The sequence below is a fragment of the Cladophialophora immunda genome, assembly GCF_000835495.1.
Source record: "Cladophialophora immunda strain CBS 83496 unplaced genomic scaffold supercont1.2, whole genome shotgun sequence".
Classification (NCBI taxonomy): domain Eukaryota; kingdom Fungi; phylum Ascomycota; class Eurotiomycetes; order Chaetothyriales; family Herpotrichiellaceae; genus Cladophialophora; species Cladophialophora immunda.
In genome coordinates this window covers 5,232,739-5,496,988 of record NW_015622542.1, presented here as the reverse complement: position 1 = coordinate 5,496,988, position 264,250 = coordinate 5,232,739, and the positions used below count along the sequence as shown (strand labels likewise).

General features: G+C 52.1%; 63 protein-coding genes across 67 annotated transcripts in view; 36 read left to right on the top strand and 27 right to left on the bottom strand.

The window, feature by feature from the left end:
* The first annotated feature begins 633 nt into the window (after window positions 1-633).
* On the top strand, window positions 634-1,759 carry PV07_04124 (uncharacterized protein). Its single transcript, XM_016390908.1, has 2 exons — window positions 634-870; window positions 922-1,759. The coding sequence occupies exons 1-2, from the start codon at window positions 768-770 to the stop codon at window positions 1,695-1,697; spliced, it is 879 nt and encodes a 292-aa protein (XP_016252810.1). The 5' UTR covers window positions 634-767; the 3' UTR covers window positions 1,698-1,759.
* A 650-nt stretch (window positions 1,760-2,409) lies between these two features.
* PV07_04123 (uncharacterized protein) lies at window positions 2,410-2,928 on the bottom strand (the record flags this gene model as incomplete). The annotated part of the gene is made up of 1 exon (XM_016390907.1): window positions 2,410-2,928. One exon carries the CDS (start codon window positions 2,926-2,928, stop codon window positions 2,410-2,412), a length of 519 nt encoding a protein of 172 aa, XP_016252809.1.
* Window positions 2,929-12,303: 9,375 nt separating this feature from the next.
* On the bottom strand, window positions 12,304-14,850 carry PV07_04122 (uncharacterized protein; the record flags this gene model as incomplete). Its single annotated transcript, XM_016390906.1, has 1 exon — window positions 12,304-14,850. One exon carries the CDS (start codon window positions 14,848-14,850, stop codon window positions 12,304-12,306), a length of 2,547 nt encoding a protein of 848 aa, XP_016252808.1.
* Window positions 14,851-22,980: 8,130 nt separating this feature from the next.
* PV07_04121 (uncharacterized protein) lies at window positions 22,981-24,746 on the top strand (the record flags this gene model as incomplete). The annotated part of the gene is made up of 2 exons (XM_016390905.1): window positions 22,981-23,911; window positions 24,133-24,746. 2 exons carry the CDS (start codon window positions 22,981-22,983, stop codon window positions 24,744-24,746), a joined length of 1,545 nt encoding a protein of 514 aa, XP_016252807.1.
* Window positions 24,747-36,425: 11,679 nt separating this feature from the next.
* On the top strand, window positions 36,426-39,125 carry PV07_04120 (uncharacterized protein; the record flags this gene model as incomplete). The annotated part of the gene is made up of 5 exons (XM_016390904.1): window positions 36,426-36,437; window positions 36,579-37,024; window positions 37,811-37,887; window positions 37,986-38,538; window positions 38,660-39,125. 5 exons carry the CDS (start codon window positions 36,426-36,428, stop codon window positions 39,123-39,125), a joined length of 1,554 nt encoding a protein of 517 aa, XP_016252806.1.
* A 193-nt stretch (window positions 39,126-39,318) lies between these two features.
* PV07_04119 (uncharacterized protein) lies at window positions 39,319-41,853 on the bottom strand (the record flags this gene model as incomplete). The annotated part of the gene is made up of 1 exon (XM_016390903.1): window positions 39,319-41,853. The coding sequence occupies one exon, from the start codon at window positions 41,851-41,853 to the stop codon at window positions 39,319-39,321; it is 2,535 nt and encodes an 844-aa protein (XP_016252805.1).
* A 6,111-nt stretch (window positions 41,854-47,964) lies between these two features.
* On the top strand, window positions 47,965-50,076 carry PV07_04118 (uncharacterized protein; the record flags this gene model as incomplete). The annotated part of the gene is made up of 1 exon (XM_016390902.1): window positions 47,965-50,076. The coding sequence occupies one exon, from the start codon at window positions 47,965-47,967 to the stop codon at window positions 50,074-50,076; it is 2,112 nt and encodes a 703-aa protein (XP_016252804.1).
* Window positions 50,077-51,818: 1,742 nt separating this feature from the next.
* On the bottom strand, window positions 51,819-53,326 carry PV07_04117 (uncharacterized protein). Its single transcript, XM_016390901.1, has 5 exons — window positions 53,244-53,326; window positions 53,116-53,189; window positions 52,846-52,977; window positions 52,469-52,783; window positions 51,819-52,387 (listed from the first exon to the last, which is right to left on the bottom strand). Exons 1-5 carry the CDS (start codon window positions 53,261-53,263, stop codon window positions 51,885-51,887), a joined length of 1,044 nt encoding a protein of 347 aa, XP_016252803.1. The 5' UTR covers window positions 53,264-53,326; the 3' UTR covers window positions 51,819-51,884.
* Window positions 53,327-57,193: 3,867 nt separating this feature from the next.
* Window positions 57,194-59,452, bottom strand: PV07_04116 (uncharacterized protein). The gene is made up of 3 exons (XM_016390900.1): window positions 59,120-59,452; window positions 57,566-59,007; window positions 57,194-57,504 (listed from the first exon to the last, which is right to left on the bottom strand). The coding sequence occupies exons 1-3, from the start codon at window positions 59,177-59,179 to the stop codon at window positions 57,480-57,482; spliced, it is 1,527 nt and encodes a 508-aa protein (XP_016252802.1). The 5' UTR covers window positions 59,180-59,452; the 3' UTR covers window positions 57,194-57,479.
* Window positions 59,453-59,824: 372 nt separating this feature from the next.
* Window positions 59,825-60,912, top strand: PV07_04115 (uncharacterized protein). Its single transcript, XM_016390899.1, has 2 exons — window positions 59,825-60,137; window positions 60,203-60,912. The coding sequence occupies exons 1-2, from the start codon at window positions 59,854-59,856 to the stop codon at window positions 60,699-60,701; spliced, it is 783 nt and encodes a 260-aa protein (XP_016252801.1). The 5' UTR covers window positions 59,825-59,853; the 3' UTR covers window positions 60,702-60,912.
* A 5,301-nt stretch (window positions 60,913-66,213) lies between these two features.
* Window positions 66,214-66,711, bottom strand: PV07_04114 (uncharacterized protein; the record flags this gene model as incomplete). Its single annotated transcript, XM_016390898.1, has 1 exon — window positions 66,214-66,711. One exon carries the CDS (start codon window positions 66,709-66,711, stop codon window positions 66,214-66,216), a length of 498 nt encoding a protein of 165 aa, XP_016252800.1.
* A 326-nt stretch (window positions 66,712-67,037) lies between these two features.
* On the top strand, window positions 67,038-68,356 carry PV07_04113 (uncharacterized protein; the record flags this gene model as incomplete). Its single annotated transcript, XM_016390897.1, has 2 exons — window positions 67,038-67,249; window positions 67,309-68,356. 2 exons carry the CDS (start codon window positions 67,038-67,040, stop codon window positions 68,354-68,356), a joined length of 1,260 nt encoding a protein of 419 aa, XP_016252799.1.
* Window positions 68,357-69,002: 646 nt separating this feature from the next.
* Window positions 69,003-69,961, top strand: PV07_04112 (uncharacterized protein; the record flags this gene model as incomplete). The annotated part of the gene is made up of 3 exons (XM_016390896.1): window positions 69,003-69,109; window positions 69,193-69,828; window positions 69,907-69,961. The coding sequence occupies 3 exons, from the start codon at window positions 69,003-69,005 to the stop codon at window positions 69,959-69,961; spliced, it is 798 nt and encodes a 265-aa protein (XP_016252798.1).
* Window positions 69,962-71,552: 1,591 nt separating this feature from the next.
* Window positions 71,553-73,653, bottom strand: PV07_04111 (uncharacterized protein; the record flags this gene model as incomplete). The annotated part of the gene is made up of 6 exons (XM_016390895.1): window positions 71,553-71,747; window positions 71,801-72,004; window positions 72,104-72,122; window positions 72,179-72,253; window positions 72,315-72,397; window positions 72,454-73,653. 6 exons carry the CDS (start codon window positions 73,651-73,653, stop codon window positions 71,553-71,555), a joined length of 1,776 nt encoding a protein of 591 aa, XP_016252797.1.
* An 840-nt stretch (window positions 73,654-74,493) lies between these two features.
* PV07_04110 (uncharacterized protein) lies at window positions 74,494-75,753 on the top strand (the record flags this gene model as incomplete). The annotated part of the gene is made up of 1 exon (XM_016390894.1): window positions 74,494-75,753. One exon carries the CDS (start codon window positions 74,494-74,496, stop codon window positions 75,751-75,753), a length of 1,260 nt encoding a protein of 419 aa, XP_016252796.1.
* A 252-nt stretch (window positions 75,754-76,005) lies between these two features.
* PV07_04109 (uncharacterized protein) lies at window positions 76,006-76,707 on the top strand (the record flags this gene model as incomplete). Its single annotated transcript, XM_016390893.1, has 1 exon — window positions 76,006-76,707. The coding sequence occupies one exon, from the start codon at window positions 76,006-76,008 to the stop codon at window positions 76,705-76,707; it is 702 nt and encodes a 233-aa protein (XP_016252795.1).
* Window positions 76,708-83,170: 6,463 nt separating this feature from the next.
* On the top strand, window positions 83,171-90,704 carry PV07_04108 (uncharacterized protein; the record flags this gene model as incomplete). The annotated part of the gene is made up of 12 exons (XM_016390892.1): window positions 83,171-83,643; window positions 83,691-84,048; window positions 84,107-84,728; window positions 84,791-85,078; window positions 86,023-86,539; window positions 86,699-87,214; window positions 87,308-87,692; window positions 87,747-87,909; window positions 89,381-89,482; window positions 89,529-89,596; window positions 89,644-90,385; window positions 90,439-90,704. 12 exons carry the CDS (start codon window positions 83,171-83,173, stop codon window positions 90,702-90,704), a joined length of 4,500 nt encoding a protein of 1,499 aa, XP_016252794.1.
* A 2,270-nt stretch (window positions 90,705-92,974) lies between these two features.
* PV07_04107 (uncharacterized protein) lies at window positions 92,975-95,288 on the top strand. Its single transcript, XM_016390891.1, has 6 exons — window positions 92,975-93,420; window positions 93,518-94,289; window positions 94,346-94,395; window positions 94,458-94,595; window positions 94,674-94,968; window positions 95,069-95,288. The coding sequence occupies exons 1-6, from the start codon at window positions 93,151-93,153 to the stop codon at window positions 95,182-95,184; spliced, it is 1,641 nt and encodes a 546-aa protein (XP_016252793.1). The 5' UTR covers window positions 92,975-93,150; the 3' UTR covers window positions 95,185-95,288.
* A 3,066-nt stretch (window positions 95,289-98,354) lies between these two features.
* On the top strand, window positions 98,355-99,627 carry PV07_04106 (uncharacterized protein). Its single transcript, XM_016390890.1, has 2 exons — window positions 98,355-98,605; window positions 98,724-99,627. Exons 1-2 carry the CDS (start codon window positions 98,532-98,534, stop codon window positions 99,268-99,270), a joined length of 621 nt encoding a protein of 206 aa, XP_016252792.1. The 5' UTR covers window positions 98,355-98,531; the 3' UTR covers window positions 99,271-99,627.
* A 54-nt stretch (window positions 99,628-99,681) lies between these two features.
* PV07_04105 (uncharacterized protein) lies at window positions 99,682-101,222 on the top strand. Its single transcript, XM_016390889.1, has one exon. The coding sequence runs from the start codon at window positions 99,995-99,997 to the stop codon at window positions 100,979-100,981; it is 987 nt and encodes a 328-aa protein (XP_016252791.1). The 5' UTR covers window positions 99,682-99,994; the 3' UTR covers window positions 100,982-101,222.
* PV07_04104 (uncharacterized protein) lies at window positions 100,356-102,111 on the bottom strand. The gene is made up of 3 exons (XM_016390888.1): window positions 101,840-102,111; window positions 101,184-101,781; window positions 100,356-101,136 (listed from the first exon to the last, which is right to left on the bottom strand). Exons 1-3 carry the CDS (start codon window positions 101,889-101,891, stop codon window positions 101,022-101,024), a joined length of 765 nt encoding a protein of 254 aa, XP_016252790.1. The 5' UTR covers window positions 101,892-102,111; the 3' UTR covers window positions 100,356-101,021.
* A 552-nt stretch (window positions 102,112-102,663) lies between these two features.
* Window positions 102,664-106,950, top strand: PV07_04103 (uncharacterized protein; the record flags this gene model as incomplete). The annotated part of the gene is made up of 11 exons (XM_016390887.1): window positions 102,664-103,021; window positions 103,072-103,233; window positions 103,286-103,399; window positions 103,455-103,627; window positions 103,684-103,796; window positions 103,842-104,111; window positions 104,161-104,665; window positions 104,715-104,970; window positions 105,020-105,286; window positions 105,333-106,494; window positions 106,545-106,950. The coding sequence occupies 11 exons, from the start codon at window positions 102,664-102,666 to the stop codon at window positions 106,948-106,950; spliced, it is 3,786 nt and encodes a 1,261-aa protein (XP_016252789.1).
* Window positions 106,951-107,425: 475 nt separating this feature from the next.
* Window positions 107,426-109,910, top strand: PV07_04102 (uncharacterized protein). The gene is made up of 3 exons (XM_016390886.1): window positions 107,426-108,329; window positions 108,420-108,497; window positions 108,594-109,910. Exons 1-3 carry the CDS (start codon window positions 107,881-107,883, stop codon window positions 109,528-109,530), a joined length of 1,464 nt encoding a protein of 487 aa, XP_016252788.1. The 5' UTR covers window positions 107,426-107,880; the 3' UTR covers window positions 109,531-109,910.
* Window positions 109,911-113,148: 3,238 nt separating this feature from the next.
* Window positions 113,149-115,086, bottom strand: PV07_04101 (uncharacterized protein; the record flags this gene model as incomplete). Its single annotated transcript, XM_016390885.1, has 5 exons — window positions 113,149-113,553; window positions 113,607-113,710; window positions 113,767-114,347; window positions 114,399-114,929; window positions 114,992-115,086. 5 exons carry the CDS (start codon window positions 115,084-115,086, stop codon window positions 113,149-113,151), a joined length of 1,716 nt encoding a protein of 571 aa, XP_016252787.1.
* A 778-nt stretch (window positions 115,087-115,864) lies between these two features.
* Window positions 115,865-118,311, bottom strand: PV07_04100 (uncharacterized protein). The gene is made up of 2 exons (XM_016390884.1): window positions 117,775-118,311; window positions 115,865-117,715 (listed from the first exon to the last, which is right to left on the bottom strand). The coding sequence occupies exons 1-2, from the start codon at window positions 117,809-117,811 to the stop codon at window positions 116,331-116,333; spliced, it is 1,422 nt and encodes a 473-aa protein (XP_016252786.1). The 5' UTR covers window positions 117,812-118,311; the 3' UTR covers window positions 115,865-116,330.
* A 745-nt stretch (window positions 118,312-119,056) lies between these two features.
* Window positions 119,057-121,654, bottom strand: PV07_04099 (uncharacterized protein). The gene is made up of 5 exons (XM_016390883.1): window positions 121,409-121,654; window positions 120,987-121,047; window positions 120,083-120,940; window positions 119,896-120,027; window positions 119,057-119,718 (listed from the first exon to the last, which is right to left on the bottom strand). The coding sequence occupies exons 1-5, from the start codon at window positions 121,489-121,491 to the stop codon at window positions 119,569-119,571; spliced, it is 1,284 nt and encodes a 427-aa protein (XP_016252785.1). The 5' UTR covers window positions 121,492-121,654; the 3' UTR covers window positions 119,057-119,568.
* A 175-nt stretch (window positions 121,655-121,829) lies between these two features.
* On the top strand, window positions 121,830-122,770 carry PV07_04098 (40S ribosomal protein S14). Its single transcript, XM_016390882.1, has 3 exons — window positions 121,830-121,994; window positions 122,053-122,125; window positions 122,217-122,770. The coding sequence occupies exons 1-3, from the start codon at window positions 121,925-121,927 to the stop codon at window positions 122,527-122,529; spliced, it is 456 nt and encodes a 151-aa protein (XP_016252784.1). The 5' UTR covers window positions 121,830-121,924; the 3' UTR covers window positions 122,530-122,770.
* PV07_04097 (uncharacterized protein) lies at window positions 122,747-124,185 on the top strand. Its single transcript, XM_016390881.1, has one exon. It carries the CDS (start codon window positions 122,850-122,852, stop codon window positions 124,092-124,094), a length of 1,245 nt encoding a protein of 414 aa, XP_016252783.1. The 5' UTR covers window positions 122,747-122,849; the 3' UTR covers window positions 124,095-124,185.
* Window positions 124,170-125,182, bottom strand: PV07_04096 (40S ribosomal protein S16). Its single transcript, XM_016390880.1, has 3 exons — window positions 125,041-125,182; window positions 124,901-124,972; window positions 124,170-124,793 (listed from the first exon to the last, which is right to left on the bottom strand). The coding sequence occupies exons 1-3, from the start codon at window positions 125,107-125,109 to the stop codon at window positions 124,503-124,505; spliced, it is 432 nt and encodes a 143-aa protein (XP_016252782.1). The 5' UTR covers window positions 125,110-125,182; the 3' UTR covers window positions 124,170-124,502.
* Window positions 125,183-125,319: 137 nt separating this feature from the next.
* PV07_04095 (ribosomal protein L13) lies at window positions 125,320-126,494 on the top strand. Its single transcript, XM_016390879.1, has 2 exons — window positions 125,320-125,463; window positions 125,539-126,494. The coding sequence occupies exons 1-2, from the start codon at window positions 125,443-125,445 to the stop codon at window positions 126,028-126,030; spliced, it is 513 nt and encodes a 170-aa protein (XP_016252781.1). The 5' UTR covers window positions 125,320-125,442; the 3' UTR covers window positions 126,031-126,494.
* Window positions 126,031-127,544, bottom strand: PV07_04094 (uricase). Its single transcript, XM_016390878.1, has 2 exons — window positions 127,048-127,544; window positions 126,031-126,993 (listed from the first exon to the last, which is right to left on the bottom strand). The coding sequence occupies exons 1-2, from the start codon at window positions 127,182-127,184 to the stop codon at window positions 126,216-126,218; spliced, it is 915 nt and encodes a 304-aa protein (XP_016252780.1). The 5' UTR covers window positions 127,185-127,544; the 3' UTR covers window positions 126,031-126,215.
* Window positions 127,545-128,155: 611 nt separating this feature from the next.
* On the top strand, window positions 128,156-133,139 carry PV07_04093 (uncharacterized protein). The gene is made up of 2 exons (XM_016390877.1): window positions 128,156-132,130; window positions 132,176-133,139. The coding sequence occupies exons 1-2, from the start codon at window positions 128,582-128,584 to the stop codon at window positions 132,530-132,532; spliced, it is 3,906 nt and encodes a 1,301-aa protein (XP_016252779.1). The 5' UTR covers window positions 128,156-128,581; the 3' UTR covers window positions 132,533-133,139.
* Window positions 133,140-133,412: 273 nt separating this feature from the next.
* PV07_04092 lies at window positions 133,413-136,613 on the top strand. 2 transcript variants are annotated; one of them, XM_016390876.1, is made up of 2 exons: window positions 133,413-135,710; window positions 136,149-136,613. In XM_016390876.1, the coding sequence occupies exons 1-2, from the start codon at window positions 134,173-134,175 to the stop codon at window positions 136,177-136,179; spliced, it is 1,569 nt and encodes a 522-aa protein (XP_016252778.1). In that variant the 5' UTR covers window positions 133,413-134,172; the 3' UTR covers window positions 136,180-136,613. The 2 variants fall into 2 exon arrangements, with proteins under 2 accessions (XP_016252778.1, XP_016252777.1); XM_016390875.1 differs by having other exon boundaries at window positions 135,776-136,613.
* A 4,917-nt stretch (window positions 136,614-141,530) lies between these two features.
* On the top strand, window positions 141,531-142,368 carry PV07_04091 (uncharacterized protein). The gene has a single exon (XM_016390874.1). It carries the CDS (start codon window positions 141,631-141,633, stop codon window positions 142,315-142,317), a length of 687 nt encoding a protein of 228 aa, XP_016252776.1. The 5' UTR covers window positions 141,531-141,630; the 3' UTR covers window positions 142,318-142,368.
* A 6,477-nt stretch (window positions 142,369-148,845) lies between these two features.
* PV07_04090 (uncharacterized protein) lies at window positions 148,846-151,434 on the top strand. The gene is made up of 4 exons (XM_016390873.1): window positions 148,846-149,222; window positions 149,273-150,283; window positions 150,338-150,436; window positions 150,533-151,434. The coding sequence occupies exons 1-4, from the start codon at window positions 148,985-148,987 to the stop codon at window positions 151,327-151,329; spliced, it is 2,145 nt and encodes a 714-aa protein (XP_016252775.1). The 5' UTR covers window positions 148,846-148,984; the 3' UTR covers window positions 151,330-151,434.
* Window positions 151,435-151,922: 488 nt separating this feature from the next.
* Window positions 151,923-154,032, top strand: PV07_04089 (uncharacterized protein; the record flags this gene model as incomplete). Its single annotated transcript, XM_016390872.1, has 9 exons — window positions 151,923-152,456; window positions 152,511-152,555; window positions 152,603-152,619; window positions 152,672-152,774; window positions 152,828-153,217; window positions 153,273-153,399; window positions 153,454-153,573; window positions 153,623-153,814; window positions 153,863-154,032. 9 exons carry the CDS (start codon window positions 151,923-151,925, stop codon window positions 154,030-154,032), a joined length of 1,698 nt encoding a protein of 565 aa, XP_016252774.1.
* A 699-nt stretch (window positions 154,033-154,731) lies between these two features.
* Window positions 154,732-156,326, bottom strand: PV07_04088 (uncharacterized protein; the record flags this gene model as incomplete). Its single annotated transcript, XM_016390871.1, has 2 exons — window positions 154,732-156,113; window positions 156,182-156,326. The coding sequence occupies 2 exons, from the start codon at window positions 156,324-156,326 to the stop codon at window positions 154,732-154,734; spliced, it is 1,527 nt and encodes a 508-aa protein (XP_016252773.1).
* Window positions 156,327-161,689: 5,363 nt separating this feature from the next.
* Window positions 161,690-166,010, top strand: PV07_04087 (uncharacterized protein; the record flags this gene model as incomplete). The annotated part of the gene is made up of 8 exons (XM_016390870.1): window positions 161,690-161,755; window positions 161,820-161,914; window positions 161,979-162,828; window positions 162,885-163,502; window positions 163,557-164,020; window positions 164,329-165,162; window positions 165,230-165,281; window positions 165,339-166,010. 8 exons carry the CDS (start codon window positions 161,690-161,692, stop codon window positions 166,008-166,010), a joined length of 3,651 nt encoding a protein of 1,216 aa, XP_016252772.1.
* A 252-nt stretch (window positions 166,011-166,262) lies between these two features.
* PV07_04086 (uncharacterized protein) lies at window positions 166,263-167,646 on the bottom strand (the record flags this gene model as incomplete). The annotated part of the gene is made up of 4 exons (XM_016390869.1): window positions 166,263-166,385; window positions 166,441-166,745; window positions 166,837-167,166; window positions 167,247-167,646. The coding sequence occupies 4 exons, from the start codon at window positions 167,644-167,646 to the stop codon at window positions 166,263-166,265; spliced, it is 1,158 nt and encodes a 385-aa protein (XP_016252771.1).
* A 1,002-nt stretch (window positions 167,647-168,648) lies between these two features.
* On the bottom strand, window positions 168,649-170,242 carry PV07_04085 (uncharacterized protein; the record flags this gene model as incomplete). The annotated part of the gene is made up of 4 exons (XM_016390868.1): window positions 168,649-168,967; window positions 169,025-169,668; window positions 169,728-170,056; window positions 170,116-170,242. The coding sequence occupies 4 exons, from the start codon at window positions 170,240-170,242 to the stop codon at window positions 168,649-168,651; spliced, it is 1,419 nt and encodes a 472-aa protein (XP_016252770.1).
* A 700-nt stretch (window positions 170,243-170,942) lies between these two features.
* On the top strand, window positions 170,943-171,740 carry PV07_04084 (uncharacterized protein; the record flags this gene model as incomplete). Its single annotated transcript, XM_016390867.1, has 1 exon — window positions 170,943-171,740. The coding sequence occupies one exon, from the start codon at window positions 170,943-170,945 to the stop codon at window positions 171,738-171,740; it is 798 nt and encodes a 265-aa protein (XP_016252769.1).
* Window positions 171,741-171,891: 151 nt separating this feature from the next.
* PV07_04083 (uncharacterized protein) lies at window positions 171,892-173,019 on the bottom strand (the record flags this gene model as incomplete). Its single annotated transcript, XM_016390866.1, has 2 exons — window positions 171,892-172,002; window positions 172,057-173,019. The coding sequence occupies 2 exons, from the start codon at window positions 173,017-173,019 to the stop codon at window positions 171,892-171,894; spliced, it is 1,074 nt and encodes a 357-aa protein (XP_016252768.1).
* Window positions 173,020-186,742: 13,723 nt separating this feature from the next.
* On the bottom strand, window positions 186,743-186,964 carry PV07_04082 (uncharacterized protein; the record flags this gene model as incomplete). The annotated part of the gene is made up of 1 exon (XM_016390865.1): window positions 186,743-186,964. One exon carries the CDS (start codon window positions 186,962-186,964, stop codon window positions 186,743-186,745), a length of 222 nt encoding a protein of 73 aa, XP_016252767.1.
* Window positions 186,965-195,154: 8,190 nt separating this feature from the next.
* PV07_04081 (uncharacterized protein) lies at window positions 195,155-196,919 on the bottom strand (the record flags this gene model as incomplete). The annotated part of the gene is made up of 4 exons (XM_016390864.1): window positions 195,155-195,259; window positions 195,319-196,389; window positions 196,439-196,740; window positions 196,805-196,919. The coding sequence occupies 4 exons, from the start codon at window positions 196,917-196,919 to the stop codon at window positions 195,155-195,157; spliced, it is 1,593 nt and encodes a 530-aa protein (XP_016252766.1).
* A 3,611-nt stretch (window positions 196,920-200,530) lies between these two features.
* On the bottom strand, window positions 200,531-201,106 carry PV07_04080 (uncharacterized protein; the record flags this gene model as incomplete). Its single annotated transcript, XM_016390863.1, has 2 exons — window positions 200,531-200,799; window positions 200,890-201,106. 2 exons carry the CDS (start codon window positions 201,104-201,106, stop codon window positions 200,531-200,533), a joined length of 486 nt encoding a protein of 161 aa, XP_016252765.1.
* An 8,492-nt stretch (window positions 201,107-209,598) lies between these two features.
* Window positions 209,599-211,874, top strand: PV07_04079 (uncharacterized protein). The gene is made up of 6 exons (XM_016390862.1): window positions 209,599-209,737; window positions 209,792-209,871; window positions 209,921-210,231; window positions 210,285-210,429; window positions 210,482-210,779; window positions 210,923-211,874. The coding sequence occupies exon 6, from the start codon at window positions 210,956-210,958 to the stop codon at window positions 211,799-211,801; it is 846 nt and encodes a 281-aa protein (XP_016252764.1). The 5' UTR covers window positions 209,599-209,737; window positions 209,792-209,871; window positions 209,921-210,231; window positions 210,285-210,429; window positions 210,482-210,779; window positions 210,923-210,955; the 3' UTR covers window positions 211,802-211,874.
* Window positions 211,875-213,686: 1,812 nt separating this feature from the next.
* On the top strand, window positions 213,687-213,929 carry PV07_04078 (uncharacterized protein; the record flags this gene model as incomplete). The annotated part of the gene is made up of 1 exon (XM_016390861.1): window positions 213,687-213,929. The coding sequence occupies one exon, from the start codon at window positions 213,687-213,689 to the stop codon at window positions 213,927-213,929; it is 243 nt and encodes an 80-aa protein (XP_016252763.1).
* Window positions 213,930-215,154: 1,225 nt separating this feature from the next.
* PV07_04077 (uncharacterized protein) lies at window positions 215,155-216,497 on the top strand (the record flags this gene model as incomplete). Its single annotated transcript, XM_016390860.1, has 3 exons — window positions 215,155-215,280; window positions 215,603-215,853; window positions 216,017-216,497. The coding sequence occupies 3 exons, from the start codon at window positions 215,155-215,157 to the stop codon at window positions 216,495-216,497; spliced, it is 858 nt and encodes a 285-aa protein (XP_016252762.1).
* A 152-nt stretch (window positions 216,498-216,649) lies between these two features.
* On the bottom strand, window positions 216,650-219,856 carry PV07_04076. 3 transcript variants are annotated; one of them, XM_016390859.1, is made up of 6 exons: window positions 219,657-219,856; window positions 219,543-219,605; window positions 219,023-219,482; window positions 218,893-218,967; window positions 217,306-218,841; window positions 216,650-217,236 (listed from the first exon to the last, which is right to left on the bottom strand). In XM_016390859.1, the coding sequence occupies exons 3-6, from the start codon at window positions 219,074-219,076 to the stop codon at window positions 217,144-217,146; spliced, it is 1,758 nt and encodes a 585-aa protein (XP_016252761.1). In that variant the 5' UTR covers window positions 219,077-219,482; window positions 219,543-219,605; window positions 219,657-219,856; the 3' UTR covers window positions 216,650-217,143. The 3 variants fall into 3 exon arrangements, with proteins under 3 accessions (XP_016252761.1, XP_016252760.1, XP_016252759.1); XM_016390858.1 differs by having other exon boundaries at window positions 218,893-219,482; XM_016390857.1 differs by having other exon boundaries at window positions 218,893-219,605.
* Window positions 219,857-223,099: 3,243 nt separating this feature from the next.
* PV07_04075 (uncharacterized protein) lies at window positions 223,100-227,373 on the top strand. The gene has a single exon (XM_016390856.1). The coding sequence runs from the start codon at window positions 223,301-223,303 to the stop codon at window positions 226,259-226,261; it is 2,961 nt and encodes a 986-aa protein (XP_016252758.1). The 5' UTR covers window positions 223,100-223,300; the 3' UTR covers window positions 226,262-227,373.
* On the bottom strand, window positions 227,093-229,733 carry PV07_04074 (uncharacterized protein). Its single transcript, XM_016390855.1, has 3 exons — window positions 229,489-229,733; window positions 227,770-229,431; window positions 227,093-227,672 (listed from the first exon to the last, which is right to left on the bottom strand). The coding sequence occupies exons 1-3, from the start codon at window positions 229,503-229,505 to the stop codon at window positions 227,423-227,425; spliced, it is 1,929 nt and encodes a 642-aa protein (XP_016252757.1). The 5' UTR covers window positions 229,506-229,733; the 3' UTR covers window positions 227,093-227,422.
* A 542-nt stretch (window positions 229,734-230,275) lies between these two features.
* PV07_04073 (GTP-binding protein ypt2) lies at window positions 230,276-232,201 on the top strand. The gene is made up of 3 exons (XM_016390854.1): window positions 230,276-230,706; window positions 230,795-231,062; window positions 231,124-232,201. Exons 1-3 carry the CDS (start codon window positions 230,677-230,679, stop codon window positions 231,459-231,461), a joined length of 636 nt encoding a protein of 211 aa, XP_016252756.1. The 5' UTR covers window positions 230,276-230,676; the 3' UTR covers window positions 231,462-232,201.
* On the bottom strand, window positions 231,921-233,355 carry PV07_04072 (uncharacterized protein). The gene is made up of 4 exons (XM_016390853.1): window positions 233,107-233,355; window positions 233,015-233,030; window positions 232,701-232,929; window positions 231,921-232,567 (listed from the first exon to the last, which is right to left on the bottom strand). The coding sequence occupies exons 1-4, from the start codon at window positions 233,117-233,119 to the stop codon at window positions 232,433-232,435; spliced, it is 393 nt and encodes a 130-aa protein (XP_016252755.1). The 5' UTR covers window positions 233,120-233,355; the 3' UTR covers window positions 231,921-232,432.
* An 876-nt stretch (window positions 233,356-234,231) lies between these two features.
* PV07_04071 (uncharacterized protein) lies at window positions 234,232-235,894 on the bottom strand (the record flags this gene model as incomplete). The annotated part of the gene is made up of 2 exons (XM_016390852.1): window positions 234,232-234,943; window positions 235,038-235,894. 2 exons carry the CDS (start codon window positions 235,892-235,894, stop codon window positions 234,253-234,255), a joined length of 1,548 nt encoding a protein of 515 aa, XP_016252754.1. The 3' UTR covers window positions 234,232-234,252.
* A 738-nt stretch (window positions 235,895-236,632) lies between these two features.
* PV07_04070 (uncharacterized protein) lies at window positions 236,633-237,713 on the top strand (the record flags this gene model as incomplete). Its single annotated transcript, XM_016390851.1, has 5 exons — window positions 236,633-237,100; window positions 237,154-237,189; window positions 237,244-237,326; window positions 237,386-237,591; window positions 237,644-237,713. The coding sequence occupies 5 exons, from the start codon at window positions 236,633-236,635 to the stop codon at window positions 237,652-237,654; spliced, it is 804 nt and encodes a 267-aa protein (XP_016252753.1). The 3' UTR covers window positions 237,655-237,713.
* A 1,009-nt stretch (window positions 237,714-238,722) lies between these two features.
* On the top strand, window positions 238,723-239,789 carry PV07_04069 (uncharacterized protein; the record flags this gene model as incomplete). The annotated part of the gene is made up of 1 exon (XM_016390850.1): window positions 238,723-239,789. One exon carries the CDS (start codon window positions 238,723-238,725, stop codon window positions 239,545-239,547), a length of 825 nt encoding a protein of 274 aa, XP_016252752.1. The 3' UTR covers window positions 239,548-239,789.
* A 2,032-nt stretch (window positions 239,790-241,821) lies between these two features.
* Window positions 241,822-243,191, top strand: PV07_04068 (uncharacterized protein; the record flags this gene model as incomplete). The annotated part of the gene is made up of 1 exon (XM_016390849.1): window positions 241,822-243,191. Exon 1 carries the CDS (start codon window positions 241,992-241,994, stop codon window positions 243,189-243,191), a length of 1,200 nt encoding a protein of 399 aa, XP_016252751.1. The 5' UTR covers window positions 241,822-241,991.
* Window positions 243,192-243,819: 628 nt separating this feature from the next.
* On the top strand, window positions 243,820-247,511 carry PV07_04067 (uncharacterized protein). The gene is made up of 3 exons (XM_016390848.1): window positions 243,820-244,575; window positions 244,641-246,355; window positions 246,472-247,511. The coding sequence occupies exons 1-3, from the start codon at window positions 244,519-244,521 to the stop codon at window positions 246,554-246,556; spliced, it is 1,857 nt and encodes a 618-aa protein (XP_016252750.1). The 5' UTR covers window positions 243,820-244,518; the 3' UTR covers window positions 246,557-247,511.
* Window positions 247,453-250,851, bottom strand: PV07_04066 (uncharacterized protein). Its single transcript, XM_016390847.1, has 2 exons — window positions 250,647-250,851; window positions 247,453-250,578 (listed from the first exon to the last, which is right to left on the bottom strand). The coding sequence occupies exons 1-2, from the start codon at window positions 250,749-250,751 to the stop codon at window positions 247,621-247,623; spliced, it is 3,063 nt and encodes a 1,020-aa protein (XP_016252749.1). The 5' UTR covers window positions 250,752-250,851; the 3' UTR covers window positions 247,453-247,620.
* A 343-nt stretch (window positions 250,852-251,194) lies between these two features.
* On the top strand, window positions 251,195-256,608 carry PV07_04065. Of its 2 annotated transcripts, XM_016390846.1 has the most exons (4): window positions 251,195-252,035; window positions 252,096-252,467; window positions 252,519-252,540; window positions 252,605-256,608. In XM_016390846.1, exons 1-4 carry the CDS (start codon window positions 251,558-251,560, stop codon window positions 256,254-256,256), a joined length of 4,524 nt encoding a protein of 1,507 aa, XP_016252748.1. In that variant the 5' UTR covers window positions 251,195-251,557; the 3' UTR covers window positions 256,257-256,608. The 2 variants fall into 2 exon arrangements, with proteins under 2 accessions (XP_016252748.1, XP_016252747.1); XM_016390845.1 differs by having other exon boundaries at window positions 251,195-252,467.
* Window positions 256,316-258,282, bottom strand: PV07_04064 (uncharacterized protein; the record flags this gene model as incomplete). Its single annotated transcript, XM_016390844.1, has 3 exons — window positions 256,316-257,742; window positions 257,807-258,006; window positions 258,066-258,282. The coding sequence occupies 3 exons, from the start codon at window positions 258,280-258,282 to the stop codon at window positions 256,822-256,824; spliced, it is 1,338 nt and encodes a 445-aa protein (XP_016252746.1). The 3' UTR covers window positions 256,316-256,821.
* Window positions 258,283-259,301: 1,019 nt separating this feature from the next.
* PV07_04063 (glucose-6-phosphate isomerase) lies at window positions 259,302-261,016 on the bottom strand (the record flags this gene model as incomplete). The annotated part of the gene is made up of 2 exons (XM_016390843.1): window positions 259,302-260,460; window positions 260,517-261,016. The coding sequence occupies 2 exons, from the start codon at window positions 261,014-261,016 to the stop codon at window positions 259,302-259,304; spliced, it is 1,659 nt and encodes a 552-aa protein (XP_016252745.1).
* A 2,429-nt stretch (window positions 261,017-263,445) lies between these two features.
* The window catches only part of PV07_04062 (uncharacterized protein), a gene marked incomplete at its 3' end in the record, with an annotated part of 1,685 nt that continues 880 nt past the window's right edge, over window positions 263,446-264,250 (top strand). The window contains exon 1 of the mRNA XM_016390842.1: window positions 263,446-264,250. This exon is cut by the window's right edge and continues 880 nt beyond it. Coding sequence (XP_016252744.1) covers window positions 263,886-264,250 — 365 coding nt within the window. The 5' untranslated portion in view covers window positions 263,446-263,885.

Genomic DNA, 264,250 nt, shown 5'->3' with positions numbered 1-264,250 from the left:
TAGCCTAGGCCTGTATCATTCAACCCTTAGTACTTTGTTGCAGCGCTGGTATACCATATCATGGCCCGCATCCGAAGGCAAAATGGACCTCATTTACAGTTTTGCGGTGTCTCACGTGTTCTAAAGAGGCCAATTCCGTACTCCCACTCGGTTATCCTTGCTGGTGCACCTGCCTTGAAGCATCTTTCAAATTCCTCGTCGTAATCCAAGCCATTAAGCTAATTCAGCAAAGAGCTTAAACCCACCGGCGGCGAAAGAGTACGGCTATCTCAGTGTATGTTCAAGACAGTCCAGATACACTGTACCAGCACGCCAGAAAATCAAGAATGAAATAAATCCTATTGGTGGCGGAGATAATTCCGGTATATCCAAGGTGCAGTGCCGCGCCGCGTTTTCTACCCCCGGGGGCCTTCTCAGTCGCCCATACGCAGGTTAACCCAGGGGAGAGAACAACTGATCCCTCCGGAGACCAGTAGAGTCAGCAGAGAGGGTTCAAAAGACATGCCACTCATCTCTCCTCATGTATCAGAGGAACAGTAACCGCCAGCCTTTTCCAGACCTGCCGGCGGCTAACAAGTGGCGTCGATAGCTTGGCAAAGACTGTCTCAGAATCTCGGGTATAAGTTGATGATAGTATTGCTTTCTAATCTTGACACACCACCACCTCAACATTCTTCAGTATTGTGCACCCCAACTCTTGGATTTTTGACAGCTACCTGGCTTCGCCTATCTCCAACCTTGCATCATCGCAGGGTCTCAACAATAAGATGAATCTCATGGATATGCCAAGCGAAATCATTCTCGCCATAATAGATCGGACTGTTCACACCTGTGAATTATATGAAGGGCTTCAATTACGCCTCCTTAACCGTGAGTGCCTCGATTTGCTATATGCAAAACCAATCGTTTAACGTGTCAAAGGTTTCTTCAACACCGAGATCCTCCGATCTTATTTCGTTACCAGAGTGGTGGACTTTCATTCAGAGGCAGTAGTCACCAAAGCCAACGCAATGGGGGACGTAAATGCTGCAAGGCTTTTACAAGGACACCTCAGTGCCGTTGAGAGCTACGCCGCAAAATTGCCCTGGCTTCTCACCGTCAAATCTGCCCTTCAGCTTGCACCAAAATCTAGAGACTACGAGGATGACGTCGTCCATGAAACCATTCCTGAAGAAGAGATCATGCAACGAAAGATTTGGATCATGTCGTTAGCTGTTACAGCATACCTGGGAGTTCCAGAGGTTTTGTCTTGTCTCGATCCCAACAAGCAACTCCAATGCCGATACAATCACCCAACCCCAGCAGAATTTCCATACCTCAAATGCAAGCCATGGTGTGTCCCATTTCGAGGCAAGCCTAGACGATACGAGTCGGCCTTCGACTGGGCACTTTTGATGGTAGTGTACCTCGACGACGTCCTAGCTGTACAAAATATGCTCAGCGACCACTCCGACAAATTCAAATCAAGCCCAGAAATACCCCCGTCTTTTCAGTTAGCTGCGAGACGCAAATCTGTTCCCACACTTCGGCTTCTTTTTGACGGACTTGGTGATGCAGCCGACCCTGATAGAATTCCAAGTTTAGACTATGGTTATCCAGAAGGCACGACGGATAATTACGCAAAATCTCACCGCCACAAACGTTGGCAGTATTTGAAACTTGCACGCGATGTTTTAGCTCAAGCGGTGAGCAATTGAATGCGCACTGCTATTCGTCTTCCTGGAGAACTCTGCACAATTATCAGATGAGTCGAGTAATAGACTTTTGTTGTTTTCAACGAGCCGATCTTGGTGTATAACGCGACAATAGAATTACTTTTTAGCCCATTCAAAACTAAACATGATGATAAGGCAGTGCTGGATGCATCGCCGCATGATTCTGCACAACCCTTTTGGCAAGTTCAATGCGATTGCTTCTAGCAGTGGCATCGCTTCGGGCATGAACGCTTCAAGATAGAGATCAGGAGTTCGGTACTAACAGCGGAGGCGAACCATGCTTTTCTACTGTGTACCGGAGAAACAGTTTTGAAAAAGAGCTCAAGCGTGAGAATATCAGTACCATTTTAGGCACGTGAATGATCTATCAGAACAGATACCTCGAGGATACCCATGTGCTGGAGAGAAGATCCAAAAGTGAGGGTAAGGTTTAAACTGCTAACCTAGTCCGGGCGTCGGATATGAGAGACCAAATCGATACAACAGATAAAGACCAAAGAACACCACGCACTGTCCAAGACCCAACGAGATGCAAGTGGAAGGGTTCCCACCACTATAGCCACCTACAAAGTGCCACCTTGCAACTGGCGCCAGGCCAGTGATGGCGTAATCGCCATGATGGAGTCGACAATGGGATTGAAGAGTTCTGTGGCGAGGAATGTCTCCAAACGGACTTTGACTTCACTCCTGTGTTCTACCCGATCGAAATCAGCATAAAGGTGTCGAGTGCTTCATCAGGCCAAACAGTCACACTGATAATTTGCTTTTTGCCGAAAGCATTGTGGTGGTCCGCGAGCATCCAATTCACGCCGCGAACATTGTCAGTGCGAAGGATCGCATCGAAGGCTTGTTGTTCTGCTGAGCCTGCAGGTGCATTTGCATGAAAGATGATCTTCTCGCCATCCGTCTCGTAAGGCTTGCCCATATCCTGAAAAGCTTTCTTGAGAGTGTTGATTGTTCCTGGGTTGCTCACACTGCATCTTACCACGGATTCAAGCTTATTGACGTCCGGCCCCGCCAGCTCACTGTATCGCTGGAAGACAAGCTCTGACCACGTCAAACGTCCTTCGTCAACGGCTGTGGCATCGGCGCGCGCGTTGCTGTAAAACGCCACCATGGTTTTATGGTCGCTCGAGACTCCGGAGATGTTGATTTCAGCTCCCTTGGCTTTCACTGTCGTACGAACAAATTTAAGCTTGAGGAGTGGACGCATCCTTGCTATTTGTTGCGGAAGGCTCGTCTTTGGTCGCAGTATCTTCGGTGGGCGTCGGAGTGGGTGAAGGCGTTTGGGCTGGCTTGGTAGGTGTAGGTGTAACTTCTGGAGCAGCGTCGGTTGGACTTGGTGGTGGGACCTTTGCCGTGGGTGCTGCAGGTTCCGGTGTCGCTGGTTCTAGAAATCCGTCTCCATCCCCAGTTTCTGGTGGATCAGAATCACCAGGTTCCAAGAAGCCTGGAGAATTTGCATCTGGCTCGTCGGGCTCAGTCTATGGGCCGACCACCGGTTCCGGGGTAAGAGAGTCTGGCTCAATAGGGTCGACTATATCAACGCGAGGTATCTTTAGACTTCTGCTCTCGATTCCACCGAGAGCCACTGAGAGACTAAGCTTCAGCGTATCCTTTGCCAGCAAAGTATACGAACGGCCTTTCAGTTTGGGTCAGCACCTGTCAGTCTATGTGTGTGTATAGTCGTACCTGGAAGGGTGTCGATATCATGATCTTCTGCTCTTCGAGCCAGAAGGGCGCGAGCCGCTGCATCATGGTGAAGACATGACACTGCAATGCCGAGTATGATTGTTTGTAGGGAGAGCTTCATGGCTTTCTACAGCAGGCGGGATTGAGATGGAAAACGCTATTGTCGACTTGATACTACTTATTCAGCCCGTCGTCGTGGGGTTTGAGGCAACTGTAGTATCTTTGAATGAAAGATTATGGCCGGAGACGTTAGGAGAGAAGGCTTACCTGTTTATATGCAGCTCTTGGAGCAAACTTCTTCTATCAGCTCGCCTCGGCGTCAATGAAGCTTGCGCAGGTATCGAAATAACCAAATATGCATGGATCTTTGAGACTCAATTAGAAGTAAAGTGTAGCCTGCTTGGCCATCAAAAACAAGCGCTTCATGAAGCGTATTGTTGATTCCATTTTGCTTTAATTGTGGTCTGACGTGGGCCGATGATGTGTAGACACCAGTCCGGTGTGCCATGATGAGAGCAAAAAAGATTTTGAGAATAGATCATCCCGTACTGACTAGGAGCCAATTTGCAGTATGGGTATAAGCCACAATGCATTGTTAATATGTGCCTGTCGCGCGCTTATTCGAACAAAGTAGTATGGATATCAATGCTAGTCCGTAGCAGCAACAGCACCGAAATGTCGGGGATTTGTACTGTATGACGAGCCGCGCTGTTCCACAGGTGCTGGGTATCTGAAGCAGTTCATTTCCCGCCGACGCCAGGAGCATTGCACTTGGTCTGCCGGCCATGTCGATGACCGTGAGGCTTACCGATGTATGATCGTGCTCTCTCAAGAGGCGCCGGCCCCTTCTAGCAGAACCTGAGGAACCAACATCGCGCTTGGAGCTTGGGCTAGGTAACTCGATTTGCTCATTATCATACTTGGCATTGAGTCGCATATACAATTGCGACTTCAGCATCGTGAAGCTGTGGCTAAATCTCTAATTCAGGCTGTGAAAGCAGTTACATTGCCACATTCAATTTTTGTCTTCGCAGACCGACACTAAACGCTTCAGCGCTTCAGGAAGCCTAGATCTTGGCACTACGAGAAAATGCTTGTCAGACCTTTGTATTTGAGTAGATCGTAAATTGTTGCATTCACAACGATACATCAACCAATGAATATCGCAAAAGCCGGCTCGAGACTACCTAGCTACCTGATACAGTACAGAATGGATAAAAGCAAACGACAGAACCAAAACACCACAATTTAGTACAAAATCCAGAATGCTGTGTCATTTGCAACGACTTCAATGACCGCTTTTAGAAGAACATCGACATTGTCGCATAGACGATCAAAAGTGAAACTGCCAGCTTCGAAGGCGTTTGAGGAAAGCCCCGTGCCAAATTTGCTGTCACGGAGGGATCTGTTGCTGGCTGAGCGTCATTGACAATCTTCAAACAACTGAGGTGCACGTCTAAGCCCTGGAGGGATCTCTTCAACGAAGCAGGGAGGCCGTCGTCGCTGGAATTGTTGGAACTAGGTTTGAAAACCGTCAGAATTGGTGTCACACCTCCAAGGAAAGGCTCCGTGATTTGGACTTCGCCAGGGGCCGTGAGGTTTTGACTCTCCACATGAGTCAGTGAATAGCCTTTGCCGGTGGTCGGAGAGCAGTCATCCAAGACGACGGGTAGGGGTGCGGAAGGTCCAGTGATCGCTGTTCACCAAAGGTATGTTAGCCCTCGTCAAAACGAGATTTTATGCAGTTGATCATGTTCTTCACGTACCTTTGGCATTAATGGTTGCCCATGAACCGCTCTGAGCAACACCACAGCTTGGAGGGGCTTTGTTTACCAATTCTGACGCAAGGACATCACAAACGTCCCCCGAGGCCGAGTCGAGTGTTGCCAGGGTCGAGGTTGCCTGATTTAGGAGATCGGTGACGCACCCAGCAGACAATGCATCACTGCAAGTCCCAATACTGGTTTCGATGTATCCTGGAAACTTAAGCTGGCTAGTGATACCGTCAAAGAAGAGCGCACATCCAGTGGTGTTGCTAAGTTTCTCCAAGTCGAGCCCAGGCGGACTTCCGAGATAGAAATTCCTGAAGTATATGGACTCGGTGTCATTCGTAGGGTCGGAGGTGGAGGAGATTCCAACTGTCCAAGTGAGTGGCTGAGGGGTGATCGTTGAAGTCACATTCGCGATTCCGACAAGTGTGTTCACTGCCCCATCAACAGGACAATCAAACTGGAACGGGGAATTCTGGCTTTTCGGGCAATTTATCGCATTGCACCCAATGAGTTGCGCATTGACGACGTTGCCACTTAGATGCAAGGCGATGAGGCAGACAGACAGAGCAAAGGCCGGGTTATAAAGAATGCTCAAGCTCGATTTCATGATGGAAAATTGGATTGGCATGTGCGAAACAGACAGTAATTGATCAAATAGAGAAAGCTTTCAAAGTACATTTGACAAGAGGAAGATTGTGTGAATTCGTTGGGCAGACCACGATTTGCAAGAGTTCAGCTGCTGAGAGGGAAAACATATAAGATAGCAGGGGTGTGGACGCAGCTCCCCCTCGGCGGCGCAGTCAATCCGTCAGCGCCTAAGTCAGACATACTTAGCCTGTCGCTTCAAAGTCGCACCCTGTCAGCCACGGCGTATATCGAAGAGTTCTAAGATTGCGAAACCTGGTCTACGTGGTCGAAGAAATACTAGAAAGGTCAAGGGTGTCTCAACAGCCGCTCGAGAAAGCTTGCTTTTAAGCCAAGCAAATGCAAACGCTTAGTTGTACACTAGCACATCTCTAGCCTAAAGTAGCTACTAACACAGTAAAAGCTAGGCGCCCCCCTAGATAGTACCTGAGCCGAGGTTCGTCTGCCAGGGTGTCATACCTGAGGCAACCTGCAAGTAGCAGACCTGACGGCCAGGTGCTGTTTTGATTCTGCAGCGCAAGGCAGAATACCCACGCGATCTCTTCTGATTATTCCAAGTACACAGTCCGTGCTAAGTGCCGATGCCAGTCATTATACCATCAGACTCACCAGGAGGAAGTGCAGTAAGCTACCCCCTTCACGCTTATTCCTTGTCCAGAAAGTCCATGCCCTACATCATCAGGCTCGTTTTACAGGTCTCAGGCATATCCACAAGGGTGGCTTTTCCCACAACGTATAAACTTTTTGAGCATGCACCCATCCTCCTGGGGTGTGATCGTACAGCTCCAAGTCGAAATTCCAGACAATTTTCGTCATGATCATGCGCATCTCCATGTATGCGAGGCTACTGAGTGATAAGCTTCATGCATACCGAAAGGGAAGACAAGAAGAGGCATGAAAGCACAAAGATGGGCTTACTTTTTCCCAAGGCAATTCCGAGGGCCGTAAGAGAAGGGGTTGAATGCGTTGTGATTATCCTGTTTGAACCTCTCGTTACCGAGCCAGCGTTCAGGGAGGAATTTTTCCGGGTCGACAAAGTAGTCCGGGGAATGGTTGATTGCATATTGTGATATGTACACTCCACACTGTGCCCTGGTTAGCTTGTACCTCCATATTGACCTGAAAACGGCAAGGGAACATTGGGGTCAAGGATAGTTTTCGGGACTTACTCCTTCTGGGAAGTAATAACCAGCAATCGTATCACCCCCTGGTGGAACGATTCGACCAAATCTAGAAATGTTTTTGAGTTAGTTGGATTTGTTGCCGCAGACTGCAAACTCCTGAGGTCAGACATACCCAGTGGGAACTGGAGGATAGAGCCTCAGCGTCTCATTAAACACTGCGAGAAGAAAGGGAAGTTCACTGTTGACTTTTTCGGCAGTGATGTCTTCCTCGTTGGCGAATGTGTCTCGGACTTCCTTTACCAGGCGTTGCCAAGTATGTGGGTTTGACAGCGTGAAGTAGGTCGCCGCCGACAGGGTTGTCGCGGTTGTTTCGCTGCCAGCATTGAGGAGCATCTGGGCTGTCGTTTGGATCTCTGGCAGACTCAGCCCTTGCAACTTCTCAGATCCGGCCGTCGGAGTCAAGAAATCGGACCGCGCGACTTTTATCGAAAGCCTCTTGTCCACGCTTGCCACGACGAAAGACGCGAGATCTTTTCGCCTCTCCAGCGTAGTTTGCGGGACGTAGTGTTTGATAAAATACTTGAGAAGGGGAAAGCGTTGCTGTGCGTTGAGAAACGTCCACGCTTTGAGATTCGCCAGCATCAACTCCACAATGGGGTGGTAATGCGAACTCTCCAGGCAATGGAATAATTGGCCAAATGTCAATTCTGCAATGATATCGAATGTCGTGAAGTTATACCAGGCGACCGCATCGAGCTTCGTCCCTGAGACGGCGTGTTCATGAAGTCGTGAGATCAGCAGATCTACGTATTTCATCATCAAGGGGAGTTGTTGACGCAGGGCATTCTCTGAAAACGCATGCGAGAACACCCTCCGCTGTCGGCTGTGGTCCGGTCCATAAGCGTCGATGATTCCTGGAGTTCCGTTGACCGGTGGTGGGAAGAAATGCCGGTCTTTCTCATACCCTTCTCTCTGTCCGGTCCTGAAGCCATAGATGGACTTCCACGCATCGGCTGTCGAGAAAGACACTTCGTTCGGAGCCAGACGTACGACAGGGCCATATTTCTGATGCAAGCGATGGACTTCTTCCACCGAGAGACCCCGCAGAAGTGTCCTCACATGGTTCAAGTTGCTCGCGGCTGACCATTTGGGTCCTGGAATGTGCCGCAGAGGGTGAAAGAATATATTGTACACGCCTGCTAGAACGAAGCGGAGGATGGCCTGAAAGGTTTCTATTAGAAAAGTGGTCGCGAAGAACGCAGTGCAAGTCCTTACAGATACCCCTATAATCACTGGGATCCACCACAGAGTACCGTGGGAGCTAGTCCCCTCTTGTATAGGGGAATGAATGTACGCCATCAGACAACACGTTCCCGGGACGTTTTCTTTCTGAACTCAACGGTCTGGCTAATGATAGATTCGAGACATTTTTATCCTTCGATATCGGGGTATTAGCATAAAATACATTGTCGGACTCCTCATGTGGAGCTAATATGCGCTCCGACAGCTCTCGGAATCTGGGCACGTTCCAAGATACAGATTCAGTCCCCAAAGATTTGGAAGACCGGGCTTTGTGCAGGTTATGAAAGGGGATGCGAAGTTGTGTGTTTGCCAAGTTTATGCCTCTTGATGGTTACAACTGCTAGTGTCTCCGAGATAACGGCGATGAATCGATTCTTGAAAACGCTGTACTTGACAATTTAAGAGAAACCACGAGAAGATGTAAAAGAGCGTGGGTTAGGCCCGTGCGAATAAGAGACGATGAATTTACCGAAGTTGCGGCAAACTATGGCCTGGGGTCTATCCGATGAGTAATGCTAAAGAGTTCTAGGTGATAATCGAGATTTCTGTATGTTCGGGTGCCGGGAATAGCGTCGGGTACGGGGTTCAACTCTCAGACTCAAACTTCCGCCATGTATTCCAAACCGCGGGACGATTTACCATGGGTAATTCAGTTCAGGACGAATGTCCTAAGGGTGCCAGTTTTGAAAGCTCAAGATGGTGGCAGCTCGTCATTTATATTGAAAATTCCAATCATTACACACTGAGAAGCTTTGTTTGAACACCTACCTACTTCGGTGCCAATATCGAATGAGATTCACCCGCAATCTAGAACATGTCGCCTTTCAAAGTCATCATTGTGGGAGGTGGCCTGGCAGGCTCTCTATTAGCAAATGGACTTGTGAATAACAACGTTGATGTAAAGGTATACGAGAGGGACAGCGAAAACACTGAAAGAGAAGGCTACCAGATTCGACTCGGTCACTACAGCTTAAGTGGATTTCGAGCTTGTTTGGATCCCGAGCATATTGCCCTGATTGAAGAGAAATATGGCTTATCGTCTGGTTCCAATGGAGATTCACGGTACACTGCACCATCCGTCTATTCTCCCAAATCCAAGCGCATCATTGACCTTGGAAAACTCCCCGGCTACACCATCTCCACCACCATCAATCGTGTCGTTCTGCGCAATTTTCTTCTCGGACCACTTAGACAGAAGAGCAAGGTCGTATTCAATACGTCCTTTTCCCATTTTGAAATCATCGAGAGCACGCAGTCCAGGGAGAAGGTCCGTGTTCATTTTGCAGACGGGACTAGTGACACGTGCGATGTGCTGATAGGAGCGGACGGGAGCAGCTCGAAGGTATTGTCAATTTGCACTCGTCGAGAGACATTATTTCTGATATTCAAAGATCAATCGTCAACTCGGCCTCCAAAACATTGTTGACATTACAAGTCACTTTGTATTCAATGTCAAAGGAGACTTACCGCCTGAGCGGATTCGAAAACTCCCTAAAAGACTCCGAGATGGTCCCATTTTGGTCTTCCATAAGGGAGCCATTCTGTTCTACGGGCGTAAGCTTACTCTTCTCAAGATTTTCATCTAATACTAAATACTACGCTAACCAAAATCCTAGTGTACCTGCCAAAAAAGAAGGGGACTGACGGCAAGGTCAATGAACTTTTCAATTATGACTACGCTGAAGCTTCTTTCTATTGGTCTTTTCTCATTCCAAAGAAGGATTCTGTATATGAGAACGAGTCTCAGATACCCGACCGCCTTCAATTCTGCTTAGACTATGTCAAGGACTGGGCCCCTGAATTGTATGTAATCGTGCTGATTCAAATGAAAATCTTCTGACTTGTGGAAAGCCAAGTCATGTTATCAGTCGGAATGGAAGATGGTAGTCACCGCGGAGTGTCCATGATTTCGGCGCGGGCGAGTACGAAGCCATTGTTACAGTGGCGAGATGACCTCCAAGGAAGCATGACTGAAAAAAGTAAAGAAGCTGGCCATCCGCGCGTGTGGTTAATTGGAGATGCTGTACATGCTATGCAACCTCACAGGTATGTCTTTTGTCATTGCGGTCGAGCAAGGCGTGTTGACCGTCGTCAGAGGGATGGGAGGCAACCAAGCTATGTACGACTGCGTGGACATGCTGCCCGAGCTTCTAAAGTTGAATTCACTCTACCACTCTCAACATTCAATCTCCACGGAGCAAATTCGCGCGGCTGTTACGAGATACGAAGACAAAATGCTGGATCGGGCCTTTCAATGGGTTCAAAAAAGCGGCGGCATCATTCCACCTGTAAGGCCCTTTGACGTATTCGCGTGATTGACGCCAGTTAACGCCTTAAGTAGGATATAGATCTGAATGGTCTGCTAGGATACATCATATCTCTAATCAACCTTTTAGTCCTGCCAATTGTATTTGCGATCTCCAATTCTTTCTAGTTGTCGAGAACAGATGTTACTGAGCCTCCTGCTGAGCCTCGTGGAGCACAACTCCTCCAGCCTCACTGAGGCATCTGGTTTCGTGCGGAGATATGCCACTATACTCAGCGGTGAATCTTGACCTCTCCAAAGTCCATTTCCGTTTCTAGACCTGAGCATCCCGCCATTTAACTGGAGTCATGACTAAGCCATTCTGAGCTGTGGCTGTGCAATCCTGAGCGCGGCTTGGCGATCCCTGAGGCGTGCCCTGAGTAGCGTGAGAACTGCATAGGTTCCCACAACTTGGCCCCTGGAGTTACCAGTTTTTGGTGTTTCACATATTCGGAGCGCCCAAGTTCCGGGCTTCCTCTCGGTTATTGTTGCCAGTTGGCGCAGGAGTCACTTTTCTGGCTGCCGGGGATGGGCAGCCTTCAATCAATGTGCGGCCTGGGCACCTGCTGGTCTTGATGGTTACGACGTAATTATCCATTGCACGAATTTCCGGGGATGGGCCTCCTGGCTTTGAAATGGCTACTAAGCCGAAATCCTCCCGACTCGTATGTCAACTTGTTTACTCCTGATTCGTCGCTGGCATGGTCCCTCACGTGAGGTAAATTCTATTGGTTTTCACTGGCAGACTCCAGCATTCCCAAATACCTGTGGAGTATTGTATTGAGAAACACGCAACATAGACTGTAGACAATAGCCTCCTTCTTGCTTGATCCGTCTCCCATGCTCAGCAGGACGTTACGACTCCGAACGCTATATGCTCGAGGCACATCTATCTCATCCGCGCAAGGGTCGAAATCCAGAGGGGTTCCCATCACCGGTGGAAACACAGCGCGTTTCTACAGTTCAACACAAGTTGCAGGGAAAATTTCCCCGGATTTGACGATTGCCGCCGCCGCTTTTGGAGGTGGGTTTCCCTGACTTCCCACTCATACGGCCTTCAGTAGGACCAGAAATAGTCCCATTCAGAACCAACAAGAGAATCGTCCACTCTTTGGAAGGATGGGTGCCTTTGACCGTATTGCCCCAACCTTAGCGCCTCAAGGACGCGCAGGGACGATCTTGATGGATCTTCTCACTCTCCCAGAGAGAGAGCCTTTTCTATCCCTCACGAAATCATGTTGAACAGCGTCCCATCTCCCATCTCCTTTCATGCATTCAACCGACTCTATCCAAGTTTCACGTTTGAACCGGTCACCGCGAGCCTTGTCTCTCTCTTTCCGGTGCGGAATCCCTCCACCAACCTTACGTATATGTAACCGCTCCGCACTATCCACCATTGCAAGGGGGAACGAGTTGGACAGAAGAAGGGTTTTTGTGGAGGCTGAGCGGCCGTCATTGTCACGGAACGCGGTGATAGACCGCAGGATACGGCACGTGTAGGACTGGTTGCGCCTGTACGTTACCGTATAGGCCTTAGCAATATCTCTTGGCGGACTCGGGCATAGTGATATCTCACACGTCTTCGCGCCGTGCACTGCGTCCTTTCTCTTTCTTTCCTCAGCTTAGTCTCTTCGTATCTAGGACAATACATACATTCAGAGCTCTCTCTGTTTCCCTGTACTGTACCATCACAGGAACCGTCCATTCATCTATCGTCACGTTCTGCCTATCTCCTAGAGGTATTCCTACTAAATACGACCTGACTGTAGCAGCTTCATTATCACCGTCTTATGGCCGTGCCTTGCCGCCCGTGGCCGCGATGTCCGCCTAAGCCCTGTGCCTTTAGACTCCTGCCTGTTCCTTGCCGCCCGCGACAGCTGTGTCTGGCCAACGTCGGCGCCCGCCTCGAGTAGTAACTTCACCACCGTCTCGTGCCCGTTCTCTGCAGCCCACGACAGCGGTGTCCGGCTATACTTAGTGTCTTTAGACTCCAGGTCGGCGCCCTTCTCGAGTAGCAGCTTTACCACTGCCTCTTGCCCGTTCTCTGCCGCCCGCGATAGCGGTGTCTTACCAAGCCTAATGTCTTTAGACTCCAGATCGACGCCCGCCTCAAGTAGTAGCTTCACTACTACCCCGTGCCCGTTCCCTGCCGCGTGTAATAGCGGTGTCTGGCCAAGCCATATGTCTTTAGACTCCGGGTCGGCGCCCTTCTCGAGTAGCAGCTTTACCACTACCTCGTGCCCGTTCTCTGCCGCCCGCGATAGCGGTGTCTGGCCGAGCTTAGTGTCTTTAGACTCTAGGTCGGCACCCTTCTCGAGCAGCAGCTTCACCACCACCTCGTGCCCGTTCCCTGCAGCCTGCGATAGCGATGTCCGGCCAAGCCTAGTATCTTTAGACTCCAGATCGGCACCCTTCTCGAGTAGCAGCTCCACCACTACCTCGTGCCCGTTCCCTGCAGCCCATAATAGCGGTATCTGGCCAAGCCTAGTATCTTTAGACTCCGGGTCAGCACCATTCTCAAGTAGCAGCTTCACCACTGCCTCGTGCCCGTCCTCTGCCGCCCACGATAGCGGTGTCCGGCCAAACTCAGTGTCTTTAGACTCTGGATCGGCGCCCACCTCGAGCAGTAGCTTCACCACTACCTCGTGTCCGTTCCCTACAGCCCACGACAGCGGTGTCCGGCCATACTTAATATCTTTAGACTCTAGGTCGGCACCCTTCTCGAGTAGTAGCTTTGCCACCGCCTCGTGCCCGTTCCCTGCAGCCCACGACAGCGGTGTCCGGCTATACTTAGTGTCTTTAGACTCTAGGTCGGCACCCTTCTCGAGTAGTTGTTTAACCATCGCCTCGTGCCCATTCTCAGCGGCCCATGATAATGTCGTCCGATCACTAAGTCTCTCCATAGAATTCAGATCAGCGCCCTTCTCACGCAGCAGCTTCACCACCGCCTCGTGCCTATTCTCCACCGCCCATGACAGCGGCGTTCGACCAATTTGGTCCTTGGACTCCAGATCAGCGCCCTTCTCAAGTAGTAGCTTCACCACCATCTCGTGCCCATTCTCTGCAGCTCTCGATAGCGGCGTCTGACCATATCTATCCTTTGACTCTAACTCAATACTCTTCCTCAGTAGCAGCTTCACGACTGTTTCGTTCCCGTGCGCAGCCGCCTCCGGTAGTGGCGACAGATTCTTACGTGTCGGATGCTCCTGCCTAAGGCATATACTTCTCTCGCGATGTCCTAGTTGACTGTAATCATCCGGATCGAATAGTTGGAGTTCACTATTCTCTGTCCTCATAAAATATTCCCCTGTCTCCGACATCGCTCTCATGGAGATTCCGATTTGTTTCCCCTTCTTTGTACATGGAAGGATGGCAAGTATATTTCCTTGATCATCCGTTGTATCCGTAATCCGGAGTATTAAATGAATTCCTTTGTTGTTCACGGCTATGGCACCGCTTAAAGGGTTGGCTGGGATGATTTCGCTGGACTTGGAGAACGCCGCTGGGGAAGTTGCAAGAAGACCGCCAGAATCCCAGGATGATTCCCACGCAAAGAGGCTATGGTCATCCGAAACCTTCATAATTTCTTCTTGAAGCCTTATAAATGCTCTCTTTCCCTCCCCGTAGAGTAGAGGCATATTAATGCCAAATATGCCCATTAAGCAATACGCAAGGTCCTCAACTCTCGTTGTCTCCCTCTTCGAAGCCCATGACATTTTTTGGGCGACACTAGCACATTCGAGGTCCCCCCTAAGGAGAATATTGGCAGGTATACCGGTGATCGCCAATATCGACTCTTGTAGGCTTGACTTGGTTCCAATTTCTTTCCATTCCTGGTTAAGGAATATCACCACTGGAGGAGCGATAAGCTCCTGAAGGGTCCATCCTCTAGTAAACCATTTACTTCTTGAGAATTCAGATTCTTTGCCAGAGCGGTGATTGAGGGTGTTCGATGATGATACATCGGCAAGATAGGCGTAGCACACGACTGATTCCTGGTACCAACGGTACATAGAGTTGATTGCTTCAGAGAGCTCAGCGCTACTTGTTTTGTCAATGCAGCAAGTGTCGATCCAAACATAATCGAACCCATCGGCCGCAGCCATAGTGCAAGTCCTCCTCACCTTTTCATAACCCCTTTTCTTATAGCCCAGCCGTTTCATTACGTTAGCGCCTTTGATATCCTGAAATGTAATTTCATTTTGTCCCCATGTATGTGAAAGGATCGCGTATAGCGGGATCTTGCTACCTCCGAATTCCTCGAGCTTATGCGTAGTAGTGTTAAGAAGACGCATGGTTTAGATATGAGAGTTTTCGGCCCCTTTGACGTGCTTGAAGTATATGTAGCAATTCTCTAGGTTCGCATCGAAGGCTTGGGTCGCTTGGTAATAGATATCAAGGTGTGAAATTTGGGCCTGTTCATGAAGAGTGTTAGCCGGAGGTTTGAAGGTGTCACGGCCCGCCAAGCCCTCCTGGATCCGCTAAGCCAATCCAGGGGGTTGTCACGGAACGCGGCAACAGGCAGTGCACGTGCGAGGCGGGTTGCAGCTGTACACGCACACACCTCGATGCGGACTAACCGTGTTCGGCTAGCCCTTGGTGTGTGAAGTTGCAACTAATCAGAGGCTCTCAAACCGGCTGGACAATGTCCTGCTGGTTTCGTGAAGTGCGCGACTAATCACAGGCACGGTGGTGCAGTGCAGCCGTCAAGGCAACTGCGCAACAAACCGCAAGACCCTCGCTCCGTGCACTGCACACTCTCTCTTTCCTTTCCCCAGCTTAGTCCCTTCGTATCTAGGACAATACATTTTAGAGCTGTCTCTGTTTCCCTGTGCTGTGCCATCACACTTAAGAGGCCTATTGTTCTAGTGCAGATCTTATTTATATAGTTACGCATATCAGAGATTTAACTGTCTTTTATAGTTCTTCTTCGTTCCTGTCAGGGAACGGTCTGGACGGGCAGGTAACAGGGCTGGGCAGGTAGGCAATCAGTGGTTCCAAGAGAGTTTTGACACTGTATCAGGTCTATCCAAAGCTATGGGACTATTGAGTACAAGACGAAAGACGAGGAGCCTCAAGAAGGGTTCTAGTCTTAAGGCGAGCTATATGTGTCACGGTTCAACCCCGCGCGGCCGCGGTCTTGACCCACGACGACCAGAGCTGGTCATATCTAACCCGATATGATGTCAGGGGCGGCGTCGAGGGTGGTGTCGGAGGTGAGGACAGCTACACAATAGTGTGATGGAGGAGACGACGGTCACACAATTGTGTAGTCGTGCCCTGGCGGAGAGAGCGTCAGAGGGGTCTGACAAGGTAAGGTTGACTATTCAAGGCTATGGGTGCTATTGAATACAAGACGAAAGACAAAGAGCCTTCTAAGCCTTGGTCCCTCGAGGGAGTTCATATACCCTCGAGGATCCTCCGTGCCCATTCCTTCTTCCGAGACGTTGCTGTGACAGCCCGTGCATGGAATGCTCCTTCCGAGATGAATTCCATACCTCGGGAGTGCTCGCCCGGGCCTTTGGAACAGACCTTGGGCCCTTGCTGAGACATATTGCCTATTCCGGGCACGACTGGTATGCTGCGGTCCTTGCTGGTCGTATCCGGTCGCGTCTGGCCATATCTGGTCATATCGGGTTAGGTATGACCAGTTCTGGTAGTCATGGGTCAAGACCGCGGTCGTGCGGGGTTGAACCGTGACAACCCGATTGGGTCATGGCGTAAGGCTGCGTCAGCAAGGCTACGCGGGCTTGTGCAGTGACAGTTCCCTTCTTAAAGCTTCCAGAAACTCGGTTTACTATTAATGATACCGGTATCTCATCCAGTACCCTTCTCCATGGCTTTACGAATAGTTTCGTTAGGGCTTTACTTTCTCCTCATTGTGGAGAACTAGAATGGACCGTTAAGACGGGATCGTAGAAAATAGAGACCGAAGAAGAAGGGGAAGAATCTGTGGGCTTAAGTGAAAAGGAAATGAAAAGGAGGAGTATGGTGATGGGTAGACGGGAGAAGGCTCGACCGAGATGAAGGGAAGACTGAAAAGTAGGAAAGACGCGACGTGTACAACGTGCGGGTCGTTCTTAGGAGAGAGAGTCACCTAGGCGAAGCCAACATCGGAAGCGCGATCTATCTTGCGCGCGAAGGGCACAGGGTGCGAGATTGCATCCACTATCTTTGCAAGGTGTCCTAGTTTCGAAGCTTGGGTCCTAAAACTATACTCTCGTGGATAGTCGTGTAAAATTTCCACGTCCTTGACGAGAGACACCCACGAAGATGGCATGAGCATCCAATAACAGCCGGGCCCAGAAACGGGACTGAGCACGGCTGAGAAGGATGAGCAGAGTGAGCACCGACCTGAGCAGGCTGAGCAGCTCGTGCTGAGGCTGAGCCGAAGTTGAGCCAGGTCACCTGATACCTGAGTAAAGCGGCAAGGCACGGTCCCAAACGGGTGCCAAGGCCAGGTGCAGATTCGCCACTGAATACCAGAGGGAATGGAGAACTATGGGGGTCTGCATGTTTAGAAGAGGGTTGTTTGAAAGAATACAGGTCATGTCTATGTTAATTCAGGATCTTCTGGGCGGTTTGGTGACCTCCGAAGGACAGCCAGAGACGCGGACGGCAAATCCCACGCTCGGTCTTCAATCAAATTGCGCCTTCCCAGAATCCTATATGAAGATTACGTTTGATTTTCTCGTGCCAATCAATAGATAGCCCTAATCTGTTCGACCAGCCTTTCGAAAATTAGCGCCCAGCCTGAAGCTGTGTATGATTTGCTTTTCCAAACTTTGGGAACCGAGCGTGTAATGCAAGGGTAAATGAGCAGGGCTGTAGAATACCTACTGCTCAAATGTCAGAATTACGACAATTGAATCACCGCATTGATTAACTGAGAACCATATGTACCATTCATCATAAAAAGGAAAACATCGATGTGGTCATGGTGCTCAGTCTTTGCAGCTATGTAGGTCTAGCTAGATTAAGATTCATTGGTGCCTACTAGGTAACAACGCTGTTGCCTGGTCAAGACGATGTATATAGACAGGTGGGCCGAAGGACACAGGCAGAAGAACATAGACAGCTTGATAAATGCCCAATTGCAACAAGTGAGCAATCCAACACTAGCCTTTCACCCGTATTCGTCCTCCCCCTCTCCTCCCCCTATGGATCTTTCCAACCTCCCATCTATAAGTTGATGATGTGGAAACCGGCTGCTGTAAATCAAAAAAGGATGTATGCTGTTGCAGGCTCTGTAACAACCACTTTTGTGGATGTCTCCCGTTCCAACGCTCCCACAGCGGCTGTGGTATCTGTGCGATAAGGCCGGATAGTACTACGCTTCGTCAGCTAAAGAGTTGAAGCAAAAGTCGATCATACAACCTTTCATCATGTAAGCAGAAGAAGGTTTTCTCTGGCTCTGCCAACCACTTGACTTCTTGAGTTAGAAATTCAGCCGCTGAGCCTTCAAAAGGTCGTCCATTGAGATTTGCTCGACCGCCAGCGCCCAAAATCGCTACATTAGGTTTGGGATCCAGATAACGAAGAATACCCTCGAATGCTCCCAAGTGCGTGTTGAATAGTACCGCTTTGTCGCCTATGATGAAATTATACATCATTTGGCCTCCATCGCAATGAGACATGACGTTTCGTATGCGGTCTTCTACGTAGGTGGCGAAAGAGCGAGTTCCCGCGTCCATCTGATCTTCCAACAGCATTTTCCTCATAGAGAATAAGCCGTACTGCATCAGCCTTGTGATGTCTAGTGTGCAGTCGAAGTCGGTGTTTGATCCTGAATAGCATTTTCCCGTGTCAAAAGTCTCAGGGATGTCGTGAGGAGTCACACCGGGCATTAGAGCATGTAAAGAAGGCCATACATGCACCGCCATCGAGGCAAATTTAGAATCCGGTCTAGGTGGCGCTAAGGGTGGTCCTGGAGCAAGTTCGATGCTCCCAGCAGCTGCTTTTTCCAATATGTCCCTCGTAAATAGTGGAATTCGCTCTCCGCCAGCCACTTGGACCAGTTGAGTTTCTGGAACTCCAGCTCGTCGAAGGCAGTTGATCGCCTCGCCATTACCGATCACTGTGGCTCCAGTTTTGATTGCGAGCCGATCAGCACCTGGTAGACTGGTATCTGCTGAGTCTCAAGGAAAAGACAGCTCAGCTATTGTTGACTTACTGATCGAAATGGGCGTGCGAGATGACGATGTAGTCCAGCTCTGACACATCATCTAGCCCTAGATATCTCTTCATCAAATCCGGCTTTTCCAGCCAGGTGTCATGGAATATGGTGATGCCCTGAGACTTCAGCTTGAACGTTGTAGTACCTGGTATCACTTGTTCAGTGTGGGTCCCTTTTCATGCAAGTGGACGAAAAGTGCTTCGCAGTCAAATTCCAGCAGTGTCTTGGACTTAGAGTTTCCGACATAAACCGTTTGAATTAAGCACGTCACTTCGGCATATAAGGGTGCGTGGGGAGTTACCAAAGAATTCCAAAACAGTACTTGTATCCATTGTGACCACAGTCTCAGGCTGCCGGGTTTTCTGAGATCTGCTTGAGTATCAGTATCTGGCTACATTCGCTTGAAATTTTGGAGAGGAAAAAAAAATTACTTACAAGGCACGAATACGGAGGGATTGTTGCTTCTTCGGCCTGTTGACTCAGGTGCTGGGAGAACAAAGTATTCGAAATGAGCTAGAAACAAGGGAGCCAAAGTCATCGCAACAGCAATCTTACTATCCCCAAGTTTGGACAATTCTATGCTATGTAACCCGGGGAAGCGGCTTCGTCTCTGTAGGTATTGCAAATCCCAGAGATCCGAAAGCTGCACAGACCCGAATTCCTAATAAAAGGCTCGTTATGCCTGGTGAGAACTAGCCTTATACTGATTAAGCCTGGACCCGGGTAACGGGAGCTGGAAGGACGGTCAACAGCAAGCAAGGTAGATCCAGTCCTAGGACCCTGATGAGCACCCCTATAATCACCCATATACGACTCCTATTAGAGCCCTAATAATAGACTTGATCTACACTATCTAAATCTTATACCAGGAACATCTTTAGGTATGCCTATAGGTAGAAACCATTTCTGGGATCATTATAAGGGTCCTTATAGGCACCCTCATAGGCACGTTTGTAGGCATCCCCATAGGTAATTCATCCTTTATTACTTGGTGGTCTCCTGCTGGGTCCGCGTGCCAGCCATTCATGAGCATCTGCCGATTCTATTCCTGAATCTCCAAATCCCCACTTACTTCGCGCCTAAGCCGATCATTTCGGAAAGACATGGCACTAATTTTCGGATGCAGGTTGGCACGGACCTCGTCGGTTGAAGGGCTGGCCAATTACTGAGCCCTACTTTGTCTGTGCTCACTCTGGGTTGGGAGTTGGCTTTCAGAAGGCTGAACCACTTCTTAGGTGGGCTTCTCAAGGCAAGCCTTCGGAAGCAGGGACAACATGAGTTACTGGTCCCCAGCCATTGGACACAATGTACGACTTTCTCTGCGTCTTTATCATGGCGTGAAGCGCACCTTCATATCGCCTGCTAGTGGTCTCTTACGACAAATAGTACTTACGTACCATTTCTTTGCTCCTACACGGTGCGATGGATCTCGCAGAAACTCGCATAATTGCTGGACACGACGTCGAATTTCGTCCATCTCGACGCCTGTTCGACTATGTGTGGACTGAGTTTGAACCCGATGCTCCTACGGTCACCCTTCCTGCTAGGTGGAAGCGTCCTGGTAGACTTCCCCTGCGTGAAGCCTTGATATGGAACAAGGACATTCCAGTCAAATTAAGAGATGGCGTCACAATCTATGTGGATGTATTCCGGCCAGCTTCGAAGGAAAACGAGCCCCTTCCTGCTTTGGTGCCATGGAGTCCCTACGGCAAGACAGGAACAGGTCTTCAACAAACTCACAACTTTCCCTATGTCGCTGTCCCTCAAACCCATACCAGTGGTCTCGAAAAGTTTGAAGGTCCAGACCCGGCAGAATGGTGCCCACGTGGGTATGCCATAGTGCAGCCAGACGCTCGTGGCGCCTTCAATAGCGAAGGTGACGTCTACCATTACGGCACTCAGGTAACCTACTACTGCCCTTGATGGATTTCACAGCGTTCGATGCTGAGTTGGATTCCTTAGGAAGCTCAAGATGGCTATGACACCATTGAATGGATCGCGGAACAGAGCTGGAGTAACGGGAACGTCGGCTTGGTGGGCAACTCGCATCTTGGGACGATGCAGTGGTGAACTGCAAACATCTGCAAGCGGCGGCTTACCTTGAGTCTGATAAATTTTAGGTTTATTGCAGCCCAGAGACCGCCACATCTGAAGGCTATTGCCCCGTGGGAAGGGGTCGGCGATTTCTATCGACAGTCACTTTGTCGTGGAGGAATACCGAATACTGCATTTTGGAGAAAACTATCAGAGGGCATGCATGGTGAGAAAGACATGGTCCCGATCCTCCATCTGAGCAGCTTCGATTTATGTTGTGATAGGGAAAAATCTACGGGAGGATTTCGCTACCATGATCGAAAAGCATCCACATATGAACGAGTACTGGGAGGATAAAAATCCAAAACTTTGCAACATTGACATTCCGATGTACGTCCTGATGAGCTATTCCACCGGCCTTCACACAGAAGGCTCTTACCGGGGCTGGAAATATTCCAAGACTAGTTCAGAGCATAAATGGTAAGAATGGCACTTCCGATGGCATCGCTGTTTCGCTCACACTCAGACCAGGCTCCGCATTCACCCAACTCAAGAATGGCATGACCTGTACCAACCCGAAAGTACAGATGACCTTCAAAGGTTCTTCGACAAATACCTCCTGGGCAAGGATAATGGTTGGGAGTTGACGCCAAAGGTTCGAGTCTCATTGCTGCGGTTCAATCGACCCGCGATTGTACATCGTATTGAGGACAATTACCCACCAACTCGAACACGGTATCGGACCTTCCATCTTGATGCAAGAAATGGATCTTTGTCCCCAATACCCATCGTTGGTGCTGGCTCGGTCTCCTATGAAAGCGATCGGTTGGAAGACGACGGTGCTCATTTTGTGTACACTTTCAAACGTTACACCGAGATTCTTGGGCCGTCAAAATTGAAGCTGTTTGTATCAACAAAAGATCTTGATGATATGGACATTTATACCATCATCCGCAAGCTCGATCAGAGGGGAAACCCCCTCATAAACATCAACATCCCTCTCAACAAGCAACCTCCAGGCGCTCAGATAGAAGACATTGACGACTCGAACCTCTACAAGCATCTCGGCCCAACGGGGAGGTTAAGAGCATCGAAGCGTGCACTTGGTCAGGACCCCCAGTTGACTGGAGCGCAGCGTGAGAGCCAAACGCCGACAGAGCTATGGTTTCCCTACGATCGGGAGGAGAAGGTGTTGCCTGGCGATATCGTGGAGTTGGATATTGCCATATGGCCTGCAGGGATGGCTTTGGAGGCCGGTGAATCAATACGTTTGGAGATAAAAGGGCACGATCATCATTTGCACGAGTTTGAAGGTGTCTGGGAGGCCCTCACAAACTTGAATAAGGGAGTGCATACCGTCCACACAGGTCCAAAAACACCCTCTCAGATCCTCCTGCCGTTGATAGAATCATGACCTTATTATTCTACGAGAGCTTTTAGAGTCAATGAGGCCGTTTACTATAAGGATGCTAAGCTCTACAGTGAATGAGTCGGCTAGAGACCTTCAGAAATGCTCGTGTTTATTTATTTTAGCATCGCCATTCGAGATAGCGTGGCAACAACTTTTGGTGCGCAACCTCCGTGCTGAGGTCCTCACAGGCGGGGCCAGATCAACCATTCCCGGGGCGATTATGTGGGGTTGTCATTTGCAGCTCTTTTTCCCCACAGCTTAAGTACATAAACCCTTTCCCCCCCTCCCCCCCGGGTCGGCGGTTGGTGTACGGTTCCTCGAGTTGTGCACTGCCTTTCGACTAATGGAGATTTCGCCTAACATTCAATTATCGCCCACTTGTTCCTTTATCCTTGATTCTCATTGACCCAGATGCCTACGAAGCGGGTCAGCAGCTGGGAAAGGCGCCGATGTGTCAAAGCGTGTACAAATTGTCGCAGAAGAAAGGAACGGTGCAACGGGGCAGAGCCCTGCAGTCGTTGTATATGCAGGAGAGTTAGTGAACAATGTTATCTCACAGATCAAGATCCTCGAACGAGCGCTCAAGCTGCTTCTGTGCACAGCCAAACCGACAGCTGCAACAATAACGTCAGGACAGCCAGCGAGGATAATAATGACAACCGTGGCTGCCGTACGGATAGCGGGACCATTGCTACTCACGATAATGCTCAGTACCAATCCTCGACAACGGAAGATTATGATCCTCCATCATCACTTGCTCATCCATTTTCCTTCTCTACAGGATCGCGACCTCTCTTGCCAACCATGACAGCGACTCAGCAATGGAGCCTCATCCGGGATGGCCCTGCCAGCCATACCCTCCTCTATAGCTTAGCTAATATGTCATTTCTAGAGGATGTCCAAAAGCTGGTACAAGGTATTCAGGGCAACAACGCTTATGTCAGTGACACCTGGTCCTGTTACCATCAACACCTTCCGATAGAACCAATCATTACCGTTGAAAAACTTGGGCTCGAAGACGCAACACATCTCGCTCATTGGTATTCATGGACTACTCAAGGTATCCTGGACATTTTTGATGGATCTGAGCTGCTTGAGCAACTGCCCAAGTGGCTCGAAGAGCAGCCTTTGTCCCAACATCCACTCGATGCCATCTTCCACATGGTCATGGCCATCGGGCTCCAAACCTCGCCGCAAGACAGAGACGACGCGGCGGAGAAATTTTTTCGCTGTGCCTATTGGAAAACGTTCAGTTCGATGGAAGAATCCAGTATCACAGCGTTGCAAGCCTCTACGCTGATCACCTGGTACTTGCTCTGTTCCGGACGAAGAAATGCCGCGTTCCTGCATATAGGTCTTTGCGTCCAAGCTGCTCATGCTCTAAATCTTCACCGTGAAGAGGTCTCTGCGTTGCTTTCTCCCAGCGAGTCGAGAAAAAGAGAAAGAATTTGGAAAACAATTCGAATTCTGGACGGCTACATGGGCACTACCCTCGGCAGACCTCCCTTGACCTACTACCAACTACTGGATGACAGACATCCAACGACATATTCCGCAAGTTACAGCCTCATTGACGTGTTTTCGGTGATCCTACGAGAAGTGATCAATCGGCGCCATGTTTCGGAAAATGCACTTAATCGAGTCAGTCACCTTCTGCGCATGTGGACTAGTTGTCTTCCTGAGGGTCTAGCGAACGACCAAATCCAATCCGTACCTGAAATTGATACGAAAATGGGTAAGCGCCCCAAATAGGATTGCTTCATCTGAAACAATCGTATTACTTTACGATTATTCTCGCGACCCGCCATTATCTTCTTGAGAGGGTGTGTTCTCGTGCCTTATTGTACGAGAATGCTTTCAACCATCCGGCAACGCAGCCAGAAAGAGATACGTTGGTCGACGCATGTTTATATTCGGCAATGTGTACTGTTAAGATGTTTGAAATATTCCTGACAGCTGAGGATCGACCGAAAAGGCTACACATGATCATACACGGCATTTTTGTCTCGGCCCTTGTCCTTGGCGTTGGTCACTTTGGCGATCTCGACTTGCGATTCCCGATTGATCAAAGCCTTGCAAAGGCTTGCGAATTGCTTGACTTGTTCGGGAGGCGGGACTCGCTTGCTCAGACGAGCAAAATCATCGTCGACGGACTCCAAATAGCATGCAAAACCTACGTGAGGACAAGAAATGATCGAAGTTGCAAAGACCAGCTCCAGCAGGTCAAGCGGCTGTTTGGCGATGTTGAGAGTCAAACTTCTCTAGTTGAGAAGGCAGAATCTCCAGCCACCCAACCACAGCCACCACCCAATTTCGAGGAGCCCGTTCAGTGTGCAGCTCCGGAATATCGGTCCTATCCAATGGTTGAGTCAGAGAATCAGGTCTCCGATTTCTCGCTTAATCCTCTGCCAGCGGGATTTGACGACCAGGTCGAAGAATATCGACTTGACTCAGCCATACTTGGCAATCCTGGCTTGATGTGGGATGAATCTTCCACAGATTTCAGCGTTAACGCATACGAGGACACAAATTCATTCTTCACGCCACATGCTTCAGCGACAGCAGTGTGATGTGCAACCCAGACTTTCGCCGCAAGGAACTAAAAAGATTCCGTGGCACTTAGTTGATCGAAGCCTCTTGAGTTCAATTAATCAGCAATTCAACGAGGCGAGCGTTCTAAGATTCGGTTGGGGCCATTCCAATGAGGAAGTTGTCCTGATTTTCCACCAAGAAGATGACAACATCTTGAGCCAGCCTATGTTCAGCCTCGTCAATTCTTTGTGGCCTTTGGGACAAGACTGCGGGATGGAAGACGCTGACCAGGCGCGGGCACTCCATTTTATTGACGTCACCCTTCGATGCGAACACAGCTAGGATATCGAGCAAGTAAAGGAGAAGTTGCCGACTAAGCGGTGGTAGCTCCTTGATCTTTCGCTGGAATTCTTTGATCAGAGAGTCGTTTGTGTTCTGGTCAAACATTCGACTGTTCGGTTGTATTCGCAGCTGCTCTCGGAATTTTCGAGTGAATGGGTCGTAATACTCGTACGGAATCACAGGTTCTGGAAGACATTTTAGGTACCTCAGGAGAACCGCTGCGCAGTCGTGAATCGTGAAACCGTCCCAGGAAACGCCCTTTCCGTACCGGGGGGGACTATCAAATGCCCTTTCCAAAGCTTGTACTCTTTTCGGATGCCCACTTGTTGCGAATATATGCTCGACATCCGTTCCTAAGATCCAAAATTAGTATGCAGAAGACTCCAGTGGCAACAACGTACCTTTCTCTTTGAGAAATACCCCACATTTAGCTACTACTATAGGGATATAGCCATAAATAAATGATTCCCCTTCCTCATTTTGTAGGCTGATTGCGACATTGGCATAATAAATGCTGGTCATTAATTCAACACCAAAGATCCCCCGAGCATTTGGGGATGGAGCATCTTCGTGGCGTTCCCCGTCTGATCTCCTCCGCCATTTTGAGAATAGGCGCCTTCCGGGTGATGGAGAGTCTTTTAGGGCATTGTCGGCGGAAGGATCAACGGGAACAGCCGGTTCCTCGGTGATCGCCTCAAAGTCATACCTTTCCTTATTATCCAAATCGGATGCGTATATGGGTAGCGCCAAAATTGCAATGTTGGACATCTGTGATAAGCTCAATCCTGAGAGCATAGACCATGTTGCGGTTCTGCCAGCAGAGCTGAGGATCGAAAACGTGTCACTCTCGTCGGAAGCCATGTTTCGGTAGACTCTGGAGTTCATTAACAATTCCTCGAAGGCAAATTTCCGGGGCCCTTGTTCAGCGGCTGACTCGAAAGCCTGTTCTACTGGGAGTGATTCATCTGCGTTGGCGCGGATTTGCCCTGTTCCAGGAAGCGGCTCCGTCGCTGTTAATACCTGAGTGCTGTCGGGCACCACCGTGGAGCCTGTCTGGAAAGAGGAGAGTCTCTCCGCAAGCATCACGTTTTGTTTCAGCGTCTGCTCAACAAGATCACAGAGCTTGTCGACCTTTTCTTCCGCGTCCATAGTACTCTGGCTACCCCATTCAGATCAGCCAAAGCGCAATACTTGCCGACAAAGCACAACTCACCATGTCAGGATTGTGAGCATTAGTCCCATCGAATTTTTATGCAGCTCCAGCTTCTGAATTAGTTCCTTGAGATCTTTCTCCTTCGTCAGCCAGCGCACTCGGTCCATCAAACCCATTCTCTCATCCGAGTCCAAGGTTTCCACAAAGACATCGAGCTCCGAGAAGGTTGTGACTGTCGCGGCGAGAGTCGCGACCACCTGTTCCACCAGAATGAGAGAAGTTCTAGATCTAGAAGCCTTGGACGCCCCAAGTACGAAAAGCTGCAGCTGCCTCAGAATATTGCGAATATCGTCGACTTCGTTGCGCGCATCCTTGACCTCCTTTGGTGCCTTCTTCACCCGTTTTGTGAAGGTGTAAAGGGTCTGCGAAATCTGTGCTGCTGCCGTGAGCAGGCCGACTACACTTGCGGCAACTGATAATGGGTCGGCCATGCCTTCGAGGTGCGATAATAACGATAGGGCACCTGTCCCACTTCGATTTGGATAAGAAAGAAGCTCACATCAGTCTTTCAGCCTCACCGCAATCGCTTTGAGCTGCCCTTATTTCCCAGCAAGAAATGCACGTGAAATTTGTTTCTGGCCCGTTACTGCCCTTGCCCAGCTAGGCCCGATCCGAGGCTGTAGAAGGCGTCCCCGCAGTATGCCCCGCCACACGAGTGTGCACCTCAGCTACAACAACCCTTTTCATCTGTTCATATTGGAACCGATCCTGAACCGTTTTGATTGCAACTTGAGGTGGCAGCGCAAGTCGGAAAAATAGTCCTGAGGGAACTCTTGGCAGCAATAACCGAGCTGGGAGCCTGGAACTTGGCCCATCCGAACAAGTGAAACACCAAACGCTGAGAATCTGGAGGCCCATTTTACGGTGCCTGCACAGGCTCACTGCAGTGCTCCCGCTACTGAGGGCACTACTCAGGGCCCACTAAGCCACGCCCGGGATCGCACAGCCACAGCTCAGTGTAGATTAGTCATGGCGCAGGGCTTTGGAGAGGTCAAGATTCGCCGCCGAGTATATTGGGATTTACTTGATCGCTAGTCTTGATCTGGGGTGTAATTTCACCTGGTCCCGGTTCTCGAGTATTCGTTGCAATATGAGCTCCTTGGAAGTTCGAAGGGAGGGACAATCGAGCCATTCCGATTCCGCAATACTGGCTGTTAAGAGCCGGTGACCACGCGCACAGAGGGCATTCCCCCAGTAATTGGGCGAGTAGAAGAGCCTGCATCATCGTCGATATGGGACTTCGACGAAGTATCTTGTACCTACACTTACCTCAGGTTGAATAACACATACCACAGGCGGAGGAGGCGATTCTTCAACGCGGAGCATTGGCGAGAGTATGGGGTATGTTTAGCCAAGAGCAAAAGAACCTTTGGTGCGTATAGCCGATCAATGACAGAGGTGCGGGCTTGCTCGGGGGAAATGCCGAATACCACGGCTTGCTCCGTGCGAACTATCTTGCTCTATCCTTCCACCGGCAGTGACGGTTACCTAGCTCGCTGCTCGAACATGAATACTGCGACCCAATGCTGAAACCTTGTTGTCAAAGTATTGATGGCGATGGTCTCGGTAACCCGCAGTCCGCCCAACGACACGATCTCAAGGTGTTGTATGTACCTTGCAGAGCAATCGCGTGCGTGTTGTCTGTGTCAGTAGCCGACGAAACTATTTTTCCATACTTCGCACGCGTAAGCACCCGGAGTAAACCTGAACACAACACACAGGTCAGAGACTTTGCATCACCATTCGGCAATTTTGCATGTCGACTTACGAGGCACCCAATTTACAGATGGGAAGAAACACTGTGGACTCCTTTCTCCAAGGTTGACAGCACGCGGGAACGTTATCCACCGTACTTAAGAATGGCCCGGCTGTCTGAAACACCAAGCCTGGTGAGCCGAAGGCCTTATAGCCTTCTTTCTCCCTGAAAGCCGAATCTCTTTTTCAGTGATGTTGCAGAGCATTACCAGACTCAGACATGATCCACATGCAACTCCAATATTGATCTGCCCACACAATCACCGTCGGCATGAGCTCTGGGGCAGGTACAAATACTCGGGGCGAAACCCCGCGTTTCGATGTACTCCAGGTTTGCGATTCCACAGATAGAACTCGTGTTCTTGCTTAGACTGCAGTCAGGTACGATATAGACGGTTTTTTTCAGGACACACCACACCATGGCCAGAGATTGGTTCAAGCCAGGTCGGTCTATCCAACTTGCCATTACTTATACGTGTTTGTCGGCCTTTGTACTGTAAGTCTGGGAGCCCTTGCAGTTGGCTTGTCCGATCGTCTTCTCGCAAACCACTGACGAGACCTGTGCAGTTTTGGTTGGGACCAGGGCGTTTTTGGCGGCTTGATCACGAACCCCGATTTCCTCGACATTTTCCACCATCCTGACCCTGGGTTTCTCGGCATCATTGTCTCCATTTACAATGTCGGCTGCTTTCTCGGATGTGCCATCAACTTCTTCATCGGGGCTCGATTTGGCCGCCGGCATGCGATTTGGGCAGCAATGTTCTGCATTGCTCTTGGAGCAGTCATTCAAGATTCTGCCTATTCGGTACCTCAACTGATGGTCGGACGAATCATTACCGGTCTCGGTGTGGGCATCGATACATCCACAGTTCCGATGTATCAGTCCGAGTTGTGCAAAAGAGAACATCGGGGCCGGCTTGTCACCTCGGAGGTGCTCTTTACGGCCGTCGGGGTATCCATAGCCTACTTTTTCGACTACGGAATGAGCTTCGCTACTGGACCGATCGCGTGGCGGCTTCCCATCGCTCTCCAGATCCCCATGGCAGCCAGTGTTGCTCTTTTGGTGGTGGGGCTGCCAGAAACGCCCAGGTGGCTGATTCAGCAAGGCCGAACTGAAGAAGGGGTGGCTGTTCTGTGTAAAGTCTGGAATACCGTTCCTGAGGATCCCGTCGTCGAGACCGAGAAGAGAGACATTCTCCAGGCTATTGCGTTGGAGGAGGCAGAGCCTTTCAAATGGGCTCGCATCTTCAAGCGCGATCCTGTTCAGACCGGATGGCGCGTATTTCTCGCCTGTTTGGTGTTGTTCATGAATCAGGTTAGTCTTCTGGGACGGGTTGCTTGGTAACCATAACAATGCTAATCGGACATGCAGTGGGCGGGGATCAACGTCATCGTCTTCTACTCAGCAACTGTGCTCGAGGTCAACGTCGGGCTCAACCGTAATACTGCCATTGTGGTGGGCGGCTGCTTGAATCTAGCATTCGCGGTCGGATCACTGGTCCCAGCCCTTGGAGCTGATCGTCTAGGCCGGAAGAAGCCCATGATGTTTGGAGCGATCGGTATGGGCCTTTCTATGATGGTGGTAGCCATCTTGCTCTCTTATAGCGGAACGGACAAGGGAAAAGCCACAGCTAATGTTTCCATTGCATTTTTCATCACTGTGAGTTCGGGCTCAGGTCATTTGCACCTACTAGACTAACTACTATCTCACAGTACATGCTCTCGTTCGGGGCCAGTTTGAACGCCATTCCTTGGTGCTACAGCACCGAGATCCTGCCGTTGCGCCTTCGTGCCCAAGGAACGGCATTGGCTGTCTTCAACAACTGGATCTGGGTGCGTTTATTCCCCAAAGACAGTTCACGCCTTCGGAAGAATATACTAATATAGTCCAGGTTTTTGTCATTGTCCAAATCACGCCCACCTTGGTCCACAACATCACCTGGAAGACCTACCTAGTCTTCATGGCGTTCGTAAGTGCTACTTCCTTTCCAAGCTGCCCCGCTCGCAACGGCTGAATATCAAAATCAGAACTTTGCATTCGTGCCTATGATCTACTTCTGGTTCCCCGAAACCAAAGGCCTCGGCCTGGAGGAAATCGACTACATCTTTCTGAAGTCGGATCGACTTCCAGAGGAACAACGCGAGCAGGTTACAGAACAGGTTGCTGTCTCTGAGTCACACGGCAAACCTCACTCCACCGAGTTCGAGACTCGAGAGAAGACCGATGTCTAGGCTGATGAGGCTGCAACTATTTGGCAGAGCGGTGAGAAAGACAGCACGGCAAAATGTGCAAGATGCGGAGCTGCCGTGATATCCGTGCACACGCACCTGAGCTTCTGGGGTTCGATGAAATCCCCGCTTGAGTGCCCAGTGCGACGGATAGTGAGAGTTGCATATGCGGAGAACTCGCATAAGCCTATGTGGAGCACAAAGGTATTTCCATGACCCGACGCGTATCGCGGCCCAAAAAGGGGTGGGATGGGGTGTACCTTGCAGGCTAACCCCTTTTCATTCGCTGTATATCGGCTATATAGCGGAATTATGCCTTAGGGCTTGATTTTCTGGAGACGTCCTAGCTTCCGGTCTATAGTTCGCCGTGAAGTAGCCGGGGTTCTTAAGTTCCATTTCTGTATTCAAAACATGTCAAACAAGCTTTCTAAAGTTCGCTGGTAACGTTGCACTGTCATCTTGCAACCTACCGTCGCCGACTAGGTCACGGAGCAAGCGTGCGCAAGCTATGGTCAAATCATAGATGAAGTGTAGCATACTTATTGTACAGCCTTCTTGACCAGAATGGATCTCTGGAGTGGCAGCTAGGTTCAAACCCACCAAGAGAGCTGTAGCTTCATGTGAGAACAGCGAATAACCGAAGAAGGCAGACAATGCATAAGGCCAGTTGGCAATCTTGAGCCGTCACAAACTTGCTACGATACCTACTAAGCTGGATAAACCGTGCCGACTTTGCTACCCCTGTTGATCCTTTCCCTCGAATTGTGCCGCATTGGCCTTGATTGTTCCGGTCCAAAATCAACCATTCTGCTCTACCTTGGAGACACGATGGCGGGTGCTGCCATTAACGCTCAAGACAAGACTTCCACAGACGCCTACCTACACAGCGATGTGACCAATCTCTTCAGTCTCAAGGATCGGGTTGTGGTCATCACCGGGGGTGCCAGGGGAATTGGCCTGACACTGGCATTTGCCGTCGCTGAGGCCGGTGGCTCGGTCGCGGTGATCGATGCGTCGCCAGCGCCACATGAGCATTTTGAGATCCTAAAGCAGAGAGCCCCCAAGGCGGGATATTACCAGTGCGTTCTCCAACATCTCTTACCCCTAATCTGCACTAAGCCAGATCGACACCCTTTGCCAGTTCCCAATATATTGAGGACCCGAAAACTATCAGATTTGGATCTCCTCGTCGTGAGTGAACGGCAAGATGCCTAGAGGGGGGAAAAAAGGCTAAGGAGCATAACGAGGAGACTGATTTGCGCGTCTTCTTTCTCTAGATCAGACGTCACCGACTACGAGCGTCTTAAGAACACCTTCGACTTGGTCGTTCAAGACTTCCACCGCATTGATGGAATGTAAGGGGAATCCGCTCCTACTCTTACACCCAACCTGAGCTCTTCAAGCATATTCTCACGCTGTCCTTTCTTCGATCCTGTCAAGAGAACCATTCTCACGCCGTGTGCTGAATAGTATAACCGCGGCGGGCATCTGCCCGGACCAGCCGTTCCTCGAGCGTGCCCCGACCAGCGTCAAGCACACGTTCGAAATCAACGTCCTGGGCACGTACTACGCCGCACAACTGGCCGTGCGGCAGATGACCACGCAAACGCCCCTGACCACAACCTCTCCGACCTCGGCGCATCCTCACGCAGCCGGCTCCGTCGTTATGATCGCCAGCATCGCCGCCCACCAGGCGTCCAAGCTGCAGTACACGTCCGACTACTGTGCCTCCAAGGGGGCGGTGCTGGCGCTGTGCCGCCAACTTGGCGTCGAGCTGGCCACCGCCGGCGTGCGCGTCAACTGCATCTCCCCCGGCTACGTCATGACCGACATGACTCTGGACATCAGCGCCACGAGGCCCGGGTTGGCCGAGGTGTTCGTCTCGGAGCCGCCCATGAAGAGGATGGCCGACCGCGCCGAGCTCAAAGGCGCGGCGGTTTACTTGCTCAGCGCCGCCAGCAGCTACATGACTGGGGGAGAGCTTTTGATTACCGGCGGAATGCACGCCGGGAGGAACTGAGCCTGGGTTTTGAACAGAGATGATGTCCTTGACAATCAGTCTTGGGGTATATTTGACAAGGTTGTTGTGAGGCGCAGCGCACTACAGAAGAGGCTAGATAAAAAGGACAGCTGTTTCCTTCCCTTTCTGCCAGCAGCTGGAATGCGAATATCCAGGATAAGTTCGCGGAATACAGGGACAAAAAAGGGAATTTGATTCTTTGGGCAAAGATTTACATGCTTCTGTCCTTTGCCGTGGAAACCCATCTTACCACCCTGTTCAAACCTTCTCCCCTCACACGCCCAGATTTCCCAAAGTAATATTCTTCATAACCTGGAACTCGGCCAGGCCATACATGCTACCCTCCTTGCCCAGGCCGCTCTCCTTGATACCTCCAAAGGGCGCCTCCGCGGCGCTGATCTTACCGGTGTTGACGCCCACCATGCCAACCTCGAGCGCGAGGGCAACCTTCCATACTTTGCGCAGGTCGTTGGCAAAGAAGTACCCGGCCAGGCCGAACTCAGTGTCGTTGGCCATCGCGATGACCTCGTCCACCGTATCGAACATGATAACGGGCGCTAGCGGGCCGAACGTCTCGTCCTTGGCCACCAGCATCGACTGTGTGACGCCAGTCAGCAGCGCCGGTTCGATAAAATAGCCCTTCCCGTTGGTGCTGGTCGCCTCCGGTACCCGGCCGCCCACGACTAGCTTGGCGCCCTTACTGACGGCGTCGTCGATGTGTGCGCGGACCTTGGCCACGCCGGCGCGGTTGACGAGGGGCCCGTGGGTGACCGACGGATCGAGACCCGACCCTATCTTGAAGCCGCGCATGCGTTCGAGCAGCGCCTCCACGAACCGATCGTGGATCCCTCGTTGCACATAGATCCTGTTCGCGCAGACGCAGGTCTGCCCGGAGCAGCGGAACTTGCACACCAGCACGCCGTCAACGGCTTGGGCCAGGTCGGCGTCGTCGAAGACAATATACGGCGCGTTCCCGCCGAGCTCCATCGACACCTTCTTCATCGTCCCTGCTGCGGCTGCTGTGATAAGTTTACCGACCGGGGTAGAGCCGGTGAAGGAGACCTTCTTCACGATCGGGTTGGTGTAGAGTTCGGCGGTGGCAGTGCGGTCTCTAGTAGGCACCACTTGGATGACATTGGGCGGGATGCCGGCTTGCTGAGCGAGGTATGTCAAGGCCAGGGTGCAGAGAGGGGTCTCGGAAGGCGGCTTGATGACCACAGTGCAGCCTGCCGCCAGGGCAGGGCCGAGTTTGCGCGTGATCATGGCTATGGGGAAATTCCAGGGAGCAACAATGCCACAGACACCAATTGGTTGGCGGACGACCAGGTTGGTACTTTGAGCATGCTGCGAAGGGATCACGTCACCGTAGGAGCGAATAGCTTCCTCCGCGAACCAGCTGATGAAAGAGGCGCCATATTCAACCTCCCCAGCAGCCTCGGGTAGGGTCTTGCCGTTCTCCATCGTTAGGATGACGGCGAGGTCGTCGGCGTGGCGGCGTATCAGGGCCGCCCACTTGTGTAGCATCTTGGAGCGAGCATGTTCGCTCGTATGTCGAAACTCTTTGAAAGCTGCCTCAGCATGGTTTATTGCTGCTTTGAAGTCTTCGGCTCCTAGATCAGCGATGTTGGCAATCACTTTGTCCGTGGCAGGGTCGTAGACAGGGAAGGTCTTGACGCCGCTGACCCATTCGCCTCCGATGAAGCCCTGTTCGTGGATGAGGGAATGATCAGAAATGGCTTCCTTGATGGTCGCTGGGTGCGAGAATGGCGACCTGTAGTCACCCATCTTGTAATTGCTAGAATGATGCTGGTTCTGATGCAAATTCTATAAGGAATCCCGGTGCTCGTTGGCCTGCCACTTCAGTATCCTTTGTTATACCTTCGCAGTCTTGAGCCCTGAGCCCCAATTTCCAGCTTATCAGATGACCGGAACATTTGTTCGATGGCTGCTAGCAGCAGAAAGTCAGCTGGAGGCACCAATCCCAGCGACAGCCGTGGCCATCTGTCAACTCCCCGCCGTCAGAGAAGCCCCGGTCAGAGTAGTGTCCAGACACCTCCCTTCCAGGAGGCCCGAAGCCATAGTGACTGGCAAGGGATTACCGATCAAAATCCCCGTTCAATGATGGAGTATTTTCCACCCTCAAAGGTATTCTATTGGGTAGTCAAGTTGCATGTGTATCGGTGACGATGTCTCGAAGCTGATGTCATTTGCGGGAACCCTTTCCCGTACCTACTGGCGAGCTTGGCGAATTCGCCCGAGTTTCATAGTAATGCCCGTCGGCTATGTACCTCGTAACAGGGCGATCGAAAGAAATTGAAGCACGCTGATTATTCGGTAGCATCTACCCATTACCGGAGGCCCGGCACTGTGACGGGTACGGTCGAACGCGTAGAAATGCTCATCTCACGACGACTCTCCATGTCAAGGAGGACGGTGAACGTGGTCACGGCTCATGCGGAGTCGTATCTTCTAAAGTCATGACTTCGGAACAAACATACGCGTTTCCAGAATTTGCAGAGTTACCAACAGTCCCCGGCACTCCGCAGGGATGTGTTTGGGGCATGTATGACAGATACGGCGAGAAAGATGAAGTCGGCGGTGAGCAGATCGGACGGGCCGCCAGAAGAGGAAGAAATCAGGCTAACGAGATTACAGCAATCAATCTGCTCACGCCAGCGGTGGTTCGTGCCGCGAGCCTAGAGATCAAGACTGGCCGCCACGTCCAATTGGACTGGCCCTTGAACAATCTCGAGTTCCCAGGCTTCCACCGCAAAGCGTTTGAGCAGAAGGTCATTGATCTTTCCAAGAATCTGGGGGCCTACGGATTCGACGACGAAATCCACATAAACACCCAGAGCGGCTCGCAGTGGGACAGCTTGAAACATGTATGTGCTTTGACGAAGGGGAAATTGATGGCGATGTGCTTATCCTAAGAATGGTGAATTTACTGACCTCCATTTCCAGCACGCATATCAACCAGGAAAAGTCTTTTATAATGGGTTAACCTTCGACAACGCTCTTGTATCCACCACAAACGGCATTCACAGTGAGCCTTGAACTTTGAGAAACTATAAACCTCAGAACTCTGACCCTGGAAACAGACTGGTGCGAGCGTGGCGGCATCGTTGGCCGCGGCGTCCTCATTGACATGGTTGGTAAAGCTGCTTCACAACGCACTTGTCGCCCTGAGGCTGATCCGTGTAGGTTCGGTTCTACGAGAAGCGAGATGGCAAAGCCCCAAATGCATGGGAACGATTTGAAATCCCCGTGGCCGATCTCAAAGCGGCTTTGACAGACCAAGGGACGACGCCGAAACAGGGAGATTTGCTCATGATCCGATCAGGCTATGTTCGCCAGCACGATCGCGCTTCCTCCGAAGAGCGCAGACTGGGGACTTTCGGCACCGACAAGAAGGCGATCGGAGTGGCCAGCAACGAAGAGATGGTAAAGTGGCTGTACAGCCAGCATTTTGCCGCACACATTGGAGACACGGTCGCGTTTGAGGCCTGGCCACCACCACATCTGGGCCAATGGATCATCCACGAATGGTCCCTGGTCTGGTGGGGAGCCCCTATCGGTGAGCTGTGGAATCTGGAGGGGTTGGCTGCTGAGTGCGAGAGACAGCAGCGTTGGACATTCTTCGTGACCAGCGCGCCCTTGAACGTCAAGGGTGGTGTTGGAAGTCCACCAGGAGCGATAGCTATCTTTTAACGCCTGTCACTCTCACGGATTGCAAGAATCGCAAACAGCCAACACCTCTTCGATGCCCTCAAAAGGAGTCCCCCCTTATTTTTTACCGCCCACTGAGGCTCTGCCAGCCTGCATTTGGAAGATTCTCCAGAGCACGTGAGGCTCCTTGACTCGGAAAATGAAGAGAGAAACCCGAATGAAGCCGGAGCCCGGGAGACGTAGAGTCCGGTAAATAGCAGGGCATATGTCGTCCGTTCGGTCGAATGGGAACCCTAGGTCATATAGCCGGGTATGCTGAAACCTTAGCTTCAGATCCGCTCGCGGTGTTGCTGCTTCACCTATTTAAGAGTCTATGCATATTGAAGAGACTGGGTCTTGTGCACAGCCACCGCCAAACAGTACAGGTACTCGGTACACGGTGAGGACAGCCACAGAAGAAGTGCCCACCACTCGTTCCAAACACCCCACATGTCTGCACCTGTAAGTTGAGTTCCCGCAGACCCTGGTCTCTTCTCCTCTTCAAACGGCTCCAGAGGCCGGGAAGGACAACGGACCCAGGGGTCAAACTGCACTCCAAGTAGGTGGTGCAGTCACTGTCTAACGACCTTTCCGTCTATTTAGCCTACGTGGAACCGTCCGCTCAACCATGTGGCCGTGTCGGTGCCCGACGTCGAAGCCGTGGTGGACTGGTACAGCACACACCTGGGGTTCCGCCTCCTGGGCAAGATCGCACACATCAAGCGATCGACGGATCCCAACGCCGCCATCTTCGCCATCTACCCGCCGAGCCTGAACGAAGTCAAGCTGGCGTACATGGCGACCGGGAATGGCGTCGGCTTCGAGGTGTTTGAGTTCGTCGACCCCAAGCCGGTGGCGGCGGAGCGCGAATTCCACTACGAGCGCGCCGGCTTCTTCCACGTCTGTGTCACCGATCCCGACCCAGACGCTCTGGCGGACAGGGTCGTCAGTGCTGGCGGCAAGAAGGTCGGCCAGACCGTCGACCCCGGCAACGTTGGTGTCAAGTGTCTCTACTTGGCAGACCCGTGGGGAAATATCGTCGAGGCCCTGTCGGTCAGCTTTGAGTGGTTGGCCTGCAGAACGGCGTTTTAGATAGAAATCCGACCGGATGGTTCGGCGACGTAAAATATGTTGACAGGGGGGAATTTCAAGTATCATTGATTGGCTGAGATTTGAAGGTGTACTTGGCCATAATGTTCCTCCTCAAAGAAGGGACACTTAACACGTTTGCTATAGCCGATTAGCCTGCATCGCATGTTGTATGTTAATCATGAGGACATAGTCTCTCGTGTGTCCCAGGTTACCAGTGGCTAAGTGACCCAAGGACCAAAGACGCGGCTTTGTAAGTGGAATAGGTGTCTCGGTTTTGAGATTCCGGCGGACCGTATCTACAACAGATATACTGTGCCGTATGTAAACTTTATTAGTCTCTGCTCCGGATCGCTAGCTCTGTTGTCATTTATGAAAAATATCGATACAGAAATCCTGCAACTGGTTTCTTTTGGTTTTGCTTCATAAGACCAGGACGTGCCGTGGATATTGATGTGTATTGTCCCATTCCTAAAGAAAGATTGTCTGGTCTGTCCGATCTGGCAGAAACGCAGTGGGAATTCGAGAAGATTATATAGAAGGAAGAGAGGTTGAAGCCAAAAGATGCTGCAGCAAAACGGAGAGGCTCCTGCTTCCATCGACCGCCCAATTTGCAAGAAGACCGTCAAGCTGAACAATGGTATAGTGTCCCAGCCCTCCCCGTTGCTGTCTGCATCGCCCTTGAGGGCATTATATCCTCAATTCGACTGTGGCATACCATTTTTCAGGTACTGAGTATGATCAAGAACGTATCTGCTGACCTCGGGGGCCGTCCTCGCTACAGGAACTGAATGTCCATTGGTCGGCCTGGGCACATGGCAGGGTAAGCGAGTCAAACACATCTCCTGGACCAGCACGTCTGGCATCCGCTTTACTATACGGACGATAGTCTGACTTGGCTGCTCATTTCCCTTGGTCCAGGCCAGTATGGCACCTTGGCCGCGCAGCAACTCGAGGACAGCATCATACACGCGCTACACCACGGGTACCGGCTGATAGACACTGCACAATACTATGGCGTGGAAAAGGTCGTGGGTTCCGCAATCCGCAAATCCGGGGTGCCCCGATCTTCGATCATAGTTATCACCAAGTTCTGGTCGCACTGGCACCACGACCCGGCTGCTGCGCTGCGTCAGTCCCTTGCCGATCTCGACATCGACTACATCGACATCTTCATGATGCACTGGCCTAACCTCATGCTCAAAGAGGGTGTCCCGGAGCCATGGGGCGCGAAGCCTGATTTCATCGATACTTGGACAGTTATGGAGGATCTTGTCTTGGATGAGTCCCTAGGCTTGAAGGACAAGGTCAGAGGCTTGGGAGTCAGCAATTTCACCAGAAAGCTACTCGAGCCACTGTTGGAGCGATGCAGGCTCAAACCGCTGGTCAATGAGGTCGAGCTGCATGCCATGAATCCGAATCTAAAGCTTGTGCCGTGGTGTCAACAGAACGGAATTCAGGTCATCAGTTGGAGGTGAGTTCTTTTGTAGGCGTGTCGGCCATTTTTTTTCTTGGTTTCAGTGAGCAGAGATGGTATCCCCCCTGACGGAGGTGGTCGATTTCTCGGCTCTCTGGATGTACTTGCCAACATCAAGCATTCCATACACCGTCACCTTTGTTCCATCTTCTGCTATCTTGTCTCATCGTCAAATGATGATGAAGAAGAAAAAGATTGACCAAGAAACTTTTCACAGCACCCTTGGATCCGAACGAACCAATGAACGAAATCAGATTCTAACCCACCCGCTCTTTACCAATATCGCGGCCAAACATTCCTGCTCCGTCGGCGTTGTCTCCCTTTCCTGGGCAGTACAACGGGGTATCATTGTCATTCCGAAATCGTCATCGCTCAAGCGTATCGAGGACAACATCAAGCTGGTGGAGCTAAGCGAGGAAGAAATGGAGAAACTCAACGCCGCAGAGAAACTGGTGGGCCGTATGAGGCTAAGCGATACAATTCCGGGAATTCAGTACAAGATGCCGGATGGGAGGGATACAATCCTGGGGTGGACAAAAGTAGATTTTGGATGGGAGGATGAAGAGGGCGAGTGGCTGTGCTGAGGCGAAGAAAGGAAACGGCGGAAGATTTCAGAAGAGGCGCAAAGGAAACGGAAAGAGTGGATAAAGAGCGAAACCATCGTTGGGCTTCCAAAATTTGGAGGCTGACCTTGTTCCTAGAGCCGCTGGGCGTTCAGGGTAATGGACGAAAAACCGGAAAGCTACCAAGATACGTTTCGTGTGTGTCACTGGCTTATCAAGATAGAAACGATATTGGCTCTGCCGTCCCGAAGTAGTTTGGGAACATGGCATAATCTGTCGACGACGGAAACGTCTCCTCGCCCTGGGACATGTCGAAGAAGCCCAGAGTCGGGTGGTTTTGCCAGTTGACGTAGCCGTTGATTCCGTCCAGGTCCACGCCGTTGCCCACGGAAGTGCCCCCGTTGGCAGACACATTATTAATCCGGAGATCTACTTCGTCCGACTCCATGTCTTGATTCCGGTTCCCGATCAAGTTGTCAAATAGTTTGGAGATCCAGGGCGCGGGGTCCCATGCTTCATAGATGTCGTGCCATACCATTTGACAGCTATTCAGGGCCTGGAACCCTAGCTGAGATACTAGTGGTAGCGGGCTCTTCATTTGGGTGTAAAAGACGGCCTGTGCGAGAAAGAGGCCTTGGAAGACTTCGTGCGGCATGACAAGAGATTCGTTCTTACGTGTGAAAGTGCAAGCAAGAGAAGAAATGCGCTGTGCGGCCACCTCGGTAATGGGGCGCGAGGTTGAGTTTCCTCTAAGAGATCCACTTTCGCTAGCTGTGGAAGTCACCCCGGTTGAGGGCCGGCTCAAGTGACTCAAGATTAGATGGTGGTCATAGAGTATGGCGAGGCATGTAGCAAACGGGTTCGAATTCTTATCGCTCTCCGAGCAGCGTAAACTAGGAGGAAGTGCGTTTCGCCATTCTTGTAACGTGTCGTGGAGGTTGGCCATTCGAGCCTGGGCGCGGTTCGGATCGAATCTCGTCGAGATGATCTCTCTCAAGAGTAGAGATAGCTTGGACATATGAATCTGATAGAGACCGCAGACGTCGCGGAGAGGATGGTTGACAAAATCCGGGCTTTGAATGTCATACTCGAAGTCTTCGACCGTCAGCATCTCGGTGTCGGAATGATTGGTGTTGATGCGGAAGGGGCGTCCCACGAGAGTACCACATGAAGCATCTCGGATGACCAGAATCCACCAGAGCCTTTTCAGCAGACTCCGGTCGTGAGGATGCATATTTGCTCCCGCGATGGATCGGTGAATACCCAGGCCTTCCGCAATCGTGACCCCGGTAGAGATCCAACTGTAAAAGTTCCAGTAATTGTTGGGTCCTCCTCCCCAGCACGTCAGAACGATAACGCTCTGTAGGATAGTGATCTTGTTAGATTCGTAGCCGGTGTCAAACAACGCTTTGGCCTTGCGATAATACGAGACTCTAGCTTGCTTCCGTCCAGTAAATCCAGCACGGTGCAGGATGGCAAGGGGGCAAAAGGTGGCCGAGATGAAACAAAGCGCATGTAGTAGAATCCACGGAACCTTCTTGGCTTTGTACTGCTGAAGAAACTCTTGTCGGTTAACCACGGGATAGATAGGCCATACTCGGTCCAGGAAATTTGCAATTAAGGCGTCGAGGATTTCCTGCGAGGGGGCGACAAAAGCATCCTTGGCTTGAAGAAAAGCGATATCCTCGGGCAGCATATGCGAAGGGTGATTTTCACTCGTAGGTTCAGCCCTTGCCTGATCCTCTGTGAGCGGCGGACCAGCATGATGGAGGCGCGGTCTTCCTCCTTCTTTGAATTCTTCGAGCACCATGGCCAGTGGAAATGACTCCCCTAGGTAGGTGATGGAGCATTTGTCTATCGTGTCCTTCTGGTCCCGTCGTCGCCCGTCGAGGAAATGGTCGAACATGGCCGCCCAGGAAATTTCACGATATGACTTTGCACTGGCCTCCGAGAATGCTCCTTCTGGAGAGGCCAGATCCGTGCTGGAAGTAGTCGATGCCGACACTGGAATACCATTTGGGGCAGCGGCGGGAGGCGCTTGACTGCCGACACCGATGCTGTGAGTTGCTTCATGGGGGAGGGGCGATCCGTTTGCAGGAGTCGGATCACGAAGGGGCCGATGTGCTGTCGCTTCTGACACAGCGGGCGTGGAGATGGCGTCGGCGCTCGTGTCAGCTTCGACTCCAGCAGAGGCTTCCATGGGCTCTGGTACAGGGGGATTGGGCTTGGACCTTTTGCGAGGATGTGTGCCTCGCCTGGACTGTATCAGAACGCATTCCTCGCTGTTGCTCTGTCGACACTTGGAGCAAGGAGTTCCACATTCGAACGCGTCACACTTGATTCTTTTCTGGTTACAGCGTTTGCATGCTTTGACCGCACGTGTCCGGTTCGAGGGCGCATGTTCTGAGCTGCCAGGGCGCATCTTAAATTGTACTGCGATGAATGGCTTTGAGACCGTCCAATCGCTCAGAGGGCGAGGACGAAGGAGTGAATAGCTGACGACGACGGTATCTCTCTTCTCGGCGTCTGGAGCGTGATAAGTGGGAGTGGGCAAATTGAGGAGTAGACTCAAGTGGGATTTTGCAACTTGGACGGAAGAACGAGGGCCCGAGTTTTTCCTCGCCTCCGCCTGGGGTTGTTCTCTAGCCTCGACTTTGGGTGCAACTAAGCCCCCACCCGCCCATCCTGTGAGTTCGCAGTGCCTAGCATGTCTACCGCGGGGATGATGGGGGTCCACTGGGGGGTCCATAGGGTAGCATGTCCCCCGTAGCTCCCACCTGCCCCCCTGGGATAAGCACCTACGCACCAAGGTAGCGAGGGGACACGTGCCAAGTATTCCCTGGTGGAGGTTCAAAAGGTTCAATGTTGTTCTTCCTGCGCCGCATCCGTCCCCATGTAGCCGGTCTGGAACTTGAATCCCGGCCACAGCAACTTCCCTCGGGCTTTGATCGCGCCTCTAACATGGCCACTGTTAATACTCTTCCGTTCCAGTATATACTGTTCTGCGACCTGTTTGGAAAATCTACAGGTAAGCGATGTCGACCGCCACCATGACCACCAAAACGCATCCTGCGCTACGTATACATGCCCGCGAGAAGCTCCAGCTCGATCAGATTCCTCCCTTGTATGTTACAATCGACACTCCTCCTGGATATCTCAGCTTGGGCTCGAGTTAATGACTATCTAGGCCTTGCGGACCCAATGAAGTTCGACTCAAGATTGCCTATTGTGGTATTTGCGGCTCAGACATTCATGAATATCAGGCACTCCCTATCTTTGCACCGCCACCAGGTGGCAAGCATCATGCCACAGGCGTTGAGCTGCCGGTGGTTATGGGCCATGAAATGTCGGGCACTGTGACCGAGGTTGGATCCGCGGTCAAAGATCTGGAAATCGGCCAGAACGTGGCAGTCTGTCCGTCCTTGGACGATCGCTCCTACAATGAGCCGCCGTGCTCATCCTGTCGCAGGGGCAAGGTCAATATCTGCAAGCGCTTTGCCACCTATGGACTCAGTGCCTGGGGAGGAGGATTCTCGACCGAGATTGTGGTCAAAGACTTCAATTGCTTCCCTCTTCCAAGCTCAGTGTCCCTCAAAGTGGGCGCCCTGACTGAACCTCTCGCTGTAGCCTGGCACAGCATTCGCACATCCGGGTTCCAAAAGGGCCAGTCCGCTCTTATTCTCGGCGCCGGTCCTATAGGCCTGGCCATTTTGCTCTTGCTCAAAGTTTGGGATGCTAGTAAGGTAGTCGTGACCGAAGTTACAGAGGCGAGACAGCTACAAGCACAGAAATTCGGCGCCGACTTGGTTATCAACCCTCTACAAAAGATCGCGGCCAGCTCAGGCGAGGCGCCTACAGACCCAGTGGTGGACGCCATTCGGACCTTCTCTGAAGACGGCGTTGATGTTGCTTTCGACGCCACGGGCCTCCAATCGACCTTGGACACGGCGCTAGCGGCTACGCGACCTGGAGGGACTATTTTCAATGTTGCAATCCACGAGAAACCGCTGTCCTTGAACCTAAACGATATTGGTTTTCTCGAGAAACGCCTTCTGGGTGGTATTTGCTACACCAAGGAAGACTATGAACAGGTGATCAAAGCCATGGCATCGGGGAAGATTCCATTTGAGCAGATGATTACTTCGGTCGTACCCCTAACCAACGCCATCGAGGGCGGGTTCATGGAGCTTATCCGAAACAAAGCAAAACATGTCAAGATATTGATCCAGCCCCAGCAAGATTAGAAATATCAGTCGTCATCGACAATCACTCAGTATAAAGATGCCCGTTAGCCCGACTAGCACGCAATATGACAACCATTTGATTAGGCATTCCAGGTTCTTGTGGGGGAAAACACCTCCAGTTTGACCCCGAATCCCGCGTGGGTTTGCAACACACCCAAACCATATAACCGAAGGCCAAACTCATAAAGGCGAGGCGGCTTTTTGCCGGGCCAGCATATAGCCGCGATTCTCATGCATTGTGAGCAGCGTTAAGCGGATACGAGGCCGAGAGATGTAGGGACGGACCTTAACGCACTGATGTTATGTGTTCGGTCGCAGGAGCTAATGCGGAATACGGAGAGAGCTTTCGCGGCCCAGGGCGAGGACGAGAAGACTCAATGGTTCGACGTTATGATACACTTGATGAGATCCTTGGGCTTGTCGACGACCAGCTGCAGGGCGTCGGCGGCCTTCTCCAAGTCGAACGTGTGGGTAATCAGGGGCTTGACATCCAGCTGCCCGGACGCGATCATATCAATGGCGGTACGAAATGTGTTCGCGTACCTCCATAGCGACAAAAGATCGACCTCTCTCACCGCCGCGGCGCCGACGTTGATGTTCTGAACCGGCTGTCCCATTCCCACAACCACCACCTTGCCGCCTGGTGCAGCACAATGGATGCCAATATTCACACAGGTGTCCACGCCGGTACACTCGAACACGACGTCGGCCAACCCCCATCCCTGGCCCGTCTGCTCGAGCATCTGTCCAGCCACCCTCCTGGCCATATCGGGCTTTGATTCCCCCTCATTGCCACGGATTGGAATTTCAAACACGGCGTCAGCGAATCCATGTCGCTTGGAGAATTCCAATCTGGCGCCATCAACGTCCACCATACCAATCCATCTGGCTCCATTTACCCGTGCCACCGCGGCACAAAATAAGCCAATGGCACCGGCCCCGAGAACCACCACTCTCATGCCGCCTCTCACTTCCGCCCTCTGGACCGCATGAACCGCTACACTCAAAGGCTCAACCATGGCGGCCTCTTCCCAACTCATGGCCTGGGGCAGCGAGTACACCCACGACGCCGGATGCGTATACCTTGCCTGCAGCGTCCCCTGGACTGGTGGGTTCGCACTGGCGCTCCCGCTGAACTTGAGCCGGGGACAAAGGTTGTACTTGCCGCTGCGACAGACGTCGCACCGCTCGCACGGCCGCTGCGGCTCGATCGCTACACGGTCCCCGACCTTCAAACCCAGCCCCAGCGACTCTACGGCATTGCCGAGTGCAACAATCGTCCCTGCAGCCTCGTGCCCGAGCACCAGCGGCGTCGTGACGACAAACATGCCGTTCCGCCCTGCCGAATAGTAGTGCATGTCCGTACCGCAAATACCTGTGGCGCGCGGAGCAATGAGGACTTCGTGTGCAAGGGGAGTGGGCGTCGCGACTTGCGTCAAGCGCAGGTCTCGTGCCCCGTGGAGGAGGGCGGCGAGATGAGTCGAGCTCGTCGACATAGTTGAAGGTTGGAGGTCGACGGCAACGGTTGAAGGAATCAAAGCGGTGGTAATAGCGGTGGTAATTGAGGCGACCAAATGAGCTGTTACTATGAAACCTAGGTAAATACTGGAGGAAACGAGAGACTGCAGCTAAAGGGAGGAAAATGGCTGTTTGCCTCCTTCCGAATATAACAGGGTGTATTAACCGGGCTGTTTTTCCTCTCCGTAAGCTTTGCTGCGTCGAAATGGTTCTTTTAGCTATGTCACTGGCTGATGAGCTGGTCTGCTTACTGGGTCTCTATGGCAGATTCTTTTATTATATCTTCTGGTGAATGAAATGTAATAAATAAAGAGAAGGGACCAATAGTATGGTATCGGCGGAAAAAAGTCGTAAATGACCAACTCCAAGTCTACGGATTTATGACAAGCCCCGTCTTTGCATAGAGGGGACTTCCCAGGATTGGATAGGCCTGCCCGTGTAGCATTGTGGCCGAAGATATGGGGATATCCAATGTTTCAGCACGGGCCGTTCACGGAACGACGAGCAAACGGAAAGGCGAAGGGCTGGAATGGGATACACAGACATAGACGGGTATGATCATGCTTGTTTACACCCGACTTGCAGAGCCGGAGGCTGGAGGCAAAAAACAGCGTCATATAGCCGTAGACCCCGGAAGGAATCAAGAGACTTAAAAATTGAGTACAGCGGAACGGAAAGCTTTGCCCACAGGTGGCCGCCAACGGGTATAGCTACCTGTGAGGCAACGCACCCGCAGGTCGGGAAAGGGAAGATTTAGCGAGGAAGAGAGGACAAGGCATTGCATCCCGATTCGAACGGTTTACCATTAGCGTTTATGTAGCGAGCCGTCTATAGAAAGCACGCGGACTCATTTGTGCGCATGGCATGATCGAGGGGACGGATCGTGAAGCCAGCGACATCGACCCGTCTGCAGCTCGAAGCTCCCAAGTTGATCTCAATAATCCGTCTAGGAATCTATGCGCTGGATAACACTGAGCCACTAGGCCCATGCGTCTTACAGTATCTTCTGCTTCAATGTGTCCATCACGGGGCCAAGGATGTGGAAACTTCTCTTGAGCAGGACCGGCACAAAAACTCCAAAACTGGCCAACGTTGCAGCAATCTTCCATGCCGGGTGCACGGGGTGTGTGCCTTTGCCGCCGTAGAGATTAAAGTCCTTCCACACCGGCCAGTAGAGCTGATACCAGAACTTCCAGGTCTCGTCAGGGTAGTTGGTGGTATTGCGTCCAGCGGCGTCCAGGTTCCAATTACTGCAGCCGGCGTTCCAGACCATGGATTTCAGCCGGGCCTGGACGACATTGGCGTCGCGGTGCTCGGCGGCTTCCTTGACGTCGATGACTTGGAAGTCCCCGCGCAAGATCGGCTTCACCATGGTTTTGATGATGTACTCCACTTGCACCTCGTTGGTGTAGATGACCGAGTTGTGCGCAGGGAAGGCATTGGGACCGAACACGATCCCGAAGTTGGGGAAGCCTGTGACGAACGTCGCCTTGTATGCCTGTGCGCCCCGCGTGTCTTTCCAGTGTTCGTTTAGGCTGACACCGCCGACGCCTTTGACCGTGATGGGAGACAAGAATTCCTGGATTTTGAAGCCCGTGCTCAGGATGATGGTGTCGACGTCGATGCTCTGTTGGGGCGTTCGCAGACCAGTCTCGGTGATTTCCAGAATCGGCTCCGCTAGCAGCTCAATGTTCGGACTGTGGAGACTCTCGAGGTAGCCAGGGTCGAAGATTCGTCTCTTACACCCCAACGGGAATTGGGGGATGAGCAGGTCATGGTACTTCTTCGGTGCAGTCGCCACCATGTAAGCCTTGGCTTGTTCGGTGGCTGCCGCGCGGTTACGTACCGACCGGGCTGTTTCGGATTGGTATAGATTGTGAAGGGCGTCGGTGTTCTTCCACAGGTAGAAGCGGTAGATCCGGTTCCAGAGGGGCACGTATCGGAAGCACCATTTCTGCAAATCGGTGAAGTTGCGATTAGGTCTTTCGTTGATCCATTGGGGTGATCGTTGGAACTGATAGACCTGCGCGGCTTCCTTGACGACGTACGGGACCAGTTGAGCGGCCGAGCAGCCATTGCCAACGACAGCGACACGCTTACCCTGGAGAGAGACATTGTGATTCCAGCGAGCCGAATGCCAGATGTCGCCTTTGAACCTCTCATGACCGGGGATGTTGCAGTCTTTGGGTATGGATATTGTGCCCACGCAGGATACCAGCATTTCCGCTTCTTTGTGGAAGACATGGTTGTCGTCGAGGTCGCGGAGAGCCACGCGCCAGACTGACCTCTCTTCGATCCAAGCCGCCTCCACAACCTCCACGCCGAGACGCACATGGGGCCTGATGCCAAACTTATCAACTGTGTCTTGCAGGTATTGAAGGATCTCGGTTTGCTCGGCGAACCGCTTCGACCAGTCGGGGTTCAAATTGAAGGAGAAGGAGTAGAGGTGAGAGTCGACATCACAGCCAACACCAGGGTATGTATTGAGGTACCATGTCCCACCGATGGACCTCTCCCTTTCGTAAATAACGAAGTTATCATATCCTAGCTGGGATCTGAGCCGCGCAGAGAGGGCAATGCCAGCCACCCCGCATCCGATGACGATAAGGCGTGGTTCTGCTGTCCGTCCTGAGGGCATGGCGCCTGCTTGTAGACTCAGGTCCTCGCGCTCGACGCAAGTTATCTCAACAGATTCTGAATTCCAGAGCGACTTTTCTAGACTTCGAATTCTCACAATATATCAAATCCGACCAGCAAAGGGCTTGCCACTCGTCCATGTAGCCTCTAGTGTCAGCTCCTAGCCGATGGCTCGAACCCAAGGCGACACCCGGTTATATGAGGGTGGACTGAGAATCCCGGGCCATAACCACATACAGCTTCCCGGCGGCATGCTGTGGACCTCTGTACGGAACGGGCGCCCATAATCCATTTCGGGAGGCCAAATAAACGAGGAGTGAGTCCCGACAGACGCAGGACTGCTGTCTCCGTCCGCCGCTTGAAGGACTGTTCCGAAGCATTGCAGATATAATGGCGTGCAATACCCAGGCGGGCGGCGGATCGGTCGTCGGTCGTTGTCTGCGGAGGCATAGACGAGAAACATGCCAAGCATCGCGAACGGACATTCCGGCGCAGCCAACGGCGTCACTGCCACCCCCGTCTTGACTGACGACGATCAAGCAGTGCGAGACCTGAGAAAGTTCATCATCGATGTTTGTCGACAGAATGGCGGTGGCCATGGAGGCTCGGCGATTGGCATGGCGCCGCTGGGAGTGGCGCTGTGGCGCCATACAATGAGATACAACCCAAAGAACGCCGAATGGTTCGACCGCGATCGATTCGTGCTGTCCAATGGCCACGCTGCCATGTTCATCTACACTATGTTACATGTCACCGGATATCCAAGTATGACGTTGGATGAGGTGAAGTTGTACGGCTCTGCCAAACCAGTTGACCCAGACACAGGCAAATGGAAGGCCACCCTCTGCCATGGCCATCCAGAACTCGATGTTCCAGGCATCGAAGTCACTACTGGCCCGCTCGGTCAAGGAGTTGCGAATGCAGTGGGCCTCGCCATTGCTTCGAAACACCTAGCAGCGACCTTTAACAAGCCAGGCTATGAGGTCGTTCGTTCTCGGATCTACTGCACTACAGGCGATGGATGCATTCAGGAAGGAGTGGCCCAAGAGGCTATGGCCCTTGCAGGTCATCTTAAACTTGACAACCTCGTCCTTTGCTACGACAACAATCAGGTCACCTGTGATGGCCCCCTGGATTGGATTGTGTCCGAAGATACCAACGCCAAAATGCGCGCAATTGGCTGGAATGTCATCGATGTTTTCACTGGCGATAGCTCGGTAGACGATATTGTCTCAGCGTTGAAGCTTGCCCGATCTACAAAGGGTAAACCTACCTTCATCAATATCCGCACCACTATCGGCTACGGAACGTCCACCGCCGGCACTTTCAAATCGCATCACGGTACTTATTCTGATGAGGACGCTGCTCTCTACGCTTCTCCCAGCGTTTCAGCCACACATACTCTCTCAGAACAGACAAAAGCGTACCTTTCTCGGTGTGTCACCAGGGGCCAAGCTATTGAAGACGATTGGAACGCTCTCCTCTCGTCCTACAGGAAGGCTTACCCAACTGAAGCCCAGCGCCTATCCGACCGGATAAATGGCAAAGTCGACTATGAAACTATCCTCTCCACTCTTCAAATTCCCGATGTCATCCAAGCCACCCGACAGTTCAACGGTACCGTCTTTAACGCCCTCATGTCACATGTTCCTCACCTCGTCGCTGGCGGAGCCGACCTTTGGAATAGCAATCAAATGGGCGACCAGACCTCTCGGATCTTCTCGGGTGTCCACCCAGAGGGCCGTGTCATTCGGTACGGCATCCGCGAACATGCCATGGCATCCATATCGAATGGACTAGCAGCCTACAATCCTGGCACCATAATCCCCATAACCGCGACTTTCTTTATGTTCTACCTGTACGCAGCGCCTGGTGTGCGTATGGGTGCACTCAGCCACCTCAAAGTCATCCATGTGGCCACTCACGACTCGATCGGCGAAGGCCAAAACGGCCCGACCCATCAGCCTGTCGAGCTCGACTCCTTGTACCGAGCAATGCCACACCTGGCGTATATACGACCCTCGGATGCAGAGGAAGTGGTTGGTGCTTGGCTGGCCGCTTTGGGGCCAGCGACCAAAAATATGTCGGTTATCATCTCGCTGGCCAGGGACCCAGCGATCATCAAGGTGCCAAATACAGATCGAACCAAAGTCGCTCGGGGCGGGTACGTGGTTGTCGAGAATCACGATGCCAATGTCACACTCGTTTCTTGCGGCTCGGAATTGCCATTCGCCGTGGCGGCGGCGAAGCAGCTGACAGAGCAGCATGGCATTTCGACACGGGTGGTCAGCATGCCGTGCATCAGCCTGTTCGAAGACCAAACGGAGACATACCAAAACGAAGTGCTCGGGGTCACAGAACACGTGGTCAGCGTCGAAGCCTATATTAGTAGCATGTGGGCAAGATTCTGCACCGCGAGCGTGGCGATGGACGACTTTGGGTATTCTAGCGCGGGCATTGAAAACTTTCGAAGGTTTGGCATTGACGATGCCGGCATTGTCAGAAAGGTGAAGAAGATGCTGGACACGAGCATATTAGGCAAGGGCAAAGGAAGATGGAGGTTGTTAAAGTAGTTGGCAGACAGCCAGACGTGGATATGTTCTAGGCATGTTTTCGTCAATGGCATTTCGTGATCGGAGTATATGACCTGTTTTGCTTCTTCTCCCCAGATGATGATCACTGTCTGCTGGCCTGGCCTCGAAGTTTGAGTCCTAGGAGTGATTAAACCCAAGAGCTCGCAGACTCTGAATGACCAAGCACTTGCAGTGATGTTGAAGATAGCCCGACTGGTAAGTACGGTCGAAGCTAGAGGCCGGAAAGACTTGCTATAACCGAAATACTCTCGCCTTTATGCTTCCCACCCGTAGTCTAGCCCGCAACTCGGGTGGAGAAACGGCCTTGCTGGTGTAAGTCAGGAAAAGCGATCTGTGCTGTCACCTCGAAACACGGACGGCCAATCGCCATGGTGTCTAGAGTATACTTCAATGCGAAGCCCTCCAGGAGCCTGGGGATTACAACTCTACCAGTGCTGACCTTTCCGAGGCACAATCTCTTTGCCTCGTATCAAAAGTGGTCAATACAGCCCACCCACCAGGATGGCCGGAATCTTGCGCAACAAGGTCATTGCTATCACGGGGGCGTCGCAGGGTATCGGACGAGCCACGGCAATAGCATGTGCTCGACAAGGCGCCGGTCTTGTGTTGCACCACTTGGGGACCGAGCAGACGACCTCTGACATCAGCGCGCTGCAGGCTGAACTACGAGCAATCGATCCAACGGTTCGACACACCTCTTTCAGCGGCGACGTGGTCCTGCCCGAGACTCCAGCGAACCTGGTGGCCGAGGCGGTGGGCAGTTTCGGCCGGCTTGACGTCCTGATCAACAACGCGGGCATCTGCACGTTCTCCGACTTCCACGACGTGACGCAGGCCCTCCTAGAGCGGCACATGGCGGTCAACTTCACGGCGGCGTACATGCTCACGCAGGCGGCGACGAGGCAGATGGTGGCCCAAGGGACGGGGGGCAGTGTCGTGTCCATCGCCTCCATCACCGCGGTCCAGGGCTCGTCGGCTTTGACGCACTACGCGCCCACTAAGGCGGCTATCCTGGGCATGACCGTCGCCTGTGCGAGTGCCCTGGGTAGACACGGCATTCGCTTCAACAGCATCTGTCCCGGTACCATCGAGACCACAATGAACAAGGCGCACCTAGACCACAACAACCAGCGGGAGGTAATGGCGAGCAAGGCCGCGTTGGGCCGCCTCGGCACTCCCGAGGATATCGCCGGAGCAGCCGTCTTTTTCGCCAGTGACCTGAGTTCATATGTCACTGGACAATATCTGTTGGTGGATGGCGGTGCATCCACCCATTATGAGTGACGATGAGCCGGTTTTTGCACCGCTGCTGCCGACAAGGAGAGAACACCACTCGAGCGAAGGCCATTTCCCTCTCACTCCCTGTCTAACCACCGAGATTCAGAGCGCGCGTTTGATGTGGAATGCAGAGCCTGAGGCCCTTCCCTGGCTCGTTTCTCGCGCCCTACTGGCTTATTGAACGGGCACTGCCGGCTTTCCGTGGACGGGTTGTGTTACTTGGCGGGTAAAGAGTATTTATCACACTGTTTTACCAAGCATTGATCAAGAACGGCCAACGAGGACAGCAAAGCTCTGGCTGTTGCTGGAAGGACACGTCTATCTTAGTCCTGACGCATAAAGGGACCTTGAATTGTCCTAGTACTCACACACAGGTCCTGAGCATGGGGAAATGACGGATAAGTTGGAAAGACATGTTGGGAATAGCCGTATCCTATAGATGGCACCAATGTATAAGTCACTTGCCTTCTCTAATGGACATTTCCCTCTGGTTCCGCTTGTTGCTGGGGCTATGACATCTTGCCCTGCAGTCTTGCCCTCTCCACCTCCAGTATACCGCCGGCCTCCTCCTCAATACTCTTCTCCTTGGGCTCCCAGGCCAGAAACTTCCTCAATCGCTCCGCCTTCCCCCTTGAATTCAAGCCCCAACTTACAGCTTCGAAGCCTGCAACCGCGAGAGCCTCGTCTTTAGAAAGTCGCTTCTCCGACGGGTTGGCGGGGATGTAGCCCTTGTCCGCGGCCATGGCCGAGATCTTCCTGGCCAGGTCGGCCCAGAGATGTTCGCCGTTCTCGCACAGATGGTAGCCCTTGGCGCCCCAGATCTCGTCGGACAGGTTCTTGGCCACCGCCGCTTCGGCCAGGAGGACAAAGGCAGTGGCCAGATCGTAGACGTGGACGTGATTCCACCGCGCCTTTCCCGCGCCCACGATCGGCGTGTACCCCTTTTGTAAGATGAGCTTGGTCAGCTCGTAGACCTGGCGAGAGCGCCCGGATATGGGGCCACGGCCGTCACCTGGGTGGAAAACAAGAAGGACCGAGTTAGTTCACTCTGTCCCAGTCGGAACTCAGATATAACGGCCGGGTAGAGACTCACCGTAAATGGTGGGCGGGCAGACCAGCGCCGTTTTGACCCTGTCGGCATACTTGGTTCCCGCTTCGAGTACGATCTTGTCGACATTGCGATGGAACGCATCATCGGGAAGGTGAGTCAGCTCATCCACCCCGCTGAGATCGTTGTATTCCTTGGCCGACCACTCTCCCAAGCGATCGTTTTTGGAGTCTTCATGAGTCAAGATACCGGTACCGCCGGTATGCAGCCAGAATCCAGGACTAGATGGCGTGTGGCCTTCGGAGAGACCGGCTGCAATGGCTCTCGCCGCGCCCTCGTGATCCGATGCATCTGCAGTGTCTGTTGAATGCGAAACCCGGATCAGAACACCATCCGATTTGGTGAACGTGTACAGAACTTACGCAGGACGATGTCGGCCTTTGCACTCTCCTCCTGGATCACGACCGAGTCCTCCAGATCACCCAGCACGATGCGAAGCTTTGGGTACTGCTGTTTGACTTGGTTTGCCTTCTCCTGCGTCCTGATCAGAGCACCTATCAGATGATGTCAGCATTTTCGATTTCCCACCCAACTTCAAAAAGTAACCGGAACTCCTAGATCGTTGCAAGAAGATACAGATAGAATTGAGTGTGCGATGGAGAATACAGGCCTTGTGAAATCTGACAACTCACAGTATTCCCAGTCTGGGTGTTTCTGGTTGAGCGCATAAAGCGTGTCGCCACCGATGTAGCCCGTGGCGCCCGTGCTGGGTCACAGTCAGCGTTTGCAGTTTCCGTTATTCAACTCGCCGGCCTCCTACATAAACACTTTGACTGTCATACTGATTTCAGCGGGTTAAGCTATGTTGTTGGACGGCTCAGTTTTTCTTGTAACTTGCTGAGATGGTTGGATCAAAAGTCTGTTTGCATCACGATTAAAAACCCCTCGAAGCTTGAATTTCTTGGGGTCCGAGCCGAGACCATACGGTGATGTTCTTGACACTGGGCGTCACTGTATACCCACTTTGACACTGCCTGTTAATGAAGATACATGAACATAAAGTCCAGACGCCGAGAGGTTTCAATCCCAATGCGGTCAGATCATAATAGTCCTGGTATCACGGGTCGGCAGGTATTGAACTCGGAGTCTTCAGCTTCAGCCAGGCTAAATGTGTCTCACTACCTGCCAGAGTCCAAACCGCCGAACCAATCCCCGTTATAGGTACAATGTGACGGGATCCAGATCAGAGGCACCGCAGTGGTTATGTTATCATATTCAATTCGTTTCCCACTGCTTGCCCTTCCCTTTGATCTTTCTCTTCTACACTACTGACGGTTCATATATACAAATAGTGCCTTGCACAGAGGAATATCTCCTAAACTCCTGCCACGGAAACCAGCTTCTAACACTACCAGAATGAACGTTCGGATCGGCTCGATCGACGCCCCTGGACCAAGAGAACGACTGTAACGCCGGAATAGCAGACTGCCGGGGGCGGAGCGTGGGAGATCCAGAAGCTTGGATTCTCTTTTCACGTTCCAGAAAGACACCGGGTTTTTTCTGGCAATCTACTTCGAACAATAGATTTCACACGCAGGGCTCTAGCTAGCAACAGCAATATTCAGGCGAGTCGGGCCCCTGCGAGCCACGAAGATGCTTCAACTGTAGGCGGTTTAGCGGCGTCTGGAACAGAGCAACACTTGCGGAGAATTTCCGGGGTATGAGATTGGCGGGGTCCGGGAATCAAATCCCATTGCACCTTGTCCGGGAGTCGAATCCCTCGGTCCCCAGTGTCTTCGGATGTGGCATTGATCGGCTTTATCCAGCCTGCCAGCTCCTAGTAGCCTAATAGTCGGGCTGATGACCGTCCTCCGGTTATAAGGATCGTCGACCCAGCTGCTACCATATGTTGACACAACAACACTACGCGGTTGAAGCAAAATCAAACACGTTTGTACTTTTTCACAGCTGGAGAATCCGCGATCGGTTACTTGAGTTACCATCGCATTACTGCACGGAAAGTCTCCGTTACCCTACCTATTATCGACTGGGGTGCATGGCCGTTCAAGCAATGTGAATGATTCCTACCAACCACTTCTCTAGCTTTGCTGCTGGGGAAGGATGGAGACCCTTTGCGCGGCATTGCCCACATGCCATCAAGGATCGTTGTGTCCCCGATCAACCGAAGTGGAAGCTGAAAGATACAACCGGGTTTCTTGAGGGTCTGAACAAACGGTGGATTCTTATGGGGCTCCCCATGGGGAGAGAGCGGTGGGTGCCTTATCAGCACGGTACAGTACCACCATGGTGATACGCGTGAGTATATGGGCAGAGCGTTTGTCCTGTCTAGTTGAGACCGTGGACTCAAGTCAGCCTTTCTTGCGTGTCTCGCTACAACTCTCGTCTTCCTCACCTTTGAAGCTTCCTCATACCAAGGTCAACTCGGTGGTCCAAACGAGTCTGAAAGATGGCCCTATTCCCCCTCCAGGGTCGCGCCCTTACGATTGCCATCACCATGACCTGCGGCTTCTCATTTATGCTCTTCGGCTGGGATCAGGGTGTCTTTGGCGGCATCTTGAACGATCCGACGTTCGCCCACCAGTTCCAAAACCCCAACGCCACGATCCAAGGCCAGATTGTGTCGACCTATGATATTGGGTGCATTATCGGCGCCATCATCTCCATCTACTTGGGCGACAAATTGGGCCGTCGCAAGTCTATTGCCATGTCGTGCGTCTTTGTCATTGTCGGAGGCCTGTTGCAGGCCTCTTCCTTCTCCCTGCCGCACATGATTGTCGGCCGCGTTGTTGCCGGCCTGGGGATCGGGCAAAGCACGGCCGTCGTGCCTATGTGGCAGGCGGAGACCAGCAAGGCAGAGCACCGCGGCAAACTGGTCGCCCTTCAAATGGTCATGGTGATCTTCGGGATTGACCTGACCAGCTGGATCAATCTGGGAATGACTTATATCTACGCGAACGAAGTCAGCTGGCGCTTTCCCATCGCTATGCAGTGCTTCTGGGCCTTCGTCACGCTCGGGCTGCTCGCCTGCACCGTGGAATCTCCACGCTGGCTTTGCTACAAGGAGAGACATGCCGAAGCCCAGACTGTACTCGCTCGCCTTGCAGCTCAAGACCGAGAAGAAACGTCGGTCAAGATCGAGTTGAAGATCATCAGTGATGCTATTGCTGCTGAGAAAGCCGGTGGAGCTATTGGATGGCGTGAAGTCTTTTCAGGCGGAGAGCAACAGAACTTTCGCCGCCTTGTCTTGGGCGCCGGTACGTCCGTCTTTCAGCAGATGGGCGGCATCAACGTGGTAAGCTTCCAAATCCAACTCGCCTCCGGCTATCTCTCAAAGTCGGCAGGCTCTCCAGTCACAATACTAACAGTAGAGCGCCACCAGGTTGTATACTATTTCCCCGTGATCCTGACCAAATCCTTTGGGTTCAGCAACAGGTTAGCCTTAATCTTGTCGGCTATCGACTTCATCTCTCTCTGTGTTTGGGGCTCCGTGATCATGCTCCTGATTGATCGCTTCGGACGTGTCCCTCTTATGCTATTTGGGTCTATTGGGTGCGGCACCTGTTTTACCCTTACCACCATCGGTCTCGGCATCGGAACAAAAGCCAGCTACGCCATGGCCGTGTCGTTCATGTTTGGATACCATCTCTTCTACGTAAGACACGTCTTTCTATTCCAACCCGCTCTCAAAGTGCGAACGCTGACATTCCTGATTGATCGCAGGGGCTGTCATATCTGGCCATTCCGTTCTTGTATCCCTCCGAGATCAACTCGTCGCGGATGCGCAGCATTGGCAACAGTGCTGCCATGGTCACGAACTGGGTTTTCGTGTACGTGGTGGTGATCATGACCCCGAGCGCCATCGCCAACATCTCCTGGAGGTTTTACATCATCTTTGCCGTGCTCAACTTTGCCTGGTTCCCGCTCGTCTGGTTCTTTTACGTCGAGACTAAAGGTCTGTCCCTGGAAGAGGTCGACCGAATGTTCAAGATCAAGTACCACGCGGGCAAGGGTATGAGCTACAAGGAGGCAGCACGCTTGGCCAAGGAAGAGACAGAGGAGCTTAAGAAACAAGAGGCTGATGGTGGTGACAAGGTCGTGGTGGTCCAGGTTGAGGAGAAGTAGCTGGCAGCTGGCAGCTGGGCGGCAATGATTCATTCGCGGTCGGTATTGTCTTTCATTGTCCTGCCCGACGTGGTTATGGAGACAACGGTTCCTCTGATCAAAAAAGGGGCCGGCCAATACATGCGCTTTGTGGCGATTGAGCAAAGCTCGTGGAAACATGATGCTGAGAAGATTAGAACACACACGTTGGTTTGTGCATAAACAATTTAACAAAGGGAGGTGCGGATATGCAGCAATAGATCACCTCTTCATAATGTACATTGCACAAGACTCAACTCTTTGCCACGGGTGTACTTGTGGCATATTTCAACAACCCTGCTCTACTGTAATTCTCTGATGTACCCTGTGGTAAGAAATATTTTGTGGAGGTCTGAACGTTCTGTAATCTCTTGTATGGTGGTCATCTGTGCCTAAGAGGTGCGACAATGCGAATTCGTGCTTCTAGAGGACTATTTCGAGAGCCAACGGCAAAAATCGATGCCTAGGTTACTCGAAACCGAAAAATATGCCCACCATCTACAATGTTTGAATCTAGAGGGTGAGAGAAGATCAAGTCGAACCTAAGCTTAAGCTGAGCCTTGAGATGATCGTCAGGGCGTGCTATGGGACCCCGAAAGACTTCGCGGCCCCAGCTACGAAATACCCACCGTACAAGGTTTAGTATATCGTCCATCCCCAACACCCTGTACGAAGAAACCCTTCGACTTATCCACCGAAAATCGTTACTCTTCGGGGCCGTCTATAGATCAGTTACATTGGAATTCCCCTGGTAGAGAGTTGTGACAGTATACGTCATTGCAGATCCTTTTCTCGTCAACTGATCAACAGCCACCTGGACGACCCATCTAGAGGGAAGTATAATAATCACATATTTTACGTGATTTCGGGCGCGGCCACCCAGCCGAAGCGAGCTTCAATCTAGGTGATATAGATGCAGCCTGGAGATTGGTTAGATCAGTTGTGTCGGTGCATCAGCCAAGTCAAGCACTTGTAACTCACCAGTCTTCCGCACTCTCTGCGTCAGTAATGAATTTCCTAGCGTCCACAAGCTGCAGCCTATCCAGGTCTTTCACAAACTCATCCGCCATAGACCTTGCATACTCCCTGGCCTGTGGAGGGCATATGCGGTTCTTGTAAATTACACTCAGCGGCCAGACCAATGTCCTGGAGGACGGTGAGAATCTTGGCCCTGTAGGACTCGGCTCGAGGAAATCAGGCAAGCAGCCCAGGACTTCCGTAGTAATCTCGTCCGCGAGCCTACGCGCATCTTCCTTGAATGCGGTAAAGTCGTATGAATCTCGAAATCCCTTGCTAGGAGTTTCCTTGTCGGCTTGGTTCTGCATGCTCTCTATTGCCAGGGATGCTCCGGCGGACATCACCTCCAAGAGGAACAAGCGGGCCATGCGTAGCGTGTTCCGGATTTTGATTGCTCGATGACTCTTGTAGCGGTATGCGATACCGCGATATGCCCAAGAGGGTGTGTCTTCTTTTGATCGAACCGTGTACCCCAGTATTGGGTCATCGTCTTTGATAAGCTCAACAATTTCCTGCTCGAGAACCGCAGCGTCGTCGAATACCTCATACAAGACACCCCTGTCCTTGGAATAGTTGGAGATCCTTGCCTTGATACGGACAACGCGCTCCAACACGGGACTCATTCTGTTGCCAGGATCATTCGGATCGAGAAAGGGGTTTGCCACGTCTTTCAAGCTCTGAACCTCAGCCGGCATGTTGACGAATCGCTGCATGCTACTGGCGAAAATGTTGCTTGTTGTGTGGCTGAACAGCTGAGCCCCAAATTCAGATCCAAACTGCTTCAATCCTCTCAGCTGTAGCAGTTTGGCAGCGCCGAAGAGATGCGCCGTCCATTCTTCAGGGGACCTCGCGCCCGGAAAAACGATGCTCTCAAATGTTCCCAACAGCAGAATCGAGGCAAGTGTCTGGTCGAGCACTGCCGTTGCGGGGTCGGTAAGGGCAAGATTAATTCGACTCAAAGCCAAGGTGTAGCTTCTCCGGCCTCTATCCATGCATCCTCGATGGCCGGTTTGCCGGGCGTACGCTGCGAAAGAAGCGGCGTCGATGGCTGCCGATAGCGCGTCCTCGCCAAACCTGCATCCGACATACATGCTAGGCAAGTATTCTTGAAAAGGACCACAGGTAATGTAAGACGACATGAAATAGGATACGGCACTATCGTCGGTAGTGGAGTCCAGGATACTTGATGACCCTGGATGAGGTGTTTGTGTTTCTGTGAGATCGGGGCCGGCAGCAGTGAGTTGGGGCGCTTGAGCGAAGTTGTACGTGACTTCTGTAGCGCCCAGTGATTTGCGAGTCACTCTGTCCGTCTCGTCCCTGATTCGCAGCTCTGACGACGGCCTGTACCCGGGACAGGCAATTCGTTTCCGAGCACATTGCGTGCAGCCGGGGCGGACTCGGTCGCACTAGACAGACCCTCAGAGTTAGCTATGATCGGCCGTGATATATCCATGATATGGCACCAATGAGAAAGAAGTCGCAATCCTTCTGTAGCGACACAGGGGGCAGTAATCCTACCTTGAGTCGTTTTGTTCGGCATGCGTGACAAGCACTCGATGGACGTCCACTGAAGACCATGGCATTGGTCGGTTGCCACGCGCGGTTACCAGATAGTTACGGCATGCAGTCGCCCCGATTCTCGTATATGCTCCTCACTGGGACAGAGAGAGACAGGTTAAGCTTTGTAGTGGATGAGCTTCGCATGCGCTTGTGTGGTCTGGCGAAGAGTGAGTTTCTCGACCGATTCCAAATTGATGCATGGAGATCCTGTCTGAATCTCTCCGGCGTACGAGTCAATACGAATACCGTTGGTATGTTTAGAGATGTCCAGAGATGAATTGCCAATCCACGCTGTCTTGAGATGATTGTAAAGACCGGCTAGCTACTCGCACGCGAGACCAATAAATACTCGGTGGTCCGTGCCACTTGATCGGCGACACCGCCCCATGCTTCTCAAGTTCTACTCAAGGCCTCCCACTCTTATTCCGCCCTCAGCCCCAAACCCCACCGGCTACGAAATGCCCCCTGCATTGGGGTTAGCTCAACTCCTTATTGTGTAGAACATGATACGCCAGCCGACGTATGCTTGCCTCCACGAACACTTTTCGACAGCATCAAGAACAAGGCTGTGCCCCTACAACTATTACCGTAGAGGATATGTCTACGAAGATAAAAGGGGGCTTGTTGTCCTCTTTCCGAGTAGGTCACAGGCCTCCTTTCCATCCTCACACCTCTTCTTGCATTACATTACAATGGGCACCGTGACCTATCGCGATGGCATCGCTATTCTCCAGCTCATCATATTCCCATGCATCCTCACTGCTGCTCTCTTCATATGGAGTCGGACTGGCTGGCGGGTTGGGAGCAAGATATGGCGATTCCCTGTCACACTCTCACTCATCCGCATCGCTGGCAGTATTTGTTCATTGTTGACTATCAGTCATGATTCATACAACGTTGAGGTGGCGGTGGCAGTCTGCGAGCTTATTGGTATCGCACCTCTGTTGTTGACCTATATTGGACTGCTGAGACAAATGTGAGTTGATCCCGTTGAACTGGTTGAGGTTGATAAGCGTACACTAATCCAGGTGTCTGTACTAGCGATGCGCGACAAACAATGAATCCTAAATTTCTCAATCTGGTCGCCATCATATGCGTCATTGGCCTTATCCTCGGGATCGCTGGAGTCAGCACCGCCGACGACAACGAGAGCACCTATCACGCAAATACCATCGTCAAAGTGTCCATGGCCCTCTTCCTCGCCGTATTTGTCGTCGTGCTCCTGATGGCTGTTTGGCTATACTTTCAACTGCGTCACACATTGAGGGCCTTTCAGAAAAAGCTGTTCCTCGCCGCTGCTCTTTCTTGTCCTTTCCTATTAACTCGATTGATCTACTCGGCAGTTGCCGACTACACCGACAGTTCACGTTTTGCTATCCTCACAGGCAATCCCACCATCTACTTGTGTATGGATGTCCTGGAGGAGATCATTGCCATGGTCATAGTTATGATTCTTGGAATGTCAGCGGTGCTGGAGAGAGATTACATCAAGCCCACCCCAGTTAGGATGAGCTCCGACCCGGAGGTTGATGATGCATGATCTCGTGGTTTGCAGCTGGACGAGAAATCTCATTGGGTTCGGCACGCTTTACAATGGATTGTGACGGTTTATGTCTATTTCTGCATACTTATGAGCTGAGAAGGAACTTTCCTTCTATATACACATTTGGATACGGATTCAACAGGGAGTTTGTGGTGTCCAACCGCGCCAGGGTCGATCAGGTCGGACAGATTTTGGACTCTGATACAAGCGTATTTACATACAGTACCGGCTCCTTGTGCGAGAAGCTTTTGCTGAATCTATTCCGCCCATGTTTTCTACGCGCAAAAATTTGTAATAACTCCTCAGGGATCACTCAGAGATCGCGCTGGGAGCTTTCAGGAAGCAAGATTTGAGCCGACAGTGAACAAAGCGGCGAGCTGCTAATCATAATGCGACGGATGAAGTATAGATTTTTCGTCCTCGACTGCCTAATTCTATGAACGTCCTTCCACAACAGAGTATAAATACTTGTGTTGACAGTTTTCATCCTGTTGTATATTGGAATTTGCCAACAACATAGAAGATATCTCACTGCAGGCAGTGCTGCACAACACTTGACTCGACGGAATCAGGATATTGGAGTCCACCTTGCCTGCGTACCTCGTCCATGACCTCCATGACGAGGACGCTTTCGTCCCAAGGCATGGTCTCGCTCTCGAGCTTACCATCTCTGATGCATCGCGCTGCGTCATCGGCCTCATAGAACATGCCATGGCCATTCGCTGGAAAGCTAAACTCGACGTCGCGGATGGTCACTGGCAAGTCCTCTTGCTTCGAGGGAATCACCCGGTATCGTGTCGGCTGGAATGCCGGCCCATAGACCTGAATCTCGCCTTGTGTGCCCTGGATACGGATCGCAGGTCCGGCGCTATTCTTCTGGTCAGGGTCGCTGGCCACGGCGAAAGCCGTCATTGCTATTCCGTGAGAAGAGCTGTTTGGAAGATTGGAGGGCGTCGATGTAGGGAACGATAACAACATGGTAGTAGTTTGGTCCACGCCAGTGGGTTCATATTTGGCCATATATGACAAGATGCTCGACGGAGGCCTGCGCTGATCTCGTGGTAGAGTGTGGTAAAGCGTCTGGAATACCCATGTAAGGGAATAAATGCCAACTGGGTCCAGCGCTCAAGGTCAGGATCCGAGACTCTGAACTTGCAGCAAGGGGGGGTATTTGAACATACTTTCGAGGAGAGCTCCACCCGCGAGATCATAAGTGAGTTTTCGAGGAGTTTCCCTGAGAGCGATATCAGGATGAATGCCAAATGATGTATCGGCTATGACGCGGAGGACTTCGCCGATTTCACCTCTCTGGATCGACTCGCGGATCTGAATGCTCAATGGGAAGAACCGTGTCCAAACGGCATCCAGCAAGAAGAGCTTCCTTTCCCTGGCAGTCTCGTACAGAATCTTTGTTTGGGCTGCGTTGACGGTCAAAGGTTTCTCGCAGACGACGTGCTTGCCGGCAGCGAGAGCCAACATTGTATGGCGGAAGTGATGCGAATGTGGACTTGCGACGTAGACAATGTCGACGTTCGGGTCCTTTACAAGGTCCGTATACGAGCCATAAGTAGCACAAGCTTCTGGGATTCCAAGATCGCGACAGAAGCGCTCAGCGCGGTCTTTGCCTGAGGATGATGCGACAGCTGCTACAACATGGGCTACATCTCTGGTGTTGCGCGTACTCGGATCTATGAGAAGATCACCAGTGAATTCTGCGATTCCAGCCGTTAGGACGAACACTTTCAACATATGCGACGTTTTGCGAGACCGTACTGACTTTCAGCAATCCAACCAGTGGCTAGATATTGATAAATCCAAGTCAGCACCTTCCACCGATAGACATTGCACATGACTCAAAGCTTCTTTGAAGCCATGAAAAGTCCTTGCAATTTAATCTTACCTAGGATTCCCCACCGAACTGTGTAGACCATGATTGTGCCCTTTTTACTGATTTCCTCAAGCTCTGGACCTAGAGAAATGAGACGAATTGACACAGAGTTGATGTGGTTTCAAGGTTGCTTATCGACGAAGAGGCCACCGCATAGGGTACACTGACTGGAGGCCCAGTTGTACTGTTGATTGTGCCTGAAGTTTTTGAGCCTTTCCTGAGGAGTCTGTACGCTTCTCCACGGCAAGAGTATATAGAGTCATTAGTCTGTATCTTCCCTTCTATGCTAATAATCTAGCTCTGAACTTGAACGTCACGGCACGTTCGCATTGCCCGGCCCGAACGATGCCAAGTGGGAGCCTGGCATATAGCCGGCCCACACCCACGCGCGATCAATCCCGGATGGCGGAAGTGTCTGCCAGGGACCTGCAATGACTTCGGCTTCCAACCGCTGATTGGAATGATTTGTGGGCAATATCCTCGCTTCACCACAAGGATGTTCCTGAGAATAGGTGTACCCGTGTTAGCGGTTGCTTTGGCTGGAAGCTCCAAATTGTTACGTCCATGACTCACTATCCTGCTAACAGTCTCTTTAGTATGAAGAGTTGGAGCTTGATGCAACAATAACAGCCCAGGCAGCGTATCGCGTGATCTGGAAAAGGAAATACAAGTGACTGTCTTTCAGTCAGCCACCAAGTCAGCCCTCGCGATATTGCCCGCCACTATTAGAGTTAGCTGGACGAAGGAATCTAGAGCACTAAAGGGGGGTAATCATTCTTTACACGCGCATAAACTTAGCTTCCAGCTTCTGGTTCCTGATCGGCTAAAAGAAGTTCTTTCATCCTACACTTCGAGTCAAGCCAGCTGCGACACATCTGCCAGTGGTTTGCACTTCCGGATCACAAGGCTGACACCCCTATTATGTAGTCGATCGGGGCGCCATCCCTGCGTCCCTGTGGGTCACCCATATCAACAAACGTCCAAAAGTCGTCGGGACGGCAATTTCTGATTCCACTGAGCAGTTAATCACACAGACAGCACTGTGATATCTAATCTCACTCTCCAATCAGCAGGCCAGCTCGCAAATAGTTCTCTACAGAATCCCAGAGTAACTTTTGCATTGAACGGTAGACTCTGATTGTTCCCCTGGCCAATACGATAGAGCTAAGTTCAAGTTCAAGTTCAAGGTCGGGGTAAGCATTTAATGACAGTAGCCTTGATTCCTCGCAATCAGGAAAAGTAGGTAGTGCTGAAAGTGGCCAGCCAACCTCAATGACAATCATTAGCCTAGCCACCTAGGCAGTCTTGAGAAGCAAGAGGTACAGGCAACACAAGGACTGTACCAAGAGGATAGAACAACATAGGGGACTATATATGAATGAATTTCAACACCACGACTATGGCGCATGGAATTATGGGATGTAATACACTCGATGCTTCGTTTTACCCTCTTCTCTGCTCAGCGTGCACCTCACAGTCCACCACCAATACAAATAGCGGTCGCCTAAAACAAAGAGATTGCCCCTAGCTACAGCTTGCTGGAGAAATGGCCTCCCTTGAAGACCTTGTCCTCTAACCACTGTCCGAGAATGTGATTAGCTTCGGCGGGTTTCTGCCAGAGAATCCAATGTCCAGCCTCGATCTCGCGATGTGTCAGCTTATCAGCCTTTGGAAGCATACGAGAGACCATGTAGTCCGTGATGGCCGGGTCGCGTGTGGCTCGGACGTATAGAATCTCATGCTCCGGACCGAATCGTAGATTCGATGGCCGGGGATTATTACCGTTATCAAAAAAGTGGGCGTTCTCGTCGGACCAGTTGACTTCGCGAGTACGGTACCAGTTCACGGGGCCAGTGAGGCCGTTGCGGTAGAATTCCGTGGCGTAGAAGTCGAGCTCGTCGCTGCTGAGCAGGTCGTTGGCCGGAATGGAGCCGGAGAGAACCAGGTCTAGATTGACTCCTGAATGGACGTCGAAGCCAGCGAGACGGTCGGGTCGGGCATCGTTAAGTGCCCCGAAGACGGCGCTCAGGAACATGCGGATCTCGGAACGAGATTGTACTCTGTCTTCAATTTCGCCGGAGACAAGTTGTGCTTGGTACGCCAGGTTCGGCATGTAATTACGAATGATGTTGGCGAGAGGCTCGAAGCGGGATGATGGTGGAAAATAGGGAGCACCGAAGATGAAGAGTGCCTTGACGAGCTTGGGGTAGTACTGGGTCATGCGCCATGCGACGGCAGCGCCCCAGTCATGGCCGCCCAGCACGATCTCTGCTTGACCAAGTTGCTCACACAACGTGGCCAGGTCGTCCGCCGCGCGTTTATATCCGTAATTGGACAAGGCGTGTCGAGGGGAGTCCGTCCGGCCGTATCCCACACAGTCCGGTGCAATGACAGCAAGACCGAGCGAGGTCAAGAACGGAATTTGATACCTCCATCCAAATGAGAGATCGGGGAATCCGTGCACAAGCAGGACAGTTCCTCGCCGAACTACAGACGGAAGAGGTTCGGAATAGAGATAGCCGTAAGTGAGGCCATTAAGAACCGTTGAACGCAGCTGCACTCGAGGATCATTGAAGGGTTTGATCTTCTGAGTAGCCATAGCAAGTTTTGCAGATAGAATAACTTCCTTGATCAACAGGACAGAAAAATGAGGACGTTGGCGTCTTCCACCAGCGCAGATGCCGTACTTTATCAACCTGCGCAATTGAGGTCTCGATTTCTATTTCGTCCTGCCTTCGGATGTTTACTATTCAGAGCCGAGCTCTTTATTTCCTATTCTATCCTTTTGCCGTCCAACAGCTAGATCAAGCCGAGTCTACGGAAATTCACACGTGTTACCATAATTCTTTGTGATTTGGCGTTAAAGGTGCGAATATGCGGGGACGGCAATGCTCGTATTCGTGTTGTGCACACCCTTGCAAGTCAAGGTCTTATGCCAAGATGGGTACAGTCTGAAGATGGGATTAGCCCTCCTCCAGGAACGTGAGGCCCAAAGTCGACCGCGGGGTCCCCGCATCCGAAAGAGCATACTGCAGACTGGACAAAGCCTCGGAAATGTAGTTGACAAACACCCTTCATCGAGCCTACTCTGAGGGTCTAGCGTGGCAGTCATTATATCACCTTTGCAATCTGATCAGACACACTCGCAGATTGCGTCTAACCTCACCATTTGTGGCTGCTGCCATGGCCATTAGGTCGCTTCCTGGCTCGCAGAGAAGACGGTTAAAGCTCTTTGAACACTCTAATTTTATTTTGACACACAGGGTTGAAGGCATTGCGAAGTTTTCAGGTATTCTCTATCTCATTCTGGGTGCGTCTCACTTTCGGAACAGATCCGGTTATTGATAGTTAACCCCAATGCCACCATCCACAATAAGAGACTGTCCAGTAATGTAGCTGGACAGACTACTTGCGAGGAACAGGACAGCACTCGCAACCTCTTCCGGCTGACCGAGACGACCAAGAGGAACCCTGCCGCTTAATTCAGCTCTTTTGTTGTCTTTGCCCAAATCTTCTTGATTCATCGAGGTCTCGATCGTCCCTGGGCAGATGCAATTGAATCGAATGCCATGACTTCCAAGCTCTACGGCCAGGGTTGCGGACATACCGATGATAGCCGCTTTACTTGCTGCGTTGACTCAGGTTTCTTGCACCCAATGTGGCAGCCAATGATGCAATCGAAACAATGCTCCCACCTTTTCCTTGGGCTTTCATCTGCTCACTCGTTGCCTGTGTCAGGGCATACAGAGCCTTAAAGTTGACTGCCAGATGTGTTTCCAATAGCGCCATTGATACTTTGTCATAGCTCTGGAAGACACAAATTCCAGCATTGTTGACCAAGACATTGATTTCACCAAACGACTCAACGGCTTTGCTGACGATCTTGTGAGCAGCGCCGTCGCTGAGGAGATCCTCGCCTATGGCGACAGCCTTCGAACCGTTACCCAGCTCATTGATTTCTTCTTGGAGAGTTTGGACGTCCGTCTGTGTTTGAGTGGTGCCGAGGTGATGAAGGACCAAATCAGCGCCTTGAGAGGCACAGGTGAAGGCAATCAAGCGCCCTATCCCTGAGGAACTGCCTGTGATTACCACAACTTTCCCTTGCAGGAGTCCGACCATTTTCTCGTCGTCGTGAAGTCAGGCTATTATTGCCTGGATTTCGGCACACGGTCATCAGATGCAACACACCTTTCTTGACCAGCGGAAGGATAGGACACTGATTATCTTGCCCGCTCTGCCAAGAATGACGGCTATTTGGCCTAAGAAGTGGTCGAGCCATGGATCCGCAACCTTCTTGAAGTCTTATAGCCTGTAGGCTATAAAGATTATTTCAATCTTGGATATAGGCAACACTTAGCTCTGAGGAGCCTTGCCTCAGACCTCAATAACCTGCCACCATTGGAGAGTTCTTCCTATTCCTCCATTACAGTCTCATCATTTCCACCATGTCTACGAGAGCAGCAATGCTCGCCCAGCATTTCGGAAAGCACCCTCGACTAGCGCTACCGACCTCGCAAATATTGAGTTCGGACACGATGGAGAGCCAGTCGTGTAAGCCTCGAGACCAATCCAGCTCCCAGGACAAACAACAAGCCCAAGTCATTGCACTGAGGTTCTATGATAAAGAAACTGTCAAAGTGGATCGAATATCAGCATTGTAAGTGATTTTCACGTCAGCAGATGAGAGCGCATGGACAGTAGCCTTACGAGTGGCAGAACATGTCAAGCCGATGAAGTTCGCATCCAAATAGCATACTGCGGAATTTGCGGCTCTGATATACATGAGTACCAGCATGGGCCTCATGTGGCCCCTGCTCAAGGCTCCAAGCACCCATACTCCGGCGTCCAACTTCCGGTGATCCTTGGGCACGAAATGTCGGGCACTATCGTGGAAATAGGTTCAAAAGTTTCCGGTCTTCAAGTCGGACAGAGAGTCGCTGTCAACCCGTCACTGGATGACCGGTCGTACGACGGAAATCTGTGTCCGTCTTGCCAGCGTGGCCAGATCAACATCTGCAAACGATGGGGCACATACGGCTACAATGCTCCGAGCGGAGGGTTTGCCACTGAAGCTGTGGTCAAGTCGTTCAACTGCTTTCCCATACCCGATAATGTCCCGTTGAGTGTTGGCGCTTTGGCGGAACCTCTTGCTGTCGCCTGGCACATGATAAGAGTGTCGGAGTTCAAGAGAGGCCAGACAGCACTTATACTAGGGGCTGGACCAATTGGGATAGCCATTTTGCTTGGTTTGAAGAGTATGGGAGCGAGCGTGGTGATTGTAACTGAAATAGCCGACGGCAGGGCTCGACAGGCTGCTACGTTCGGAGCCGATATTGTCATCAACCCTTTGAAGCCGCAATCAGGCGACAGCAAAAGAGGAGACGCGGTGACAGAGGCTGTGTCGTCGCTGACAAAAGACGGGGTTGATGTCGCTTTCGATGCCAGTGGCCTACAATCCACTCTAGATGCTGCATTGGCGTCGACAAGGCCCGGGGGGACCATTTGCAATGTGGCAATCCGTCATGGGCCGGTGAAAGTGGATCTGAATGAGTTGATCTATCGAGAAAAACGCATTGTTGGCGGAATTTGTTATACCACACAAGATTTCAAGGATGTCATCGCTGCAATGGGACAAGGTGAGATTCCGTTTGAAGCAATGATAACTTCAATCGTTCCATTAGAGGATGCTCATGTCGGAGGAATTCTCGAACTGATCAAGAACAAGTCCAACCACCTCAAGATTTTGATATCGCCACAGTCCTAATCATTATGCATGACTTCTAGACACATGTTCCTATAGAACTACATGAATACTTGTCATGACAACTTTCTTGAATCTTGAGTAGTAATATTAATTTGACGTGTTCCTACCTGCGCATTTCTAAGCCGCTCTGTCCTCTTGTTTGATATCAATAAGCTTCTATGTTGATTGGAGCAAAGCTCGCTCTAGTAACTCCACTCAATTACCTATGATGGCACCAGGTCTCACCTGCACTAGAAGGCGGCGCTGTCAGAAAGAGGCTATAAAAAGTTCCCTTGACCCTTAATCTCCACCCAGACTACTATCCAAGGTAGGACGAGCTAATGCCCTTCAAAACGCCGTAGCTTAAACGTACGAAACTGCTAGAGACCATTGCATTTAGCTCAAACTCATTTCATCTAGCACGCGAGCCCTGGGGCATCGGCCATGAATGGACCCTTTCCACATATATATTTCTTACTTTGACCGCCTGAAGACCATTCGCGCGTAAAGTTGCTGTAATCATTTTCTCCAGAAGAACGAACAAGGTACCACGTCGGACCTACTACATTTGCCGCCTCAAATAAAAAGAGAATCGTTTCAGTGTGCTGTTCTTCTTGCTATCTACTGTGAGATCGGGCTATCTAGAAGCAGTTGCCCTCTGAGAGACATGGAACAGTCCAATATGTACCTTCAAACACTTTTCGGCCTGCGTGGAAAGACCGCACTGGTAACTGGGGGTACACGAGGTATCGGAGCGGCGTTGGCGGTTGGACTGTAAGTCAAATAGGATGAGCACACTCTCTGGGCCTGAGTTATACCGTGGCGGCCTTACTGACGGTAATGATATATTGGAACAGTGCTTCGGCCGGTGCCGATATCATCCTCTTGCAACGCGATGTTGATAAGGGAAGGGCTGTGTGCGATGAAATCGCGGCCCTTGGTCGGAAATGCACAGTCTACCGCTGTGACCTTGGCAAGCGCGAGGACGTGCTCAGCATTATTCCTCTGGTGACCAGAGACAACCCCGAGGTAGACATTCTGGTGAACTGTGCAGCTATCTCATGCCGCTCGAGCAGCCACGAGATGCCCGATGATAAATGGGACGATATCCTCCAAGTGAATGTAACGACCATTTTCCAGCTATGTCGTGCCATGGCTCGGCACTGGCTCCAGGCCAATGCTCAGGGCGCTCATTCGGACAAGAAGAAGATCATTAATCTTGCATCCATTCTCACGTTCTCCGGAGGTGTCAATGTTGCCGCGTACACTACCTCGAAGGGCGCTGTCGGCCAGCTCACCAAAGCGTTGAATAACGAATGGATGGGCAGCGGTATTTGCGTCAATGCCATCGCCCCAGGGTACATCCAGACGGACATGACGCAAGGATATACGAGTGAACGAATACGCATGCTGCTAGAACGGACCCCAGCAGGCCGATGGGGTTTGCCGGCCGACATTGTCGGTGGCGTCATTTACCTAGCAAGCAAGGCAAGGTTAGGCAGATCCCGCACAAATATTTCAATCATTTCAGCAACCCCAATGAGACTCACAAATCGCTAACGTGTGTATAGTGACTTTGTCGGTGGAGAGATTCACCTCGTAGATGGTGGCTTCACAGCGCGGTGAAGATCCAGCCCGTGTCCATGCAGAGAATGAGAGCTCTTATATGATGGATATGGGTAGCGAATGCATGGATACGGTGCAAATGAGAAAATGGAGGCCTTAGGTAGAAGGTTCAAGGACATTGCAGAGGAATGAGGGAATGTAAATATAGAGGTAGTGCTGTTTTGTTGATCACCAGTGCAGCATCTCATGCAACGCACCTTCTAAATCAGTACTCCCAGTCTCGTGGCATTTCAGATTACTCCTTTGGTCGAAATCGTTAGAGCTGATGATCTAGGATATGAGTACAACTATATAAACTATGTGAGTAGAAGCCTTGATACTCGGAGGCTAACAGTTTCTTCGGCGATTGTATGTATACAAAACATCACTCAGTCTCAGTGACAGTAAGTCGAGTCTGCTCTTCGAGCGACGCTACCTTTGTCGAGAAGACATTCATGAAACCTTCATACCTTCACGATATAGGCAGGCACATAGCAACCGAGTCGTTTTCAATGCCAGTCCTTGTCGCATTTTGGCATATGTGCCATTACTTTATTGGCCGAAGTGAAGACCTGTAGTTCAGGCGTTGTCAAGCGAGTAGCACACCAAGCCGTCAAAGCAGCTTTCATGTAAGTTAGCATAATCTCACCGGCTATTCCAGCCATCACAATAGGATGTGACGGGCTGTTGCAAACTGTTGAAACGAAAACGCTTGTATCTTCGAAGGATACGACTTAGGTTGCCCATAAGAATTACATAAGAACTCTTCTTGTCATGCAGAACCTTAATTCATCAGGTTATCAGCAGCTTCAGACTGTCCGTGGGGACGTTCTCTCATTCCTCGCCTATATGCTAATGTAAGGCTTTATCCGAGGGAGATTCTTGTTGCCTCTTTTCCGCAAGGCCGAATGCGGCAACGACTAGGGCGTCTTCTCTTAAAATCCGCAAAGTGAAAACTTTGACAGACGCAACAGGCACAGTCAGGTCTCCCTTGCACCATAGTACGCACTGTGCTGCCACTCTACACAACCTTGAGGACACACGTATTCCTTTCCCATAAGAGATCAAATTGTTACGGACCAAGGCATCGAAGATCCTCTGGGATAAGGGCCTTGTGATGAACCATTCCAGGGCTCTGTCACTTTCTAGTGTCCTCAACTAGATATAATGTAAGTATTGGGGATTAAAAATAGTCCAGACTCCCGAGGAGAACAATGCGGACGGCCCTCGGTTTTAGTAAAGCCTTCTGCTCTCACCTGTGTAGGTGACTACTTGAAATCATCATAAGATCCGTCAAGCTGAAATAAAATACCAAGAGAGCACTAGAGCACAAGGCTGGCCGGGAGCTATCGAAGGTCGAATCTCTTGCTATATTCTTGAGAGAAATGAGCTCCTAGACGTCTGCTCAGAGTGTTCGACAATCTTATGAGATCCATAAGAATTTTTAGGATGTCACGCCGCACGATCAACAGGAGCCCACTAAAAATCTATGTGTATAGAAATCAGAGCCTGAAAGTTGGGTTGAAACGCCCAAAAGAAAAACGATCCGATTAGCATTTAGAACACTCTGAAGTATATTACCTAAAGAACCCTCTGAATTGGGAAATCAGGCTTAATCGTCGACACTCCAAGGGGTGTCAGCAGTTCTGATGTAAGGTGCCAATGCGAAGGTGTCTTTAGGCTCTTGATGCTGGGCTCTGACAGTTCCATCACCGAGATAGGCAAATCGGCGGCGACCGGCCCAGTAAGTATACTCGAAATCTTCCCATCGAGGGTCTTCATTCAGGACTTTGATATAGTGAATCGTCTGTTGGCTTAGCGTATGCTAATCAATGGAACACGAACAAGGGCGTAACTCACTGGTCCTGGCCAGACCCACACTTTCCCATTGTTCTTGAACCATGAGTTGCAAGAATCGGTCCAAGCTGTCTTTCCGTTACTGTGAAATAGGTCCATGTGGTACAGATAGTCATCGCAGGCTTCCTGTTTCACCGTCATAGACTTGATGCCGTGTTTCTGCATTTTGATGAAGCATTTGATGAAGTGTTCGCATGCCGTTTCAAGCTGGTTGCAACCCCGGCACGGTCAGTATCTTGGTTCACCCAGGGATTCATAGACCGCGATAGCCGTTGATCGTGAGACAGATAAAATAGGACGACTTACTGATGGTAGAATGGAACCACTGGATTTTCACGGTCAGCGATCCATGCAAGTGTCTCACAAATAGGACAAACTTACTTCGAGTATGTGCCTCCAGGGCCAATGCACATGAAGTAATTAGGGAACTCGGGTGCAAAAAGACCCATATACAGACTGTACACATAGGTTACTCGAGGTCTTGTACAAGCTCACTGAGGGAGTCATATCATCGTACTTTGGCTGAACAGACCACAGTTCCTGAGCATTTTCACCTCGGTCGTTGATAAGAGCGAATGCTGGCTTATACGGGACGTCAAACTGCAAATGTATAAGGTAAGGATTAACTATCCCCAAAGAAAGAGCAAGAAACTTACCCCAGTCGCACACACCAGGATGTCGATTTTGTGGCTCACGCCGGAATCGTCCACAATGGCATCCGACGTTATATGTGAGCATCCTTGGAAGATGCATTCGACATTTGGCTGCGTCAAAGCTTCCAGATATCCATCCCCAGGCGTCAGTCGGCGACACCCCGGCAGCCATTTTGGTATCAGTCGCTCTTTCAGTGACTCATGGCCAGGTCCAATGCGTCGAATCATCTCTTCTCGCATATTCTGCAGTGCTTCTTCTTGAAGTTTAGATCCTCGGGTGTACAATTCGAAACCAAGGTTGATCTCCGACTCAATTCGGCGCCGCAGGAAAAGTAAAGAGTCAGGATCGTGCTTGAAGTTAGCTTTCTCTTCTTCGGAGAAGTAGTATTGTCGGTGGGCCTTGTCGCTATCTCCATGTTTGACGTCCTTCAGAACACTGTTCGCGAATGGAGGACTGATCCACGTGGGTGATCGCATGATAAGCTTGAGCTGCTTCGCCACTTTTTGCAGGACCGGGACAATTTGTATTGCTGTGGAGCCGGTGCCGATAATGCCTACGACCTTGTTAGAGAAGTCGACAGATTCGTCCCATCGGGCTGAATGCATGAGTGGCCCTTGGAATGCATGAAGACCTTCGATCTTGGGCCGCTTCCATTTGTTCAAGTTCCCAGTCGCATTTACCAGGGCATGCGCCCACTCTGTTCGTTCTTCCCCTGTCTCCGGATTTCGAACTCGGATAGTATAAGTGCCGTCTTTTGCGTTCCAAGTTGCAGACTTGACTTCGCTATTTAACGCCATGTAACCTTTAAGGTTGTGCTTCTCGACGAAAGTTCTGAAATACTGCAAGATTGGGCCGGCATATGCGAAATAAGAATCCCATTCCGGATTTTGGTCCCAGCTATAGGTATAGATATGCGCAGGAATGTCGCAGGCGCATCCTGGGTACTTGTTCTCGTACCAAGTCCCTCCGAAGTCGTCGTTTTTCTCGTAGAGTGTCAAGTCCCAGGTTCCCGGTTGCATCTGTCTCTCCATTTTATAGGCAAGGGCAATGCCTGATGCACCTGCCCCAATACATGCTATTCGCAATCTTTTTCTCTGAGAGTGCCATTGCTGTGGGAGACTGTAGTCGTCTGATGGACTCCAAGTGGTTGGATAAGGCACATTCTGAGCCTTCTCCTGCTCGCTGGGGGTACGGGCTGGCATCGGCGTACTGATAGATCCCATATCTCCAAACGTGGTAAGGCCAGAACGTTGGGTCGAGCTGAATATGTGAGAAGCAATCTGACCACCCGGTTTGATGGATTATTCTACTGCAAGAGAAATTTTGGTAGTGTAGCGCAGCTTTATGCAGTGAAAGGGAAGCCTCCGGACCAACGTTATACCCTTTCGTCTTCTATACTATGGTTACGCAGTAAATGGTTCCCATATAAGCGGAAACTTCAGAAAAACAGACTGTATATGCCTGACGATCTCTGTGTTTGGCCCCATACACTTTGCAGGGGAAAGGATTCAGGACCATAGCGACTACGACGAGCGAGACAGAGAAATTCTTACATCACCTGAGACGAGACCTTCCGAGGGCCTATTTGGTAGTGGCTGTTATGATTAAGCTAAGCAAAGCAGGTGAAGTTTGGTGGCCGGTTTGCTCTACTGGTCCGTCCCATGTATTCTTCGCAAGACTGGGATAGAAAATTATCCCCAAGAACACCCGCGATCTACCCGACACTTTTCCGGCTTGGTTGCTAATTTAATGCTTATAGCCGTAAGGGCTGACTTCCCTGTAGATCAATGAGCCTTCAAGATCCGTCTTCGTTCGCCCTTAGCTTTGGCAATTTACTTTTCAAAGTCTTCAATCCAAGACTGCGGGCCTCCAGGAAAACTTTAACCCCGCATGCGAGACCCTGGGGGCCCGCAGAGGTTGGGCCTAGGTTGGGAGCTTTGATGGTTATAAAGCCCACCTCCGCAGCGTATTATAGCCGCCACCCAGACGGTATTGCCTCCCACAACAGATTCAGGTTGTCCACCCCAAGAAACGAAAGCACCATGAACAGAGTTCGAGCAGGGAAAGCATGCATTCACTGCCACCAGAGAAGGGTGAAGTGTGACGCGTGGCAAAATGGAGTTCCATGTAGCCGCTGCCAGCTCAAGGGCTTTCCAGATTGTGCCCTGATCAAAACTCGTCGAGGGACTTGGGATCGGCGCCAGCGTCAGGATTTGGCCGCTGTGCCAACTTCTGAAACTCTAGAAGGACAGACTAGCACGCAGACAGAGTGTGCCCTTCCGCCTGAGGGCGAAGGACCGGCCGTCGATTCTCACTCACAATCAAATCTGGAAAGCAACCAAACCTTCTCATCGAATGGAAATCAACCCCTGCAGGAAGGTTGGAGCCCGAGTATTCCTACTGAGCCTCAGGAACAAAGAGACGGAACCCCTAGTGTTGCATCAGCTGACTCGACCAAACCGCCATGTGATGACGGACCAGAACATATCTCCTGGGCTCGGGTGTTCGACCAGTTCGAAGCGTCGAAAATATCAACTCATCCAATTCTAAGCGGCTCCGAAATCACCTACCTAGGTGAAGCTTTCCCCTTAATTCAAATCCTCGACTCAGCCCTGAAGACCGGCAGAGTCCCAGTCCATTATGCCATCCCGAACGATGGAAGCACGCAGCGCCCGGGAAGGGGCCTGCAGCCAGAAGAATTGTCCTTCTGCCAAGCCAAAACAGCACTTGATACACCAGAACGTGCGCCGCTTGATGCGTTGGTGTCTTCGTTCATGGAGCTTGTCTACCCCATGTATCCCGTCGTCCTTGGTGGCGATTTCATGCGGCGATATCGGGAGGGTACAATATCACTGCTCCTTCTGCACGCGGTCTGTTTTGCGTCGGCTACGTACTGTCCGATGGTCACCATTTTTCAAGCCGGGTATTCTGACAGGAAATCCGCGCGCATGGCTTACTACAAGAAGGCAGAAGTGCTATACAACATTGGATATGAAAGAAACAGGGTGGTCCTCGTCCAGGCTACTATCTTGCTAACATTCGTTACTGGAGAACCCAACTCTCAGCACATGTATTACGATTGGTTGAGTGCTGCAGTCACCAATGCTGAGATGCTTGGCCTTCATCGATCGACAGCAGCTTCCAAGATATCTCCTAGAGAGCGGAGCCTTCTAAAACGTCTGTGGTGGGTTCTTGTGGTACGCGATGCCTTTTGTGCCGCGTGTATGGGCCGTACACTCCGAGCAGATCTTACGCAGTCTGACGTGGAGATGCTCAGCCACGAGGACTTTGGCAGCGATTGAGATCCCGGTTCTGATGATACCCATGATCTTGGGGAAGAGGCTATTCTGTATCAACTCCAGGTATCCAGATATGCTATAATTCTAGCTGCGGTTGTGAGAGCACGGTTCCCGACGGCAACGGGAAGTGTTGTCTCAACTCCAACGTGGTCGACCTTTCAACAAAGGCAGAAAGAATGGCGGCGAGGAATTCCCGTATTGCTTGACTGGTCTCTTCAGCAACCGATCAAGAATCGCTTTTCGGCAGCTCTTTCCATGTACTACGATCAACTTACGATCCTCATTCACCTGCAACGGACGGGCAGCCCCGGGCTCGATGAATTAGATCTGGAAACCGACGCTCTACCCGACACGTTAGAATCGCCCCGGCACGACGATTGCGTCTTATACACCGCCGCGCAACAGCTTACTACGATGATAACAGCCCTTGTGCCCAATCAACTCCTCTTTGTGCTACCTCATGATACGTACATGTCCATTTTTGCCGCCCAGGTGGTGTTTCTGCTTCGAATCATCCGAATCCGTCGACATCACCGGTATCCAGCTGCAAAGGACGCGGAAATTGCAGCCCGTGCTCAGCTTATGACTTGTCAAACTATCATGCACTTGATACTGGATATATGGGATTCTGCAGCGTGGACAACGCGTCTGTTCAACCGTCTACTGGCAAATATCTCAGCTGCTTCAGCGGCAACTCCAGCACGACATCTCCAAGCTGCAAACAATCACGAGGAATCCTGTTCTGCAGATACACTTGAGAATTCACATACTATGCATCAGGGCGGCGACCTTAACACTACTCATACGAACCTGGACTTCAGCACGATCACAGACGTGCAATGTGTGGACCTTCCGCAAGGAGACGTTGGATTGGAACACCCCTCGTACCTATTTCAAGACTCTTTCTATGATATGTGGTTTAAGGAGGACGACTTTCCCGGCTTGTTTACAGGCTGAGATTCTCTTTACTGGATTTCGATCAGTTCTTAGAATCCCCCAATAAACTGCGCTCGAGCACAACTTTTGGTGCTTGGGTCACCATAGTCCTGGGAAGGACCTGCTATTTATCGTGCTCCAAATATCTCGTCCCGCCTTGCCTCCGAACCTCGTCCATGAGCTCCATAACCCTCAAGGTTTCTGAATGAGGCATAATTTGGCTCTCTTTCCTTCCCTCCAATATATCCAGGGCTGTATTATCGGCTTCGAAGACGAATCCCCGACCGTAAGCGGGAAATTCATACCTTTTCTCAGGTATCTTTCTCAGAGGGGCTTCATTAGGATCACCATCGACTCGTTCGTAGACGGTAAAGGATAGAGGGAGAGGCGGGATAGGTCCTTCGACTTCAATGTAACCGTTCGTCCCGTGTATGCGGACTATCACCTCAGTATCGCCACCATTATTTCCCAACGCGTTGGAGCTGACAACACCTTGCCGACCAGTCGATGGATAGAGGACGATCGCTGTAGTTAATACATCAACACCCCACTTTTGAGTTTGTGCGGCCACTATCTTTGGTGTCTCAGGTGCTTCGGGCAGCCCTGCATCGAGGGTCAACATAGCCCACGTTAGAGAATACACGCCTTGATCAAGCCAGGTCCCGGCCCCTAGACTGGGATTTCTGTGGCGAGAAGATTCAGGCAGGTTCGGAATGTTCAAGTCCAAGCTGAAGTCGCAGGAGCTCCGGTAAACGTCGCCAATGACTTTCTCTTCAAAGAGCAGCTTTCTCAATGTTGCCACCAAAGGGCGGTGTCTCGTCCACATTGCTTCTGCAACATAAATCCCTTTCTCTCGAGCGGCGTCGAAGACCTCTTTTGCCTCCGGTGCATTTATAGCAAAGGGTTTCTCGCACAGGACGTTCTTTCCTGCTGCAATAGCATCGAGGCATTGTTGCCTGTGAAAGGAATGAGGAGTCCCAATATACACCACATCAACCTCCTTATCCTCGTACACCTTCGTGTACGAGTCGTAAAGTGTCGGTTTCTCTTTCGGGCAATACTTCTCAATGAATGCATTGCCTTTTTCGAGAGAAGAAGATCCGATGGCGTGAACGATATGCTTGACCTTTGCATCTGGGCGCTCAAGGAGAATGTCTTCAACGAACCAAGAAGATATCAACCCAGTGGCTACCTCTTCTTAGTAATGGTTCAAATGGAGACATGGATTACCTACCAATGATGCCCCAGCGAATAGTTGGCAAGTCCCCCATTGAAAATACTTTGATCACGAGGACACCGCAGGATCTCCAGGAGAGTCTCTCTTTATGACAGATTTTATATCGGTTCACTGGGCATTGCACCTCACATACCTCGGGGGCCGTCACCAAGGGCACTCAAGGTCAAGATCATGCAGAGCCAGATAAATCCTTGTATTTGGGTTGGCTTAGCCATTTCCCCCTAATCCACGCTTATAGCCGCTCTGGGGCTCATGTACCCTTCACCGCATGAGTTGATCTTGGATGGACCATAAAAAGACCTAGAGGAGAGAAGGTTCCTTGCGAATACCTTCAGGTCGACTTGAATATCTGCAATATTTCACCGGGCTCGAGCCGGCTCGCAACACATTTCTTCTAAAACTATGAAGGCTATCGTAGTCAGTTCCTATGTAGAGGTACTTCAGGAGAATCCCAGACGCTGATTTTGAAGAATCAAGGGCTGATCTGGCGTTCGCAGGGTCCCTCCGACCTCACCGTCAGCGATGTATCAGATCCTGTGCCAGCAGAGAATCAATACCTCATCCGAATCTATTCGACGGCTACAAACTTCTTTGACGTCCTTCAGGCACGTGGAAAATACCAAACGCAACCACCATTCCCTTGGGTAGCCGGGTTCGAATTCGCTGGTGTCATAGAAAAAGCCCCTTCAGCATTGCCAGCCCCCAGGTTTCAAATCGGAGACAGAGTGTTTGGCGGTCGACAGGGTGCTTATGCCACCAAGATCGCCGTGAGTGAAGAGTCTCTGAGCTTGATACCAGATGGGTGGAGTTTCTCCCAAGCTGCCAGTCTTTTCACGACTGCACCAACCAGTTATGCAGCCTTGGTCAATCGAGCTGGATGCCAGGCGGGCGACTGGGTCTTGATTCACGCAGCGGCCGGGGGAGTTGGACTCGCCGCTGTGCAGATTGCCAAAGGCCTGGGCACAAATGTCATCGCGTTAGCTGATACCTCTCGGAAGTTGGAGATTGTCAAAGAATTCGGTGCCGACTTTGCCGTCAGGTACGAAGACGACTGGCCAAGTGTTGTGAAGAAGATTACTCCGAACGAGCGTGGAGTGGACATCGTGTTCGACCCTATTGGGCTAATTGACAAAAGCACCAAGTGCATTGCATGGAAGGGCAGATTGATAGTCATCGGCTTCGCTGGCGGGACCATCGAGAAGGTGGCCATGAACAAGGTGCTATTGAAGAATATCGCCATCATGGGTCTCTGGTGGGGTAGATACGCCGTTGAGGAGCCAGAAACAGTTCGATCTGTTTGGGACAGCCTATATGGTTTGATCATGCAAGGCAAATACAGAGGCATTGCTTGCACAGACAGGCGCTTTGTTGGGCTCGAAGAAGTACCCAAGGCCCTGCTCTCGCTTGGGGGAGATCAGATCTGGGGCAAACTCGTTGTCGACTTGCCTCAACTTGAACTTGCTAAAATATAGATCGACTGACCGTTAATCCGAAGAGACGGAATTAGTAGATAGTCTCGATTCCATGCACTGCACATTACGCAGGACCTACACAAGTCGAATCTTGCTCCCCAAAGCAATTTTACAAAAACAACAACGGTTCACATGGTCAGCGGAGGACGATACTGGACTTGTGTCTACAACAGAGCTCCAGTCTGCGACAGAAGATGGCTAGACTCTCTCTTACTCAGTTCTAGACTGCTCGATTGTTAGCTACGCGTGATGTTAGATGTCAATGCCAAGGGTGCAAGACTACGCTAATTCAGTGAGTATCATATTAGCTTTCGGATGTACAATGGGTGCTTATCGTTTATAAGCGCATCTTTATAGCCTCTAGGTGGAGACATCTACTTCCCTACGCTACTCTTACCAATCCAACGAAGTGGTGATAAGGTTAACCGCGGGGCGTTAGCCAGCTATCATTGAAACAGCCTATATGCCAGAGTGGTCGATCTGAATGGCCCACAGATATGTAAGTATTGCTCTTCCCCACGATGTCTCCCCAGTCTTCTCCCCCAGGCTTCTTTCCAGGCTCCTTCCCCCACACTTCTTGGCATCGAATATTCACAATCCGAGTATTGTACTTCACCCTTTGGCTAAAGCGTTGGTGCGCTTACTGAAAGTTGTCCCCCGAGGTTGGTGATTGGAAGACGTGGCGACAATGAGATCCTATGACTGGTTTCGGGCTGGTCGTCCATCGCAGCTAGCAATCACCTATACCTGTTTGACTGCTTTCATTCTGTAAGATCGACTGCTGATTCCTTTATGGCCTTTCCTAACTGTTGATAGTTTCGGATACGATCAAGGAGTTTTCGGCAGCCTTGTCACCAATCCCGACTTCCTTGACGTTATCGGCAATCCCAGCTCGGGCTATCTTGGCATCATAGTGTCCTGCTACAACATCGGCTGCTTCCTCGGCTGCGCACTGAACTTCTACATTGGCCCTAAATGGGGAAGACGCGATGTTATTCTGCTCGCCATGATGCTCATTTCTGCAGGCGCGGTGCTTCAATGCTCCAAATATGGCGTAAAGCGGAGTATCCCAATACATCGTTTGTACGGAGACTAACACATGCTGAATAGGTACCGCAACTTATGGTTGGCCGGATCATAACAGGGTTTGGTGTTGGCATCGACACATCGACAATACCGATGTAGTAAGTGGCATATATACCTGGTCTCCTTAACATATATTGAGACATATATTAGTCAGTCTGAGCTGTGCAAGCGAGAATATCGGGGTCGTCTTGTTACAACTGAAGTGGGTCGTCCCTTTCAACGATGAGGTATATTACATTCATTAATAAAGCACTGTTACAATAGGTCGTATTCGTCGCCATCGGGATTATTATCGCATACTTCTTCGATTATGGCCTGACCTTCGCCGGAGGTCCCTTGGCCTGGCGCCTACCAATAGCTTGTCAAATTGTCATTGCACTCAGCGTGTCGATACTCGTATTCGGCCTGCCCGAAACCCCTCGATATCTCATTCAAAAGGATCGAACCGACGAAGCCATTGCTGTGATGGCAAAGGTCTGGGGTTTGTCTCCTCAAGAACCGCGGATCGCGGCCGAGATAGAAGACATTGTGAAAATTAGGCAATTGCAACACTCGCAACCGTTCCGATGGTCGAAGATTTTGCATAAAGACCCCCTTCAGACAAGATGGCGACTATTCCTTGCAGTACTACTGCTTTTCATGAACCAGGTCAGTACTCCAAATCCGGACCCTTCACATAATTTAATGGTAGCTGACCGTGGACTAGTGGACGGGCGTCAATGTTATCGTTTTCTATGCTCCTACAGTCCTCCAAACAAATGTTGGCCTTTCAAGGGCCGCGGCGAACGTTGCTGGGGGCTGCATCAACATTGGCAACCTCCTTGGTGCTATGATTCCAGCCACATCCCTAGACCGCATTGGCCGCCGCAAACCAATGTTGATAGGCCTCTTTGGTCAAGGCATCTTTATGATGCTATTTGCGGTCATGTTATCATTTCAGGGCACAGATAAGCAGGCCCCCACCTCCAAGGCTGCGATTGCCTTTCTCCTCCTGGTATGGACTATCTCTGATCTCTGAGGATAAGACTGACCCCATTCGTGATAGTACATGATCTTCTTTGGGGCAAGCTTGTCAAGCATTCCATGGTGCTATGCCACTGAACTCCTACCTCTAAGCGTCCGTGCTCAAGGCACAGCGATTGCAGTCTTTGGAAACTGGGCTTGGGTATTTTTCCTTGACGATCGGCTGCGTGATTGTAACTTATGAAGTGCACAGGTGTTCATTATTGTGATGGTAACCCCCACAATGGTACAAAACCTCAACTGGAAGTGCTACTTTATCTTCATGGCCTTTGTGAGTAACCCCCTTGTTTGGCAAAATCTATATCCCCATTGCTGAGTCTGGGCAGAGCTTTGCTTTCATTCCTATGATATACTTCTGGTATCCCGAAACTAAGGGCCTCAGCCTTGAGGAAATCGACTTTCTATTCTTGAAGGAGAGCGAAGTTCCACTTCCAACCACACTTCAAGAAATACAGCTATCCCAAAAAGGTACGGATGCCGAGATCGCTCACGAGCATTTAGAAGGCATAGACCAGGATCAAAGCAAGAAAACGGCTGTTTGAACCTGCTCCTCTAGCCTCACTGCCTGTTGTCTGTCTGGACGTGATGATGTGGAAAGGAGACAGCTTTGTTTATCCGATACTGGCTATGGCAGGGACAGAACAATCGGTCTTCAGCCACCTCGGATAATTTGGGTTGGAGGCAATGGGAGGTTACGAGCGCAGGACTTCAAAATCTGACAGCTCCGATGTAAAAGTGAAAGGTGATCAAAACTTGGCAGGTGAGATCTAAACGTGTGTGCGATAGAGTCAGATGGTTTGACACAAACCGCCCACGTGGAGAGGAAAATAGACAGAAGGCTGCCTCACCATACGAGGTTGATATTTTTAACGAACGAGCTTCTCAGAAGACCGCCTTGCTCCCGCTGCACCATGTATACAGCGTTGCATGCGACTGATTGACGTGCTGTGCTCTAAGTGGATGATTGTCTGTCAGCCTGACTATATGTCTACCCTGGAAAGCGATGCTGTTGAGATCTGTAATTGTCAATTGCCGGACGCTGCGTTGCCAAATGCCTGCCCTGGGATGAGTTAAGCCAACCACGTGCAGAGAGGCGAAATCGAAGTCAGCCTTGGCCATGGAGGTGGGCTGGTACGCCAATTATGTATGGAGAAAGATAACTAGGCCTGCAAGAAGTTAGCTTTCAGCTCTAAGCAAAGACCGGGAGACGTCTCCCCCGCGTGTGGGAATGGAGCTTTGCGCTTTTAGGCTCATTCTGCGAATAGTCGACGGATGAACTTTCTTTCCTGATGGGTTGTCTAGCAGCATTTGACAGAGCTAAGGGAGGCTTACAGGGTGCTGAGAGGTTCCCACTGTGTCCAGGCACAATAGTGTAGCCTATAGTCAATCGTCCAACCATGGCACTTTTGAGTGCCTCTCGACACCCATGTTGATTCGCCTCGCGAGGCAGAATTCCATCACGTATTCGGGTTTGCGATAGGAAGCAATTACAATTGGTCAATTTTTGAAGATGTCAACAGTTGACCTTTCTACACACGAAGCGAACTTCTGTTGAACACATAAACGGGAGCGCCGACGAACTTCCCACCTCCGCCACAGTCAAAGTTTTCTATCAAAATACTGGCCACCACAGACTCATACGGCTGCTAGCACCGACCTTTTCACCATGGATCGTCTGACGTCTTGGGCCTCCTCGATGATTGTCTTGTTCTTCATTGTCTCTCTGAAGCAAGTCCGTGCTGGTCCGGCCACATATTGCAAACCAATTCCATCTTCGTCGAATTGGCCTGCTCAGTCGGCATGGCAAGAGTTGAACATGACTGTGTCTGGCAAACTTTTTGTGGATATTCCTCCTGGATCAGTCTGCCATCCAGAAAACATATTATTCGACAATACCACTTGCGCATTGGTCCTTTCTCAATGGACGAACTCGAGCTTCCATGCTAACAACCCCATCTCGATTGACTACAATGACGATGGATGTCTGCCGTCGCCTTTGGCACCTTGCACACTGTCTGCTTATCCATCGTTTGTGGTGCATGCCACCAAAGCCTCCGATGTACAGGCAGCGGTGGATTTTGCCGCCAATACAGGAGTAAGGTTGATAGTCAAAGGGACTGGCCATGATCTCCTCTCGAGGTAAGAGCAGAGACCATGCACAAACATCACAATCCTGACTGGATTAGATCCTCTGGTGGACAGTCCTTGTCGATATGGACACACAACATTGTGGGAATCTCAGTGAACACTAGTGACACTCGGGCTCTCCCGTATGGTGGAGTTGGTTCAGTCAAAATCGCGGCTGGATCAAGGATGGCAGAAGTTTACCAGGCGGTCGCAAAATATAATCTCACAGTTATTGCAGGTGGTGACATGTCAGTCGGTATTGGTGGATGGGTCCTAGGGGGTGGCCATTCTCCCATAAGCTCTACATATGGACTCGGAGCCGATCAAGTCCTCGAGATGGAGGTGGTGACTCCGGACGGCAAATTTCTCACTATCAACGAGAAATCATACCCCGATTTGTTCTGGGCTATGCGAGGGGTGAGCTAGTGCACTTATCAACAGATCTACAGAGAAGGTATACTGACCAGACTATCAGGGCGGGGGCTCGACCTTTGGCGTTCTCATCAGCGTGACCATGAAGGTCTACCCAACCCTTCCTGGCAGCCTTACGATATTTACTGCCAACACCACTTCCAACAGCGACACGTTTTGGTCGATTTCGACATATTTTACATCGCAAGTGCCCAGCCTCTCGGACCAAGGTGCTAACGGCTACCACTATTTTATCCCATATGCTCCGCCAAACCCTCCGGACCAAGCAGGCATTATTATCGGAGGTTACTTCTTCCCTAACAAAACTCCTGCCCAGGTCAACGCCATCATGGATCCTGTCATCACCAAGATCAATACAACGAACTGGGGCGACAAAGTGTTCGTTGCGAATGAAACCATCCCAGTTCCGGATTTTAATAAATTTTGGATGACGAATCAGCCTGAGGCTGTTGGGCCATCAGAGCGGCTAGGTTCTCGCCTCCTGACACGTGGTGCTCTTACTGGTAACCAAACAGAGCTGGAGAATGCACTGCGTACAGCCTCAAATGGTACCTGGACCCTCCTCAACCATCTGGTTGCGGGCAAAGGAGTGCGAGATGCCAAAATCCCCGGTGGGAACAACTCAGTATGTCCCGCGTGGCGAAACAATACCTACATTCATTTCGGTAAGTACACAATGGTCTTTCACCCCTCTTGGATACAGTGTTGACTCCAGTCCTCCTTCAAGTTACCTACCGAACTTGGACACCCTTGAACCAAACCGAAAAGACATCTGTAACAAACGAGCTACGCAACAGCGCCGTTGAAGCCCTGCGCATCCTCGATCCTTACACGGGTGCTTATGTTAATGAAGCCGACCCAACTGAGCCTAACTGGCAAACCACCTTCTGGGGCTCGAACTACCCGCGGCTCTTGGCTCTCAAGAAAAAGTACGACCCCGAAGGCATATTCTGGTGTAAACCCTGTGTGGGCAATGAGCTCTGGAACGTCACAGGCAGTTCTGCGACCCAAGATGGTATTGGCGAGGATGGCGGCATCATCTGTAAAGCCCAATGAAGTAAAAGAGTGAACAGGCATCCGAAGCCCAACACTCTTCTGCATGGTTCTCTCCGAAACGACCGGGATGCCTTGGCGATTCTAGCTAGCACTTTATCGGGCAAAAGTCCCTGTCGCCTCTGACCACTTCTCCCAGAAAATAACGCCCAATTCACCCACGAGAATCGGATCAGGAGTACTCAGATCTGAGGTGCCGCCTATCAATGACGACGGTAATGAGTAATTGTGCAGATCCGACGAGTGCCCAAGCACCCAAGCAAAGCGTTTGGGCGGCCATCAAAGGTGATGTCGTCGGTGGCTGGCCTTCACCCCGCTTCGCGCCTCGTCGAAGAACTATCGTTTAGGTAAAAGTATTGGCAAGCTTGCGGGGTTGGAGCCCTGCCAATCGCTCATCGGCGCTGCGTATAAGAAACTAGTTTAGGTAGGACTTCTCCCACCGGCGCAGAGATATCAGGACGCGACTAGTTAGCAATGCATTGTTGCTACCGTGTTCCACAAGCTGGAGCAGTGTCTCACGATGAACAAGAGAACCCGCGTTACACGTGCGTGTGACAACTGTCGGCGAAGGAAATCCAAATGTGACGGCAGTCAACCCTGTGCCCACTGTAGTGTGGAGGGCCATGGTAAGAATGTTGAACTCCACTTGCAGTATTTGACTTGTTTAACGGAGGGAATTGATAGAGTGCACGTATGAGGAACCATCGAGCAGATGGAAACGACCGCCAGGATCTCGTTTCGAAGACCTTCAAATAAGGTCTCAGAGACTAGAGAATCTTTTCCGATTTCTGTTTCCCAATCTTGATATAGATGATCCAAACATCTATCTCACAACACACAGTCGACTCCTGGACGGTAGCAGTCGTGCTCAGCTCATACAAGGCAGTGCGCGACTGACTCCGTCAGAACCACCGATGCGGAGTACCGACTTCGAGGATGATGATTTGCTCGAGACAATCCTCACCGCCGCAGGGCGGTTGTGCCTCGATGACCAAGGGGGATGGGACTATCATGGCCATTCTTCAGGCCCGGCCTTTCTGCAAGGTCTCAGAAAGCGGTTTTTGGACAAAGGTGCCACGAATGGGGACGATGCCACAATATTAAGTCCTCTCCAGAGCGTCCCGTGGTCCCCCAGAAGCCCTCCCCCGCCTCCTGAACCAAGAATCGCTCCACCACTGCCGCCAAAGGAGCTGGCACAGAAGCTCGTGGAGTGTGCGCTTGGCTCTGGATGTGCGGTACTATCCTTCATCCACCGGCCGACCTTCAGCCAGCTTCTCGACACATTCTATGAAACGGATCCCGAAAACTATGGCATCCAAGAAGCCCGGGTTCGTGCTTTTTTATACTCGGTTTTCGCTTTAGGCTGGCTCTTTCTGAGAACCAAGTCCGTGGACTTGAGATCTAACATTTCAATGCGCGAAGGGTATGTTCCTTGACAGAGACCCTCATGTCGATCTTGCTACTTACCTGTAAAGGACAAAATATTTTGTGGCTGCCCGAAGTTTGATTGATATCTCTGACTGCCGCGAGCTCATGTCAATTCAAGCACTTTTGTGTATGATATATTTCTTACACTGTACAGGAAATATGTCTGTGTGTCATTCTTATATCGCGGCGACGGTAGCAGCTTCGCTTCAAATAGGCCTACACAGGTCTTTACCCGGCGCGTTTTCGATGCGGTCGAGCAGGAGACCCGCAAGCGTGTCTTTTGGACCGTGCGAAACATGGAAGCGTACATCTGTGCCATTCTGGGCCTGCCAACAGCGATTAAGGAAGATGATGTCGACCAGGAGCTGCCTCTAGAGGTTGATGACGCATGCATTGCTAGGTATGGGATTTCGGTATGCCCAGCAAAACACCTCCCACCTACAGTTGCCATAAATGCACATACCAGACTCATGCAGATCTTCGCGAAGATCCTACGATACGTCTATCCTGTGCATCATAGTGGCCATGGCCATGGCCTTGCCGACCAACCCGGTGAATACCGAGTGAAGTACAAAAGAATGTGTGAGGTAGAACATGAATTGCAGCTCTGGTCGGCAAATCTGCCCTTGGAGCTCTCGAACGACAACGACAATACACCGAATCCTCTGAGGTAAGCCCGTGAATTTACCACCTCTTACACATTGCCCTCTGGCTGGTTACCCATTTAATAGTCAGTACTAAACTATCGGATGCTGGCATTTAGATTCCAGAGAGCCCTACTTTTCATCGCCTATGCACACACACGACTGATCCTCTACCGGCCATTTTTGCTGAGTGTCTCTCACTACACAATGAAAAATCAATCCGATACACGCGCCCACACCTATGTAATGGCGTGCTTAGATGCCAGCCGCGACGTAATCATCGGTATGAGGAATATGAGGGAGAGGGATATTCTCAGCGGCCCTTTCTTCTTTACATCATATTCGACATTCTTTGCGGCCATTTCCTTGATCTCTTATGCTTGGGAACGAACCCAAGGCGAAGACATCCAAGCGGTCCTTAGATATGCTGAGATTGGCCGGGATATTTTGTCTCTATTGGGTCAGCGAAGTGTAGCTGCCGCAAGATGCAGCAAAGCGCTAGAGGTAGGAATAACTCAGACTCTCATGTGCATTCTTCTTGTGACTAAATCGCAGCAGGCACTATTCGGCCTCCTCAATAAGAGGCTGAGCGAGACCAATGAAGTCGCAGTAACTGCAAGACCACACGCAGAGCCGACACTCATGCACAGGGGTCCAGAATCGGTGACGGGAACATTTACCCACAACCCTTCTTTCACGCCCGGGCTCAAGGACGTCTCTGGTATGGGACAATCAGGATCTGAACACCGCCCAAAGACTCTCAGCGATAAGCAATGTGTACCAAGCACGAGTTTCCATTCGCACGAAGCGGGTCCAGTAATCCCTGAAACACACTTTCCGCTCGGGAAAAGATCCAATTGTGAGGCCCCTGAAGTATTGCCCCCCTCTTACATGGACTCTGGCATACTCACCGCCCCCGAGAGCAATTTCCAACACCATCCGTCTCGGATGCCGCCAACATCCTCCTTTATGAGGGAACAAACGAAGCCACACTTCTGCCCTCGCCCGGCTTCCCACTTGGAGGACGGCAACGAGGTCCCTGAGGAATGCGAGTTCACCGTCGGGGCAGGACCCTCTCTAAATCCGGCTACTTGGCCCTCTTTCGACCTCAGTAGAGTCGAAACGCGTAACTGGGGGCAGGTACCATTCAACGGTCTTCCCGGACATCCGCCCACGGATTCATTTCTGGCGCAAATTGGACCAAACTCGGCAATGCAAGAAAGCGTTGTCGACCAGGCGCAAGGATTCGGCGACATGGGAGCGCCATGGTAAGGAAGACATCGACTCCGGCCGAATTTTAAGGCAAAGCCAACAGGTTACCGATCCACCTTGCATTAAAAGGGTTGTGTATGAACTTTCAGTGTATGGGCGCAGCAACGGTATGAAATGGGAACGGCGCAGGAGGCTACGATTCCCAGAACCTTTGGTGAGTAGCTCGCACAAGTCAGCCATCCACCAAGTAGATCGCCCATACCAGCTAACCGTAGAGCAGGTTCGCTTCTCCGTTCAAGCGCAAATAATGCAAGAGAACCGGATACCCTTAAAATCCAGGTTTGCTATCGTTTCCGGAGGATATCAGGTTGAATGCAGTGACTCTCGGCGGATGCACTAAGGCTCCACTGAGTAGACAAAAGCAAAGCCATGCAATACGAGGTCATCACGCGCTCGGGGGAATATTCAGCTGTCGTCTGATACAACGTAAGTCCTGGACTCTAGACAAGGCTTCTTGGTATTCCAGAATGACGACTTCCGTTTGTTCCGTGAACAGGTGCCCTGCAGATAGCCAGGCGGGGGAGTCTCCTTCTCCACAGCCATATTAGAGCCACCAGCCCTTTCAACCTAACCCAAAGCATTGCATCTGGAGCTCGAGGAGAGGATGTGCCGCGGAAAGCCTGTGCCGATCTAGTTGGTGCTTATTTGTGAACATCCTCGAAAATATGGGCTGTCGAATCAAAGCGCGACGAGACGCCAGACCCCAAATGGCTTGCAGCGCAGAACTAACATGTATATCACCAGCCCATTCTGTCCGAAACTTCCATGCAATGTCCCAAACGCAGCCGGTGCAGCTCCATGCCTGCACTTGTCAGGGGAATTCTCGAAAATTCCACAAGCCTGTGAGAGCTGATTTTGCCGTCTGGGATTCCTCGTAGGCATGGAGGTAATCTTTATCAATGGACTCACCCTTCCTACAGGCAAGGAAGCCTACTTCCTCGGTGATGCGGGTGTTGATGGCTATATCTCTGTGGCTGACTCAACAAATCCCGAATTCGACACAGTCAAGCTCACTCTGGAGGGTCGGTTGAGCTCCTTCGCGCTGCTTTGCGCTACTTACAGAGCCAGGTCTTTTGGTTACTACCATTCGATGCCTAGATTGGTATGCGGATACCCTCATCCAGCGAGCACAAAAGGTATTTTACATCTACTCATGAGACTTCCGCGCTAATCTCCATCATAGCTCCTACAGTTGCACGACGTCAAGAGAGCGACGGACTTCATTGGATTTGAAGATCAAAGAAAGAGCACCGCAAAGTGCTTCTTCCACTTCGACGTACCCAAGTGCCTACAGTCCGAACTCCTGGGGCAGAATCGTGGGTTTCTTCGCGATCTTCCCCCTTCTCTCCCTCAGTTTGAGGTTGGACAAAGGCATCCTGTGCTGCAGCCACGGCGCCAGGGGCAATGCGACGTCACTTACACTCTCCGTGTTCAGGCTCTCATGCAAGACAAAGTGGTGACAAGCTGGAGCCGCTCCATTCAGATCATCCCTGCCCTGGATGTTTCACCGCCCTTTTGCGTCACAGACTTTGCCGGCGAGTATTTACTGGAAAGGTCCCGACGCCGGAGACGATGGCTTCCAGGAGGACGTACCACTGGAGACTTGCGAATTGAAGCCTGTCAACCTCCGCCCGTAATTCTGAGTCAACTCACAGGCGATACGGTCCTTTCAACCACATTAAGTTTGACGCAGGGAGATCGGTCGACAGGGAATGTCCGCGAAGAGTCCAGAACCCCGGCCCAAGGTCGGTGCAGGGCATCTTTGATGTTCTCGACGTTTATATCCAGCGACCCGAGAGAGAGTGCTCCGACACTGAAAGACCTCTCGTCTCCCGGCGCACTATGTCGAAACTTCGGAGTCTACGCCACGGTCGAGGTCCCGGTGCAGTTCTCAAAATGGACCAAAACCTCTGCCACCCTCCAGGGTAAGCACGTCGCAGCACAACTTTGACCCTCATTTTTCTACTAACCCTCACAGGAGACAATCATAACCTAGAGTTGGAGCACCAGTGGAAAGCAGATGCCCATGTGACCCTCAACTTTGGAAAGCTGAAGTATCCAGTCCCAAGCTTCGAGTCCTCCTTGGTTTCGCGCCGGTACAGAGTTGATCTTCGCGTCCGAATAGCGGCACCATACCGCTGCACGCTCCGCCTGGCTCTACCGATTCAGATCCTCTACCGCACAGACAGCGGTCAGAGTCCCAGAAGGTTCCGCGAAATCGATTGCCCTCCATACGTCGCATAGGTGGTCGTTACGTATTCATGATGTCTGCAGCAGTTGGCATGGGAATCTTAAACTTCCCCGCGGACGAGCGATTTTTCTCTCGGTTTGAGGCCAAGGTCGTAATTGACTTGTGATCTGGGGGCGTTCTGGCAGTGGCTGCGATTTCTAGTCTAGCATGGGTCCACTCAACTCTCCTCGAAGAAAGGTAGAAAATGAGCATGAGTACTAGCCAACGCCAGTGAAAAGCCGGGGTAGAGATACCGCGGAAATGGGGCACATTTCGAGACGTAAAAAGAGAGTTCCCAAGTCTCGTGTAAGTCGCAGGTTTCAGGACCATTTGGCGCGAAATTACATAACGCCTACACAACCTTTGAAATCTATTTGGTAAACGATACGCTTCGGGCGCGTTGGCTAATCTACCAGCATTTGTCAACCCTGATAAATGCGCCTCCATTACGATCAGCCAGCATGGTCTGGTATACTCATACTTCCTCGGAAGTCCGGAGATGTAAGAGCTCGTTGGTCGAGGGGGCTACTTCCGCGGACGTTCTTCGGCATGTCCTCGACTGCAGGGATCGAGGAGTGAAGACTTCTGAGCATGCACTGAACTTGTTGGCAACAGACAGGGCGGCAAGCGACGCTCCTATGTGTACAAAGAGTGAGAAGTGACAGGGCCGCCCTTGATGTCGTGTGTGCCGTGCCAGTGGAGCAGATCACTACAGGCTTCTGCGACACTAGTAAGACCTCTGGAACGAGGAGTGATTCCCATCCTCGCCGAAGCACATTTAGCATAGGACTGCTGTCAGTGACGATTCCCAGCACTTTCACTCAAAGTGGATTGAACCAAGACTGGTCGAGCCCCTGGCCTAGGCCAAATGGCTCTTGCTTACCTGTGCCTCCAATATCGCTTTCGAGTGCTGGCAACTTACTTGACCTGGCGGAGTAGCAAGTAGAAGATCAAATGTATATGTTTGATGGCACCCTGATGACTTTCTGGACCACATCGAATCGATCTGCCCTCCACTTCCCGATGGACCTTCTTTGGCGTCGCTGATGTGGCACTGGCGCGACAGTCTTCGGACTGACAAGACTCTTTCATGGAAGTCCTTGCTTTCTTGGTTATCTTCCAGCTGATGGGCAGCGCACCAAGGCGTGTGTCCCACAGCTCTCTGCGTCAGTGCTTGCAGGAACAAAGCAAAAAGGTCGACCCCGAAATTGTTGAAACGTTAAGGCATTTCGAGCAAAGGCCTCGCCGCTTTTATTTGATGCCCTTCCCGATGCCAAGACTACTATTCTAACCCCTGAGAGATCTCGCTGCTTGGAAAAACTAGAACTCGTTCAGAACCGCGCCGGCTGAACCAGTAACACCCTCAACCACCCTCCTTATGAAAGGTAATCGAGATAAGTATCGGCGTGAAGAGGCTCTATATTGGAGCTACAATGAGCCCAAGACCTCCAGGCTCTTGGTGACGTTGGGTGCATAGGGACGGAGTAACCGCAGAGCAACCTCCTCCAGCGGCCTGGAGTCCGACGAGAATACCCTAGACGAGTACGGGCAGACCCCTTTTGTCACGGGCAGCAGGAATGGGGCATGAATCAACGGTAAAAGCGCTGATGGACGGGCTCGATGTGGATGTGAACTGAGAAGACAGGTAAGGCAAGAGTCCCCTCTGGTGGATCGAGAAAAAGGCCCTCGGGCAATTTGTAAGGCTATTCTATTGGGGGCTAGAGAAGGCGGAGGTGAAAGGACAAGCTCAGGAGGTAGGCCGGAGCTACAAGAGTGATTTGTGCGAGCGGAGGGGCAGGATGGAGGTATCCTACCAAGGAGAGACATCAACAATGCCCGGGCCCTATCTATCGCTACGGAGGGGGCAAGACAGATGAGCTGGCTCTGGACTTTCGATACCGCTCTGGTGTAATGTCTGAGGCCGTGAGGGTTTGGGTATCTCGCATGTCCTTCCTGGCCTTCCATCCTTAACTACCTCTCGCCGACGCATCTCCTACAGGTCCTCTGGCCGCTGTGGCTGACCTCTTTTCGCAATAGCTTTGCAAAAACAGAGCCCCTCCTCCAGCAAGACATGAAAGAACAGAGGCGGGCATTCGACGTACGACGATCCAGAGAGTGAGATACGAGATTCCGATCCCTTTCCAGCCCACTTCGAGAAGACGATGGGTCACAGATGCTTCTAAACGCCCATTCGCGCATGAAGATCCTCCGGCATCCGCGCTTGCAGAGGCGGACATCCACGATCGTCGACATCCGGCGGCTTGACTAGAGGGAATTCCCCCCCGCACCGAACTAATCGTGCTCCTTGTCGTTATCTACTGCTCAATTGAAGAAGACGCAGGATTCCAAGAAAGATGGGCAGTAGTATAAGGCCAACACCTCAGCGCTTCTCCCCAACAGGACTGAACCTCGTTCACCCACGAGCCAGCATTTCGTCCCCTCCCCCGTTCGCAGCACGCAATGGCTGAAAACTGGCAAGTCGTCGCGTCACAGGCACAAGCAGATCTACTGAGCTCGATCCCCTCCAAATGGCGTCTTCCCGAGCCTGTGGACCCTTCTATAACAGACGTTCGTGCCATCCCGCAGACGTGTGGACTGCTTACGGAGAAACAGCTCTTGATCACGGAGCAGACGGCCAGCGAGCTGATAGCCCAGCTGAGAGATGGCGGGTTGTCTTCCGTGGAAGTGACCGAAGCCTTCTGCGCAAGGGCCGCGATTGCACACCAGTGTGTAAGTGTTTTGGATGCCTGCTTCATACTCCATCCGCGCACTGCCCACCGTGATGCTGGGAGTGGAGATTGAGGTCCGTTGTTGACGGCTTCTTCAGGTAAACTGCCTGACGGCGTTCTTTCCGGACGAGGCTCTGGCGCGAGCAAAGGAACTGGATGATATGCTGGCAAAGACGGGCACCCCAGTCGGGCCCCTGCACGGGTTGCCCGTGGGCATCAAGGATATCTTTCACATGAAGGATAAGAACTTGACAATGGGCTACGTGGCGTGGTATAACAATCGGTGCACGACGGACGCGTCGATTGTGCAAATGCTGAGAAATGCGGGCGCTGTCTTCTTTGTTCGCACGACGATGCCGCAGACCGGAATGTTCCTCGAAACCTGGAGCAACCTCTGGAGTCGCACGCTGAACCCTTTCAACAGAGGCTTCTCTGCCGGCGGTTCCTCAGGTGGGGACGGAAGTCTCGTGGCCATGAGGGGAGCACCGTTCTGCCCATCAACCGACATCGGTGGCAGCATTCGTGCACCGGGCACCTTCAATGGGCTTTACGCCATGAGGCCGACCGCTGACAGAACGGCGAAGAGGGGCATGGGAACGGCTGCGCCCGGGCAAATCTCCATCAAAGTCTCCTCGGGACCGAACTGCCACAGCATGGCTGATGTGAAACTCATGGCCGAGATCCTCCTCACTCACCACGGCCTGCCATTTGAACCTACTGCGGTGCGGATGCCTTGGAAGCAACTGCCCGCAAAGACAGAGAAATTGTGCATTGGCTTGCTGGCCACGGACGGGTGTGTGACCCCACAACCACCTATTGCGAGGGCGTTGCAGGAGACTGCAGCAAGTTTGCGAGAGGCCGGTCACGAAGGTATGCAATCTCGAAAGTGTGCCCTGGCAAATCGCCCCCTCTGACTCTAGGGGCAGTGATCGAATTCAAACCACCATTTGACTGTTGGGAAGTCGCACAAGCCACCGTACGTGTATTGCCGCATCGGCCCTCCTGGCGCCATAAAGCAGTCTACTGACTTGCCGACAGTGGCGATTATGGTTCCAGACCGGGGCGAAGGAGACTGTGGACCTAGTCGCTTCGTCAGGTGAACCGCTCTACCCGACCTTCAAGTGGTACCTGGAGACATTTGATATCAAGCCCCTGACCGTGCCAGAGTTGTTCAAGGTAACGTATACTGATGGCTCTCTACCTCATTGCCCTCTGTCCCAGCATTTTGAAACATCAGAGCTGACTCCGGCTCAGCTCAACACGAAGCAAGCGGAATGGAAATACCAGTTCGCAGAGGCATGGTACAACACAAAATCCAGGACGAGTTCTGGACGCCCTATCGACTGCCTGATCTGCCCGTGTGCCCCGTCCGCAAGCTTCCCACACGGCTTCCCGGTCTGGTGGGGATACTTCAGTCTGTGGAACCTGCTCGACTACCCCAGCATTGTGCTGCCATTGAAGAAGATGCGCGTCGACCTCGACAAGGACAAGAAGGATGCCGACTACGTCCCCAAGGATAACGTGTTTGACAAGATGAACTGGGAAATCTGTAAGTGTCTCTCAAAGATATCCACAAGACTGAGACGGTGGGATGGATTTTGAAAGCATCGATCCGTCGCACGAGACTGACTGCTTGTGATTATGAATAGATGACCCCGAACTGTGGAAGAATCAACCCATCACGATCCAGCTCGTGCGGCCGCAATTCAGCGATGAAGAACTTATAGCAGTGGCGGAAGAGATAGACCAAGTCTGCAACGGGTGACGCGAAGACTGTGTTGCTGTGGTTTGTCTTCGACGGGATTTGGCCCATTAAAGTGGCAGATAGAATCTTGCAGCATCGCCATCCGTGTAGCCTAGACATTCACCCACATCGTTCTACACCTGGAAGTTTTTGTGCCATTCTGAAGAGCGTCCGCGTACAGGAGCCAGAGTATGCACCTTTCTGGGCGTCTCGACCTGCCTTGGGAGTTAATTGACTCACTTCAGCCGCGACTGTGCCCTTCCAGAAACGGCAGGCTTTTGTCGTTCTCCAACATCCATCACCGCGCTTCTGAATCTCTGAATGCGGAAGGTCGGGGTAGTGAAAATATCCAATCAACGATGCTCAACTCTCTTGCCCGATCAGGGGCGCGGTTACCAGGCGCTTTTCCACCGGAGTCTGAAGGTTAGACTGAGATGCACATCTCCGCACGCGGCCGTACCCCGTACCTCGTATGGTGATGATTGATCGATCGGTGAAGGTCTCGAGAGGGGCTGATGCGCTGCTCTCGATTCTGGACACATATATACATAGCTGCTGCAGGCAAAGTAGCACGTAAGACCTTGCACCGGCCGTCGAAATCCGAGGATCGACGACATATACATATCTCAGGTCCGTTGTGAGCGAAGAGCCGAGTTGTATTGAAACAAGCAAGGGAGGAGAGATCAAAGAAGGTCCAGGTCAAGAACAGTGAACAAAAGGTATCCTGCAAACCATGTCGCCTGATCCGAAGACGTCGCCCAGCGTGCATACACTCGATCCGCACAAGACGTTCGATTCTCGCCCAATATTCTCGCACGTCGCCACGTCCAGCGGACCATGCCGCATCGTCGCGACGGCAGGGCAAGTTGGTGCCGACCACAACCGGGTCGTGCCCAAGGACATTGACGAGCAGATCGCCCTGGCTATGACGAACCTGGGCCGCTGTCTCGAGGCCGCCGGCGCCAAAGTCACGGACGTGTTCAAGTTGGTGTACTACATCGTCGACTACGACCCGGCGCATCGTCGGCATACCAAGCATCTCAAGGCATTCCTGAATGGCCATCGGCCTGCTACGACGCTGGTGCCCGTTCCCGCACTGGCGGATCCGGACTTTAAATTTGAGATTGAGGCGTATGCCGCTGTGAGACAGGCACCTCTCACAACTGTGGAAGTGGTGGTAGTCGGAGCTGGTCTGAGCGGTCTACAGGCAGCCTATGACTTGCAAAAGGCTGGCGTGTCGTGCGCGGTTGTTGAGGCTCGTGATCGCGTGGGTGGGAAGACCTGGTCCGTTGATCCGTTGGGGCAGGAGAAATTTATCGATGTTGGTGCCGCTTGGATCAACGACACGAATCAAGCAAAGGCGTATGCTCTAGCCAAGTTCCTCGGTCTCGAGCTTGTGGTTCAAAACACCGTGGGTCACATCATCCAGGAGGATCTCGGCGGCAGCACAGGATTGTTTCCCTATGGCGGAACACCCAGTAACGCACCCGAGTCGAACGGGATCCAACACATGGTGTATATCCGCGAACTGTTTGAGAAACTGTGCCAACAAGTGGATATCCGGGACCCTGTCGGCTCAAGCGGGCAATTTGACCAAATAACCCTGGAAGAATGGTGCAAGTCGGAGACTCAATCCGAGACAGCGCTTGCAACTGTGAAGCTGTGGACGAGGGCAATGCTCGGCCTAGAGCCATCCGAGATAAGTGCGCTCTATTTCTTGGATTACTGCAAGAGTGGTGGAGGTCTGCTGCAGATGAGATCCGATTTCAAGGATGGTGGGCAGTATCTCAGATTTACCAGAGGTGAGCAGAGCAGACGTGTATAAACCAAGCGGGCAATGGACTTACATTATGGGCCACAGGAACCCAGTCGTTATCACTCGGTCTGGCGAGTCTGATGAAGCCAGGTTCAATCGTCCTGAACTCGCCTGTTCGGCACATATCACAAACTCCAGACGGAATCTATGTGTCGGCAGGTAGGGGAGACTTCAAGTGTCAACGGGTCATCATCTCTGTGCCGACAGTCCTGTATAAAGAGATCGCTTTCGATCCACCTTTGCCTGCCGCTAAAGTCGAACTTGGGAAGAACAACGTGCACGGGTATACCCTAAAGGTCCTGGTCATGTACTCTGAGCCCTGGTGGCGCAAGAAAGGATTGTCCGGGGCTATCATGTCCTTCTTGGGCCCCATCACCACATGCCGGGACTCCAGTAACGACGAGAAAGGTCAATTCTCCCTGACTTGCTTTACCAATGGCGATTTCGGTCGGAAGGGATCTCTCCTCCCGCAACAGGAGAGATACAATGCGATTTTGGCCCACATTAAGCGCGTATTCGGGCCATATGTTGACGTTCCGGAGCCTCTGGCGGTCACAGAACATGAATGGGCAAGCGACCAGTGGGCACAAGGCTGTCCGTGTCCTGCTGCGCCACCGGGAATCATGACAAAGTACAACCACGCGCTGAGGTCGACCCATGGAAAAGTGCATTTCGTGGGCACGGAGACTGCCTATGAATGGAAAGGGTATATGGATGGTGCGCTGCGATCTGGCGAGAGGGGAGCAAAGGAAGTGATTGAGGCTCTGAGGAGGGCGAAGTTGTGAGCTGGGCCGGGACACTGGTGGATGCCCATGGCGAACATGTCATCATCTCGTATTGAGGGCCTTCAGAGTCGGTCACTGGTCACCCTGCTCTTGTCCCTGGAGGTACAGTTTCACCTCTTCGGTCACCTTTGCCTTTCTCCCATCTGTCTCTTTCTTCGTCCCGCCTGGGATGGGAAGCAGCAATGACTCGGGATTCTGGTGCTGCGAATCTTGTTCTGGTCTTTGCTTCGCTGTACGAGGTACGGAGGATCGAGTAACACCCTCTTTGACCCAAGTCCAGGATTAGCCCCCATGTGCTTGCGATGATGCCAGGTGTTCACTGCTTACCTCTTGGCGGCCTCCTATTGGCGGCACCCGGATTCAGGGGCCCTAAGCCGCTATGGCTTGCAGCCTTGGCCCTGAACGACCGGGGCTATTAGGGGCGCTCGGGGCCTAGAGATCGATCCATTGGGCACCCGTTGGGTGAGGGCGCCTTAACCGGACTCCGCCATTAGCTTGGTGGAGTGGAAGGTTGGCACTCTGCCCGCCATGTCCTGCGCGCTCTGTGTTGCTCCTTTGCCCAATGCGGCCTCTTGTATTTTCTGACGCCCACTCGCACTCCCTATTTTTGTCCAATGCTCTCCTGACCGCATACGACAGACATTCGTTTTTGTGCTTCTTCCTTTTAATCTCTTAATTTTCTACGGTGCTCAGGCCATTCTTCCTCCTGGAACGCAACAAGACTCCTGTGACCTTGGCTTCTGTTTCGCAGCGAACATCACGACAAGATGAGTTACTATACCAATCTCCAAGGCAAATTTGCCCACAAGGTCGGCGAGCCCGTCCCCGAATTCAACACTGAGTATGTTCTTTTCTTCAGTTTCTTGTGAAACCCAGAGTGAGGAGATGGTCGAGGACTGTTGCTAGCTTGGACCACCACCTCCGTTGCATATCTTCGGCACTGACCGTCTTTTTCTCAGATTCCCCGTCCACCCAGGCATTGTTCACTTTCCCATCGCCTTTAACGTCCTCGCCTGGGGCCTTGACATTTTGTATGCTCTTACTGCCGTCTATGTCAAGCCGGACTTCCTCACCACGCGGTTCGGCTCCCCTTCGACCCTCCTGGACATCACTCGCCTGTCCTACTTCCTCCTGTGTGCCGGCCTGATTACCACCGTGCCTGCAATCATGTCTGGCAACATCCAACTGGTCGGCATGATCAAGAAGAACGGCGGCCCATGGGAGAAGGACGCGGCAGGAAAGCAAAAGAGCACAATGGTGCCGCGTATCAAGGCCTGCATCACCCACGCCATCATGAACGATTTGGTGTTTGTGGTCAACCTGTACAGCTGGTACTTGAGGAAAGATAAGGAAGGGGCTGTCAACCTGGGCAAGATCCCGACTCAGACGAACCTCATCATCAGCATGGTCTTGCTGCCGGCTCTGATGGCTTCATCAAAGATCGGCGGCACTCTCGTGTTCAATCACGGTGTCGGCTTGAACCTAGGCCGGAAGAAGTTCGAGTAGTTACCTCAAAACAAGATAGGCGGAGAAGTTGAGGCAGAGGCGCTTTGATCATGGAGCAAAAGCTGGGAAGCAAGATACAAGTGACGAAGGCGGAAGAGAGGAATTTTCAGATGGTCAAGGAAGCAGCACACGTAGGGCGAACAAAAACCGGGCGAGTGACGGCAAATGTGTTTATGAATCTGGGGGTACATTCTTGTTGCGGGAAAGGGGACCATTTACTTGTGGCAGGGGGGGAATGTAGATTTCTAGAGGTGTTTCGACTACGTTGTGTTTTAATCATTAGTACAACAGATCATTAATTATTCGGGACCTACAGGCTTCGACAAAGCTTCGCCTGTTTAATGTCCTTGGCGTGCATCACCTTGAAGCCACTTCACCATTTCCAGTTCGTCTACAACACTACTGGTGTGATCCAGGTAGGCAGATACTTACAAGTCGGTGCCTTTACTTCTTCGAGTCAGTGAAAGGACTGAATCATTGTTTCAACCAATCAATTCTCTGACGAGCGGGCTGATTTCACGATCCTCTTCTGCTTCCTCATTAGACTTCGCCGGATCTGACACCGGGGCATCCTTTTGTAATCATCACCTGAGGAGAATCTAAATATCGACACATAGACCCAACCTACAAAGCAATACAGAGGAAGGACGCATAATTTTATCTTGTTGCCTTGAACTTCTTGGTGTATGCAATTGATCCTTTCCAGTAAAGGTTCTCGTGCGCCATGGGCGAAGAGGACGACGACTTCATATGTCAGCCGCCCCCAGGACCCCCTCCGCTGCTATCGAAAGAGCAACTGCTCCATCTTGCGCGGCAAGGCTGGCTCAGCATTCCGCTGCCAGAAACGCTGTCGGAGATAACGGACAACCTATTCAAAACCTCGACGCGCTTCTTTGAGCTACCGGACCAGGAAAAGGAGACGCTTTATCCCTCCAAGGCTGGGACTGAGTTTGGCCTCTACACTGTTCCCAACGAGAAGGAATACATCACGCTTCGCTGTCGCATTCATTCAACCAACGGCTCAAAATTATCGTCATCGCAGTTGCCTCTCGTACAGGCCCTCGAAGACAATGCAGCTAGAGAGTGGCAAGAAGGTGCACTTCTGTTGTGGCGCATTCTATGTGATATTACCCGCTGGTCTGATCTTGACATATCCATATGGAACGACATCCTCGACGGCACCCTGGCAATGCCAGAGTCGGAGGAACAAATGACATATACGCTCCTGCGTCTCTTTCGATACCAGCCTGCTTCTGGATTTGCTGAAAGGCACACCGACCTGGGGTTATTGACCATCTGCATAGGTGACCGTGGCGGTCTCGAAGTCCTTGATCGGCTCAAATCCACGGATGAGAACCCCGTGTGGATTGACAGCGGGGCCAGACCGCGCATGGCGACGATTCTGGTCGGGCAGACACTCAAGGCGTTGTCCAACGGAATGCTAAACCCCGGTATCCATCGGGTCGTGGAAACTCCAAGCGGCAGGAACAGCGTTGTTTTTGCGCTACGACACTCATCAAAGCATGCCGTTGACTTCGGCTTGTTTGGCGGACAAGGGCTTGTCAGCGCAAGTGACTTGTGGAAGTTCGTCCAGGTCGGCAAGGTCAACATAAACTCCATCAAGGAAAGGAGAGACGCCCAAAGGGCGAAGTTCAAAGCCGAGAGGTTGGCGGCAGGGGATCATCGGGGATGGGATCTAGGTCGAGGCTGAGACCAACCGATCACTTGGATAAAGTCTCGTCATTGACGGGTCATGCCGATTGAGTAACCTCTTTTACTAGGCTCACGACCCGCTTTGCAAGTGCTTCTGAGTCGGGCGGAAACCTCGCTGACAAGTAGTTATAACTCGGGTCCTCGACAACAAAGCTGTCCAAGTCAGCACCAAGAAGCTAGGAGTCTTCAACTAGACTTACGGACTAGGGCTCTTGCTGTTCTTGAATTGCGCCCTGTCTCCCAGCCTCTTCTTCACAACTTCCTCCACAGCGTCAGTGCCAGCTCCGTAGGTTTTGTAGTAGTCGCCAAGGAAAAGCTTGGTGACGTGATAAATGCTCTCTTCCATGTAGGCCGGCAAAGCGGTGGTGACGGCATCATGCATCACGCTTTTGCCATCACTCGTGGAAGACATGGCCAATACCTGGACTCCGTGACAGATGGCCGCCAGAGACTTTGGAGATGGCTTTCTCGTCTTGGGAAAATAACTAGCGAGCACCTCGTGAACACGTGCCGAATCCATGATCTGCCGGACGCTCTTCTCATGGCCACCAGGCAGGAAGACAAGATCGTAATCCTCCAAGGTGAACGCGTGGTCCTTCCAGGCCAGAGGCTTTTTGAACGCTTCACACGTGCTCGACAAATCTTCATACGCCCTTTTCGCGGCCTTGTTTGCCCCGAGCAGGGTTCCGGTCCAGCCAGAGAGCATTTTCTCATCGCATTTCGGTGTATTGCCATCCTCGGTAGCGAAATAGACATCAAATCCCGCATCCTTAAAGACCTTCCACGGAATGGCAGTTTCTAGGTCGTGGCAGTGAGCTCAAAGAATGCCTGTACTTGTGCGGAGAGCCGACCATACCTGTGGGGTCATGGCCATCATCCGCCATGAGGAATATGACCTTGACTGCCATGGTTGACTTTTCCTTGTCACGGTAATCCTGGCACTCCGATATTCGTGGGGGCTAAAGTGCGCAAGTAAGGACTGCGGAGAGGTGACAAAGGATGAGAACTGGTCTGGACCTTCAGCAAACAACAAGAAGCTTCTGAGTGAAATTGCACATGTCAGTAAGCAGGCATCACGGGCATCAGAGATTGGTCTCGACCCAGCTGAAGCAGATCACCCGCAGTTCGTATTCGAGCGTCACACGGCATGACGCAGACGCAGCTGGTGCATTTGATTGTTCGTATTTGCACTCTCACACGGCGGCCAATGGGAGGGGGACAATGCTGATTTCGGCGATGTATTTTTCCGATCCGAACCAACCTCATCGCTTCGGCTCTTCGAGAAACTCAGGCTTTGTCCCTGGTTCCTCGTATGGCACGCGTCAAACCAGGACCATCGCCTTTCTTGGTGGTTCAGCTGCGCCTCTTTGTGCCGTGAGGCACGTCCTTTCTCTTGCATGACTTTCACATGCCGCCGAGTCCCTGGTGCAATGCAATGTTGTACTGACTTTGGCGCTATGGACGACTGTTGTGACACCGCACTCCGTCTCCCCATGCAAGACACCGTTCACCTATCTACTTACAGGTTGCTGATATGTCTAGCCCTCGGATGCAAGACAAGCTCCCTAGTCCTGTGTACCATATATCTCCAGTGTCTCCAAGGTGAAGACACATCTGTGGTGCCTCCTCTAATTCCTTTTCTTCTGGCTCGTATTTCTGCTTGCACTGTACCGCGTCGCCATGGATCAGGAACATCAAAAGGTCTCTGACACAGGCATCGAACACAAAACTACCAATGAATCAAGCGCAAGTGCTACCTCGTCCACAGTACCCCATTCTCCTTCTTATCAGGTGCCCCCATATCGAGTTGGTGTGACCGAGCCCGGTGGGCCATTGTCAAGATCCCAGTCCAAACTCGAGGCGAGGGACTACCATGAGGGCAATCGATTTCCTCGGATCTCACGCCCTGTAGAACTACTGCGCCATACATACGATGTCGTCGTGATCGGATCAGGGTACGGTGGCGGTGTTGCAGCATCGAGAATGGCCCGTGCAGGCCAATCTGTGTGCATTCTCGAGCGTGGAAAAGAAAGGTGGCGTAAGTTCGGGCATCTTCGAACGCTTTGGACTACTACTGACTATCTGCAGCCGGAGAGTACCCTTCAAACCTTGCCGAAGCTGCACCCGAAATCAGTGTCTCCGGGCTATTTGCGCCAGGAGACAACCCAGGCATGCCGGTGCAGATAGGGGACCCGACGAAGCTGTACCAGCTAGTCATGGGCGCCGGCCAAAATGCATTCGTCGCGAGCGGTCTGTTTTCTCTGGATACCGTTGATCTCCTGTGGCTGACTGCTCCTCCAAGGCCTCGGAGGAACAAGCCTTTTGAACGCAAACGTCTTCCTGAAAGCTGATCCAGGAGCTATGAGCCTACCAGATTGGCCGAAGAATCTTAGACAGGAGGGTGCTTTGGACGAATGTTCGTTCTCGTGGTTCGGACATTTAAAGACATCTGCACTGACTGCACATGACAGATTACGAACGTGCGGCTCACATGCTGCAGCCCGAACAATACCCCGAGGACTTCCCTCCTTTATTGAAGCTTGAGCTCTTGAAGCAACAGGCGGAGCTCTTAGGACTGTCAAAACACTTCTATCGAGTTCCGCAAACAACAAGATTCGAGAACGGCCCAAATAACGCTGGAGTTGTAAGTTGCACCACGCTCGATGTTTTATGAAGCCGATTTAACCAAAGCACATCCAGCAAATGCAAGCCAGCGCGCTCACAGGCATGGACAGTACCGGTGTCAATGATGGGAGCAAGTCATCGACCCTTGTCACATACTTAAGCGACGCTTGGAATTGGGGCGCCGAGATGTAGTGCTCTCATTCATTCGTTATTGCCTGTGCTGACCTACAAAGCTTTTGTGAATGCGAAGCTCGATACATCAAGAAACATCCTACTCAAGACGGCTACATCGTCTTTTTCGCCTGGCACGGGAGCAAGCGGGGTCTCTTCAAGAACAACATCTACAATGATCTTATGTGGGTACATGCGAAGAAGTTTGTTTTCATGGGTGCTGGAGCCCTGGGAACTACTGAGATCCTTCTCCGAAGCAAAGCCCTTGGATTGAAAATGAGCTCGCGAGTCGGCAAAGACATGAGCGGGAACGGAGATATCCTCGCCTTTGGGTTTGCAACATCGCTCAATTTGCCCTTGCGGAGATACTGACACTAACAGATACAATACAAATTGCGAGGCGAACGGCCTCGGGAGAGACTCTCCTAGTCCGGACAAACCTATCGGTCCCACAATTACCGGGGTGATCGACTGCCGTGAGCAGCAGAATCCCCTCGATGGCTTTGTCATCGAAGAAGGAGCCATTACGCAAGCACTGGTCCCTGTGCTACAGGCAATGTTGGAGTCGCTGCCTGGGAAGATCATCCCGAAGCCATACTCTTTGAAAGATCAGGTGATGCACTTCCTCGCTCGTCAGCAAAGTCGGATCTACCCATATGCCCCAATGGGAAGTTTGGAGAAGACTCAAACCTATCTCATCATGTCCCATGACAGTAACCAAGCAGTAATGAAACTGGGAGAGAATGACAGACCAACCTTGACCTTCCTTGGAGTAGGACGGAGCGACCACGTGCAGTATCTCAACGGGATTCTCGCAAAGGCTACCAACGCTGTAGGAGGAACGTATGTCAACTCCCCCTTCTTCGCAGCGCTGGGCGAACAAGAGGTACGACATTCCCCCAACGTCTCTCAAGCTTACACTGACGCTACTCAAGATCACTGTCCACATCATGGGCGGAGCGACAATGTCTAATGACGGTACTGGTGTCAATGGCGCAGTTGATCAATTTGGTCAGCTGCTCAAAGGAACAGGAAAAGACGTCCACAACGGAATTGTAGTCATGGACGCAGCCATCCTCCCCACCGCTCTTGGCGTCAACCCGTTTGCGACTATTACTGCTCTTGCAGAACGATCGGTTGAGGCAGCAGCCAAACGCGAGAATTTGACGATCGACCTTGTGACCCAAAATGGTAAAGGTTGCGCTATTGACAACACTTGATTATGCTGACACGTCCACAGGGACTTTGGACTTGTTTGACAGACCAGCACATTCGAAGCCATTTAGCAAAGACCTTTACAAGGCAGAGAGAATTGTTCACATGGCTGTGGAGTCAGAAGCTGAAGGTATCGAGTTCACGGAAGTCATGGCTGGCTACATCAACACTGAAGACCAGGTGGACACCGGGAATGCGACGTCCGATTTCGTGGTGGCTACGGACGCCGCTCGAGCCGCCGGTAGCACTGCAAGGTTCTTTCTCAGCTGTCATGCCTGGGATACGGACGAGTGTAAGAGTTTGCCCTTATTCTAGGAGAGAATGACTAACCTCTCCAGTGATCGGGAGATCCGACCATCCTGCAATGCTTACAGGCACTTTCACTTGTGCTGGTCTTCCAGGATCGCCCTTCATGGTACTACGCGGCGATTTCAATCTATTCAATCAGGATAAGCGAACGCCAGACACCACAAACTTGACTTACGACTTTGACATGATCTCCACGAGGGGTGAAGTGATCCATTTCCATGGCTACAAAGTGGTCGATCGGTCCATTGCCTTTCATCCTTGGCAGACATGGAAGGCCACTTCTACACTGTACGTCACACTCACAAAGGAAGATCAAGTCATTGGCAAAGGGACTCTGCATATTGAGCCACAAGACTTCATATCTGAGCTGTCGACATTCACACCGCATGGCCCGACGATGCTGTCAAAGGCATTTTCAACTGGCAAGTTCTTGACCTTCTTTACCAAACAGGTCTTGGCCAATTTCTTGGGGCCCTTGGGTATCATGCAATTTCCCACAACAACATACCGCGGTTACGAAGTGAACAAGAAGCCGCCAATCGAGACCAGGAAAATCACATCGGTGGACAGGGTCGTGTCGACTCTTCAGCGATGGGCTCCCAAAGATCCATCGTCAGGTGACCGCAAGGTGCTTTTCATTCCCGGTGCCTCTGTGGACCACCAGATCTTTGCTCTTCCTACAATTGATGTGAATGCAGTAGAGTACTTTCAAGCAGCAGGCTACGAAGTGTTCTGCGTTACTCATCGCACCGGCAAAACGCCCAATGCTCAGAGAGGATTCACCACGTACGACGCGAGACTTGACATCCAAGCGGCTTTTGAAGAAATACACCGCATCCAGGGCTCCAAAGATCCCATCTATACCGTGGCTCACTGTGCTGGTTCCGTCGCATTATCGGCCGGGCTGCTCGATGGTACGATCAAGGCAAGCTGGATTAGAGGTTTAACCGCTTCCCAGGTTTTCTTCAACCCGATCTTCGGAACCGTCAACAAGCTCAAGGCATCTATGCCCATCTCGTTGACTCGGGTCTACAAGTTGCTAGCAGGAAGTTGGTTCTCCTGCATTTCCACAGAGCATGATTCCTTGATCCAACGTCTGCTGAACCAAGTAGTCCGACTTTATCCAGTCGGGTCACCTCGAGAGCTGTGCAATAGCGTCGTCTGCCACAGGTCTGAGCTCGTTTTCGGAAGGTGAGTTCTCGAGTCTCTTTTAGAATCTATCGTGTACTGAACTAGAGCAGGCTGTGGTCTCATAAGCGTTTGAACGCTGCAACGCACGACAATCTCTCCAAATTCCTCGGTGGCACCAGTATGAACGCACTCAACCAACTCATGTACCAGGGGACTCACGGTTATGTGACCAACAATATCCTGGAATCGCTCGTCACGCCGGCAAATCTTCAGCGGCTCAGAGGTCTTCCGATTCTGTTCATCTCAGGTGCTGATAACGTGGTCTATACTCCGGAGAATACTGATAGGTCCTACACCACCATGACGACGACATTCGGACAGAAGGGCTATGAACGGGAAGTATTCCCCGGATATGGGCATCTGGACTGTTGGATGGGCTCAGACGCTGTAAAAGACGTCTACCCTACCGTGCTTGCCCATGCCGAAAGGATCTATAATGGTGATGTGGATGGCTAGGTGACTTCCAATCAGGGTCTAAACTGCGTTGGCTTCCACGGGCTCCAAAAAGTTCAGAGTCAATCTTCAATGCAAAAGTACCATACTATGTGATCAGTGTGGAACGTGCCCATCACTCTTCTGCCTCTATTCTGTTACATAGTTTGGTGGAAACGACTAGCCGGCGCCTTCCTCCCGATGCCTTTGACGATGGCTGCTCAGCTGCGCCTGCACGGCGTTCGTGTCTGCAAGAACTACAGAGACCACCACCCTCAGCTTGCCTTGAACACGGTCTGCCGGAGTCCAGATTCTCTGCCATCCTCTGTTGGCAGAACCTCAGACTCAACGAAGTATATTTCAGGAGCAGAAGCACCAAAGCATCGCAGCTTGCTGACGTTATACATACTTTCTAACCTAATCCGGGTTAGCGTCTCTTTAAACCTGGCTTCATACAGAATTCTTCCTTTGTTCCATCTTCCTTGCATGTGTTATTGAAAGGTAGTCTTCGCTTTGGGCTGACGGACTATCGAGACCCCTTGGCAAGAGCACATTTGCGCTCTTCGGGACACGGACCTCACATTTGGTGATTCGACGAGCATGTTACACTGGTTGCCTGACCAGAGCGTTTCCTGTCGCCCAGCCTCGTATCCAGCAGCGCCACACTCTCGCTTGGACAAAAGCTGAACTTCTGCTCGAACTCTCGCCGTCGTGAAACTGAGGTCCTCGTAGCCTCTTCCATCTGCCTGACATGTGAAAGTCCAGAAACCGACGCCTTGGACTTGAGTCATTTGCATGTGCAAGCAGGGAACTTACGGTCAGCCTTACGTTCTCAGCCCCTGTTAGGCTTCCGACTCTGAAATAGGCCAGCGTTGCCTTCATATTCCCTCGAACGCCAGCAGCCTCAATCTTCCTTCTCTCGCCGTCGTCCACCATACAATTTCAACCGCAAAAATGGCGGCACCGGCATCGAAGCCAATACCTTACACCGCCAACCCTCTTCTTCTCATGGTCAATGACTTGATGCTCTTTGCCGAAATTACATTCACATGGCCTATTACAGCCGGTCTACCCAGCATTGTCCTACCGCTGTTTCCGACGAGATCAGGCTCTCTCGATGAATTGGCGGTCACCAGGGCCAATCTGTGGGCTGCTTTCTTACATGTCGTTCTCATCATCGCTCAAACAATCTTTCTAGGGTCTTTGGTGCCGCTGGCATTCATTGGCTTACCATCCTTCTATCTCTTGTACATTGTTGGCTTTGTCATGGGAAACCAGTGGTTTACGGTCTTATTGAACGGCCCGAGGCGACGAGGACTTTTCGAGTCGAATCCAGCGTGCGTTAGAGGAAAGCCGGCACACGACCACGAGAAATGGGTCTTCATCAACGGTGTGGCAGTAGGGTATGTCAATTCTCTTCCACATGGTTTTATCTGGACCAAGACGGACTTTACACCCTGCCATTTGATTTGCACAAGTTGACAGCCTTGCAGGCGCCACTGGTTGCAGTCAAACCTCGACCGGCTCGCAATGACCTTTAGAAGGCCGGTATTCGGAATACATAATCAGACGTAAGTCCCTCGCTGCTTCTTGCTACAACAGCACAATCCGAATCTCAGTCAATCTTCACATGTGTCGTCTTGGCTGACAATGTCTGTAACCTCTAGCCGGGGTATTATCTTTGATGTTCTCGAATGCATCATTCAGCGCGACTTGAACTACGCCACTTTGGACATTCGGACCGCATATGCAGCGATGGTTGAAATCCTGTCCGACGACAATATTCAGAAGGTGGTCTTGATCCTCCATAGTCAAGGTGCCATTGAGGGTGGCTTGGTCCTTGACTGGCTCTATGACACGGTACCGGCGGATCAGCTTAGCAAGCTGGAGGTATATACCTTCGGAAATGCCGCGAATCACTGGAATGCGCCTGTCATATCTTCATCGGCCTCTTCCAGGGCAAATGGAGACAGCGTGACGGAACAGAGAATCGTGCCGCATATCGAGCACTATGCCAATGAGGGTGACTACGTGTCGAGGTTCGGCATCTTACATTTTCGGCCGGATCAGCCATTGCCGCCGGCATCAGTCCCCAATAACACACCTTTTGCTCCCAGTTCGAGGACATCACATCCGGAAAAGCCCAAAGCATCGGACAACGAGGCCTCACGTACCACACGACCTACTCCTCCAAAGGTCGACACTCGGGAGAAGGTAGTCGCAGCGTCCTCGAGGTCGTTGCTGTCTCCCAAGACGCCCATCGAAATGATGGATCTTCGAGAGGAGGAGACAAACCTGTTCTTCGGCCGTCTCTTCAAACGGATCGGCTCCGGCCACCAGCTGAATCAGCATTACTTGGACAATGTCTTCGAGATGGAGGGCCTTGACAGCAACGACCTCTCCAGAGGACGCGTGCGAGATGGCAACGCCTTCATGGACGCCGATGTCGACGAGAACGTCTTTCGAGACTGGGATACCGTGCAAGCTGTTGGAAGACCCGCTGGCACACGCCCCGCTAACGGCAGACCCGTCGCACCGAGAAGACAGATTAAGGAGCTCAGTCGTCTGTGGGCTTATCGGAACGGACGGAGTCCAGAAGATTGAGAATCGTGGAAGTGATCGGTGGTGTGGGCCCGTAGGCGCCGGCCTCTGCTCCAGCCCAGCTCATACATGATACACGAGGAACGAAACGAAGCTCATGTCCATGCAACGTCTGCTCCCGGACGACGAAGCGGGGATCGCACAGGAGCAGGCGGCGTGGTAGGGTGGAACAGACCGTCTAAGTATCGCCTTCCAGATATCTTGGAAGGGAAGGAGAGAAGGGGAACTATGGGACTATGGTGATATGGCGTATGGAGGACTTCACGAGGCAGTGTCATTTGTATCGTCGCATCACATGGGTTAGGACCTGCGGAGACAGGACACGCAACCTTGACTGTAATGAGTCTCACTAACGAGGTATTTCTTACGATTCCATCCCTACAACGCTTTTCTCCCTTTTTCAGTCCGACCCTTCCTCCCGCCTGGTACGCACTGTGTAGTAGGTAGCATTCATTATTAGAAGATCATCTATGTACCCTTTGTCCTTTTCCAAAGTCCATCATCGTCCTCGTGGAGTCGTCCACTGCGAAGGTCATTTTCATGTTCCTTGCATTCATCGTATTTATCCTTCTTCCGCTGCAGTGGTGCCCACAGACCTATCCGGATGAAAAAATCTCTGCGAGACCTCATTGATTCGCCCCTCTCTCTTCTGATCTTTGGGCGCATTATCTGGGAAGTCTGCTGTCCTCTTCACTTTTTTCCTTTCGACAGTCGTCTTTGATATCCATTCAGGAAGCGAGGGCCGGGCTGAGGAGAATCTCTTCCTCAATCCCACTTTTTTTCTCTTCTCTCACGTACAGCTCTTCTCAACGAGTTCACTGTGCAATCCTCTCGATTCCCCATATGACCCTACCTGGTGGGCTTGCTAGGCTAAGCAGGTAGCTAGCTCACCAGCTGACCAGCAACCAGCAAGCTTAGACAAATCCAGCCACGCCGGCGTCGAACCTCTCGAACACGCTCAGATCGAAACTCTTGGCCAGGAGCTGGTACCCGGCGTCGTTGGGATGCAAGTAGTCGCCGGACTGCAGCGCGTCGGCCAGCTGGCTGGGGACGGACTGGTTGCGGAGGATCGCGTCGAAGTCGAAGACGGCGTCGAAGGCGCCCCCCGAGGCGCGGATGAAGGCGTTGACCTTCTGGCGGGTCTGCTCGCGCAGGGGGCTGGTGTAGGGCTGGAGGGTGGTGTTGGCGTCGGGCGCCGAGAAGGGCGTGATGGTGGCCGCGAACAGCGGGATGCCGGCGGCGTGGACCCGCGCAGCGATCTGCCGGTACGCCGACACCAGCCGGTCGTATGTCTCCGTCTGGTTGGCCGGCGTGGTGGCGGCGACGCCAATGTCGTTGACCCCTTCCCAGATCATCGCGTAGCGCACCCCGGCGTGCGCGAGCACGTCGCGGTCGAGCCGCGCCAGCACGTTCGGCCCCAGCCCATCGTACAGGATCCGGTTGCCCCCCGCGGCCTGGTTGATCAGGGAGATGGACTTGAGGAGCGGCGAGTTGCTCGACTGCATGCGCGCGTAGACGAGGTCGGGCCATCTGGCGTGTTCCACCGGTTAGATTTCGCTTCGTTGAGCTCGAAAGAAGACGGAAGAGGGCAAACAGGTAGATATGAGGGGAAGAGAAACAATAAAAAAAATACGAGAAGGCAAAGGACTCTGACATGGAGCACAGCATATCAGAACACAGTACACACCTGTCGTTTTCGTCCGTGTCGCTTCCTCTGCCATCCGTGATGCTGTCTCCTATTATCGCCCACGTGCGGTAATTAGGGGGCGACCACGCCTCGACGGCGGACAAAAAGTACCTATATTTGATCGTCGGATTCAGTAAATGCCTCCACAGTTTTACAGAGATGGAGGAGTCGATGGCCCCTTCCAGAATAGGAGGTGGCGAACTCCGACCTACCAATGCTGCGTGCTGTTCAAAAAGGGCCCAGTCAGATTCGTCGCGCCCACCTGGTTGCCCAGAGTAAACCACGACGTCGCCCGACTGCCCGGGTGACTCGTGATGTATGTCCCGTTCTGGCCCGTGGCGAGGTACATGGTCACGGTGATGGTCGACAGCGGCTGGACCGGGAAGTCCAGGGGATCCGAGACCGCGAGAGCGCCGTCCGGGATGGTGATGGACGGCTCTCCGCCGCTGAAAGTCACCTTCTGGAGCGTCGAGGGTTGGATCGCACTGACCCCCGACGAGCCGTTGAAGGGGAGCGCGACCGTCATGGCCGTGATCGGCAGGTCGGTGAGGCCAAAGGCGTTGGAGATCCGGATCCGGATCTGTGATGCGCCAGTTGACATGTGCAGGGTTTGGCGGATCGTGCTGTTGGAGAAGATCACCGAGGTGGTGTTCTGGCATGCCAATGATTTAGTTTGTTCAATTCTGACTTTTTGAACTGTTGGGTTTCACAGCGGCTCAAGGGGAAAGACGGGTTGCTTACATATGGAGGGGGAGGCAAGTTTGTATATTCGGTCAGCTGTGGCATTGCCGCCAAGGTGTCGATCCAGTGGCCATTTGGAATGCTTGGTGTAGTAACAAGAGCTTGTCGTTTGGGCAATGCATTGCATGTTGCGGTCAGGTACGCGACAAGGAGCAGAAGAACCGAACTGCAAAGATGCTGCATCCCCATGATGGCTGTTACGAGGCAGCAAGGGATAGCACCTCGACCTACAGTTGTTTTTCTTGTTTTTGGTATGCAACCACCAGAACCTCCTGGAGCTTGAGCACCTCTGCTTAATATAGCTCCATCATGTCCCCAGCCCGCTCAGTCAACCGCCGCATGGAAAATCCGGGGTATGATATTGTGTTGGGCGAGTTTAGGCTAAATCTCGTCCACGGCAACGTAGTTGACCTGCCTCGTTTCCACTTGCAGTCCTCGCGTAGGTCTTCGACATGATCTCTCAGGCGGTGCGACCTCGGAGACATGGAGCTATGCTGCGTCGTCATCACCACTTGGAGTGCTCCCATAGGGACTCTTTGGACCTTCCACAATGGGCCTGAGAGGTCCGGTCGGCTCAATGTCGTGGGACGTCGCGAGCAACTTCCAAAGGGCAATGATCTTCATTGAGAGCTTGCAAATAGCCGGCGACATACTCGAGCTGCCGATGTTCGAGCATCTAACTTCATTGGAACAGTCCGATGCCTCCGCATCCAGAGAGACGCTGCCGGGGATTTGAGGGGAAAACAGGGAATAGAAATATTAAGCCTCGAAGGTATCGATTATGTGCGTCAAAAGGTGGAGGACCCGTAAAAAAGATTGTCCGGCATTCCCCGTGGGGTGGTGGGAGCCTCGCTTGGAGCCTTGATTCGCAGCCTTATCCTGGACATAGAACAGCAGCAACAGAGATGACAGCACGGTAGAATAGACCAGTTGAAGATCTTGAACTTAATGAGAAAGTCACCTCTTGACTGAATCCGTCATATATCACTTTGCAAGTATAGACACAAGTAATAGTCCGAATGTCAAGCTTTTGACAGCTATCAATTATTAGGCAGATAAGGGCCATATTAAGCAGTTTGTGTCTTGCTCTCGTTCTCCTCTTTTGTTCATATCCGTGGTTAATATACAACGTCTTAAATCGTACCTGTCACAAATAGCCGCCAACAGCAAACCCTATGACTGCTCGCGTCAGATCACACATCCTCCTTGTGATAGACCTTCTCCTGTTCATAGTCTCCGTGCTCAGTCTTTCCTTCATATTCTTCCTCATGATAAGCTTCCCTTGCAGCAGCTAGTTGGGCTTCCCTCGCACTGGCGTAGCTGAGGCGGCTTCCTCGTCGGAAAGCCGAGGGATCTGCCGATGAGGCTCTTCGAATTTCCTCCTGTTCCTTGATCTTGTATTTGTCAGGTCGCTTGCTTGAGATAACGTCTTTGTCTCTGAACACCAGCAGAGGCGGGTTAGTCCGGTAATAGTCGTCTATATCTTCCAGAGATCGATCTGCCGTTTCGGGATAGAACAAGTACATCAGCGGAACGAATGAAGCGTTGAGAATTGTCCAGATAATATAAAACTTCCACTGAAGGTTTTGGATGCCAATCTATAGTGATGGTGAGCAGTCGTCTTTCACCGCATAGTCAGTGTAATACATACAGGAGTGATTTCTACCACCATGAAATTGAAAATCCAGTTCGTCGCCGTTCCAAGGGCCGCGCCTTTGGTACGCATTGGTAGCGAGTTAATCTCTGTTGGATACACTTGAAGGCACTAGTTAGTATTGCAACTTCAGCCAAGCATTCCTGAGTCGACTTACACCAAGGTACGCCTTGCATTCCAATCCCGAAGAACACATAGTAAAGGAAAAAGAATGCCACCGAGGCCGATGCCACTTCATGTGCGTGTGCATACCCGGGCTTCTCGTTATATCGAATAAGAACAGTGATGATAAGGTAGCAGAAGGATTGGCCGGCCGCGGCGAAAATCATCATGTTTCTTCGGCCCCATCTTTCGACATTCGGAATCCCAATCAACGAAAACAGGAGGTACGAGACACTGTTGCAGGCCGCAAGCAACCTCGCCATCGTCTCGCCCAGCCCAACAGACTTGATCAGCACCGTCGGCAGATAATAAGAGGTAACATTGATGCCAGACAGCTGTTGCATAGCCTGCGTTCCTGCACCGAGGATCAGACGTCGAATAGTCTTGGTTCCAGCTTCGTTGCCAGTTCGCCCACGGAGCAGGTCGACCCACCGTACCGCGTTCTCGCGCTCGTACTGGACCGTGTAGACGATTTCTTTGTGCTGCGCGAGGATGAAGGGATCATCCTCAGACTTATTCTCAAGGTCGGCCAATATTTTGAACGCCTCGTCTTCATAGTCGTGTGCGATAAGCCATCTGAGACAGCGTCAATCGGTGGAGTCGAGCTGAAACGGAGGTGTCTCTTACCTTGGTGATTCTGGCAGCCAGGGCACAGTTGAAAAGAGGATGACGATGAAGAGAAACTGAAAAGCGAGGGGGAGTCGCCAGGAAACCGGGCCCCCGACAAAAGAGAAGCCAAACGTGACCCAGTTCGACAGCGAAAACCCAGCAATGTTCAAGATGAGCTCGATAACGACCAGCTTCCCTCGCCATTTGATTGCCGATGTCTCCGTCTGCCAGACGGGCGCAGTAGCCGTGTTGATTCCATTGCCGATGCCGGCAATGATGCGGCCCACGATCATTTGAGCAGTACTGTAGGAGCAAATCTGGAGAATAGCCCCAGCACTCATGATAGTTGTACCGACCAGGACCGATCTCCGTCGGCCTAGCTTTTCCCCCAGCCAAACAGCGATGATGGCGCCAAAGAAGCAGCCAACATCATAAATCGCAGTCACTGTACCCAAAAGCGATGTCTTCGCGGGGCCGGCCAGGTTATGAACTTGGAGAAAGTCCTGTGTGACCACGACTCCGCCAAAGACACCCTGATCGTAGCCAAACCTTCGAGGAATAACGTGTCAGAAGTAACAGAAAGAAGGAGTTGTGCGTATGGTCTAACTCACAGCGTCATGTCGGTTGCACAAGCAACAGAGATCCAGAAGGTCAGCCATCCTCCCTTGAGGCCAAAGTACGGCTGCTTAGGACTCAGGAAACCCATCTTTCCTTCTCAGTCGACGGGTGGATAATGGAGGCAGAGACTCGTTACAATGTAAACACTTGGGCATCACAAACTCGCACCGCCATGGAGAACGTGTCATATATGAGCTCGTGACGATCACCGTCTTTGTTCTGCGGCCACTCGATACATGCCTGCCCTGCAACGTCATTGCTATAGATGCCCGTTATTGAAGACCTGGAAGCTTTTGAGCAGCAAAAAGTTAAATCTGGCTCTCTTCCAGTAGATGATGATCTGGGGGCAGCGCTATGGCGGGCTTGTAGGATGGGGCTTTTGTGTGCGCTGGGAAAACGCGATGCCATACTACAGATGCCGACGATCTGCTCGCCACTGACGGGTTTCCCATGCCTTAGCGGGTCAAATCAACGGAGACTGCCCGCCAAAGATGTCAGGGGGGGAGACTTGCGGGGTTTCACAGAAATACGCGGAGAGGTGGAATCCGCCGCTGCACGATAGCGTCACAGGGTCGCTTTGGAACATGGCGAGCATTGCCGGCAGCTTCTGTCATTGGCTTTGGAGGGATGTCCAGGTGTAAAGGGTGCCTTTTCCATCAGATTAAGGTTGGCTCACGGTGCTGGTTAGTGAGAGGGAAGATATGGGCATCGATCTTCTCTACTGAAGATCTGGAATCGACTTGCCATGTTCAAATCGAAACGGGCACGCGACATTACACAGGGCAGCAAAGCTTAGCGATTGTCTCACCATGGCTGCCATAGGCGTGGTCGACCGGATTTGCCTGCTGTATTGGACAATGGACTCGTCTCAGGGGAACATGTTGTCATACTCGGGTTAAGTCTAGCCTAGGCTTTGGAGAACACCGTGAAGCTCCCTTTTCTCAGGTGGCAGGATCAGCTAACACTCTGCTGCCGGGTTGCCTTGTTCTTGATCACCGAGCATGTTGTAGTAGCTACATTGTTCTATGCTTAATTCGTGGCCATAAAATTCTTCAGAAACTCCTCCAAAAGCCCCGACCTAGAGGGGATCCAATCCCTCTTTTCCGACTCCTGCGCCGTTTGCCTCTAAGAAAGGGGTCGTACATTTCCGTTGCATTTCAATCGTTTGAGCCCGACCGCTCCATTCGTCCGATCAACCAAATCTTGTAACTCCCAGTCGTTCCATTGCGCTCATCCGGGATCCGTTCTTGAGAATCGTAAGAAAAGAGAAATTTATCTAATCTGGAGGCTTAATTCTCCCCAGTCGAAAGTTGTCGGGGTGAAGAGGGGCAATCAACCACGCCGTGCGCGACCGCCATCGTAAGAGCGACCGTGCATCTCGTAGCCCTCGCTTCTTGGTCGAGGCTTCTCGCCTGGGAGGCTCTGCGATCCCTCGACTCCATTGGTGTATCGCGGGAAGAAGAGGACCACGAGGTAGACGATGAAGACGACAGCAGCGAACACGCTGTAGACGACGACTGAATAGGTGGGGACGTCGTCGCTGCCAATCATTCCTGCAGTCTTGAATCCCAATCCGCCGTTGACGACACCGAGCAGGATCATGGCTCGACCGAGCCAACGGTGGGTTTGGCCGTAAGCGCTCCGGCTGCCGTACTTTCGGAAATGTATATGCTGGAGCAGGCCAAGGGTAGGCTGGAAAACGCCCATCCATGCGACGAGAATGTACCCGATAACCATATGGTAACCATCCAGATTGTCGACTTGTTTGCCCAGTTGGACACCCAGACCCAGGCCGACAATCATCAATATCAAGCTGAGGACTTGCAACGGCGCATGGATATGTCGGACCTTGTTGCTGTAGGGGAGGTAGAGCGTCAACGCCGCCAAGGGGAACATGACCACAAAGACCAAGGGCATAATGACGGCATGGGCGGTTCGGATGGTGTCGTCAGGCCCATCGCTGACCTCTGTTGCACTCGACGAGGACGGGTTGGAGCTCACGATGGGATTGGACACACCACCAGTAGGCGTGACCACGCTGCTCACAGTCGCCGTTCCTGAGTCTGTCGCGGTGGCTGGCGAGCCACTCGTGGATTGAGATCCAGAGCCAGATGAGGCAGATGCGGTCTCTGACGGGGCTGCAGAAGCCGAGGCCGAGGCCGAGGACGACGAATCGCTAGACGCAGCCACAAAGGGGTTCGATGAGCTACCGCCGACACCTTGGGTCAAGTCGAGGTTGAAGCCGCCGGTGGAGTCGTGCTGTTTAATGTTGGCAGACGTGTCTGTCGAGTCAAGAGGGTCTCCTGATTTGTAGGCAAAGATCCAACTGCTCGACGAATCCGTGGGGCTCATGCTCCCTCCGCTCCAGCTCAGACACGTATCGCAGCGAATGTTGGCGACCAACGAGCCGTCCGAGGCAATACCACTTCCTTCTAACAGTGAGACTGAGGCATCTGAGTTAAACTGTGGTTGAACGTGGCCGGTGCCCAGTCTGGGGGACACAGTGACATTGTTGCTGTCGGCGGCATATACAACGAGCATGTTGGCCCCCGCCATGCCAGAGCCCTGGCCAAAGCCAACCCATTGGGTGCCACTGGGGGCACTGATTTGCAGAAATAGTGAGCCGCTCCCGGATGAGGCAGTGTCTGAGGGGACATTGACTGCTAATGCGTAGCTGCTGGAAGAAAACGATGCAAACTGTGCTGCCGAGCCAGCCACTGCACATGGGTCAGTATCAATGCAAGCGTTTGTGATAGGGGAAATGAAAAAGGCGTACCCAAGGCGGCCGTAGCCAAGACGCTTTTCTGCACCATGGTGCTCCAACAAGGGCGATAAGATCAGAAGTCGATAGACGATGTGGTGACAGAGAGCAAACCGAGTCTTGTCGAGTCCTGCTGGGTAGTGTCTTGGGGTCAGGGGAGATATAAGCCTTTTCTCCGTCTGCTCTCGACGCGTTGGTTGCAAATTCCTGGGGACGAAGCACGCGACGGGAGTGAAGAAGGGTTTTAATTAATTTTTTCCCACCTTGGCTCGCGTCCAGGAGTCTCAGCCATGTTCAAACCTTGGGCAGATTGCACGTCAGATAGTGGACGGCTGGATTGCGTGTCAAGTGGCTTGCCAAGGGGCTTCAGGAGAGCCACAGGGCCTGGCTAAAACACCAGCCCCTGTTTGAAAGGATTCTCCATTCGGCCCGCCATGGCAATTACGCGGCGCGGCGCAACAGAGTTATCTTTTCCATACCGAGGAATTGGCTGTCGATAGAGCCAAACGCAGTACTTGCATCACCTCGATGTGGACCTGAGGGCGCACAAACCGACCCCAGAGGTCTGCACGGAGTGACTCCGGAGCGGCAAACGCACAAGGCTGGATGACGGACAATAAATAGAAATCATCCACAGGGGTCGAAGGGCTGGAGGGACGGAGTCGGTCGGGAAAAGGGATCGACGACCCACAGGTCTAACTGTATAAGGCCTTACTCCCAACTTAGTCCGTTCTAGCGCTCCGTTTACCTGACTAGCGCAAGGCTTGGCGTCCGCCTCCTCTACAAAGCAGCTCCATGACAATGGTAATCTGATAAAGACCGATTGGCTGGGGCCGTCATGATATATTTGTATTGGAGAGGAGTATCTGGCAAGCACATGCAAGCATTTACACTGGTCAATCCCGTTCTGGGTCTGAGGAGTGTTGGGTCACACTACTGGCGCGAGAACACAACTTTGCCTTATACCACTCTGTTGGATTCGGGCATTGAGCCTGATCGGCGGACCTACCCCTTCACAGGTACAAGCCTTGCACCGGTGAAAGGTTTCCCGCCGGTCATGTCGTGCAGTACAGAGCAAGAGGCGCAGCAGGTATACATGCGCAATGAGGCCCAGTTCCTATATACAGCGGCTGGGAACGACCATGAGGTCAGGAAGGATTTATGTGTGGCGACTGTCCATCCAGCTCCCCGATTTTCTTCGGGATTGTACGGTCCGCGGCGGCTCTCCAGCCTCGATCCTCACGTTGCCAGCGATCGCATACAGTCATTGCCGGGTGATTGGAAGTCTGCAAACCATCTCACCCTCTGCCTCGATGATGCTATCTAGATACGGGGAGACGTCTATCCTACTCGAATGGGCGATATCAGTGCAGCAATGGTCTGACCTCTTCTGGAACTTTTTGAATTCTTCCCCAACCAATCGCCTTGCCAGAGATCATAGAGACTAATGCAATTCATGCAGCTGGTGTGGCCAACTAAAGAGGTTATATCCCCTCTCTCATCCCGTGTCTGAATGTCAAGTCCATTATTTTTGGCATCAAGGATCAGGTCTTTTGCTTGATTTGTCTGGCATCTGCGTGAAAGTCCTTCCCTTTTCATCAAGGCAAGGTTTGGTCCTTCCTGACCACCATTCCCCTGCCGGCCCTTGCCCGGGCAACAGCAAACAATGCGGCTTGACTATTGGCGTCATTGTTGGCCTTGTGTTGCAGGAGTTGCACTGGATCGACCACGGATGAGTTCTGTGATCCTGACTGCCTCGAAAATCCCCACACCACTCTCTCATTCGCCGCCCGCCCATCCACCCACGAGTCAGTTCTTCGTCTTGACCATGATCTCTTTGATCATTTCATTCCCGAGTCTCACAGCGTCCGGAAATCTCGGGGCAAAGTACTGCTGGATTCTCTCAAATCGGCTCCGATATGCTTCGAATGCGCCGAACGAAACGCATTCAGACCATGCCTACAATCAAGTGAACCAGCGTCAGCCAACAGTTTGATTGATGAGACTCTGCCAGCTTCCCGATCCGATCAAGTGCGGAGGCAACATTTGGAATACAAGTATGCTGAAACGCACGCTGGAGACGCTGGACGACATGCAGATTGACATGTTGGGTCATGCCACATTGGGGAGACTTACTCTTGCCGCGAAAGTGAACTCCAGATCGTCTGAACGAAAAGTGTTATCTTCGATTGCCGTGTTAATGACCTCATCCAATAAAGTCTCGTTGCGAAAGAGATACTCAGTGACGCCCAGCCATATTCGGAAGAGCTAGGGATTGGCACTGTCAGAAATAGCAACAAAACCAGGCCAAGGATCAACTCACAGGTGTGGAACAAATCATATGGTCGTATGGGACGATGCCGAGCTTCCACCAACAATCGACAATGCCCAACAGACTCAGATGGTTGTTCGGCATTCTCTCTTTCGGTCTTCTCGAGAGCGAGAACTTGTCCAGCACATCGTCCCCAAGTAACAGATCCTGGTCAACAGCATCCTTGGAAAAGACTGCCGCACCAGCCGTCTTGATCCGGTGGGCCAGCTCTTCTCGATGGCCACCCAGCATGAGCTTGAAAAGTTCAGTCACTGACTCGGCATACTGTCGAATTTGCTCTTTGGCCGCAGGGTTGAGAATGGCGAGTCCGGCATAGACATGCCACTTGTTGGCATATATACGCAGTGTGATGTTGATCTTGACGTTCTCAATGCCACCGATGTACCGATTGATTTCCCACGGAAACTGCTTGTTCGCTGCCCAAGCAGTTCCCATGCTCAAAAAAGCTGCATGCGTGACAGCCTGCGTGTCCGCTGTAATACGGTCATGCTTTTCGCCAGACAGGAAGACAAATTTTGAATTCAAGCAAGAGAGGATTCGGACACAGAGATCAACACTTTTCTGAGAAGCTCGGTGTTGGATGACGACAAGGGGCTGGCCTGTTGGGTCTACAGCGGGGCCATGCAGGGAATGGCAAGAAACAATCTCGACGTCGGCGGGCAGATACTTGTCAAAGGCAGCCAGCTCGGGGGCTTTGCAGGAGGTCTGCCCGCCGACGATGGCGCCGACTTTGGTGGACGGGCCATATTCAGCAACAATCTTGTCAATGAGCTCGGCCTCCACACTGTATATGATCCAGTCGCTTGCTCGGGAAACAAGATGACCATTAGGCAAGATATTTATTCCTCTCTAATCTTGGTCAATCATGTTCATCAACTCTGCTGACGACACAAACCTCATTCTCGTACTCGTGGTGTAGAGTTTGGAATTTGTCTGGTCGATCGCAAGCGTTGACTCTGCATGACTAACCATCAGTTCTAGTGACTATGATGGACAACAGCAAGTGTTCATATCTGTCGAGACAAGAGGTCAGCCACGAGTTGTGTCATGATTTTGATGCGGATTGGAGCATTAAACAGCATAACCATCAGACAAGGAAAAAGTAAGGTAGCGAGGGTTTTACATCAGTGACAGCCATCGGGATAGGATGCAACATCAGAATGATGAAAGCAATATCACAATGACCATGCTCGAGCCAAATGCACTCAGAGTCATCCTTCGATAATAGGGAAAAAGAGGAAATATATCGACATACCTTAGCAACAGCAATTCAGAGACCGTTCTTCTTTGCGAAAAGCACGCGCTGCAAGTTCATACCTCCATCCAGCTTGACTAAACCTTCTTGCGTACATACGGCCCATGTCGCCCATACCAATGATTCCAACCGCGATGTCCTCCATGACTCACGGTGAAGAGGACAGGGCCAAGCAGGGTGTTTGTGGTCCGCTCTATTTCGAGTCGTGTCTGCTCGATAGAACACTAGAGAATTAGTAGAGATATCAATATAGTCGACTATCGACAGGACGATCATCAATTTGACAGAGGCAGGCGGCGATAAATTTGAGCTGTGGAACAGAAAGTCGCGTTGAAGATGAGTCTCTGAGGAAGTTTTCTCAACTTGCCAAGCCACTAATCTTAAAACTTCGCTCAAGTTTCCTCTTTCGATGCCAAGAGATGATGACAGATTTGAACTAGTGCAAACCTTGCCGGAGGACGCTCCGTCCCCGCTCCCACGCACCAAGCGGTTTCCCCTTCGAAATCACAAAATCATCGAAAATATTTCTTTTCTACCTCTTGCCAGTCCAGTCCTACAGTCAACGACAAAATCCCAAAATGCCTCCCAAGAAGAAGGTCGAGCGCGCCGCCACGGAGAACATCTCTCTGGGCCCTCAGGTTCGAGAAGGTGAGTGAAAGGAGCGACTTTGCACAATGAAGTTTTGTCCTAATTGTTGCGCGTGCAGGTGAACTCGTCTTTGGTGTCGCTCGTATCTTCGCTTCCTTCAACGATACCTTCGTCCATGTCACCGATCTCTCGTAAGTGAAAGACAAAACCCAACAAGAAATAATGCCATAAAGTTGGGAAGGCGCAGATGGTTCAAAAGGCTAACATTCTGGGTGATTCCAGCGGCCGCGAAACCATTTGCCGTGTCACAGGAGGCATGAAAGTCAAGGCCGACCGTGACGAGTCCTCTCCCTACGCTGCCATGTTGGCGGCCCAAGATGTCGCTCAGCGCTGCAAAGAACTCGGTATCACCGCGCTGCACATCAAGATCCGGGCTACTGGTGGAAACGGCACCAAGACCCCAGGTCCTGGTGCTCAATCGGCTCTGCGTGCGTTGGCTCGCTCGGGAATGAGAATTGGGAGAATCGAGGATGTTACGCCTACACCATCCGATAGCACGAGACGCAAGGGTGGTCGCCGTGGTCGTCGTCTCTGAGCGTATTCGTCAGGCGCTGGTGTATGGTATTTGCTTCTACTACATCCAGTACCTTGCCACTATGGGAAAACAGGTCAAACGCTGCTGGATGGGAGGAAAGATAGGATGGACTCAAATACGCGAAGAACGGCTCTTTATGCCTGGTCTTCAAAGCTGCTACTTCTCAGCAGTCAGATGATTGCAACGAGAAAACCGTACGCATGATGAAATTCATCAATCAAACACAAAAACTTGATCAGAACTTTCGAATTTGCGTAGCGTTTCCTCTCGTAGCCACCCCGCTTCATTTCTGACACAACCAAAGTGTCAACTACCTGGTCATGGATTCACACAATTCCTCAACGTTGATCATCCTCTCCCTCCCACCCAAGACTTTTGTCGGCTTGGACCTAGTGTCATTCGATTCCTCGCCCAACTTTCAAGGCATCGCCAAAATCCCTGTGGGCATTCATTTTCTGTATACCGGCACTGACGCCTCTTTATCGATCCGCCACGGACGATGGCTGAACCTGACTTCCACCCACCCGATCCAGGTCTTGAGGTGGAATAGTGACGGAGAGACCCTGCAGCCCGTAGATCAGAATGACCAGACAGCGCGAAATGCGATCGCTGCAATCTCAAACGGGCGCGGACTAGTCGACTACGGCGCGCTGCAGAGTGCAACGTCGGAACTATCTACACGAGAGTCACAGAGCCACGACGCATCATCACTCGCAGCAGCAGCAGCAGCAGCCGCCGCTGACGAGGACCGCGCAGAAAGCACAGATTGGCCCGCCCTGACGGCGCACATCTCGTCTCCGCTTCTCACGCGCATCCTCTCTCCGGACTGGATCGTCTCCTCGATCTCCTCCGCGCCTACCGACACCGAGACCATCCCGGGTCTCTCGCACCTCGAGGCCTCGAATGCGCTCCATCAACTGCCCCTGGACCTACTGCCGGTCAACCTCAAGCAGACCTGGGCGGGCGGAGACATCGGCCGGGCCAGGACCGAGAGAGCACGGGACCGGAGCTGGTATCTAGGCCAGTTGATCGAGCAAGCCGCTCGGCCGCAAGGCGGGGACAAAACGGCTGGGGCGCGTGAGGTTCTCGGTGAACTACAGTTCTGCTTCCTGATGGTCCTCACGCTCGCCAACTACAGCTGCCTCGAGCAGTGGAAGCGGCTGCTCAGTGTCTTCTTCACCTGCCGCACCGCACTGGACGAAGTGGAGGGATATTTCGTGCAAGTGATCAGGGTGCTGCGGCTGCAGATCAAGCACGTCGACGACGTCGAAGGCGGCCTTTTCGAGCTGAGGGACGAGTCCGGGAGTGCTTGGCTGAGGACGTTGTGGGCTCGGTTCAGGAGCGTGGTGGACGACGCGGACAAGGGCGAAAGGGTGTCGCTGAAGAAAGAAGTGGATGCTTTGGAGAAACTGTTCGAAGGAAAGTATGGATGGCAGAGCGAAAGGGACATATTGAGGAGAGGTATGCTGGAGTTGGAAGACGGCGAGCGCGTAGAGGTCACAATGCACGGAGTCGACGAAGATGAAGAGACCGGTGAATATGCGCCTGTCATCGTCGAGACTTGAGTGTCAGAGGGAAACGATAAGAAAGACATTTGAGTCGCCTTCTAGTCGAGTTTTTCCAAACGTAGCAACGTGAGATCTTTTGAACGAGAAATTGATTTCTTGGTTTGCACTTTGGCTGCATACCCCGATCACAAGCCGTTGCGCCCCGATGAGTGACCCGTGGCAGGCGGAATCGAAATCTCATCAGCTTCTCCAGCCGGATGACGCTCCTTTCCTATGTGTGTCGGAACAGGTTCAATGCCTTCCATCTTCGCACCATTCTTCCTCCCTGGCAACTGGCCGCCATGTTCTCTTCACGGTTCCACAAGTAGCACAACCGCAAGCATTCCATGCACGTTCCAAACAACAGCACAGATGCCACCACGACGACCACCGCCAACAAGTCTCTCCCCAAAGCCAGGACCCCATTCAACGATACGACTTTTGGTACCGCGCTCTTGCGCCTGGCCCACCAAACTTCTTGGGCTCACACCGTCTGTTATCGGCCACCAGGAGCGTGCGGTCGTATTGCACCAAGGCCTGCTTCAATTGGTTTTTCGTGTACTCATCGACGAATTTCTGGTAGTAAGCGACGATTGATTTTGCGATGGCCTGGCGGATGGCGTAGATCTGGGAGGTGTGACCACCACCGGTGACACGGACACGGATGTCAACATCGGCGAATTTGTCGAGACCGACAATCAGGAGCGGCTCGTAGACCTGCGAGTAGACAAGAACGATATGAGCCGCTGTGGATTTCTGAATTCTCGTCGATGGTTTCGCATGGACTGGGAAGGGAGTGTAGGGAATCAGAGGCTGAGCCATACCTTGTAGCGCAGGATTTCCGGTTGGACGAGAGAGAGAGGTCGACCGTTGACTTTGATGAGGCCCTTGCCTTTCTGTATATTCCCAAAATGACCCGTCAGTTTTCCGTTTCAGTGTTTGTCCTTCATCGGGATTTTCTGACCTTGCAATGGGCGACCGCTGTAGCGGTCTTCTTCTTGCCGAAGCACTGTACACTCTGAGGGGCCGACATCTTGAGGACTGGCGGCGATTGCACAGAGTTGATACAGCTGGGTAGATTGCTCGGTTGTGAAATGTTCGTTGCAAGTGTCGCTGTTGGTTTGAATTTCGCAGGGAAAGTGCGGGCGTACGCCAAGAATTATTGCACTAGTCCGAATGAGGCGCTAGTGCAATTTTCCAACTCGAAGCTCAATGCGGACTCTTTTCTACAACTTCATATAGTGAAAGACGTTTATCCATCTGCCTCGAATATTCTGAAGGCTCAGTGGATCCATTGCCGGAATTTCGAGACAAGCTCTACGCGACCCTTTCCATTCTCCCATGTCAAGATAGCATTAAGCCCGCCATGTCGCAAACAATAGGCAAGGTGTGTTCTGATGTCTCTTTTGTCCCTCCACAGCATGCCATGGATCTCATCCTAACATCACTGACGTGATACCAGACCCGTCTTGCCTACTCCCGCACATGGCACTACATCGATGTGGGCTCGGATTCTCGTTCCCTTGGTCGGATAGCCTCATCAATCGCAGTCTTCCTGATGGGCAAGCATAAGCCCATTTACGACCCATCGACCGACTGCGGCGACTACGTGGTTGCTTGCGGCTGCCACGACATCCACGTTACCGGCAAGAAACGCCAACAAAAGCAATATTACACTCACAATACGCGCCCGGGTTCGTTAAAACAAATGAGCATGGAGAGGATGATCGAGAAGTGGGGTGGCGGAGAGGTCTTGAAGAAAGCCGTAAGGGGGATGTTACCCAAGAACAGGTTGAGGGATAAGCGACTGGCAAGGTTGAAAGTTTTCGAAGGCACCAGCCACCCGTATAAGGCCAACATCGTGAGGTTCGCAGGGAAGCCGTTCACCGGCGACAAGCCCGGGCCCGTCATGCAAGCCATCGAAGCGACCAAAGAGACGAAAGCGAGTTCTTAAATGGATAATGTGGCTGCATTTTTGAGGTGTTTCTCAGCAAAGGCATGCCAGAGTTTGCAAGGGCGCCAATGTATACGTGTATCATTGTGGGTATATGTACAGACTATTTATTGTTATCCAGCGATACCCCTCGAATGACTCCAACACCAGAACTCCGATGCCGAAAAAGCTCTAGCAAGGGTTGTCTACAGTTTGGAGGACAACGCGGTGTCGTCCCGGGTCACAGTGCACTTGATGAGACCATTGGGGTCTGATTGAGGCGCGTAGACTTCGGCATCCTTGCCGGTGTTCCTCAAGCCGTGATGCCAACTGAGATCGATTTCGAAATAGTGCTTGTTGGGGAGCGAATAGTCGACCGCTTGGACCAATGGCTGAGCAGCCAGGATCTGTTCGCACATCTTGTACATAGTGTTTTGCACGCTAGGGCTCTCCTCGAGCGCGAAGAGGCGGAAAGTGATCTCTCGAGCCTTGGTCCAGGTTTCGTCAAATTTGGCGACATGCTTCTTTACGGCATCCAGGCCAGCGAATGTGGACCACTTCCAGTTAGCATCGACTGATGTGCTGAGAATACGATCCCAGACCTCGGGCAGGGTGGTGAAATCGTCACGGACAAAGTGGTGAAACTCGGAGCCAGTACTCTTGAGCACCAAGAGGTCAGAGATGCCCGACTTGATCTCAATGCCCTTGCCCTCAATAATGTCTGCTTGTACCAGTCTCTTCTCATTCCCATCACGAAAGAAGGAGTGCGGATGAGGCTTTCCGTCAATGGTCATGCGGGTCCATCTGTGTTGGACGATGGTAATGTGAGCAGTGTGAATGTGCTTGTAGGTGTTGACGAAGTGAGTGCCGAGAGTGGATGCGAAGAGTTCTGGAGGGTGAACCGGATTCTGCTTCGCCATGATGTAGGTGGTGTTCTTCATTGAGTCGGTTGCAACGACGACACTGTTGTCAGCTTTGGTGTATCTAGGACCATGTCAGTATGGAAGACTTGGTGGAAGTTGGGGAGCAACCACTTACGAAACATCGATCTCTCCTTCCAGCAAAACGCAGACGGTCATCTCGTAGACGGTGTGCGTCTTGGTAGCTTCGTCCCTCTCGACCTTGTACAGGCGAATGTTGTCTTTGCCATAGCGAGCTGCGGAGAGTTTGGCCATCTTGAGTAGGGATGCTTGAGTCGTCGATGTGGAAGGTCTGGAGGGTTGAGCTGCTACCTGAGCTTGGTTCGCCTGCTGTGAGTTCAATGGTACGTGCTAGGTACGAGGGAAGGAGAAGAAGGGAACACAGTTTCTTTATATCAGTACTTCTACAGGTCTCTTATCGGAGGGGCCGGCGAAGCAGAGTAATATTCCACGACCAGTATCACCAATTGCACGCATGGCCATGAGCAAAGATCTTGTAAAATTGCTGATCATAGATTCATCGAGCACAGGCGATTGGTGTGCTCAGCCAGCAATTTGGTCAGGGATGGGCTGTTGTACGAAGTCGTAGATGACGGAGCTCGCCGAGACGCGCACCCGCAAAATGGCAGCAGGAAATGCTTTATCGGTGGCTAGTATCTGCGTAGTGATGACGACCTCACCTGATAGATCTGCTTGTGAATGTCGATGCTTTGCTTTTCCTGGAGATCCAAAGAAGCCGTCTGTTTTGTGGGAGCGCTACCCGCTAGCCAGGTGGCTGGGCCAATGCAGGACACCGCAGGCACAGATGGTCGTTGAGAAGCCAATATGATGTCAATTTGAAGGTGTGCGACCAGGTGGCTATGGCTGCTGCGTGAACAACGAAGGGGCCAGCATCAGTGGGTTTCAGCGGGCTTGAAGAGGAGAGAATCACTCGCAGAGGGGGAAGGAAGTCGCTGAGACGGTGTTGTTGTATCCAGGTGTCTAGCCTGCATTGTCTTGCGTGAGTACCTTCGTGAGGCTTGGCTGGACGACTCCTCGTACTGGGTCGAGGGGCTCACCCATAATGGCTTAACGGTGATTAACGAGATACTCGCCTGGGCAGCTCGGTAGGTAGGACGGCCCTGCGAGTCCTGATGCGTCCAAGCATTGCGGGGTCAAGCTTTGGGGGGAGAGGCGCTCCCTGATTACAAGGTGCAGGTCTTGGAATTCGATCGCGCTCGACTTAGTGATTGGATCAACTGAAACCAACAACTACTGTACATCCACGACTCGCTTCATGTCAACTGTCGACAAATTGGTTTGATCTTCGCTCTTTTCGTATATCGGATATCAACACGATATTGCCCGTCGCTGACCGACTCACTTCCTCTCCCTCCAGCCGAATTGTATCGCGACCGCGTCCCCATCTCCCGCCCCCCGGGCCATCGAAAACGAACGCTGTGAAATTCATCTAAGAGCGAAAGTCCTATGAACAATCCAAGCAGAACTCCAGCGGCCGATAGATCCCTCCCTCCTTAAATCCAGATTATTGGCTTCTGCGACGCTCCATCATACTGTTCCGGCTGAACCGAACAAGCATCCCTATGGGTGTCTGCTGCGCCGTCCCAAGTCACCCAACCGCCTAGTAGAGGGTTGATACCCTCCATGGCTCGATGGCCTCGTCAGACCAAGCGTCGGGATACTCGGTGACACCTACTCAGGGCCGCTTCAATATCCGCCATGCATCCAGGAAAAGTGATGACCTCTCTACCTCTCAACGACCCTTTATGAAAGATGGCCGCTCCCTGTCCGGCGGAAGCGCTCAGTATGGCCAAAAGGCTTTCATGCCTGCCTTCACTCCTGCCAATCCTCCTGGAAGTTTCAGTACGGATATGAGAAATACTACGCATTCGGGAAGGACTACTCCGCAGACGGAAGTGGCAGGCGTCACCTTTGCCCGCCTGCCACCGCAATACAAGGATGCCGATGTTCTTACTACCTCGGAGCAGCGGCAAGCTGCGGTTCGTGATAAAATTGCAAAGGAGATGAAAATCAAGCTGGGGACCGAGAACATGCTGGAAGCACTGCTGAGCAAGAACAATAAACAGACCAAGGAACAGAGGCAGAAGGTCGAGATGGAGTTGGGGTCTTCCAACAGAAAACTGGCTGAACTGAAGCAAGAACTTGACCAGGAGATCATGCGTTCTCAGACGCCGACCACCCCGCCGAACAACCGGCTGACCAGTTATTTTCGAGGTAGCCCCCTGAAGTCCCCTGCGCTGGGACAAAACCAGGGCCCTGATCTCACCGAGTCGATCGACAGCGAGTCACCTACGGTGGTGCTCACAGAGACCCTTCAACAGCTCGAGGCGGACGGAATGCCCCCGGATTATTACATCGAACGCGCAAATACTCTAGTCGACCTGTTGAAGCGAAACCCTGGTCTGAAGTATGACCTGGCCTGGAAAGTCTTCAGCGAGAGGGTTCAGATGATGTTGCTCAGCGAAAGCTCTGATGTCGTGGCCGCGGGCTACAGACTGACTCGACACGCAATTGCTGATCGGAAATCCCTGCAGACAATCCGGACGCTCCATACGGACGAATTGGTCATCCTATCTCTGGTCAAGAAAGCCAACGCTATGCTGGAACGCGAGCAGGCAATCAAATTTGTGCGTGCATTCTTGGATGTCAAAGACGGTGTCTACGAGATTTCGCGTGCCGTTGTCCGCAGTCTAGTCGCGGTCGCCGAAACATATGACGACCGATTGAGAGATATCTGCTTGGTGACGCTAGCTGAACTCCTGATGAAACACACAGAACTAGTCGTCGCAGCAAATGGCATGAGCACCCTTACCGAGGCCCTTGCGGATGGCTCCTTCCCGGCTCCCGAAGGACTTGTTGCGAGCTTTCTTCACATACTGGACCATCCACAGCTGCGCAAGTACTTACATACAGGCCGAGAATTTGAAGCAATGTTTGCTCCGTTTACGGACCCCCTGCTGTTGAACGGCAACGAGGAGAAATTGAAGACCTGTGCTCAGGCGATTGCGGCAATGCTCAAGACTTGGCCTGGCTTCCTCCTGCTGTCGATGAACGGGGCCTCTCCTCTTCGGTCTCTGATTGATTCGCTGGTCTACCCCATAACGCAATCTCGAGATATTGTACTGGAGCTCTTTTTCGACATCCTCCGCATCAAGCCACCTTCCTGGTCGACATCGTTCCTGGCCGGTAGAAGGTTGACAACCTACGGCAGAGTCAATACCTCGCAAGTGGAGCAACCATCCCAGAGACAACTGGCAGAGTACAATGCAGAGGGGAGATTTGATCTAACATACCACTTCTCGGCGTTCGTGCTGGCGGCACTAGTAAAGGCTGGTCTCATTCCTGCACTGGTGGATCTGATCAAAATCGAGGAGGACCTGGCACTGAAGAGGAAGGCGACTCTTTTGTTGACCGAGGTTTTGAAACTTGCACATCACACTCTACCCGAAACGATCAGTTCAGGTATCCAGGTACTTGGAGATCTTGTGCCCAGCAGCCTCGACTACGGCTCCGAAACAACAGCTATCAACATGGGTATGATCTACCAGATCGAAAGCATCAACCGAGCACTTAATAGAGCTTCTGCCTCCGCACTAGGAAGAATTGAACAGGTCGACGAACTAGCGGTCGGTCCTCAGACTGTTGAAAGAACCAAATACACGGCCATGATGGACGGGGATCAGTTCCGACAGGCCATGGCCGACAGCCAGGTCACCAGTCATTCACAATACATCAAATGGAAATGGGAACTGATCCAAGGCTTGGTCGAAGGGCCGCTGACCAATCCTAAAAGGTTGGAGGAGGCTATCAGGTCTCCCAAATTCATGAAGAGGCTTGTGGGGTTCTTCCGGCCATTCAAATACCGATTTTCTACCATAAGAAACACACGACCCAACCAGCGATACATTCGTACTGGCTGTGCTTTGATGCGGACACTTACTCAAACCTCGTTAGGTGTACAATACCTTGCAGAGAACAAATTGCTGCGGCAGATCGGTGAATGCCTCGCCCAGGTCGATCCGCATAGCGGCATCACTTCGTCCAACCCATTGTTCGAACGGCACAATATGGCGGAGACACTCAGCGGAGGCTATTTTGCCATGCTGGGCGCCCTCAGCCGTTCTGCTGAGGGGATGCGTCTAATGGAACAGTGGCATATGATGGACATTTTCTACCACCTTGTTGAACTCAAAGACCGGGACGACTTGATTCGGGCACTCCTGGGTAATATGGATTACACCTTGGACACCCATCTTCGCGTTATCCTGTCAAAAGCACTGACCTCCGGCGTCAAGGACATCCGACTCTTTGCGACCAAGCTGCTTCGGCGATATGCGGTAGGTCGCGTGCAGTATTCATCAGGACTACAAGATCGCTCAAGTTCGCATTGGGCTCTTCGACTAGTTCTCACGCAATTATACGACCCGGACGTCGAAGTCGGCGAAGTAGCGGTCAAAATTCTCGAAGAGGCGTGTAACCAAAGAAGCCACTTGGAGTACGTTGTCAAATGCAGACCATCTCTAGATCACCTCGGTGAGATCGGCGCTCCGCTCCTATTGCGCTTCCTTTCGACCTCTGTCGGCTACCGATATCTCAGCGGGCTTGACTACATCACGCAGGAAATGGACGACTGGTTCCTAGGGCGCAATGATGCGTATGTGGCTCTGGTGGAAGCATCGATTCTTCGAGCATACATGGATGGCAGTACTGGTAAGGTGCATTTCAATGAAGATGCTACCGTGGATCTGCACGAGGTTGGAATTGCCCCTCCCCATTTCTACCGAGAACTGGCCCGGACGCATGAGGGTTGCAAACTTCTGAAGCAGTCGGGACACTTCTACGAGTTCTCGTCCACGATCCGAGATTTCCACCTTGACGAAGAAGACCCAGAAATCCTGACCAAGGTGAAAGGCTGCATGTGGGCTGTTGGCAATATTGGGTCGATGGACCTCGGTGCACCATTCCTGGAAGAGGCGGATGTGGTTACCACCATCGTGAGGATTGCAGAAGGTGCTCAAGTTCTGTCGATGCGAGGCACCGCGTGTTTTGTTCTAGGCTTGATATCACGTACTCTTCATGGGTTTGAATTGCTTGCTGAAAATGGGTGGGATACGACGGTGGACCCCCGAGGGCGTTCGCTTGGTCTCTGCCTGCCCCGTCATTTGGAGGCCTTGTGCTTGGTAAGTTTTCGTCCGGGATTCTGGGACACGCTGCTAACAATGCAGAAATCGGTCGGATCTGCCACTGTACCGCAATCACCATCACCCGAGAACGATGCCAAGTACAAAGCCGCCACGACGGACGAAAACCCAGTGAGAGCCAAGATACTCAAGTCCGTTGTCGAGATGGGGAACTCTGTCATGTACAAGAAGGCTGCGGCGGACCTGCACGCGCTCAAAACGAGACAACCCAGCCACTTCGGCGACACGGAGATGTTTCGGAAAACGCTGGTCATCTTGGAGAGTCATCATTATCGCCTGCAGGCGCGGCACTACATCCTCAACCTCTTCAACAAGGGTCTGATGCGAAAGATTATTTTTGACGAAGAGATGGGAGACTCCACCGAGTCCGATACGGGATAGTTGTGTCACGTTGACACATGGAGGACCACTGAATACGGACTGATGATTGATTCGGAATGCACGATAGTGATGCTTCGCTTGTAACTTTCCGAAACTCGAGACCTCGGGGAAGCAAAGTCCACAGGGCGGATCTTGTTAAACATATAGGGTCTAGGAGGGCCTGGAACGCATGGAGAAGGGGACATGTGGCGGTAGGACCAGTTCGAAATAGCGTGGCGTATTACGGTTATGTCGCCAACAGTTGTGGGCGGATGTATTGGGTATGGTTTTCGGCAGGATACTTTGTGGAACAGAACGGGAGGCAAGGCATGGCGTTCTTCTGCATTTGGTAGCCGGTTATGCCATGCTTTCAAGTGGGTTATCTCGCGTCGCTGTGCGCATGCTTTCTGGCTAGAGGAAGCTAGCATGGGATCGTTATAGATTATGCGGCACTGGAGAGAAGGAGGAAGAGCACCAATGAGGCATGAGGCTCGATATGGGCCAGAGGTCTCAGAAGTTGAGTCCATGACATGTACATTTTGGAGGTGGAACTATCAAAAGTTGTTGATATCACGTGTCGGAGGTCACGTGAACTGAAAATCACGTGCGAATACAGGGACTTGGTGATGACGATGATCGTGGGGGAGAAAGACTCAAATCACCAATCAGCGAGGGTCAGTAGAAGCCCTTGCTGCTGGTCGGCGTCCACCGGCCGCGCACCTTTCGCTCTGGGCACTTTTCCCACCTGCGCCCACACACATTCCTTCGTCCTCCTCGCGCCACCCCCAGTAGCCGGCACTCATCCATCCAGTCCGCGGTCCGCCGTGGTGTCTCAATGTTGCTGGCCGTTTTCTCGATCCCGACACCAAATCCAGATCTCGATATCCCTTGACATCGCTCACGCATCGCGCGCTACTGTGGCGAACAAAGTCTTACTGCTTGACGAGTTCCCCTCTGACCACCAATCACTCGCCCTGGTTCGTGCCATCAGCAAGATGGGGGCTTTCCTTCGCTTTCACTCGCTCGCCGTTGCTGCTGCCCCAGGCCCATGGTTTCCTGTTCCCACAAGCCTGGCTCTCGCTGAAGCCCTCCTCGATGTTCCCTGGTCTCCTCTTTCGCTGCCGCGCCTGACATGTCCTTTCGGTTCCTGACAACTGTGCGGGTCATCACTTTGGATCTCGACTGGGGATGCATGGCGGTCCTGTCCTACCACATCTCGGGTTGAAATCTGCTCAAGTCAACGACGTCGTTGACTCCTCGACTCGATTGTTGGGTCGAATCTCCTGTTACCTCTGATCATATCGTGCTATCTACGCTGAAACGTCCTGCATTGGGAGAGTCCTATTCAACTTCCTCCATTCCACGATATAAAGCCAGACTCTCACCTATCTGCGCGACTTTTTGGAACCACCTTTCAAACCCAACCCTCAATTCCTTCGCGTAACACTCCTAGCGTTAGTCTATCTACAGACACCAAAACACCAGTTACTAGCCCTCGCAGACAGAGGCGGCTACCTAGACGCCAAACTCTGGATGTTGAGCCAAGAGGCGCAGATGCGACCAGACTCTACATATGGATCATATCTATAGACTGTCTTGACTGGCTCACAAGCATACAGAAGAGCAGGGATACTCAGGACATATTTTGATTCCTTGCGCAGATGAGTGATGGATCACAGTCGGCGACGACACCCCTGGATGGGTTCGACGCACACAGCAATGCCCGGGACATTGTCAAGTTGTTCCAGTGCTCACGGTGCTCCTTACCCCTCCGAGAGCCTATGACCTTGCCATGTGGCAATGCCCTCTGCCGACCATGCCTTCCACCTCTATATAAACGGGAGAACATCACGTATCCTATTGTCGAGGGTCGATCCGAAGGTTTCTTATGTCCGTTCGATGGCTGTGGCTCGGAACATTCAATCGGCGATTGCGGGTTCGATGTGACCTTGAACAAGATCGGACATAGTGTGAAGGCCTTCATATCAAGCTACAACACGAAAACCCCCCAAATTCGGCTTTTGCTGGAAGAAAAGTTGAACAACACCGTCCCTGACGACAGTTCCCCCGAAGTTATCCCTCGCTCGCGTGTGCTTTCAGGGGGTCGAATCGCAGCGACGTTTGTTTTGGCCGATATGGGCGAGCTGAACTACCACTCCGACGTTGCCTATACATCTGTCGATGCTAGCGACCCTGATTCTGTACGAACTGCCGACGTGGCCGTTCTGGAAAATCTGAGGGAAGCGATCCGGGCCGAACTAGAATGTCAGGTCTGCTACCAGATCATGCTGGACCCCTTGACAACCTCCTGCGGTCATACTTTCTGTAGAAGGTGCTTTTGCCGGGCCATGGATCATACCAATCACTGTCCAATGTGTCGTCGCTTACTACCCCTGGTCCACACCCAGCAGATGACACCCAGCAACAAGAGAGTCACGCGTTTGATACTACACCTGTTGCCTGATCTTCTAGTGGCTAGAAAGGCCCTTGCCGCACAGGAAGACATGGTTGATGAAGAGACACAGTTACCGCTCTTTCCTTGTACATTGGTATATCCCCAGATGCCGACATTTTTGCATATTTTCGAACCCCGCTACCGATTAATGGTCCGGCGAGTCCTGGAAAACGGCACACGCAAATTTGGCATGTTGTCATACAAGCCACACAGCGATTACCAGCACGGCGGGTCTCATTGGCAGGAATATGGAACCGTCTTGTTTATTGAACGAGTAGAAATGCTGGCCGACGGTCGGAGCCTTTTGGAGACGAGAGGATTGTACAAATTCCGAGTCGTTGAGACCGGGATGGTTGATGGCTATCTCACTGGTCGAATACAACGCTTTGATGACATCAGTGTACACGAGGAGGAGGTGATAGAGGCCCGGGAGACGAGTATACCTGCCCAACCCGACGACGAGGATAGCCTTGTCCGACTCTACCACTCGTCCACGCAGCAACTTCTGGAATACGGACTGGAGTTTGTTCGCCAAGCTCAAGCGCGATCAGCACGATGGCTGCACCAACGGGTCCTTGCCGCATACGGACAACCACCAGAGGATGCAGCAACATTCCCCTACTGGCTCGCGAGCGTCTTACCAATTGCGGAGACGGAAAAGTATGCCCTGCTACCGGCCTCGAGCGTGAGGGAACGATTGAAAATTACGGCCGGATGGATCCACCGACTTGAGCAAGCACGCTGGTAGGTCCTGCATTTCTTCTCCCCTTTGTGCTTAGCCCGCCTTGCCTGACGTGGTATGCCTGAAGTGAGTACGAAGCGGAGCTAGCCGCCAAAGCGCGAGAGCAACAGGATCGACGTGAACCAGAGCCTGTCGAAGCCATCGCAACTAATCAAACCGCGCGGCTCGAACCTCGCCCAGTGACAGCACGCGAGGCCGAGGTTGTCGAGGCTGAAGCGCATGATTTTGAGAGTTCAGAGACTGAAGCTGGGACAACTGAATCCCGTGAGAGTTGAGGTGGTAGACTTGTTGTGCACGAGTAGTGGCTTCAGGCTGGCAAGAGTGCCTGGGGGGAGCCAATCTCCGGCATTAGCTAACATGCGCTGCTCGGGCACTCTCGCTGACACGCTCGTTTATACCAGAACAAGACTTTGAAAACTAACTTCTTCCAATTTGGACAGGCATCAATCATCCTCCTGTATCGTCTTATGACTAGCTGTTTCTGCAGGCGTTATGACGGTAGCCCTGTTCTTGTGCATACTTTTTGCCCACGGACCACATGTTATGTCTGCATCGATCATGGACGAAGGCGTTCACTTGGTTGGCCATGTGGGTAGCATCTCCAAGGCGTTAATACTTACTGGTTGCATGGTTCTTGTCGGCCTGAGGGTCATGATACCCCTTTTCTTTCTCCAAGATGTGCGCCCTGGGGAGGAATTGCTATAGTTACATGCGCGAGCATAGCGAATGTCACGAAAATAGATGAAGAGAAGAAAAGAGAAGCCCTAGCAAGCGCGATTATATGTGGCAGAGAGTGCTAGAACTAATCGGAGGTTGGATTCATATTACACTATATGAGATCCATTTACAAAGAAACTATCCGGGGACCCTTCTGGAATTCGACCAGGCGTTCGGGAGGCTGAGCCAGCAGACATATCCTGCCTGGCATTGCCATAATGCTTTTGAAGGTGTCTGCTCCCTTCTGCTGACTGGTGGAGGGTGTCCTAGAGCAATGGAACACATTGCTACGGAAGACATTTCAATGTCATTGGAATTATGCTGGAGGCAGAGCCTGAATTAACAGTCCAAACAGTCGAACGACCAGAGCATCAACCGAATCCGACTTCTACCAGTTTGCCAAAGAATCTCAATCCACAGCCTGGAGCTCAAAGATCACAAACGCCAACAGGAGAGCCAGGCCCGTGAGCTGATGAACGGGTAAGTCCTTCGCTGTGGTGCGATCCGCGCTATGCTCTTCCAAAAAGAGGACGAACAAGGGGAAAAGAGGGAAGAAAATGTCTAGCTCTAGGTCAATGCATACATGGCATGATCATTTCAGCAACCACGGACACTTCGGTGTCTCTCCATCTTCTGGTGCATGAATGGTGTCGCGACCGAACAACCGAAGATGAAGAACGACAGCTCAACTACCACCGAACACTGACACCGTTGGCCAGCTCTGTAGACTGGATGTTTGCGACTGAGGACTACAATCCAAGATCTGCCCCGAAAAAAGAAAAGAAAAAGAAAACCGAAAACTCTCCAGTCGCAGTGAATTATCCTGCTTCCAACCGACCCATCTGAGCCTCAAGCTTCTCGATCTGCGTTCTAGTCCAGATTGTGTCACGGTGGGAGACGCCGAGAAGGAGAGTCTGGCCAACCAATGCCTGCTGGTGCAGTTGTCTGGCTTCAACTTTGTCAAATTCCGCCACGACAAAGGCCAGGTCATTGATCGCCCATAGGGTATCAAGATGGTCCATGCCCAGGACTCTTTTCCGGCCCTCAAGGCAAATCCGGTGGTGCTGTGCACTTTCGACAAATCTGCCTTGGTCGCGGTAGCATCGGCCTATATCAGCCGTGGCCCAGAGGACGTGGGGATGGTCGTCACCGAGCAGCTTCTTCTGAATAGCAATAGCCTCTCTGTGGCGTGATATTGCAGTCACAGGGTCTCCCAGTTGCCGATATGCTCGTGCCAGTGTGTTCAAGGTCCATGCCACTTGCAAATCGTCTCCAGACGTCTCCAAGACGGCAAGTGCTCGTAAATGCATCGAGATGGAGTCTGGAGTGCGCTTCAAGTGTCTATACATGCGGCCAAGCTCGTTGACCGTCCAAATTGTTTCTGGATGGGTAGTTCCCAGATGCTTCTCCTGGATCATGAGCGCCTTCTCTTGCGTAGATGCAGCAAGCTCGACTTTCTGCTGTTGGTCGTATATGATTCCTAAGCTGTTCAACAGCCAAACGGTCGACAGCTCGTCCTGCTTGAGAGATTCCTGTTTCCTCCGCAGAGCCTGGGTCATCCAACTCTCACCTTGATCGAGTCTGTTGCTCATGGTATATTCTCGGGAGAGGTCTCTGATGACCATCAGCTTTTCAAAGTACGTTATTTTGGCTCTGCCGGTGCTGTCTGACTCTGAGCCGAAATCTTGCTGCTCTTCGACGTTCTCTACATCCAACAAGATCTGCTCAACATCTCGAATCCAATCCAGGCGATCATCGCGCTCCCGCTGCCCCGCGGATGCCCATTTGCAGAGCTGTTTTTGGAGTTTGACCAGGTGTTGCAAAGGGAAGACTGATGCTTCACCAAATAGTTGCCGCTCGATCCAGCTTAAGCGTCGCCGACGGCATGACAAGTAGCTGTGCATCATCTCATCGAGCTCGGGTTCATATCCGGATCGTACCAGATGGTACGCCCAGAAGGACATCGCGTATTCAGACAAAGGGAATAAGGGGTCGGTTGCGAGGTTGGTCCCCGTCTCGGTAGCCTGGAGGAGGTACCTGAGACATACATTTGCAATGTGAGCGTGGCCATCTGCCTCTTGAAAGGGCAAGCTCGATTCATCGTCGCTTTCTTCCACAGAATGATTTTCAGTCACAGCCAACAGAAATTCCCGAACGGAAATGTGCACAAATCTGAAGATATCCAGGTCTGGGAGGTATTCGACCAGAGGACTGCAAATTTCCAGCATCGCCCCCTTAAACGGTATCTCTTCGACCTTGCCAACAGCCAAGGCTGCTGTTAACTCATTCCAACCGACTGGGCGGGCGGCGCAACACATCCAAGTCAAGAATCTCTTGGTGAGCCTTTGACTTTGGCGGGACCTTGTTTTGAATCTTTCCAAGATGGCATTGTAGGTCAGACTCAAGCCCACCGGGTGGTTGGAGATTATATCCATCGCATCGTAGGTGCTCGTCGCCGACGTCAAAGACTGTAAAAGAAGGCTGGCCCAGAGGAACATGCCATCTGCTCCTTGGGAGAGTTTAGCGAACATTCTGTCATGCAATTCTGCGTCAACAAAGTCGAGCTTGGACAATTGACTTGTGACGAACATGTCAATGTCAGCTCTTGTGTCTCTAGACTTTATTCTCAAGATAGAGTGTGGATGAGAACCAAGTTGCTTGGTTAATCGAGGTAGGTCTCTGCTCAATATCAAGGTGCGAGTAGTCACTGTAGACCTGGTGATGGCGAGGATGTTCCGCAGTACCTCGTCCGGACTCTCGGCCTCGTCTAATCCATCTATCAAGATATAGAGTTCATCAAGGAGGCCACAGAGAGACCCGATGAGGAGGAGAGGTTGGTCCGCCATTGAAAGTCGAGGCCTCGCGCATTTCGTCGACCTGTTGTAAGATTCGAGCACCACCTCTGGAAGGTCTTCAAACTGGGCTATTATTTGTGCGATTAAGGTGGCAAGGATGGAAATGGTGGTCCGGTTCTGCTGAGAGTTTTGGGAACAGTAAAAGAAGGCCACAGGTTTGAGCACATCTGCATTTCCCGCGTTTTGGATGTGCTCGATTATTGAAGTACTTAGGACCGTCTTGCCCGAGCCTGGTGGTCCGACAATCCACAAGATGCGGTTGTCGATGGATTGGCACCACTCTCGGAAGAGCTCGTGATCAAGGAGCCATTGGCCGCACGGCGAGGTGCGACGATTCGATTCTCTGAGGAAGTCATCTTGTGCATCGGCAGGAGATAGCCACCTCGAAATGTTCTGCCGCGCCTGGGGATACCCTTTCCAGACGGCAACGGCTTTAGTGTTGTTAGATAGCGCGATCTCATTTTCTAAAATGACAGTGTGTCGAGAAAGAGCCCTGAGAGTATCACGGAAATCGAGGTCGAACGTTCGCCAGATGTTTCTCCAAAGCAAGCTGAGGCCTACCACCTGTAAGCGTTGAGACCGATTTTCAAGAAAACAGAGCCAACTGACCGCGCTTGGAAAATACCGTCTTTGCTTTGTGCAGAAATACCAGGGTATCATAGTATACCTCTGCCAGTGCGGCCTGGAAACGAAGATCGCCCTTGAGAAGATTCTCGTATTCAGCATAGAGTGAGACTTTATCGCTGATATCTTCGATTGCATGGATCAACCTCTCCAGATACTGGGAATGGGATGAAGCGACCTAAGACTGTGTCAACACCACCCACCGGTGTTCCTTTGCAGAGGATGAACGAACCTCCAGCACTACTCTCACCAGCCCCCACACGAGTGAGAAAGGTACAGGTCGCGCCTGCGTCGCCGAGTCCAGTGCTCGCCCATACCGCTCGAGAAAGACCAGGAACGGTTCAATCCGGGACTGGATCTTGCGGGTGCGACTGGAAGCCGCCTGCTTCCGTTCCAGCCGTTGGACCTCGGAAACGACGTCTTGGAACTGTGTGTATCGAAACTGCTCTTGCTCGTCAACGCGTAGGGTGGCGCGAAAACGTTCAAACGAAATCTGCAGAGGCTGAGGGAGCGGTTCGTGAGGCTGAACTGCTTGGGACCCGTGCACCATCTGCGCCATCGCCAAAGCCATTTCGACGATCCCAAGCTCGCAGATACCTCGACCTTCGTCAGGAGAAGAGCGACACGAATATGGACTGGCATCGCAAAAGGTCCAAACCTTCCCAAAGTGAGGCACGAGCTTCCAGGCGGTTGGTGTCGACTACCGCTTCACTGTTCTGACATGTGTAGATCATTCACGGACTGCTAGTAGCCACCGAGAACTACCGATGAGCAAGCAGCCTGATCCTTCCACACCTTGGTTTTTACTTTTGATAAGGGGCAGTGCAATAGTTTCTCGAGGATAGGAAGCTCATGGGAGAAATTCCTGTCTCGTCGTGCATTGAATCCGTCAAACCGGTGAGCCCAATGTGATGAGTTGGGCGAGCAACTCGCGCCCAAATATTCTATACTATCACCGTTGAAGAAGTTCGCGGTAGAAGCTAACCACCACCCCCTCGTGTGAGGTGGCACTGCAGCTCGGTACTTGACCAGTTATTGCTCCCCAATGAAAAGCGACCACACTCCTCCCGCATGAACACATACTGCGGCCTTAGGCAGCAATCCCGCAGGGGCCGCCGCCTAGGATATGCAGCTTTTGGATCCCATGCGAGTGCTCTGACAGCGCACTGCAACGACTCAAGAGAACCACTACCTTGAAGGAAGCGTGTCAGATTCCGAATGCACGTATCATCCTTAAGCGATGGCTTTGCAAGTAACCGAAATTGAGTCGATTTTCAGCCTCACCACTTTTGCGCCCGCACACCTCTTTCGATGGCGAGCTCAGGGTAGAGGCCGCTGCTAAGCTTCGCAGAGAGATTGCGTCGTCACCAAACACGGGGTCGAGGGATGAGCTGTCCAAATACTCTGTGCTGGTAAATTTCCTTAGCCCGCGCCTGCGCAAGGACCTGAAAAAGACGTGGTCCCGTATGGGCTATGGATGAGCCTCAGCAGAATGGGTTGCTTCGCTGACGTCGCAAGCATCATTTGCACGAGGTCACCCTTCTCTTCCTGGTTCAAGTTTAGAGTATTCATGTTGGTACGTACCCCGGACATATAAATCCATGTCGATATTGTAATATCACGCCTCATTCCTTCGGCATCAATCTCCTCCTCTTTGAATGATAGCTGCTTCGAAAATCATCATCGTACATCTATATACTTCAACTCGGCCACGACTCCATTAAACATGGCGCACGCAATCTCCCCCCAAGATCTGACAGAGAAATTCATTGGTCAATTTACCAGCAAGTTGAAAAGCACTGACTTGGTCACTCTGCTCAATAGCCATCTTCAACAGAAAGATGCGGACTCACACATTCTGCACATCGACCCTTCCGTCCTGGAGTTGCACCTCGAGCTCCTGGCCTACGAGAATGCAATCAAAGTCGCGTGCTCCTTCCCGACAAAGCTTGCAGAGAGACTGGCCCAGCGACCGGGAAATGTTCTAAATACTAGAACTCAAAACTACTCTTCCGTAGCGGGTCACACGACTGATCAATACGCCAACGGCGGCATACCGAAGACAGAGCCTTACTACCCACAGGCTCCGGTTCCTGTTCAGACAGCCAAACCACCCGTCAACGGCAACTCTACGAAGGCAGAGCCTTATTACCCACCGGCTCCGGTTCCTGTTCAGACAGCCAAACCATCCGTCAACAGCAGCTCCACGAAGACCGAGCCAGATCAGACATATTATTTCCCGGTCAAGGAGGCAACAAAGCATTCCGGGAGCGAAGCAGCCAAGAAATCCACACCTAGACAAGACAGCAACAGCCGCAATTCACTCACCCATGAAGCCTCACGGTCAAGTATAACCACAGCAACAAGTACAGGCACAACCAACGGCTCCAAGACCGGCCCCCCGAGCTACTAGCTAGGCAGAATGTGGTAGAGTCTCTGTTGGACACCGGCTGGGACGTGTCGGACGGCCAGATGACTGGCCGCTGTGACACCCAGACCGACCAATCAAGCGACTATCACCGCGAACAACCAGCTACGAATTACGAATACTTACGACTCAGAGGGCAAGAGCAGATGGATTGGAGGAAGGGACCACACAAAGAGCTTCAGATGAAGAGATAGGCTTCGGGACGGAGGACACTACTGGTGCCCTGATTCATTGTGGAGGATTTTGCAAGCGTGACACCGGCTTTTTGCCATCACTACTGTTTTTCCAGTAGATAGTTTCCATACGAGTAGATAGTTTCCTTGTGAGTAGATAGTTTCCATGCGAGTAGATAGTTTCCATGCGAGTAGAAAATTTCATATGGGCATATAGGCCAATTGAATCATGACGATCCCAAATACAGCTCAATCCACACCCTATTCTTTGCACTCACAGAGTTACTATGACTCCTTTCTGATCCTCATCATGAGCAACTTCCCTTTGGCTTGCACCTTTGTTTCAGTGACACCTGACAGTTATGCAACTTTGTAAGGCTTTTACAGATTTTGTGGGAAGTTGCTACATTTGATATAGTTCCAACATTTCCCCTTGCAGCGTCCGATCGTTCCAAAAGTGTCGCACTTTGAGCGATTTCGTCGTGTCCCTGTCATGATTGTCCCGCGAACTTTGTACCCTAGCCTGTCTGATTGTCCAATGCAGCCACAAACAATTCAATCAACTATTCCCACCAATGTGCGAAAAGTCAGCGAGCGAATCTTTTCGGCCTTGCAGTTGGAACAAAGGAAAAACGTAACTGAACTCACATATTTTGTATACTTGGTGTTCCCAGCGGCTGGCTGCAAAATTGCCATCTTCTCGTCTAATCGATCTGGGGAACAATAGACCATCTGCTCCAATCCTGGACTATTTTCAAGCTCCCCAATAAACCCCAAGGCCTGGGGACTGCTTCCAACTCGTGAGATAATGAAGACAACCGAACCGTCTCCGAAATTTGTGCCCGATAAGTTCTGTTTGCATTGTCGAATCTTATCTCGTAGCGTTTCGCGACCCTCACCGTAGGGCTGTGATAGCGATGATCAGTCTCAGATTTGGAACCGTCTATAGCTTCTCGGGCCCCTACAACAAAAGAGCAAGGGAAGGAAAGGGAGAGCGGAAACCACAACTAAGAGCCCCGAGGAGTTTGGAACGGTATTTCTTTCTTACCTCGCCGTCAGTGATGATCACCACAATCAAAGGCGTCTCAAAAGTCCCCCGTTTTACCTTATCAATGATCATAGGCTGTATGATCTTGTCATGTAACTTGATTCCGAGTTGGGTGATTCCTCTCCATTGGACACATGCGACTTTCTGCACGATATCATCTGGCTGTCTCAGGTCGTCAAGCCGCGAATCCCGCCTATAATTGAGAAAGCGGATAGAAATGCCGGTGTCTTCGAATAATGTCGCTATTTCCACGACACGCTTAAGAGTAGCTTGCAATGCTGGTATCCGATTTTCTTCTTTCATTGAACCGCTATCATCTGGGGAAGCACGATTAACCAGAGAAGCAAACCAGATGAGCCTTCCGGAGTAGAGTACAAACTTACCACAAAGGATCACAAAGTTGTACAGAGCGAGTTTAATCGCTCCAAGGGTGGTCTTCGGTGTTAGTTCATATCTGGCTGAGACATCGGCCGCCCTGGCAGCAGCGTTCGCGGCGATGGTCTGCACCCTGGGGTGATCCTTGCCGTAGAACTCTGTGAGTCCAGTATTCTCTATGGTGTTTGACAGGTACTCCTGACTTTTCTGCAGAGAACTGGTCACTTCCGCATATATTTGTTCTGAATTATCGGAAAGACTAGTGAGTGGTTGTTCCTCGATATCGGACTCGGATGTTTCACTGTCTGGGGTGAGCGGTCTTTCCTCAAATTGGGACCCATATCGGCTGCTGAGAGGAGGCTCTTCGCGCGTTCTTGAATGTTTGGTCTCCGAAGAAGATGCTCCATTATTACTTCCCCAAGCCGGCGTTGAAGAACTTATATGGTTAGATGAAGGCTGCCCAAGGCTCCTGTATGTTGTGGGTAACTCCCTTTGGGTCCCCGTTGCATTTGCATCCAGTCCTCTAAGATATGATGTGGCTGGGTCTACGGTAGTGGAGCCGGGCTCTGTCATCTGGGCTGCCTTGTTGCGGTTGCTTTCCGGGTTCCGTTTGTCCAATTCTGAAATGGGACGGAGTTTTGAGTTTTCTGGCGGTGGTATCCTAGAAGTAGAAAGTAGATTGGAAGACTCGACACCTCCGGTTGGTTGAGATGTTGGTGATCTCCCTGAAATGAACGGGGGGTTAGAAGACCTGACACCTCGGGGTGATTGAGTATGTGTTGGTCCCCCAGAAATAAACGGTGAGTTAGATATTTCAACGCCTCGGTGTGGTAGAGTAGGCGGTGGTCTCTCAGGAATGAAAGCTGATTTGGAAAACCCGACACCTCGCTTTGGTTCATTGTCCGAGGGATAGCGACTTCCGTGATCTTGATATGGCTCCTGGCGTTCAGGGACCAAGGTTGAGGCTTGAGATCCTTCGAATGAGGATTTTGTTCCCAAGCCCCAATCGGCGCTTCTGCTATTGAAGTACCCCGGGTCATTCCCTCCAAGGGGTTGTCCATAGGTGGGCTTTGATACTGGACGCCAAGCTATATTTGTCCAGGGAAGAGGATTAGGTATCAGCTGAAGGCATACTCAAGGGATTACGGGAGTTTCGACTTACAATCATCCATCTTTGGTGCATTCCGAATTGCCGGGCTCTGTATCCGTTCCTGGAGCAAACTTGGGAACTTCTTTATCATTTCAATGGCCGATCGTTCGGACAGTGCTCCTATGTGTCCGTCGAGAGAGTCCGGATTGACGTTGTCGATGCTGTCCATAGATCTGTTGACATGGCTCTCTATGAGATTACGCACATCAGGCTCTCCAAGAATAGAAGTTAGGATCTGGGTGTATTTCTCCGCAAGTTGGCTTGCGCGTATGGTCATTTTGGAGAGATCGTGGTTCTACTGCGGGTAATGATCGTACAGTAATGTGATCTTGTCTTTATGTATTTGTAGGTGCCGCGGTGGTGTATCCATCTACTCAGCCTCATGACTAGTTGCATACGTGGGCTCAAGTCAACAAGACACGTCACTTGGCAAATTAGAGAGATGCATGGTGGTGTCGAGGGGTTTCAGGCGGATGGGCAGCAAATGGTCAGTCAACGACCAGTTAGAAGCTGCAGTTTGCGATTGCTCCTCAAAAGTGATGCGGCCAACCAGGTTGCCCAAGGCAATCGAATACGAGCTCCGCATTTCTGCCCCTGATTTGCATGACTGCCGAAGGATAATGAAGTGAGATATTCCCGAAGCACTCGACTTGGTTCTGGTCATACTCCTTTACGCGGCGATCGAGTCTACCAAACATGGCCACCAACAAGAACAGGAACACAGTTAGGGCCCGCAATGTGCCCTTGGGATTTACCGCCGAGAGTGTAAAGAATATCATCTATCTTCGGTTCGAGGCCTCAGAGAAGTCCACGATAACATCCAAAATAACTCTTGCGCCGACATGCACAGACAATGGAGAGACTCAAACAGCAATAATCAAGTTTCGTCCATCCATGCCTAGATTTCTCAGCCGTCTTAGCGAGAAGAGAGAACAGATCGAGGTGGAAGGCACCAGGGACATAGACATCGACCAGGATTTCTTTGGTCTTACTCAACTGTATCCAACCCGCGGGATCAGAATTCCTCTTGAGTAGGTACTAAAAATATTCTCCTTGGACGCATCAAATCGCTGACGGAGGAATCTCCTCAGCATTATTGCGGTCACAGGACTCAACGGCCATGCCTTCGGTTCGTGGACGGGAGGGAATGACAGGATGTGGCTTCGCGATTTTCTCTGTGAGGATGAATATTTGAAAGCTTGTAGGACCATGATTTTCGGGTACAACACTAAATTGAAAGAGAAAGCTGTCCACACCACCAGAGATTACGTCCGAATCTTTCTAGAGGAACTCAGGAAAGCGAGAAAATCCCGCGAGGTGTGTTTCTTTGCGCTCCCGTGTGACATCAATTTGCGCTTTCGTTGGCCGACACAAGATGATGTAGGAGAGAAATCGGCCGATAGTCTTTTTGGGTCACAGCTTCGGAGGGATTCTTATCGCTCATGTGCGTATACATTGATCGCCACTGGGCAGCTGAGTCTGATTTCGAGACTGAAAATATAGGCACTGGTCGCGGCCAGAGAGAAGGATGATGGGTCTTTAGTCAAATCAACTCATGCATTCCTTTTCTTTGGGGTACCACATCGTGGTATCAGCCTTGAAGATGTTGCTAAAATGGTCGACGAAGATTCTCAGCCTCAGAGGGCATTGCTGGTGCGGGAAATTATCCAATCTTCCTCAGGAATTGACCCCATCATGGAGAGCTTTATCAACATGACCATGGGCAAGAAGATCGTTTCATTTTATGAGACACGAATGACCAGGGCAGTTACAAGGGCAAGTTTCCGGGTCGGTCCAGGTATCAGCCAATGCGTGTCTTACATTTCCGCAGGATGAGAACGGCATGTATGGGCGCTCCGGAGAGCATATACAGGTTGTGAAAGAACCCTCTGCCAGATTTTATCTGCCGGCTCAGATCGAAGAAGCAATCCCTGTTGATGGCGATCATTCGACCATGGTCAAATTTACGAGTTCTGCCGACGACACGTACCAATCCGTCCGCAACTATTTGAGGGGTTATCTCAACTCATTCGGATTCACCAATGGTTGGTTGGTCCGTAGGCATTTATGGATCTTTGGTCTAATCTGCAAGCAGGCTCTTCTCTTGCGAGTCAAAATGTCGATCGTCCGTACGATAGTCATCACGCAGTCGCCGAAGGTCTTGTCAGACACTTTGCTGACACACCAGAACCTATAGACCAGGCGTTAAGACTAGCAGCTGATCTAGGTTTGATCGTGGAAGCGCTTTATCTGCTAAGAATGGGAGCCCACCCGAACTTTAGGGACAACAAGCCCCGGTGCGGCCACCCAATGAAGAAGAGCTAGAAGAAAAGAAACTGACATTTTCCGATTCAGACCACTGGGCGCTTTGTCGTCTCATTCGGCCACACTATCTGCCCCTCGATTGAAAATCAAGTCCAATGGAGACATAATGGGACCAGGAGAGACGGCGATTTTTCGAGCAGCCATCCGCAACAACAAGGATGTCGTTGAACTTCTACTCGAGTGGGGGTCAGATCCCAACCTACCAGCTGAGAATGGAAAGACTCCTTTACACGAAGCTTCAAGCCGTGGTCATCTAGCCCTGGTACAGCTGTTGTTGGAGCATAGGGCAGATCCGAACGCACGAGACCCCATGTGGGAAAGCACACCTCTTCACGACGCAGCGAGAGCGGGCACAGCAGCTGTGGCACTGCTTCACCGATATGGTGCCGATCTGAACGCACAATTGAGAATCAACCGGGACACGCCGCTCCATCTCGCCGTCCGCGAAGGCCACGAAGAGGTTGTCTACTTCCTGCTTGAAAATAACGCCAATCCTGTCCCCACGAATAAAAGCGGATGCCGACCCGTCCACGATGCAGCGCGAGCTGGCAACATTGGCTTGGTAGGCTGGCTGTTGGAACGGGATCCCAAAAGAGAGACAGATCCACGCGATAACCGGGGTTGGACGCCTTTGCACGAGGCAGCCTACGGAGGCCACGACGACGTCGTATGGTTGTTACTGAGACGAGGTGCGGATAGGGATGTTGCCCTACGGGATGGGAGACGAGCTGCCGACTTGGCGAAGGAGCGCGGGCATTATGAAACTCAAAAGCTCATACTGGCATCGTTGAGACAAGGTTGACTGGAAAGATCGATTATTCTCGGCACAAAACTGTATAGTCAATAGAATCATGTACAACTACAGATAATCACGATGGCTTTTAGGATTGAATAACACCAACAACTGTGGCAATATACCTCATAGTTGGACTCACACTCATCCTCCGGGCCAACATGGCCAACCCCTGCCTCTATCTATGCCTCCTCCCGGGCTGGTCATTCCAAGAAATCAGGAGACGAATTCTGTACGTGGGGAGAGCTCGACCGCCACTTTCGGAAAAATTGTTTTAGGTATTCAGATAGGATAGCTGGTATCGCATGTGCACGAGCTTCTGCAACTCGGGGATCAGCTAGATGATCTGTGCGAGGGAGGAAAAATGCAGCGGTGGCCGAACTTGGCTCTCATCCTGGCAGAGAACGGATGGACGGAAGATGCTGTGCCTCTGTCGGAAGAGGTGCTGGAGCTGCAGAAGAGGGACCACTTCAGCCTTCCGCTCTTGGCATCATACCACGGCATTCTTGGCCTCAACTGCTCTACCTCTGGTCTACAAACAAGTTTTTCCACGTTTGGAGGAATGGAGTGATGCGCCCAAGCATGTCGGGTCAACATGGCAAGACTATTTCATCAAATACGAGGGTGGTTGTCTTCACACAAACAATGGCCCAGCGCCAGCGCTGCAGGCTTGGAGCTCTAAAAGCAATAAAAGCTACTGGGAATACCCCTGCAAAGTGCTCCTTCATTCCTTTGATTCCCTCGTATTTTCCATCCGAAGCATTGACCTTGCTACCAGCTTTGTCAAAATGCATTCGTCTCGTATCATACTAGTCCTGGTTACCTTGTATACAGCCGTTGCGTCGGCCACGACCCAGCTCGTGCCACTCGACCGCCATCTTTGGGACGGTTGGCGTGTGAACGTCAAGCGCGCCACGGAAGATTGTTGTCCATATTATCCCAATAGCCCGACCAGGACCACTAATTCGTCGTTATTCGACGTTACGCTTGGTCACGATGAGGATTTGATCTGGACTTCACCGAACAGTACGTCGATCAAAGCAATCGTGCGACCCTTTTTACCAACAGAAGTTTAGATACTCAGTTGACCACCGTGCTGTTCAATGTCGTGCCAGCTCCAGGACAGAGAATCATTGACATGGAGAAATTCTCTTCGGCACTTGTCATGGCGGACTGCTCTGAGCATTTCAGTCTCCGGTTCTCGACACAACAGACCTTCAAGGCCGCCAAAGCATCATTTGACTGGGTGAATGGCGGGACAAACCGCACATTCATTCTCGTGGGCGACTCTGCCGTTTGTCAAACCAGCAACAGACGTATTCCGTGGGCAATCAATCATGCTACATTCAACTCGACCCAGAGAATAGTCCACTTCACTGCCGCAAAGAAGCTGTGGGTGGAGGCAGCATCTGCATTCACCATTGATTTCGGCGTCGCCAGTCCGGGTCTCCAGAGGCGGCGAGTAGGCTTCGATAAGGCCGGGGAAGCTCTGTTCGATCTGAGCAGCTCATGGCCGACCACCGTGCTTTGGTTCCTCAATCCCAACCCGTTGATTTCCATCAACGTGGATTGCGAGAATTGCGGGACCAAGGGAACACTCGCCGCCCACGGCCATGTCAAGTGGAGCATCCTTGACGGTTTCGAGATCTTTGAGCTGAGGGCAGAGCCTCGCGGCGTCGAAGCCGATGTGCATCTGAAATTGGATATGTCGGGCAAAGCCGATTCAGCCGTCTCTGACCTGCCCGGGAAAAAGATCAAGTTGGCCGAGATACCTCTGCCCGGAGAGTTCGAGATTCCGGATATCCTCAAGCTTGGTCCGAGCATGGAGGTGGGCTTTGGCTTCGAGCTCGACTCTATCGAGGGCGAGGCGACCATCACCACGGGGGCAACGGCCAGCATACCCGACACGGCACTGGCGAAGGTCGACTTTGCCGTGGACAGCCCAGAAGAGTTTTTGGATAAGAGTGAATTCTATGGCTGGTTCCCCGAGTTCGAGGTGGAGCCACTGGGTATTGGTGCCCAGCTGGGCATGGGTCTGAAGGTGTTCTTTGAATTCAACGTGTCCCTGGGCGTGTCACTCTTCCCCGGTATGCGTGTCCTCATCCAGTGACTGGAATTGTATCCTGCTAACAGATCCTTAGAGTTCGAACTACCCTGGGTCAAGGTTCCTGAAGAGGGCTTCGAGATGATGCTCGTTTTCAAGCATCCAATCTTCTCTTTTGAGGGCAAGGCTGGGCACGGTAGGTCTTCCCACAACGCACACTCATTGAATCGCGAACATAAATCCTTGGAGGCGAAGGTAAACATTAACAGGAAGGATGCTGACTTTGCCTTAGCTGACAACGGCTATTGCCCTCCTGACCCTCGACCCAATGGGGTGAAACTTGATGTAAATGTAGGCTCCGCGATGACTGTCGACGGCGTCATGGAGTTCTGGACGGGCAGGAAAGACCTATTCGACATCGATCTGTGGGAGGACAGCGAAGATCAACAGATTGTGCTCGTCAAGCATTATTGTAAAGCGTTTGGCTCATTCCCTACCTCGACAACGACGTCAAAGAAGACAACCACGACCACTCCTGTAACAACCAAGCGCACATCCACAAGCACACTGAAAATATCGACAACTACATCCAAAGTCGTGACGACTCCACAAACGACAACCACAGCGATACCTACGACGACAACGACGACGTCAAAATCTTCCTCTACGTCCTCCAACCCCTTCCCCCTCCGCTCCCCTGTTCCAGGTGAGATGAACGGCTGGGTTCTCAACGTGCAACAGTATCAATATTGGGAGAACGACCAGTCACTCGAGCGGTCGTCGTATCTGCTGTATGGAGATCAACTCACCCGCAACACGAAGTGTATCACTGTCACAAGTACCAGCGAGATGAGCACTCTGAGCGACCTGAGCACCATCCCCGCCGATGCCGAAATCACCTTTGACACCAGCTCCGGCACGAGCACGAACATCGACTCTTGCTGTATAGCCATGTTCGAAACGTCAAATTGTGATACAGCTCGAAGCTGGAATAAGACATGCCAGGAGGGAGGGGGTGAGTTGGATGTGTCGTTTGGGGTCAAGGCTTGGTTGGTGTACAATTGTGTGGGATTGAATACAGAGGTGTAGCAGTCATGTTGAATTAGGTTCCATAGAGTGGCGCTCGTGGAAACTTCACTCTTCCAAATGCTCAATGTTCCTAATGTTGAAAGAGACAGCGTGCAATGGTATTCGGCTCATTAACACGACGGTGGGAACACCACAAGCACGAGGCTGATGCGGCGCGCATTGATTCGTCACCGCCAGGTCAAACTTGATGTAAGAGCTTTGAACTTCGGACACAGTCTATCCGCTTTTGCCACCCACAAGGCTTGACAGGACGTGGATCTGCTCAGCAGCACCGGGAATAGTTGTGTCAACCTCCACTTTTTGTGAGTACACGAATGTGGGTAGAGTATTGAGGCAAGCCCATACCGCGCATCATAAGAGTTGACGTTAATATTTTGGGGGAGCGTTGATATGTTTGTCAGATTTACGTCTTATCTTAGACGGAGTAGATCGCTTGGAGGAATGCCGGCGAGCGGCCTGCGGGGTTCTGTACGGAGGAAATACTACGGACTACACCCGCTGCCGCCCAAAAATTTCTTGAAGCTGAACGAAACCTCGCGGCAAAGAAGCCGCAACCGAAGTCCATCTGTCCAGAGCCTGAAGAACCTGGCTCCATGGATTCTCGCGCCAGGCGCCCAGACCGATCTATCACCTTCAGCCTCGCTGCCCTCTTTGTGGCAGTCATTTTAGCCACACGATGGTATTCGTCGGCCAGCTCGCAAGTTCCAGCGGCCGTGGAGACAAATGCCGTGGTCATCAATCCTCTGACAGCCGGCTTGAGGGAGCTTCAGAGCGCACTTGGCAGTGGAACAGTGCGGAGTGTTGATCTTGTACAGTTGTACACAGATCAGATCCAGAAATATGACGACTCCTTGAAGGCCATGATCAATTTCAAACCATTGCCGGGTGTCTTCGAGGCCGCGGAGATCCTCGACAAAGAGAGATCTCAAGGGAAAACCAGAGGGCCTTTGCATGGCATCCCAATTGTCATCAAGGGAGGTTTCGTGCCACTCTTCAATGACGCTGGACTAATATTTGCTCGCCAGGACAACATTGACACCCACCCTGACCTTGGCTTTCAGACGACTGCCGGGAGCTACGCGCTCGTGGGTTCCTGGCCGCAGAGGAATGCCAAAATAGTCGACCTGGTATAATTCTGTTTCGGTCATACACAAGGAAAAGCACCTACTGACGGCCTTTAGCTGATTGCAGCTGGAGTCATCATCATCGGCAAGACAAACCTGAGCGTACGTGAGCCTACATAGTGATGTTACCAGTCACTGACTTAAGCTAGGAACTGTCAAACTACAAGTCTGTATGGTCGAAGGTGCTTGTGATACCTAAGACACTAACCTCGGCATAGAGGCACCAATATAACGAGTGGTTACTCTGCTGTCGGTGGCCAAGTCCAGTCTGCATACGTACGCGACAAGGTTGACCCAGCAGATGGCAAAGACAGTCACAGTGTGAGTTTGTTTGCGGAAAGCGATCTAAGTGGCTTTACATGACACCTAATCAGAACCCCTCTGGATCCTCCTCCGGCTCAGCTGTTGCAGTTTCGGCAGGCTACAGTCCTTTCTCCATCGGAACCGAGACTGACGGCTCGCTCATTCTGCCAGCGGGCAGGGCCGCGCTGTACACCATCAAGCCGACAATCGGCCTTGTCCCGCAAGCTGGCATTGTCCCTATTTCGTCCAATTTCGACTCAGCCGGTCCCATGGCTAAAAGTTCCTATGACTTGGCTGTGCTCCTCGATGCAATTGTTGACCCTGACCGAAAGCTACCGCAAAGCTATACTTCTGCATTGACAGAGAGCTGGAGCGACATTTCTGTTGCAACACTGGATCCGGAAGTGTGGAACCTACCGGACAGCTGGTTAAGGCATGTCGAAAATGCTACACAGCAAATGGTCCGCATTCTCCCACGGTGACTCTGAGTATGTGCATAAGCTGATTATGAGACAGAACAGGGAGATCCGCCAGGCGTACGCCAAGATCGAGACATTGGCCAAGTCGTATGCAGGCAATGTACCTTTGACTCGCCACGGCGCCTTGACTCTAAACGGTCAAAATAGTGAGACTGTGGTTGCAGGTAGAGAGTCTGACGTGAACACTATTAGCATCCCAGACTGACAAAAACTCACAGCTGCCGACTTCGTTAAAGATATCAATGCTTATCTCGACACCCGAATCAATTCGACTATTCGAGACTTAAAGGGGCTCATTAAATTCAACGAACAACACGCCGCGCTGGAGCTTTCTCCTTGTAAGACACGCGCACAGGTCCACCTCGACCCTCAATAACATTCTAGCAGACTCTCCGAACCAAGAACGGCTCACACGAGCATATCGGCAATCAATCACCACAGAAGAATACAACGCGCACTTCGGCCACCTCCGACGTGTGGCCAGAGAAGAAGGCATAGATTTTATCCTCGACACGTATAAGGTCGACGTGATCATGGCACCAGCAGACAGTCTGCTGATATCGTACGCGGCGTGCAGTGGTACGTATCATCCGCACTCTGACATGCGCCTAAGCTAAAAGCGTCCAGGATATCCGATTGCCACCCTGCCATTGTCATATCTAGAGTATAATGGCAGGCCGTTTGGGCTTTCGGTAGTTGCCCGTGCCAACCAGGAAGCCATGTTGATCAAAGTACAAAGCGCGTGGGACGCTACCTTTGGACCCCGGAAACCGCCATCAGGCAAGATTGGCACATGATCAAGATTCTGGGTGAACAAAGCTGTATCCCGCCCTTGATATGGCTGACGAAGCATGTGCTCTGTCCAGCCACAATCAGCCAATGCAGGCAGTCTGGTGCATATTTCTTCTGCTGCTGCTGTACCGGAGGCATGCAGACTCGCCGGGGGGTGGTGCATAGAATTAGACAGACTAGACCACTAGATAGACTCTAACTTCTGGTTAACCTTACCTTCCCCAACAGACGGCATCCTTTTTGATAAGGAGTAGCTTTTTCAATGGGTCGAGCTGTAAATTAGATGCTTCTCGAGAGGGTTTTGAGGTTTCAAAGTAGCTAGCCGCCATAATTGAGTTAAATACCGAGATACCCTCCTCGTCCGTACCTTTACTCTAGTCTCGTCAATCTGAGTCGAGCGAAGCAGAACCGGTTCCTCCATCTCAAAGATCAGGCTCCCATACATTCTGTATTTACAAATGATTCCCAAAACCCAAATCCTTTGTGAAAGAGTTCATCATATTGCCAAAGCCCTGTCGGCAGACCCATGTTCTAAATCGACCACCTGTAGCAATGCCGCAAGAGTTGCAGGGCCAAATGTCTTAGAGAGGAGCGAGAAAACAGTACTTAGGCAATAGGCACCAGCTGCACACACAAAGATCCATATTTGAGCAAGGTGAGCTCGGAAATGTATCTGAGATCAGTATCTAATGTGTAGGAATCACTCACTCCACCCTCAAATCGCGAAAGATGATGCTAGAACCATCTTGCAAAGAAGTGAAGAAAACTCCAATAATTGGTCCGGTGAAATCGGGGCCTACCAAGTCCATCGTGTCAAAGGAATCAAAGTTGTAAGTCGCCCCGGCTGTGGTAAATGAGAATGTGTACGAATCCTCTGCGTACTCCAGTTGCAGCTTGATCTCCTCACCTGCGGGACACCCCTTTCGAGTCAGACGAAGAATTTCCTTTGGCTCGTTCACGACTTCAAGGACCATCTCCCTTGTCTGTAGCTCGTGGTAGATGCGAGCATAGCGGAACTCGTCCTTGTATACGGCAAGGCCAGCTTTGCCGACAGCTTCGTGAGGCGGGCTTAGGACGACTACAGAAGTCTGACCCTCAAGCATCCTCTGTCGTTTGCCAACAAATGATACTTGGGCTCGCGCGTCCGAGAGATCGGCCTTGCTGGATGCAAGCTCGATAGTCTTCCTATCGGGGGATATCTTGTGTTTGGTGAGATCCACGTCGCGGATATAGCAAAAGTCCACAAGGGGCTCAGCGCTCAGAGCACTTGGCTTGCCCACTTTGCGTCCATATGCCGCATCAGTATCCATCTTCACAGGTTTCAAAGCTGGCCAGTCACCTTCGGGCCATGTACCTGGAGTAATATACGTTTCGCGTCCCATGATATACCTCTTTTTTGGGTCCTTTCGTACTCCGAGACAGACGCACCACCATTGGTCTTCCTTATCGCAGAACATATCACAGTGCCCGGTGTGTTGGATGTATTCGTCCGTCCCACATGCGGTCAAGATGGGATTGTGGGGATTTGGTTCGTATGGGCCGAAGAGACGTTTGCTTCGGGCAACGGTGATCATATGGTCTTCAAAAGTGCCGCCTTCGGAAATAACCAAGTACCACCACCCGTCTTTGCGATAGATGTGAGGCCCTTCTGGCCAGATGCCACCAGTGCCACTCCATAGTAGCTCCTCGTTGCTGAGTTTGGCACCAGTCTTGACATCGATCTCAAACATCTTGATCGTGGTCATTGGGCCAGGGGCTGCCGAGCCATGCAGATATGCCCTTCCTTCGTCATCCCAAACGAGACTAGTGTCGATTCCGTCGAACTCGAAGAAGACAGGGTCACTCCATTGATGGGAGTAAATGTCCGTCGTCGTTATGATGAAGTTCTGTTTGCTCTCGCCTTCGTTCTCGCCCTTGGCCCGGATTATGTTGGTACAAATGACATAAAATGTCCCGTCGTGATAGCGTATCGTGGGGGCATATAGGCCGCCTGTCGCTGACATGACCTCTCCCCATTCGCCTGGTGGGCTATGGTTGGTGTCGGAGGCTTTGAGGCTAAGCTGCTCGCGACGATTGAATGCATTGGCTGTTGTTGGAAGCATTAGAACTTACACCGCGCAAGAATATCCTCTCAAGGGACTCAACGACGCTTACTTATGTGTCGCCATGAGACCAGATCTCTCGATGCATATATAGGAAGACCTGGAAATATGTGAAAGCTGGAATTCACAAGGTAATATGTGTCGTCGACGAGGACAATGGAAGGGTCCGGCGCGAAGCCTGGGATGATTGGATTCATCATTCGTTTTTCCGACGGTGGCCAACGAAGCCACAAAACACCAGGCAACAAAAGCCTACCAAGTCACATCTAACTCATAGCCATATTCTTCTCCAACAGGTGGGCTTTGTCGTCGTAAATAGCTTGAGCGTAATACGCTATCCGAAACAGAGAATCCCCTGCTAGGCTCTGGGGCATCGTACTTTGTCCTTACAAACCTCTTACTGCAGCCTCGACCACCGGCCTGGATGCCCACTGAAGCATATCTTGGCTGTAGGGCTCGGAGCGCCACAAATTCAGGCTGAATGAGATTGATTGTCCGTTCCTTGTGCTATGTCGGAGTTGTGCCGCTGATCGGAGCTGAAGCGAGACTCCATCTCAGCCTTGCCCCCATGGGGAGAATGGCGTCTCCACATGGAGGTCAACTTGTCGAGACTTCGGTTCAATCGGCTCCTATCTGTTCACCGTCCCAAGTTTCAGGCTAATTACCAGAACAGGCCACGAGATAAGTCATTCATTGACCACACGACACAAGATGGATTGGGCAAGAAGCCGGTGGTCAGCTGGCAGTCGCTTCCCGGTGGCTCCCCGAACCACACTTTAGCTCAACTCGGCCCTGCACTCAGGACACTTGCAGTCTGATACTGGGTACAAATTCCCAAGCTTACTGGCCCTAGTGTTTTATATTTGACTTTGACCTCAATCACAGGCAAATATTGCGAGACAACCTCACCCGGGCGAAGTAGGACCTCGGTTGTCGACTTTGCCTTACGAAATATGCTGGAATGAAGACCAATTCAGGCAGATTGCTCCACCCCGTCCATCATAGGTGTTGCTACTACTTTGTAAGAAGGCTCGATCCCCCTGAGACCTTCATTCAATCGGTCTCTCCAACAGCCTTCCTCTATCCTCACTTGCTTACAGTTACTGTTCTTCAGACTACATCGAGATGGCGAAGAAGGATCCTCAGCTGTTCGTCCCTCCCAAGGGCCACTTTGTTCTTGCAGGCAGAGTCTTCCCTCGAGTCAAGTGGTGGAAGTCCTCGACGATGAGATGGCTCTACTTCTATATCTTTGCCTTGATATGCACCAACACTGCCAATGGCTATGACAACTCGATGATGAACGGTCTCCAGTCGCTTCCGTTATGGCAGACATATTTCAACCATCCAAGAGGGTCTATCTTAGGTCTTTTCAACTGTGTCATGAGTGCAGGCGCACTTGCTGGTCTTTTGTTCATTCCATTCATGCTCGACGGCCTCGGGAGACGAACAACTCTGACCATTGGCGCATCTATCATGCTTGTCGGCGTTGCTCTTCAGTCTGCCGCACAGAGCTTCGGCATGTTCGTCGGTGCGCGATTTGTCCTTGGGTTTGGCGACATCATTGTCAACTGCGCCTCACCACTCTTGATTGCTGAGATTGCCCCAGCACAAGATCGTGCCTTGCTGGTCACCATCCAGGCAGCGAACTATCAATCTGGCGCTTTTATCGCTGCATGGGTCACCTATGGTACACTCAAGATCAACAACAACTGGGCCTGGCGAGCTCCTAGCTTAATTCAAGGCGTGTTCACGATATGGATGTTGGCAGTCGTTTGGTTCATGCCAGAATCACCTCGTTACTATATCAGCAAGGACAAATCCGAAAAAGCTATGCAGGTTCTAGCCAAATACCATGCCGATGGCAACGAACACGACGAAGTGGTTCAGATCGAGTACACCGAAATATCCACGGCACTTGCGCTTGAAAAGCAACAGAAGAAGACTTCCTCTTTCTTGGACTTCTTCAAAACCAAGGGCAACCGCCAGCGGTTCATCATCCTCGTTTCAGTGGGTCTATTCTCACAGTGGTCTGGAAACGGCTTGATCAGCTACTACCTCAACCTTATCCTCGACAACATTGGCATCACGGATCCCAATCACCAACTGCTCATCAATGGCGGGATCACCACCTTTAGCCTGGTCACCAACGTGGGTTTCTCTTTCTTCGTTGACAAGTGGGGTCGCCGACCAATCTATTTGATCTCGATCGTGGGCAGTCTCGTATCTTGGGTCATTTGGACGATCCTGGCCGAGCGATACACTGCGACTAAACTGCTCGCGTATGGCAAAGGAAATCTGGCATTCATCTTTATCTACACTCTCTTCTACAACTTCAAGTACGTTGTCCCCAGCCGATCTTTGCTTCAAGGCCACAACTAACTCATCTTGACAGGTCCGGACTGATTGCCTCTTACACTACCGAAATCCTCCCCTACAATCTGCGTGCCAAGGGCTTCACCATTATGGAGTACGCGCTCTACGGCGCACTCTTTTTCAACCAATATGTCAACCCGATTGCCATGAACGCGCTGGCGTGGAAGTACTATATTGTTTACTGCGTGTTCTTGCTCTTCGAGGTCATCGTCATCTATTTCTTTTACCCCGAGACCAAGTACCTCCCACTCGAAGAGATCACCAAGATCTTCGATGGAGAGGATGTGGCGGCGAAGACGAACGAGAACCTGGCCGGAGAAAAGGTGGTCGACACGGCTCTGCATGTCGAGGAAATCAGTGCTATGAGCAAGGCATAACGATGTAAGGGACGTCTATTAAGGATAGGGGCCTGTGTCGGAGGCCCTCGAGCTCAACTGCCACCCGGGTGATTTGAATCGGCCAGTACCATTGGTAGCTGGAACTCCGGCCTCGTTGATAGAGCTGGGTAGGAAAGGAGATTGAGATATAACCCAGACATCCCTCCTGTCGTACGAGATCTCGCAACGCTTTTGCTTAGGACTGCCGGAAGCCTCATGTTCTTGCCAATCAGCAAGAGTATACCGTGATGACCAGGGGTGTAGGCTTAGCTTCCTTGTGCGTGCCACTAAGAAAGACAACTGTGACCTTTCTTGGGTGGATTTTGGACGTTTACCTCCGAGTCCGGAAAAGCAGTTCGTTTGGATGAGTATTGGGCAGTGTGGCGTATGTTATACCGAATGTCTGTTGGATAAGGTTTAATATGCTCAAGTAAGAGAGGAGGTTGGCGTTCCCGGGCAGTACGCCCCTTTTACCGAAATTGATGGCAACTGGATCTCCAGATCAGGCCGAGCGGATCCTACGACGCAGGAGGAAATATCTGCGACGCTTGCATATTCTAGCGGCTCACCGACTCACCGACTCACCGCGATCTCCACTTCATGCACTATCCCCTGGGGACCCCCAGATTCTCAGCCTCTGCCTGCTCGGATAACATTATCCGCTCCTACGAGATATAAGGAAGGGATTTGCCTTCGAGCTCACTATGAGTGCCACGTAAGGAGCATCTATTTGGAAGGAAGACGTCGATTCACCTATCCCTTTTGTCAGACATCCCTGTCATGGACCTAAAGACTTTTGGGGCACTCCTCTTCGCTGGGCTCAATGTCGTCAGTCCGCTCGCATTCGCAACCAAGGGAGCGGTGCCAATTATACCAAAAGTCGAGGGCCCCATCGTAGGGGGCTCCCACGGCCGCCCATTTAGCAGCTACCTCGGAAACATCAGCAGGATCGGGTATGTCGAAGAGGAGTTCTTCTTCAGTGGCAATGCAACACGCTTCAACTTGGTCGGTGGCAAGGTCCCACTCGACGGCAAGTTCGTCTTGAATTACAATGGCACTGCGGCGTATAGAACCCGTATCCTTGTTCGCCGCCCCTCCAACACCGATGACTTCAATGGCGATGTCATAATTGAATGGGACAATGTCTCCTTCGGCTCTGACCTGGCCATATCGGACCATCCCGGTGTGTATGAGGCTGGATATGTATTTGCCGCCGTGACTTGTCAAAAGGTCGGCATCGAGGGCACGCCAGGTATCTCTAATCCCCTCGGGCTTCATCAATGGGACCCCGAGCGATATTCAAGACTGTCCATCCCTGACGATGGCTTGTCATACGACATCTACACCCAGGCCGCAAATGCTGTGCGCCACAACGCCGGCGGTGTGCTAGGAAGCCTTAAAGCGCAACATATCTTCGCCGTCGGCGAATCGCAATCCGGAACACGGCTCATTGCCTATGCTGATGGTCCCCAAATACTCAACAGGTCTTTCGACGGCATTCTGCCAGTGATTGGATTTGGCCAGGCTGCCGACTTTCTGAACATCTCAGCAACTCTGCGTCCACTGCCCGCTCCCGCGCGCGCCTTCCCAGCTCGGATTCGGGATGACTTGGACGTGCCTGTCTTTGAAGTCAATACCGAGACTGAAGCCCTCAACGTGACCGACGAGAACTCATGGCAACCAGACACGGGCAAGTATCGATATTGGGAGACTGCCGGCGCTGGGCACATCAACACCGCCGTCCTCAACGAGATCAACGCCATCGCTCAGCGTGACGGCCTACCCCTGGTCAACTTCGGTAATACCTCCCTGACAAGCATCGACTGGAGAACAACCTTGGACGCCGCGTACCGCCACATGTCCACGTGGGTGCGCAACGGTACCGCGCCCCCGAGTTTTCCCATCATGGAGCGTGGACACAACGCCAACGGCTCTTACCTTGTGCGCGATCAGAACGGCAATGCCATCGGCGGAGTCCGCTTGCCGCCGATCACTGTTCCTGTCGCTAGCTATTCGGGTCTTGGGGGGGCCGTTGGGACGGGGTATTTAAAGCCCCTTCCTGGCGCAGAGCTCGATTCTCTCTATCCAACCCACGATGACTATGTCGCCAAAATCAAGGCTGCGGCGTCAGCCGCTCTGGCTCGGGGTATTTGCCTCGACTATCAGGCTCAAGAGTATGTCTCGGATGCTGAAGTGGCCAACGTACCGCCAAGCTGAGTGCTGGGGCATCCTGGAATCGCTGTGGTAATTGAAGGAGAACAAAAAGTACATGTTTTGAGGGTTAAAAGATAGTGAGGAGAAAATGCGGGGAAGGCTCAATGCCAAGATAGGCTAGCGATTGACTAAACCGAATTAGGATAAGCTGAACGTGATTCGGGAGTGTTGATATCGCTTGTATCCGCCAGTGCCTGGCGGACTTACGCGAAACGTCCTGGGCCGGTGATAGCCACTTAGCCGCTTGAGCACTACCAGAAACTGTGCAGCCGGGCACTGATTCTGGTGAATAGCCATGATCACCATCACTCGTCGATGTATCCGCCATTGTTCGCACTTTGCCCAGCAGTCCTCATCCCCAAAAGACCAATCAGAGGTGCGGCGTTCGTAAAAATGCTCTCCCCGCTAGGAGAAACCCGCAAGATCCTATCTCGCAAGCGTCTAGCTTGAGACCCAGACAAGGATGAACAGGTGAATCTGGGGCACTTGATTTCCTCAAGTACTACTAGACATGGCTTTAGCATCCTATCGCGAGATTCCGGCCGTCGACACGTTTTCGACTTGCTCTGTTCGTTATCGAGATCAGTCGTGTCACCATGCCGCCGCGGACTCGAGTGCGCGCCTCGTTTGCATGCGCCAGATGCTACAGAGGCAAGAAGCGGGTACGTCTTGAATATTTCTGTTTTCGGATGAATACGGATGGATGCGTTAACCAAGCTTGACAAGTGTGATAACATACTGCCAACATGCACCTCATGCAAACGCGCCGGGGTGGAGTGCATGAGTATCGATCGGGATACCAAAGGCGAGGTACCGCGAAGGTAAGATACTCGCAAGCGACCCTTTCTTATGGGCTCCCTGGTCCTAGTTCTGATGCTGCAGCAGCGTTGTCAAGTTTCTCGAGGAGACAATTGCAGCATTCGAACTTCAACTTGGACAGGCCGATAAACCAGGCGATAGCTCGATATGTGTCCTTAGAAAGTGTCGAAACTATCAAACGCCACGGACGTGGTGTACTCCAGATTCCACCAAGGTCGCGGAGTCGGGGTTCGACGTGATACCACCGCTGCATGTGGATGCATCACCGATCAGCGTGAATGTGGCCAAAGTCGCCACCGAGTATGCCAGCAGGGCGGTGGTCGACAATTTCGATCGTATCCCGTATCGCCAAATACTGACAAGTTGCGCGGAATTGCCTCTGTCGTTGTCACAGAGCGTGAGCGCTGAGATCTGTCGAGGGGACACGCAGCGCAGTGGTCTGCGAGACATCCCGAAAAGCATAGCCAAAGTGCTGTTTGACAAGTATGTCGATAAAATTCTGCCTCAATATCCCTACTTTCTCGAGGGTGATCTCCGCTGGCAGTTCGCTCTGGTCTACGATGAGTCGGCTGCTGCAGTACCACATGAGGCATACTTTGTGGTTGCCATGGTCCTCGCCATAGTGACTCTCACCTGCAAGACACCCAATTTTTCCGATGTTCTGTCCGTGGCCGAACCGTTGCACCAAGACGCCCTCAGACACGACGAGTTTCTGAAGTATGCAACGTTGAGATCGATGCAATGCATCTTACTCCTGCAACAATTTGCCGCCCTGCTCCCATATACAGGCAACCTCTGGCACCTTGCGGGAGAAGCCATGCGAATTGCTATTGAGCTTGGGTTGCATAAAGAGCCTTGGGATGATCTCAGTCTCGACCTGGTCTCGGTGGACCTTCGCAGACGCATTTTTTGGGCGGTAAAAGGCACCCATTGACCCCAATTCGAGGCTGGCTGGCTGACTAGACGTACCAGACATATGCAATTGAGAGATCGCTCACCGTCACATCGCATCGTCCTTTCACCTTGATGGACGAACACATCAATACTCAATATCCTTCCGAGTACGAGGACTGTTGTATTCGCCGGGACCATATTGACACCAGTGGACGGCGCATCAAGTTCCAATTTCTCAACGTGGTGCGCTTCCGGCAAATCCAGTCCGAAATTTGCTCTGTTCAATACTTCAACCGCCCGCTCGGCGACCTCACCTACGATCAGTGGCAGACAGAAGTAGAAGGCCGGATTGAACAGCTACATCAAGATATTCTGTCCATGATTGAGACGGCCCCAGAGTGGCTGTTACCGTGTGTCTGGAACAATCGCGTTATGCTCCATCGCCCATGTTGTCGCAACCCCAATCCATCGAAACAGTCACTTCGAGCATGCTTCCATGCGGCCTTCCACATGGCCAAAGGATGTTGGAGCACCGCTCAAACGTCATATCTCACCTTTACCTTCCATATTGTCCACAATGCCTTCGAAGCTGGGACCACGATGCTGTATATTCTCAAAGAGAAGCCGACCATTGCCCGGGCATTGTTCCCAAATCAGGAAATCGTCAGCAATCTCACTCACTTGTCTGCAGTGTTTGTACGTGTCCATCTTGCTCGAAGAAAGCATTCAGCTGACCACAGGACTTGCCAGACTCTTCTATCAGAGCGCTGGGCGGCCGCAGCATATGCTGGAGATCTCTTCGACAACCTGAAGAGAACCGTGCTGAAGACCTTTCTACGTCCTGGCCAGATAGTACTCACCGCTGATGACTCCGCGAACCTCAAAGAGCTGGACGATATTGTCCTTCACAAAGTCATTGAAGACCTCTACTCTATGGGACAACAGCGCCCACGCCCGACCCCAGCAGAGGTTGCGGACTCAAACACGTATTCTTTCACTATGTGCCACGAGATTTTCCCGGCGGAAGAAGATCGTTTGCAAGAGCTCTACAATTTTGACATAGACATCGAATCCAGCTTTTCCTATCCATTTCCAGATGCAAGCTTAGACGACATCAATGGCGATCAGAGCGCCGTCTGCGCCGAAATTCTTCCCATAGACCTGTCCCGCCACCACGACTATCCTGCCACGGAGTTTATTTGGAACGACGCTCTGTATGCACAGATACAGCAGGCCATAGACCTCTTGCCATCGTGCAACAGCTGCCGACGCCGACGAATTAAATGCGACCGGCAACTTCCTGCCTGTCGTTACTGTTCAAAGTCAGATAGCGCTTGCCTTTATTATGACTATGTGTTATCGGAGGAGATTCCTCGACAGTAAGTTTCAACTCTTCTCAACCCATGCTAGGTATGGACGAGAAAATAAACATTCAGAGACGGCCTCATTCACAGGAATGCTTCTGTCATATCTATGATCCATGTATACTGTGAAGGGGTGGCTTCTGACTGATGATCTCTAGGTATATCTCTGCACTGCGGTCGCGACTACAAGAGTTGATCCAGACACAACGACAACGAGCACATGAACCCAGTTCACTGGAGCAACTTACCAGCCTATTGTCTGGTGAGTGTGAGCCTGTCGCTATTTCCGGTCCTGGAACAGGACTCATTACTTCGCCTCAACTCTCGAACCACCTTGTCGTGGGCGACATCGTAAACGCCGAGAAGTTGGATGCCACTTTGACCTTCTACGGCCACACAAGTGTCTTTGTGCAAATGGGGCAAATGAGCCACCAAGCTCTACACCTTGCCGCATTTTCTACACCGGGACATGGCCAGAGTTGGAGCTCTCGCACATCTCTCCTTGCAGGTATTCCTCCTCTAGACACTGACCTCCCGCCTCCATCCGTTGCCACCACGCTGATGACCCTGTTTGGGCATTCGATCAATATTTTTTATCCAATCTGTCGCCAAGAAATGTTGGATGAGCTCTACGTGGCTGCATCGGATGGCGACTCCACTGCCTCTGTCACCCTCTCCCTGATCCTCGCAATTTCTACCCATATTATCGGCAAAGCTGACCGTCGGATGGCGGCGTGGTCCTCGACATACTTCTTGAAAGCCATGCGCGAATGGCAGTGGTCGAACGAGACATGCAGATCTAAAACTCTTCGCATAGCAATTCTGACCTGCATATACATTCTATTAAACCCGGCCGCGGGTGATGTGTGGCGCGTTCTCGGACTTGTGTCGCGCTTATGCCTTGACCTGGCCAACATCAAGGTTGAACGACAGTCACAGGAAGAGAGAGAAGAAAATGCTCTCTTGCACAGAACTGCCTACTGCCTTGAATGGTACGTCCAATAATATACAACCTTTTCGGAGCGCGCCGCGCCGCGTACTGACTTATATATCATCCAGCGAGATATCAATTGCATTCGGGCGGCCAACCCAACTACCTGACCGGCATAATGTGGGTGTCTAGCATCTATGCTCCCTTTCCGGCGTGCAGCTGACTTCTCGTAACCAGTTTGTCAAATACATCCAAGCTAATACTGCGTCCGAGAAAGTATCTTCGCATATCTACAAACTGAATCGCTTGAAAGCCGCACTGCTCAACAAGACACTTAGTGATAGTGGCACACAAATGACTTCGGAGAACGCGGAGAGCTGGAGGCAATACAGTCAAGACCAACTGAAAAAGTGGATGGATTGTTGGATGGCAGATTTGAACATGACGGAAATAGCCAACGCCGAAGCGACTGCGCAGATGCCGCCCGTCGTCAATTCTTGGGGCAAGCTGTTATATCACGGTGGCTTGTTGCTCATGGAAAGGAGCCATCCATGGACAGGTACTCTCCAGCATGGGTGTAACACTGCCCCCGGTTTCATCGAAGCCTGCACAGACATCCTTGCGCCTCAGACCGACTGGATACGTCGACTCGTTCTGGGTGGCCAGGCGCAATGGGACACTGAGCCCGCGTTCAGCTACTTCCCCATCACATGGCCGACTGTGCACTCCTTGCTGTCCGCAGGGTTGACCCTGGCGATTTCAACGCAAGCCAGTCGAGACCCAGGGGATGGCCATGAAAGCCTGCTAAGGCAATGCACCAAACTTTTGGCGACGCTCGAAACTGATCAAGACACTCTGTCCTATGGCTTTTCGAGACATTTAGAAGCTATGATGGAACGAAAAGGATGACCGGGCAGAAGTGCGAGGAGGTCTGTCAATCACACGATTAGACCTGAGCCATGTTATGATGGGGAAAGAGATACTTGAAGCTGGCCTATGGTATTTGCGAGGTTCTAGAAGCCCGTCAAGTTACATAGTCCTCAGTTCTTGTGGCCCATTGGCACCATGCTAAGTCAGAGTACCAACATGGTTCTTTCTCGTCCTCCGTTTCGATCTCCATCTCCTCGCAGTCACACTACGATCCTACCCACCACCGTGTATCTACTGCTCCTCCGGGAACACGGGCACACCTTTCCGTACGACGTATTTCTTGGGTAGAAACACTTGTGCCTGTTTGGCATTGGGATGCTGGTACCTTGCAATCCGAAGACGTGCATTCGAGTGCTGGCATCCCTCAACGTCAGTGTCAATGATTCATCTGCCTTTGTAGGAGCCTTACATCATAAGTGGTCATTCCCTCGTATTTGGGGGGATTCTCTTCCGAGGTGCAACTGGGCAAAACCTCGATGAGCTCGTTGGCATTGGCGCCGAAGAAGAACGGGATCGAATAGCGATCCGTCTCGCCGCGGTTGATGACACGGTGGACCGTCGACAAGAAGATGTCGTTGGTCATCCGCATCATCATATCGGAAAGATTGACCACGAAGCAGCCGAACTGCGGGTAGAGCTTGATCCACTCGCCGTCTGCATTCAGGACCTCAAGCGCCGGGTGCTTGTTGATGGTCTGGACGATGATGGTGAAGACTAAGTAGCGTCAACATTAATTAATTATGGCAGGAATGACATTTCCCCCCAAGAAACCAAGAAGGCGAGAGGGAATGAGTGGGCCACGAACATTCGATATCGGTATGGGCACCAAGGCCAATCTCTTGGTCGTCCGACCCCGTCATGGGAGGATAGTGTAAAGTGCGCACGCCGGCCAGCGGGTGAGTGACCATCTTATCAAAGTGGTCTTCGGGCAGGTTCAAAGCCAGGGCGAATATGCGAATAAAGCGTCTGGCCAAAGCAAGCAGTGACTGCTGATACTTGACCAACGCCTCGCGATATCCCGGGACGACGGACGGTTCTGGCCATTGAGAGACTCTCCTGATGATAGCAGGCATGTCCTTGCCCCCGGACGGATCGTCGTCTGGGTCGTAGGCGAAGGAAAACGACTCCTTGCAATCTGTAGGACGCGATTAGCGACTGTTTGGCCCGAGGTTCGCCTCCACCTTCTTTTCTGAACTGGACGGCGTGTTTACTGACCTCCGCGCTTGAGCCCGCCGACATTGGTCTCGTAGAGAGGCTCGTAGCCCAGAAAGTGAGGGTTTTGATGTTGCGTCAACTTCATCTTCGCGTCCAGAGGCAGGGCGAAGAACTCCTTGACGTGATCAAACGCCGCGTCGATCGCCTCTTGAGGCACGCCGTGGTTCTTGATCTGCATGAACCCGACCTTGGTCGCGGCATCACGAACCTCGACTGCCAGCTTCTCTCGCTCGGCCAGGTCCTCGCTGTACATGCGGGACACGTCCAGAACCGGGATTTCCTTGAAGCTCTTCTCACCACTGGTGGCGGGCTTCACGGTCCGCGTGATCCCTTGTTGCAGTCGAATTATGTTAGGTCCAGGCTGCTGGAGGGTCGTCGTCGAGGAAGCGGATCCGTCCATGTTTGTGAGTGGCCTTGAGCTCGTGCTGGGAGACTACTGCAACTTGAAACGTGGTAACCGACGCAGGTGATGTGGTTACAGAAGATGAAGTCTAAGGCCATCATGACACTTAAATACTTCCCGATCTGGCCGTGGTCGGGGAGTAACGTACTGTAAGCAGTAACCGGTCTCGCTCTGTGGACTTGGATGCCAACTGTGCTCCTATCGGAAATATGTGTCCCTGGGGTTAATACTGCAAGGATCTGCTGAAGGCCGCCCGCCGTGTAAACCCGCCCAGGGATATCTCGCGTTCCTCCGATAGAACGCCTGCTCCGGACCAAGTCAGGGAGGGGGTGGAGGGGCTAGAGGGGTAGGAGAATTCCAAACTCATGTACTACAGGACATTGGCAGTGCGGCAACGGCGGCGATCAGAGAGTCAGCGTCGACCACTTTAATACACATTCCCACTTCATCCATGGTTTGAGGCCGTATAAATAGCTTCTGCCAATCTTTGGGAGGACCAAGACGTCAATCGGCGGACGCCGACAGTGATAGAGGATCGACATAGCCTAGAGACCACCCTCCTTCAGGTAGAAAGAAGCAGATTTAGCCGCATTATAGACCCTTGGGCCAGTTCCCTGCCCAATACTGACTACATCACACTCTTCCAGAAGAGATTCAAGTACCGTATCTAATGCCAGTGTACCGAGGTAGATGGCCGTCGTCTAAGAGCCGCAGCAGGTTTTATGCTCTCAGTATCGAAGACACAGAAGGTAGACAGGGCTGACTTGGTTAGACTTGCAGTACATGCGTCCGCCTTTCCCATCCACGGACCACGAGAGCTTCAGAATGCGGATAAACGACTATAATACGAGAACCACACACGCAACAATAGACAACCTCTCACTGCCCGACTAATTTCCTACGTATGCCCTGAGTCTCTCTCCAGCATCCCCTCTTTGCCATATGTATGAAGAGCACACGATTTCGGCCTCTGCCTACAGTAGCACGTGCGCCTGAACATCATGCCTTTGTAACTTCGTGAATGGACTCGGAGGGAGGAGTGCTTGTGTCATGTCCCGCCTTTTCGGCCACATCCAAAGGTACAATGACCGCTTCCTCCTTGAAGTAGTTTGTTTCTGTTATGTGGAAGGCAGCCAAGTAGTATAAACAAGCAAAGGCAGCCCCGAAAAGAGTGAACCACACCACGATTTGCTTCCAGTATGTGGTTTTCGCAGAATCGATGCCAAATGCCACCGTGATACCGGCCGCCTGCAGACATGGAATCAGAGACGAGTATCTACCAAGCTTGATGGGGTCGTTGGAGAGTGCACCCATGAACCTATCGATATCGTTAACGCTGCTCTCTCACTACAGCCCGCTCCGTCTCAACACTTACCACAGTCGGAGTTGGAAGAACATCCCATAACTGATCCCCCACACGATATAAAGGACGCAGCGGGAGGCATATCTGCTCTCGCTCCAGTCAATCGAAGGACCCGCCAGCGAGCGGTCTCTGTAATCCGGCCCAGCGGTGAGGATGATAGCGCCGATCAAACCGCCAAGAACAAAAATCAAGACGAATGTCGTTAGAATAAAGGCGCGAGTTCGACGTCCAAATCGGCGTGAGTCCGCTATCTTGTATTGCACCCACCCAGCTGGGATTTGCACTAACCAGTACAGGACATTGTTGAGGGTCCTTGTCCGAAGCGTGAAAGAGTAGCCGTTGATGGACGTGTATGGGGCGAGATATGACTCGCAGACAAACAGTGGAAGAAGCATGAGGATGATCTCTCTTGTCCTGATAGCGTCCCAAAGCGCCTTGAACTCCTCTCTCAAGGTTGGGCGTTTGAAGATGGCAAGAGCTGTGCCGTCATTTCGTCGGAGGGTTTCGGGTCTTGCCATGAACAGGGCTGCCACTGTCGCAAGGCACATGATGATCACGTAGGCTAGGTACAGTTGCCAGGCGACGCTGGTCTCGGTGCGGTGAATATTGATCGCCAGCGCGATCAGAGACCCGATCGTGGCGCCGGATTTGATAATCTGTCCAACTAATGAGCCCAGGAGAAAGAGACCACAGCTCCCCCCAGCATAGCACTTACCGCCCAGTTGATCCAAATGAAGAGACCCTTGTTCTGTTCAGTGGGATAAGCGGTAGCTACCCAGTTCTGCACAGCCCAGAGTCCGCCCCCGGTGCCGCCAGCAAGGGCACCCATCAACGGCGGCACCCATTCTTTACCGGTCTTGTCGTAGATCCAGAAACCGGACAAGTACACGGGAAATCCAGACGCCCCGAAGCACAGAACCTTGGCCGGTCCGAAGCGGTTGAGCAGCGCACCACCAACGAGAGAGGCGAACACCCATAGCGTGTCATTCACGGCATTCGTGGTCGATGCCACCGTCTGGGAGCTGGGTTTACCACCACCAGCACCTACAGTACACACGGTCAGTGATACACATAGTAAAGGCTAAGGCCCCTGTCGCACGCACCAAGGCCGTTGATGGCGACATACAGCCCCGCAGTGCAGGCACAGATGCTTGAGGTAAAGGCGGCTTGGACCAAAGGGTTGTTCCATCGCCAGGGTGACAACCGATGCACCTCGTTCGAAGCGGACATGGCGTACTGATGATAGTGGCTGTATGGCACCTCCCAGTGTCTAGAGTATAGCCTCCTGGTTTTAGTTGTCGTTGTTGCATCGCAATGTACAAACCTCGAGACTTTCTTTCTGGCTAGGACGACTGCTCTTCTTAAAAGTTCCTGTTCCCTGTCCGTCTAACTGGCTTATCTCGACTCTCGATCGTGGTGCTGTCGCTTGGCCGAACGGTGGTATCAACCGACATGAGAGGCTGCGTTCGACCGTCTCGATCTCCAGTTGGTCTAGTACTCTACAACGGACCTCCGCGCCGATAGCCATGACTGATTGATATCAGCCTCCTTTCACGAGCCGTTCTTGACTCGAGACTAGAACCTGGGAGAGTCAAGTGGCGGCTTTACACGAGATGATCGGCACGGAATTGCGCATGTTGGAGACCGAAAAGTGGGACTGCATATGCTGGTGCTTATGAAGAAGCTAGATAACGGCTAGCGGGCAACAGCATGAAGAACCTAGACATTGGGTCCGAACTTTACATCCTGAACTGCTCAACCACTCCTGCTGGGTGTTGTTGGGGGTCAGCTATACAATCCAAGTCAACCGCATATCGCGCTAAAGCGTTGGAAGTCCGACCCATTCAAGTATACCAGACTACAGCACGTATAGTAGGTAGGGTGTCTGGGTAAAACTAGTACTCCGTATACAGATGCGCATATCTCTGTAATGGCGGACAGCACCAGCACCAGCACCAGCCTCCCCAAAGTCGCGGGCAAATCTACCAAAGAGGTCAAAATTCTGCTCGTCAATCCGAATGGCACCAAGTTCATGACAGAGAACTGCCTCCAATCACTTGCAAACACTTTGCCGGTCAACGTCACTGTCACTGGCTTCACTTCACCTCGTCCGGCCCCCTCAGCCATCGAGGGATACCTGGACGCGGCCATCTCGACCGACGCGGCCACACGAGCCATCGTACCAATTGCTCACCAGTTCGATGCATTTCTCGTGGCGTGCTTCAGTGCCCATCCGCTGATCGACGCCTTGCGCGAGGAGGTACCAGGTCCCGTGATTGGCATCATGGAGGCTTCATTGTACACAGCCCGAATGCTCGGTGGACGTTTCGGAGTGGTGGCCAACAATGTGAAGAGCCAGCGAATGCAGGAGAATGCCGTGCGGTCATACGGCTTGGATTTCTTCTCGGTTGGCTGCGAATCCGTCGGACTGAGCGTGCTGGAGCTGGAGTCACGACCACAGAGCGAGGTCCTGCAAGGCATGGGTCAAGCGGCGAGTCGGCTGAAGGAAAAGGGAGCCGATTGTGTGCTGTTGGGATGTGCTGGCATGACGGAAATGAAAGCCAGATGTGAAAGCGATGTTGGTGACGACGTGGCTGTTATTGATGGAGTGACGATTGGGGTTCACCTGCTCGTAGGCATGGTGCGAGAGGGACTGAAGACGCCCAGGGCAGGTCTATACAGAGGTTCGAGGGAGGCAAGAGCAGCACGCGGACAGGATTGGATGTAAGCGACCTCCGAACTTCACTCGAGATGAGTACTTTAGAGGAATAAAAGAGTCTTCTTCCGTTCTAGCTTGGACATCTATTTCTTCGGTTGGAACTGAAGGGGTAAGAAGAGAAACTGGATTTCTTCGTTCTCTCTCAAGACCTTGAAGAGCTTCAATTAGGCAATTCTTCCTTTTGGGACAGGAAAGGAGGCTCGACAACCCCGGTTTGACTTGGGATGATTCCGTACGCTTCGATCCGTCGATGTCTGTGGAAGTCGAAGAGCTTTTATGATCTCAGCATGCAATACTCACAGCGCAATGGAGGGTTGTTACATACCTTTTCTTTACCCTGACGGGCCTCTTCCAGGTCGATTTCGGCCACGACAACTTCATCATCCGTCGTCTTTGATTCTGCTCTAATATGTCCCTCCGAGTCCACGATGCAACTACCCCCAATCAAAGGGTATTTCCCGTCGTCACGCCCTGCCCGAGCAGCGGCGATGGAGAAACAACTATTCATATAGCTGTTGGCTTTCAACACGAGTTGATGATGGTAAAGGGCTTCCTTCTCGCCGTCGACCTCATTTTTGGGACCTAGCGAGCTGACAAGATCTGGACTGAACGACGGGGTGTTGTAGCCGACCATGACGACTTCGACACCTTGGAGGCCGTAGCACCGCCATGACTCTGGCCACCGTCGGTCGTTACAAATCATCATTCCCATGATAGGATCGCCTTTCCCTTCAAGCTCGCGCGACGGGGGGCCACCAGCTGTTTCCTTCTTCAAAGCATCGGGAAGCAGTCCCGGCACGCGGAAGGCCTTGAATCCGAGGTTGCCTGGCTCAAAATATCTCTTTTCCAGCTGGTTGATGGCGTCTGGATTTGGAAAGGGCTCGAACGTGCCTGGCACATGAGTCTTGCGATATTTGCTAAGAATCCTGCTCTGGGACCCGGAATAGTAAATGCAAGTGTTGAAGCCTTTTCCTTCAGGGGTTCGCTCGGCGAAACCAACCGAAATATCAACGTCGAGTCGGTGGGCTTCGTCAAGCAGGATCTTCAGATTCGGCGACTGAGTCAGATCGGCACCGTGCTCGAAAAAGGAATCGAGCACTTCCTTGTCGTCGATCAGAAACCGAGGAAAGAAGGTCGTAAGGGCGGTCTCTGGAAAGACCACCAATTGCGCTCCTTTGGACACTGCTTCTTTCATCAAGACCAGCATACGGTCGATCACGGCCTTGCGGGGAGTGTCGATGTGTACAGCCCCCAGTTGGGCAGCTGCGACCACTATTTTACGAGCCATAATGTTGTTCGTATCTTGGTGTACGCTAGAAAGCGAGGGGCCGGACACCGGGGTGCTGGGGAGAGCCGACAATGAATCACTTGTACTATGGGAAGGGATGCTCAGTAGCCACGATGGTTGTGAAGTTAGAGGAGAACTCTTATTGCTGTCGTCGCCTCAGCAGGAGCGGTGCTAGACGCAACCATTCTGCCTGCCAGTACCCACTACCCTTCAGGCAAACGAATCGCGTTGGCCGAAGTGTGGTGCTGAGCCTCGATTTTGATTCGCTGCCGACAACTTCCAGCGCCTCGTTTGGATATTTCCGCTCTATCAATGCGGTCTTGAGCGACAGCATCCCGACCTCGATAAGCTCGCCTCGAACCGGGTCATCTCTTGGTATTCGACCTTAGACTCTCGTGCATGAAGCCAGCGCTAGTACCGGCCATGGCTAGCGAGGTGAGCCGCGCAAATACGCCGGAAAGAGATATGATATCTCCCAGCCGACGCTGGACCGATACACGCCCTCCGATATGTTGCCTGGAAGCTGTCTACCGAACAACCACAGAGCTCCTTGCAGGTGCTCCTGATTGTTCTGATTCTGAGCTGCTCTGTCTTTTGGCCTGGCTGCCACTGGCTGACCCGTCCTTATATACACAGACATCGCATACTAGGCAGAAGATCAAACGCGATGGAATTCGATCTGATAGTGCGCAATGGTGTCATTGTAAGTCTTAGATGAACATTGATCTGAGCCCTCCTCTGATTGATCTCGCCAGGCCAATGCAGCTGACATCATCCGCGGCCAAGATATCGGGATCAAAGATGGTGTTATAACATGTATCGGGACATCATTGCCTGTTCAGCCATCCACCCGGATCATCGACGCTGAGGGCGCCTATGTGACTCCTGGCGGTGTCGATTCCCACGTCCATCTCGACCAGGTTGAGATAGTGACGGGCGACACATGGCTTACAGGAACCAGAAGCGCCATCTGCGGCGGGACGACGACGGTCATCTGCTTTGCACAGCAACTTCGCCACGAAACGCAGGTGATCCCCGCGATTGAAGCGTATGCCACGCTTGCAAAGGGCGAGACCTTCTGTGACTACGGGTTTCACCTGATCATGACGAATCCAACCAAGAAAATCCTCGAGGAGGAGCTGCCCGTCTTGGTCAACGAACACGGCGTCACGAGTGTGAAACTATACATGACCTATAAGCCCTTGATCCTCAGAGACAGTGAGATCCTCCAGCTCATGACAGCAACGAGACGGTTAGGGATGACGACTATGATCCACGCCGAGAACCACGATATGATCGCATTGTAAGTAGTGTCTCTGTGGAAAAGCGAGCGCAGCATTGTTGCAAAGGGGCGAGACGGCGGCTAAGCATCTCTACACAGTATTATTGAGTCACTCGAGCAGCAAGGACTGACTGATCCCTATTTCCATGCCGTCTCACGTCCGGCCATTGCCGAAGGTGAAGCTACTGTGAGTTTCCATTCTACAACGTATCGAGCTCCAAGGACTCAACGCACATAGTTCCGTGCCATTTCATTATCCGAATTGATGGACACACCAATTCTTCTGGTCCATGTGTCTGCACCGCAAGCCGCCAAGCACATTCGCGATGCGCAGGCCCGACTCCTCCCTGTGTACGGCGAGACATGCCCCCAGTATCTCTGGTTGCTTTCAGAGAAGCTCAAGGGCGAACAATTCGAAGGTGATGACCAGACCTGTTGCATCTTCATTCTGATACTGATTGGAAACCCCTGTCAGGCGCTAAATATGTCTGCTCTCCGCCCGTGAGGGATAGGCCCGAGGAGATGGATGAATTGTGGGATGCCATCTCGAACGGCACGTTTACCACCTTCTCATCCGATCATGCAGCCACCAAGTCAGTTTCAGTCAAGCCAGTCTTCGTCCAGTGCTAAGTGAAGATAGGTTCAACGCCCCAGGAACTGGCAAACGACTTGGGCTTGTCGACGGAAAACCCCTCTTCAGCAAAATCCCGAATGGAATTCCGGGCGTAGAGACACGACTTCCTCTATTGTTCAAGGGTGTTACCAGCGGGCGACTCGGCATCCACGATTTCGTCCGTGTCTGTTGCACGAATCCCGCGAAACTCTACGGGTTGACGACCAAAGGCACCATCGCCGCAGGGTTTGATGGCGATCTCTGCATCTGGTATCCAGATGGGCGAATGCCGCCATTCGAGTTGGACAACAGCATGCTCCATCACGACATCGACTATACGCCGTACGAAGGCATGGAGTTCGAGAATTGGCCTCGGTACACGATCCTCCGCGGGAAGGTGGTTTGGGACCGGGACAATGGAGGTCTCACCGGCAGCAAAGGAGATGGAGTTTATTTGAAACGTGCGAAGAGCGTCTTACCGGGTCCCAGGGGAAAGTTCGTCAATGAGTGGCGTCCTCCGCAGTAAGGGCAGCATAAGAATTGGAAAATAGACTCTCTAGGACGACTTTAGAGAAAGACTCCAGCGGAGACGGAAAGCCGCCCAAGATAGTGCTACTATTCTACAAAACACAGCGCTGGCAGTAGTGGAAGATCTTTACAGTGCATCGTTGACACAAATGTCGCAAATCAGCCGCAATTGCTTGAGAGACCTGGGTATTGATATTCCACCACTTAACCCACGCAGAAGCTCAACCACAAAGCGTAGGGAAAGGGGTTAGAGAGTTCGAGGGACGAGACAGCAGGCAGAGCTCGGGGAACGAGCGTACCGGTCAGCTCGAAATGCTATCTGCGACAAGCTATATCCAGCCACTTTGCAGCTCCTGCCAATGGAAGAGAAGTACACCAACCACCGGCACACAGCTCGAGCGGTTACAACGCACCAATGGCTACGGCGACATGCTCTGCATCAGTTAGGACGGCTTTTTTGGGAACCATTAATGCTCGGAGACTCGGTCGCCTGCCTAATCAGAATGTCAACTCAGGAGTCGAGAGTCACCAAGGGTAGGAATCGACTCCTACCAGCCCCAGCATAGACGCAAGCCGAGTATTTATTACTTGATAGAACTAATTAAGCTAGGACCCCCAACCTACTAAAAGATAGTAGTTCGGATTCCTGCCGCGTCGTGCTCCATCAACTCGACCTGGTGTCTCTTTTCAGGGATAATGCACAACATATCCAGCAGAGGGATTTCGCTGGAAAGACTCAGCACATCACATTCATCTACGATATCCTCAGTAAGGCAGCTGGGGATTCTGTATGACTCGGTAATGAAGCCCAAGACCATGAAATTCCTGCAGAAGAGGACAGTAGAACTTCATTCTACGAAGGCCACGACGGGCCCGGCACCACGACGCCCGACACTTTGCCAAATCCACATCTCCTACCATCAGCGGTCTTGAACCAACCTTGGATGGTGAGTTCATCCCCATCCTCGAGCCAGGACATGGATTTGCCGCCAACTGCAGGCAGCTCATGTTTCTGCGCAAAGCTCTCTAGCAGACACCCATACGTGCCGAGTCCTTTCTTGACCTCTGGCACTGGAGATGAGATGGTCCCACTGGCTATCAGATCACCTGTATTGATACCCCAACCTCCTGAGGATTGGTACGCTATCATTTGCGGAATGCTCCAGTAAGAATGGCGGTAGTTCGACCGGACAATCTCGACGGGGCTATTGCCGCAACCTATCGCGACTTGAGCTTTTGTTTTCAAACAGAGAAATCGTGACTACTTACGAGCCACCGAAGCTGCAAACTCGATATCATACACACCGTGACTCGTCTCGTCGGTAACGAGCGATGAATGGATTGGGGTTGTGTTCGATGTCGGCGGGCCAGTGCAACAACTTGCCAGCGCTTCAACAGTCACAATCCAGGGTGAGATGGTCGTAATAAAGCCTTTGGAATGCATTGGCCCCAGTGGAGGCATCTCATACGGCTGAATGTCTCTGGCTGACCAGTCGTTGTGGAGAACATAGCCGAACACATGATCTGCTGCAGTCTTCGCGTCGATTGTCCTCCCATGGGGGACTGGCTTCGAAATAAAGGCTCCAAGCTCGATCTCAAAATCGATCTGCCTCGATATTTGGAACGCTGGCTGAGTCTCGCCTTCTTTGATGAAGAATCCACTTGGCCGATGGATCTGATGGCCTGATGGGAAGATGGAGGAGCGACGGCCATTGTATCCAAGTGGATAGAGCTTGAAGGCCGGGGGTAGGTCAAGTCCCAGGGGCTTCAGGGACTACGAATGATTTAGAGTGAAGAGACATTCCTAGAGAATGGTAGTCTTACGTTTTCGGCATGAATGAGAGATGAAAACGAGTCGGTATAGTCGGTGATGTCCATAGGTAGGTGCATCTGCGTGTCGCGGCCAAGCACGAAGGCTTTCTGGTTCAGGCCTGGATCCGTAAAGAGGACTGACTTTTCGCTAGTGACATTCTCGATCATTGCCAATCTGACCCATCTCCTTTCGTTGACTTCCAAGGCAGCGAACGAGTTCAGCGAGGGCTGGTGACAAGTATTAGAACGCTATAAGTGGAGCTGAAGAATGAATGTCATGGCCACCTCGAGGAAAACACGTCTCAATATCTTTGAGGTTTTCTGGTGCGCATCGAATACGCCGTGTTGAGCCAGCTCATGAAGTTCGATGACAAACTCTCCGAGCGCCACTCCAGCTCGTGGTTTGGTCTGGGTATCACAGGCTCATTAGTAGGGCTTGCATGAAGGAGACCATGGATGAAATACTAACTCCAAGACCAACACCTTGTGGCGTGCTGAATATTCCAAAGGGGATGTTGTAGTGGCCGAACGGGCTGTCCTCCGGAATCACTACGGGAAAGGAGACGGCAACCATGATGATCAGAATGCATGTGCGCCGTCAACGATCGCGCTGCAGAGCAGCCATGGTAGGTGAATCGGGAGGTCAGTTCAGTATAAAATAACCTACACAAATGGCTTGGTGTCAAGGCTGAATGTCGTCAACTTGCGTCTCGTTGATCTCGGGCCGACAGAACTCGTATAGTTTAGAGTCGTGTCGCTTTCCCCTAAATCGCATATGATGACGGGCCGAGCTCCCCACGCCGAAAAACACCCCGGATTCAATGCAGTTGAATTCTAGATTTGGACCTGGTAGTTCAATTGTTGAAGTCTTCTGTCTCTCTGCCTGAACCTTTCCTTAGGACCGACGCAAACGCTTACCGAATCCTATGTGCGCGTACTAAGCACGCATGAGTATTTACTCCTGCATATCCACCTTGGGCACCTCTCACATTTGTCTCTCTGCATCACAGTCTCCCACAATGGCTGCTCTCAATGGTACTACAGTCCCCATAGATCCCTATACTGGTGGGATCACCTGGTCTGCCGAATCCAAATCGCAGAACGAATTTGAGCTCCAGGAGGAGGAGTATTCCGACCAACACCAAGGTAATCTCACGTTTGAACAGGAAGAGGTTGAGCCAGAGCTTCATGCACGCACTTGGATCGCCCTCGCAGCAATGAACCTGTTGGTTTTCACTCAGGTCCTGGCGCTTCAGGGGCCTCCAGCAGTGGTACGTGAACACCCCGCGTGCACCGTGTCTGGCTTTGACGGTGTTTCTCCATCACCAGTTGACCTATATCGGAACCGACCTACTCAATACCACCACCCAGACATGGGTCGTCAATGCTCTATCACTGGTCCAAGCAGTGGTAGGACCTATCCTGTCCACCGCATCCGACGCCTTCCAGGCCCGAAAGCTCCTCCTCGTGGGCACCTGCGCAATTGCCTTCATCGGGGCATGCATTGCTCCTGGGTCAGAAAGTATCTACCGACTGATTGGAGCAAGCATCTTGATCGGCTTTGGCTTTGCTGCAGTGCCTTTGGGTTATGCGGTGCCTGCGGAAATCCTTCCACGTCGATGGCGACCTAGTGAGTTCAACATATCTTCACACTTTTGTTTACCTTCTTACAGTCAACTGACCAAAGCCATCAGTGGCACAGGCGGCCATGAACGCCTCAGCGCTCCTCGCCACCGTTGTAGGGCCGTTGACAATCGGCGCACTCACTAAGCGCAATATGCATAGCGGTTGGCGTGACTTCTACGTAAGTCTTGAACAGATCTGCTTCCCGGATATACAGCATATCATTTACGCTCGATGTTATAGTGGTTTCAGGCGGCTCTGTGGGGCACCAACATGATCTCGCTCCTGATCGCATATCGACCTCCGAAGCGGCACACAGAGCTGGACAATCTGCCCTTTTGGCACAAAGTCATGCATCTTGATCTCGTCGGTTGCGGCCTCCTTATGATCGGGCTCACCTTGTTCCTCACCGGCACTAGCCTAGGAGGCGGTCAGTATACTTGGATCGACGCTCGCACACTTTCCACCCTAATCATTGGGATTTTCGGCCTGATCGCTTTCGGCGTTTACGAGTGGAAGGGCACTGCAACCGGCATTGTACACCACGATCTCTTCCGCGAGGGCAAGGCGAAGGCGAGAACATTTATCTTATGCGCATTCTTGATCTTTGTTGAAGGCCTATGTATATTTGCCTTTGCTATTTTTTATCCTATCATGTAAGTCCCCCATCTTCTACCAGAAGGACTTACAAAGGCTGACTACTGTCGTATACAGGTCTCAGATTCTCTTCACAACGGATCCCATTCTCGTCGTTCTTCGATCCCAAGCGGCTTGGATCCCAGCATTACTTTCTACGATTCCTTGGGGCTACGCTAGTACTCGCTTTCGCACTATTCGGGAGCCATTGCTGCTCGGCAACGTGATTATGACCGCGGGCATGGTAGGGCTTGCCACTGTTCAACCAGGTCAATCAACCAACGCCATTGCTTTTGCCTGTGTCGCCGGCCTAGGCTTTGGAGCCCCTCTGGTTCTTACTGTCAGCGGCGCACAGCTGGTCGTCCCGCACAAAGTCCTTGCGACCGCCTCGGCGGTGACCACAACCGCACGCGCCATTGGCGTGGCTATCTTCACTGCTATATTCACGGCCGCTTTCAATACGCGAATCAAACACTACCTGCCGAAGTATATCACAGCGGCCGCCGAGGCCTCAGGGCTTCCTGTTTCTTCTATCCCAGCCTTCATCCAGGCATTGACTGCGGGTCAGGCAGTCGCGCTAGCCAAAGTCCCAGGCGTCACGCCGGAAATCATGGCTAAAGGCTTCAGTGCCTTGCAGCAGGCATACGCGGATTCGATCAGGGTAGTGTTCATCATTGCAGCTCCAATTGGTCTCCTGGGCAGCCTCGCGTGTTTATTCCTTGGCGACATGAAGAAAACCATGAATTATCGGGTCGACGCTCCGGTCGAAGAGCTGCATGCGAAACGGGATCGCCAAACAGGAACAGAGAGGCGCGCTTGATGTCGAAATTAGCTGCGAAGGAACGGGACAAGGTGTCTGAATTTGATACTAGCCTTCGGCTTCCACCATCAACATTACCCCAGTACTGTTTCGTCGGCTCTTTCACTCCTTTGACTCCATGTGATGAAGACCTGTAGGAGCAATGTTGTCAGCTGACTAGTCATGACCGACTGACTAGTTGGCTTCGCTGTGTAGGAGACAAATTTACGATAGTTGTGCTTTCCCACAAGGTCTATATTGACTCTACGAAGAGTGGACGAGAGTCTGATAAATGAGAAATTCTTACATGTTCTCAGCCTTGCCTCGATGAGTCGTCCCACAGTAGGTTTCTGAAGTATGTTAGCATATCCCTTAACTAAAAATCATCCCTTGGGTTTTGAATCTGCTTCTCTGTTACACTATGTGGCCACTCTACAATTTTGCCCCAGTGCCCGCTTGCGCAAGCTGCGAAACGACTTTCTCTATCTGATAAAAGGGCACATAGCGGCGCAGCTGCAGGAGCTCATCCTGCGTCAACTTCAGCCTGCGCAACGCGGCCTCGCCCTCGCACAGAATGGCCCTGACTTGGATCTCCAGCTTCTTCCCGTTGGCATTGTAAGGAACCACGTCGGTCTCGAATATGTAGGCCGGCACGTGTCTGCGACTCAGATCCCGCGCAATTTGCTCGCGGATTGCAGCTGCGAGGTCCTCCCGGACTCGGAGCGTGCCTGTATTTGCTGCGGGCGTGCATTTGACGAAAAGTACCACTTTTTCAGCTGCATCCGAGTAAGGGGCCGAGAGCCTCTGCTGCCCAACGACGATAGCGTCTGCGATCAAACCGCTAAACCTCGCGGAGCCGAGAACATTGTAGATCTCGGCGCTGCCGAATCGCACGCCAGAGGGATTCAGCACCCCGTCGCTGTGCCCGGCAACGTCAGTAAGGATGAGCGTGATAAAACCACATATTCTTATGTCACTTAGGTGCTACTCACCTTCGACCAAGGACATAGATGCCTTTCGTCTGAGGGTTAACTCGGACAAAATCGCCGTGTGTCCACACGTCTAAGTATCGCCGTGTGAGCATCTGAATGGGCAGAAGCAAAACTCTCTGATTACTTACGTGAGAACCCCTGAAAGTATGAGTCGTAATACCTCTTCCGGACAGGGTCATTCCAGAACATGGCCGGCATGTTTGGGAATGGCTTCCGGCAGACCAGTTCACCGCTTTCGCCGTCGGGCAGCTCGTTGCCGTCCGCGCCAAACACGGCCACGTCCATACCTAGTCCCCTCACCGCCAACTCCCCCGCATACGAGGGAAGAGAGCGGGTACCGTGCAAGAACGAGCCACAGATCTCAGTGCCGCCGGACATTGAGAGCTGACAGACGGGCCCAAACGCCTCGACAAGCCATTCCGCCAGGGCTGGAGTGAGGACTGCTCCGGTGGAAATGATAGAATGAAGGCTCCGACAATATTTTCCTGCAAAGTCACCAGAATTGAGTCAGTCTCTCTGCGGCAAGGAAGTCTTTCGGCTCGCTGGTACGATGGCATTGGGTAAGACACTGACTTGGCTTCACTTTGGCCTTTTGAAGTTCGGCATAGTAGCGTGGACCAGCGCCGAAGGAAGTAACTCTGCTGCCATCAGCATCTGTGTCTCGGATCATGGTGAAGCGTTCGGCCTACTTAAGATGAAAGAGCGCTTTTAAGAACGATTCAGGCGACGGGTAGAACGGACTGCCATCGTACAAGATGACCGCGGCTCCGACAAACAAAGCGTGAATCGAGATGTTCCACAACGTCCACCCAATCTGTTTTGCGGTTATAAGTGCCAACGTGATGCCCACATTTAACAACTAGGACTCACGTTTGTGTACTGATAGGCTAAATCCCCAGGACCAAGGTTGTTGTGAAGGAGGTATTCTTTCCGACCATTCACGACGAGACCCTTGAATGTATCAGCTTTTCTTCTCCGGCATGTTTCAAAGTCACCGAGAGGAGGCTTACCCCATGTGAGTGGACTATCCCTTTTGGAGTTCCTGTCGTTCCAGACGAGAACATAATGACAGCTGGAGTGCCAAAGGGTACTTGCACAAAATCCACGGATGCGCCGCTATCATGGGACAGGAACTCCTCAAAGGAAACACTACGCTTAGTCAATAATTGCAATCGGAATGACGGGATGCCTTGTAGGAACTGACGTTTCCGACTTTAGGCTCTCTCTGGAGCCGATGATGACGGCCTTAGTCCCTCCACTCTCTTGAAGATGCTGTATAGATGGATCGAGTTTGTCAGAAATGTCATGGCACTTGCCATTGTATACATACGTCGACTCCGCAAACAGAAGACGTGGTTGCAACAATTGAAGGCGGTCACTGAGTAGCTAGCGCTCGTTGTAAATTTCTCTCTTTTGGCAGACTTGGTGCTTGGTACGCACCTTGGAGCCCATGTCGGTTGCAAACGAAGCAAAAATCGCCCCTAATGCCGTGGTAGCAAGGAGCAATGCGAGAGAGCGTATGCAGTTAGAGCCAACCACTGTCCAAGACGTAAGCATGATCCGTTCCAAGCAATGGGTCTGGGGTTGTTCTCACACGCCACGACTTCCTGTCTCTGCAGGCCAGATGATCTGAGAGAGGCAGCATAACGTCGCACGAGTTCACGAAGATCATCCCATGAATACTCCTCAGGCGACGACGAGTTGCTTTCATTCATGTTGACGACTGCCAGACCGTTGAACTTCGGGTCCAGGATATTCTGGGCGAAGTTCAATTGAGCGCCTTCAAAGAAAACCGGGAATTGGTCAATGGCAGCACTATCCTCTATCGCCTAGAGGGACGATTCAACATCCGTCTCCGATGGATTCAGTCTTAGAAGCTGCTCACCTTCGAAGGAGGGACGGTTGCTATGACGCCCGTAAACTCCCATACGGTCAACCAGAAGTCATTCAACCGCGTCACCGAGAATCTATGCAAGTCGGCATAGCTTTCTAACACGACATACAATCAGAAGCTTGGAGTGGGGCTTATCAAGGTAGATGCTCACTAAGGTGCAGGTTATGCTTGCTATTCACGAGATCCTTGAAGTCTTCCAACGGTGTCCGCAAGCCTGGAGGAGGTACATAAGTCGGTTTTGGTGCCATTGGAGTAGTCTATAGTACGGGTTGAGATGTGAAGTCTTGGCAAGGCTCGAGGCTGCTGTCTAAGGGAGGATGCTCATGGAAAAAAACATTGAATATGATTTCTGCAACACTTACGCCCGCGCTGATACCCAAGTAGCTTTTACTACAGTTGAAGAGTCGATGGGGTATGAGATTCAATGTCTGGGCCGTGGTAGATCGATCTCGGCATCAATTCGACAACCAGGTGCTTTGCCTCCTTTCGGTCCGAAGTTCCAAATGGCTGTCCCGAGACCAGCAATGGAGACTCGAGACCCTGCCGCTCCGAGTTTCTAGCAATAGCTTTCAAGTCTCATTCGATGTTCGACAGATGTTGAACCGTCTCGGCAACAGCGTGAATAGACATGGGTTGGAACCCTGTTGGATCTGCCATCATCTCCGTCGGTCCCAAGCCACCAGAGAAACATCCGAGACTTTCCCCCAAAAGACGTCAGTTCAGTCTGGAATCAAGAATTTATCTGATCAATAGTTCAGTTGATGAGCAGCCTTGATCTTTACCTCGATTTTCCTGCTTGAGAGCGAGATGTCTTCCCCCAATGACGCTTTTGTCCTCGGGGTGGGTCTGACCAAGTTCCTCAGACCACGCCAACTGAGACCGTACCCTGAGCTCGGCTTTGAAGCAGGCACCAAGGCTCTCCTTGATGCCCACATCAACTATGATGATGTCGAAGCAGGGATTGCCTGTTACGCGTACGGCGAGACTGCATCCGGCCAGCGTGTCTTCTATCAGTTTGGCATGACCAATATACCAGTCTACAATACGAATAATGCCTGTGCCACTGGCAGTACGGGTCTTCACCTCGCCCGCTCGCTGATCCGTGGAGGGATCTATGACGTCGTCATGGTACTCGGCTTCGAGACAATGCAGGCAGGAGCCATCAAGAGCGACAATGGAGACGGACGTCCAAGTGCGCTCGGCCTTATGACTCGAATGATGGAGGAGACGAGGGGAAAACATGGCAGCGCGAGAAACGTGCAGCTCTTTGCGAATGCCGGGCGACAGTATATGGAGGAGTAAGGGAGAAAATTTCCTTCCAATATCTTTGAACTGACCTCCTAAATTCCGCTGGGTAGGCATGGCGCATCTGCTCGAGATTTTGCGGAAATTGCCCGGATATCGCACCAGCATTCGGCCCGCAATCCGTATGCCCAGTTCAACACGGTGTACAGCCTCGAGGAGATCGAAAACTCGCCAATGATTCACCCGCCTCTCACGAAGCTGCAGTGTAGCCCGACCTCTGACGGTGCCGGATGTGCGATTCTTGTCTCGCGACGATATCTCCAATCCCGCCACCCGGAATTGCAGACACACGCGGTTTTCATGGCTGGCCAGGCTCTGATGACTGATTCCCCCGAGCTTTACTCTGGGAATGCGATCGACCTGGTGGGAAACGATATGACGCGTCGGGCAACGCAAGCAGCGCTTGCCGAAGCAGGCGTTCAAGCACGGGACATTCGCGTCTGCGAGATCCACGATTGTTTCAGCACCAATGAACTCATCCTCCTCGAGGGACTGGGCTTTTGCGACGCGGGTCAAGCACATCATATGGTGCGGAATGGAGATATCACTTATGGGGGGAAGGTGGTGGTAAACCCCTCTGGTGGACTGATTAGCAAAGGCCACCCACTTGGAGCAACAGGACTTGCCCAGTGCGCCGAGTTGGTCTGGCAATTGCGCGGTTGGGCAAACAACGGGAGACTGGTCCGGAATGTTGGCATGGCGCTGCAACATAATTTGGGGCTGGGTGGAGCAGTCGTCGTGACCATATACAAGAGAGCGGATGGACGAAAGAACACCGACATTGGCGTGAGGCAAAGTGAGGAGGAGATTGCCCGGCTCAGTGGCATGGGATACAATCCGGCTGTAGAGGCTAGAACAATCACGAGCCAGATGGCAGAGAAAGTCCGAAGTCGGCGGAGGAATGATTACGCCTTGGGCGAGACGGCGCAGGCCTTACACCATCCAGAGGCGAAACTGTAGAGAAGCGGCTTGGGTATCTAGCAACTATATTCAAACCGTGCCTTGTAAAGAAGATTGGGACAGAGTTCGTTGGTATTTATTTGGCCGCAGCTCAATATGTGATCCAAGAATCATGACTGCTAAGGCAACAATCGGGTGTTAGGAACCGGCATGGCAGTAGTCAGCCACTAGGATGTTTATATCATGCCCTTCGCACCTCGACCACCTTGAAGACCTCTTCAAGTGATCGAGTCATGTATCAATAGACAGGCCATGCCTCAATTCTCTAGTTGAGATCACGGAATCCTACTCCTCTCTCCGTTGCGCTGGCCAGCCTGATAGTTTTCGAGCTGTTCTCGACTCAACAACAACAAAGTTGTCGAGCTGATGTCGACAAATACCAGTGCGCTCCAGACAACCTGCCAGCTTTTGCACCTTGCTCAAATCAGTAGATCATCTTGTTCCCGATCTTCCCAATTCTCTCAATTTCAACCTCGACCAGATCCCCAGATTTCAGATAGACTTGAGGTTTGGCGCAAGCAGCAACACCACTATGCTCACGTCAGTCCAAGGGCTATTTGAGTCTTTTGCAGATGAAAAAAAAAGAAGGGGGACATACTCCGGGGTTCCTGTCATGATGACGCTCCCCTTTCTGAGCGTGGTACCTCGACTCATATGCTTCAGAATGGTGACAATGTCGAAGATCATGTTGTCGGTATTGCCGTTCTGCCTGATCTCCCCGTTGACCAAGGTCTTCAGCTGCAAGTTCTGTGGATTCGGAATCGACGCAGGCGAGGCAATGACCGGCCCAATCGGCCCAAAGTGATCAAACGACTTGGAGAGGCCCCATTGAGTTCCGGATTGCTTTGGCCAGGCCCAGAACCGTGCCGAAACATCATTTCCAACGGTATAGCCCAGGATAGAGTCTGAGACGTCGTCGTCGTCGGACAGGTCTTTCACGTCCTTGGCCAGAATGACGCAGAGTTCTCCCTCGTAGTCCATCTCGGATTTGGCCACTGGTGGGACAGGGATGTCCTGGTACGGGTCGGCAAGCATATCTGCACTCGTCAGCCACCCTGGCCGGTGCGGATCGAGGAATAGAAGGTACTCACCACCGAACTTGGTGAAGACGACGGGATATGCTGGAATTGGAAGCTAATTTCTCACCATTAACCACTTTTGTGTGGTATTGAGTGGAGATAAATACTTACCCCAGCCTCCTCCGCATGCGATTTATAATTGAGTCCGATGGCGTACATGAGAGGTGTTGTTGCCAGTGGACATAGAATCTCAACCATGGTCAGTCAACACGCAAGCACCAGAGATCGGCAACTGCGACAACCTTTGCCACTTGAACATGATTTCCAGTCAAAGGAAATTCAGAAGCCCATGGGTCTGAAATATCGTAGGTTGGGACGGTCTGGCCATGGAGATCCTTCTCCCAGTCGGGGCCAGCCTCGCCGTAGTGAATCTTTCCTTGCGCATCCTCGAATCGTATAAGTCTTGTGAACTTAGCCGGCATCTTTTCTCTTCTGGAGACAGACGAGTCGATAAAACAATTTGGACCAGGCAATTGACATGTGCAGCCAAAGACAGACTTATCCGGCAGTGTGTTATATGATTGATTGCGGTTGATAGTGATTCGTACCAGTGGAAGCAGTGGAAGCACTCGGGTCTTGAGGAGTTGTCATAACAAACTAAACGGCCCGCGCGGTGGATATATCTGGTTTAGTTGACGGGTTCTATCGTTTGGAATTGAAGATCGAGTTCGGTTTCAGGGGGCACTCCATGCCGTTTGGTTTCTGTCGGCCCGAAAGTGTCTGGTCCGAAAGCGGTCGACTTACCACCATTGTCCTTTCTGTCGACCAGCAGTTTACCTGGGGTGGGCTGAAGTGAGGTCAGGCTGTTAAAGAAGATATTTTTGATCCAACAGAACTGCCGTTAGCTGATTTATTTTGAAGACAGCCTCGTTTTTATCTCGACTCGACGACATTCAAGAATCAAACATGACAGATGCCAAAGGCCTTCCAGCTGTGAAACGACATCTCACCACCAACAACGACGACGGTGTGTCAGTCTTCTCTCCCAGAATATCTTCAGACCCTCCATCTAAGCAGCTACCCGACGGGACGAAGATCACCTTTTGTTACGGCTGTCAGCGCTTCCCGGTCGACTTGGCCAGCGAGCAAGACCTGCAGTCCTATCAGCATCTGATTGACAATCCGCCAGGAATCGTGATTCCGAATGGCTTCGCCTGTCGCATCCTGGACCTGCCTCCGAGGTACAACTCGGTCTCGCACCGCACCATCAGCGTGAATTTCAACGTGGTGTTGCAGGGGCAGATGGAGTTGACGCTGAACTCGGGGGAGAAACGAATCCTTGGCCCCGGCGACTCAGCCATTCAACGCTGCGTCGATCACTCATGGAGGAACGTCAGCTCTACTGAATGGGCACGCATGGCTGCGGCCGTCATCCCAGCAGAGCCTTGGCAATTTGGTGGTGTCGACGTCAAAGGCAGTGGAGTTCCAGGGATGGGCGCTTCTTAGAATTCGCGTGCGCGAAAGTGTCCATAGCAGAAGCAAGTCCTGAGGCGACAGTGTTATGGTCATCATTAAAGTAAACCAAGTTGAAGCCAATTTTCCCTTTGGGTCCTCATAGTAAATCCTACCACAATCCATTTGGGTTCTTCGTCTTGTACATAATCAGCTAATCATGACAGGGGAAATCCCTCATGCCCCTCAAATTTGATACCGTCTCTCCAAATCCCTCTAATATTCAGCATGTCTGTAATGTCGGTCATGGGATTTCCTTCCACCAGAACAAGATCAGCCTTGAGACCCGGTGCTATTCTTCCTCGATCCGACCATCCAAAAGCATCCGCAGTGGCACTAGTTGTAGATTTCAAGACTTCCAGCGCTGTCATTCGGGCTTTGTACACCAGCAGGAACATCTCGATGTGTAGGCTCACACCAAAAGCCAGGCCTGGCGCACCTGAAGCGGAGTCGGAACCCCTAATGAGAAAGCAACAGTGTCAGACTGCTTTCCCGCATGAGAGCGCTTTCTTCTGTAGACTTACGTGATGATTTTGACACCCGCCGCTCTCAATTGCCGCACACTGTCAATGGCGTAGTCCCATTTTGCGGTGTCAGCCTTCAAGTGCATGCAATGTTGCATGACCTGCACATCCGAGTGAAGCACTCGGCTCCGGACTCTCGGATCCTCCGAGAACTTCTTGACGATGTCCAATGACTCGCCAGTCATGCTGCCGGAGCAGCCTAGTGTTGGGTTACACCAGGCGCGATTTCGTTGATACAACTCGATCACCTGGGGCGTAATGGGCTCGTCGAAGAATGTATGTGCGAGGCCGTCCACCCCAGCTCTCAACACCTCGATCGTGTCCTTGAGCGACAGCGCGTGGGCAACGACCTTGAGACCTTTTTGATGTGCCGCGTGCACCACCGCCGCCTGGACACTTTCGGTCGGCTGTGCGATGAGACCTGCAGGAATCCCGATAGCTTTGCCCGCCTCGTGCATCAATTTGATGTAGTCGGCACCGTTCTGCAGTGATCTCGCAATGTATGGTTCGGCGTCTGCTTCGGTGGCAATGTTGGGGTACTTGTCGAACTTCTCATGCTAAACGGAAAGAGAGAGGGGCTTGTCAGCTGCATTTGCACATCGACTGTTGCGAGGGTGTAGTTCCACCAAATACCTACTCCATCTTTGCTCAACTTCTTTTCCACGAAAGCCGGCCAACCGCCTGCAATGGTGGCTGCGTAATGACTGCTTTTGACGTCTGGGAAGTCCTTCCTCTCTCTAGCCCACTGTTTCTGCTGAACTGCGTGCTCGTGGACGTTGTGCATGTCCATCAACGTTGTGATGCCAAACCGAAAGCACTGTTCCGGCAGCTTGACATTGCCATATGGATGGCAGTGCGCCTCGATCAGGCCTGGAACAAGCGTGTGGCCAGGCTCGCATACGACGGGAATTCCATCTTTGCTGACGATGTCACCAACTTCAGTGATGATGCCATTCTCTACAAGCACGCTGCTGTTCTCCACCACCTTGTCTCCGTCGAAAAGGCAGACGTCTTTTATGATGAAAGAATTCATAGCAGATATCTTGGCTCTTGCGAGATGAGAAGTGGGAACCTAGTAGCTCCTATGTCAAGAGTGGGCTGGTAGGCATTTACGAGAATTATATATCGGCAATAGAAGCACCAATCGTATTGTGTAAACTCAAGCCTGGGCTCAGTCTCAACCGGTATCTCCTGCTGACCAATCCCCATTTGTTTAGGAGGATTGTAGGACAACTCTATTATTTGGAAGCCAATCTCAGGCTACTAGTCATGCCGGACGATACATATAGTCGTTGCTCCTCGCGGAGTCGGACTCGATGCGACCTCCGCAGCCTCCGGCGATAAGAAGCAGACAAATGAGATTGACTTCACGTAGTAGTAGAAGATCCCGCGGTCTGTCTTTTACCTGGAGGATTTGTAATTCAATAGTCCTAACTCGACAGACCCAAGCTCTCGTCAATACGCTGTGTCCACTCGTCAGTGCAGACCCCGAATAGATCCCGTTATTAAAATAATCGGACAGGACTCCCCAATCAGCGTATGTGAGTGGCCTTAAAAACTACGATAAAATGAGTCCGGGATTGCCAAATGCTGCGTTTCATCGGCATCTCTAGTGATGACCGACAATATTTCTAGGCTGATATGGCTCCTCGAGATAATTGATCTCGTCGTCAGTCAACGATTTGCCTCGAACTTCACATATCTCCTCCAACCTGGCCAGGCTGCTAGCTCCTACAATCGGGATCGTGCCCTTCTGAATGATCCACGCGAGTGCAATGTGGCTCATCTTCCACCCGTGCTTCTCGGCCAGCTCACTGACCCGTTCAATAATCTCCACGTCTCCTCCGTGTAATCCAGCAAATATACCCTTAATGCTCTCCTCGCGCGTCGTCTTGTCGGAGCCCAGCGGGCGCGCAAGCAAGCCACGATAGAGCGGCGCCCACGGAATGAGACCAACCCCGGTTTCGCGGCAGTACCGGTTCATCTCACGCTCCTCTTCTCGGTAGCACAGGCTGTAGTGATTTTGCATCGAGATGAACTTGGTCCAACCGTGGATCTCGGCCGCGTGTTGCATCTGTGCAAACTGGTACGTCCACATACTCGACGCTCCTGTGCTCATTAGATATTTCTCCTGGGTTTTGTCGGCTTCTGCTTCATCTCGATGCCAGTGTAGACGAGCACGGGCCGCATAATTGATTGACTTACCAATGTATCGAACCTTTCCACTCTGCACCAAGTCATGCAATGCTTTCATCGTCTCCTCAACCGGGACTGTCGGGTCGAAGCGGTGAATCTGCAAAAGATCGAGATAATCTGTCCCGAGTCGCTCAAGGCTGCCATTGACGGCGTTAAATATTGCAGTACGGCTTAAACCCTCTTGGTTCACGTAGTCCTTGCTTGCTGATATCTGTTTCGGGTAGCTAATGACATGTACGTTAGGCTCTTCGCCCACTGGACTGAAGCACTTGGACAGCAGAACGACTTTGTGTCGAGGGATGTTGTGCTTTCTCAGGGTGTTGCCAATCATTTGCTCCGAGAGGCCGTTCGAGTAGACATTGGCAGTGTCCCAGGTATTAAGACCGCGATCAAAGGCACCCTTGAGAATCCCGTCCACTTCGTCCGGATCATCCAAGACCCAGGGCTGCCAGTCTTTGTGGCCTGAGCATTATTAGGTGGAAGGACTAACAAGACAAGCAGTGGTGGAAATACCAAAAGACATAGTCCCAAGAATGGGGACCGAGACACGAAGGCCTGAATTACCCAACTGTGCATAGGAAACCTTTGTGTTGGCTAGACTCTCCTGTAAAGACCGTGGTAGGACCGCGGGGGCCCCCATGATGCATTTGGTTTGTTATCGAGAGAAATAGCTGGAAGTCGGGATCTTAAGAACGAGACAGGTAAGTCGTCAATAGTTACCACGATGTGGCCTTGAAGAACTCAACGCAATTGTATTCGCACGGTGCTCGCTCGGAATTCTACGAGTGATTTATATCTTTACAATATAATTTGAAACAATGCCACCATCATATCAATTCTCATTGGTCGCTGAAACGAAAAAGGCATTGCGTCTATTCCATCCTAGTTGGGCCATCCACCTAAAGCTCGCAGTGCTTATCCGGGTTATTAGGTGCTAAACCCTCCAGACACCTTGTCGTGCCAAGCCTGATCAGCCTGTTAAGACACCTCCACTTCAATGCCATGTCATCGTTGACGCAGTCAGTGTTCCGTCTTCGGCCCGCAGTGTCTTCCCCAAAACGGCCCGAGACATCCAAAACTTCGGTCCGCGAGAACGGGATCATCGTGGTTTGCAATTCGAGGGTCGAGAACGGCCCATTTTATGGCTGCTTAGGATTTCCAGGCTTCATCTTCAGGAATGGGATGTAGACAACACCGCCAATTGGCAGGAAACCCACACCACGTCTTCCAACATGGATGGGTACGGCGTAGAGAGCACAGCTGATTTCTGGCCACACAAACGGATGACTCTGTCTCTCATTCGTCAAACTTGATGACGTTTCTCAGCTTCCCAATCCCCTCAATCTCGACCACTACCTCATCCCCGTCCTGCAAATATTTGGGGGTCTTCATGGCCGCTGCAACGCCACCCGGTGTACCTGTCATGATCAAACTTCCCGCTTCCAGCGTCTGACCAGTACTATAGAAGCTGACCAGCTTTCGAACGCCAAAACATAGGTCCGACGTGTCAGAGTCCTGCCTGAGCTCGCCGTTCACATATGTTCGGAGCCGCAGTCCTGAGGCGTCGCCCAGAATCCTGGGGCTCACGATTGCCGGGCCCACGGGGGCGTATTTATCGAACGACTTGCCGAAACACCATTGGGGCATCATGCCGGCTTTGTCTTTGTCAAGCTGCCAGTCGCGGCATGAGACGTCGTTCCCAACAACGTATCCCGCCACGTAGTCAAGGGCCTGCTCTTCGCTGACATTCTTAGCGTCTTTCCCAATGACGATGGTCAGCTCGCCTTCGTAGTCGCACTTGGATTGAGAGAGTTTGGGGACCGGGATGGGAGCACGCGTGTCGCCGACGGCCTGTCCGGGCTTGATGAACAATGTCGGATTTGTTGGTATATCCCAGTTAGATTCAATAACTAAGATTTGCAGTTAGTGAGATCAAGTGCGAGAAAAATCTAGACTTACTATGAGTCCGATAGTTGAGGCCGGTGCAACGGATTATGGGCACATCTCTTGGAGTGAAAGGACCGAGAAGCTCCTTTACGAGATCCTCCTCCTCGTCTGATGGTCTTGCGGCCAGCCAGTTGGATCCTTCTAAGGGCCGAACCTTCAGAGTTCTCTCCGCCGCCAGTTGATCGATGTCTGCCGTCAAGTCTGCCAGCGGTTCACCATACCGTGTCTGGCCAGTCTTCGCCGACACGTAGCGAACCAGTCGGTCCCAGCAGGTGAGAGAAGTATGGCCATTAGCCAGGCCGTTGGTGTGGCCATTCACCTCAGGTTTGTGGTAGAATTGAGTAAAGTCCACAAGAAGCCCCATGTCGTTCTGATTCAATCAGCCTCATATTTCCCACCATACAGACAAGTCAACACTGACCTTTTCAATCTCATCAAGAACGCTGGCATCTTCGCGAGACTTATCAAGCTTTGCGAAGAAAGGGTCCTGACCACCGACCAGCGCCGCTGGATCACTTTGTACGCGAGCAAGATTGGCCGTTGATACAGGATCGGTGACGGTTCTGTATATCTCACGCCGAATCTGATCGTATTGGTCGAGTATATCATAGCCCGCTTTGCCGTCATGGATACCCTGGAGACAATCGACCAAGCCTCCCACGTCTGAGATGCCGCTGGTGAGACCGAGACCCCCCCTGAAACCATTAGCCCAGCATGAGGGTCGAGACGTGCAAATACATACATGGGGTTGTTCAGATGCGCAGCGTCACCTGCGAGCAGGATCCGACCAACTCGCATTTTCTCGGCACATCTTTGGTGTAGATTGTAGGGGCTAAATCTTTCGATGGTATACTGATCGGGGGTGGGATTCCCGGGAAGAATTCGTTGCAGCTTAGCCGGCATCCGTTCGTAAAGCTCGTCGTGGGAGAGCGAACCCTTCTCTCCGTAGGAAACACGCCATGTCCCTTGCTGGTCGATCAGAGCTACCACCGACCAATGCTCAGGGTCGACAATCCAGGACGTATCTTCCCAGCCGAACTTTGAGAAATCGTAGCCGCGGATCTGAAATCGCGCAAACATCAGCATATCAATCTTCTCTCTCCACTTGTAGCGATTAAATCAGCGGGAGCCGCGTATTACATTCGTAGCGACCATGATGACATCCCAAGTGTGGCCTGGAAAATTGCTGCCAAACAAGGATTTCCGCACGGTCGATGTGCCACCGTCGCAGCCGACGACGAAATCGCCCGCGAACCTTTGGCCATTCTCGCACTCGACCCAGGCTCTTGTTTCGCTCTGAAGAACGGCCGTCACTCTGTGGTTCCAATACACCTTCGCGTTCGGGAGCCGAGAGAGTTCGTCGTAAAGGAGACACGCCAGGTCGTAAACCGGTAGACAGACAAACCCGCCCCTATCAGGGTTTCTGCTCATCCCGGTCAGGCGGTTGATGACGGTGCCGTCCACTTTCCTCCAGGTGAACGAGTCGACGGACAGGCCCTGTTGGCGGATTCTGTCCAGGACACCCGCACGGCGGAGGACGCTGCGCGGCGTACATATCAACCTACAGCCCACCAGAAATACATGTGCCCTGCTCGAATAGGGCAACTCAAAACAAGATCTCTGACTTCATGGACGTACCTGACAGCCGCTGGACCGTACGCTGCACCACGCGGCCTGGAATCCACTGCGTCCATCGCTTCTACCACGTCGACACTGATGCCGTGATTCGCGAGCATCAGCGCAAGCAGAAGCCCTGCCGGGCCGGCTCCCACCACAACGACTTTAGACTGGTTGCTATCCGTCATTTTTGTTCTCGAGACGGCACAATAGGGGGTCAAGGGGGGGGGGGGGCTAATGGGAATCAAGAAGTGAATACATCAGAATCCCTTACAGTATATGAAACGTTTGGAGTCATATGGAGACTCGAACTCCCCTATTCCTTGGGTATAGCGCTGGGACCACTGGTACGGCGTGTCGGATTGGGCTCGGTCCGTATCATGTATGTGGCCTGGCCACAATGTCAAATGTAGGTGGAAATAGCCATAGGTGACGCTTCTGATCGTGAAAAGCATGTAGTCACAAGTCACGGACCGGGTGAATGGGGTTTCGGTCCGCAGTTACTCTCTGCAGTATATCACTACTTCGGCGCTTCAGCCAGTGTCATAATCTTGCTTCATTGAATATAACCGCCAAGTGAGAACGATGGCACATCAGCTTCCTAGTGAAAAAAGGGTAAATGGAAAATTTCACTGTCTCAATCAGGTGATAGTGGAAGTAGTTCCAGGTCCATGCTCTGATATAGCTCGTGTAGATGTACACCGTGTCCTGCAATCGGCCCCGGTCTCTGTCGGCTCTACTCTACTTCAAACGGGCAAATTCAACGGTCCTTACAACACCGGACGATGTGATGTCGGAAGTTTCGGACCATTGATTAGATCTCAAGACCACAACAGGATGTATTCCGGACAATGGAAGTACATAAATAGCCCTGACCTAGGGACGTTGGAGAAGGAAACTGTCATAAGTATTGTCGTCCGCACCCAAAGTGTCCAGAAATGGCAGCATATTCCAGTCACCATCAACATTCGCAAAGTTCCCCTATAAAGAGTGACAGGTTAGCAATGGCGGAGACGGCTTTCCTCGACACGCCCACTTACCTGGCCCAGTGCTGCAGAAACCGACCGCGAGTTTGTATTCTGGGGGCTATAGTTGTCTGATCGCTTGCTCTGAGCATTCGCGCTTTTGACTCCGCGCCCCTGGTTAAATCTGGAGGTCTGACCATTGTCGTGTCTTTTGTTGGCAGCTTTGACGAATTTAGCCGCGAGGTTGACGGACTCTCTTGCTAGAGAGATGGATATCTCAGAAGAGGTCATAAAATCAATGTACCCAAAATGGCCCGCACAGATGTCGAGGAGGCCAAGGTCGGCGCTGGCGGTGGGAAAGGTCGGATGTTTCAGCACATGCACAAATAAGCTCAGATGTGCATATATAGGATAAGTAACTGCCAGCCATGTAGGTGTGGCTGCATTTGTGGTTACTATCCGGACTGCTAGTAACATCTTCCGGGCAGCTTCCGTCACCGTCTTTGACGAAGCATGCAACTGCGCCTCCAAAGCAACATCTGGACCACGATCACAAAGCCGGACGGAAAGCCAGGGGTAGAAAAAGTGCGAGTGAAGCGCCAATAAACTGCCATGGATTGCGAAGTAGAGATACAAGGTGTGGAGACGATGGGCCATTGGATGTGTCTCTTCAGATAATTTGGCAAGGGTACCAACCTGGAGGTCGGATGGAAAGTCATCAAGCAGGCTTTTGAGCTGTCGGTCGATGTCGTTCACGACGTTGAGAAGCTCATGGGGAGATAACCTTTGTGCCTTTGTTGACATGATTTCCTGAAGGATTCGGGAGCAGATCTTTGCGTGCCGAGTTGCTAATGTGGTGGCTTCTAGATATATGGTGCTGTTAGGTGGGACTTTCGATGGGATTGAAACACTGATTATATAGTCGTCAATCATCGATGGCCTTCCGCTGGCGAGACAGAGATGCTTTTCTAGCGCATACACTGCCCACCACACCCAGGTCTTTTTCAGATGGTTGTCCGATGAGGAGCTCGCCCGATGGTCTGACTCATGACCAAGGTGTAAGCCCTGCGTTAGTGCCGCATGAACCGCATTATGGCATAGCACGCGCTGAATATCAGGGCTTCCAAGCCCCTCGACGTAACAAGCCTAATGTTTCGAGGATCAGTTATATCCTGCCAAATCAAAGGCGCCATACCATCAATGCCAGTCCTTGTACGACCATAAGTCTTGAAGGCGACAGGAGGAGTCCAGTCAAGACCGACAACGCGTTCTGGAAATAGCCTTCCCAGGCCGCTTTTCGGGCTATGTGGAATGGGATTTTTGCAGTCTTGGCCATTATACTTCGATAGCCAGCCGCAAACACGACGTTGCGGAGAGCGATCTCGGCATAATCATTGCGGGAGGAGGAATCGTCGAGAAAATGCGCTTGAAGTTGGGCTTCAAAGTCTGGGCGATGGATGAGACCTAAGCGAGCTTCCCAGCAATTTTCAAAGAAAGCTACGGAGGCTGTCATTTAGAATAGGATCCCCGATGCTGTGGTGTTGGTGCGGGAATAACTCACCGTTGACATACTCCCAGGCAGTTTCCTCGCTCGGCTCCGCTCTTGCTGCGCCCAGACCAGGCCAAGCGCTGGTTGGAGCCCATGGCTCAATGCTTCGGTTGAATCTCTCTGTCATGTCGGCAAAAGTGAGGCTGGCGGTCGTCTCACACACCCATGCGATCCCAGCATTAGTACAGGCAGACAGCCAGACAGCAGCGTCCCCCATCCGAGCCACGCTGTCCACTGGAGTAGTTGAGCCATAAGAGAAATCGACTCCAGCAGGCCTCGCAGTCGCAGCTTTCTCCAAGGATGGCCCTCCCGAAGAGAGGAGTGACAGTGCTGGACCTAATGAGGATTCACAGTCTTGTACTCTTGGAGCCTGTGAAGGCGATATCGAGTTCGAGGTCGATGGGATGCTCTGTTGTGTTGTCGCAACACCTTCTCGCACCACCGCAACGGTATGCTCGGCACTGGTTGACGAGGACGGTCTCTCCACAGAGACACAGGAAGAATTTGGCAAATCGTGTCTAGCTTCCTGGTCTTTGGATAGGGGCACCACATCTCTGCTGACAGCCGCGTGGTTGTTTCGCGTCGTCCTTGTCCTTGTCCGACGTTGCTTCGGTGGATAGATACATTCTGCTGTCGACTTCGCACAATGTCTGCATGGATGGCCGCCAGAGCCTAGAGGGGGTTTAGGCAAACAGCAGGCTGGCCACAGAGCATAGCAACTTACATCTCACTTTTCGGAGCCTACAAGCTCGACAAGCAATAGGTACCCTGTCGCTTTTCTGCCTTTCCGGCGGTGTAGACATTGTACGTTGCGCATCAACTGTGGTGCTTTCTGGACATTGGTTTCCAATGACACTCAGCCACCATGGCGAGGATGTGGCATTTGGGATAATGAAGGAAATCAGCCCGGGAGGCACCTGAAATCAGCATCCTAGCTCCCTTCCCCCGCGACTGGACCCGACTTGGCGACCTCTCCATGCTCTGCTTGTTAATCCAGCCTCCGCGGGGTGCGCATGGCCGACCACGAATGCCCCCGTCAGGCCAATGAATAATGAGTGTCGAGCACCTCCGCGTCAAGCCCAAGTGGCGCTGGGAACCTTAACTTTCTACCTCGGAGCACCGTCTGGCCGGCCTCGAAAGGCTGGCTCATGCTGCAAGCTAATTTACCCCTCTAGTTACTTCTGCCACCTTTACTGTGGTTTTCCTTCTACCATCCTATGTATTGACTGTGAAATCAACAGTCTAGGAGAAATCAACTGGCATAACTCAACTGATTCGCGAGAACAGTGTTTCTTTTGCTTCCATTTGGAAAGGAGCCCATGGCTGACCGAGAATACATCCACATTGAATCCACTCCATATGCAAACGGTTCGACATACCAGCAACAATATTCCTTCGACAGTCTCAGCTTCCAAGATGGCCTTTTTGACGACGGAGACCTGTGGCCTCTCGCTGAAGGATTCTTTGACTCTGCAGGAATCTCAGCAACCCTATCAGGGGCTGACACTTTGCCTCAGATTGTCGCACCAGAACCTCTGGGAGACATTGATGATTTGATCCAAGACCAGTTCATCATCCCTACAGAACACTCACGTGCCATTGGTGAACATAGTTCTACCAATTCAAATGATGGCGGCGACGCAGTGACGCTTGGCTCTCACGACCTTGAAAGCGTAAGTGGCAAGATGGGCGTATTCAACTTCGATCTGGCATGATACTGATTGCCCTGACAGATAATCCCAAACCATTATGGTGCGTGCGTTCCGTTTCGATACCCCTTCCAAGAGTGACTTTGGTAGGGTTTGGGTACTGGCTCTCAATCTGTTCTGCTCCTGGAATTGCGTGGATTTGCCAAAAACACAAATCCAACGAGTTTGCTGAAATCGCCGAGGAAATGAAAGCCAGCTGGGCGCAACAGTCGAAACTGGAGCACACTCAGCCTATGTCTCAAAGTGCTGAGCCCGAGCCATCACTTGCTTGGTTGTATTGCAGCGCCTATTTCGAGCGCTCCGTGGACAACCTGTGGGAGAGCGTCTATCGACCGGACTTCGAACGGCACTTACGGGCGCACCTTTCGGGGAAAGTACAGTATGACGACCCAGCTTGGTACGCTCTTCGTAACGCCGTCTATGCTGGGGGCTGTCGGATATATCGATCCCAGTTTCCAGAAGCCAACCCATCCGACGTTCAGAGAGAATCTTGGAGCTATTTCTCCAATTCCCTGTCTGTTCACAGCAAATTGTTGCTCACCAAACCAACACTGCGCTCAGTTCGAGCTCTATTGACCATGGTGAGCTCATGAGCTGCTATATCTCGCAGGGAAGGTACTAAGATGGATCAATGTCAGGCCCTATTTGCAGAAGGCTTAGCAAGCCCAGCATTGAGTTCGGGCTTAGCGTCAAATGCCGCACTTCTTGCACAATCCCTAGGTCTTCATCGGAAGCGAGTTGATACCGGCGCTGATGAACATTCGGAGGCTCTTCAACCCACTTGGCTCTTCTGGGCGGTGTATTGCACCGAGAAACACATCGCACAGCGCTGTGGCCAGCCTTCTGTAGGTAGGGTCAAAGCTTTGAGGAGATTATCGACTGATCCGTCTCCAAGTTGATTAACGACGACGACATTACTTGCGACATACCCACGACGGTTCACCCTGGGAGCACCATTGAGCTTGAGACGCTCACCTATATCATCCAGACATGTCGGCTCTACCACGAGATCAGTAAGCAAATGCTGACTACCCGAGCGCTTCAAGAGCCTCCGGAGAAGATGCTCAGCCTTGTCGGACAGTTTGACAACCACCTACGAGCATGGAAAGAGTCGATGCCGTTACAGCTCCGGCCCACCGATTTCCTGAAACAATTCGAGATGCCGGGGAACAGGAAGCTTTTGGGGCTAATGACGGCACACTGTTCCTTCTACGACTTGGTCATGGCGGCTCACTCTACGTTTCTGTACCCGTGGGTCATCCAGTCCTTCTCCGAGAATGTAGATGCAGAGCTGGCTCAGCGGATCAAAGAACAAATTCGTGTCAGTTCGCAATTGGTCGCAAACGCCTCGCGGAGTCTCATTGTCGTCGTACGCAGTCTGGATATGGACAGTGTTGGTACCCAATCGTGAGTGTGTGGCATCCGGCATCTGTCTGGTGTACTGCTGAAACTTCCTTCCCAGGTTCGCGCTGCATTTCCCAATGCGGGCTTTTGTCAACCTCTTCGTCTTTGTTCTCCAAAACCCGCGATTGCCTTCTGTGCAGTCAGACCTGGCGCTCCTGGACGTGGCAGCGGGGTACTTCGGCCAGATGGAATTCATAACTGGGTCCAAGATCAGTTTCCCATTTGCGCGGGACATTGCAGCTCTCGCTCGAGGCGTCGTCGCCGAAGCCCAAAACACCTCATCCGAAGCCGCGAGACAGACGAGTCGCAATGTCCAAATGAGCATTTGACCAGCACGAAACTAGCGTATGCTGAGTAAATTATGAATCATACCACTATATGAGCCCAAGGTAAAGATTTTGCAGAGATGCAACAGATGCCCAGAGGCAGGAGTGCAAACTTCGATTTGGACCTTTGGATCGATACCACTACAACGAGGCTCATAGCACCCTTTCTGATCACCAGCCCGCTCCCACGAATACTTTGAAATGGCTTCACGGGCAGTATTCATCATGAGCCAGCCTTTGCCAATATGCCCCTCCTTGCCGGCGACAACGGATTTCCACATCGGGTAGAAGGAGCGCCATCAAACATTCGCAAGAATAGGTTGCTCAGCCGAATTTGGCACGATCGGCTGATAGTAACGGATCCGGGGACCTTTGATCGTATCTTGGACGACGGCGCGGCCAATGAATTCCAGCGCCGTCGCCTTTCCACCATGTGGCTTAATGACCGCCCCTCCCACGATCAACAGATCCAAGTCCTGCCCGTTGGCATCGTTCAAATAGATCTTGCGAAGCTCGTGACTGCGGATCTCAAATGCTTCCCAGATGCCCTCTCGTGACAAGGCGATGTCTATGACAGCAAAGGTTCAGGCACGGATCCAACATCTCCAATTCTTGACTTCTCGCCAGGATGGAAGAGAGGTGTCGCACAACAACGTACCTTGTCCTTGGAAATATCCCGACGAGGAAAAGAACTTCCCGTCCTCGGTGAACACATCTTGAACCAGCTGAGAGCCAGCTTGCGGTGACTTGCTATCGAGCAGTTGGAAGAATAAGTCTACCAACGTTATGACTTCCCCTTTGAGGCTCGCGGGCCAGCTGACAGGGTGGTTGGTAGATGACATTGATTCCAGATGAGTTTCGTCTTGATTCCGCATGGGACGAGGAATCTCTAGCGACTATAACTCGAAGGCTACAAGCACGACTATTTTCCGCAACTGATATATATCACGGCAGCGGAAGTGGAACAGATTCATCTTCGATGGGTTTCGGGCCGAGGAAGGCGTCAGCTTCGTAGGACCTCTGTCCAGTGTCTGAAGGCACTTTGCACAAAAATAGGGAAAATTCTGAAAGAAACAAAAAATTAAGAAACAAAAATGCAAGTCAGTATTCGAGTAAGCAGCTTGGTGTTACAATCTCTTGTCAGAACCATACTTCGACTAGAGACTTTGATTCGTAATACAAGACGTAAATCGCAGGGCAATATTTGCAGGTTCTGTGGCTCAGAACTGAGCCAAGGCGAACTTTACTATGCACTCACAAGCCCCTGCAGAAAAGTATGCCTCTCGATGGTCTCGCAGTTGGCCTTGTACTTGGTAACGATAAGATCTCGATAATGCTAGTCAGGTTCAGTCTCGCAGCGCACCCCCCTTCGCCCTGAGCTTCTCTCCATAGATCTGGAGGGCGAGAATGATGAGCCCTCCCGATGCGACAACCCCGGCCTGCGCGCCAAAGGATACGTCAAACCCGGCCCTCAAGCCCCAGCCTTGCTGGAAATACCCGACCGAGAACCCACCGATGATGCGCGCGAAGTTGAACCACGCCGACACCTCGCCCGGCGCGTTGCGGTACGAGTCAAGAGCGTAGGCGAACAAGGGCACGGAAAACATCATGACCGCGGCGGTGTACATGGCCCAGCCGAAGGCGACTGCGACCCACGAAAGATGCTTCTCCAACGCCTGGCCGACCAGGATGAGACCGGGGACGGTGAGGAAAAGCGTCAGGTAGACTGGTGGTAGACGAGCTTCCGGCTTGAAAACCCCGTTATGCTTTCGGACGTAACGAGTGGTGGTCCACTGGAAGAGAATTTGGTTGTTCAGCACCACTTCATCGTATGTATTTGATCAAAAGTCGCGATGGTTATGTTTAAACGGGAGATGGAGAACTCACGTCGTTGATGAAATGACCCAAAGTCTCGCCGATGAGCACGGCAATAATCGGCGCGAAATACAGGTAGCCGGTGGAGTTCAGGCTCATTCCATAGCCCCCCGCGGACACGGGTTCGGCGAAGAGGATGGCAGACGACTGGTTGATGCCGATGGCCCACATACAGCTCAATAAGCTGGATTTTGACTGTGTCAGCACTTGTGGGCTCGAAAGGGGGCTCTGGGAAGACTAACTAGAATACCAACAGTGGGATGATGATTGGTTTGAGCAGGATCTCAAACACCCGGAGGAATGAGCTTGCGAAGTTGGCAAAGTATTGACGGTGGACCCGAAGCTGCCACCAACCAAGGAGTCGCAGGATCCTATTACCGCGCTGGGGCTGTTCTGACAGCGGCAGGTCCCTTCGATAGAACGACTCGTCCAGGAAGAGGGCCAGGCAAAGCAGCACCAAGGCTTCCAGGCCAAACACCATCCAGAAAGTGGCTCTCCAGGATCCCGTGGCGGCAATGATGTAGGAGCCAAACATGGGAGAGCAGTAGGGACAGATCTGCACCGCGAAGATCCAGATGCCGATCTTCCTCGCCTGTTCGTGGAGGAAGAAGATGTCTTGGATAAAGGCCAGGCCGACCGCGGGACCGGAGCAGAGGAAAAACCCCATCAACGCTCGAAGGCCGTAGTAACCGGCAAAATCAGGGACGAGGCAAGTCGCCAAAGTGAGAAAGGTGCCGATGAAACTGGTCCAGAATAATACAGGAGCCCTACCCCAGAAGTAGATCAAAGGAATCCAGACGAGTCCTCCAATCCCACTGGCAAACACCAAGTCAGCCCACGTCAAGGAATCGATGGGTGAAGGGGATCCATCAAGCGTACTTCATCAATACATTGAGATTTCCTGCGTAGTTGACGTGGACGGGAGAGAGATGCCACTCAACGCCCTGGAGGCCGACACCTGGGACGCCTGCCGCGGTTTGAAAGTCGCTTTGAAACGCTGAAAGGCTGATGGCGAGCAGGAGCAGATTCTTCTTGAGATCGGACCAGTTCAGTGGGTCATTGGGATCATCCGTGGGCTGTGGGATGAGGACAGTCTGTAGCGGAGTCAGAACACGGGACAAGTCATCATTGAGTCCGGGAGGACTGACATGGCCGTCCTCGGTCAACTTCAAATTGGTTCCTCCTGGTTGCCCCTTTACGTGGCGAACGTCAAGGAGCACGGCGCCGTTGCCTTGTTCGACGACCGGCACGTTTTGGCATTCTTCAAGCTCGACAACTTTGCCTTCAACGTCATCTTCACCTGCTCGAGGCATTCCCATGGTGACTGCGAGGACAGAATAGAGCGCAGAATGCCGTTTGATAGCGAACCAGCGAATTTTGAGTGAGACTTTTTAGTCAGGAGATCACCTGGCCTTGGTTGTGATATGGATTCTGCACCTACTTGTAGCAGATGGCGATATGGAGAAGCCCTGAAGGAGTCAAATCCGGGGTTCAATCCGGGGTAAACGACGCGGGTTCTCTCCCTCGACGTCTGGGCATTTCGTCTCTCGGACCGACAGACATTGGCGTGCGGGCCGAGAGCTACCGCCAATATGGTTGCTAACATGATGTTCTCCATGAGTGGGGCCTGGCTGCGGCGTTATTGTCCTTCGGGCCGAATATTTTGTGGAGCCTTGTCTTCTCTCCAGATTTAGTCCCCAGAAACACGGGTTGATGGACAAGTCTCTGTGCACCAGATACGGCATGATGGTAGTGCACAATCTCGGATGCAGGGTTGCCATGAAACGCACCTTTGATTCCTCACGCATCAATTGTTAAGCATGACTGTCAGATGTTGGCCATTGAGCCGTTGTGGAACTTTGCAGTAAGTGTGCCAAGTTGTCCATAGGCACCGCAGAGTATGATTGCAGTGTAGACACCTCGAAATTAAAGCCTCCTGCATCTAGTTACTGCCAGTACATCTTCGAGTGAGTCTGTACTGCTGCAACCGGCTCTCGGACTGAATATTCAATATAGTGCTCGAGACCAACTTTAGCGGACCAGCTTAAAATCATGACGGTTGCTGTTGTGACTGGTGCGAGCCGCGGCATCGGGAAAGCCATCGCTCTTCGACTCGCAGAAGATGGCATGGACATCGCCGTTAGTAGTCGCCATGATGAATGTTTACCTAATAATTAATGACCTAGGTCAATGATATTGAGAGTCAGCGGGCTCGTCTGGAGGAGGTGAAGACGGAGATAGAACAAATAGGTAAATTTGCAAGGCCAGGGGTAGGTCGCCTTTCATTCACGGCCACGGGCTGACTTGCGCCATATATCTATATCAGGCCGACGAGCAGAAGCTGTCATTGCCGATGTGACCTCTGAATCCGAAGTTGAGCGCCTGATTCAGACGGTCGTGCACTGTTTCGGCGAACTCAATGTGTGCTATCCGGGGCCAGATCGTTCAGGACTGCTATCTGACCCTGCACAGGTCTTCATTGCAAATGCAGGTATCATATCAATGAATGGAATCCTGACGGAAACAGTCCAGAACTGGGAACGGGTTTTAGAGGTGGAGTCTGACGTGCTCGCCACACTCGAACTACTGCTAACGAGGCAATCAAGGTCAACTGCAAAGGCGTCTTTTTATGCTATCAGAAAGCAGGTCCGTCCGTCCGAGATGACACTGGCCTGGAGCTTTTTGGTCTGATGCTGGTCAAGCACATCAAATGATTTTACAGGGAAAAGGAGGGAAGCTTGTGGCTGCATGCTCAAACTCCGCTTACAGGCCGGTAATCGTCCTTGTTTTTCACCTGTGTCCATGTGTTGGAGCGGTACTGAAACCAAACAGGCGCCAGATGCTTTGGCTTACAGTGTGAGCAAGTGGGGCATCCGGGGCCTCACACAGTGCTGTGCGCAGGATTTGGCGCAGTATAATATCAATGTATGACTCTATACCTTTGTCGAGTTAAAGGATCGACGGTGAGCGAGACGCACTTACATTGGACACAGGTTAATGGTGCGTTTGGCCATCGAATTTGTATCTCTTCTTACAACGGTAACATTGACGGAGGATTGCAATAGCATATTGCCCCGGACCAGTTCAAACAGACGTGAGTCTGCGCAAGGCCAAAATTCCTTCAAAGTTAATTCGATCTTAGATGTACGAGAAGATTGACCAGACACGTGGCGTGTCTCGGGGGGCTGCTAAATGGGAGAGTTTCAACCAAGCTGTTCGAACAAAGACTGCGCTCAAAAGAGGCTCTGTATGTTTTCTGAGCGTCGATCCAGAGGAACAGATTTGACAGCGATTGCAGAGCCCTGAAGCTATTGCCGCCGCTGTCAGTTTTCTGGCCGGACCGCAGTCGAACATGATCACTGGGCAAAGCATCATTATCGATGGCGGTGGGTACATTATATCATTGAACTTTTTTGATCGAGGACTGAAAGAGATTTAGGAATGTACTTTTCATAGATGTCTGGCTGCATTTACGCTACATGAATAGCATGTCCAGACTCCCCAGACTGGTACCATGACCAGGAGGCCTGGGGAACTGTTGTTGAACGCATGGAGTGAGAGTTAGAGACAGACGAGTCGAGCAATCAAGACACTTATTTATTGCAGCCTAGCATCTAAGTATCCTTTCTTCTGAAAAATGTACACCACTGCTCCCAGGTCACATATCATCTCCTCTACTTCACCGGCAAATTCACTGTGGGTGACACAGTTACAGCAATGCCGTTAACCTCCTTCAGCTTGAGGTCATAGAATGGAGCCATGTCCACTGTCAGGTTGTCCGATGCCTATTTCATACGTCTGTTTAAAATCTATGTCAAAAGTGCTCGATCTTATTCTTACCTCAAAGAGTTCCTGCGCCGTGGCCGGATCGCGTGAAGCCTGCTCAATCCTCTGTAAGCCAGGATCAAGCAACAAAGCGTCTTCTCCCGGTAAGAACAATCGCTTCAAATTGGCTGTCGAGACGACATCCGTGACTGTATGGTACTTCTGCCGTCGTTGTCGGTCGTACTCGTCGAGAATGGACATACTGGCTAGTCCTTCTTGCATGGCACCCAGGCAGTCAACAAGGCAGCCAATATCGGCCATGCCACCTGTCAGGCCGAGTCCACCCCTGATGGCGAGCAATGGTGAGTGAATGTCCCACAGTTACAAAAGTTCTGGCCCGGGCTTACATCGGATTGCAGAGATGGGCAGCGTCGCCCGCAAGTAGCACTCGGCCAATTCGCATCTTCGGCACACACCTTTGGTGTAGTTTGTACGGGCTGAATCTTCCTAGATCGTAATCCTGTGGCCCGGGCGCTCCAGGAAGCAGAGTTTCAAGCTTCTTGGGACAACGCTCTCGTAGCTCTTCTTCTGCCAGATGACCTGGCTCGCCATACGACACCCGCCAGATATCAGGATTAGTCTCGATTTTGCAGATCACAGCCCAGTTGTCGGGGTCAATAACCCAAGAGATGTCACTCCACCCGTGCTTCTCCATCCTGCCGTCGGGGAAATGAAGCTGCAGACAGTAAACATTTCCGCCATATCTTCCTAAGGAAGCGACACTCACATTTGTGGCCACGATTTGCACATCCCACGTATGGCCGGGAAAGTGGCGGCCAAACAATGCTTTTCGTACTCCGCTCCGTGCACCGTCGCAACCAAGGAGGAAATCTGCCTTGAATGTTCTAGTCTGGCCCTCGTACTCGGTAAATATCACAACCTGTTCTTTATCTTGTTCAAAGCCCGTGAACTTATGCCTCCAATGGACTTTAGCAATTGGGTATTTTTGGAGCGCTTCGTAGATGATTTGGATCATCTGATCTACCGGCATGGTGACATAGCGGTCCTCGCGGTTCGGATTGAAGACACCTTTGATTCCAGCAATGTATTCACCGGAAGGCTTTCTCCAACAGTAGTCGTAAAGCTCCAACCCCTCTTGGCGAATCCGGTCGAGAACTCCTGCACGGCCCATGAGCCTTCGATCCTTCTATTAGTTGAGAACAATTGAAATCGCTGTCACTGAGACCAAAGGATAGAGGCGAAGCTTACCTGACTGCGGATGGTCCGTAGCCGGCCGCGCGTGGACGTCGGTCGACGCCTTCAAGCAAATCAAAGACATCGACAGATATGCCGAGTCTCGCAAGCTCAAGGGCGCCGAGAAGGCCAACGGGCCCTGCACCCACGATGGCAACCTGTTTGATCCTCTGGCTCATCGTCGACACGTTATTCTGTAGATCAATAGAGCTGCTGTGTCCCGGTTGTTCTCACACGGGATAACTTTGCAACTGGTTGTCTGCCCAGCAAGACTTATGGCGCTGAGTCTTTGACCTAAGGTGGCTAGTTGGAAGCGCCATTGATATATCCGCGCCGTATGTCTTGCCACAGCAGCAAGGAGTTAGGCTAGCTATTTCTCTACCAGGGTTGGTACACGCTCGGTGGTCGGTATCACTTTAACGGGCCGAAGTAGCAATCAATGGCCAGTAATGTCACGGCCTACGGGCCTTTGAGGACCAGAAGCAGCAAGGGTTCACATTCGCCGAGATACCAGCGCAATCCTATTCCGATCTTGACAGAAGCTCCCGGCTTCCATGTCGACTCAGACTTCCACGAGTGAGTGCAGACATATCAGGAGTTCGGTACCGACCAAGGATGAAACGCTTGTAGTCAATATAGCAATATATTTCTGCATTTGGCCTTCTAAACAACAGGAATGAACCGCATACCTCATCCCTGCCCGGGATACAAATCGCAGGGCCCTTACAACGCGAAGGGCCACCAACTTTGCGCTGCTTGCGACCGTCTCGCACATCCTCACATGAAGTCGGGGGTTCTATTCCGAGGACCAATTTCCTTCCTGGTCTTGATCCGCCTGACCTCCTCTTTCGACAGTCCTTCACTTCCATCAGGCAGCATCTTGCTCAGAATCTCGGCGGACCATTCCTCGGGGTCGAAGTCGGTGCCAATCGGGTTTTGCACAAACAACGAACTTCTCATGAATTGGTCGGCCTCCTCAGGGAGATCGAAATTGTCGACTTGGAGCTCGACCTTGTTTCCGTCGGGATCCTTATAGTACATGCTCGTGGTCATTCCGTGATTGACGCACCAAATTGGGACGACGGGGTTCTCTTGCTCCTTCAGCGCCCGATATGTCCTTGCCAGATCGGTCAAGGTTGCGTACGTATACGATGTATGGTCAAGTCCAGCTGTGAATGGGCTCGCCTCTTGTGGCGTGATTTCCGGCTTGCGTACAATCGCTATTCTGTGATGCTCATAGTCATATCGCAACATAGCAAAGTAATCTGCTTCGAGTATGATCTCGGCCTGTAGCATTTCCAGATAAAAATCCACCATGCGCCGATAGTTGTCCTCGGTTGTTTTCAGGACCACATGAGCGAAAGCAGAGGGGCTTGGGTGTGACCGTTTCAATGGCTTCGGAGTAATGATGGTTTTGGAATAGCTGTCGCTCTGGTCAAAAGTCTTTGAGAGCGACATGGCGGAAGATTTGAGTCGAAAGGGATGAAACGGCAACACTAATACTGAAGGCTGGGCTTGACGAGAAGTTGTGTATGATTTATATGCTTTGGTTACGGCCTGAATGGGCGCTAATTCCGAAGTCTCGGGCCGTACTTGATACAACTTCCCTCAGGCACGGAGCGCGGGGTGTTTTCATGCCAGCGAATCTAGTGGCTTAAGGTCGATTGTGTCCTTACAACACACCTTGCTGCTAGCCGCGTCGCCGCCTTATGGACCAGGAGTTAGTGGGAATGATGGAAAGTTGTCTGAGAAGCGCCCTGAAAGGAACGAATAGAGCATTCCCCATGTTGTATTGGTACAAGTCGTTGCAACTCAAGAGGGTGCTGCGGCACAGGATAAATTGCGCTTCGATCAGTCGAGGACGATCAAGGTTTCATTTGTGATTGCTTCTCCGAGTAGCTGGACAGGGACACTGTGGATGTCACAGACCCTGTGTCCGAAGAGAAGGAGAATAACAACTTTCTCGGTTACAACTTGATCATCCCGGTTTCAGGCGGTGGGTTGCATGGTTCAGTATTGGTTATGCCAAAAACACAGGGTTATGACCGACACCCATCGGTCAAATCCGCTGATACCTCGTACAAGTTAGATCCCTCACTTAGGGGATACCAAGCCCAGTCATCATTCCCTAGACATGCCTTATAAGGTCGACCTCTTTCGAGTTTGGATGGCTCCCAGGAAATGTGCCCTGCTGAGGCCTCAGCCCGGAGCCCATCATGCTAACGATAGAAGACAGATAACTGCGTCGTATTCCCCACTGGGAAATGCAGCTGTGGAAGGCTATGCCGGTCATTCCCTACAGGCCAGAAATCCCGAACTCCTACCGCCCAGTGATTGTGACAGCTTTATGTGGTTTGTCGGGGTCAACGCCACACAATCTTGTAAAGAGTATCAGCTGAGGGTCAGAACACTGCAAGACATAACAACCAAACCGCCGTTAGCATCCTCTCCATTCCAATTATTCTGCTCAACTCTTTCTACCACGGAAAGGAGGTCTTGCAACCCTTCTGCAAACTTCGATCTCTTCTGCTAAGCTAGACCGACATGAGTGCTTCACAGCCTCCTCCAGCTGATGCGACTGATTTCACCGCCAAAGACTGGACTCGGATTCTGTAAGGTTACCTCGATCTCCACTAGCTCACTAGTTACTAAAGTCGGAGCTGCAGCAAAGCCGCCAATATATTGCGAGCATGGAAAGGACAGCAATCAGGCGAAAGCCTCTCGGTCAGTCGCGCGCCAAGCGGAGGTACACGTCTTGCAACAAAAGAGGTGACGTCTCGAGCTGACGACTAAAGCAATCCGTTGGATCGAAAATGACGAGGCGTCCGGATTTGCGATATCTGACGACAGCTACCTTGTGACATGCGAGTCTTCGAGCAGCATCGAAAGTGAGATGATCGCCAAGGCGTTTCAAGAGTCGGAAATTCATGCAATGCTGTATATATCTCTTCCGAGGGCCAATGCTTCAAGAAATTGATGGACGCCTAGAGCCGGAGGCGCACAAGGACTCACCTTCGACTTTAGTGGCTCATTTGACTGGTGGAAAGAACAAATGAGGAATCAATCTTCCAGCTCCAGTGTCGCTACCATTCATGGATTCTACAATGTAGGTAAGATCGCTCTCAATTATCCTTTGCGCGAGTGATCTGACGCCACCAGTTTGATCGAGTCACGATAGAACTCCAGCTGGAAAACTATGAACTGTCGCAGGATTGCAGAAAATTTATGGATGACCAAAGCGTCAATGTCAGCCGAGATGTAAGTTCCAAAGACATAGTGCTTCAGAAATTCTTTACAAAGTTTGGTACGAACTGCCTTTCTTCTCGGGTGGATACTTCTAACTATATGAACACCAGGGGCAATGTTGGCTACCAATGTTATACTCGGGGATCGTCTATGTACCACCGAAGAGATCATGTTGGCAGACCAATCGGCAATTGAAGCGCAGAAAAAGGCATCCAAGACAGAGGTACGGGCAACGGTCGCCGCCATCTTCGCTGGTGTAGGTGTTGGAGGATCTCACACCATCGAGCGCGAAAGGGACGGGCAGATCGCCGTCTCAGTTAGCGGGGAAAGGATGGTAGTTTCCATTCAAGGAGGAAACACTCTCCTTCCATTTCCGTCAAGGTAGGGACACGACCCTGAAATTGGTAGGTAGGTAGAACTTACTCCCGGCCTCAGTATCCAGAATTGGACTGACTCAGTGGGATCACCTCGCTATTGGCGTGTTATCCAGGTAAGTTGGGACTTGTGCTGGACACCTACAAGGATCCAGGCGCTGATTGCCGTATCCATAGCAAACAAAATTTGAACCTTTGCTGGACTTTCTGATGAAGGTGGCGGAAGGAACTGATCAGTATCAAACCATTGTCGCCTTGCAGAAACACTTTGAATTCCGCAAGTCCGACGCTCAGAAACAGCGATCATCAACCCTCAGTGTCAATATTGAGAGCGAATATGATTTCGATGATAAGAAGGACACGTTTAAAGTTCGAATTTATATGTCACAACCAAAAATCCTCAAAACAGTAACATTGGTATCAATACCATCGACCCAGGAAGACTTGAACCGCTGCCTTTCCCACATAAATCCGACAGCCGGGCTCATGGGGATTCTACACACCAAAGGCCTTCCACCACCCAGAGTACATGAATTTCGAAACATCCTATCACCATTGTCATATACAACGGAGGTTGACAAGGTGCATCACGCCAATAGGCTTAAGAAGCGGAGACGGGGTTCATTCTTCGCCCTCAGTCTCGGAGGAACGCCACTAACACCACCGACCCCAGTCTGTCTTCTTGATGCGAACTTCCATCTCCGGGGCGGCTTGGTTTTCGGAGATTACTATCACCAGAGGCAAAGCCCCGTCGATCAAATACAGCCGTTTCTGGATGATGGCAGTACATGCCTACAATGGTATCAGGAGAATACCGTATCTGTGAAATGGCTGATTGACGGCGAGGTTGAAGCTCAGAACTATGAATGGAAGATAAGAGCGCCGTGCACGGTGGAGGAAATGGAACAGATAGAGAAGGAGAAGGACGCGGAGAAGAAGAGTCTCGCCAAATATCATCTTGGAGAGGGAGGGGTGGAGGAGGAGGAGAAGAAGAAGCAAAGACTTGCGGAACAGGAGCGTGCGATGGGTGATACGATGTCTGGCTACGACAATTGAACGCCACCGGCTTGAGACTAGCATCTCAACTTCGATTTCCAGCAGCACGTCAATAGGTGGACAAGAAGAAAATACCTCGACATCCAAGTTTTGTTATTAATAACCATGTTCTTCCCAAGGCTTCAACGACAATCACTGTGCCTTGCGTAGACGAAAGCCAAAGACCGCCGCGTGCTTCATCTGTCTTTTCAATCGAGTTGGACGTTGGTCTCACAGTCTTCCGTCGATTTGTTCGTCTTGGATCGATGTCGCGACAACTGGGAGGAGCAAAAAGCTGCACAGCTAGGACGTTTGTTCAATGCTGGGTGGTCAGTCTGTTCCTTACTCGTAGCGCGTAGAGAAAGAAAAACATCCATTGTATCGTCCAAGGACCACTCACCTGTCCCAGATCTGTGGTGAGTTACTATCTAATAGCACCGACACTATGAAAGATACTACGGTCTTGCTAGCGAAAAAAGACTCCTGGATTCGATCTGCACCGCATGATTATGAAGATGCTTTAGAGATTGACAGTTCATGATAAGGGATGAGTGCCAGGTTTTCAGTTCAATGTTGAGCAAAGCCACTTAGGAGGCTGCGAAAATGCTCGCTAGGCGGAGGTGGTCTGCGTAGAGTTTTGACACAGGGCCTTTCATGTGGATAAAGAGGAGGATAGTAGGTATATAGCGCCTCTAACGAGTACGACATTCAATGACGAGTCTTCACTCTTTCGCTGAGACTCAAGACTTGTTGCGGTGTTGTTCAACACCAACTCGTGGCTGTCGTCGGGGAGCGGTGGAATAGCTTGTCCAACGGGCATTCATTGCAACAAATGAAGAGCCACGATAGTCATGCTAATAGAATCAGAAAACATTAAATCAACAAAGAAGAAATTTTTCGAAGAGAAGAGATCCGGAGGAGGAGAGCTAGCGCGAGACACGATGGACTTCCGTTTAGACGAGAGGAAAGACCACTGGTAATGTCGCCCCAAAGACGAGCCCCAGAAGCCTTACAAATGGTTAGCTCTTAGGAAAGCGACTAGGAAAGCACCATCGCCCCCCCCCCCCCCCCCACCAGCAGCATGGGCCGTATAAAGAGAACTTGCCTAGTAGCAATGTAAACTACTAGGTAGAGCTTCTCTCTTTCTCAGGCAGGTAAAGCTTCATTGGCTTAGTAGGTAAAATTTATAGGCGGATAGCATTATTTTCTTTTCGATTTCTTTTAGCTCTTAGTTATTGAGTGAATGTGATATACCGCCAACACAAGGGATAGCCACGCGCTTGGGTCATGACTTGTGGAAGGCAAGCAGACAGAGAGAGTGGTTAAGATTAAAAGCAGCAGCTGCGAGCGGCAGTGCAAAGTGATATCTTTGGTAAAATGGCGGGTTCTTGGGTCTGAAAAGGGATGAATATTTGCACCTCCGTTGATGTCATCAGCTCCGCTATTCGAGCTGCGGAATATTTACATGCATTCCACTGTCACGATGTCGCCGCGTCTGTCCTTTTCCACTCTACTTTACGCACACTGCAACATGAAGCTGGTCGCTTCTTCCTCTGCTCGCCTCTGGATCTCAGTCCCTCGAGGCGTTCCCGCTTCCTCTCTGCTCAAGACCCAATGTTCTTGTAGAAGACCGGCATTCCTAGCTCACCCGTTCAGCTCAACTCCCTCTCTCTCACAAAAGAACCGTTTTTTCACTCCCTTCCGGACCCCCCCACAGTTCCACGATGCCCTCCGCCTCATCTCCGCCAATAATACGCTCATGCTGGCCCTCTTTACCACCTCCACATGCACACCCTGTCGGACGATAACACCTCTTTTGACGTCCCTTGTCGAAACTCGACTACCGTCGCCGGAAGATAAATACTCGTCCCTCGCCCTTGCGGAGGTCGAATTGGACTCTCCAGACATGAGCGACGGCAACATGATGGACTTAGGGGTGGAATATGGAGTCAGGAGCATGCCTACATTGATGGGATTTGGTGGGCGCAGAGCGGAAAGAGTTACGGATCGATTGGTCGACACGAGGGTGATGAGCGACGAGAAAGCAATGGCCAAGTGGATTGACCAAGAGATGAAGAAGGGTGATCCGTTTCCAAGCTCGAGTCAAGCTGGAGGTGGAGGGTTTCTGGCGAGGATTTTCGGGTCCTGACAGAGCAGAGCCTCGCTGTTGAAAACCAGCTCATCGAGCACTACCCGACAACGAGATCTCCGTCTTGCAGTTAGCTGAACGGATCACCCTTCTGACGACATACGCAGACGCATCCTGCTACTGGACTTCGACAATTCGATTGGAGAACTCTGGTCGACATGGAACCGCACGGTTTCTGCCATAGGTTCCTGGTCACGGATTCTCCCGTCCAGAGGTTGTGACCAGTTCCCGCTTGACCCTGTTTCTGTCAACACCCTCAACTTCTGAGGGCTGACATCTCGTCTGGCTCTGACGGTATAATATCCAGTCGCATCTTGCCGAGGTCCGCAAGACCTGGCATTCTGCCCGTCTCTAGAGCCTACTTGTTGAGTAGAGGCAACAAAGTGCGATAGACAAGGCGGGGACCTCACTGGCACAGCCTGATCCAATATGGTCTCTACACAGCAGCTCGACTGGCTTGTTGATTCGGGTCGTCCACATCCAGGGCTGTGCAATGAGCCTTGCAGTTCTCCCCGCTTGCTGCCTTGGGAAGAGCACTGTCATCCGCGCCAGCTAGGCGGTCTATTACAAAGTCGCGACTGCTGTACCTCTTCCGATTTAGGGCTGAGGTCTATATTCCCTGTGTCCAGAGCGCTGAATCCGAAGTCAAAGAAGACTTTCCTCTCTTGTCGTTGAGCTGACTCCGAATGTGGCTTTCACTGGCATGGGTGTGCGCTAGTGAGCAGCAAGAGCGGGACGAGCCTAGCGTTGGAGATCTTCGCTGTCCCATTGGAGCAGCCAAGGAGTTGGGACAAAGCGGCGAGAAGCAGGTGGAGACAAGCATCATCCTCGGCCTCATTCGGGCGTTGCGCGTCCCAAACCCGCAAAACCCGCCGGCGCAACCATTGGATAACGCAACATCACCAAGTATTAAGAGAGGAGCAGAGATCACGCTCATCTCTTGCGAGCGCCGGAGCTGATGAGAGAATCCATTCCACCCCTTTTTTGCCGGTGGGTGAGACTCATCTAGATATACCTATATAAACCCGCCGCCCAAGGCACAGGAATTCAAGCTTTGCGCAAAGTTTGAAGTGACCAGTGACCAGTGACCGCCAGGAGTTTCAATTTTCCTTCCTACATAAAGGAGCCTCCTCCGATAATTGACCGAACCTTGCGAAGTCGCTTGTCCCTCTTTGTTCTTCGCAGCGAGACTCGTTTAGATTTGAACCCTCGTACTACAAGAACCATGTCGACGTCCAACGGTGACTCCGCGACGTCATCGCCGACCCAGGAGGAATGGGAAGAATTGTGCAGGGACGTGAAGGAGTCGTTGCTGGAAGAAGTGGGCGACGAGAGCTGGTACATTATCATCGTGAGTCTAATTCGTCCCTGTGGCTGCCGTTCTCTGGCCCCTTTTAGAGAGTATATTGCTATGTCTTGGGGTTCCGAATGAAAGATCCAATGTCTCCCAGGTCACTGGGATGTGACAATCCTACGGAACTGGTTGGTTGAGCGCGACCTCGTCGCTGCTTTCATGGCCGTGCTAGAGAGGCCCATCCTAGAGTCTCTCTTGGGATGTAAAGGATGCACAATCTTATCGATCTTTCGCCCAGTCGAAACATGCATCTGCCAAACAGCCTTCCCCCCCCCCCCCCCCCCAGTGGCTCTCTCCCTAACATGTTCCAACCAACCAGGCCACTGTCATCACGGTCTCGCCACGCCCGCAACTCCTCGCCGACTTCTGGACCTATATCACCACCCACGAGGCCGCCTTCTCGACGCCCGAATCGCGGACCCGCCTCTCTGACAGATTGCGAGACGCCCTCCTCAAGCAGATCGTCTTGATTGGCGCGCCGCAAGTTCTCTCGGCCTTGATCCCCCTGGCGAACAGGCAGACTGAGGGGAAAGGGGAGCTAGAGCGAGGAGAGTTGGACCTGGAGCAGTGGTGCGTACCTCACCAGCAGGATAAGCCTCTTTCCACCGAACCAATTTGACCAACTCCCCTTTCTTCCTTTCCTTGATTTCCATTCCCTGTTGCGCCGCGGAATTTCAGGGCGCCCGCTGACCTAAAGCTCGGGGCCAAACCGGCCCCCTTTTGATTCGTACAGGTCCGGCATCACCCTCCCGTCGCTGCACGCGCGGGGCATCGAGGCCATCACCTCCATCTACGGCACGCTGTGGCCGCGCATCTTCCAGACCTTCGGCCCGCACCGGGCGCAGGTGGGCATCCACGAGATCGCCATCGTCTACGGCCTGTACCTGGGCGACTTCTCGACCCTGACGGCCCTGGAGACGGAGCTGGTGGCCTTCGCAAGCATCACGTGCCAGGGCCTGCGGGGGCCGAGCCTGTGGCACGTCCGCGGCCTGGGGCGGGTGCTGGGCGCGCGGGGCGCCGACGACGAGAACCCCCGGATGCGGCGCGTCAAGGACGTCGTGCGCGGCGTCAAGGTCGCCGCCGCCCGCGCCGTCGAGTTCTGCGGGCCCGACATGGTCGCCCGCAGTGGGCTGGATGCCAGCAACGGCGGCCTCGGCTGGCCGAACGTCGGGGACGTGGGGAGAGAGTTGGGCGGATGGGGCGACGATGAATGATGGCTGAGAGCAGGGGTAACATAAAACGGGCAGGGAGGCAGACCGGAGGAAAAAGGGGAGCAAATAACGTAAGCCATGCAGAGTTCCTACGCGAAGAAGTCCAGGCGAGAGTGCCCTACCCCAGTAATGATGATGAGACATTCCACCCATTAGAAAAGGCCAGAAGACCTCGAGTTCCCGCTTCTTGAGCACTTGGCTGGCATTGAAACACATATGATCATATTGATATACCTAGTAGTACAGCTTGACCTGGCAAGAATAATGGTTCCCAGATCTTCTTTGCGGTCGGGACCACCAGCCACATTGATTCATACGGGCGACTGGGATGGCTCGTCTACCGAGTAATGATATTTCCATCGTCCTCGGCCTCAAGACCAGCGGCCTCGCCCGTCCTGCTTCCATACTGAGAGCAGGGGTCGCTTAGATACAACTTGTGTCTCATATTGGCGCTGACGCAGGTATGCTGCACTGTTGGTCTCCCGGGTCCGAGCATTGGCATATGGAGGCCGACTGGTACCCCTCCCGCAGTACTGAACTGCTAAAGCGCTTTGCGAAACGGGTCTCTGACTGGTACGTGCGGTCGAACTTTATGTTGCCGACCGAGACGAGGGCCTTGGGCATCTGATTCATCCGCGTCTGCGTCGAACTAAGCCGCAAGACCCCTCTTCTCGGACTCGGAGAAGAAAATGAGCATCCGCCAGAGTTTGCGGACAAGAACTTCGGCTTCTTCATCCAGGGCCTGTCGATGAGTTAGTAATGCTGCACTTTCCAAGTCGGATTCAAAAAGGAAAAACCTCAGAGCACTTACCCCTTCCAGTTCTCCTACCAGATCCTGCGGTTTGCCCCTGGATGTGAGAGCATTGACGACCACATCCACGAGCATTTGCTCCTGCACACCGAGGTACTCCACGATCTTCTTCTCCACAAATGGCTTCAATCGCTCCTCAATGATACTTTCATCCACAAACTCCCACTTGATATCCCACGCCCATAGCCCTTCTTTATCATTGGGGATGTCCGCGGCGAGCTGGCGAGCTGCTTGGGCGCGCTCTTCTTCTGACATTCCCGCAGTCGTCGAGGCGTCGTATTCAATAGGGATGAGCGTTCTGCGCGTGCCGGCTTTGGATTCTTCCTCTTCGTCCTCGAGAAGACCCTCCACGTCCGCAACAGTACGTTTCGAAACTTGGGAGGCACTCTGTGCTGCGGCTTTCTGTGCCGCAGCTCCCAGGGACAACTTGAAGCGGGCGGGTTCGCGCCGCGAAGCCTGTGCGCGCTCTTCCTCCTCCCGATCTTGTTCCTTGTTGAGCATATCTCGTTCTTGCCGAATGAGGAAATCGTCTGTCATGGCATCCACTCGTTCACGCTGGTGTAGTTCCCGGGCTCGCTCTCGCTGTTCTGCCGCGCGATCTGCATCGTCATTTGCGATTTCGCGCTGGCGAAAGCTCGCCCGGTTCCGGATCCATATGCTCCGGTCGGCGTAGTACTCCTCGGTCTTACGGGAAGCCTCGGTGTCGTCGTTCCAATCATGCAATCGTTTGCGCATAGCTTCCTTCTCCTCTTCCACGCGGCCTGCTTCGTCCTTCTCGCGCTTCTTTACACGTTCAACAGCTTCTGTCCGTGATCTCTCCCGGTTCAGCCATCGGCGCTCCTGATCCAGGAATTGCTTCTCCAGTTCGGCATCTCTCTTTTCCTTGCGCCGTCGTTCGAGCTCCTCGTCGCTGGCGTCTGTGTCTTCGTCTTCGAATGCAGAAGCTCCATTGATTGCCGTCCCGTTGACCAGCACAACACCTTTTTGGTATTCTCGTGGAATTTGCACGCCAAAGCCTTTTGGTCCGGCAGGCGCCCCTCTTGGGCCAACCGGTATGCCGTTCGTGCCGGCAGGTCCTGCAGGTGCTGAAGGAGGTGGGGAAGCGAGGCGGTTGAAACGGTCGCCATTCATCATGCGGGTCCGTTCTTGTTGTTCTATCTCTTCTTCGCGTTTCATGCGCTCCAGATCGCGACGATTACTCCGATCCCGGAATGCTGCGATTTCTTTCGCTACAGTCTCGCGCATCTCTGCCGGAATATCGGACAATTCATCATCAATGGCAATGGGAATGGTGACCACTTCTCCAGTCGCACCATCTGTCTGTGTTCCGTCCATCATGTTGACATCGCCTTCTCGATCAATGTTTGACATTTCGTCTTTCTGTGCTGGAACTGCGGGTTTGCGAAGATCGTTGAGGACGGCATCCAGCGCACTTCGGGCATGATCAAGTCGCATTTCTACTTGATCCGTATCCTTTCCACCCTGGGATTCTTGCCACTGCTCAATGTAGCTTCGCGAATTGTCATCGGCGACAACCTGCACCCATGTCAGTATGACGGTGTCCAAACTTGCTTTTATCTGACGCACCACTAGTTTAGACATTTCGATCTCGACATCCTCGTTCGCCTTCGCCTCAGCTGGAGTCTGCCGCTTGACAGGAACCTCAATATCCCTTAGTACTTCTATGGCAGTACTGAGGCTTTCGGGGTCTTCGTACTCTGCAAAACCAAACTTGCAAGGCTTGCCATCGGCATCCGTGGCACGGACCCATCTCCGTAGACTTCCTGCTGCGTTCAATATCCTTTCGATGCCTTCATCGCCTCCAGCTCCCTCGGTAATGCCACCGACGTAAATTGTCTTTATGATTTCCTCCTTCGTAGGTGGTTGAATTTGTGTAATCCGGTCTCTCTCTCCACGGAAATCCGAGCTCGCGCCAGCCCCTAGACCAGGTCTTCGTCCGCCTCTTTCTCGATCCTCACGACCACCGGCGGCATCGGGTTTGGAGGGTCCAGAGGTTCCCAGGCGAATGACAGGCGCGGAGAAGTTGATATTGGGCATGTTAGGCGGTGGCTGGAAATTTGGAGGAAAGGAGCCAGGTCTGCCTGGTTGGTGAGCCTCTTGCTGCTGCATTCCGGGGGGAGCGCCCATGCCCGGAGGTGCCATACCAGGAGGAGGACCTGGCAAAAACTTGTCAGTATTGTAGTTGTGATTGATCCTCGCACTCGAGGGCGATTTACCCATTCCAGGCGGTGCGCCGGGGAAGTTTGCATAGTCTCCCGGCGCGCCATACTGCCCTGATGCTGCTCAGATGTCAACTTCTGTTTGGACGAGGGGCAATTGCGCAGACCAACCTTGGTAGGGCGGGTTGTACATTTTCGGGTTCAAGATCAAGGCTTCCTTGGACAGTAGAGAAGTGTTTGCAGGTATTTCAACTAACCCTTGACTGGGGCGAAGTCGGTATCGGATACTTGCATCGGAACACTTGAGGGCGCAAGGCAGAACTCTAGAGAATGTGTGATCCTGAGACGGGATGTTTATTTGTTCACTTGCGAGCGCAGCAATTCAGAGCCTGCGGCGAACATCTTCGGGTTCGGGTTCGGAAATACTATTAATCCGGACAGATCCAGAACCGCACTTTCATCTCAGCCTGGACTTCGCCAGAGATGCCATGCCCGGTGCAATTGACAGAAGTTCAACAGGTGGAATATCGCCCTTCCTCACTCGGTCAGTTGATCTACTCTACGTGTCTCAAATACACATTTATAGGTCGCCATCGCAGCTCTTCATTCTACTCGACGCGACAAGCCGCAACGACATGTCAGTCCTGCCATGAGTTCAACTCTTCACAGCTTCATAGGCAGCTTTTACACGGGGTAAGTTTGTTCTGCAGTCGGTTGAAAAGCTAGAGAAGTGCATGAGGATTTTCCCACTCTCACCGTCAGCCTTTCTTACTTCAACCTCTACATATGTGAGTAGGAATCCTTTCGTCAATGGTCCGAGGGCCAGGCGAGGCAAAGCAGTCCTAGCGTCAGTTATGACGAGGATGTACTACTCCTGAAGAGTATTAGAATATCTCTACAGGAACGAGACGTAATATGCAGCTTTCCGATCAATATCGAACATGTTCGGCTTATCTCGTGCGAGATCTCTTCTTTCACAGAGCAGATGACAAGCAACGCGGATTCTTCCTACGAAGTTGACGTGCTATGTCTCGGCCTCCACAGGCCGACTTGCTTTGCGCAGATACATGTCTCTGCTACAGGGACATCAGCAAAATAAGATGGGGAGCTTTCAGCGTGCTATAGCCATGCACAAGGGAATCAATGCCAGATCAACCCTCATTTCCCGAGTCTCGACGCGAGATGTGACCAGCGACGCCGCCACTAAGACCTCGTTTAGCAAGGGGACCAGTACGGCAACGACATGTTACTTCCAGTGGGATTGATTGGAAATCAAGTCTTTGAAGAAAGGCCCAAGACCCCGAAAAATCAGGACTTGCGAACTCTGTGACTTCTACTAGAAATCGATACCGCTACACGAGTTGAAGACGTGATTGTTTGATGGGACAGTGAAATAGGATCGAGTATCCGGCCAGCCCGTATACTCGTTTACCCTCTGCTTAGTCCTATGATGCCGCCAGTCCACGAGCAGATATTGCAACAAAATGCTGCCAGGGCGCCAAAAACGTTGTCAGTGAATTCAAGGTGCATTGTCGAGCGGCCCCGATCAGTTTGAATCGAAAGCGCTTTTTGCTAGTAAAAGTGCAACCAATGTCAACAGTCAAGAGCATCTACTCGGATCAGCCGAGAACGACCAGCCGAGGGCGATTGCAGGATCGACCCGGCTTCTGGCATGTGCACTTTGTCTTTCGAGAGAAGGATAAAAGGTTTCTGCTCATGGTAGTTCGCCAGCTGCTTGCAGTATAATTGGGATGTCGCTGACTTTCATGCAGCGGGGAGTGATATCCGGAAGCTCTAAAGCCAAGCAAGCCCTTGTCCAGCCAGTGGCCTCAAAACCTGTCTTGCCAAAAGGGCTGCATACCTCTGAGAATGGCGAGGCCGGGCAGATGTCGAGATATGGAGCCCGACAGGCGCTAGAGATCGATGAAGCCTATCGAATGCCTACACCTTTTGCCAATTGTCGAAGTTAGCAAAAATTGTTAGACCTGTCCCATCACAATCACGGTAAGTGACGATCACTCGTCATTGATGACCTTCGGTTGCTGCTATTGGAGGAGCACACAAGACAAGTCAAGACCTTTGGGCCTCTCTCGTCCTCTTGTCGGTAGGCAGCTTTTGGTGGTAACCAACAGGAGAAGCCGCACCTAACCCAAAGGGTTTGCCGCGAGGCAGGAATTGCATATGCACAGGCCAGGCTCCCCTCAAACGAGTGGAAGATGCCAGACCTGGACTCTTTGGACAAGGACTGGATTGCCACGTTAGGGTGGTATTGGTAGTCTCATTCGCAATCTTCATCTTTTGACCTGAGGGGTGTGTGGCAATCTGACCTGTCGACGTGGCTCTTTTGCCCTTCTCTGGGGCAATTGTTCCCCCTGAAACGATTGCAAACAATACTCTGATATGGAGTACTTTGTACCTGTTTCCAGCTCGGCCAATCCGTCTCCTTGTGGCATTGTGCATAACGGGGCGCGCGCCTTGACAGCATTTCCCCATGGACTAGGGGGGCCTTTGCTGGGGCCCATTGACGCCTTATTGTATTGCCAGGCCAAATGCCAACTGTGCCGTCGCGATGCTGGCTCTTCTCTCGTTCTGGAATAGGCGGTCCGCACGAGGACAGGGGAGTGAGGTAGGCTTAGCTGAGGAGAAGGCTCATTTGTGCTCCGTACAGGGGACGACTAAACGGGCTCCCGAGACCCTCCCCCACAACTCGGTAACTCCCTTTGAGCTAGTTACTGGGATTTGCAGGGAGGGCAGGGGTGTTGTTTTTGTTGTCTGAGGTCGGTGGGTGACGCCTCTGAGCGGGAGGTGGACTGGGGGCCGGCTGGAGGTAGGGAGGACCTGTTTGAACTGACTGAATACCTGCCAGCAATCTGTCAAAGACCAGTCAAGTCAATGCTCCGTTCTGAGGCAACGACTGACTAACCACTTGCCGTATACCACATCCGCCCCGGGAATTGAAGGGCAGATTAATTATGGAGAAGCCTACCGAGACATGGGCTGGTGGGCTGTGGCAGTTGTCCAGGACTTCAGGCCCAAGAGGGATTTGGGGGTGATGCGGAGCCCACCAGCCCTGGAACCCTGGAGCCGTCGCAGGCTGAACAGGCTCACCAGGCTCGTGTTCCGCTCATTAGTCGCCCAGCTAATGGGCAATAACCTTGATGATTATTGCATTTCGCTATACCACAACCAGCTGGCCAGGCACCAACCAGCAGAACCCATCGCAGCCCGTCAGAGCCGTCTCATCCATCAGAATCATGGCTTGGACGTACTCCAAGGCAGCTGGTAAACCTCACATCTCGATTCGAGCCTCCCCCCCACCCCTCCCCTCCGTCGACCGACCTTGAACCTCCTACCACGTCCCCGCTTTCAGCCCTCAGTCATCCCTTTTCCATTCTCCTCGCGTCCATCCCATCAAATCCCTGCCCAAGGTCACACAGCCAGAAAGCACAAATCCTCATCGAGAAAAACTCGCCCTCCCTCTGAGACCCCCGGAGCGTTCCACCTTCCGTAATTCCAAGAGTTAGTGGCGGTCTGAAGCGGATTGCGGCTTGCCATTCGCCCTGCCGTCCTTCCCCAGGTTGCACCGTGTCCACCTGCGACGCAACAGTTCGCATCCTTGCGTCTGCTGAGCTGTGGTGCTCGTCGAGCGGTGGCCTGTGGGTGGAGAAAGAGTTGGTTCTGGCCTTGGTCCCGATCTGTACCACTCCGCTTCTTGCGATGCGACAACTGAACCTCGCCGTTTAATCTTCTCTTCATCTTCCACCGACGACACAGAGCATGTTCCTTCTTCGTCATCACCGTTATCGTCATCATCAATGGCTACGGTCGCCTCCGACCTTGAAGTCCACGCTGGCGGCTCAACCACTTCTGGATACTCCAAAACTTCACGCCGACAGTACCAAGCCTGTGATCAGTGCCGCAAGAGCAGAAGGGCATGCGACGCGGGCGCCTTGAAGGTCGTCAACTTTCCATTCCGTGAGAACGACCCATCCGAATCGTCTGGATCGACCTGTGAAGCCTGCTCAAACTGTGCAAGGACAAGCAAGACGTGTACATTCGACTGGCTTCGCACGCTTCCTCTCCAAGGCTTACCGAAAGGCGTGAAAAGAAAGTTGGAATCGACCGGTTTACCTGAATGCGTCACTAATCCAGCAGCCACGCCAGAGACCAAACTTCAAATTCCATATTCCAATGGCTATTCATCATTTGCGGATCCGATTAGCTATCCGCAGCTCGCTCCCACCTCCCAGGCTTTCCATGGCACTGGGCGGAATGGGATCACTGAGTCCTTCCAGTCAACTTATATCAGAAGCGCCGCGTTCGCGAAGACCTCGCCCAAATCTGAAACTCTTTACCATGGAGACGTGAACGGCAACCAAACTGCACCTTCGATTGTCTCATGGTCAAATGGCGCGGCAGTCTCTGGCAAGACTGTCGTCGGGGACGCCGCTGCCCCGAGTCGGTCGCTCGCTGGAGAATGCGCAGGCCGCGATCGATGGAATGGCGTTGGGCTTGTCCGTCGAGAATCATCTTCTACTTCACCCGTTTCCAATTCTAACGACTCTAGCAATGCGACCTCTAAGACCGAGTCGTCTCCAAGTTTGACTTCACTTAGTTCCGAGACTAGCTGCGAGGACGAAGCCCCTCACACTGATTCAACGTCAGCACGCGCCAAACGTGCGAGATTCCCACACGGCTATCACTACTCGGCCTCAACTGATCGAGGGTCACCCGAAAGCACGCGATCAAAGACGCAGGCAAACAGTTCGGCCCTTTCGACAAATGGTAGACCGCAAAGCACTGCTCAGCTTTCGACTCGCCAACTTCATTTCGCCGACGCAGCAATGAAGTCGATGATTGCGAGTGGCCTGCTACGCATCTACCACGATAGCTTTGAGAACTCTTTGTCATGTTGGGTGACGGAGAAGAACTGTCCATACGAGACCGAGCTTCGAGACCTCATCCCGCACCCGAGTCCTGCTTCAGTAGCAGAAGAAGCCGCTCTTCGTCTAAGCGACAATCGAATCTTTTCGCGGGTCTCCCGCTTGGACTCAGCATTCTCCCTCTTGAGAGGACGCGAGTTGTCAGCTATTGAAAACCGTGCCGCTACAAAAGCACTTAATGCCGCGATCATGGCATTTGCCAGCCAATGGTCACACGGCTCCCACAATTCTTTCTGGAAAAGCAAGGAAGGTATGTCGCATATGAAGGCATGCCAGACTCGCATGACGGGCTTGTTCTCGCAATCAGGGCAATCCAACGAGCCGATGCTGTCTAGTGAATGCGAACGAATTATTCAAAAGACCCTGTGGCACGAGGCGAAGACGGCCATCCAGTCCAGCTCTGAGATCGACTCTTTCAAAGTGATTCTTGCTTACATGATCTTCGCCCTGACGCAGAGACCGATCGATGGAAAAAGTAAATCCACCCAAGAGACGCAGACTTCGCCAGCAGACTCTTCGACGAATAGCCGTCGAGGCTCTGACAACTCCTCCGTCTATGAGCCCTTTACGCAATGTGCGGACCCTGCCATGGACACCATAGTCAACGAAGACTGGAACCCATTCTACGCAAGCGATCTCGAGGCATTGGCATCCCCACCCATCTATTTAGAGACGGCAGTTCGAAACTTGTTTTCATGGCGGCGGAAGATCGAGCGCTACCGGAGGTTGCGATCGAAAGCGAATGGCGAATACGGCTATGGCACCATGGGTGCTCTCGCTCTCAAGGACCACCAGACGTTCAATCTACTGTTCTGGTTGGGCGTCATGTGTGATACAACTTCATCGGCCATCAGCAAACGTCCGCTAGTCATTCCGGACGAGGATTGCTCCATGATCCGAGAAGACATGGCTGACTCCGACGGCGTCCCTCCTGGCGATCTCGAGGGATATCTATCCTTCCCTAAGAGCCCCGATGACCACGACAAGCGCGCTCTGTGGGGAGATTATTTATTGAGCTTCAAGTGGGCAGGCCCCCGAAAAACACAGCCGCGGTGGCCTTGCAAATTCGCCGAGGCGGCCTTGGTGCTTCAGGAAGCGATCCCAGTCAAAGTTCTCATGTTTCGCAAGGTGGCGCAGCTACAGACCCTGGCGTTCCGCAGGACGCCACCACAGGAGCTCGAGAAGTGCATTCAAGACGCACTCAACGTCTATAGACAGTGGAATACAACATACGGTCCGTTCATGAACGACTGCGTCAGCCAACACAACTTCCTTGAGCCGCACGTACAATCATGGTACGTCATTCTGGACGGTCACTGGCACTACGGATGCTTGCTCCTGGCAGATACGATTGCCCAGGTTGACCGTGAAGAGAAGACGATGCAGCCTCAACGCACACTGCGAACATCCTGCCACCTGATCAAACAGCTGCGGCATGACAACGCCATCGCTATCGCCAAAATTGCACAGGCGTCGCTATCCGAGCACAAACCCTCTGTGCCTGATAACTCGGAGTTCCACTTTGTCTGCAACGGCAGCGCCATCCTCACCGAGCCTTGGACCGACATCCTTGTCCGGGCTATGGGGAGTGCATGTAAAGTCTTCATCACCTGGCTGTCGAGCTGGGACAATCCTACGGATCCGAATCACGAATGGGTCCATACGCATACAGAGTACCAGGATTTGTACAACCAGGCAGAGGCTTGCATCCAAGGAATGACGCTGCTTGGTCGGAAATCCGATGCGGCAAATTATATGGCGGAACTGTTCTGGGCGAGATTAAGCAAGGTGTGCTCGAGCCAGTGGTCTTCGGCAGAGCAGTTTCAAGGCTAATGATGAAAAGCCTCCCTTCCAATCACCCAGCTGAGTAAAAGAAGGATGGAAGTTGGTGAATATACAAGTCCCCGCGACACTGGCTTCTAGAAAAGTGACACCAGGCCCGATGTCCTTCCCATCGGATTATACGTGTACGCGGCGAAAACAAATTACCAGAGAGAAATTGAATACGACCAAGCTCGGATCAAGGGCCAAAGGATCGAAAGGGAAAACAACCCGGCAGCTTCTCACGTGCTGCTGCTCCTGCATACCTACCAGAGCATAGCTAGGCAAGTTATCGGGTTCTCAGCAAGCGCGAAAGTGGAAAGAAAACACGAGACATCAAGAGACAGAAGAAATTCAGCTTGCCTGCATCCCTATTAGCGACACCGAGTTTCTTGTTTATCTATATTGACACAAATGTTGGATCGCACCGAAAATACGGTCCACGCAGAGATCTTCCGCCAGTCAAAGCAGTCCAGACCATGGAAGGATGAATCGAAACCCGATTAAGAGACGGATACCCCGTATCAACAAGGAAAGCGAAGTCTGGAGGCATGCGATCTAGGCACAAAGGGGAAGGGAAGGGATGCTGCGTGCTGCACGACGCCACACCTATGCTTTCCGTAGGCAGGGCACGGGTTGTCCGCGCGACGGCCGGAAAGGAGGAGCAGGTGAGGAAAGACACAGGCAAGCCAGGCGCATGCCACACATCAGGCACGCTCGATTAGCACAGGAGATCACGGCCAAAAAAGGAGGGAATGGGGGAAGGTGAAAGGGCAAGGGAAAGGAGCAAATGAGCAAGGACAACGGCAGGAAAAAGGGAAAAGAGAGCATTGGGAAGGGGTGGAAAAGTTTGGATACCCGGGGACGGCTACTTGCAAGCGAGGGCTGTCTCCATGTCACGAGATGATGAACATATTTTGTAGTTGCTTTGATTGATCTCTCGGATCTGAGACAGCTATTTGACGGCTGTCCTTTTTTTTTCTCTGGTCTTGGTGGTGGTGAAGCGAGTAGCTGGCCGGCGGTGGTGGCTGTGTAGGAGGGACTTCTTTGCTATGACCACGGTACACACCGTACAGAGAGAGTATTTCTTGCACACATACACACCAACACAGAGTCTGCCTCTACCTTGTTCTACTGCAGGTTCCCATCGTAGGACTCGCACACCGCACATTATCATCTTAACCACTTCGCATAGGCCCATTCGATCCGTCTCACGACCTGGATCTGCCGATTGACTCCCTGCTTGACGTCAAGTAGATCGTCGAGGTCCTCGAGGAATTCTCTCCACACGCTCCTGGGCAGGACTTGGGCGGCGCGTTGACGCAACAAGTGAGTCTCGCAGAGGAGGAAGCCGTGGTTTTCTTCGGAGATGATGCCTTGGTCGATGTCGAGGTCCGAAGAGGTCAGTGTGCGGTCGATGTTTCTGTAGAAGAATCAGCATTTTGGTCAGAGGGTAGCTTTGGGCGCGATTGGGACCAGAGGGTGGTAGGTGCAACGGGGACGGAAATTGGGAAATGTACCTGATAAGACGGATTGTCTCGCCCTTCTTCATGCCCTGGCGTAGGCCCTTACGCCCGCCGAGCACGCTCCTCAACCATTGGAAGAGGAAATAGGAGATGAGCACCCCAGGCGCGATGCCAACGAAGCCAAACAGCAATTCTTGGCTCTTGAGCAGAGAATCTATTCCGCCGATCGCGACCTCGACGTCGACTTTGGTCTTCTGGACTTGGATGAGCAAGGTCCGGACCAGGTCGCCCATGATGGCGTTCTTGATCGGACTCTGCATCTCTCTTTCGTACGCCCTCAAGACCGGCGTGAGGTCCCCTTCCTTCACTTTCGCCCTGAGTTCCGCAATCTGTGCTTCTGTAAAATTGGCGCCCTTCTCGTCCGGGTGCTGAATGGCGAAGTCAACCACCATACGCTCCAGACTTTCCCTGTCCGCGCGAAGACTATCGCGGCTTTGGATCGCTATTTCGCTCTGCTCGTCGTGGCGGATCGTGCCGACGAGTTTCTTCGTCGGCTCGATGACCCAGTTTGTCCAGAAGTCGATGCTCGTTTGGCCTAGGTCTCGGAACCATTGGACAATTTCGGCTTTTCTGTTGACAAGTATCCGCAGAAGTGTACTCCCTGAGAGGAGGAGGCCAACGGCAGGAATCCAGTAGCGAACTAATCTCGACGGTTTGCCGTATTGTAATCGCAATTCACGGGCCTCCTTTTCCTGTTTCGGAAGGCGCTCATCGAGAATCTTGACCAAGAGGTTAGCAACCTCCGTTGAGGAGGCTGTTCGTGGGTCAAAGCTAAACTCTTCAACATCATCTTGACTCCTTGTGGCACTATCCAGCAGATAGGCCGCTCGAGCTATCGTGGTCTGCCAGTCATCTTCCTCGACTTCCAGCACTTGCAGCAAGGCACCATGCCTCCGATCTTCTGCAGATCCACCGAAAACAAGGCATTCCCTAACAAGTCTGCCGATTGCTCCCGCACTGGTCTTCCGGAGATGTTGTATGCGCTCTAGATTTCTCCGTGCTTGCATCCGGGCTATGGAAAACGGCGACAGGATCTTTGTTTGGGCTTGGGCCAGAGAGCGCTCTCGAATGCTGTTTTGAACCAGGCCATAGAACTCCCGCCAACCCTCAGTCACGGTCCTTGTAGCTTGTCTCGCGGACGCTGTGAGGTCATGGCCGTGCACGAACTTCTGCCGTGCATCAGCATAAACCTCTTTCGCCTGCTCCCAAAACCTGACGGGTGATGTTTGAATTGTGTAGAGGAGAATATTTCCGTAAGATCCCAAGATATCGTCCCAGTACCAGATAGACTCGCTCAAGGGAATTGTTCGATCCAAGAGGGAACTGAGGATCAGCCCGTAGACCTGAGCCGTTGCCTTTCCAGTCGCAATCCACTCCAGATTAGAAATGTCTGGTGAAATTGTCTCAGCAACCACCTGTTCCCCCTCTTTTCTGCCAAGTTGACGTAGCAGACTGCGCAACCGAGAGCGACGTAGGAGGGGCCTCGAGCTTGAAGTTGTCGATAATGCTCTGACTACTGCTTTGAGTTCGGCAGTTCGAGTATCCTCAACAGGCGGAGCAGCGACTCTTTCTCCTTCGGTCGTTGCGGCGGACACCCTTTCCTCCGCCTCCTTCAGCTGGAACCTGTCTAGGGTAGCGTCCACTCGCCGCAGGTCACTTGAGAGGAGTTAGTCAAAATAGTCTCGATCGACCAGGCGTCAGGAGAGACCTTACTCGCTAATAAACGACATGTTTCCAGGCAGATTTCAGCCTAAGCTTCCAGGATCACAATGGCATACTCAATTCGAAAAGATAATGGACCCCTCTGCAATCATATTAAGCTCTCCATGGAGCAGTGTGATGTAACGGGAGACAGTACTCGGCAGACAGATGTGGTATATCTTGGAAAGATTGGCGATTGCCTTTGAGTGTAAAAGGCAGAGACGCCACAAAGCGCAGAGGTCACGGAGCTGGGTGTGTACATCCCGAGCAATCAACCTGATGGCGCGAAACCCAAAGGTCAAAGCCTTGCTTGAAATGACGTCACGCTAAAAACATGCTGCCGTCTTTGTGGCATGGGACAAGGCTGAACGCTGGTGGGCAGCCTTGCAAGCCGCTGCTTTCCACTCTCCGCCCAGCCTTGGACATGGCCCTCCAACCAAGACAATATTGACACCTAGGGGTTCTGTAGCGAGGCTTCAATTGTCTGAGAGGGCGGGGGGAGATCTATAGTCGGGTCATTTTGCGAGAAATGGGTACTTCAGCGGTCACCTAGATGGAGTACTGAATGCAAGCTTTGTAGGGGCCCCTCGCGGGCTTGGGGGGACACTTCTGATACCTAAGGCCATCCGGGACTCTCCCAACGGGCGCCGTGAGTTAGCAGTCCCTGCCCCAAGCAGCTTGCCTTAGACACCGACTAATTCTACCACGTAGGCGGCGTCCCTTCTGCTCGCTTCCAGCCGTTGCAACCTTCCAAGCGCCAAACGCCCACCCCGTTGCATCTCGGGATCCCGCGCATCTTCCCAAGGCTTGGACCTTCTGAGAACTCGGCGGCCTGCGCTGCTCCCTCCCACGAGTCACGCCGACTTTCAACCTCCAACATCCGTATCCGAGCGACATCATCTGTCGCATCTTTTCGATCCCGCCCATTCCTCCTGACTCTTAACAGGCTTCGACTTCGACCCAGAGCTGCCTAATCCCCGATCTTCTGGTTTCTATTCCACGGTCATCATTCGGCTTTCCCTTCCCACTCGATCAATTGCCTCGAAGCCGCCGGCGTGAGTTAGGCGCACTGAATTTCGGCGGGACACCTGGCGAACAAACCCGCCACCTCGAAAGGCGACTGACTGATCTCTCTTGCCCATATACGAAACCCATCCTCAGTCCACTCCTCCACGACTCTACTCTCCTCACACATTCGCAATGGCGGGTCAACGGAATTACGACTTCCTAGTATGTCCCACGAGCCTCGTTGACGGGGTGTTTGTCCCTATCCGTCACCGCTCTCCATCTCACCATGCTAACCGATTCCCCCTTCCAGATAAAACTCCTCTTGATCGGCGATTCTGGCGTAGGCAAATCATGCTGCCTATTACGCTTCAGCGAAGACAGCTTCACTCCTAGTTTCATTACTACCATCGGCATAGACTTCAAGATCCGGACTATTGATTTGGACGGCAAGAGGGTGAAACTCCAAATATGGGACACGGCAGGCCAAGAGCGCTTCAGGACAATCACCACTGCATACTATCGAGGCGCTATGGGCATTCTCTTGGTGTACGATGTGACGGACGAAAAGAGCTTTAACAGTATGATTAAGACCCGCTCAGGATGACCAGTATGGCACGTCTAACCTTTCATTCAAAACAGACATAAGGACTTGGTTTTCCAACGTCGAACAGCACGCCAGCGAAGGTGTCAACAAAATTCTGATTGGCAACAAGTGCGACTGGGAGGAGAAACGTGCTGTCTCCACGGAACAAGGCCAAGCACTTGCAGACGAGTTGGGTATCCCCTTTCTAGAAGTCAGCGCCAAATCGAACATCAACATCGAAAAGGCCTTTTACTCGTTAGCCTCAGACATCAAGAAGCGGCTGATCGACAGTTCGAAAGACGCGGGTGGTCCTGGAGCTGGCGGACAGGGTGTCGGTGGTGGCGTTAATGTCGCGCAGAATCAGAATGGCGGTATGGGTGGAAAATGTTGTTAATGGAAAAAGCGGGAGAGAGAAAAGATTAAAGGGACATTCATTCGAACAAGGGCCCGGACGATGTGGGAAACGAGTCAGTACGGAGGGGAGGTTATGAGCATCACCTGTGAACACACGGCTGAAGCGATCAAGCACTGTCCTCCGACTCGACAGAAGCAATTTACTCATGACCATCTATTTCTCACCACGCGGACAGGTCCCCGGCCTCAGCAACGTCCCAGCTGGTCGACTTACTGTGCGTCCTCTTCCGTGCAGATATCAGAGGAGTCGCGGGTGTCAGGACGTTCGAGCCAATTCTTCCATGAGACATTCATCCTCAATCAGTGCTTTCGTTGTCCTTACCGAGCGCTACTCATACTATGTGTTCCAGCTCACCACAGGACAGGTTCAACCAACCACGGCGTTTGGAAAGGTCTATTGGGATTGAGGGCAAAAGGAGTTTCAGCAAGGGAATTGGGACGGAACGTTTATACAGTCCTTGGCTCGTTACAAACCATGTAGAGCTGTGTTATGCAAAAGAGACTTTGTTTTTGGTTCTCGAGAAACAGCTGACAATTTGGTTGCCCATCTCCCTTGTGCGTTCGTTCCCGGTAGTTGACCAGGTTTCGTTCCGTTGAACCCACCTCTCCAAACACCTTGAGATCCCCAGCCGCATTGAGCGTGGGACGACGCGTGACGGAGGGAACGAGTTATTGCTGGCAGAACATAGTCGGAAGACGGTAGGAAAAGCAGAAGAAGATTCCAAGGAATAACATTTCAATACTCCATGTTATGCTCTTTGAAGTGCGCATGCCCCGCCATGAAGACTCATTCATCATCGGCCGATTCAAGGTCGGTCCATCCTTGTATTCGTGTCCGTCATCTTTGCCGCGTCCAAGCTACCTATTGGGCATGTAGAGGGGGTGTTGGTGGTGTTTTGTGTGTAGCATTCCTCGGCCGCGCCACTCTCTCGTTTCCTTTTATTTTCGGCCTCAGTACCCCACGCTGACAAGGTAGGCGGCGAGTTTCTCGACTGTGTTGGCGGCCGTGCCAGGCTGTACTGTCTCCGGGTAATGTGTGATAAGCAGAGCCTGTTTCGTCTTGACGATGACGACGCCTTCTCGACCCTGTGTATCACCGAGTCAGATCAATTAGCCCATGTTCGACCCTTCCGTCTGTCCCTCCTCCAACTCCTTGCCAACAACCGTCCTCCTTTTGGGGATGCATTGGGCAAAGCGAAAGGGAAATTTCGGAACCCACCTTCTTCCCGTACAGACTTGATTCATCCGCCTTAATGACAATGTACTTCTGACCCGCAATGTGTAATCCCGTAGACTGCACTTTCTTGGGCACTGAAGTATCCTTGTACGCGCCAACAACCTCTTGCATTTCTTGCGGGCTCACGTTGAAGTTCGGCGACGAGGCCCATACGGAGTTGCCATCGGCATTGAAAATTGCGGCTTTGTCAACGTGGCCGGTGCCGACGAGACTGCGAACCAGATAAACACATGTCAGTTGTGTACTCTTGGATTGACCAAACGTTGGGAGCTTGCGGGTTTCCGGGTTGGAAATACCTCGAATCGACGTAGGCTGCGACATTGATTTGTTCGAGTCAGCAAGCACTCTTGTGTACTAGGATACCACAGGGCCCATCAATTCAGCTCACCTTGCCAAGACATTGCTGTGGATGGTGTTGTGATAACAGAAGGAGACAGGAGCAGCGGAAGATGTCGCTGGAGAAATAAACCAAGTTGCGTGATAGAAGGTCGGAACAGAGGTCCGTTCCGATGTTCGCGTGGCAGAACAGATCGAGTATAGGACGAGGACTTAGGATGAGATAAAATCGCCCTGTGGAGGATGAGGCCGAACAAGCTGAGGTACAATGAGTAGGAGAAGGACGTTGTGTGAGGCAATCTACAAGTGACTTGTAATGGTGGTTGGTGGGGGTTGGATCTCGTAATTTCAAATGACAATCACCGGAAAATCCTCGCTGCCTGACAACTTCCAGCTGCCCCGCCATGTGCCACGCCGCAGGCAAAGGAGGGCCGGGTCCGTTGTTGCGTTGTCTTCTCACACCTCTGGTCTAACAGCACTTGATCCTCTCCTGGATGTTTCACCCCCAGCTCCTTCTCTGTCCCCTCTGCCCATTGGGTACTTGAAGATCTACTCGAATACCGTACACTTCGACGGGGAGACCCAGTAGCGCCACGGCAGCACGAGTCTCTAGACAATTCAACACCCTTCAGCCGATTCCGAGACCATCCTCGTACGGAGACACCATCTCCAGCACACTCTGGGGCCACATGTGGAGTCTACGTCCATCAAACAAAATGTGCGGTGAAGGCAAGTCTGAAGGCTAGCGGCAATAGACACATCACAACTGCGGCGTTTTGCTCCGTCCTCAGCTGCTGCTCTGCCGTCTCCGTCAGTGTCTTTCTATGCAGAACCAGAGAAATTCAGCCCTCAAGAATGATAAGTTCTTACAGCGAACACCCGAAGGCGAGGATGGTCACGGCAGAGGCATCAAAGGTGTCGAAGAGAAACCCGGCCCGTCTGTGGCTCAGCAGGCCGTTCCCCCCAAGCTACCCAAGTTATCTGCGACCCGCTGGTCAAGTAGGTTGGAACCCAATGCAACCTCTTATGATCTTTTCCCTTGTTGTTCCATGATGGATTCGGTAGGTCTATGGCTTGCGTGACTCCTTCTAGAACTGTCTATGTCTATGTCTACTGAATAGCGTTCTATGAGGCAGTCACGACACACATTTGCAACACTTGCTAGTGTGGTGTAAGTCTCTGGTTTCCCGGTCCAACTCTATACCACCTCAATGCGATCATCAGGCGTTTTGGTCTCACTGCTCTCAAGCTCGACAGAAATCACTCCTTGAACACCTTTGGCAACTTCGCGGTCCAAGGCCATCTTCTCCTCCGTGCTCAGTTGGTTTATATCCAAGGCAACCTCATCGCCAAAGAGTTTCGATATCTCCTCGAGCGTGAGGAGCTTCGTCTCCGGGAAGAACTTCCACATTAATGCCGCACCAAGCAGCGGGAGGATGATGAACATGATGTAGAACTTCCACCCGACTTGTGCAAAGGCGACTGGTGCGGTCTGAGTGTATATCAGGGTGGCAGTGAACAGACCTGCAACGCTAAATCCCGTGCCCTGAGCCCGGAGCGGAGTCGGGAAGATCTCGCTGCAATACACGTACGAGGTAGCATCCATGGTCCCGCCATAGAAGAACACAAACAGGAACAAGAAGAACACTCCGAAGCCGTTCCCAACTTGATTCGTCGTACCCCCGAATGTCGCGACCATGGCGGTGAAGCAGATCAACGAACATGCGCAACCGATCAGCCCGATGAGCATGATCCTGATCCGGCCAAGTCGATCTAGGAACAAGGAGTTGACGAAGTTCATGGTTGCGGCCAGGCCGTTATACAGGGCATTCAAGAGCAGAGGTAGGGAGCCTGTGATGCCAAGAGACTTGTACAGCAAGATCTGATAGCTGCAGGGGAGTGTTAGCGCCTTTTTCATACAAGGTGTCTCTCCAATACGAGGCTGCAAAATTCTAACCGAGACGGATAGGGTAGACAACTTACTTGTTGACAACCAAGACGCCCGTGCTTTGGGCAATGAACTGTGTGCCGAATCCCAGGATCAATCTCTTGCGCAAGCTAGGCTTCTTGAAAAGGGCGGCCCAGCTCTTGCTTAACTTGTCCGCCCGCTCGAGCTCGATTTGCCTGCGGATTTGAAGGAATTCTTCACGAGCGACAATCTCGTCTGGATCTTCGGGCCGGGTGTGCAAACTGCGGAGGACCTGGAAGCCATCCTCCAGTCTGTCATGGTCGATCAGCCACCTCGGGGACTCGGGAAGCCAGGGCGATCCCAGGAACAGCAGGAGCGGGGCCACGATTTGCAAACTCAGACACAGTCTCCAGCTGACGGTGGGCGTGGCAAAGTACGTGCCAAACCCGGCGAAACCAGCACAGCTGTAACCGATGACGATCAACACGCCATGGGCCCCAACCATGCGGCCGCGTTGACGAGCCGGCGAGATTTCGGATTGGAAAACCGGGATGGACGTGTCCAGCATACCAACCGCGAACCCGTTGAGGAAGCGAGCAATCAGGAACATGGCGATATGGACGCTACCTCCCTGCAGTGCTGCCGAAACGATCGCCACGGCCGCTGCGATCTGGATCGTTCGGCGACGGCCAAGGCGGTCGAGTAGCCAAGGCACAAAGATACAGCCCAGGATGCCACCTCCTGAATAGAGTCCATTGGTAGCTCCGGTGATTTGGTTGCCCTGGGTGTCGTCGAGGCTGATGTTGAAGTATTGGAAGAAAGCCGGCAGACCGATCACAAGGCCCATGATGGCGCTGTTGAAGCCATAGGTGAAGCTGCCCAACGCAACAAAGAAAACGATGAGGAAATTGTATTTCGTTCCCCCAGCCATTTTGCCCCGACTTGAGGCTTGCGGGCACAGGAATGGTCTATGCAGAAAATCGAGAAGGAAAAGGTCTATCCCAGAGAAAAAGCCAACAAATCCAAAGCTGCTCGGACGGGTATCTCACCGTTGGATGCGAGAATTGGATTCATATGCTCGCAGGCTCGCCATCAGATCCGGTGGAATTGCGTTGTCGAGGCTGTGGACCCGGCATGGAGCTCAGGGGCCCCAGAGTTCCCCAAATTCCCCAATCGAGGAGGATCCATATGTATGCACATAGTTGTCTGATAGCAGGTCGCCGCCGTGCGCAGCACGGGCTTTCGCCGTCCCTCGCCGTCGCATCTGCACGTGGCCAGAGCTCACGGGAATCCATTCGCGATGTCGGCCTCGGGCCTCCAACTCTTGCTAGCCTCGTCGTTGTGTATAGCCAATCAGAATCTGCATGCCGATTTCTCCGCATGGACGTCAGCCTCGGGCATCATTCACCGCGAAGCACTCGGTACGTACCTGAGGAGCTGGTACCCCTCAGTGTTGCAAAGGCTTTGAAAACCCAAAACCGACATCATCAAGCTTCTCGGCATAAGAAAATCTGAGCATTTAGGGGAATGGGATGAGCAACCCCAAATTTTTGGAGATTTTCCAATCTTGTGAGTTTGGAGACACATACCCGGAACAGTGCTCTCAAGAACCAGCTTTTGGCCCCCCCTCATCGAACGACAGAACTGCTCACACGAAAGCTTTCGAAATATGTCGCAGAAGTTGAAGGACAAAGTGTGCATTGTCACAGGCGCCGGCCATGGCTTTGGAGAGGCCATGGCAAAGCGTTTCGCTGAAGAGGGTGCCCGAGTGGTAATCGCCGACATTAATCCCAAAACCGGATCCAAAGTCGCGGTCGAGATCAACGGCTTGCATGGCGAGAAAACAGCGCTGTTCCAGGAGGCAAATGTCACCAGTCAGGCTTCGTGGGCAAAGTTGCTGGAAGCCTCCTTGAAGGAATTTGGTAAGGTTGATGTCGTGGTGAACAATGCGGGGACGACGTATCCTAAAAAGGCCTCGCATACGGTCACTGAGGAGGAGTACGACAAGGTCATCAGCGTCAACATGAAGTCCATTTTCCTCAGTGTGGCCGTAGTGGTGCCATACTTTCTGGAAAAGAAGGCAGGGACCATCCTGAACATCAGTTCAGTCGGAGGAATCCGAGTCAAGAACGGGCTGGTGAGTACCTGATCTCGCGTCCTCTCGAGTTCGAACCCTGACAAAAACCGCAGGTATGGTACGGTGGAACCAAAGCATTTGTCAACAAGGTACGGCCTCACGATCGCTTGATATGCTGTGTATTGTCGCTGATATCTTCCCAGATCACAGAGGGGCTTGCCTCAGAATACGGCCATTCTGGCATCCGGGTCAACGCTGTCTGCCCAATCCTAGGATATACCGACCTGTCAGCTAAGCCTTGTGAATGTCCCTAATCGATCCTAGACTGACTCATCCATTACACAGAGCACAATCGTTCATGGGTGTCGATGATACCCCAGAAAATAGAGCTAAATTCGAGGCCTCGTTCCCTCGGGGTGAAGCTCTGAAGCTGAACACTTCGACCGGATACGTGGCCAACGCTGCAGTATACCTTTGCTCCGACGATGCAGCATTTGTGAGCGGCATATGTCTGCCTGTCGATGGAGCGGCAACTGTGTATGCCGCCGGAGGTATGTCAGCAAAATCTCTGGGCATTTCAGGCCACTAACGTGCATCTCACAGTTGGCAAGTAGTCTGAGAGCTATTTGTATGTGGAGGGAAGCTGCTTGTTGGGAAATTGATTCCGTCACCGTGACAATCGTACCTACCTTGAATGTAGTGAGATGTACTGCATCCTCATCGCCTGTACAAGGACTAAGCGACGATGAGTGGTAACTTGAAGACCAATGTGGTTCAATCCCGAAGGGTTGAGAATTGAAGTTTCCAGGAGAATGACCATATAACACCACCCAATGCCGGTGCTTAGTTAGTACACCGAAAGGTGGCTCCATCTCTGCTAAGGCTTTCCAGTGTCTCGCCAGCTTTACCTTCTCGCTGATATTATATCTTGATATGCTTCGTGACACTTGGGGTAAGTATCGACAAGAACACAGATATCGATACAGGGGTTGCCAAGACACTAACTGGCTGTAGCTAAAACGGGGCTAGTCTCAAGTCAAAGATACGCTACTGCATCCTGCTGACATTCCGGCATCATTCTTTTCACAGCCTGATCACGTCTCAGGGTTTGCTGCATCGCCTGAGAAACGGTGCATAAAGTCCAGCCACATTTTTCGAGGATCTGACGTGGATCACAGGCCTCCACAGCCAGAACTTGATCTCCGCGAAGCCCTTGCGATGCCGTTTATTGGGCCATGGCGCTTGAAGGAAGTCGAGATGTCGACAGGGTGATCGAGTGGAGGGCCAATAGTAAGATCTGGTAGACCCAATGCGGTCCACTCCCGACACTCACGCACAGAGAACGTGGACTGAACCGTCAGCTACGGCAAAGGGCAGTCTTGAGGTTAAGTATTATGCGGCGGAGAGGGTCGACTGAGCTTTCACCTCTTTATCTCCGCAAGGTGCTTGAAGCTTCTAGCTCATAGCGCCTCAAGCCTTGTATGATGCTTTGCACAGCTCCACTCCGCCAGCGTAAGTTCAGTGATGCTCTTAGTATCTGATCATTTCGGCCGAGTCTTCGAGGACTATAACTACAGCCCTCACAGTGCCATGACTTTGCTAAATGACCGCCATCATTCCACGAACAGTTTGCCCGGGAATCTCGAATATCACGGTCCAACAACACAACATCCAGCCATACTATGGGAAAAGTGTGGTTCATCACAGGTGCCTCTCGAGGCCTCGGCAAAGCCCTTGTCGAGTATGCCTTGTCCAAGGGCGATTCGGTCGTTGCCACCGCGCGGAACAAGGACGACTTAGCTTTCACCAGCAAAGCTGGCGCGGAAAAAGTGCTTGTCGAAAGCCTCGACGTCACGGACTACAACCAAGCCCTGAATGTGGCCAAGACTGCCCATCAGACCTTTGGGCGCATCGACCTCCTTGTCAACAACGCAGGCTATGCCGATACGGCCTCGGTAGAGGATACCACAATTGAGGATTTCCGCAAGCAGGTCGACACCAACCTCATGGGCGTGGTCAATGTGACCAAAGCCGTCCTGCCCATCATGCGCCAACAAGGATCCGGCTACATCGTCCAGATCTCCTCGGTTGGCGCCCGCCTGGGCAGTCCCGGTCTGGCAGCGTACCAATGCGCAAAATGGGCGGTGTCGGGCTTCTCGATGGCTCTTCACGCAGAGGTCAAGCCGTTGGGCATCAGGGTAACGTCTCTTGAGCCCGGAGGCATCCGGACCGACTGGGGCGGCTCGTCCATGAACATCCCGACGCCCAGCGAACCATATCAGCAGACCGTCGGAGCATTTGCCAAGTTCATCAGAGACCACAATGGGTGGGAAAAGTCGCTGCCCGAGAAATTCGGCCCCATCATCGACACGCTCTACGAATCAACAGATCCTCCCGTTCGCATGCCTGTCGGCCCCGACGCCGTCGGAATGGCGCCCCAACTTCTCGACGCTCAAAAGAAATCGGACGAGCAGTGGGCGGAGCTGGGCAAGACATCGGCCGAGTGAGTGTCGTTCAGAAGCTCAAAGACACCCAGAGGGCATGGCCAACAAAATTATATCGGCGATGGGATACTCGGTGCCCGTGAATAGTCCAGTTGACAAGGAAAGAAGCTTCTCGTCGTAGTTGGACAAGACACTAGTTTCCCCAGTGGTCGAACTTCTTGCGATAGGCTCCAAAAGAAAAAAGGCCACTGGGCGATGTGATGGTCTTAGCCAGAGGGCAAGAGTTAAGCCTCGATCGCAGGTGCAATAGAGACTGGAAACCCAGCGGAAGTCATCCTCCAATGTCCTCGCAACACATGTGTTCTATGGAATGTATATCATTATAAAAGCTCGATCCACAAGCATCAAAAGTTGTGTAACAAAACAGGAGGTGCAAGATAGAGATCAACGTACTCGTAATCACATGTCCACTCAAGCGGTCTTGTGGGCACCAACTTCGTACGCTAAGTCAAAAGGGGTGAACCATTCGGCTCGGAACATTTGACTCGAGATTGGCTAGCGACCTCGAAAACAACCTTAGATGCAGATCCCGTCAGCCATTCGATGGGCCACTCGACAGCTTTCACCCTAAGCGTCCCATGCTCTACTTCATCTCTGTCGGCCATTCAAGCGCGGCATGCCATTCCGGCCCCAGCAATCGCTTGGCGAGGTCAAGAGTCTGCTGCGCCCACCCAGCCAGAAACCATTTTTCGGACCCCCGGCCGAGCCCCACGGACCAGTGGCAGAAAACTACCAGAGAGATGGGGTCATTCTGCTTCAGAAGCGAGATATAGCCTTCCGGAAGCGAGGCTGGCCAGTACACCAGATGTAGCCATGTAGAGGGATGTCCAGACGTGAGCGAGAACCAGCTGCGAAGGAAGCGGATGGCCTCGGCACGTAAAGTTCGCATCTCGGGAGGATCGTCCGAGAGACGGTTCAGGGACTCTAGGCGTTCCAAAGCTTGCTGGTGGTTCCTGTCCAGTGGCTCAAATTTGAATTGTCGGCGTTGGACGAAAAGGCGACTGACCGGGGATTGCGCCAGGTGAGAATGGAGCTGCCCAACCAAGGACCACGCGCCACGTAGGGCTGACAGCGCGTGAATGAACTGAGCAGAGGCCTCTTCTGGCGTCCTATCGGCAGGTTGGTGGATCATAGTCCCAAGCTGAAACACGGATATCAGTAAGGAGAATGCTAGGACTGCGACACAGTTCTCCCTGGTGATAGTAGTCACAGTGGATCGGAATAGAAGAGTTGCCTCTCGACAGTTTTGATAGGCCGCCAGGTGGTATTCACTTGGGTTAGGTGGCTGCAGGAAACAGATATGCAGCGCCGACGTTGCCAGGATCGCGTGGCGTAGGAAAGCGTTGCCCTCTGCATGTCGTGGGACCTCGATCTCCCATGCCCATTGGGAATCATTGAACCAAGCCAAGCTTGTGGCGGTCGTTGTAACAAAGTTCGACAGCAACTGAACAGGTTCCACACTTTGACTTAGGGGAGGAAGGGGGTTTGGCCAGCGTGCTACAGCATCTGATTGACTTCTGCTAGGCTCTGGCGTCTGTGAGGCGGGCAGCGGGCTGTTCGGGTAGTACTGGTAGTCGCATTCCTCGCCGCGCCTCTCGCAGTGTCCGCATCGTGGCGCCTGCAAGTTACACTATCATTGGGTCACAGATCAATCAGTATCACTCAGAGACAAATCAAGTCAAAGACACAGCCAGGAAGGCCCCAGGCCCACAATTGCTCACCGCGCCGATTGTGGACGAAGAACCAGATCGTAGCATACCCTGACGCGCCTCTTTTTGCAGTTCCTGCACCCATTACGAGTCTTGGTATGGTAGTTCCTGGAGCCAACCATCCCGTGGAGAGTAGTAGGATCTCAATGAAGGTGGTGTCAGAATTGACCGTGAGGGTTTAGTGAACGAGGACCGCAGCAGATAGATACATCGACCGCAGCCAAGCCCCCGTTAGGCGTTCCAAATCGCTTGCCCCTGGTGCTCTAAACTTCAGCCTCACTAGAGGGCGGAAAGAGAGATCTTTCTACCGGTAGCGGGAAAAGCCCTGCAATAACATGGACTCTGCCTCCCATCTGGCTTTGACGAAGCCATCATCGAGGTGTACCAAGTGCTCTGTGTCAATTTCAAAGGCGGAGCTTTGAACTTGAGGTCGGAAAGACAGCGGCGCATCTTACCTTTCTGAGTTTAGTGTACGAAGTGCCAAGCTATGGTTCTCCACATGGCGGAGACGGTTGTTTCGCCCTCGACGGAATTGGCAAGGAGCTTTATCATTCATAACGTCGTGCACTTCGAGAATGTCTGGAGAACTTGACTGGGCTCAAGGCTGCAGACTCCTGAGGAGAAACAACGCCTAATTGGAAATGATTTAAGGGTACCCTCATTCCCCAAGATGTTATACCTTCCTCAGCCACTCTCTGCTTTCGCCTCTCCTTTATTGTTGTCTTGCTTCTGGTCAAGATGTTCTGTCTTTTGTGTTCTCTATGCACCTTTGCACTAATCGCCGCTGCCCAGACTACAGCACCCAATGAATATACGGTCCAGAAAATTGCAGCCTTGGATAACTTTCTTGTCGAGAATCTAGCTGTGCGAGGCAACGGCAAAATCCTCGTGACAACTTCGGCCCCCGCGGCGACACTATGGGAAATCGATCCCCAATCATCGCTCAATGCAACTCTTATCACACAGTTTCCGGGCGTCTCTGGCTCTTATGGCATCACTGAGCTTCAGCCTGATGTATTCTATGTGACGACAGGCAACTTCTCGATTCAGACGAGACAACCCGTTCCGCAATCATTCACGCTTTTTGAAGTCGATATGAGCGGCTTTCGCCAACTTCCCACCGGCAAGGTAACCAGCCTTCCAACTCCACGCGAGATTGCCATACTCGCGAATGCCACTGTCCTCAATGGCCTCACACATGTTGATGGGCAAGACGGATTTGTCCTGGCGGCCGATTCCTACGCTGGTCTGATCTGGAAGGTCGATGTAGCAACAGGAGACGTTGTGGTAGCTATCAAAGATGCGTCGATGGATCCCAGCCCCTCTAAAGCAGCAGGAATCAATGGGTTGAAGTATCAAAATGGGTCTCTCTACTATACAAACACGGGTTCCAACCTGTATTACCGCCTAGCAATCTCTGCGAATGGGACTGCTGCGGGGACGCCCGAAACCATCGCGCAGATCGCCAAACCCGACGATCTCATCTTGGATGACTCTGGAACAGCCTATATCTGCCAGCAGGTCAACTCTTTGAGCAGGGTTGCTGGCAACGGGACAGTGGAGGTGATTGCCGGTACGGCGAACAGCAACGCCAGCTCGCTTCTCGGACCAACTGCTGTGGCTTGGGGCAGAACTCCATCAGACAAGGACAAGCTGTATGTGACAACGAATGGAGGGCAATCGGCTGCTTCAAATCCGTCATCGGGCTCTCAGGGTCTCTCCGTAATAGGGCCAATCGCTCAGGATTCCGCCGCGACGAGTAACTCCTCGACTTCGGCTTCGTCTTCGGCTTCATCTTCAGCTTCAGCTACTTCATCGGCAACGCAAGGAGCCGCTACACAGACTCAGTCCACTGGCGGGGCGGCTGCATCTTTCGATCAAGGAGTACGTTGGTGCCTATTCATGGTATCCCTAGCGCTTCTTTCTGTGCTGTTGTAAGAGATACCTGGATTCTTCGTGGAACGACTCAATCAGACAGTCGAGAAATAGTCACCCTTTCATGTCAATATTACCTTTATTTGTGCGGCTGATCGATGCCTTGTAATATACAATATGTGCCTTGACTACCTAGATTACTTGAGTACAAAAAAGCCATTCGCCATTTGCCGTTTGATTCCAGAGAGTGAGGGCTCTGGGACTGCTTTAAGCTCGCCTTCAACTGAACCTGGCTCCTTGCGGCGCGGCTATACCTACCTCTCGGCTATATATTTCTTTCAGACCGGCGTCAGGGAACCTCGTAGATTCGGCCGAGCGGTCTAACTGGGTGCACGCACTCCTCGAGATCAACTGGCGAAGAGATATTGCAGTAAGGCTCCACAACCCAATCGCCGTCGTTGATTTCAGAATTTTCAGCTCTATACCGCAGGACAGATTGATATGAAAGCCCTCTTTAGCAAACAAAATGATCGTATACTCTGTATACCTACCTAGCGGCGGCTGGTTGAGGGCTACAAGACCATTCCACATTCAGACTAGTGGAGGACAAGTATCCGGAATCCGGAATATTGTTATTGCATCCAGACATTTAACCCCCATCCTCCGTACCTCGTCCGTACTCCGTAAAGGAATTCCTTCCATGTCGTCCTCTGTACGCTGACATCAAGTCATCCATGGCCCTGAGCATCTCGCTTCCTTCCCGTCACGCAGTCTTTGATTTATCTGTCAACCTCGTCATCGTTCCCACCTCAGCGCGGAGGTGCGGTGTACATGTGTGATCTTTTTCGGACTGATATTCGCGCCAAATCGTGGCGCAGGTTCTTCTCATCAGCCAAACTAACCTGAAAGAGTCGCGCCTTGCGACCTCCTCTGCGGTGGTGGACTTGCGCACACTCAGCAGAGCTAAACTGCAATCATCCTTCGTATTTCGCATCGCTCATTGAACGTCCACAGCCTCCTCACCAGCGCGTGAGAAATTGCCAGCCATTGATTCCATCCACATCCGGCGTTCCACGCCAAGCAGATCAGGCCCGTCTCCCTCCCAAAGCAATACGTTCTAATACGCGAAGCCGACAAAGATAAAGTTTCTCTGCAGAGCCAGCCACGTCTACTATTGGCTTAGGGGTTTCGTCTGTCTGAAGTTGAAAACGACGTCGTTGTGGCTGGCGCCGCCAGGAGCAATTGGCTCGCTAATCGCCAGAATTTTGTTGCCTAACGAGCACCATGTTTATATATTGGAGAAATAGCAGGACATGCTTGCGATAGGGCCTGGCTCGACTACCCGCCTCCGCTAGATGTTGATCTACTGCACTCCACTATCTTGTTGACAATGGTCTATCACGGCCCTAGCAGTGGCTGCAAGGCCTGTCGAACCCGCCGGGTAAAGGTAAGTCGGCCGCGCTCTCCTACCCCTATCGTTGCCCTGACCGATCTGGAATACTCATGACGCAGTGTGATCAAGGCAAACCAGCGTGCAATAACTGCACTAGACGGCGCCAGACTTGTCCTGGCTATGCAGATGTCTTTGACGGGGCACACCGGAGTCAAAACAAGGTTGTTATCCGGAGGCTGGAAAAGCAGAATGCTGCAAGGGAGGCAGAGTCCTGCACCAGCACTCCCAGCAGTGAAGGCTCTCTGGACTTGACAACGACGTCCACCAACACAACAACTAGATCATCGATAGTGATGCCCCAGGGCCCCCTTCAGTGGGTCATATATTCAGCAGCAACGGAAGAGAACCCTGAAGACCAAGACACCCCTCAGCACCTCGAGCGGCTACGACCCTCTGAGTTCAGCGATCCCGGTCTCGGCGATACCCGTCTCATAATACCTGAGTCGATTAAGCCGGACCCTCAGAACGCCTCCATCAATTTCTTCTTTCGCTATTACACCGGAACCATCTACGACCCTCAGCTTCACAATTCTTTTGCACTTCTCTGGCAACCAATGTACCTGAAGTCTTCTGAGAATTCCCCCTTGAGACTTGCAACGGCAGCAGTGACCGTTAATGTCGCTATGATGTGGAACTTCAGAGGCTGCGACGCACGGCCCGCACGACAGCTCTTCACAAAAGCCCTCGAGGCAACGAGAAAGGCAATCGGCGATGCGGCGCAGACCAACATGGATGAGCTCCTCATGACGATCCTGATCTTTGATCTTTACGACGCATTGGTTCTGCACTACACACCCGGGCCTCTGACCTATGGCAAACACAAAAATGGAGCCGTAGCCTTGCTCAGGCATAGAGGCCAAGCGAACTATGCGACCGACGTAGGGCAGGGCCTCACTAACGCAACCAGGCACGCTCTTATCAACTATGCATTATCCCAACGCACCATTATGCCCGCGGAATCGGCACAACTGTTTGAGCACCCTTCAATCACAGGCCGCGTTGCTTCACAACTTGATGTGTTGGGGACCCAGATTGCCAATACGCAAGCCCGTCTCTGGGCTCTGAGACGGCAGGGCAACTACTCAACACCAGTCTCTGGACAACGCCGCAAAGCCTTTGAAGAGATTATTGCCGACGCCATCCGGATTGATGACGTGCTCATGGCTTGGAAACGCAATATCCCAAATCCCGACTGGTTGCCGCAATTCGTGGCTCGTGAGGACGTCGCCCCTTCAATCCTCGATGCAGGCTTCTACGGCAACAAATGCGCCGTCTGGGCGGATCTGACGTTCGTGGAGATATTCAATCTGTACGCAAGTCGTCGCATCTACACGCTTCAGATGGTCCGGCAGTCTCTGGCCGACGAACCCACCCTGCTCACGGACTCGAGATACCGCGCCATCCTGGCGAAGGCGAACTCGACCATCCAGACCCTCGTCGATCTTATACTAGAAACCATCCCCATCCACCTCGGGGACACGGTCGTGCCGACGAATCCGATCCACAGCTCCGGGATCGCGTTCCCTTATAAAATCATTCGAGACCCTCTCACGGGGGAGCCGAGAAGCATTCCGGACCTAGAGGGTAGTGATTTCCGGATGAGGGCCGCGGCATCCGGGGGTTGGATGGTATTCCCTCATTTGCTCGAGATATACCGGTTTGCAGAGCCCGAGGATGACGCCGACCCGATCATACTGCGGAAAGGCCAGTTGGAGTGGGTCAAAGGGCAGATCAAACGCTTGCAGACAATCTTCCTGTTTTGTGATCCCGTCTGGTGAGTCCGGTCTCTCTTTTGCTCTGCCGTTCTCCGCGAACAAACAGAGACCCTCAATCTCCGCACCCCATTGCAAGGGCATTTGTCATTCTGACACACGCGGTTTCGTGACACAGGTTCAAACGGGTTCCGTCACAGGGGACAAGCACAGTGACAAATCCGAGCTCCGAGACATATTCGACAAGGGCCAGCAACCTATGAGCCAACTTATTCGAGTGGTCCAGCCAATTCGCTCGCCATCGAAGAGATTGCGTCCTTAGCAAGCTTGATCTCCCTCCCGATTATGCTTGCCCGAATGGGGAGGGTAATGCTTGGGCAGAATATACCACGAGACAGGTCCTGGTGGGGACCCTGCACTTGAGGTGCTCGCAATTTGGCCCGTGGCCTTGCGAATGATCGAGCAAGAAATCCGCCAATACAGAATGCGATATCGGCTTCAGCGAGCCTCCTGACGAACACCATCCAAGAAACCGCGATCGGCAAATGAGATAGACAAAGAGGAGGGAGCTGACCCAGTGCGTTCATGAGCTTTGGGCAGGTCCCCTGTCCTCGTCGCCTGCGAGCAAAACACACGCGTCGCCGAGAATTAATGACAGTCAAGAAGGGCTCTTTGTCCGGGGCCTCGACTAGCCTCATCCGACACCCTGGGCGTGTCGCAACACCCGAGAGAGACAGGCTCGCGCGACACACATCTCATCTTCTCGTCGCAGACGCTGCGTTTCAAGCGGATGTCCACCCACGAGCGTCAGGCACTGATACTGTTTCGTTCCAGCGCGTATTCTTTATCGAGCGAGGTAGAGGGGAGCGCACTCAATGGCACAGTGCGAGAGAGGGGAGGGGAAAGACGATGAGCGCTCTCCCGCTTCCCGTGGTCCAGATCGCTGGTTCAATCAAGGGGTGCGAGATGGAGGTCATCCGGGAGCTGCGTAGAAGCAGGCGTGGAGTCGCCACCGCCGCTGGCGCCGCCGCCGCCGCCGGCATTGTCACTGCCACTCTCGCCTATATGCATGCTGGCCAATGAGCTCAAACTATATGAGCGTATGATACTGGTGAGGAGGATCGGGTACTGTAGGAGCGAACTGTATGTACATCAATAATCTCAAGAAAAGACATTTTAATGGACTACGTAATAGAGAATAGACAAAGAGAGGGAGGGATGAGCCTGGCCATCTCATGGCCGATGTTTTCTGATTGTTGATCATCATGTACATCGTCAATCGTGTACGTACTATCTCTCACTGAAAAACGTACACATGCTCTTCATTTTATCTCGCACTCCTTAAGAACTCGACAACGCCTCTCGTATACCCGACTAACTCACTTAGCCTCGTCTCCTCTTCGACCATGGCCTTTCTCCACTCCACCACCTTCTCCCTGACGTCGTCCACCTCGTTGACAAAATCGCCGTGCACTCTCAAAAACACGCTCATCCACGTGTTCACCAGTTCAAAGGATGTTCTCTGGCGGAGCTGGTGGGTGAGGAAGTCGATGAAGAGAGGCATTTCGGAGAGTGCGAGGGAGCGGATTTCCAAGTCGGCGGCCGAGGGGGTCAGAGAGGAGAGGTGGTCTGTCAAAGGAGAAGGATCTCGTGAAGGCGACGAAGAGAAGGCTTCGAGAAGGGAAGAGAGTTGTGGAGGATGGTAGGAGAGTGCCTGGCTTGTAGACGCCAGGCGTGAGATGCGTGAGCGTTCAGAATCTTCGATGACCTTGGCCGGGACAAGGGACGTGTCGTTGTCTGTCTTGCTGCCGTTGGTGAGGCTGGTCGATCCTAAGAAAAAGGGCGCCGCTTTGGGCTTCTCTGGCGGCTGGATAGGTTTGTTTCTCGAGCGAATGCTGTCGAGGTTTAGCAGCGTTTGCCATCGCGATTGAGGCTGGAGCGACAATGTCAGCAGGCGCTTGTCTAGTTGCTCCAATGTCGACGAATCGTCAAACCCGTCGACGATGGTTTCCTCCTCCGAAGCTGCATCTTCGATGGCAAGTTGAGTGGCAGCATTGAACGCGGCAGCCGTCTGGCTCAGGTCAATGACTCCATGAACATGATCAATCTGCCTAGTGGATACGTGACTGAAGAGAGTCTTGTTCGTCCACACGAATATTCCCGGGCTTCCGGCATGCGTAGTGGCCAGAAACTCACCGGTGCTGGAAAATGCCATATTGGTACATGTTGCAGCTGTCCTGAATGCGTCGATCAAGTGACCTGTAGCAAGATCAAAGACACGAATAACTGAGTCCATTGAACAAGCTGTAATCCACCGCCCGTCGTGTGAGAAGCAGTAGTCATATATTTGACCAATGCATCCCCATAGCTCACGCACAACTTTGTGTGTTTCGATGTCAACGATGCGTATACATAGGTCGTCACAGGATAGCGCCAGAAGGCCGGAGACGGGATTGTATCGGATTGCAGTTGGCACCGCAGAATCAAGTGTTTTGCGCTCGAGTATTTTTCCGGACGAAAAATCCCAAAGGATGATTGACCCATCCAAGCTGGTAGTAACCATCGTCTGGTTCAGATTGTCGACCACAATACCCGTGATCGCGTCCCGATGGCCACGAGGAGCAGTGAGAACTGGATTTGGGTCGGCTTGTTGTAGCTTCAACTGTTTCAACTGTGCAGGTGTCAGCCGAGGCGGATACCGCTGGCGATGAGCGCCAGACTGCAGGTTGAACATATCGAGGCTGCCCCCAGCGGATCCAACGATTGCAAATGTCCCGCAAGTAGTGATGGCAACGCTGGTTACGGGCTTGTGGTCTCCCGTTTCCAGAGCCCATCTCCCTGCTTTCTTTCTACCCCATGACCATGTTCTTGCGAATTTGTCATCAGCATGTGCCGTAATGACACTTTCCCAGCCGGTGGTACTAATTTCTTCTGCGTTGACATTTTTTGTATTGGACCAAATGGGACCACTAACCGAGCCCATTCCACCGTCTCGATTCAGAGAACACGCCATGTCAATAATCTGTGGCGCTTTGAAGTCCTCCACGGCGGAGGCATCGTCGGTAAGGAGACCTGATTTTCGGGCTTTGTGCTTGACAGCGCCTTGACTGAGCTCTGTACTTTGACCGTCTTTGCGCAGACTGAATCCCCACAAACTCCGGTCCTGAGCGGCGGACATGAGCCATTTCCCAGCAGCGTCAGATCCATCTGAAGCCGCCGGTAGGAATATGAGTTTGGTGATAGACGCAGCATGCCCGCTCCTGGAGTGGAGGAGTCGTGGAATGGGAGAAAAAGGATTCTGGTCAAAGACCCATGACTTGAGAGCGTTGTCCGACCCGGACGAGACCAGGACTGGTTGTCCTGCGAGGAATTCGACTTTGTTCACCCCAGTGCCTCGGCCTAGACTGGAAGTTTCATGGGCTCCTCGCACCACACCAACGACCTTTCCGCCGCGATTGAGATCCCACAGAGTGATGTCGCCGCTTTCAATGCTAGATGTAGCCATGATGCCTTCCTTCCGGCCATCATCGCCCGCGCCCATACCGTCCGTCCGGAACGTAATTGAAGTTATCGGCTTCTTGCTTCCTAGGCGCAGTTCCAACACTTGTTCGTCGGCTTCGACATCGGTGATATTGAGGGAGCCGTCAGCATACGCAACGGCTAACAAGCAGACTGCAGGAGCTGGGGCAATTGCCGTAACAGCACCGGAGCGTGCGGAGGGGGGGAGGATGGTGTGAACCAGCTTTCCTGTGCTGATGTTGTAGATCTCCACCGACCCATATTTCGTGCCCACGAAGACCTTGTTCAACAATGTTGGCAAAGTACAGACTTGGCCCGTAAACGATCCACTGGATCGGGTGTCGGTTGAGGAAGAGGAGGAAAGGATGGAGGTGTAGTGTTCGCGCGAATCGGTCTTCCAGACTTCGATGCTTTGGGGCCCACAACCCACAATCCACGAGCCGAAAACGAGGAGTTGACGGATCTCTTGCACGTAGGTGTCATCGATGTCCAATTCTGCAATCAGCTGTCCTCTCTTGAAAATCCAGACCCCTCGGGGCTCGTTGGCCTGTGATCCCCCCCAGGCCACAAAGACTCGATCTCGGTAGGCATAGGTAGCCGTTATCGTGCCAGGACACTGAGGGCGAGTGAGAAACACGAGATTGAGGCCTCGTCGTAGGTCATAAGTGTGCAACGTCTCGCCGATGGAGGTGGTGATCTGGAAGGTTGTTTTGCCCAGTGGAACAGAGGTGAAGGGAACAGTGGTTGGCGATACCAATCCTAGAGTCTGTAAGAAGAGTGAGTAAGTTGGATTAAGTCAAGAGGGTTAGGTAGAAGGCTGGAGGTCGGGCATACTCTGAAGGGCGCAAACAGTCTGGAGCTGGTGCGAGACTTTTCTTTGGTGGTGAACAGCTCCCTCCGCTGCCTTTTTGCGAGGGGCTGCTCGATTCCTTCGTCCATGAAGAGAGCGCGAGTGGCTTTCGACCTGCCTCGCCTGCAGGTGCGTGTTGCTTGTAGCACGGACTATGACAAGGCGGCCATACACAACTCGGTACATATGTCAGGATGTTGACGGTCAATTCTCAATATTTTTTTTCGCGTGGCTCTCACCGCCCGGCAGAAAGTGCCACTGACGTGGGCCTTGGGAACGCGGTGCGTGGGTGGTGAATGCCATGTGCCCACTCCCGCCTGGATGGTTGAGCTCCCTCCCACTTCCGGGCGGTGGGTTGGGATTTAGGTGCACCTAGCGGTGCCCAGCTGGATCCCTCCCCTGCTTGCTCCAGGCTCTGGCACCACTAAAGGGCCTCGGATGGCCAACCAACCCCCACTTACTCATCCTCTCGCACAGCAAATTTTGCCTCTCCTGTGGCCTCCGTCCAACCACCATCATCAATTATACGAATCAGCTCGCCCTTTCCTGCCTTTGTACCTTGTAGCATGATGCCACAAGTGCGCGAGATCTTATTTTACCCAACGACGGGCGAGATCGACTTCTTCTCCTTGCCCATCTCTTCAAGACATGTATTCATCTAGAACCCCTTCTGTGTCCCGGGCCCGTCATCTCTTCTTATATCGTCATTCTTTCCCACTCCACTCTTAGAGAACGAACTCGGTTTCTGATCAAAGGACCGTAGAAAGTCTCAAGCCATCCTTCCCCACAGCTTCAGCTCGGATAAGTCGGGGGCATTTTTCCCATTCCATCTACAGTAAGAAGGTCTCGGCTATTTTGCTCGCCTCCTACATCATCGATCATCCCATCATCGACCATGGAGATTTATTCTCCCCTCCGTCGAACACCCACCAACACCTCGGAAAACGACACTGACGATAACGCCGCTCTCACTGCCGTCTACTCGACCAGTTCGTCGACTACATCTACCACTCGTCCTCCCCAGAAGCTAACTGGCCGGACCCCTTCAACCCACTCCTTGTTGGCAGCTCACAAGAATCCCGATGTCCGCAAAGGCGCCCATGCTGAAACGACCAGGGCCTCCGCCGGCCGCTCGAGCATAAGTATGCCACCTCCGAACACCAAGCCTAGCGCGGATAGACGTCTATCGGCCTCGTTTTCTTCAATCCGCTCTGTGAGGAAGTCCGAGGAAGGCGCCAGGAGCCCGCCATCTTCTATCAAAAGCATCGAGGTGGATAGATCACCTTACAGCAGCTCCCCTACAGCCCAGAACTCAACAACAACAGCCCACGATCCCACGGTGGTGACAACCATATCTACTTCCATTGCTCCAGGTCTGCCTGTGCTTTCGCCTCCTGCCTTCAATCCAAGCATTCCTAATCATTCGGATCTAGTGTCAAATTTGTCATCTCAAGTTTCATCTCCCACCACATATGCTCCTAAAAGCGACATGTCTTTGCCTTCTGCTACTGCCGCCCAATCCTCGGGAATCACTGGAAAGTCGGATGGTGCAGAGACTGCATTCCCTGCGCGCCCGCCTCGAATATCTCAGCCTCGTTCATCTTCCGGTCGCCGCTTGAGTACCACTGGATCTTCCAAGAATGAGAGCATTAACTCGGAGAATAAAACACCTGTGGGCAGGATTGGCGTTTGTGCTCTTGATGTCAAGGCCCGAAGTCGACCAAGTCGCCAGATCTTGACCCGCCTTCAGGGAGAAGGAGAATTCGAGGTCATTGTTTTTGGCGATAAAGCCATTCTCGATGAAGGTGAGCCTCCCCTCTTCTTTGTCCCCTTTCACCTATGGCTAACTTCGGTAGACGTCGAGAACTGGCCCATATGGTAAGTGGAAATAATGAGTCCCCGAATCCCTGTATCTGGATACAATCCTTCTAACCCATCAAAGCGACTATCTCATCTCATTTTTCTCGGATGGTTTTCCTCTCGACAAGGCCATTGCATATGTCAAGCTGCGGAAACCGTTTGTTGTAAATGACTTGGCCATGCAAAAGGTCCTATGGGACAGACGTTTGTGTCTCAAAATCCTGGACCAAATGCAGATCCCTACTCCCAAGAGGATAGAAGTCAATCGCGATGGTGGCCCAAGACTGGAGTCGTCGGAGCTTGCCCAGCATGTGAAAACTATGTCCGGTGTGGTTCTGGAAGGTCCAGAGGATGGTACCGGAGGCGGCACCCCAACTACAAAATCCGTTGAGCTGATGGATGACGGAGACACTCTGGTTGTTGATGGGAAACCATTCAAGAAACCCTTTGTCGAGAAGCCTGTCAATGGAGAAGACCACAATGTCATCATCTATTTCCCCAAGAGCCAAGGCGGTGGCGCTCGACGACTCTTCCGCAAGATCGGCAATAAATCTTCCGAGTATGATCCTGACCTGTCTGTTCCAAGGTGCATCACAGAACCGAACAGCAGTTATATCTACGAGCAATTCTTGAAGACCGAGAATGCGGAGGACGTCAAAGCCTACACTGTTGGCCCGCATTATTGCCATGCTGAGACGAGAAAGTCGCCAGTCGTAGATGGTTTGGTCCGACGCAATACACACGGCAAAGAGCTGAGATATGTCACCAAGCTTAGCGAGGCAGAGAAGGAGATGGCTGCCAAGGTGTCGCGGGCTTTTGGGCAGCGCATCTGCGGGTTTGACCTGCTACGGACAGGCGCAGCGAGCTACATCATCGATGTCAACGGGTGGAGCTTTGTCAAAGACAACGAGGACTATTACAACGACTGCGCAAAAATACTGAGAAATATCTTCCTCGCTGAGAAGTGGAAGCGGGAAAATGCCTTTGGGGAAGAGGTGCAGGGCGAGAACGGAGGTGATGGTCCTCCGAGTCGCCAAGGTACAAGCCATTCAGCTCGGTCGGCCCTCAAGACAATCCTCAAGTCCCCGAGCATGTCGAAATTGTCTCAACATCTGCCGCATTCCTCGAGACACCATCATCCCAGCCTTGCTGGCTCTCCCAAGACTTCCTCCCTGACCACGCCGATGAGTTCACCGCCAAGCATAGAAAAGAGCACTCACGCCTTAATTGCTCCGACCGTAGCTGAGAAAGACAGCACTCTTCCGTCTCCCCTTCTTGCGCCCCCAGATGCTGCCGATGTTGCGACGGGTGCTGCGGCGCCTGCTAAGGAAGAAGGGCCGGCAGCTCCTATGCCAAGTTCTAAGCATTCATGGAAGCTCAAAGGCGTTGTCTCGGTCATCAGGCATGCCGACCGCACTCCAAAGCAAAAGCTCAAATTCACAGCTCACTCGCAAGTGTTTGCCGATCTGCTCAAGGGCCATCACGAAGAGGTGCTTCTGAAAGGCGAGGCAGCATTGGCAAGCGTGCAGGCGGCCATCAAGGTTGCGCTGAGAGACAAGCTTGAGGATCCAGACAAGCTACGCAACTTGCAGAACGCATTGTCGAAGAAAATACATCAGCCGGGTACCAAGGTTCAAATCAAGCCAATGTTTCGCAAGAGGAAGCCGGAAGAGATGCCTCCAACGTCGGATGCGTTGACCAGTACAGACGCTCTTTCGACCATAGAATCTGACCAGCAACTGCTCGAAGCGGTCGGCAACGACGAGAGGAAGGGGTCTGTGTCTAGCACCAAGGAAATGCGCCGAGTACAGACAAGGAGCGATTCCATATCCGGTGCCACGTTCTCGCGTTTCTCGGCCGCGGAAAATGATCTCGTTCTGGACAAGCTACAATTGGTCATGAAATGGGGAGGGGAACCTACGCATTCGGCTAGATACCAGGCACAGGATCTCGGTACCAATATGAGGGACGACTTCAAATTACTAAACAAGGAAGTGCTCGACGATGTCCGGATCTTCACGAGCTCTGAGAAGCGTGTCAAGACAAGTGCACAAATATGGGCTGCGGCTTTCCTCGATCGGCAGGATCTGCCTGAAGATTTCATTCAGGTCAGAAAAGATCTCCTGGACGATTCCAATGCAGCCAAGGATGTCATGGACAAGGTCAAGAAGAAGCTTAAGCATCTCCTTCGCGAAGGAACTGTCCCGGACTCGTTTGCTTGGCCAAAAGACGTCGCAGAGCCATATATGGTCATGCAAACTGTGGTCGACCTGCTCAAGTTTCATCGACGGGTCATGCGATACAACTTCAAAAAGCTTTCGACCGGCGCTGTGGCTTCCCTCAGTGCACTCAGCGGTTCTGGAGATGGCAAAGACGGAAATGGGCAGAACAAAGAAACCATCAGCGTCGCCTCTATTCAGTCCCGATGGTGCACCGGCGAAGACGCTGAACTTTTCAGAGAAAGGTGGGAGAAGCTATTCTCGGAATTTTGCGACACCGAAAAGGCAGATCCAAGTAAGATCTCCGAGCTGTACGACACGATGAAATACGACGCCCTCCATAACAAGCAATTTCTCGAGTGGGTATTCACTCCCAGCCAATCACTGTTGGATGAAATGGCCAAAGACGAGGGCTTGTCGTCGAATGCATCTTCTGAGACTGAGAGACCAGATGAGATTCCACCACCAACCAATGGCACCCGCCACGAGAGCGCTGTCTCGTTTACTGGCGGGACATCTGAGGGCAGACATAGCCTTGTCCAGAAGATTGGATTGAGGAGACAGTCAGTCCTCCGACAACCCCTACCAGCTCCTCCTCTGATGTCGTGGGAGCAAGGTGCCTCATATTTCAAGTTGTTCAGTGGGTCTGGCGATGGCCGGCTGAAGCAAGATCAAAAGCTCGGGCGGCTGAGAGAGCTGTACCGATACAGCAAGATCTTGTTCGATTACATTGGCCCGCAGGAATACGGTATCAGCGATGAGGAGAAACTCGAGATCGGCCTCTTGACATCACTGCCCTTACTTCGCGAGATCGTCGATGATCTAGAAGAACTACAGGCTTCTGGCGATGCGAAGTCATTCATCTATTTCACCAAGGAATCACATATATACACTCTACTCAACTGCATCATGGAAGGCGGCATTCACACCAAAATCAAACGCTCCACAATCCCGGAACTTGACTACCTCTCCCAAATCTGCTTTGAACTATATGAAGCCAAAGACGCGGAGACCGCGGAGTCGACGTACTCGATCCGCATCTCCATCTCCCCTGGTTGCCACACAATCGATCCCCTGGACGTTTCCTTGGATTCTAAGCATGCGATTGGAAGCGCTCCGCGGCGGTCACTGACGAATCACCAGGATTGGAAAGAGGTGATTTCCACCTTGAAAGCGAAGTTCAATACAGTGCAACTACCCAAGAGCTTTTTAGCAGTCAATGTGAGTGAGAAGCATGAAGAGGAGGCACAACGGCGGGCCAGTCTATTGCAGAGCGAAGAGGCGAAGGAGAAGCATGGACGGAAAGAAGGAGATGACGGTGCTTCGGCGAAAGACATGGACGGCGAGGATGGGGAGATATTGGAAAATGCGAACGCACAGGGGAAAGAACTATCTTTGCAGTCCAAGCCCGGAGAGCGACAAACAGTCCCGGTACAATTCTTGACGTCGGAGGACAAGACTGATGCAGATGCACTTCCTGGGAAGGAGGAAGAGGCGTTTGAGCGAGCGACTTAGACATTGCGGACTACAGGACAGCCAACTTCAACAGCGACGGCCAGAGACATTGGAACACGGTACAACTCCGCCTTCATCAGGGTCACTAACAGGAACTCCCATGATGGACAGGCACAGATGGGTGTGGCATTATCCCGGTCAGTTGATGTCACGACCCCAAGAGACCAAGAACATGAGAATAGACGGTAGACCTAGAGAAATCGCACCAGATTTGATTGTTGGATCAACATCGACAGCATCGAGGGCTTAGTGGAAACGTGGGTTATGCATCAGAGCATTCTCAATAACATATACCTGGTCGTAGGCTGGGTCAGGACTGGTTCTGTATGCAACTCGTAAATCTGAAATCTTGTCTCTGGTGAGGAAAATCCAGGATGGCAGATGCGTCTAGCCAATGCCTCCCCTTCACCTTGAGCTCGAATCACCTCGTCACATCATCGCCGCACCTGGTGCGTAGACAGTTTGTTGTTTATCGAATCCATCGATTCACGCCGCGATCTCCTCGCGGGGGCCAAGATGAACAAAGGTACCAAGTTAGGTAGGTTTTCCAAGGCGCATCCAAAGCTCAAGCATCGGGGATGAGATTGACCCAGTGCACGAGCAGCTCTCTCGTGGCCATGGCGTCTTCGTAGCTATCGTGGCCGCGTCGCTGGCGCGGGCTCGGGCTCTGGCTCTGCCTCTGGCTCTGGACCCCGGCTGCCCCGTGGGTGCGACGACCCTTGACCTGCACGGCGATGCCCAGCTTGATCTTGCACAGGTTCTGCAGGCTGCGGCCGCCCTCGGGCTTGACGCCCGTGTACCCCTCGAGGAGGAACGTGTCGACGATGAGCGGGTGGATCCAGCGCAGGGCGTAGAGGTCGTTGTTGCCGCCGTGCGCGACGACCACGGTGTCGGGCCCGACGAGGCGGAAGAGCGCCTCCCGCGCGCGGTCGCGCCCGAGGATGGCCGTGCCCGCGGCCACGGCCTCGCGCATGTCGCGCGCCGTCACCCCCGAGTACTGCGTGTTGTAGTGCGTCATGGGCACCGAGGGCGCGACGAGGTTGTCGATCAGCACGGCGCCGCTGAAGAAGTCCACGGCCGTCAGGCGGATCAGCTCCGAGTCCCCCGTCGCGGCGACGCCCATTTCGCAGTCGAGCGCGATGGCGTGGAAGCGCGGAGGATTCGGGTATTGTCCTTGGTGGTGGTGGTGGTGGTGATGGTGGTGGGCGTGACTTCCCGTCCAAGGGTCGGCCACCAGAGGAGGCTGCCCCTGTTGTCGACCCCCCCTTTTGTGGCCCTGTCTTCGAGGCGCACGGGGAGGAGGAGGAGGAGGAGGAGGAGAGACAGGATTTCTGCCGGCATCTGGGTCGAGTTGCGCAGAAACTGGGGGCGTGGGATGGTATCGCCAGTACTCGTGAAGCACGGGATCATCTGGTTGAGGCATGGTGTGTTGGTTGGCTTCAACGCACCCCTCCGTCGAGACGTGTCGGCCGCAGCATGTGAAAGCCTATATATACTGGTCAAAATCACTGATGGGATGGATGATGGCTCGCGACCATGTGTCTCGCTACCTTGTCTCTGACCCTTCCTGTGTGATACGAGCAACGCGCTTTCCTCCCGGGAACCGAAGTGGATGCGCTCGAAGCCTCCTCACCGATTGCCCCGTTTGCCTCGTTGGTGTTGACACTGGTCAAATCTGTCGGCCCCTTCTTGTTTTTGTTGATGGCGTTGGTAGCGTTCGTCCTTCGACGCACTCGCTGATCTGGTCGTTCTATTCCATGTCAGCCGGGTGCCAGGCGCTCCCCAAAAGACACGCGCCATCAAACTTACTCCCACACCGAATGCATCTTGCCTTGGATCCGATCTGCGCTGCATCGAGAGGCTTCATCACATAACCCGCCTTTTTCAGCTCCGCCTCGCTGTGGCACAGCAGCCGGAGTTTCTCCAGACAGGTCATTGAGGCTACGATGCTAGACCATGGGATTTGAGGAGTGTAAGGCTCAGTGGTCCCGTTCGAGGGCCATGGACGGCGTGTCGGCTTAGCCATGGGGATGGGAGCTGAGGGATGCACCTGGTTCCGTGAGTGATGAGGCCGTGACATGGAGGGGAAAGGCGGAAAGATAAATACCTCAGCATTTGAAGCCGGCCTCTGTTGTGACCAGTTGAACGGAAGATTCTGGCGAAGCTGGTGGTGGAAGACTCCGGTTGGCGAAGGGTGAAGGTATAACAAGGCATCGGTCTAGTAAGTGACAGGGCAATTCCCAGCCGAACACTCCTCATGTCGACGACGGTGAAGTGGGATGAGCGAACAGTGAAGGTGATAGGTGACACCAGCATCCCCCCTCTTCCCATAGGTTGCACCGCCGATGTTGTTTCTTGCAGGAGGCGTGCTCAAGTCTCGGCGGCTATTGCTGTTCAAGTCAATCGCAAGACGAATCAGGACCTGGTTCATTGTTACACTGCTTGGTGGCTGTTTAGGAAGCATCTCCCGTCGCAGCACTCCTGTCGCATCTCCAAGCGGGCAGATACTTACGGAGTCAGCGGGATGTCACTATAACACTCTTCTTGTTCGGCATGTGAAGCATCGTCAGGCGTATACGAGAGTTGGCTCAAAGCACTGCAACTTGCACCGGAATGAAACAAAGCAAAATACAGCCAGAGCTATACCTGCTTCCAGCCTAGGGTCTGAGACACTGAGGCTATTAAGACTGACAGCTCCTTCTCGGCCGGGCCTGACCTTGTGGGTTAGTCAAGGAACACAAGAGGCTGAAGTAAGTTATCAAATGCGTCTATCATGAGGAAGCCAGACAGGGTTTCCGATTGAAACGGTGGCCCATGTCGTCAACTGTACTTGAATGCTTTTCTCATATCGTGTGTCATACAGCCTCGTAATGTTACGGCAAATCGTGTCCTTGGTCGGCAGTGTCAATTGTTGTCAGTGAACGACGGCCATTACCCTTTCACTTCGATAGTGTTCCGACATGGAACCAGGAAAGTGTTATGACTTTGATCTTTCTTCCCGCAATCCGTCAGCCGCGTCCTACCCATGATGGTTCATTGTGGCCTTCATTTCAGACCATTCTTAGCCTTGAAAGCAGCAAGCAAACCAGCCGTTGACGAGTCGTGGTCAGCTCCAGCGCCTTCCGTCTCAAGTTCCTTTTGAATCCTCTTTGCCAGGACCTTGCCCAACTCAACACCCCACTGGTCGAAGCTATTGATATTCCAGATAGCGCCTTCTGTGAAAACCATGTGCTCATAATAAGCAATCAGCGCGCCAAGTGTACCGGGCGTGATCATCTCAGCAAGGATATTGGTGGTGGGTCGGTTCCCGAGGAAGGTCTTGTGCGATACCAAGTCGTCCGGAGCGCCTTCGGCCTTGACTTGATCCGGCGTCTTGCCAATCATCAATGCCTCGGCCTGGGCGAGGAAGTTAGACGCCAGCATTCTCTGATGAAGACCACCTTCCACCGGGTTGTGGGAGCGCGCGGCAATGATGAAATCAGTAGGGATAAGCTTGGTGCCCTGGTGCAAAAGCTGGAAGAAAGAGTGCTGTGCATTGGTGGCTGGTTCACCGAAGAAGATGGATCCGGTTGTGTACTTAACATAGTCGCCACTTCGAGTGACCGCCTTGCCGTTTGATTCCATGGTCAATTGCTGCAAATAGGCCGGGAAGCGATGCATGTACTGGTCAAAAGGTGCGACCAGATGAGTTTGGGAGCCGAAGAAGTCTGAGTACCACACACTCAGCAGACCTGCAATGACAGGGATATTTTGGTGCAGAGGTGCAGTCTTGAAATGCTGATCCATGGCATGGGCGCCAGCGAGGAATTGGTGGAAGTTGTCGTAGCCAATGTAGATGCAAACTGACAAACCGATAGCAGACCAAACAGAGTATCTACCGCCAACCCAGCTTTCAAAACCAAACATGTTCTTGGTATCAATGCCGAACTTGCTGACCTCTTCAGCATTGGTGGACAGGGCCACGAAATGCTTTGCGATGTCTGACTCCTTTGCACTTTGCAAAAACCATTTCTTGGCCGTGTTGGCATTGGTAGTGGTCTCCGCGGTCGTGAAGGTCTTGGAGGCGATGAGGAAGAGGGTGGTCTCGGGGTCCGAGTCCTTGAGAGCTTCGGCGATGTGGGTGCCATCAATGTTGGAAACGAAGTGGAGTTTCATGTTCCTGTCACCATACGGTTTCAGGGCCTCTGAGACCATGACGGGGCCGCTGGGTAAACGTCAATCTCGCGAACCAGTGCCACCAAAGGAGGAGGCAAGACTTACAGGTCTGAGCCACCAATACCAATATTGATGATGGTGGTGAGTTTCTTTCCGGTGTAACCAGTCCACGAACCGCTGCGGATTTGCTCAGAGAACTCCTTCATGTGGTCCAAAACTGAATTGGTCTCCTCGACAACGCTCTTCCCGTCCACGGCCATCGGCTGGTTGGTGACATTTCGAAGAGCAACATGGTAGACAGCTCGCTTCTCGGTGAAGTTGATCTTCTCGCCAGCAAACATCTCATCTCGCAGTTCTTCGAGCTTGGCCTCCTTCGCGAGGTTCACGAGGAGGTCAAGAGTCTCTTCAGTCAGGAAGTTCTTGGAGAAGTCGAAGAGGATCTCAGAGTTGTCTGCAGAGTTCTTGAAGACTCGCTTGAACTTCTCGAATCGTTGAGGATCCTTTTCAAAGTATTCCTTCAGGACGATATTGCGACCCACCGCATTGTGGTGGTCAACCAGGGCTTGCCATGCGGAGAGGTCGGTAGCTTGCGCGAAGCCAGGCATTTTGGCAGTATAGGAAGTGAGGGACTCGAGGCTTGCTGTGGAGGAGGATTCTGTGAGGGTTAGCAAGATGAAAGCGTGGTTTAAAAGCGTCGAGGAGCGCGGCGGTAATAGCTTTGTTCTGATGCAGAGATGAAACTGCAGCCGGGAACAGCAGGTAGGGGGTAGGGAAAGGCACGCTCTCGAAAGACTTACTCAGATGGGAGAGAAATTGAGGACAGAAATGAAAGCGGCCAAAGAGAAATCAATGGCCTGGCTGTATGGTGGCAGTGATGGAGATGTTGGATAGCTGAAGAGACGTGGAATAGAATTTTTGTACCATGGGGATGTTTTGATGGAGGGGCAGCTGCGAGCAAAATGTTTCGAGGCCCAACTATGATGCAAGTGTGCTGCAGTGGCTGGATGAGGATGAGCTGAGCAACTGCTGCCCCGCCAGTGCCGCCATTGCTCCCATTGCTCCCATTGCTCCATGCTGCTCCGTATCGAGCAGAGCAATCCTGGTCCTCAGCACCAATGGCCTTGTCAGCATCTGACCGATGATTAAGCGCCCAACGTGCAGTGCCAGATTCAGGAAGCGCCCACCAGCAAGTGGCATGGCGTGGGTTTTGGCAGAGAGACTTGTCGACGGGAGGGAGATAGGTGCTCACAACAACCAAATTCCATTATCTCTATGTTAATCTATCCCTAGAAAGACCGACGCCCTCTAACCAACCACAAGGAGTCCTCCTTTGTCTAAATCAATAGTGCAGCCATAAACACCAAGGAACCAAGAGCGAACAGAGATGTCGAAGATTGACCCTGCAGATCCGTGGCAGCGCCTGTGTATCCATTGATGGGTGGGACAATGCTCTTCGTGGGCACTGTCGCGTTGATTGGGATGGAGATGGAGGCAGGACTGGTTGTGGTCACGTTTGTTACCGACAGGGTCGAGGTGGTCGTATTCAAAGCCACCGTGGTAGAGTTGCCAAACGACACCATCGACGTGGTCATGGGAAGACCGGTTGTCGCGGCACTGAGCGAGCAAGCATCAGCGGAAGAAGACGTCATGCTCACGGTGACGGTACTTGTGGTTGTCGAGGTGATGGTGGTGGTGTAGCTGGTGGTCGACGTTGAGTCGATTGTAGTAGACACAGAAGAACTTGCGGGAGTCGTATCAGGTGTGGGAGACGAAGTTGACACAATGTTTATGCTTGTACCGTAGTCTTTATCGTCATCGTCGCAGTCTGCATCAGGGTGGGGGCTGTGCTTGGAAACACATCCCGTGCCCGCCAAAGAGCAGTTGGTGTTTGCGGGACAAGAGTCTATCTTTCATTAGCAGATGCGTTACCTCATGCAGCAGATCATGGACTCACATGTGCTCGAACAACAGACTTCTCCAGCAGATGGGTTGTAGCAAGTATCAGCACCACATTGAACGTAACTGGCGCCACAGCTAGCGCACCCGCCAGCGTCTGAGGGCATACAGGTGACATGACGAGGAAGGATAGGATGATCTCCAGCGGAGTTGGCGGAGCCTCGAACTGCCACAGCCAAACAGGCGCTGATAACGAAGGGGATGTATGAGCGCATGATTCGTCTCTGTGCACTGCTAAGTCACTTGAGCTCAAGGAATGGTATGAGAGTGTCTCAGGCGGCAACAACTGTCAAGAACAGGTGTAGAACCGAATGTCTCAGGCTCCAGCTCGGTAGGGGAAGAGAAAAGAGAAACACTTGGGAAGATTTCTGAACGTCTTAAGGCGCTTGCAGGAATGGGAAGAAGATGTCTTTGTGCCGAAAATGGAAACCGCATAAAGAACCCTTGCAAACTGGACCGTAGAAGCCGTTTCTAGATTGCATGGTAGTACAAACAAAGAAGAGCCCGGAGGAAAACACCACGAGCCTCGTCAATTTCCGACACGCAGACCATTTTGAAAGGGGGAGATCCACGGCGACCTCCAACGAGTTGGCCATGCGGGAGATGTTCTGATGCCGTCTAATCTCAAGGCTAAGTGTAGACATGGGTCTCCATATGCGATGATCTGCCTCTGGAGGCTGAAACTGACCCAGGAATGAAGGGGCATCATGCAAAAACGTCGGTACAAAGAAAGATCAATGGCCAAGCAACAAGCGTAGGCTTCAGCCACGAAGCCATTGTCCTCTGAGATTACAGGCAAGAACCGGTGTGTGTTTGCTTGCAGACGAGTTGAGAATGGGTGACGGAGATTATAGAGAATCTGACAGTAGTTGAGGTTGGAATTGATGGAGGAGCCATTGGAGGGCACATATATCCTCGGCTCAAACAGCACAAACATGCCAAGTTATTTGCCCGCTGCGAACAGCCTAGACGAGCCGCGGGCAGCGGGAATGACGTCAGTAGATCGCAATTCTGCATCTGCTCCTCCTGCATTTCCCATGGAGCCAATATCGCAGTTCTCTGCCCAGACAACTCCCGTCGCACATCTTCACCCAACCTGCCAATGCCAATCTACAGCTACGTCTGTAATTGGAGGCCATGGCCGCGATAAGCAGCAACCTCAGCCTTTATCGTCGCCAGCCCATCTGATATGCACCCCTCTTCTCCTGCTTGCTGCAAGCGACGATGACGACTGATTCTTCTAGCCATCTCCCAAGGTTTCCTCCTTCTTGAACGTCAGTAGCGCAAGCATTTCTCGCTACAGATAAGATGTCGGCCTTCTTCACTTCTTAGTGTGACCGTGAGCGGAACATAGTTCCAAGTACTCTGACAAGATGATGATGAACGAGCCATAGCCGCAGGCTCATAGCTCCGTGATGGATTCGTGCCAGCAATGAGAATGTCGAAGAATCTCCCTTCGCTACCACCTCATTAACTTGCTGCGCCAATCCGAGAAGGACAGCTAGTCATTCAGGCCCAATGGCATTCTCACTTCGCTTCGGCATGAGCAACACACAAAGACGCCGCATAATAGCGTTCGCTCTTTGCTTCGCCATATTTATTGTGACAGCCGCCCACTACCGACTGCAGCGTCACAAAGCTTATGGGAGGCTTGTTTTTCCTGTCCAAAGGTCCGTCCCTGGCCTTTCCGACACTCTCGGGGTGACGGGGTACGACAAGCCGAATGGACTCAAGATCATTGGCATAGTCTTCTTTGGTAGGAGAAGTCGCGTGGAGATGTTGCGATGCTTCCTCGAGCGCAACTTGGTTGACAATGGTGGGTGGCTTGACGAGATCCACTGGGTGAAGAATACCGACAATCACAACGATCTAGCGTATCTCGA

Excerpts from the sequence above, each read along its gene's own strand:
- PV07_04124 (XM_016390908.1), top strand. The coding sequence starts at position 768 with ATGAATCTCATGGATATGCCAAGCGAAATCATTCTCGCCATAATAGAT. Across the intron at positions 871-921 it reads TCAATTACGCCTCCTTAACC|GTTTCTTCAACACCGAGATC; the intron begins GTGAGTGCCTCG and ends AACGTGTCAAAG.
- PV07_04117 (XM_016390901.1), bottom strand. The coding sequence starts at position 53,263 with ATGACAGTCAAAGTGTTTAT. Across the intron at positions 52,784-52,845 it reads AAAGGCCGACATCGTCCTGC|ACACTGCAGATGCATCGGAT; the intron begins GTAAGTTCTGTA and ends CGCATTCAACAG. Across the intron at positions 52,388-52,468 it reads CTGCCCGCCCACCATTTACG|GTGACGGCCGTGGCCCCATA; the intron begins GTGAGTCTCTAC and ends TTTTCCACCCAG.
- PV07_04116 (XM_016390900.1), bottom strand. The coding sequence starts at position 59,179 with ATGGTCTTCAGTGGACGTCCATCGAGTGCTTGTCACGCATGCCGAACA. Across the intron at positions 59,008-59,119 it reads GCCGAACAAAACGACTCAAG|TGCGACCGAGTCCGCCCCGG; the intron begins GTAGGATTACTG and ends GGGTCTGTCTAG. Across the intron at positions 57,505-57,565 it reads GCAGAGAGTGCGGAAGACTG|GCTGCATCTATATCACCTAG; the intron begins GTGAGTTACAAG and ends ACCAATCTCCAG.
- PV07_04115 (XM_016390899.1), top strand. The coding sequence starts at position 59,854 with ATGGGCACCGTGACCTATCGCGATGGCATCGCTATTCTCCAGCTCATC. Across the intron at positions 60,138-60,202 it reads ATTGGACTGCTGAGACAAAT|CGATGCGCGACAAACAATGA; the intron begins GTGAGTTGATCC and ends TGTCTGTACTAG.
- PV07_04107 (XM_016390891.1), top strand. The coding sequence starts at position 93,151 with ATGGCTGAAAACTGGCAAGTCGTCGCGTCACAGGCACAAGCAGATCTA. Across the intron at positions 94,290-94,345 it reads GCGAGAGGCCGGTCACGAAG|TGATCGAATTCAAACCACCA; the intron begins GTATGCAATCTC and ends CTCTAGGGGCAG. Across the intron at positions 94,396-94,457 it reads GGGAAGTCGCACAAGCCACC|TGGCGATTATGGTTCCAGAC; the intron begins GTACGTGTATTG and ends ACTTGCCGACAG.
- PV07_04106 (XM_016390890.1), top strand. The coding sequence starts at position 98,532 with ATGAGTTACTATACCAATCTCCAAGGCAAATTTGCCCACAAGGTCGGC. Across the intron at positions 98,606-98,723 it reads GTCCCCGAATTCAACACTGA|ATTCCCCGTCCACCCAGGCA; the intron begins GTATGTTCTTTT and ends TCTTTTTCTCAG.
- PV07_04105 (XM_016390889.1), top strand. The coding sequence starts at position 99,995 with ATGGGCGAAGAGGACGACGACTTCATATGTCAGCCGCCCCCAGGACCC.
- PV07_04104 (XM_016390888.1), bottom strand. The coding sequence starts at position 101,891 with ATGGCAGTCAAGGTCATATTCCTCATGGCGGATGATGGCCATGACCCC. Across the intron at positions 101,782-101,839 it reads TGATGGCCATGACCCCACAG|AAACTGCCATTCCGTGGAAG; the intron begins GTATGGTCGGCT and ends GCCACGACCTAG. Across the intron at positions 101,137-101,183 it reads AACAGCAAGAGCCCTAGTCC|CTTTGTTGTCGAGGACCCGA; the intron begins GTAAGTCTAGTT and ends TGACTTGGACAG.
- PV07_04102 (XM_016390886.1), top strand. The coding sequence starts at position 107,881 with ATGGCGGCACCGGCATCGAAGCCAATACCTTACACCGCCAACCCTCTT. Across the intron at positions 108,330-108,419 it reads ATCAACGGTGTGGCAGTAGG|GCGCCACTGGTTGCAGTCAA; the intron begins GTATGTCAATTC and ends ACAGCCTTGCAG. Across the intron at positions 108,498-108,593 it reads TTCGGAATACATAATCAGAC|CCGGGGTATTATCTTTGATG; the intron begins GTAAGTCCCTCG and ends TGTAACCTCTAG.
- PV07_04100 (XM_016390884.1), bottom strand. The coding sequence starts at position 117,811 with ATGGTGCAGAAAAGCGTCTTGGCTACGGCCGCCTTGG. Across the intron at positions 117,716-117,774 it reads CTTGGCTACGGCCGCCTTGG|TGGCTGGCTCGGCAGCACAG; the intron begins GTACGCCTTTTT and ends ACCCATGTGCAG.
- PV07_04099 (XM_016390883.1), bottom strand. The coding sequence starts at position 121,491 with ATGGAGGACATCGCGGTTGGAATCATTGGTATGGGCGACATGGGCCGT. Across the intron at positions 120,941-120,986 it reads ACCACGAGTACGAGAATGAG|AGAGGAATAAATATCTTGCC; the intron begins GTTTGTGTCGTC and ends GACCAAGATTAG. Across the intron at positions 120,028-120,082 it reads ATATGATTTGTTCCACACCT|CTCTTCCGAATATGGCTGGG; the intron begins GTGAGTTGATCC and ends GCCAATCCCTAG.
- PV07_04098 (XM_016390882.1), top strand. The coding sequence starts at position 121,925 with ATGCCTCCCAAGAAGAAGGTCGAGCGCGCCGCCACGGAGAACATCTCT. Across the intron at positions 121,995-122,052 it reads GGGCCCTCAGGTTCGAGAAG|GTGAACTCGTCTTTGGTGTC; the intron begins GTGAGTGAAAGG and ends TTGCGCGTGCAG. Across the intron at positions 122,126-122,216 it reads GTCCATGTCACCGATCTCTC|CGGCCGCGAAACCATTTGCC; the intron begins GTAAGTGAAAGA and ends GGGTGATTCCAG.
- PV07_04097 (XM_016390881.1), top strand. The coding sequence starts at position 122,850 with ATGGATTCACACAATTCCTCAACGTTGATCATCCTCTCCCTCCCACCC.
- PV07_04096 (XM_016390880.1), bottom strand. The coding sequence starts at position 125,109 with ATGTCGGCCCCTCAGAGTGTACAGTGCTTCGGCAAGAAGAAGACCGCT. Across the intron at positions 124,973-125,040 it reads CAGCGGTCGCCCATTGCAAG|AAAGGCAAGGGCCTCATCAA; the intron begins GTCAGAAAATCC and ends GGGAATATACAG. Across the intron at positions 124,794-124,900 it reads CGGAAATCCTGCGCTACAAG|GTCTACGAGCCGCTCCTGAT; the intron begins GTATGGCTCAGC and ends GTCTACTCGCAG.
- PV07_04095 (XM_016390879.1), top strand. The coding sequence starts at position 125,443 with ATGTCGCAAACAATAGGCAAG. Across the intron at positions 125,464-125,538 it reads TGTCGCAAACAATAGGCAAG|ACCCGTCTTGCCTACTCCCG; the intron begins GTGTGTTCTGAT and ends ACGTGATACCAG.
- PV07_04094 (XM_016390878.1), bottom strand. The coding sequence starts at position 127,184 with ATGGCCAAACTCTCCGCAGCTCGCTATGGCAAAGACAACATTCGCCTG. Across the intron at positions 126,994-127,047 it reads GAAGGAGAGATCGATGTTTC|ATACACCAAAGCTGACAACA; the intron begins GTAAGTGGTTGC and ends ACATGGTCCTAG.
- PV07_04093 (XM_016390877.1), top strand. The coding sequence starts at position 128,582 with ATGGCCTCGTCAGACCAAGCGTCGGGATACTCGGTGACACCTACTCAG. Across the intron at positions 132,131-132,175 it reads ATTTGGAGGCCTTGTGCTTG|AAATCGGTCGGATCTGCCAC; the intron begins GTAAGTTTTCGT and ends CTAACAATGCAG.
- PV07_04092 (XM_016390875.1), top strand. The coding sequence starts at position 134,173 with ATGAGTGATGGATCACAGTCGGCGACGACACCCCTGGATGGGTTCGAC. Across the intron at positions 135,711-135,775 it reads CGACTTGAGCAAGCACGCTG|TGAGTACGAAGCGGAGCTAG; the intron begins GTAGGTCCTGCA and ends GTATGCCTGAAG.
- PV07_04091 (XM_016390874.1), top strand. The coding sequence starts at position 141,631 with ATGGCGCACGCAATCTCCCCCCAAGATCTGACAGAGAAATTCATTGGT.
- PV07_04090 (XM_016390873.1), top strand. The coding sequence starts at position 148,985 with ATGCATTCGTCTCGTATCATACTAGTCCTGGTTACCTTGTATACAGCC. Across the intron at positions 149,223-149,272 it reads GATCTGGACTTCACCGAACA|ATACTCAGTTGACCACCGTG; the intron begins GTACGTCGATCA and ends ACAGAAGTTTAG. Across the intron at positions 150,284-150,337 it reads GGGCGTGTCACTCTTCCCCG|AGTTCGAACTACCCTGGGTC; the intron begins GTATGCGTGTCC and ends ACAGATCCTTAG.
- PV07_04079 (XM_016390862.1), top strand. The coding sequence starts at position 210,956 with ATGAAGGTGGCGGAAGGAACTGATCAGTATCAAACCATTGTCGCCTTG.
- PV07_04076 (XM_016390857.1), bottom strand. The coding sequence starts at position 219,678 with ATGTACAACCCGCCCTACCAAG. Across the intron at positions 219,606-219,656 it reads GTACAACCCGCCCTACCAAG|CATCAGGGCAGTATGGCGCG; the intron begins GTTGGTCTGCGC and ends ACATCTGAGCAG. Across the intron at positions 218,842-218,892 it reads TCGAAATGTCTAAACTAGTG|GTTGTCGCCGATGACAATTC; the intron begins GTGCGTCAGATA and ends ACATGGGTGCAG.
- PV07_04075 (XM_016390856.1), top strand. The coding sequence starts at position 223,301 with ATGGCTACGGTCGCCTCCGACCTTGAAGTCCACGCTGGCGGCTCAACC.
- PV07_04074 (XM_016390855.1), bottom strand. Across the intron at positions 227,673-227,769 it reads GAGACAATCCGTCTTATCAG|AAACATCGACCGCACACTGA; the intron begins GTACATTTCCCA and ends ATTCTTCTACAG.
- PV07_04073 (XM_016390854.1), top strand. The coding sequence starts at position 230,677 with ATGGCGGGTCAACGGAATTACGACTTCCTA. Across the intron at positions 230,707-230,794 it reads AACGGAATTACGACTTCCTA|ATAAAACTCCTCTTGATCGG; the intron begins GTATGTCCCACG and ends TCCCCCTTCCAG. Across the intron at positions 231,063-231,123 it reads GGACGAAAAGAGCTTTAACA|ACATAAGGACTTGGTTTTCC; the intron begins GTATGATTAAGA and ends CATTCAAAACAG.
- PV07_04072 (XM_016390853.1), bottom strand. Across the intron at positions 232,568-232,700 it reads CAAGTCTGTACGGGAAGAAG|GGTCGAGAAGGCGTCGTCAT; the intron begins GTGGGTTCCGAA and ends GGTGATACACAG.
- PV07_04067 (XM_016390848.1), top strand. The coding sequence starts at position 244,519 with ATGGTCTATCACGGCCCTAGCAGTGGCTGCAAGGCCTGTCGAACCCGC. Across the intron at positions 244,576-244,640 it reads GTCGAACCCGCCGGGTAAAG|TGTGATCAAGGCAAACCAGC; the intron begins GTAAGTCGGCCG and ends CTCATGACGCAG. Across the intron at positions 246,356-246,471 it reads CTGTTTTGTGATCCCGTCTG|GTTCAAACGGGTTCCGTCAC; the intron begins GTGAGTCCGGTC and ends TTCGTGACACAG.
- PV07_04066 (XM_016390847.1), bottom strand. The coding sequence starts at position 250,751 with ATGGACGAAGGAATCGAGCAGCCCCTCGCAAAAAGGCAGCGGAGGGAG. Across the intron at positions 250,579-250,646 it reads GACTGTTTGCGCCCTTCAGA|ACTCTAGGATTGGTATCGCC; the intron begins GTATGCCCGACC and ends CTCTTCTTACAG.
- PV07_04065 (XM_016390845.1), top strand. The coding sequence starts at position 251,558 with ATGGAGATTTATTCTCCCCTCCGTCGAACACCCACCAACACCTCGGAA. Across the intron at positions 252,468-252,518 it reads TAAAGCCATTCTCGATGAAG|ACGTCGAGAACTGGCCCATA; the intron begins GTGAGCCTCCCC and ends TAACTTCGGTAG. Across the intron at positions 252,541-252,604 it reads GTCGAGAACTGGCCCATATG|CGACTATCTCATCTCATTTT; the intron begins GTAAGTGGAAAT and ends AACCCATCAAAG.